General features: G+C 38.2%; 2 protein-coding genes across 25 annotated transcripts; one reads left to right on the forward strand and one right to left on the reverse strand.

Annotated features, from left to right (window-relative positions):
- Window positions 1-13,404: 13,404 nt before the first annotated feature.
- Window positions 13,405-138,291, reverse strand: CAB39L (calcium binding protein 39 like). Of its 16 annotated transcripts, none has more exons than XM_059144478.1 (12): window positions 137,710-137,845; window positions 126,454-126,606; window positions 125,764-125,836; window positions 111,397-111,432; window positions 74,308-74,449; window positions 71,078-71,242; window positions 55,496-55,614; window positions 43,115-43,283; window positions 36,457-36,516; window positions 33,967-34,032; window positions 25,568-25,711; window positions 13,405-14,899 (listed from the first exon to the last, which is right to left on the reverse strand). In XM_059144478.1, exons 5-12 carry the CDS (start codon window positions 74,416-74,418, stop codon window positions 14,720-14,722), a joined length of 1,014 nt encoding a protein of 337 aa, XP_059000461.1. In that variant the 5' UTR covers window positions 74,419-74,449; window positions 111,397-111,432; window positions 125,764-125,836; window positions 126,454-126,606; window positions 137,710-137,845; the 3' UTR covers window positions 13,405-14,719. The 16 variants fall into 16 exon arrangements, with proteins under 16 accessions (XP_059000461.1, XP_059000457.1, XP_059000459.1 ...); XM_059144474.1 differs by having other exon boundaries at window positions 125,764-125,839; XM_059144476.1 differs by lacking the exons at window positions 126,454-126,606; window positions 137,710-137,845 and adding an exon at window positions 138,161-138,291 and having other exon boundaries at window positions 125,764-125,839.
- Window positions 137,891-227,842, forward strand: LOC131813915 (histone-lysine N-methyltransferase SETDB2-like). Of its 9 annotated transcripts, XM_059144465.1 has the most exons (20): window positions 144,502-144,635; window positions 152,335-152,460; window positions 153,925-153,990; window positions 156,722-156,818; window positions 171,469-172,032; window positions 183,030-183,146; window positions 183,882-184,051; window positions 186,129-186,345; window positions 186,854-186,953; window positions 188,352-188,445; window positions 205,648-205,769; window positions 210,879-210,986; window positions 215,013-215,146; window positions 218,755-218,798; window positions 218,998-219,069; window positions 220,570-220,625; window positions 221,280-221,346; window positions 222,190-222,321; window positions 223,305-223,376; window positions 227,556-227,842. In XM_059144465.1, the coding sequence occupies exons 1-20, from the start codon at window positions 144,620-144,622 to the stop codon at window positions 227,735-227,737; spliced, it is 2,556 nt and encodes an 851-aa protein (XP_059000448.1). In that variant the 5' UTR covers window positions 144,502-144,619; the 3' UTR covers window positions 227,738-227,842. The 9 variants fall into 9 exon arrangements, with proteins under 9 accessions (XP_059000442.1, XP_059000440.1, XP_059000439.1 ...); XM_059144459.1 differs by lacking the exons at window positions 205,648-205,769; window positions 210,879-210,986; window positions 215,013-215,146; ... (5 more) ...; window positions 223,305-223,376; window positions 227,556-227,842 and adding exons at window positions 137,891-138,008; window positions 138,795-139,003; window positions 140,488-140,583; ... (3 more) ...; window positions 193,530-193,618; window positions 194,194-195,479; XM_059144457.1 differs by lacking the exons at window positions 205,648-205,769; window positions 210,879-210,986; window positions 215,013-215,146; ... (5 more) ...; window positions 223,305-223,376; window positions 227,556-227,842 and adding exons at window positions 138,331-138,425; window positions 138,795-139,003; window positions 140,488-140,583; ... (3 more) ...; window positions 193,530-193,618; window positions 194,194-195,479.
- Window positions 227,843-235,685: the final 7,843 nt, after the last annotated feature.

Here is a 235,685-nt window from a genome sequence, read left to right on the forward strand (position 1 = left end):
AGAAGAAGAAGGGGGAGGCAGAGAAGAAGAAAGTTCCAGTGCAAACTGCCTGGACTTTTTTTTTTTTTAATAGACATCTCCAAAGAAACTTTTATGTTCTAAGTGGCAAGCAAAATCTGTTAAAAATGGGACATGCATTTATTGGGACCCCTAAGATTAGCACTTAGAAAGAAGTCATCTCATCCAATGTTTACCAGCAGGGACACCGACAGCATGTTGAGTACAGTCATTTCTCATGATTTAGGACTGTCTTCAGCATTGTCCGAGATTTCGTGCCCTTGGCCCTTACCTATCAAATGCCACTTGAATCATCCAGAAATGTGACAACAAACATCCCCCATGGAGGGAGTGTGTAGTAGGGGGCAGCCCTGAGAACTGCCGATCATTTCAATGACCCACGAAGGGCTGCATGTCCCCTTAACTGTTCTCTAAAGATAACAGGTCAGCAGAGCTCTGTGCACCACCCCCAATGGGTAAAGAGATCAACACCCCCTAAAGCCACATTTGAACTCTACTCATTACTAAAATGTTATTTTTTTTATGACCTAACTCCCCCACACCCGTTTCCATCATTAGCCCTTGGTCTGTAACACAGACCTCTTTGTGTCTCATCTCCTTCCACATGAATGCCCTTCAGTCTTTGAAAGTAGCCATTGTGTTCCTGCTGTCTCATGACCGCCTCCCACCTCTCCTGGAAGCTTACTGTGTCATCGTACGTGGGTCTGCACCTCACAGTAAGGCACTTTTTCTAGTACCTCATTTAATTGTCACACCAAGGTGTAGGGGTGATCACTTCCTCTTAACAGGTAATGATGTGGAGTCTCAGACCCAGTGACTGACCCAAGGCTGCCCTGCTGGTCATTGGTAAAGCAAGAACATGACTGCAGTTCTTCTGAAAATTTAATGCCGGTCACACCTTTCCCAGCATTCACTGAATTTTGTCCAGTCTGTCTATTTCGGATCCCTTCTTTCTTTCCATCTCTGCTTGCCTCCCATAGTAGAAGGCATCATGGCCCCAATTTTTTACCCTTTTTTCATATTCACATCCTTTACTATATGGCTTTGCATTTCCTCCCAGCAACAGGTGGAGTACATTTCTCAGCTCTTCAGCTCTTGATTTTAGGTCCAACAGAATGATGTGAAAATGCCATTATGCCAGTGCGGATACTAGGGCTTCAAGAAGCCTTGTGTTCCCACTTGCTCTTTTGCATTTCTGCCCTCATCAGACACAAGGAGCGGAGCCACCTCAGCCAATCCTACCTAGATGAGGTGACTCCAGCCAACCCAAGGACCTGCAAGAAAAAAAAAAAATCGGTTTTATTTAACTTACTGAGTTTGGAAGGATTTGTCATGCGTCAGTGGCTAGCTGATACATTTCTCCAACCTTCAGAAAACAAAGACTCCCCTTTCCCATTGTTTTTCTTTCCCTCATTACATGGAAGCCTGTACTAGCTTTCTCAACGTCTTTATCCTTTGTTTTTCCACAAATCACTGCTGCCTTTCTGCCCCACTGTCCCGGTGGGAACAGTCCCCAACTCCTAATGGCCAAACACTACTTGGTCCCTGCAGTATTTAGAGCTTTGAATCACCATCCTGCCTTTCTGAATCTCCTTCCTTGGCTTTCAAGACATGTCCTGTGTTTCTCTTCTGCCTCCTCTCCTCCCAGGAGTCTCCTCTCTGCGTTCTTGGCCTCTGGCTTTGCTTTCCTCCACCTGGGGGATCCCAGCCTCTCACATGACTTCAAGGACCACGGAAGTCTTGGCAGCTGTTTGCAACTCCACAGCTCTTCAAGGTTCCAGCTGTGTGTGTGTGTGTGTGTGTGTGTGTGTGTGTGTGTGTGTGTCTGCGTCTGCTTGACAGTCTCCCAGGAGTCCCACGGTGTTTTTCACAGGGAATGAACCTGTGCAATGGATTGCACGCCTCGTGGAAGAGGGACAGGTGTGCGGGAGAGTTCTGTGCCCAGGACTCCAGACAGGAAGGTACTGCCAGAACCCAGGCAAGAGGTAATGTAGCCAGGCTCAGGGTGTCAGGGTCACCAGAAACCCTTGATGAGCACCTGTGCTTCCTCCTGCAGAGTCAGAGTATTGTTTTTGGACCCAGTGTAGAACTTCATATTAATCCTTCTTAAATCTAATCATAGTTAAATTTAGCCCATTACTGCAACCGGTCACACTCCTCCTCAATGTCATTATACCTGCTTAATTAGGCATCCCTCCCAGACCTGTTTTGATCCAGTCTTCAGGTCAATGTATTACTTCTCTCCTACCCAAGGCACAGATCACACTGAAAAGAAAGGGCCCGGCAGGAAGATCACAGTAAGGCCTGTTGTTTGTGTTAGCCACCAGAGGGCTGCATGTCCCAGAAACTGATGCAGATGCAGCTTGCAAGGGAAACTAGAATTTGAGCATTATTGGATACGTGGGGATTTGGAATTGGGGGGTGTGGGAGCATGGAGGGGACATGGAAGGAGAGTATGGATCCCTGGAACTGCATACATTGTAGTGTCAGCCAGCAAGGAGGAGGAGGCTGGCAGCAGAGAATGAAACCAGGAAGGGCGTTTGGAACAATTCTGAGGTGCAACAGGGAGCCATAGAGGGGTGTAAGCAGAAGAATGACATAATCATATTTGTGCCCTCAATCATTCCAGCGTGAGTGTGGAGAACCCATCACTGTGGAGTGGGTGACGTTTGTGGAAAATGAGAGGAGGGGACAGAAGAATGTGACTGAACTGAGCAGAAATAGGGCGGGACTTGCAGGGAGTTAGCAGGATCTGCCCAGCCAGGGTGCCCCTGGGAGACACAAGTGAAATTGTCATTCATAAAGAATAAATCAGGGGCGCCTGGGTGGCTCAGTGGGTTGAGCCGCTGCCTTCGGCTCAGGTCATGATCTCAGGGTCCTGGGATCGAGTCCCGCATCGGGCTCTCTGCTCAGCAGGGAGCCTGCTTCTCTCTCTCTCTCTCTCTCTGCCTGCCTCTCCATCTACTTGTGATTTCTCTCTGTCAAATAAATAAATAAAATCTTAAAAAAAAAAAAGAATAAATCAGTTGTGTCTTCAAAAGTATCGATAAATAAATTTAAAAAAATATCGATAAACAAACAAAAAATATATATATAGACACACACACACACGCACACACACACACACACACACATATGCAATCTATCTCGATTAAGCATTACTATGTTCCAGGCACTGGGCTAGACCCCGGGGATGTTTCTGTGAAGAAAACAGACATGGCCTGGCCCCAGGAGGTCTGCCACCGGGTATGAGAGGCAGCGTGAGATGTGGCCCGCGGGCTCCTAGCGCGCTGGGGGAAGCCCAGAGCAGATACCGAAGCCGGAGGATGAAGAACCAGGTCAAGACGCGGCCATGCAGGGAAGGCTGGTAAGATAGTTGCAGGCGGAAGGAACAAACAGCCTGGAAGGGGAAAGCCCAGGGGGAAACAGAAAAGCAGCGGGCTTCGCTGGGATGTCCTGGGAGCCAGAGGAGGTACTCGGTGAGCAGAGGGCAGGGCCAGGGGCCAGGGTTTTCTTGCGAGTGTTCATGGCCAGGTAGGGCCGGGACTGCTCTGAATTATGAAAAGTTCCGCGTGGACGTGCGCGGAGGGGCCTGGAGGGCGCGCGGAAGCGTTCGGCGCTGCAGCCGCGGTCAAGGCCGGGCCGCAGAGCAGCGCGCGGGTTGGCGCAGGACTGGGGGTTAGATCGCGCCGGAACGGCTGCGGGTGAGGGCGCCCGGAAAGACCCCTGAGCATCCGCGCGCCCCTGGCGGGAACAGAGGAGGCGGCGAGGGCGCCCAGCACGTGCCCAGCTCTGCTTCGGGCACGTTGCCTTTGCCAGCGAGCAGGAAGCCAGCTTGGAGGTGAGGAAAGGGGCGTGGGGCCAGAGGGGCTGGTGGCCGGCCTGCGTGCGGCTGTGAAGGTAGCTGAGCGCCCGGGGGCGGTTCAGAGAGGAGCGGACCGAGAGGAGGACTGGGCGGGACGGGGTCCTGTGCGCAGCCAAGAAGGCTGAGCTGGAGGAGCTGAGAGGGTCAGTGGGGGAGAAAACCAGGAGAAGGAGGGGCCGGAGCAGGAGAGGACAGTTGGGAGCAGAGAGGTAGACGTTCTCCTAAGGAGACAGTGGGCTAAGTGAGAGATCTGGAAACAAAGCAGTCCTTCAGTGCTGGTGGCAATGGCATTGGCAATAGTAAACTCAGAAAGTGTGTGACCATTTGACTTCAGGTTTTTCTTACAATTACAAAGAAATAGTCATGGATGGGTGCAAAATTAGTTACAGTGATAGTCATTGTGGTATGACTTATAAAAATGATATTCTGGAACCAAGTGGAGATTGGTCTGGTAAATTATGCAGTGGAATACTACACAGCCACTAAAAATGCAGAACATGGGGCGCCTGGGTGGCTCAGTGGGTTAAGCCGCTGCCTTCGGCTCAGGTTATGATCTCAGGGTCCTGGGATCGAGTCCCGCATCGGGCTCTCTGCTCAGCAGGGAGCCTGCTTCCTCCTCTCTCTCTCTCTGCCTGCCTCTCTGCCTACTTGTGATCTCTCTCTGTCAATTAAATAAATAAAATCTTAAAAAAAAATAAAAATAAAAAATAAAAATAAAAATGCAGAACATTATTAAGTAGTGTATGCGTTCATGAGCTGTTAAGTAATAAAAACAGTTTATAAAACTGTTATCTATCATGATTCTGTTTTTAAACTTAATAGCTTTGTTGAGATATAATTCACATACCATGCAATTCACTCTTTAAAATGTACAGTTTGGTAATTTTTAGGTATATTAAAGTTATCTGCAGCCATCACTAGAGTCCATTTTAGAACATTTTCATCACCTCAAAAAGAAACAGTGTGTCTCTACTATTGACCTGGTATCTCCCTATAACCCTCCCCCTGCCCTCCTCAGCTTATGTAACCATTAACCTTTGTCTCTAGATTTAATGAATAGAATCATATAGTGTGGTCTTTTACAGCTGACTTCTTTGGGTTTGCATAATGCTTTCAAGGTTCGTCCATGTTGTAGCAGGTACCACTCCTTCATTTGTATTTGTGGTTGAATAATGGTTTACTGTGTAGCATACCACACTTTGTATATTCATTTATCAGCTGATGGACATTTAGCTTGTTTAGAACTTTTGACTCTTATAGACATTTGAGTACAAGTTTCTGCATACACATACATTTTCATTTCTGAGTGTATACTTAAGAGTGAAATTGTTGGGTCATATGAAAGCTATGCTTCATCACTTGAGAAACTGTCAGTTTCTTTCCCACAACAGTGACACCATTTTCCATCTCCTCCAGCAGTGTGAGAGGGTTCTGATTTCTCCACGTCCTGGCCAACACCTGTTATTATTGGACTTTTTACTTCTAGCCATCCCTGGAAGTGGTATCTCATTATGGTTTTGATTTATGTTTCCCTGATGTTGACAATCTTTGCAGGTGCTTACTAGCCTGTTGTCTGGCTTCTTTGGAGAAATATTTATTCAAGTCCTTTGCCCGTGTTTTTTTATTTGTCTCTTTATTAAGTTGCATATCATGATTCCATTTTTGTAAACAAAAGTTATGCATCCAAAAAGGCTGAAATGATAGCATGGTTGACAACTGTTGCCTCTGAATAGTGAATTACATGTTGATTTAATTTTTTACTTTTTGCTTCTTTGTATCTCCTAAGTGTTTTGTAATGAACATAGGGGTAATAAGATAAACTTTATGAAGAATAGGAAAAGGGCCAATGAAAGCTACAGGTGCGCTCAGTGGGGCCAGAGAGCTGGGCTTTTGCTTTGGCGGGTAGTGGGGACTGGAAACCTTATGACAGCAGGAATCATTTTGCCAGACACTCTTCTGGACTTTTCTGCAGTCTTGAAACATCCCATAGAGGGAAAGGGTCGGCGATAGAGACAGAGCAGGTGCAATTCTATGTGAGGAAAGATGAGTGGGGTCAGCGTGTAGAGAGCCCTAATCATTCAAATGAGTGGGAAACAAGTGTTCATCCCAGTTAAGAAAGATGACTTCAGTCTTCTGTCAGTATCCTCTTCTTGAGGATCCATTCTGTCACCACTAGAGACAGTGTCAGTGGGACTTTTAATGACAGTGCCCTGTTCCTCCATTCCCCAACACCTTCTCCTGCTCCCCAGCCCGGGAGGGTGGGCATGTGACCAAACATATCTAGAAATAGAAATAGAAATAAAAAATTTCCAGGGATGAGCATGAGACACAAATAGAGACTGTTAGAGTGCTGTTAGGAGATGTGACAAATGGGCACTGGGGATAGAGGAGTGTTTCTCTCTTCCTTCTAAATCATGTGCCATAAGCATGTTGGTTTGGGAACACCAGTGGCTACTTTCTCACCAAGTGGACACATCCTGTCTAGGAATCCTACACAAGAGAGCAGGGGAAAGAGTGTAATTTGAGTAACCATGCCTGAAACCGGTATACAATTTGTGGAGTTCCCAGTTATATGAAGTTTTTTACATATGTATGTATGTATATATGTATGTGTGTATGTATATATGTGTGTATGTGCATGTATATATGTATGTATGTGTATGTGTGTGTATGTATTTATTTATTCATTTATTTTTGCTTAAGCTTATTAGAAGTGTGTTTCTTACCTGCAGTGGAAAAGGTCCTAACTAACCCAGGTCCCTTCCAGTCCTATGATTTGGTCACTCTGAGCCAAGAGAAGAGATTGCTCAAAGATGAGTTAGGGTACTGTAAAAGATTGGAGGAGAAAAGATCATGGCTAGAAAGTAATACGGTCAAATGATAGATTTTTTTTCAGTTAGGGCGACCTCTCCAGGTTGGATGGCAGAGCAGGAAAAAAGATGGTGGAGAAAGAGCAATGAAGATGGTGGACTGTGATAAGCTGGAGAACACCGTCTGAGGAAGAGATGAAGGAAAGACCTTCAGAGTAAATACCTTTGGGTTAATCCTGGAAACGTCAGGATGTCCCCTCTCCCAGCCTGAGGAAAATAAAGCACATGAGCCTGTAGAGAGGGAAAGGGAACAGAGGCTGTGAACTCAGGGTAATGGGCTGGGGTTTCCCTGGTGGTCTACTGCTTCTGGACCCTCACAAGCAGCCCCCAGGCAGGGTCAGACCAAAAACTTGTTGCTGGCCCCGAGTTTAGAGTGTGTTCACAGTCTCCCTGTCTCTGACCCCCTTTCTTGGAGTGCGGAGGGAGAGAAGGGCTGACAGTGGGAAGGGTTTTGCCGGGCTGGGCAGGCACTCAGTGCATGGTGCAGTCTCGAAGTCCACAGCCCCAGCCTCGGGGCCATCCTGGAAGAGCTTTCCACGTTGATTTGATTCCTACAGACTCCTCCCTGATGGCCGGGGGGATGGGGAGGAGCTGCAGGGACAGCTGGAGATCGACTCCAATGAGGCTGCCGGCCAGCTCTTCACTGCAGCCCCACGGGCAGCTCAGGGCAGACTCGAGCTCCCCACCACAAGGCTGGGGCCAGATACTGAGCCTTTCCTGACAGTGACAGTGTGACAGTGCGACAAGCACCCTCCTTTCCTGGCCCCCGCCTCTAGCTGCCCGTTTCCTGGCTGCTTAGGCCGCTGCTCCGGGATGCAGACAGGCACAGCAAACTGACAACTGAAAACAGCCGCTCTGCTTGGAAATGCCCCGGTCAAGGTTAAGGGCGGCCTGGTGCTGCCAGACGCTGCCCAGCAGCCGCGAGCACACCCTCCTCCTTCCTCCCACACGCTGGGCAGCACAGAGTCTCATTCATGCCGCTGGGCCAGGTTGCAGCCGCGAGAATGTCATGCTCAGTGCCCAGAAAACAGCAGAGGCTCCTCCCCACCCCCCGCCCCTCCCAGCAGAAGCAGCAGTCTGCTGTTGGGTCTTGCCTTTGTTCCTGAAGTTGGTGTCCTGGGGGGTGGGGGCTCTCGAGGTGGGAGCTGGGGAAACAGACCTGGCTGGGAGGTCAACCACTTGTTGTCCCAGTGGTACTTTTTGGAAGGTATATCAGCCTGGTCTTTAAGGCAAGGGAAATACCAAGCCTCTTACTGACCAGCTCTGGCCAACATAGCTTACTGCATGAGACAGACTCGGAGGGATGCGGCCATGGGGGTGGCTGGCGGACAGCTAGAAAGAACGGGAGGCGTCAGGGAGGAAGGACCTAGGGGCGGGGGTGCAGCAGCTGCAGCCCTCACCCCTCACTGAAGACAGGGTGGGGGAGGCTGCAGGGGAAGAGCATGGGGGGCTCCTCCTGAGCCTCTGCTAGGAGGGAGGAGAAAGCCCTCAGTCAGGAGACAGCTACAGAGAACGAAAGAGTACACAGGGAGACTGCGTGAAGGACTGGGTGCATTCTGAGGCCCAAACTACAGACAGAGTGGATGCTTCCTCGTCACAAGGACTTCGGGGACCCCCCCAGATCAGAGTGACTGGCCCACATGGAAGCAGGAGAGTGAGGTTCTCGTCTCACACAGTTGAAGAGTGACTCTCACAGACAAAGGGGAGTGAGTAGCATGATCCATTCGTGTTTTATTGAGCAAGGATAAAAAGCTCTCAGGAGAGGGGTCCTGATAGGGTTGCCAGGGTGGGGCCTCCGCGGACAAGTCTTCTATTTAGAACTGACCGGGGACCTTGTGTCCTTAACATTCTTGTGACGTCTTGGTCTGAGTAAGGACTGGTGATAACAGCTTTAATGGCTTATCTCTTCTTTGGGGTCTGGTTATTCTTTGTTGGTAACAGGTGATGGTCATAAAACAAGACCCCCCCCCCCCCTTCTGATGCCCTGAGCAGAGTGTTCTGGTTTGTTCCCTTATCTCTGGTTCCCTTGCACCTCTGCATTTTGGGGATTTCTGGGAGCCTGATCATGTAGCCCCTAACTATCTCTCCCTACCTAGCCCCTCCTGTCCTGTACTCAATACCTTTCTTGAGCTCCAGACTCATGTGTCCACCTGCTGCACAGACATGTCCACACCAGACTGTCCAGCGCTGCCCTCACCATCTCTCGGCTCTGCCCCTCGGTTGGGCATGTTGTTGGGCATGTCACCACAGCCACAGGCCTGTGAGGCACCCTCTTCCTCACCCTTAGCTTCTAGAAATGGTGCAGCACTAGGTGTGGTCAATATTGAATCGCAGCTCCTGCCTCTGGGTTCTGGGTTTGAATCCTGCTCAGCCATGTGCTCACTGTACGATCTTGGGCAAGTGACCCTCTCCATGACTCTGTTTCGGCATCTGCAAAAACAGGATAATGAGCAATTCCTCCTGCGGGGGTTCTGAGGACTGAGTTTAGTATTTATGAAGCACCTAGAGTAGGGCCGACCCAAAGCAGGTGCTAACTCAGCTGCCTTGATGATGGTATTAAGCCCTTAGGAGGCTTTCAAGTCTCCCCTCCCAGCCTGCCCTGCGTGTCCGCATACCTAACACACAGGACATGTGCCTCATCATTCTCTAACCATGCCACGTTCCGACCACACCAGGTTCCGACCACACTAGGCTCCATACCCCTGTGGCCTCTTCTGCCTGGAGAGCCTACAGGCCCTGGGGATGGTGGAGGGAGCGGACAGGGGGCACCTCCTGCGCTGGCCCCTCGCATAACGTTTGTGAGTGCCTCACATCCAGAGCCGCACTCTGAGGCAGGTCTCCTTGCCTCACTTTTTGGGCAGGAAGCTGAAGCTCAGTGATTCTCAGAATCAAAGAGCTAGTAGTGGAGGGGGCCTTAAGTCCAGGTGTGGCAACCCCCAACCCTGTGTCGTTCCACTGTGTGCAAAACTCTCCATCATTTGAGAGAGAAAGGACAGTAAGTAGTTGTGGAAACAGTTCCCTTAGTGGTGGGTTTGCAATGTGTTGATTCAGCGAAGCTGAAACATGTTTCCAGGACTGAGGAATTTGCACTGGTCTCAAGGGCACGTTGTCAGAGTTGCCAGGGTAAGAGAAGTGGCCACCATGTTTATACCGGGAAGGTCAGCACAGGGGATGTTGTAGCTCATCTTGCATTGGGGTGTGGGAGACATCCCCCTGCACCTCCTTCTTCAGCTTCTGTGTGTCTGGGTTCAGCCTGGATAGCTCCACCGTGAATTGTGCCGTCCAGTCCTGAGGTCAGCCGCATTCAGGATGATGGAAGATTACAGAGCTTCCTCATGACCTTCAGGTTTGTCTGCCTGCCCTTCCTTTGCTGACTCAGGGACAGTGTGCATGGACGTTTCCCTGTGGTAATCTGGGTGTGTCACTCTGTGGTTGTTCCCTGATCAACCCCTGAAGGTATGGAGAATTAGTTCAGTGGATGCTAGGTTAAAGGAGTAAACGCTTGATTGGATATATTTTAGTTGGGCTTTATTTATTTATTTTTTTTAAGATTTTATTTGTCAGAGAGAGAAAAAGAGCATAAGCAGGGGGAGCAGCAGGCTCCCCACTAACCAGGGCATCTAATGTGGGACTCAATCCCAGGACCCTGAGATCATGACTTAAGTCAAAGGCAGATGCTTAACAACTGAGCCACCCAGGTGTCCTTGCTTTGGGCTTTACATTTCGGAACTAAACTTGAGGGGACTTGTGTTTTCCAACCTTCCCTAAAGGACAAATTAATGTGTATTACAACATGTTCCCCTAATGATCCCCCATGATCACAGTTTTTTAAAGTAACATAGATGGCTCACCGTGTAGTGATTAATCTATGATCAGTATTGAATTAAGTGATGGTAATGGGGTTGTGAATTTTATGTGGCTTTGTGACTTGATGGTACGGTGTCAGTCGTCATACACCCTCCTCCTGACAGGAATCAGATGTGTGTCCATCAGACTGTTGCCTCATGGCAGTTCTGTGGCACTGGGCCATGGGATGAATGTGAGATGGAAGAATAGCTGGCTGGGCAGCAGCCACTCCTATCAGGAAATCTAAGCCAATCTTATGTCCAGCTGAAAAAGCAAGCCAAGAAAACAAAAGCAGGTGCAGTATTACAGTCTGAAATGAATACTGGCGTAGAGTCAAGGGATTGCTCAAAATGGCGGAGAAATTCAAGATTGAGTTCCTTATCCTATAGGTCTAATTTGATCTTCCAAACATGAGACAACCAAGAGGAACAAATTTGACCTTCTTCAACGAATCTAGCTTTTGAAGTCTTTTCACTGAGTTACCCTTGAGCCCTGGAATTCAGGATTCTCGCTTTTCTTTGGAGGCCATGATGGGGGAAGGGTCTGCCCCTCCTGGGGTGGAGAGCTGAAGAGCAGGTCTGCGGGGAGGGAGGCTGCCTGGGTATACATCCTAGTTTCCAAGGATACGGCTTTGGGGTCAGACCTCTCCCTAAATCCTGGCTCTGCAGCTGGCTCTCTGATATGGAGCAAGGTCCTCACCCTTTCTATAATTCAGTGTCCTCCTCCGTGAAGTGGATATGGAGGCCTAGTGCCAGCCAGGCTTATCATGCTGTTTTTCTTTTGCTTCACTACAGTAGTGACATACAAGCACTTTCCGTATTTTAAAAACAACACTGTATCCTTGCTCACATCCCTCTTCACTTTTTTTCGATCTTCTTAGGAAGACCACAGTCTAGCTTTATAGGTTTTGGACCTTTGTCCAACTGCAGGGCCCACTGCTGTATCCCAAACCTCCTGAAAGAACATAAACAGAAAGTTGGTGATTTCATGCCAAACATAACACACATAGTGTTTTGGAGAAAACAAATAAAAAAAAATAGAAGATATAAAATCTTAATTTCCTCTAATACAAGTAGACTAGAAGGATCTGTGAATCTACTTTGAAACCTTTCTCTTCATATGAAAAAATTGTAGCAACTTTCCAGTTTTTCATTTTCTTTTACATTATTATGATCTCTTCCGGGTCTTGTGTACTTTCCAGACGGCACTATGGCTCTATGCAGCTTTGTGTCACTCAAACCACTCTGGCTGGTCACAGGGGCTTTCAAAAGGCTCTGCCACTCTTCCTCAGTGTATATGCTGCCCCAGAACTGCCAGGATGAGAACCTGTGGAGGCCGACAGTTGAGAAAGGTTGCACAAGGGCCGTGTGCCCCCTGGCCTTTTCTCCAGGAGTAATCCTAACGTCTGGGCAGATGCCTGGCTTTAGCCAAGAGTCTTGTCCAAGAAAATCATGATCTCAATCCCTGATGGCTCACTCTGGGACTGACCCTCAGGAGCCTCCTGGGCTGCAGTGAAGGGCACAGAACACTTCCCGACACCCTGGACCTCCCCTCCTTCCCAGGCTTGAGGATGAACAAGGGAGGAAGAGCAGAGTTTGGCCTCAGGCCACCATCAGTTTGTATCCAGGTGTAGTCCGTGCAGTCTGGGGGACTTAAACTGCTTAGAGCCTCAAATATAAAATGGGAGTGCCTCTGGCTGTGATGTATTTGGTGGCAGGCAGGTACAGCTCCAGCAGTGACAGCCTCACTTGGACAACAGGACAGCAACAGGGTCATGGAGTTAACCAAGTGCCAGGGAAAATGGTGTGAGGTCTCCGGGCAGCCCGAGCACCCCCCAGAGGCCAGCCTGCCCTCCTCCCCCTGTGCTCCCTGTCTGGAATGAGGGCAGGAGCACAGATCAGCCACATGCAGAGGAACGAATCTGACCACGCAGTGTGTGGCACCTTTTTATTTAGTCAGTCTTAATTTAAATGTGTGTTTTGAAATAGCTTATTAAATAGGATGTTCTCAAATTTCGATTCTCACAATATTTACAGTGAATTTTGTGCAAACATATTTTGACTGTGAGCGTCTTGCTCCCCACCTTTCCCATTAATAATTTACAAATTTGTATCACACAAAACCCCAGCTACTTCATTAATGCCTCTTAGGCTCCAGTTTCGGGTCTGATGGGTACTGAACTAGAATAAGGACTTGCAAGCAAAGAACTAATTCAAGCCCAGAGGAAATAAAATGTTTTATTTATCAAAGGCCTTGCTTTCCAAATAGAAACATGTGTCCTAAGATGTTGTGGAACAGTGTTAGCAACCAAATGAACTTCCAATGGTTATTGAGCCTTCTCTCTCTCTTTTTTTTAGTATTTACTGTCTTCTCTTTCAATCAAATAAGTAAAACCAGAAAAGTTGGATTCTAAGAGACTCTGGACTGTCAGGAAACATTATAAAAATAATCTGACTTCAGTGAGGAAAGAATGACCCTCCATGTTGACGTGTCCCTCGGGGCCCACTCTATATGCCTCAGGAGTCCACGCTGGGCCCCTGCCAAGAGGGGTGAAGGCCTGCCAGCTAATTCTTCAGATAGAAAATCTACAGAGGGCACTGATCCTGGAGAATGACCCCCGGAGAAGCACCCTTCCCCTCTCGTGGAGAAACACCTGGTTGAAGAACACAGCACACGATATTATATAAAGGAAGCGTCCTTACAGAAGGCCACAACTCACAACTTGGAAACAGAATTCTGAAAAAATACACATTGTTATAACCCTAATGTCTTGTAAATATAGCTTTAAAATTTCTTTTTATACACTTTATGTCTGAAACAAACCATAGCCTTTTTTGTTGTTTTTGGTCCATGCCTTTTTTAAAGAACACAAATTAAGCCCTTACTCATACCAGTATGCAAGAGAATATTTGAGACCATATATTTGTAGGTTTTCTACGTTTTTGATGAAAGCTTTGATGGGAAACTAGAGGGCCAGCTAATTAGAAAATAAACTGAAAAGATAAATTTTAGTCCTCTGAGAAGTTCTTCACACATTTATTCATTTGCCCTCCCAATGGCAATGTTCCCTTGTCTATAAAAGCGGGCTAACCCTCTGGACCCACGGTTTTGTACATGTGAGGCATCCCAATGCAATGATTCCTACTCTAAAGCACACTTTCACCATGAAAGAATTTTCCCATAATGACAGGAATGAAATATTCCAAATATTCCCCAATACTCCAGGAGTCAGAGCGAAACAACAGTGTTTATTACTGCTAGAGCTGTGGTCCTACACCATCTGTTCCAAGTTCTCAAGTGAGCAGGTCATACCCGCGGGGCCCGTGTCCCCGTGACCCCTGCTGAGCTGACCGGTCCTACTTTGGCCAAGCCAGTTCCTGGCTATCCGGGCTGTGGGTGCAGGGGGTACGCCAGGAGTGGGGTGCTGAGGAGAACTGCTCGGAGAGGGCTCAGGTCATTGAGTGGGACTGTAAGCAGAGAGAGGTCTGCGCTTCCCAGGAAGTTAGTCACGGTCAAAAGCAGATGGGCAGGGAACAAGGACTTGTGATGACTGAAAACATGGGCCTTGTCTCGCCAGAGCTTTCAGCACCATGAGAAATCCGTATGTCAAAAACTAATGATGTACTGTATGGGGACTAACATAATGTTACAAAAAAGAAGAAATCTGTACGTCCAAGTGCAGACGGGTGGAATGGCTTTGCGCCTCTCACCCCCACCCCCGGTTCTCTAAGGAGAACATAACCTTGAGGGCTCAGGGATGCCCGTCCTTCGGGCTTCTTTCTACTCGGTGGCCTGTGATGACTCAGGGCTCGGGTCTGCAAGCCCACGGCCCTGCTGCCTTTTGTCAACAAAGGGTTAAAGCTGTTTTTATCCACGTCTAAGACAATGGCTCTGATTTCACATAAATCATCACAGACTTGATTCAAATGAATACATTATTCTAGGTTAATCATTTTTTTCATTCAAATGTTTATATTCCTTCTACCCTGAACAATGAATTGAGAAGAACCAGGTTATCTCCTCCGAAGCCTTCCCGAGAACAATTACTTTTTGAAATAACACTTTCTGTACAGACTGAACAAATGAGACCGTGACTGTGGCGGGAGAGTGGCTGAGACTGTCAAGGGGTGGTTTTCTTCAAGTCCCGGATCTGTTTAATCAGGTAGTTCTTCTCATCGCTGAACTGCTCGTCGTCCGTCCTTTCCTTTTGGAAGCTACTCAGAAACTCAATGAGTTTGGGTTGATTTTTTAGTAGGATCTCCACAATAGGCTGTGTTTTGTGAGGACTGGCCACAAACACCTGAAATGAAAAGAAACAAATACCTCAGACAGGGAACGCACACCGGAGACAACACAGACCCTACTCGGGGTCCCCGTGAAGTCCCCCATTATGCTTCCCTATTGATGAAAATCCGTAGCTCCCCATCCAGAGCCTGTTCTGGAAAGCCAGCTGGGAACTCATCAGCGCTACTGTGAACAGTTTTTACTTTTACTTTGTTTTGATTTTAAATGTCTTAAATGTTTATATGTTCTTAACGATACAATCTTTCCAACAGAAAAGAACATCAGACACCTATATACTCACCAACAACTTGAGCAGATTTTTACATCTAATCTCGTTTTAAAGGAATGAAACACTAGAAATAGATGCAAACTCTCACTTTCCATCTGTCCTCACCCCCTTAAGCAGTGTGCTTCCATCCCTAAGCATGTTTTTATCCTTTTTCTCCTACGACATATGTATGTGTGTGTGCGTATGCATTCACCTACACACACACACACACACACACACACACGCACACACAACATAAACAACACGTAGTATTTGAGTGTGCTTTTTTAAAAAATATAATTTAGTTTTTGAACAGGTAATATATTCATCGGGCTGAAAAATTCAAAAAAGACACCTCCCAGAGATTCCAACTCAGCAGATCTGGGCTGGAGGTCTGGCATTCTGTATTTTTCTGAAGTTCATAAAAGATTCTTACGTGCACTCCTGTTGAAACCATAATCCTAGACTAGTAACTCAGCTATAATATAAAAGACAGCAATGGCTATAATAACAGGACACAGTAACTCAAAACTATAATACTGATTGGCGTAATGTTTCTCAATGGACACACTTCTAAGTTAGATGGTATATATATATGACGACATGAGAAAACCCAAAAAAGTATGTGACTCCTATATACAGCTCTATGGTTTCATGTTCTGGGCATCTCACGCCTCTGAAGGGTTGAGTGCTTTACCACAAGGCCCCCCTGCCCCATCCCAGACTTCCAGCAGTGCATCCTCTAAACACGCTATGGACAAGGATGGGTTATGGGGGAAAGTGAAGGCTAAAAACTTGAGCCCTCAGTCATTGCTTGAGCTCAGCAATCATGAAGAAAGAAAAGAATACACAGGATGTTAAGGCCCTATGAGAGGGGAAGAAAAGGCTGTGCAGCGTCAAAGGAGGTGAACATAACATTAGATTTCTGAGTTTATTGTGTGACATGCAAGTTCATCCATGAATCAGATTTTTATGATTGAAAATAGCCATTAAAAAAAAAGGGTCCAGCAGAGAAAGGGAACATAACATTCGCTTATGCTTACTTATATATATGTAAGTTCCTAGGGATTTGTCCATTTCATTTACATTATCTAATTTGTTGGTTAGATTACACTACAATTATTCATAGTATTCTCTTAGTGATTTTTAAAAATTTCTATGAGGGGATTGAATTGGTAATCAAAAACCTCCCAACAAAGAAAAGCCCAGGACCAAATGACTTCACTGGTAAATTCTACAAATTTTAAAGAAGAATTAACAGTCTATTTCAAATTCTTTCCAAAAAATAAAAGAGAGGGGAACACTTCCTAATTCATGCTATGAGGCTGGCCTTAACCTAATGCCAAAGCCAGACAAAGATATGACAAGAAAACTAGAGACCAATATCCTTTATGAATAAAGATGTAAAAATCTTCCCTAAGATACAAGCAGCCTGAATCTAACATCATATTAAAATAAGTATATGCCATCAACAAATGGAATTCTAGAAATATAAAGGAGATTCAACATAGTAAAATCAATCAATATAATACACCATATGTATGCGGTTGAACTGTGTCCCCTCAAAAATATGAATGTTTAAGTCCTAATCCTTGGAACTTTAAATATGACCTTATTACAAGCATAATCAAATCCAGATGAGGTCATACTAGATTACAGTGGGTCCTAATTCAATGAGTAGTATCCTTATAAGAAGAAGAAAATTAGGACAAAGAGACACATGGGGATGCACAGTTGTGAAGATGAAGACATATTGCAGTTACGAATCCAAGGAATCCCACAGATTGCTGGCAATCACCAGAAGCTAGGAGGTAAGCATAGAACAGATTTTCGGGATGAACCCAAAAGGACCAAAAGGACCAAAAGGACCCACCCCTTCTGAGACAATAAACTTCTGTTGTCTTAACCCATTCAGTCTATGTCTTAACCCATTCAGTCTTTGTTATGGCAGCTCCAGGCAACTGATATCTACCTCCAAAAGGACCCACTCCTTCTGAGACAATAAACTTCTGTTGTCTTAACCCATTCAGTCTATGTCTTAACCCATTCAGTCTTTGTTATGGCAGCTCCAGGCAACTGATATCTACCTCACCCTGGAAACAAAAATTAACTCATAATCAATCTAAGACCTTAATATAGGAGCTAATAAAACCTTCAAAGGAAAATATAGGGCTCTATCTTCATGACCTTGGATTCGGCAATGGTTTCTTAGCTATGACATCAAAAGCATGAACAACAAAAGAAAAAAAACCAGATAAACTGAACATCAAAATGTAAAACTTTTGTGTATCAAAGGACATTATCAAGAGAGTGAAAAGACAGCACACAGCATGAGAGAAAATATTTGTAAGTCATATGTATGATCAATGCCTAGTATCTAGAATATATAAAGACCCCTTACAATTCAACAACAACGAAAACTTTTTAAAAAGGGGTAAAGAACTTGAACAGACATTTCTCCAAAGAAGATATGTAAATGGACAATAAGCACAGGAAAAAATGCTCAACATCATTAGTCATTAGGGAAATGCAAATCAAAACCATAACAAAGTGTCACTTCACAGGCACTAGGATGACTACAATAAAAAAAACCTGAAAACAACACATACTGGTAAGGAAGGGGAGAAATTGGAACCCTGTACAATTACACTGCTGGTGGGTGTGTAAAATGGTGCACCCTCTGTGGTAAACAATTTGGCAGTACCTCAATAAATTACACATTTAATTACCGTAAGACTAAAAATTCCATTCCAAAGTATGGATTAAACTGTGGATTAAGATAATTGAAAAACTCTGTTCAAATAAGAACTTGTACACAAATGTTTGTAGCAGCACTGTTCACAACAGCCAAAAGTCCATCAACTGATGAACAAATTGTGGCATATCCATACAATGTAATACTATTCAGCCGTAAAACTGATTGAAATATTGATCATATGGGTGAACCTTAAAAACATGTTAAAGAAAGCAGACTCAAGAGGCTATACAGTATAATTCTATTAATATGAAATACCCAGGAGAGGCAAACCCATTGAGACCAAAAGCAGATTAGGAGATGCCAAAGGCTTGGGGTATGGGAAAACAAGGAGTAACTGCCTAATGGATACAGCTTTTGGGTGAGGAGTATGTTCTGGAACTAGATAGTGATGATAGTCATGTACCACTGTAAATATGCTATATGCCGCTGAACTGTACACTTTAAAATGGTTAGAATGGTGAAGTTTAGGTTACTACAGTACAGTAAAATTGTTATTTATATATGTTTTTAAAACATATATTTTTTTATTTAAAACCTGACTGGTTTACGTTGTTAGAGTGCCTGACCTTTATATCATACCTATCAGTAGTACGTCAGAAGAGCCTTTTCTGAAGCCAAATTCGTGGGTCCTGTGGTTACTGTTTGTTTACAAGGGAGCTGCTGTGAAGTTTTAGGTAGAAATTGTCTGGCATTTTGTGGTAATTCTATAAATAACTCATAACAGTCTTTCTTTCTAAAAAAAAATTAAATATATTGGACAAACTAAGCTTCTCTGTTTCAATCCAAAATAAATGTGAAATGTAGAAGAGTTTGGAGTCAGGCGTCATTGGATTGACTACACCGAATCCCCATACTGTACCCCTCACAAATGTTAAATTTGTTTTCTGGTTTTAAAATTTTCTTATTTTAATTCTTCATGGCTCTTGAACTGTGCTGCCTCTAAAGAGAGTTGTTGATTAGAGGCATGAGGCATCAGTGCTCAGTACCCTGGGGTGGGAGTGGGGGGAGGGGGGAAAGGGTTGGGCTGACTGCCCCAGTGAAGGCTGGAGATGAACCAGTACCATAAGGAATGCACTTCTGAATCAAGGTAGGATGAACCAAATCTTCTGAATATCATGTCCAGAATAGGGAGTTTCTTGGTTTTTTTCTCTGCTGGACACTTTTTCTTTCTTCCTGTTTTTTTAATGGCTATTTTCAATCCATCCCCAAACAAGTTAAACAAATGGAACTACCTGTGGCTTCTCTTTGTACAGTGTGGTCTTATTGGCTGTATCCCTTAATCTAAACATATTTCAGAAATATGACTTATGGAGTTCTCAAGCATGGTTAGAGAAAGGCAAATACCATGACCACAACTCAAATATTTTTAACTTAGAAAACTACGAATACTTTGCTCGCTATTTTAAACCTGAATGCTTTTTATGAAAGAGTAAAACAAAACAAAACAAAACAAAACAAAAAAGAAGCATGTCTTACACACACATTCATTCATTTCATTCAAATTCTATTTTGTCAAGAGGGATGTGCACTAGACAAGGCATTGGAAGGCCCGTTTTCCGCTTTGTTTACCTTACTGTCTGTGAGGCATGCTGTAAGCCTAGAATGCCTTGTACTTGGATTTGAAACTGGGACTCCCATGACCGTTACATGGAAGTAACTAAAAGCAAAATTTCATTCCACTGAAGTATAAAATAGGGCCTTTTCTTTCTAAAGGCTCACCCTCTTGAATGAATACGAGCTTGAGCAATATAATGTTTAGAATATCTTGACGTAATTCGTGCTGGTGTTGATCAGAGACAGTAATTTTTTTCCTGTTTAAGAAAGAAGGACCTGATTCCTACCCCTGCAAGCTGGCTGATATCTGTGAGCCCCAGTGAGCCCACAACAGGACCAGACCAGGCCCTACCACCTGGGCAGGGAGGAACAAAAACCCTGGGAAGGAAGGGAGGATGCAGGAGGAGAGCAGGCCGGATGCTTCAGGATGCTCTCAACATCTCCAGCATCTCCTGAGATCCTCCTCCTCCTCAGGCCACCATCCTTATCATCACCCTGACTAGGAAAGTGACACATGTAGAAAACTAGGAAAACAGAGAAAAAGAGACACAAAGAAGAAAGAAAAAAAAAATCTCTTAAATAATTCCTCCACCCAAAGATAACCACAGTGAACATTTGGTGTATATCCTTTTATTCTGTGCATATAGTTATATGTAAATATACTTTAAACAAAACTGGGCTTGCATTGTGTACATGGTGGTTTGTAAACCGCTTTTTCACTTAATATGTTCTTAATATTTACAGCTTCTTCTTACATTAAAGGAGCCAATCACCATTTAAAGGGTAGTCAGGGCTGTAATAATAGACATTATTGTTCTGACAACTGCTTTGGCATTTTGGAATCCAAGTCTTTGGGATCTACAAATTGCACACAGCTGTGGATTACATACGAAACTACAAATTTATTCCAAAATTACATGGAAAAGCCACTTTTAAAAATGTCTTATTCTAATAGTATTCACATTTCCTATTATAAATATTACTATCTTAATTTTCCTATATCTTTTAAACTAAGCAATAATATCATAAATATGCAGCCTCAGGATGATCAAACCAAACTCTGAGTCATATATTAATATACTTTTTGGTGATGTTGATAAAGTTGGTCACTAAAACCCATTACAAACCTTTCTATAGATAAACATAGGCTTTATTATTTTATGAATTTTTATTTTTATTTTATTTTTAAATATTTTATTTATTTATTTATTTGACAGAGATCACAAGTAGGCAGAGAGGCAGGCAGAGAGGGGGGAAGCAGGCTTCCTGCTGAGCAGGAAGCCCAATGTGGGGCTCAATCCCAGGACCCTGGGATCATGACCTGAGCCAAATGCAGAGGCTTAACCCACTGAGCCACTCAGATACTCCTATTTTATGAATTTTTAAAGTATTTTAAAAAGTAGAAAAGAGAGGTGAAGTCAGGTTTCACTTTTTCTCCTCCACTACTCAGTGAAATAAAGGGAAAAAAAGAATTCAGATAAAGGCATGCCGCCATTGAGCACTCTTAATGATGAAACATTAAGTTGATATGAATACTTCTTCCCTGTTAACATTTTTTAGAAAAAATTACTAATATTATATCAGCTTAAAGCTGATTCCTAAATTTACCTGGCTCAACGGTTTTCTCCGTCAGTAGACTTAGATTTGGTATATCGTGACTGGAGAGGTTCGCCTGCTGAAAAAACAGGTCCTTAAGGAAGTGGGTAAGGAAGCAGGATGGTTAGGCTTTCACCGAATTAATTTGTAATTCTGCATTCTTTTCGGTAAGACCACAGGGAAATGATTCTCAACTAGGATGTTTCTTGTTCTGTATCTTTTTTTAAGGTGAATTGTCAAACCGGCCATTGTATTTTGGAAAGGGTGAGGTTGGAGCTTCTTGTTTTCGTGGAAAGACCTATTGCAGCCAACTGCGAGGATCTGAGAGACGGAGTAGTACACTCGGGAATATTTCTGTCCCGCCCATGCCTGAGTTCCAGCAGTTCTTTTTTTTTTTTTTTTTTTAAAGATTTTATTTATTTATTTGGCAGAGAGATCACAAGTAGGCAGAGAGGCAGGGTGGGGAGTGAGAAGCAGGCCCCCTGCTGAGCAGAGAGCCCGATGTGGGGCTCTGTCAGAGGATGCTGGGATCATGACCTGAGCCAAAGGCAGAGGCTTAACCCACTGAGCCACCCAGGTGCCCCAGTTCCAGCAGTTCTAAGAGATGAGCCAAAAGGTGCAGACCACCCCATCCCCAAGGATGGTAGGAAGTAGCATCATGGTCTTTGCTATGAAGGAAGTTAACAGAGAAAGGAAAGGGAGCTCGGCTCATACCTGATACTTGAGTTCCTATCAGACACATCTCTGGAAAAGCCAGGATCACAGAGACAAAGGTCTCATAGAACCTAGTATCTTAGAACCAGACTACTGACTTGAATGTACCTCTTGCACTTTACAAATGAGGAAACAGATCCAGATGGATTTGCCCAAAGTCACTGGTGGCAACTAGGCCAGAACGAAGACCCAGGTTTCTTGGCTTCCATCCAGTTCTTTCCCACCCACCACACCATCCTGCTTGTCCACAGCACAAAAAAAACATGAAATGGTATCTCATTCAATTCCTTGAAGTTACCAGCAAGCTAATGAAAATAATCTGGCAAAGACATTTTTAGCAGTGTGTTCCACAGTTTTTGCACCTTATGGAAGGTGTTTTTTTTTGGGGGGGGGGGAGAACAACTATTAATACACAACTGTGAAAAAAAAAACCTCTAGGACTCATTACTTTTTCTAAATAACAAAATATTGTATTTGGCAAGTGAACAATTCAGTTTATACTTTGGTGGTGGAAACATAGGGTACACGGTAGGCCCAGTTCATACACATACAAGTAAACTAGTGGTCAGCTATTTTTAAATGCACCTACTCTGTCCAGTGATGAGAGGATCCAAATTCTGAGGACGGAAGTAGGTTATTTCTATTTGACCACCCACTGAATACTTCCATAACACTGCATTTTGAACAAAATTAAATGAAGCTTGTTCTCATCTAGGAGGATATATTAAAATTTCATGGGAGCTGAAGGACATGACACACAGCCTTCTATAGTTTCTTGGGTCAGAGAGTTCTTGAGAGGGTTTATCATTCCTACTGTGTAGACATCTTCCAGTGCCAAAGCCATCAATTTGTGTTTCTTCTGATTTGTATTTATTTTGTATGAAATAACTCTGACATAGAGCAGAGTATAACAAAACATATCAGACTCGTGTTCCCACTATGTGCTCTATCAAAATCTAAAATTTTTGCCATACTTGCCTTCAGATTTTTAAAAAATATTTTATTTATTTATTTGACAGAGAGAGATCACAAGTAGGCAGAGAGGCAGGCAGAGGGGGGAAGCAGGCTCCCCGCTGAGCAGAGGGCCCGATGCACCTGAGGCAGAGGCTTAACACAATGAGCCACCCAGGTGCCCCTTTCCTTATTTTTTAATAAAATAAAACACTACAGATGTAATTGGAAGCTATCGTCTCCTCTTCATGATGCCATCCTCCCCTATCCTTCCTTGCTGAGGTGACTGCTGTCCTAAATTTGCTATTTATCAACCTCATACCGGCTATTAGACTAGAACTGCATAAGTCTGAATCCATATATAGTGCTGTTTTGCATGTTTTCAGACTTTAAATGAATAACATCTTTTTCACATTTGTTTCTTCCACTTGATGTCTGGGATTTGCCCACATTGATCTATATAACTCAATTAATTTTAACCCATTACTACATGTTACTGTACGAATATAACACAATTTATTTTCCCCATCTCCTGTTGATGACCATTTGTGGTTTTTTCCTCATTTTACACTATTCTAAACAATGTTGTGATAAACATTTTTGCGCACGATTCCTTGTGCACATGTAGAAGAGTATCTCTAAAAAATTGCTGAGGGGGCGCTTGTGTGGTTCAGTCAGTTAAGTGTCTGACTCTTAATCTCAGCTCAGGTCTTAATCTCAGGGTCATGAGTTCAAGCCCTGCATTGGGCTCCCTGCTGGGTGTGGAGCCTACTTAAAAAAAAAAAAAAAAATTGCTGAGAGATGAGATTTCAGGATTGAAGGATAGGTATACCTTCAGTTATTTTACTAAATCGCTCTTCAAAGTGGTTGTACCAACTTATAGTATATAGACAGCCCTCCAACCTTTCCAATAATTTTTTGTCAGACTTAAAACATTTTACCATTAAAGAATTTACCAAAGAATGTAAAATAATACCTCATTGATATTTCAATGGCAATTGCCAGTGTTACTTAGTAGGATGATCATCTTCCCCTACTTATCTTTCAGTTTCCCTCATCTGTAAATGACCAACTGCCTCCTTCGCCCACTTTTCTATTGAATTCTTTCTCTGAATGATTTGTTAGTTATATGTATCACATTCTATCCCGTCTTTTCACTTTGCTTATTCTGTCTTTTTTTTTTTTTTTAAGATTTTATTTTTTTATCAGAGAGAGAGGGGGAGAGAGCGAGCACAGGCAGACAGAATGGCAGGCAGAGGCAGAGAGAGAAGCAGGCTCCCTGCCGAGCAAGGAGCCCGATGTGGGACTCGATCCCAGGACGCTGGGACCATGACCTGAGCTGAAGGCAGCAGCCCAACCAACTGAGCCACCCAGGTGTCCCTTATTCTGTCTTTTTGAACAGAAGTTCTAAATTTGATGTAGTTAACTAAATACTTCCTATTATGTTTTGTGGCCACAGCTAATCTTAGGCCATTGTTCTACCACACAAATTTTAGAACCAGCTTGTCAAGGGCCAGGAGAAGTCCTGTTGGGATTTTGAACATCACTGAATGGAATTTATAAGTTAATTTGGTATTTGAATTGCTCTAGTGACTCTCTGGACAATACAGACCTGGTAGATGAAAGATGGACTAAAACAAAATTTTTTTATTAACCTCTCAAAGCAACAATTATATACCTTAGAAACTGCCATGTCTCTCCCATTTACAGATTTAAAAATTCAGTCACTGAGTAGACATTATAAATACCCCAAAAAAGCCTGGGATTCTCCTCTTTTTTTTTTTTTTTAATTTATTTCTTATTTATTTTCAGCATAACAATATTCATTATTTTTGCACCACACCCAGTGCTCCATGCAGTACATGCGCTCTCTAAAACCAGCCACCTGGTTCCCCCAACCTCCCACCCTCTCCGCCCCTTCAAACCCCTCAGATTGTTTTTCAAAGTCTATAGGCTCTCATGGTTCAACTCCCTTCCAATTTCCCCCAACTCCCTTCTCCTCTCTATCTCTCTATGTCCTGCATGCTATTTGTTATGCTCCACAAATAAGTGAAACCATATGATAATTGATGGGATTCTCCTCTTAATTCTATTCCAGATATCTATCCTAAGAAAATAATCCTAAATATGGAAAAAAAAAAAAAACCCAGCTGGATATAGAAAATGCTCATTATGGCATTCCTCTCAGTAGGAAAAAAAATGGAAATAACCTAAATATAAAAAAACAGAAATGTTTAAGTAAACTAGAGTAAACAAACCCAATGATTAACTGGGCCAATAAAACTCCTGGCTCTAAAACCCATACATAACAATAATGGATTAGTGTTCACTTCTGGCAAAGCATTAAGTGATAAAATTAAGATATTAATTTTGTGTACCATGTGAATACAGCTCCAGAAGAAACCGGTGTTATGGGGAGCTACTTTCCATTCACAGCAAAATACACTTAAAAAATATTTCTAAACAAGTAATAAAAGGGAGCAGTACCCTGGTATTTTTTCAGTGCTTCATTTAAGGCTCAAAGAAACACTTAAGGCAGAAAGCGAAGCATTCAAATTCCAACACTCGGGATTTGGATTCGGGCTCTATCGCTGATTATTTTAGTAACTTTTGGGAAACAGTATCCACCTATTTTCTCAGTGGAAAAAAATGAAAATATTTAGAGATAGGGATTAGAAACAAATGGGCATTCATTAAAATAACTCTAAAATTTCGTCCAAGTCATGCAAAATGGAAAGACTGCCTATTTCATTTTCTCTCAAGTATAAAGGAGTAAACAGCAGGGAGTTTGCCACTGGAAAGCGAAAAAAACAAATGCCCTGGTTATTTCTGCAGCACTTTACCTTAAAGACATGGAAGGCTTCAAACTGAATGTTGGGACTTTTATCTCGAAGGAGGTTCATCATCAGTTTGAGGTTCTCTGGCCTGCTGATGTACTTTGTCATAATGGCAAAGTTGTGTCGGTCCAGGATCAGCTCACCTAACAGCTACAAAAACAAAAAACAAGAAACAAAGAAACAAACAAAAAAACCCCAAAATCAGAGATATAATCTATGTGAAAATCATCTGATTCAAAATCTATCGCACTTCTCTATGAAAAACAAACTATAGATGTGGTTAGGAATGTTGATGAAGAGGCCTTGAGTGCATCTTAGCATTTAGCACAGGCATGAAAGGCGTAGTTATTATTAAGTTATTTTAAGCTTTTCACACAGCTTTGCTAAAGTTGGTGATTAATGCATTTCTGAGTTTTTTTTTAAAGCCAGTCATTGCTGCAGCTTAAAAAAGCTCTCTTTGTAGCTCTCACCCAGAGCTAGCCAGAAACGAATTTATTATTTTCATTGCTCACTTTAGTCTTGCTTCCCAGCACTGCATTGCTTCTTAGGCATTATGGTAGAATAAGAAAGAATAACCAAATTAATTCTACAGTTATACCTCCCTTCCCTGAATAAATGTACTCTAGTAGCTCACTGGGGAAAACAGGTTATGTCAAGTGAGTCTTACCTTCCCCTTAACTTTTGTTACAAAACCAGCTAAATAGCTGGGGGGGGTGGCGGGCATTAACCCTGAATCCATATTAAGCAAGTTTTTTTAAAAGAGTAAAACAAAACATTTTCTGATGACAAATTAATAGCTCCCTCCAAATGCAGCATTATTCCATGTTATGAGCTGAATGTCTGTGCCTCCCTAAAATCTACATGCTGAAATCCTAACCCCAAATGTGAAGGTATTGGGAGGTAGGACCTCTGGAAAGGAAGGATCGCAGGAATGGGACAGGTGTTCTTATCAAAGATACCCAGAGAGCTCTCTTACTGCCAGCACCTTGATCTTGGATTGCATAGCCTCCAAAACTATGAAAAATAAATGTTGCTTAAGCCACCCAGTCTGTGGCATTTTTGTTATAGCAGCATAAACAGACCAAGACAATTTAAAACAAAATAAAAATATCCAAGAGTAGTCTTCAACTAGGAGCACAGTTGACCGCTCTTTACTCATAAACTTTTATTCTCATACAGGGGTAGCAATTCCTAAAACATCAGCAACAAGGCAGCTGAAATGTACCCTTCACAAAGTTTTGTATATGATCGACTTATTTCGAATTCTATTCACCAGACTTTTTCTGGAAGCCTCATGGTACTGACACTTACAGAAATCCTGGATGGGTGAAGAAAACACATGGAACTATGGGCTGGCTGTCTATCACAATACAGTCCAGCAACAGAACCCAAGAGGTGTGCATGTAGTGGGGTGTGTGTGTGTGTGTGTGAGTGTGTTTGGCTGCCAGTAAACAACGACCTTGCCTGTAATGCATCTTTTGTCTATTTAACAAATAAGAACTGCATACCTTAAGGTTATGTTAGTGCACAAAAATAATGGTTGTTAATTATAAGACATAATGACCATGTTGGATGTTAGCTGGTTAGTCTCAAACACGGGACAGTAGTCATGTAAACTGTTCATCTTCATTTTCCTTAATCTCTCTGCAGCATCTAAAGCTAACTGCACACTCTCCTGGAAACTTTTTTGCTCTTGGTTTCAAGGCCGCTGCATTCTTCTGGTTTCTTATCTCTTGCAGCTTGTTCCTTTGCTCCTGTGTTACTGTTCTCCTTCCTTCTGCTCTATACATGTAGGCGTTTTCCAAGTGGTATACGTGAATCTCTGATCTTTCTTCTCTCTCCAGTCTCATCTATGCCCCTGGCTTCAACTGTAACATCTAGGGAGATGTCTCCCAAACCTACCCTCGGAGTCTCAGTTTCTTTCCTGAGGTCTATACCAATGCTTCTAACTGCCCATCTGGTGGCCCAGTGGATCGCTTTGCTGGCCAGACACACTTGGCATCTCTGAAACCAGTTCCTTCCCCTCTTTGTTAACGACGCCATGGCCAGCCAGGCTCCTCGGGAAGAGCTGAAATCTTCCTTGGCTCCTTCTTTCCCTTGCATCAAATCTACATCTAAGGTCTGCCAATTTTCTGTTTGTAAATGTCTCCAGCATTCTTCCTTCTGCTTTTATTGCCAGTGCCCTCTTTGCAGCCTGCATTGCCTCTCACCTGCTCCTGGGCAAGCGCGCTGAACGGTCCCTTCTCCAGGCTAGACCCAACCCAATCCCTCCCGCTTGTTGTGCCAAACACACCTTCCTGAAGCTCAGTCCTATTCACGTTACTAATCCCACCGAGGGAGAGCACGAATAAACAAATGAGTCCCTGGATGCCTATGGATTCAGGGGAGAAAATTAAACTCCTTAAGATGGGATTCAAAGGTCTCTGTGCTCCGGAGTCGCTTCTGCTTCCTTTCCTCGTTGTTCTGCCTCTGTGGCCTCACTCTCCTTGACCCCAGTGTTTCCCTCAGCTTTATTTAGACATAATTGACAAAACTGCCTATATTTGAAGAGCACGTCATGATGATTTGAAATATATTTACATCGTGAAATACTGACCACGATCAGGTTAATTAACACATTCACCCCCTCACAGCTGCCTTTTGGTTTGGTGTGTGGTGAGAGCGCCTAAGATCTCTCAGCAAATTTCAAGCACTCAGCACAGTACTCTTCACTGTAGTCACCAGGCTATACATGGGATCCTCAGGACTTAGTCTTCTCATACCTGAAAGTGTGAACCCACTGACCAACACCTCCCATCCCCCTGCCTCCCAGCCCCTGCGAACCACCATTCTACCCCTACTCTGTGCTCTGTTTCTCCCCAGTTGTCCTCACTCTGCCTTACAGTACAGACTTACTCGCCTCTTTGGAACATAAGCTCCGTGTGGACGCGTATGAACTCTTGTTTGTGTTTGTCCCCTTTACAGCTTAACTGTGTGATGTGTGTGAGTGCTGCTGGGGGAAATAAAGTCCACAAAATGCAGAGAAGAAAGAAAGCAGTTCGATGATTGAATAAGCATATTCGCAACACAACATTATAGGTGATCTGTGCAAAAGACATTAGGAAGACAGATAAAACTCCACCTGATTTATATGGCCAAGCAGCCACGATCCCCTACATACGTGTCTTCTCAAGAGGAAAGGTAAACCATTCCCGGTCGGAGGGCTTGACAGTGCCTTTCGGTATGCACCCCTCACAGTTCCCTCTGACCCACCTGGCCACTAAGGAAGCTACTTGTTTTAGCTAATTGCCTTTATTCAGGTAATGAAGAGAATCATAAAACTCTTAGGTCTCTGACAAGCAAATGGTTACAGCTCAGAGAGAAGCACCAAGGGTAATTTCCCCAATGACATCAGGGACACAGGCGTGCCACCTTCCTACACGTTTACATGTCAGCAGGATGGCTCCCAGACTCTCAAAAAAAGACCCAGCCATTTTTGGTTGTAAAGCTGACAGGATTTATATACCCACATAAGATTTACATGGGCATTTATATAGCTATGCTTCATTGCAGATATAAATCTGTATATCTACCTACAGATTCTATATTGATATAAAGATATTTTTATACAAAACATATATAGAAATCAAATATAATACATATCACATGTATACAAATACATATATAGTACACACATAAACATATCAAAAGGTCTTTCAACAATACATTGCATTAAAAAAATTTACCCTTAAAATTTGTGCAAACACACACACACTCAAGAATTTGCTGAAGTGACATTTATAAGTTAAATTCAGATTAAGTTAAGTCACTTTAATTTTTATTACAAAGGGATGCTTACATGTAAGTTTTATCCAATCTGTCCTTTGCTAATATAATTTCACTACTTTTCTAAAACAATCGTGTTAAATCATTTGACCAACACTGACTCTTAGCCATTAAATGTTAATCTATTTTAATTAATACTGATAATGACAAAATGCTGCATTTCATCTTAATACAATGCATTTAAGATGATAAAATGGAAAAAATTGTTTTTAGTTCTCTATATTAGATTTTATAGGCTTCAATATTACAGAGTAAAGCCAAGCACAGCAAGTAGAAATAATGAGGTTTTTTTAAACTTAGTGTTTCAATGAAATTGACCAGAGCCAGAAACAACCCCCCAAATTCTACCAAGCTTCTTTTGATTTACAATCTTTCTTGCTAGTAATTAAATGGCTTTGAAGATAGTAAGAAATAAATTCCTAAGCTCTGTCATGTGAGGGGAAGGAATTTCTCTGTTAATCATTTTTTATTGACATCAGGAATCTAAGCATCCCAAGGTAGTTCAGGAAAATTTAGAATATGATTATCAAAAGACAGCGGGAAGCAAGGGGAGTCAGAAAATAGCCTAGCTTTAAGACGGCTTATCACTTACAGAATACTGTAAGTATGCTCTTAAAAGAATCTAAACTCTCTTATTTTCTAAAATGATGAAACATCTATGTATAAAATATTACAGAATTCAGAGATATAAACATGGCTGGGTCAAAACAGAACATACTGCTACCATAGACCTAATTCTCAAAAGGAAAAGCCAACAGTGCACCAGCAGAGCTCTCCAAAACAACATTTTTCTATTAAGGACAGGAGTACACAACTCTCTCCTTGAATACAGGGAAATAAGACCATTTTAGTGATGTCTCTGCCTATAATCTAGCATTCAAAGAAGCCAAATCTTTAGTACCCATTTTAACAATTTCTACATTCTTAGATATCCTTCATCTGTCTTTTACTAGTTTCCTTTGGTGTCCAACCAGTGTTCGGTTTTACCTCACTGCAAATAAAATATTTGTGAGACATGCCACTGTAAAAGATTTTAGGCAAGAGTAGCAGCCAACATAGTATATCTGGGTGGCTTAGCAAAGAACAGGAAAGAGGCCTTCTGAGTGGGCTGGGGCATCCGCACGTAAGGAGGAAGCACAATCAAGTGGGAAAGGAAACGTTTCAGTACGCCACGTGGACTCGGTTGCTCCGCCACGTGGACTCGGTTGCTCCTTGCCTGTGCTGCTGGGTACAGTGCGGAGGTGTCTGGCCACAGAGCCACGCGGAAAGGGGGCTGGGAAGCGGAGAGCCAGGTGGCAGCAGAGAGCAGTGAGGAAGGAACCTTCTCACTGCCCTTTACTACCCACCAAATTTCGATTCCATATTGTACCAATCACACACGCGCTGAATTAACAGGCTTCTATTTTCAAGTGCGAATGCGTCCTGCCAGGGAGCTGATGACACCCTGAGAGCAGAATGAGTGCAGTGGGCACAGGAGTAGGAAGGGACGACAGCGGAACATGAAGGAAGAAGTGGGAAGAAGACCCAGAAGGGAGATGGTTAGAGGAACACCTGTTAGCTTTGTAACTTCACCGAAGGCCCTAGAGACAGTCAATCCACAGAAAAATTTCTATCACCAGTTCCTGTCACTGTTGAAAAATGGGACAAGCATAAATTCTAAAGTCTCTGACTCTCAGCTTTCTTGATCCCACTTTAGTTCCATAGCCTTAGTTCATACCAGTGCTGCTACTTTGGTTCAGGACCTTATGGATTCCCACTAAAAAAGAGGGAGGATTTAGAAAACGTAGGAGAGATCTCAGCGCACTGTCAGGTCTGTTTACTGTTCCGTTTCTCCTTCCCTCCGAGGGCAATTGATGTCCTATAATACAGACCAGCTCCCCTGCTTTGGCTGTGCTGTAAAGCCCTTCACAAATAAGGAATTCTGTTCTTCAGGTATGCAGCTGTGGCAACAGGATTCAGCCTTATCTTCAAATGCTTTTAACAAGCTTTCTGGACCTGGGAGAGCATGGCATGATGTCACTGCCTTTGTCTGAAGCTCGATCTCCTCAATCCAGGCTCCAGCAGCAAGAGCAGTGAACCCAAGGTATGTTTTCTTTTCTTTCTTTCTTCTTCTTCTTCTTCTTTTTTTTTTTTTTAAAAGATTTGATTTATTTATTTAACACAGAGAGAGGGAGAGATCACAAGTTGGCAGAGAGGCAGGAAGAGAGAGAGGGGGAAGCAGACTCCCTGCCAAGCAGAAAGCCCCATGTGGGGCTTGATCCCAGGACCTTGAGATCATAACCTGAACTGAAGTCAGAGGCTTAACCCACTGAGCCACCCAGGTGCCCCCCAAGGTATGTTTCTCTGTAGATCACCATGTATGGCTTTCCACACAAGGGGAAACTCAATAAAGAGTGCTGAATGACTGGCTGAAATTAGCATGCTGACTCCCGACCCCCGCCGCCAGTGCGTAATGCTGGAACAGCAAGGGCACAAATTCAGGGGAAGGCAGATCACAGCTAAGGCAAAGTCAGGGGTAAAGTGAATTGATAAAAATGTCACACAAAATACACTTTGTTTATCACTTCAGTTAAAAGTGTATTCAAGGGGCACCTGGGTGGCTCAGTGGGTTAAAGCCTCTGTCTTCGGCTCAGGTCGTGATCCCAGGGTCCTGGGATTGAGGCCCACATTGGGCTCTCTGCTCAGGAGAGAGCCTGCTTCCTCTCTCTCTCTCTCTCTCTGCCTTTCTGCCTAGTTGTGATCTCTGTCTGTCAAACAAATAAATAAAATCTTTTTAAAAAAGTGTATTCAATATTTAGAACCAAACACATTGTTCTATGAATGTCATTATCCCAACATGTAAAACTAATATGTGATGTTTAGTAAGCCCAAAAATCATATAAGTGCTTGACAAAGCCAGTCAGTTAATACCTGCCAATAACATTCTTTGGACTATCTGGGTGGGATCTGAAGGGTAGATAGAGATGCAGCTCTAATGGACATCCCACTCCCACTGGAGCAGTCCTACCTCCTCTTGACCAAATGCCTGCTTCTAGGCACTTTTTTAGAAAATTAATTTATTTAGTTGAAGCCAGGCTGGGAGGTAGGGGAGGGAGAGAGAGTCCCAAGCAGACTCTGTACTGAGTGTGGAGCCCTGTGTGGGGCTTGATCTCAAGACCCGCAGATCATGACCTGAGCCGAAACCCAGAGTGGGACGTTCAACCGACTGTGCCACCCAGGCGCTCCCAGGAGGGAAGGCTACTCACTATGTGGCCCTACTTTGCTGGGCTGTCTGGGCTGGGGGACAGTGAACTTCTACAGGCATTTCATAGGTGATAGAATCTCCAATAGCAAATGCCATTTGTTTACACACAAACACCCCATCACCTGTCATCACTTCGTGCCCTTGTACCTTCCTTAATTGTTCTAAAATCACCTGAGAGTTATATATTTATCTTTTTATTTATGTGTTGTTTGTTCCCCTCCAACAGAATGTGAGGTCCATTGGGGTGTGACTTAATTTTGTTCTTGGCTGTCACTGTAATGTTAGGAATAGGAGCACATAAATATTTGTTGACCAAATGGAAAGCCCTATCACTCTCCTCACCACCTCCAATAATTGATCCAACTAAGCTATTTGCAAATAATTGGGAATTGACTTTATTTTCTTTTCCAGCTGGTGATACCATCTTTTAACCTCTTTCCAAAGTCTGTTTCAGTGTAATAATACTAGCATTTTTAAAAAAGCACAGTTTTGGGTCCATGATCGAGTACCCAAATTTATTAAAGATTATTAAAGATTATTCTTTTAACACTAAGTTAATAGTTACTCTAAGAGTGACTATTTTCATATTTCAGAATCTTTGCTAGAAATACAATTTGAAAATGTCATGTTAAATGGTGGAGGTGTTAAAGATGACCTACGGTAAAACACTACCAAGAATGCTCAGAATATGAAATCCAGCAGTGCAAAATGGTAAAAAAAAAAAAAAAAAAAAAAAAAAGAAAGAAAAAGAAAAAGAAAAAACACCAAAAAACTTTTGAAAAATTTGTTACAAATCTGGGGGTAAGTGCTTCTCAGATGAGGGTAAGCCCCATTACAAAACCTTTACTTCTCCCCTTCTCTGTAAAATAGCCTACAAAGTCTAGTTTACAGAGAAATGTCTAAGAGAAATAGGGTCATTTTTTCCTGTTTCAGATACACCGAAAGAACTACAGGAGAACCTTGCTGATTCTTCCTTGTAAATGGTAATTCAGATCTTAATTTCAAGCTAAGAGTGATTGATTTTCATCTCCAGAAAACACGCCCAAGGAGAGAACTGTGGTTGTATTTAAATTAACTTAAGCTTGATTTTCTTTCGGAGCTGCAATATACTAAATTCTACTTTATCATGTACATATTGTTTATACTCATACTTCCAAAAAGTCTTTGAGTCAGGGCATTTACACTGTTTTGCTACAAAGTACAGTCATAACATGAAGCATATTTTCCAAGTTACAAAAAAAGGGGACACCTTCATTTTTCCTTATGTACTGGTCCACTCAGAGCAATCATTTACCAGTAAGATATCAACTGATAACTTAAAGAAATTTCATATTACCTTTATAGATTGTCTCTTAGTCACGTAATTCTCAGACTGCAGCAATTTCTCATAGTCTTCAAAAATCTAATAAAAAGAAAATAAATATTAGAGCATAAAACTAGCAGTGGTTTCTCTGCATTAGGGTTGCTTTCCCTCTTGCTTCAAAGGCAAATCCCCAACTCGCCAGGCCAGGGCAGCCCAACAGCGGTGCTTTGCATCTGTCTCTGTGCTTAATAACCTAGTGCTGATCACACTGTCCACAGGGAGCTTTCCCCCATTTCGCCATCCTCATTTACACATAAAGATACTGGGGGGTAGGAGGGCCAAGTGATACAACAGATGTACTTGTCCACTTAATTTTAGTTTTGCAAATTAAAAATTGAGAAGAAAAATGGAGTATCTGAGTCTTTTCAATACATTCTATTGAATAAAACATCTTATTAACTCATCTATTAAATGGGTAACAAAATAACACATTTGATGCCATTTTAGAGAAGTTGGTAGCTAGCTGGTAGCTATTAGCACAAAAAAAATTTAGGAGAAAATTAAACACACTTAGGGCTTCACATGATACCCCATGAAGAATCAAACTGCCAAGTTCATAGTGTAGACAGAGGAATAGGGCAACTTTTGCCACCTCCAGCTGGTCTCTCTGGAGGACTTCCACTCTCGACAAAAGCTGGGGGATGCTGGGGTTTGGGCCCTGTTTCCCACTGTGGCTGTCAACCATTGTCCAGGTCCTTCATTTTCACACAGAGTGCCAGACGCTGGGGAAGCTAAGTGTGGACCTCCTACCAGGCAAGGACATGCCTCAGAGACCACGGAGGTAGGAAGAACAAGCCCAACGGAGAACTGAAGGTAGGAGAGTCCAGGGGCAAAGGAGGGTGGAAACCATTCCTGGTCCTCAGAGGGCAGAGTGTGAGATGTGTGTGCACGGGTGTGATGAGGGCAAGAAGTGCCCACAGAGGATGATTACTGACAGGGAATTAAGAATGTGAAAAGTAACAACAAAACCATGTAGCTCACATTAAAGTCGTAATAATTATACTCTTTTATAGGAAGGACTTACTATTTATTCTGTCAGGATTTTGTGGGACTCAAAATTTATCAAATTTTGTGGTAAGTTTTTAAAAGTTTTAGTTCCAGTATAGTTAATGTACAGTGTTATATTAGTTTCAGGTGTATAATGTAGAGCTTCAACAGTTCCACACATCTCCTGGTGCTCATACTGACCAGTGAGTGCACTCTTTAAGCCCCATCCCCTATTTCCTCCATCCCTCTACCTGCCTCCCCTCTGGTAACCGTCAGTGTGTTCTCTAGAGTTAAGAGTCTGTTTCTTGGTTTCTCTCTTCTTTTTCCTTTGCTCGTTTGTTTCTTAAATTCCACGAGTGCAACCATATGTGACCATAAACTTCAATGTGATTAAGGTATGACTGACTCCCCAGGATGCCACTTTCATTATTTTAGAGTCAGATGTCATGTGCTCCCATTTCATAGTTTACTTTTTAAAGAAATATGAAACTCAGAAAGTATGAAATGTCTGAGGGAGCATGAGTTCTCAGAGCTGGTGTTCAGGTCAGTGCAGCAGGCTTAGTGTCTGTGTAGCTACCAAATTACACAAGACGTGACTATAGGTACAAAGACAAAATCGGGTAAATAAGGGATCAAAGAGAATGAGTTTACAATCTTCCTTATTGTTGTGTACTATTTCCTGAAGGCAAAGCATTCCTGCACAAAACGTTTACATCACTCATTCCATAGAAGAGATTAGTAGCTGATGCCACGGGTCTTGTCATAAACTATCGTAGCTCTTTTATTTTCACTCATTATCAATGGACATCTAATGAGGCTTGAACATTCCATCTAGCTCTACAGTTTCTGATCAGGTTCCTGCCTCTCAGGGAGCTCAAGAACCAGCCAGGAAGGTACAGACACACCATAATACAATGTGGAAAATGGAGGCAGCAGGGCGGGGGAGGGAGTGCTCGTGCAGGAATGTGAATGGGTGGGATTAAGGAAAGCCTTCTAGGCCTTCTAGAAGAGTCGTGTTTTAGCAGAATCTCAAAAGGATGGGTTGGAGTCACCATTTGAGAAGGGAGTTGGAAGACAGAAATATTTTGGCATTTCTACAAGTAAAACTAATTATCAAGCAAGTAAAATGATTTCTTTTAGTGAGGGTGGAGTGCTCTTTTATGGATACCTACTGCCCTTTGAGGGCAATGTGGATGCTCTTAAATCAAGGTCAAAGTAAGCAGGTGCCAGTCATTTTCTGGAGCTCAAGATACAACAGAAACAGGTGTGAAAAATGAGAAAGCCCCGATCTCCTGCCTTTCTCAATTTTCCACAAAGTTTCCTGATGACCAGGTAAAGAGACAAGTTGGGTGCCGGTAGATTATGGTTCATGTCTGTTGTAAATCATAAAGAGGAGCAAGTGTCCACAGATCTAAGGCGGGGGAGCGGCGAGGGGGAAGAAAATGAAGTAAAATGTCAAAAAGGACTTCTACTTACAGTGTCATAATTTTGTTCTAAGAAGTCTGCGACCAACACTTTATGTCTGGTTAGTAAGTCCTAGAAAAAGAACAGTTATGTGAAATATAATTACTATAGCCAATAGATTTTATAAATCTGGCTTTTCTAAGAATGTTATAAGTACATTCATTTGAAACATATAGTTTCTGAAGAATATTTTCTTTACATCCACAAAATTATTTCCATTCTTAGTTTAAGATGTGAAATGCAAGTCTGTTTCATGTCAACAACAACAAAGGGTTTTAATTCATATCATTGTTAAATTTATGATAGGAATAATTTAACTAGTGAAACAAACAGCACCTAAAAGATGGGGTTTAACGTGTATTTCTTCAAGCCGTGACTATATTGTGACCACGATCTAATAAATATACAAATAAAGTCTATGATGAGGGGCGCCTGGGTGGCTCAATGGGTTAAAGCCTCTGCTTTCGGCTCAGGTCATGATCCCAGAGTCCTGGGATCGAGCCCCGCATCGGGCTCTCTGCTCAGCAGGGAGCCTGCTTCCTCCTCTCTCTCTGCCTGCCTCTCTGCCTACTTGTGATCTCTGTCTGTCAAATAAATAAATAAAATCTTAAAAAAAAAAAAAGTCTATGATGAGCTATTCCAAATGTCGTTAATAACTTATTTTAAAAGAATGCCTAATGGCTTAAAACCATATCTCACAAGTTAAAAGATTTTTCAGGAATTTCAACCTTTAGTTTTTTTCTTAACCACGTTTAAAACAGAGGTACCTAGGATCCTGGGAAGCACAGAAATGATGCTTAACTGGGCCATCGCAGGCGCCTCCTGCTCAGGGGTTAATGGACTGTGTGGTGATCTGTGGTGACTAGTCATACAACACACTCATTCAAAGCTAAAGACAAGTAGACTGATCTTAAAGGCATAACTCTCAGAAAACTGAACAAAAGCATAAAGGAACATTTGACTGTCTTCAGCTCACACCTAAATTATATCCTTAATTCACCTTAATGTTGAAAGAAAATAAGCCTCACCTAATCCCTTTTATAAGCTTAGAGGCTAAATACCCTGTCTAGATAGAATGTAGAATTTAATTAAAAACATAACAAGAATTTTTAAGTTTTCCAAAACAAGTTCTTATGCTTTAATACACATTTAATTAAAACTTCCTAAAAGCATATAGAAGATCCCAACATAAATTCACAGAGATCAAGAAGGCAGCAACAAGGGCAAAACTCACCTATTTCTATTTAGATATGTAAAATATTTAATGCATTTTTGTGCTATTAATTTTCAAGTTCCAGGACAATGAGACTGGCTATTGATATCATTTTATTACTTATCACCACATGTTGATTGAGCACTGCTTCTATTAGTAGAAACCCGTACTTTTTTTTCCCCCAGTAGAACATTCAGGATTCTTTTGGAACTGGAACTTTAAAATGAGAAAACCCGCTAGGGGAATTCATTCCTGTTCTCTCTGAAGTCAAAATTCAAATTAGTTCCTCTATCACGGGAACCCCCCAAAAGAGCAAGTTAGTTCCACGGCATTCTCTGGGGTCCCTAGTTTTCAGACACCCCCTTCCCTAATGTGCTGAGCAGGATCAGTGATTTTTCTGAGCTGACCCCGTGAGAAAGGGTTTCCTTCTATGGACTGCAGCAGACCTGGATCCACCTGTTGTAATAGTCAGCAGGCTTGACTGTGGGGACGGTGCCCTGTCACAGCCCCAGGTCTGCACACACAGTGGTGGTGGCAGCAGACGGAGCACTGTGCAGATGAGTGCTGCCCGTCAAGGTGTCCATTCACTAACTGTTAGTGAATGGACACCTTGAGTTAGTTATTTCCTCCAGAGTTAGTTAGTGGAGTTAGTTATCTCCTCCAGAGTAGGAGGAATTGGGAGGAAGTCCTGTTAGTAGCAGCTCCTTCAAATTCCAAAAGAAAAAATTGGAAATAACTTACATATCCAATAATAGAAAAATAAATTATGATGGAGTAGAATTCCTCCAGCATGTGTACATGGTGGGTACAGCCAATAAATGATTCTCTCTCTCTCTGTTACACACCCACCCACCCACACACACACACATACTCTCACACTTGTGTGTATATATTCCTAGCTACACCCTCACATTTTTGCATGTAGTAAATGCATGTGCAAAACTGGAGGAATTGACCATATATATACATATACCCATACATATATACACAGAATACCAAGACAAATATAATTGCTGCATCATTATAGATCACGTGACGTGGGGAAAAAAATCAGCTAAAATCCTACCCAAAAAGGAAAAAGCAGAAAGTTGCAAAGAGACATAAAGTTCAGATTTCAAATAATTTAAAGTAATTAATTTAATTTAATTTAAAAGTACACTTTGTACACTTTCATCCCACCTCCTCACAATTCTGTGCATTATGCTAAAAAAAAAAAAATCTGATATTGCTATGGAGGGATTTCTGCACACCTTGGGAGACACAGGGTGGAGTGACAGAAACACACTCAATGGCAGGAACGTGACCGTAGATGGGCCAAGCAGCAACTGCCGTTCTTGGAGGATTTACTATGTGTCGGGGAACCTGCAGAGCTCTTTATACATGTGATTTCTCATCGTCACAGCTCTGCAAGGGAGGGATTATTTTCTTCATCTCACAGGAGAGGAAAATGAAACCCCAAGGTTAACTCCTTGCTCAAGGACATACAGCCAGTCAGGTGGCAGAGGGAAGTGGAATTCAAACCCCTTCTATCTTGTCATGGAAGGAGGGATGAAAGAAATGCTGATTTTTAGGAATGTTTTCTGGGAAAGGACAATTTGTAGACAATACTGTGACAAAAAATATAAACAATGTTAAATTGTTTATTCATTGTTTATTAATGAGTAAATTGAGCAACAGTCATCTTAGAGCTCAAAACAAAAAAGGCAAGTCTAGGGGCACCTGGGTGGCTCAGTGGGTTAAGCCGCTGCCTTCGGCTCAGGTCATGATCTCAGGGTCCTGGGATCGAGTCCCGCATCGGGCTCTCTGCTCAGCAGGAGCCTGCTTCCTCCTCTCTCTCTCTCTGCTTGCCTCTCTGCCTACTTGTGATCTCTCTCTGTAAAATAAATAAATAAAATCTTTAAAAAAAAAAAAAGGCAAGTCTAAGAGGTTGAAAACAAAAGACAAAACCAAAAGAAAATCACACTAAAACCTAGCCAGCCAGACAACCAAATCCCCCTGAAGCCATCTACTTAAAAAGAAACAGTGACTTATGGTCACTGTTGTATTATATTAACCACAGCATTTTGGAAAAATATAAATTGACATTTCCAATATTGTTAGCATGCTGGAAAGCTTTTTTTTTTTTTTAAAAGCTTTATTTATTTGGGCGGGGAGAGAGAGAAACAATAATAAGTAGACTCCCTGGGGCACCTGGGTGGCTCAGTGGGTTAAAGCCTCTGCCTTCGGCTGAGGTCATGATCTCAGGGTACTGGGATGGAGCCCCGTGTCAGGCTCTCTGCTCAGCAGAGTGCCTGCTTCCCCGCCCTCCCCTCTGCCTGCCTCTCTGCCTACTTGTAATATCTCTCTCTGTCAAATAAATAAATAAAATCTTAAAAAAAAAAAAAAAAAAAAAGTAGACTCCCTGCTAAGCAAGAAGCCCAATACAGGGATCTAAGGATCCTGAGGTCATGACCTGAGCTGAAATCAAGAGTTGGATGCTTAACAGACTGAGCCACCCAGGGGACCCCCCAACTTTTTTTTTCTTTTAAGCATACTAGAAAACTTTTTATGGTTATTTAGATTTTCAGAGACTTAAGTTTGACGGAAAATATGCTGAGGTATAGCTTAAAACATCAATTTATTTTTGATATTTAACATAGTGCTGCAAATTAAATTGGGTTGAACATATGAAACATCTCCTTAGCCGTTTAGGCACAGACAGTTCGCTAGAAAGAAACAGAATCATGTTTTGTGTTAAGTGTTAGTCTTCAGATTTGACGCGTCAAGGCCTCTCTTACCGTGTGCGCTAGATAGACTTTGGGGGCTTCATCAGTGGCCACTGTACAACCTCTGCTTTTCTGGGGGAAACTGAGTGGACCGTGGAAACGGAGCAGGCTCTCGAGTTACACAGCACTCTGAGCACACACCCAGGCCTGCAGCCCTTGCTCCCCCTCCCTCTGCCCAACCGGAAGCTCTCCTTAGTGCCATCCCTAGACTTTTCCTCCCTCTCTTTTCTTCCTTCCCCTCACTCTTTGCTGTTCTCTCTAGTTTTCTTCTTCTCTTCTTACATCTTTGTCTTCTAGATCACCTTCTTCCTTCTTCTTTCCCGTGCCCTTTGCCTTCTACCCCAGAGAGATAGGGTCTTCCTCTGCTTGGACTTGTCGGGGAGAATCTAGGGAGCAGACAGGACTGGAGGGAGACATGTGGAAAACGCCAGCAGGCTGGTGACCCCTCTCCTTTCAAACCCAGATTCTAGGTTGGTCCTGTACTTATTTCAGGCTTGGCTGAGGCCTATAGGGACTGATGGCACTCCGGCTCCTCTCCTCTCCTGTCTCAGGCAGTTCAGCCCTGGTTCCAAACTAGCACACACCCCCGCCCCCCATTTATTAAAACAAAAATGCCACAGTAAATTGTCCCCCCCCCCCAAACAGGATTCTCTCTGACAGGAGTTCTTATCAATTCAATTTTCCTCATTTCATGACATTTCAGAGATATCGTGGAAATGTCATGATGGACTGTGTCACAGGCGGAAGGGGCCCAGCCTTGCCTACCCCTTCATGAGGCTATCTTTAGGGTGGGGTCCACTCACCAATGGTTCCTCTTCTCGGTCACAGCAAGCTCCTCTCACTGCCCTGCTGCAGGCCCCCTCTCCATCCCTTCCCTTTGCTGAGGTCCCCCTACCTCCTGCTCCCCTCCAGTCCCTGTTGTTTCTTGTCTCTGCTCCCTGGTGCTCTCTCACACTTCCTGCCACCATGTGAGCTTATGCATCTTTTAATGGACTCAGGGCACCTTCTTAGAACAGGCTGAGTAAGTCCCTAGTCTCTAGATAATACATAGTTTTCAGTATAACAAACTATAGCTTTCACTTTTCTTGACCTCTGGAGAGCTGTTAAAAGGAACTATTTATCATTCCAGTTATAGGTAAATTTCAAGTCATTCACATAAAGTTGTAAGATTAAAGTATTACTAATACTGGCATATGGCCTGTGTCAGTATTATTAAATTATTTATTTAATATATAAAAAATAAAAGTCATATATGGATTATAATTAGGTAACAGTATTTATATCCTAAAAAAGTAGAAGTAAATTTGGAATGATATAAATGGAGCAAGTATATTGCTGAAATGCTTTTAAAGAAGTGAATCTGAGTATATACATTTAAACAAGTCTTGTCTACTTTGTAATTGACTTTTTTGTCAATAATGCTGTTACATCATCAGCTTAAAATATATTCAAAAATCCTCTTCTAAAATGGTCTTCAGTCCAATGTGGTAGACAATGAAGAAAATCAGACTCTATTTTAGTCATTTTAAAATTTATTTTTATTATCATTCCCATTATTATTACCAAGACCAAAAACAGTCCTAGCTACCATGACCACCTACTTTATTTATCCAGTTAACCTGAATGTCAAACAACTTTGCACTGTTTCCAGAACTTGTATCTGCCCTCGGAAAGATCTGCTACTACTGGAAAATGAACATGCCATGGACAGTGATAATAGTTTCAAAATATATTAAATAATGGCAGGATCATAAGAATAAGTAAATGATTTTCTAAGACAGAAATCTTTAAGGTGACATCATTCATTGGATGTCTAAGTTCTAGTATTTAGTTTGCAAATTAGGTACATTATTTTCTAATATGTTTCCGAACATCTTTTGAATGGTCAAACTCGGAAACAGAAAGTAAAATGGGGCTGGGGGCTGAGGGAAGGGAGAAATGGAGCACCAGTGTTTAACGGGTGCTAGTTGCACAACAGTGTGAATATACTTCACACTACTGAACTGTACACTGATAAATGGTTACCATGGTAGTTTTATGTTATATATATTCTTTTACAACAATTAAAAAATTTTAATATAAAACTAAGATTAAATTCGTATTTAGTAACAGAATAGATAAGTTCATAAGAACACAAGGGATTATGAAGAAAACACAATTCATTTATGAGTAATTTGCTTCACCGAGTGAGAATTTACAATTACGCTAATAAAGTACGGTGATGTCCTTCAGAGGCAAAGATGTCATTCTCCAGCTCTCTTCACTACACAGTCCCTTCCCCTGCTGGTAAACACTGTTCCTGCTTCCCAGATAACCTTCTGGAGGTATTCAGTGCGGATACAACTTAAGTGGCAGTTTATACCCTTTGTTTTTAACATAAGTGAAAGCATGCTTTGCTGAGAATATTACATGTCCCTTTTTTCACATATATTGCAATTCATTCTGCATGAGTTTGTGACAAGTATTTTGAGTTGTTTTTTCTACAGTGTGATAGACTGGCCTAATAAAATGCATGACTGATGCTTTACATTTTATATCATAAATCACAGTTGGTTATGCTCAGGCCTAAGGAATAGCCTTTCCTGCTTCTTTAAAATTAAACTGCCTCCTCAGAGGCCAACTGACTTTAACTAAATGCTGAAACTAAATGACCTAGCTGATTCAGAAAAAAAAAAAAAAAAAAAAAAATTACCTTAAAAGTAGCAAAGGCATCAGAAGCAATATCGAATGTTGACAACTCCACATACTTAAAGAAGTCTCGGAACTGATTAGAAAAGAGGATGATTTTGGCAAGTGGTTCGTGTCGAATACATTCTCTCAGCATAATCCCACAGCGTAAGGCGATCTGTGGGGCTTCATATCTAAAGCATAAACAAGACAGAAATGCAGAACACTGTTATCCTATTAACAAAATAATATTAATGGTACCAAAAGAACCATTTCAATACTGCTGTTAAAGGAAACATAGATATACCATTTGTCACAGTTCATTCAAACATCATTCATTCAATACCCCCGAATATCTCTGATGTGCCTGGCACTATTCCAAATGCTGGGGATATAATAGTAAGCACAACACGCTACTGCCTTCCTAAAGTTCGTATTTTTTAGTGGGAATACTATTTAGTGGGGTAAGAGACAGATTATAAACAATGAAAAGAAATTTCATATTCTGAGAAGTGCTATGAAACTGAAGACATTAAAATATTTATAATACAGAGTGTAACTACTTAATTTTCTTTCATTTAGATTGAGTGGTCAGGTAAGGAGCAAAGCGTTCCAGGCAAAGGGAACTAACCACAAAGGCTCCACGGCAAGAGCCAGCTTGGTGAGTTAGCGAAGACTAACCAGTGTGGCTGGAATGTAGGGGAAGAATAGTGGACGGTATGAAATGAAGCAAGAGTGGAGAAGGACAGGGGCCAGATCACATACCGCTCCCTAGGCTAAACTAAGGAGTTTGGTTTTAAAGTGATAGGAAGACTTTGGAGAGTTTAAAAAATTAACATGGCTTGACATATGCTCTCAAAAGATCACTCTGGGCATCTATGGAGAATCTATTATAAAACATGGGGAAAAAATGGGGACACCCTGGTGGCTCAGTTGATTAAGCATCTGACTTGATTTGGGCTCAGATCTCAGGGTCATGAGATTGAGCCCTACATGGGGCTCCATGCTGGGCGTGAGCCTGCTTAAGAGTCTCTCTTTCTCCGTCTACCTCTGCCCCTCCCACCTCCTCATGCACTGGCTCTTTAAAAAAAAAAAAAAGAAGGAAAAATGAGCTGGCAAGTTAGAGTGGGAGCAGGGGAACTGGGTAGGAGGAGGAGCAGCAGCCCAGCTAGAGATGAGGGTGGCCTGGACTGATATGGTAGTAGTACATGACAGGACTGTGGGCAGATCCGGCATATTGCTTGGAGGAACGATGTAGCTGGGGTAGGGTGGGGAACAAATCTGGGGTGAGGGAAATTGAAGACTCAAGAACGATTCCCATATTTTAGGCCTGAATAATTAGGCAGATGGTGGTACCAATTTTTAAAATGAATAAAACTAGCAGATGAGCAGATCAGTGAAGAAGTTAAGTTTGTTTCTGACCATGTTAACTCTGAGATGCCTGATATCTAAGTAGGACTGTCCCCTTGGCAGTAGAATATATCTATCCAGGGTTCAGGAAGAAGATAAGGATAGATATTACATGCACATATATGCAGTTGGTATGTAATAGATGACCAGTAATAAATAGCTGTGTATTGAATGACCCCCTGAAATCATGAATTACAGCTTGCAGCAAAAATTGCACTAGAAAAACACAATGTTTATTGTAGGAAACAATTCAGGACTGGCACGTTAGATCTGTTCCCTTCCTAATTTAATAACAATACTCCAAGTGTCAAATTCAACATTGAAATAAATCTAGTTTGAGTTACATTTCAATGTATGATTAGGTTTCAAGAAAATGAACAAAACTTAGCTCAAGTAAAACAAGTTCAATAATAAAATGATGCAGTTGTCCATTGTGTGGTAAATAGTAGAATAGAACAAAAGAAGGTATGATGGTAAAACACTGGGAAGTGCGTATAGGATAAAAAATACTTATTTCATTTCATTTCAATTAAATACAATATTAATTTTTATGGTTCTAATACAAAGCCCACTGGGAAAAAAAACTCAATTATTTCAATTCTTGAAAAAGCACTTTCCTATAATGTTGGGGATAGAAAAAAAAATGATATCCATGAAGTGCCTATATAATCTTTCAGATTTACCATGACTTTTCCAGGTTAGAAAAATTACAGCCAAAAAATGTTTAAAAGCAAAAATGACCACTGAACAGATGAGAATTGAAATGAACAAATAAGAAGAATGAATAGATGAAAATCAAAACAAAACCACCCTTACACAAAACTTCGAGATATAACTCACCAAATATAAGTGGTAACATTCTGTTGAGCAATAAAAAATAATGCAGTATTCTTTAAAAGACAACATCTACATGACTTTTTTGATTTAAGAATAAAATCTGTCTCCTACAACCTAGGAAACTGGCTACTTTGCAAAGTCAAATCCACAAATACAGTAGTGGAAATCTTAAACAAGTATATTTGAGAGGATTCACTAAACTAGGGAGTATTTATCATTTTTGTTCTGTTTTATGCTGAATACTATCTATAACTCCTTTGCATATTCCCTGAATAACTGATATTAACATTAAATGTTAATATATTCAGATAGGTATGATTATTTGCAGAATATTTAAAAATACCCATTTATAGTGTTAATAATTTCTCTTACCAGAAGAACCTGAAAATCAGCCTGCTGGTACACATGAAGAGTTATAGATGGAAAAATATTAAAATGTTATAAAGAGGGGTGTATTTTCTGAATTGTGAAGGAGAAAAGCATTGCTGTTTATTGGTAGAGTACTTTAGAGAATATGAAATAAAGACTGTTGACAAAAAGAAAGAACCCAAGACTATTAAAATCTAGACTTATTAGTGAGATATTTATGGACTCTTGTAATTTGACCCTAAATTTTTTTTAAAGATTTTATTTATTTATTTGACAGAGAGAAATCACAAGTAGATAAAGAAGCAGGCAGAGAGAGAGGGAAGCAGGCTCCCTGCCGAGCAGAGAGCCCGATGCGGGACTCGATCCCAGGACCCTGAGATCATGACCTGAGCCAAAGGCAGCGGCTTAACCCACTGAGCCACCCAGGCACCCCTGACCCTAAATTTTTAATTTCATTTCTCATCCCATTCCATACATCTTTGGGGTATGCCATTCTCTCAGCCTAGAATGTCCTTTCCTTACACCTCTACCTCTGAAATTCTCTCTCATCTTTCAAGGCTTCATTGCTGGGGATAGGTTTTACTTGTTACCATCTTGCTCTCTTGTTACCTTCTCCTTTCCTCCTCTGCTCCCATCTCCATATGGTTTATCTTACTTGTACTTTCCCCTTTCCCCACCTCAGTCTCCAGTGTGCTTAGCATAATGTTTTACACGAAGTAGGCACATAGTGAAATTAATGATTTTCTTTTTCTTTTCCTTCTTCTTTAGAGAGAGAGTGTGTGTGTGCACAATTTGGGAGGGGGTGGAGAGAATCTTAAGCAGGCTCAATGTCAATTATGGAGCCCTATGTGGGGCTCAGTCTCACAACCCTGAAATCATGACCTGAGCTGAAATCAAGAGCCAGACGCTTAACCAACTGAGCCACCCAGGTGCCCTTGAAGTTAATGAATTTCAAATTCTGACTGAAATTCTTAATAGTAGAACTCTAATGAAACTCAGACTCTGGCTCTATGATCTCAAGCCAACATTCTTCTCATTTCTTGATTTAATTTCCAAACTGAGACTATCTATAAAAAGTTTATACTTCAGACTTTTGTGTATAATTAGTTCACTTTTTCCTTTCATTTGGTAAAGTTTATTGGAACCATCTGTGATATACTATTTATTCTTAAGGATGAAAAAATAGTTAAAAAAATATCCCTCTGGGTCAGAACACTTATTGCATCCCATTAGTTTGTGCTTAAGAGTAGAAATGTCATTCTCTGAGATGACAGCTTCTTAAAGGTAGGAATATATTGAGATATATAGAGAAATATAGAGAAATTCTTAGTTTTCGTCAGTACCCTTTAAGCGATCTATAATTTATATATATCATTTCAACCTTACTACCCTCTAGGATATTGGTTTCTAATAGTTTACTGTTCCACAAATTAAGCCTATCTTAGGTTTCAAATCCCAGTAGCATTAATATCCTTATACTTGGTATAGAATAAATATCTCATCTATTCTAGTCCACTTATGACAGGTTCCCAAGGACAGGGACCACAATGAATCACTCTACCTCCACAATGACTAATTTACATCAGATTGCCAATAAAGATAAATCCAATAAATGTTGAATCATTATTTTATAGAATTGAATTATATCTTTCTTTTTGATTTGTAGTTTGGATCATATAGTCTGGCCTTCAATTAACTATATTAGTATGGAGAAGGCACACTACTATATATGCATGTTTATTCAGATAATCACAGCATATAAGATCCCTTTTGAATTTAATAAAAGCTAAAATATAAGAGCAATTTTCTCTTCTAGCAGTGAACTACAGTAAACATACAAAAAATGGTCAGAACATCTTGTGAAAGAATATCTCAAGTTAGGAAAATGTATAAGGGGGAAAATGACTTTTGTTGTTGCTGGGAGCAAACAATGTCAGGCAGTAGTTAGAAAAGTTCTGTAAAATGTCACTTAACAAACACTTGGCCTCCTCAATATAGGCAATAAACTTTGCTTTTAATCTAGATATATTTGCTTACTTTATAAATAAGGAGATAACTCTGTCCATTAAAGAGGCTTAGAAGCAGTAATAATCCAATGTCAATGAGAAGCCCTAGCAACCAGATTATAGTCTCTAAGAACCATTCCTCACTAAAAAGAACAAGAGTCCTTGGTAGAAATGGCTGATTCCAAGTCTGTGTTAGGAAATATACAAAATGGGCCTGGTATATCTTGAGCCGAAAAGCAAGGAATCTCACTTGCTAATGTGAGTAATATCAAAAGGTCATGAGGCAACTTGAAGGATAGACAACTGGGCATCAGCAAGAAAAATAAAACATATGGAAAAAAATTAAACCCACAAGTTCATAATGATAATAAAAGGATGGGGAGAGGGGAGAGAGAGAGCGAGAGAGAGCAAAGAAACCCAGATGCCAATGGAAGTTCCTGGAGTAACAACTTATTTCTCTCTAAATTGATAATGGAAGCAAAAGAATTAGGCATTTATTCTACTTCTCTGGTGTGAATTGTATTTTAAAATAGTTAAATTGTTGTGGGAGATGATGGAAAGGTAATCTCTAAAACTACATCAGTTGATAAATGCATGAAAAATGATAGGATTCTTTTTGTAACCGCTAATGAGATGACTGCATTGTACACTGTTTATCAATGAATGGTAAAACGGTTAAGTGTAAAGCTGATGAGGAACTTTACAATGGATTAATCTGTCTCCACCTGAAGCCACTGTTCAATCTTAGTATTACAAAATGTATGTCTCCTGATGAGATCAAATATGAACTACACAGCACCACCTACAAAGTATGATTGCCAAAATAGAACTGAATCTGAATTTAATCAAGTCTTTAAATATAACCTCCAGAACAGAAATACAGGGGACAGTGGAACAAGTTAAGTGACACCATTAGGAAGCAATATGACAAATCCAGAATGGAGAAAATTCTGTACCAAAATGAACGCAGTTTTTCAAAAAGTTAGTGTCATAAAAAAGGGGAGTGTGTGCAGCTCTCAATGAAAAGAGATTTTATTTTTTTTATTTTTTTTTTTTTTTAAAGATTTTATTTATTTATTTGACAGAGAGAGATCACAAGCAGGCAGAGAGGCAGGCAGAGAGAGAGGAAGGGAAGCAGGCCCCCTGCTGAGCAGAGAGCCTGATGTGGGACTCGACCCCAGGACCCTGAGATCATGACCTGAGCTGAAGGTAGTGGCTTAACCCACTGAGCCACCCAGGCGCCCTGAAAAGAGATTTTAAAAAGACCAATGTGGTATTACAACCAAATTCAGCAAGTGGAACTTGTTAGGATCCTTAACTGAACAACTATGGAAATTTGGGGGTAAGGGGACAATCAAGGAAATTTTAGTATGGAGCAGGTATTAGTTACTAAAGAATTATTGTGGGGGCACCCAGGTGGCTCAGTTAAGCATCTGACTTTGGCTCAAGTCACATCCACATCCGGCTCTCTGCTCAGCAGGAAGCCTGCCTCTCCCACTCCACTCCCCCAGCTTGTGTTCCCTCTCTCTGTCAAATAATTAAATTAAACCTTTAAAAAAGTTATTGTTACTTTTTAAGTATAATAATTACATTGTGGTTATATAAAATTTATCTTTCTATTTTTGCAATGCATATCAAAGTAAATTATTTAGGGTTGATACAACAAGATTACATGAGGTTTGGGATTTGCTTTAAAATACTCCAGCCAAAAAAGTAGGGGTTGGTATTTGGGAGATGATGAAACAAACACAGTGAAATACTGGTGATGAGTACATAGGGCTTCTTTGTACTCTCTACCTTTGTATATGGTTGAAAATTTTTATATTAAAAAATTTTTAAATAGTATTATTAGGAGATATTTATGATTTCAACATTAGACTTCTGGAATATCTTTCATTGGCTATGATTTTTAATTGATCACTGAGAGGAGTTTAAGTGACTTCATCCTTAAGTTCTCTCAGTAACGTGGAATGTCATTTGTCTGGTCCAAGAGAAAAGTTCATTTATAAAGTTCATTTATTTATAATTGTTTCATAAAATTTGGGTTCCAAATCCTTCATACCATGTTTTGTATCCTATATCCAGATGATCATCTTTGATGGGCAATTACCTAGTAATTTCCTCCTTTCTTTCTTTCTCTTTCTTTCTTTCTTCCTTCCTTCCTTCCTTTCTCTTTCTCTCTCTCTCTTTCTTTCTCTCTTCCTCCCTTCCTTCCTTCCTTGCTTGTTAGAATTATGTTCAATACGGAATGTTACTATCATTTTCTTAAATAACATCAGTTTGATTTGTAAATGCACCAATCAAGGTTTGTCCTGAGTTTTGAAAAGTAGTTTTACAAGAGATAATTCAATAAAAATGCTGACCTTTAACAAAGGATTTAGCATTTTAAGCTAAACACGTGTGACAGGTTAAGTTGGTTCTGGCGAAACTGTTCTACTTAGGACTTCTGGTCTACCCTGTACTCAACATCTTCTATAATTTCCTTGCTCTTCACACCTGAATGGTCCGCAAATCTTATTAAAGATACAGTAATGGTAAAGAACATGGAATTCAGAAACAGATCTGGATTGAAAACTTGGCTTTGTCATTTATTAGCTTTATTACCTTGAGCAATACCCTTACCCTAAGCTTCAACATCCTCATCTGTAAAATGGCAAGAGTAATACTCAGTCCTCACAGTATTATCAAAAGAATTAGATGAAATAACGTAAGTAAAGATATTTAATGCAACAGTTAGCACATAGCAAGCACTCAGTAAATGGTATCTCCACAACAGGATGTGAAGGAATGGATTTAAAGTCTGGGTTAAAAAATAAAAGAAGAATCATTACAACAGAGAATAAAGCCCAGAGATATCATCACCAAATTGTTGATAATGGTTTTCTTTGGGAGATATAATGGTTAGTACTCCCCTTCTATATTATACATTTTTAAAAAGATTTTATTTATTTGTTTGCCAGAGAAAGAGAGAGAGTACAAGCAGGGGCGTGGCAGGCAGAGGAAGAAGCAGGCTCCCCACTGAGCAAGGAGCCTGATGTGAGACTCAATCCCAGGACCCTGGGATCACGACCTGAGCTGAAGGCAGATGCTTAACTGACTGAGCCACCCAGGTGTCCCTATTTTATATATTTCTAAAATATTTGAAGTTTAAAATAATAAGTATGTGCTACTTTGAGTCAGAAAATAATTAAAATATTTTTTAAATATCTGTTTTCTTCATTCCCAGTATCACCACTAAAGTTTTGGTCCTAATTATCTCTTGCTTGGACTCTTCCAAGCTGGACTCTCAGTACCTCCATGCTTTAAGCCATTTTCCACACTGCCACCAGAACTCATCATGTCTAGCCCCTGGGGAGTTCCATGTTACCTACACAATGACATTCAGACTCCCTGGTGGGACATAGAAGGCTCTTTATAATCTGTTCTCAGCCTTTCCAGCTTTATCGCCCAACCTTCCCTCCCATTCACACTGGACTCTAGCTACACCAGAAATCCTGGCAACCTCCAAACACATTATGCATTTTGATGCCACCTTGCCTTTGCACACAAGACACTCAATCCTTCTCTTTGTGCTTATTTGGCAATTTCCTACTTTAAGACCTCCATTTTTGATGTCTCGTAAAATAATAACAATGACGTGTAATGAGTTGTCTCTTCTCATTGTAGACTATGAATGCTTGAGGAATGGAAAGCTGGGTAGTAGTTTGAGAGCACAGACTCTGGAGCCAGACTACTTGAGTTTAAATCGTACTAGCTATGTGACTTCAGATAAGTTAGTTAACCTCTCTGGGCTGCATATAAAATAGGTTATATTTTACAACAGCAGCAGCAGCAATAATAACTACCTACAAGACTATTATATGAATACAAAGCAAGGCCTGACATTTTATTAAAATACAATCTAAACTTCTACCATGACTATGACTATTATTAGTGTTATTATTACTAGTACTGTTACTATTGTAGGCCCTTCATAAATGAACTAATAAGCAGTTTTAGCCTTATAAACGAAACTAAATATTAACTTTTTAGAAGAAATGGGAAGATATATAAAACTTTCCTAATGAATCAAAGTTAAGGAAGTTATTCTTTTTTTTTTTTTTAAGATTTCATTTATTTATTTGACAGAGAGAGATCACAAGTAGGCAGAGAGGCAGGCAGAGAGAGGAGGAAGCAGGCTCCCTGCTGAGCAGAGAGCCCGATGCGGGACTCGATCCCAGGACCCTGAGATCATGACCTGAGCCGAAGGCAGCGGCTTAACCCACTGAGCCACCCAGGCGCCCGAGGAAGTTATTCTTAAAGTAAATAGTTCTTATTTTTCTATTATGAACATAATTACATGAAAATGGAGTCCTAGAATAAAAATCTATATATTAACAAAGTGGCTTTTTAATTAAGTGATTAAAAATTATTTTCTCCACATACTAGAAAAAATGCAAGCTATTTAAGTTTTTCTTCTTAAATACAAAAAAATGACATACAATTATCTATTACAAATTATACATAGGTTAACTGGTAAGTATAGGTGTCTAATGAATAGAGTTCATATTTCAAATATAAGGAACTTTATTTACATCAATTTAGTCATCTGCTAATACACTGAATGACTTGTTTTATCAAATAATTTGTATACGAATAGTAGTTCTTTGAACTCATCAGAAAACACCATCAAGTGGTACATAAGCACATTTTTAAATAATTAAAGATATAATATAGATATATAAAGAGACACTAATTATTCACACTTAAACTCTATGTAATCCTAATTTTTTTTTGTAATCCTAATTTTTAAAAACCCAAGGTCCCACAATTTTAGAGTCACATATAAACATAATCCAACAGTAAAAAGTCATTTAAAACAAGTCATTAAAAGAGATTCGAGGGGCGGCTGGGTGGCTCAGTGGGTTAAAGCCTCTGTCTTCGGCTCAGGTCATGATCCCAGGGTCCTAGGATGGAGCCCCACGTGGGCTCTCTGCTCAGCAGGGAGCCTGCTTCTCTCTCTTTCTCTCTCTCTCTCTCTCTCTCTGGCTGCCTTTCTGCCTACTTGTGATCTCTGTCAAATAAATAAATAAAATCTTTTTTTTTTTTTTTTTTTTTTTTTTTTAAGATTTTATTTATTTATTTGAGAGAGAGACAGTGAGAGAGAACATGAGCGAGGAGAAGGTCAGAGGGAGAAGCAGACTCCCCATGGAGCTGGGAGCCCGATGTGGGACTCGATCCCAGGACTCCAGGATCATGACCTGAGCCGAAGGCAGTCGTCCAACCAACTGAGCCACCCAGGCGCCCAATAAATAAAATCTTTAAAAAAAATTTTAAAAATAAGAGATTCGAATTGGGGTGCTGGGGGGCTCAGTTGAGCGACTGACTCTTGATTTCAGTTCAGGTCCTCATCTCAGGCTTGTGAGATCAAACCTCACATGGGTCTCAACTTCGAGTCTGCTTGAGATTATGTCTCCCTCTTCCTCTCCCTCTGCCCCTCCCCCCACTCATGCACTGGCTCGCCCTCTCTTTCTTTCTGTCTCTAACAGAAATAATTTTTTTTTTAATACTGACTTATAACTTACAGCATCACTTCTCAAACTCCCTTCCTTCCCCCAATTCACTCTGCAGCTGCTTTGGAGCTTCTCACTGTTAAGGCTCCCAAAGCCTTCTCATGAAGTGGGTGGTCTCTTCCATCTGATTCTTTCCTGCTCATCTCCAAGTCTTGTCTGCAAATGGACATCAAGTCTAGCTTAGTCTAGTTCCCCTGCCTGGTTTCCCTGCACCAATTCTTTTCTCAACTCTCTCTGCTGAAAGAGGGAGAAGGGGTGGGAGCTGTGGTACACAATTGCACATGAACTCATCCCATGCATACCACAGATAAAAAGGCTCACTGTAGATCTGTAATGTGTTCCAGCAGTTAAATTATTAATAAATGGCATTCAGAATTAGCTGTTTATCTTCTGTATTATTATTTCCAGAAATGGGAAAAAAAATTGTAAGAAAACAACTTACACTGTTACTTTGAAGAAACAATGTAACATAATTTTGTACCAACTTAATTTTCTAAATAAATATCCAATTATGCTAAATTTCTCTATCTTCCAAAAAGCATATATAACATGCAAATGTATGAAATATATATACATTTTACCATTATCAAAAGGAGTGAAGTTAATTTTATTTAGTGAAGCAATTAATTAATTTTTAGAGAGACAGCAAGAGAGTGCCCAAGTGAAAGGGAGTGGCAGAAGGAAAGAGAGAAAGAGAATCTCATGCAGGCCCCACTCAGTGCAGAGCCCCATGCAGGACTTGATCTCATGACTCTGACATCATGACTTGAGCCAAAATCAAGAGTCCAATGCTTAACCAACGAAGTCATCAGGCGTCCTGTGGAAGATAGTGTTTTAGATCATGTTGACCACTCCTCTTCTCCGTCAGTCAACACAATCTCCAGGACAACTCATTTCAGCATTCTCAAGGGGTCATTTAGTTACAAGTTCATGTTTTAAAACTACTATTAATTTATCCTCATTTCCTGAAACACAAATCTAATATTCCTTCTCTCAAACTCTCCAGTGGCTCCCCATTTCCTTGAGGATAATGTCAAATGCTTTAGAGCTTAACATTTTAGAATCCCCGAAAGTGGGTATAAATTGATCACCTTGGCCTTATTCACCCATGACCAGCTGTGCAAAACATATCCTTGTGGGTCCATTAAAACTTGCAGATCCCTGTGAGCTGCAAGCGAGCACTTTACTTTATAATGTTATTCTGGCACTTGTATATGACCTTCATTGTATTTTTTAAATTGCTCATGTTTCTAGAGGAATTGGAGCTCTTGGGAGGAACAGAGATAGTAGTTTCTTTGATCAGTAGTTACTGAGTACTGTGTGCTAGATGCTGTGCTTCATAAGCATTATCTCATTGAAGACTCCTAACAACCTACTCATGTAGGTATTATTATTGACTCCATATTGCAATGAGGAAACCAAGACATAAAGAAGTTAGAGAACTTGCCCAAGGTCTTATAGTAGGTGGCACAACCCTAACTGAAAACACGAATCTTTCTGATGGTATAGAGTCAATGGCATATAATGCAACATTATTTTGTGTGAAGGTAATATTATAAATTTTCCTTTTATTTTACCAATAAGAAAACTGAGGTTTGGAAACGTACAGTGTCTTGCCTAAGGTCACAGAACCAGGAAGTGCCAAGAGACAAGAAAAAGGAATAATCAGAAAATAAAAATGAGTTCTTATAAATTAAGAATAGAGTAGCTGAAATGAAAATTCAATAGGGTTTATCTTCAATTAAATGTAAAATTAGTATCTTCCAACACATAAAAAGATAAGAGAGGAAATGTAGAAGACCTAAGAAATCAATCCTGGAGATTCAACTCTGACTAACAGGAAATTCAGAAAGTGAGAACACAGAAAATGGAAGGGAAGTAATTTTCAAAGAAACAGTATGCAACAGAGAATGTTTAGCAATCCACCAAAATCCACTGTCCTCTTCTACCTGGACACTAAACAACATTTCTCAGATTTCCTTAAGAATTAAGGGGCTGAAAGACTGACTGCTCTCAAATGGAAGGTGAATGGGAGTAAAATGAGCCATTTCCAGTGGCTGATAATTTCTTCCATGTATTTTCACCTTCCTGTGAGATGAAATGGCAAAGCTGAGCAAAGTGGTCTTGGAAACCATATTGCTTACCCAACTGGACCACCCAGGTGCCCATAGCTGTATCCTTTTAACAGCTATTCTATATTCAAACCTACTTTAAAGGAAACCATGAACCTACCCTTTGAGGAGCATAAACAGAATATGAGGATGAGCGCTAATGTACTCCACAGTAGGACTCCGAGTACCTATCTGTCTTCTCAGGATGTTGTTAAATATCTGGGTCACATCTTTTTTTCCCTGTTAAAGAAACAAACCGCCATTAAATTACACAATCAAAATAGGTAAATTATATGGAGTGTAAGTTGTATCTCAAAAGCTGTTTACACATAAACACACACAAAGGGAAACAGCACTGTTCTTTGTAATATCTAAAACCATTAATTCATTCTTTTTAGTGATTCAACATTTATATACAATATAAAATGATCACCATAAGTCTAGTTAGTAGCTCTTACCATAAAAAAGAATACACTATTGTTATCTATATTCCGCATGCTATAAATTACATCCCCGTGACCTATTTATTTATTTTTTAAACTTATCTTGTCATATATCTTTAGTCAGCTGTGCTTCCAAACATTTAAACAAAGATTTCTACAAACAGACACAGCTCTTTTCCATCGGATTTGCACTGTGGTTAATTCGAACAACAAGAAGTCTATTTCTCACACTTGTAAACGAAATGGCATAGAAGAATTTAAAATAGTGGATATGGTACAATTGAATTCCTAATGCTTTTTTACCTTTTAGCTTTATATAAGAAGAAAATTATGATTAACATTTTTAAACCATCTTAAATAAGGACGGAAAATGGATGAAGAAAATAAAGATTTTAGCAAATGTTGGTTAGAATCAGATTCCTTTTTCTTAAATGTACTTTCTAGTAATTTTTTCCCCTCTACTTTATCCATTCCCATTCCAAGTCGGTGTATTACAAAAAAAAAATGTGAGTTTTTCTATTAGGTGGATATACATGACTTAGGTGATTGTAAGAAATCATATCTAACCTAGAGGAATAGAGAGGGCTACTCAATTCTAGCAGCTGAAGCAGAAGAACTATAGCCAGGGTTGGATGGGACTTTTTTGAGTCCTCATTTACAAGACTTCCACTTTCACACACCCTACAACCTGAGGCTTGTCTCCTTCTCCAACTGAAGCTCTGAACTGAACAGATTTTGTTATGTTTAAAGATTCAGTTTATTTATTTGGGAGAGAAAGAGAGAGTGAGAGAAAGCGCGAGCAGGAAGGAGAGGGAGAAGCAGGCTCCTTGCAATCAGGGACCCCAATGGGAGCACGAACTGAGCCAAAGTCAGACGCTTAACCGACTGAGCCCCCCAGGCCAGGCACCTTGAGTTTTCTGCTTCTTAAGATTTTATTTTTAAGTAATCTCCACACCCAGTGTGGGGCTTTAATTCACAACCCCGAAATCAAGAGTGCATGTGCTTCTGACTGAACCAGCCAGGCGCCCCAAACAGGAGTTTTTTATATAAAAAAAAAAAAAAAAAAAAAGGACGACATTCCATCGTGAGTTACTATGGCCCTGATTCTGGCCTTCATCTCTCAAATGAACTGTTAAAGATTATCTTCCAGTTATGTCCTCTACTTCAAAAAAGTCTTCACTGGGCTGAGTGAGCTAACTAGAAAAGCAAATCTGACTGTGCTGTTCTCTTAGGCTCTTCAATGCCTTCCTTTTGCTGAGAGAAAAGTCTGACGCCCTCCATGACCTAGCCCTTGCTTACCTCTCCATCCACGGCTCACTTTTCAATTCCTACTTCAAGTTCTGTTAATAACAATGGACTGTACTACATAAAGGTATATATGACTTTCATTTCTATACCTTTGCTCCTGTTCTGCTTGTCCTGAATTCTTTTCCTTCCCTTTTGTAGCTAAGTCTTAGTCATCCTGTAACAGGGGCACATGGGTGCCAAGAGCACCTGACTGCAGGGTTCCCAAAAAGACCAGGTTTCAGCCACTCACTGCTGACAAAATCCAAAGGCAGAGATATGAGTGGTGGTATAACAAGAAAGGAATTTATTTCAGTGAGGCCAGCACCGGGAAGAGAGTGGACTAGTGTCTCAGACTATCTAAAGTGCTGAAAAATACTTCTGGGTTTATATAAGGAAAATGTGGGACAAAGTTTGGTGGGTACTTGTAGGCAAGCAGTAAAGATCATTGTCTTGGGGTCAATCACGTGTGGTCTTGCTGACGTCAGGGTAGATGTTTTTTGCTTGAGGGGGTAGTTTCAGTTCCTATCACGGGATGCTTTGCCTGCAGGGGTCTTTTGCCCGAGTTAAGAGATAAGCTGGAAATAAGAACTTAGAAAGTACAGACAGGTCAAAATGGAGGTCGTTGAAGTCCTCTTTCAATACAACAGATTCAGTTCAGACGGATTCACCTCTAGGATAACTGCCCCTCTCTGTGTGACAACAACATCTTTGCCTACATACACCAGTACCCCCTCTTCCATGTCTACCCCTACCTCCATCTCTACCACGGTCATAGCAGCTAACATTAAGTGCTTACTCTGTCCCAGGCACTTATACAAAGAACTTTATATGTATTTTCCAATCCTCCTAACAACCTTATAATGTACATTCTGTAAGTAAGGAAATTAAGGACTAGTGAGGTTACCTTATATAAGTGGGTTGTTGGAGAGCCAGGACTCCATCCAAAACTGATGGAATCTAGAATCTGGGTTCTTAGCCATCATCCTAAACTGATTCCAGCACCAAACACAGTATACTGAAATGAATTTTGTCTCTAACTCCTTCATCACATTGATAGCTCCCAAGGACAAACCATATTTCAATTCCCGTAGTAGGGCCTGATATATATATAGTAGGCATTCAATATTTATTGGACTGATTTATTACTTTAGAGGCATAGGCATCTATAAGCCCTTTATCACAAATCTAGACCACTGAATCTCATGCATCTATTAATGTGGCACTTTTAAAAAAGATTTTATTTATTTATTTGATAGAGACACAGAAAGAGAGAGGGAGGAGGGGGAGCAGGAGAGGAGAAGCAGGCTTTCTCCTGAGCAGGGAACCCGATGTGGGCCTCAGTCCCAGGACTCTGGGATAGTGACCTGAGCCAAAGGCAGACGCTTAGCCAGGAGCCCAATGTGGCAGATTTTAATACCAAAACAAGTAGGACCCAAAATTAAAAAATTAAAAGACACTAAGATTATTCAATTAATTAGTCAATCTTAAAACTACTAGCCATATAAAAAACGGACTAAGTACTGATTAAGAATGCTAATTGACATATAGAAAAATTTTCTTTTTTTTTTTTAAAGATTTTATTTATTTATTTGACAGAGAGAGAGATCACAAGTAGGCAGAGCGAGAGCGAGAGAGCGCGCACAAGTAGGCAGAGAGGCAGGCAGAGAAAGAGAGGGGGAAGCAGGCTCCCTGCTGAGCAGAGAGCCCAATGTGGGGCTCAGTCCCAGGACCCTGAGACCATGATCTGAGCCGAAGTCAGAGGCTTAACCCACTGAGCCACCCAGACGCCCCACAGAAAAATATTCTTAAAGGATTCACTTTATCAACAATTGGCTTGAAATGGATCAGACTTAAATGTAAAACATAAAACTATAAAACTTCTAGAAAAAAAGAGAGGAATATCCTCAGGATCTAGAGTTAGGCAAATAATCTAAGAGCACCATCTAGAAAACAAAAACTAACAAACTGGAGTTCAAAATTCAGCAAAACAAAATTCAGCACTTTTGTTTTGTAAAAGATATTGTTAATAGGATGAAAAGACAAGTTACAGACAGGGAGAAAATACTTCAAACCATACATATGATTAAAAAGAACTAGTGCTAGAATATGTAAAAAATCCTTTGAACTTAGTAGTATAAAATACAAACCAATTAGAAAATGGGCAAAAGATAGGAAGAGACAGTGAAGAGATCTACAGATGGCTACAAGCACATAAAAGATGTTCAACATAATTAGCCATTAGGGAAATGCAAATTAAGATCACCAGGAGAGATTACTACATATACCTATCAAAACAACTAAAATAAATAATGACAACAACAAAAGCTGACAAAAATGCAAAGAAACTACACTTGTACATTGTAGGTGGAGATCTAACATATATAGTTAATCTGGAAAACAATTTGGCAGTTTCTTGAAAAACTTAACAGGTGGCTCAGTCATTTGAAGATCCAAATCTTGGTTTTGGCTTAGGTCATGATCTCAGAGTCCTGGGGTCAGGCCCCACATCAGGCTCTGTGTTCGGTGTGGAGCCTGCTTGAGGGTTTTCTCTCTCTGCCCCACCGCCTGCTCTCTTTCTCTCTCTGAAGTAAATAAATCTTTAAAAAAATAAAATAAGGGGTACCTGTGGTGGCTTAGGTCATGATGTCAGGGTCCTGAGGTAGAGCCCTGAGTTGGGCTCCCTGCTCAGTGGGGAGCCTGCTTCTCCCTCTCCCTCTGCCTGCTGCTCCCCCTGCTTGTGCTCCATTCTCTCTGATAAATAAATAAAATCTTAAAAACAATAATGAAATGAAATGAAATAAAATAAAAACTTAACATGCCCCTACTATACTAGTAGTTGCCCTCCTGGTATATATCACAGGGAAATGGAGCCTGGCCATGAATGTTCCCAGCGGCTTTGTACATAATAATCAAAAGCAGGAAACAACCTAGAAATCTTTCCACAGGTAAATGGTTCAACAGACTGTGCTATATACCCATACCATGGACTCAGTGATAAAAAGGAATGAACTTTGATGCATGCAACAACCTGGATGAATCTTAAGGAATTATGCTGAATGAAAAATGTCAGTAACAACAGCTTATACAACCTAAGTGTCCATGAACAGAAATATGGATAAGGAAGATGTGCTGTATTTATACCATGGAATATTACACAGTCATAAAAAGGGTAAGACTATGCCATTTGAGACATGGATGAACATAAAGAGTATCATGCTAAGTGAAATAAGTGAGACTGAGAAAGACAAATACCACAAGATTTTCCTTATATTTGGAATGTAAAAAAAAAAAAACAACAACCCACAAATGAATAAGCAAACAAAATGGAGACTTAGATCTATACATGCAGAGAACAAACTGATAGTTGCCATAGAGGAGAAAAGTGGGGGATTGGGTAAAATGGGAGAAAGGGAGTAGGAGATACAGGCTTCCAGTTATGGAATAAATAAGTCAAGATAGCATAACAAATATAGTCAGTGAGACTGTAATAGTGGTATCTGGGAAGAGACCAGTAGCTACACTTGCAGTGAACATAGCATAATGTATGAGCTTATGGAATCACTATGTTGTGCTATGTTGAAAGTAATGTAACATTGTGTGTTAACTCAAAAAATTAAAAGATTACACATTATACAGTACCATTTACATTCGGATTACAAAATGGAGAATGATTCCTGGTTGCTAGAGGCCAAGGATGGGGTGAGAGAGGGTAGCAGCTATAAAAGGACAAGAGGACGCATCTTTGTAGTGATGGAAATTTTCTGTATCATCACTTTATCAATATCAATATCCCAGTGCTATCACTTTGCTATGGTTTTGCAATATATTGCCATCAGGGAAACTGGGCAAGGTACATGTCTCTGTATTATTTATTATTGGCTTTCTTGTTGGAGCAAGCTAGAGGAAGAAAGCAGGGGAGGTGCCCAGTAGCTCTTTTGGGAAGACGATAGCCAGCAATTAGATGCATGCTAATTAAAAGCCGGAACCTCAGTCAGTCACTTGTAAAGGACGCATCAGACCCCTCCCAGGGAAAGACTGGGAGTTGGGTGTTTTTGTCGCGCTTCCTCTGTGCTAGCTCGGGGGAGGCGGAGACAGTTGCAACAAGTACTCTTGCACCCATGAACAACTGTCCCTTTGTTTGCTATAGTCCTGTGGGTCTCATGAATGCGAGCCCTGTCAGCTTTCATACATAGGTGACCTGGGGGACCATTCCTCAGTGGGCAGCCTTAAAAGTTGGGCCACCAGGGTGCCTGGGTGGCTCAGCGGGTTCAAGCCTCTGCCTTTGGCTCAGGTCACGATCTCAGGGTCCCGGGATCAACCTGCACGTTGGGCTCTCTGCTCAGCAGGGAGCCTGCTTCCCCCTCTCTCTCTCTGCCTGCTTGGATCTCTGTCAAATAAAAAAAAAAAACCTGGGCTATCAGATGTGTGGTCCAAACCATTTGCTCCTCAAAGAGAAGCTGGGCATTGGGGTACCCCCCACCCAGGCTATATGGTGCTATGCCAAGGGGTGGGCTTTATGGCCAGTGTGTCTCAGCCTTTCCTATCCATTCTGAAGTGGCTATTTTCTCAGTTGCTCAATGAATAGGACCCACTTTGCTCATTTCTAGATTTCTCTCAGAGGGAGTTCCTGCATGTGTAACTGTACCTTCTGTTTGTCCATAGGAAGAGAGAAATTCAGGAGCCTCCTGTGTGGCCACCTAAGTCCAGAGTCCCAGAATTTTTTTAAATGTTACGTAAAATTCAGTGCTGGTTCTCATATATTGCTGGCTGATGTCCTAGAATCTCAAATTGGGAAATCTAGCCCGAGAAAATAATCCTAAATAACAATCTTAAATATAGAAAAAGAGGTTCAGACACAGTGATTTTTTTTTTTTTTTTTTTGAGAGAGAGAGAAAGAGAATGAGTATGTGTATGTGAGAGAGCAGGGAATAGGAACGGGATGGGGGAGGGGCAGAGGGAGAAGGAGAGAGAATCCTAAGTAGGCTCCATGCCCAGCACCGAGCCTGATGTGGGTCTTGATCTTACAACCCTGAGATCATGACTTGAACCGAAATCAAGAGAAAGTTAGAAATAATAAATATGTCAAGAATTAGGAACAGTTACATAAATTATGGTATGTAACTGGCAGAAACAAGAATATCCAAATGTTGGCAATGATTAAATATAAGAAAAATATATGACTAGCCACTGCTTTCACTTGATTCCATGGATTGAAACAGAGAAGGGTAGATAAGGAAGAGAGAGAAGAATTAAGAAGAAAGGAAGGAAAGGGAACCAGGAAAGAAGAGAGAAGAATTTTTAAAAAGGGGAGAGAGATAACAACAACAAAAAAACCAGACACATGGGAATGCAAATTTTATCTTCTTTAAAGAAAAACACAGAATATAAAATTCAAAGTTTTTCAGAAAATTAGGAGCTGAGTCTTCAATTTAAAAGGATACTTTAGGATCAACTGCTCTCATTTTAAAATAGTACAAATGTTCATACTACTTCATAAGAAATGAATTTCACTTACACAAATGTTAAACAATATACTTGTATAAGAGGTACAGCTATAAATATAAACAAAGCTTAAAATGAAAGAAGTCATCTGTTCTGTTCAAATCTTTGTAGACTCTACAGTAATCCTGCACAACCTCAATCCTCTTTGAAAAGTCATAAGAGCCTGTTTTTCATACTTCCCAGTGAAATGCCACAAGAACATTTCCATACGGCATTCCAGTGAACAGTAGACATGAAGCTCCACAGAACTCTCTCCAACTTTTACACAGAGGAAAACATTCTTCTGGTTCATTAGCAAATAATGTGCAAAGGCAAAGGAAGCCCCCTGTGGATAACAAAAACAAGCTTGGATACCAGGAACAGCTTGTCAAATCAGAGGAAAGGATCAGAATGGAAAGGATTAGAGAAAATCTAAACAGGTACCAGATGATTAATGATGGGCTTTCCATAATACAGAACCTTGCGGATATCCATTCATTACACTATACCTAACTGGAGTAAAACCTTAACTATTTCAAAACCAGTCTTCAGCAACCTTCAGACTGTCAGATTTCAAGTTCTAGAAATGGCCAGAAAAAAAGAAAAAAAAAAATCTCTGATGGTAACAAAGCAACATCTAGAAATGACCCTGAATGCCTGAAACTCACCAGTAATTCTAAGATAACTTATAATTTAAGTGAGCAGATGGCAAACCTGAAGAAGCACTTGCATTAAGCTGACAAATTCAAGAAGGTCAGCTCTAACCTGATCTAGTCAACAATTACCTGCAGAATGAATGATACATATGGAGGTATCAACTGGAATTAAATACAGAAAGAGAAAAAGTGAGAAGAAAGAAGCAATGAACAGCAGGCAGAGCAATTAGAACTGCTGATAAAGAGCATCTTTTACTGATAAGAGAAGTGAGAAAAGGCAGGGACGCCTGGTGGTTCAGTTGGTTAAGCATCTGCCTTTGGCTCAGGTCCTGGGATCAAGTCCCTTCATCGGCTTTTGTTCGGTGGGGAACCTGCTGCTCCCCTGCTTGTGCTCTCCCTCTCTCGTTCTGACAAATAAGTAAATAACATCTTAAAAAAAAAAAAAAAAAAGAATTGCGAAGGCAAATAAGGGAGTAAAAGAGAGCAGCATTGCAGAAGAAAACACCCATTTTTAAATTGCAGCCCTTGACTTATATGTAGGATATATAAATATAAAGCATTCCCAAAATTCAACAACCAAATAAAAAGAGGACAAAAGACCTATATAGACAATTCACATGAGAAGAGAGATGGTGGGGCACTGGGGTGACTGAGTGGGTTAAGCCTCTACCTTCGGCTCAGGTCATGGTCTCAGGGTCCTGGGATCGACCTGCACATCGGGCTCTCTGCTCACCAGGGAACCTGCTTCCCCCTCTCTCCCTGCCTGCCTCTCTGCCTACTTGTGATCTCTGTCTGTCAAATAAATAAATAAAATCTTAAAAAAAAGAAGAGATATGGTGGCAAATAAACACACGAAAATATGCTCAACATCATTAGTTGTTAAGGAAATGCAAATTAAAACCACAATATACCACTTATACTTACTTGAGTGGCTGAAACTTAAAAAAAAAAAAAGCTAAAAGCAAACAAAAACCCCCAGCACTACCCAACAATCCTATTCCTAGGTGTTTACACAAGTGAAATGAAAACCTACATCTGCACACACAAACTGCGTAAATGGTTATAGAGATTTTATTTGTAACGGGTCAAACCTGGAAATTCCCCCAAATATCCACCAACTGGGGAATGGATAAATGGTCTGCATACATCCATGCAGTAGAAAGCCATTGGCAATAAAAAGGAACAAACTCCTGGTACACAGCAACAACAAAGATGAATCCAAAATCATGATGCCAAGTAGAAGAAGCCAGAATCAAAAGACTACATTTTGCATGATGCCATTTCCACATTTGTTAAGGCAAATTATACAAGGACAGAAGATAGATCAGTGCTTGCCAGAGGCTGAGGGTAGGAAAAATGATTACAATAAGGCATGGGAAAATCTGGGGGGTGATGGAATTATTCTATATCACAGAACTGTGTATTAAGAAGAGAGACGGGCGCCTGGGTAGCTCAGTGGGTTAAAGCCTCTGCCTTCGGCTCAGGTCGTGATCTCAGGGTCCTGGGATATGGCCCCACACGGGGCTCTCTGCTCAGCGGGGAGCCTGCTTCCCCCGCCCCCTGCCTGCCTCTCTGCCTACTTGTGATCTCTGTCTGTCAAGTATATAACTAAAAAAAATCTTAAAAAAAAAAAAGAAGAAGAAGAAGAAGAGAGAATGTTACTATTTGTCAATTACACCTGAATTAAAAGAAAAAAAAAAAAAGAAACATAACTGTAGCCGTTGAAGTCATGGGCATCTCTCCTCTGCTCCTGTGTCGGCTGGGGGAAGAGGGGTGGGGAGAGCTGTTGTGGATAGGGCAAATATTTGTGCTGAATTTCACTAGCAGAACTAGATAGGCAGAGCCGTCTGCAAGGGGTTGGGGGTAGGGAGTGTTCACTGCATGGATGAATGCTTTTGCAGGGGACCAAAATTCAAACTAAACTAATTTACAGATACTGGGAAAGTTTCAGAGCTCAGAATTAGTTGCTCTCAAATTTTTTAGTATAACTGTATTTACACATGACAAGAATTCTAATGCAGAGCTCCTTGTAAACCTCCTGGCCCTCTCTATCTCTCTCTCCTCATCTTCATTCTTCTGCCTTTTCTGCATGCTGGCTTCCTCTACTTTTTTAGTTTACGTGGTAGGAAATCTGACCACGGATGCAGTTAGAGACTGATGCTCCTAGTTAGAGACTGAAGTTCCATCTCCGTTTTAGTTCCAGAATCCTGCAGACTTCTCTGGCCCTGCTTTGATGAGATGACCACTACTAGTTCACCCTGTGTACTGGACAGGTGTCACGCTGCACAAAAATGTTGCTCCCACTGTAACTCCGTGGGTGGGGATGGAGGGACCACTCCCCAGAAAGCAGAGGGGATAAAACATTTTGTACATTATACAATGGTGTGAGCAGTCTTTATCTTTATGGCAGGTTACATTCATTAACAAGTATGGTAAGGTCAAACTAAAATGGTCATTGTCTTAATTTTTATAGGGGGAACACTACGAATTAACATGTTAACGCTTCTGATTAAGGGCCTGATTAAGGGCCATTTTAAATCACCCATAGATTATGTTCCTTTATAGGATAAATGTTTCTGAAGCTTATATTCGTTAGTTTAAGATGACGAGAGGGTCACGGTAACATAAAATTCCATTTAATATGCTATAGTATTTCCTCACCTGTAATTGTAAATTCTGTGACTTAATTTGTCTAATGATGGATGCAAAATACATGAACAACTGATGGACTCAAGAACAGCTAGAACCAACACCCTACACACATAGTAAGCAATTCAAATTGTTAAATGCATGTCTTCTGCCCATTTTTGGACATGATTTTCTGTTTTGTGTGTGTTGAGTTTGAGGAGTTCTTTATAGATCTTGGATATCAGTCCTTTGTCTGTATTGTCATTTGTAAGTATCTTCTCCCATTCCATGGGTTGCCTCTTTGTTTTGTTGACTGTTCCCTTTGCTGTGCAGAAGCTTTTGATCTTGATGAAGTGCCAAAAATTCATTTTGGCTTTTGTTTCCTTTGCCTTTGGAGACATATCTTGAAAGAAGTTGCTGTGGCCGATGTTGAAGAGGTTACTGCCTATGTTCTCCTCTAGGATTCTGAGGGATTCCTGCCTCACGTTGAGGTCTTTTATCCATTGCGAGTTTATCTTTGTGTACGATGTAAGAGAATAGTCGAGTTTCATTCTTCTACACATAGCTGTCCAATTCTCCCAGCACCATTTATTGAAGAGACTGTCTTTTTTCCACTGTATTTTTTCCTGCTTTGTCGAAGATTATTTGACCATAGAGTTGAGGGTCCATATCTGGGCTCTCTACTCTGTTCCACTGGTCTATGTGTCTGTTTTTATGCCAATACCATGCTGTCTTGGTGATCACAGCTTTGTAGTAAAGCTTGAAATCAGGCAACGTGATGCCCCCAGTTTTGTTTTTCTTTTTCAACATTTCCTTAGCAATTTGGGGTCTCTTCTGATTCCATACAAATTTTAGGATTGTTTGCTCCATCTCTTTGAGAAATGCCGGTAGAATTTTGATTGGAATAGCATTGAAAGTATAGCACAAAGTTTCTGTCCTAAGGCTTTATGATTCTTCATTTTTATGGTAATAAAACCAAAGGTGAAGGACCACTTTAAAGGGTGCCAATGAACAGAAAAGGATTTTTACAAAGGGACAGAAGTTTTCAAAAATTTAAGACCGTAAAATGGGTAAATGAGAAGCTGGTACTGGAGTACTTATTTTGCTGACTTTTTTTTTTTTAATGTAGCAAGAAATAATAGAGATTAAATTATCACAGCAGAAGGTTTTCTGCTTCTTTGGACTACTTTCTAATTCAGCCTGAACAGATGACTTTGCATCCACCCTGGTTTTGCAAGGCACACCTGCCCTTAAAATGAATGCATCAATAAATTCATCCTTTGATCTCTTATCACATTGTGTTTCAAAACATCAGAGTCTGAAGCTGTGTTTTGAATAGCGGCCAAACCTCAAAAAACACAGCTCTGAGTTTGATCCTGAGCCCATAAAAATCTGAAGACTTGCAATCTCAACCACAAGTCTTTTTTTGAACTTCATAAAAATATGCAGAAGCGGTTCTTTTCTGTCAGCAATTTTAAGGTTTAAAGAATTAGATTAAAAATTTATGGCTATAAAGTAATGGGATTTTCTTTTTAAATAATTCTAACTCAAAGGTCTGCCTCCTCACTAGCCCTTATTCCTGTAACAGTAGGATTCTCTAGTACTTTCCTCATCCTCATGGGCCACTTTGCTCTGGATTCCTGAAGGAGAAATGGGTTCGTCACAAAGACTGCCAAGGCAGTTCCAGCTACCCAATCTAAGCCACTGCCATGGCCACCTTCACTGCTGTCAGCTCTGGATCCCAAACCCCTTCTCCAAGCTCTTCTCAACCCTGTTCTTGGTCTTGCCTCCCACCACTAGTCATTTCCAAAAACCCTTCCTCTGTTATGGTTCTGGAGACACTTTCCCTCACTCCAAAACGTTCTCCTATTTTCCTTCTATTTCCTATTCCTATTGATCTTAGCAAAAGAGAGGGCATTTCTTAAATTTCTGTTGATTTACTCTGCAAAAGAAGACTAAGCTCTTCTCTTCAGTCTTTTCCTTCCAGACATTGTTTAGAGACCTAACCTTCCACAACTAACAAAAAAAGCCCATCTAGGTGTCCTCTAAACAAAAATTCATTTTTCTTTGTAAGGAATACTCCATTCTTTTAGGTTATCTGGCAAAAGCTACAGCCCAACCCTAAATAATATTTTTTTCTCCCTTTTATAAACATATACCAAAAATTTAACAGTCAAATAATTGTTGTACTCTCCAACAAACCCCCAGAGGTGGCTACACACTTACTAGAATGCTTATCACCACTTGTGAAATACCTTCTAAACCATTTACTAATTCAACAAGAAAAGTGGCCTATTGCTGTGTTCAGGACATCTTCCTTTGGTCTAATCTTCTTTCTTTTTCTTCAGTCTCTCATTCTCAAGCCTACATTCATTCATTCACTCAACCAACCAGTGTACAGGGCACTAGCTGTGGGAAACGGGATCCTAGTACTCAAGATACTTTCAGTCCAGAAGGGGCTGTACCAGTTCTACCTCTGAACTAAGACACAAGGAGGGCAGAGTTGTGTGTGATTAGACTGCGTGATTAGACTGCGCTCTAAAGTTAGGACAGGTTTTATCAAGTTGTCATTATCTTATGTGGGTACTTTAGGCTTGAGATGCAAAGCTGCTGCTTGCAAATTAACCATTAGAACTTCCAATCAGTTAAGTGTCTGCTTTTGGCTCAGGTCATGATCCCAGGGTCCCGGGATTGAATCCTGTATGGGCTTCCTGCTCAGCAAGGAGCCTGATTCTCCCTCTACCTGCTTCTCCCTCTGCCTGCCACTCCACTGCTTGTGCTCTCTGATGAAAAACAAACAAAAACTCTTTAATAAATTTATTTATTTTTAGTACCCCTGTAAAATAAGGGAAACTTGTATAACTATTTCTTATTGTTCCTCTTTCGTTATTTAAGCCAATGCTAAGCTAAAGCCATAAGGTACCCAAAGTCTGTCTTGATATACTCCTATTCCCTAATTCTTGGATAGCACCTTGAACCTACACTACTCTGTGGCTGCTCAAGACTTCCTTAGTTCACTGGGCCTGATGACATCTCATGCCTGACTCATTCCTCAAAATGTAACCATCCTTGGTCATATTCCTTCTAGCATCCAATGGTAAATTGGGCTAATCTCATAAACCAACTCAAGCTAACATATTAATTAATGATAATAATAGCTAATACATTTCTACTTTCAGGAAAAAGTGTGAAACAATAGATGATTTATAGAAATTTAATATTATAATCCAATAATAGGGAGTATTTTTCCCATTTATGGTCACTGACCGACTAAATCCAAAATTAAAGTAATAGGGGCGCCTGGGTGGCTCAGTGGTTTAAAGCCTCTGCCTTCGGCTCAGGTCATGATTCCGGAGTCCTGGGATCGAGTCCCGCATCGGGCTCTCTGCTTCTCAGGGAGCCTGCTTCCTCCACTCTCTCTCTCTGCCTGCCTCTCTGCCTACTTGTGATCTCTCTCTTTCTCTGCCAAATAAATAAAATCTTAAAAAAAATAAATAAAAATAAAATTAAAGTAATAAAAAAAGTCAAGGGTTATAAGAAAAATAAACCAGTTTACATTTAATGTTAGTTTGAGAAAGGGAGGAAAATGAGAACAAGTATATTCTGACATTTGTGTATAGTCTACACATGTATATATTGTTCTTATACAACATATATATATATATATATACACACACACACATATATTCAGTTTAATATTTAAAGCAGTGCTGTAAGTTCATACTTTTCCTATTTTAGAGATGACAAAAGTTGGTCTCAAAGAGGTCACATTACTATCAAATAGCCCAGCAGGGGCTCTAAACAATTCTAATCCCAAGTATTTTTCCACTGTGCACAACTCCTTTCAGTGTTCATTATCTCACTTGAAACTGAATAGAAAAACCATGAAAACACACAGATGCAATGATAAAACTACACTTCATTCCACATATGGCCAGTTTAAAAAGAGAGGAGTAAGATGGGGGGGGAGAGTGAGCAAGCCAGGCAAGAGGAAAAAGTAGACAAAGAGATTACTGAGTAGAAATGTCAAAGATAGAAAAATAGGTAAGGGAAGGAGAGAGCTGTGGGCTAGTATTTCCACAGATCCCCAGAGCCCTGATCTTATCTTGGTCTAATCACTGTAATCACCATAATTAGTTTTCCTTTTATTTTCCCAGGGATAAAACTAAAAGCTATTTCAGAAATCTGCATTTTCAGGGCGATTGGGTGGCTCAGTGGGTTAAAGATCCTGCCTTCGGCTCAGGTCATGATCCCAGAGTCCTGGGATTGAGCCCCTCATCTCATTGCATCGGGCTCTCTGCTCAGTGGCGAGCCTGCTTCCTCTTCTCTCTGCCTGCCTCTCTGCCTACTTGTGATCTCTGTCAAATAAATAAATAAATAAATAATCTTAAAAAAAAAAAAAATCTGCATTTCATCCATCTCTGCGAATCAGTGAAAACCCAAGCTCTTAGTATGAGGGTAGTAACAAAAACAATAAACAAATCAAAACCAAGACTTCTATCACCAAAATAGCCAATGGTCAAACATGGCTTACACACACGCTGTTTACTGAAAAACCACCATTCTGAGTCAGATTTACCATAGATAATAAAACACCTACACCTCTTCACCACTCATATTTCTAAGTTTTTGTTTTATTTAGCTCACTTATTATTCAAGTAAATTAGGTATAACTGCTTTCAAAATGAGATACGTATCCTATATTGCTAGCATTCAACAAACTTCTGAAATCATTGGTATAATATTTTAACTAAATGAACAAGTCCAAGACACCGAGTTTGAATCCCAGCTTTGGCTCTTAGCATCCAACTGACTGCACAAATTACTTAATAGCTTTGAGCTTTAGGTTCTTCATCTATAAAACAAGGCTCATCGTATAGTACCAATCACACAGGAATTCCTTTGGAATTCCTTCCTTTAAGAAGGAGAGGAGATGAGCGCTTGGAACTGTATGACATGTAGTAAGCACTCAATGTTATCCCTTATTATTACCATTATTATTGATGGCCACTAGCCTTGCCTCCTGGCTGCAGAAAACTTAACCATAAGATATCTTTTTACCTTATTAAAGAAATTTGAGAAGTTTTAGGAAAATACTGGGTTTATATGTAATAGATGAAGAGTAATAATAGAAACAAAGTCAAATATTTATGATCGTATACACTGAACTTGCAAAGCAGCGGCAGCACCCTTTTACAAATGGTTTACCTCGAAGTCTATGAGCTGTAGGTCAGCAATCAGGGTCACCAGCAGCCCACTATTATAGAGCTCTTGTGCGAGCTGGGCCACAGCTTCTGTGGGGGGTTCCTTGTCATTTGTGCCACACAGAATCTCTTTCATTGCTTGCAGAGATTTCGACACTTCCTCTGAAGCCTGGTGACCAAAAAAACATGCTCACAGTGAAGAGGGAATGAAAATTTTCAAGCCATAAACAAACAAACCAAAAAACTCCACTTCTTGGATTCTGTTCATTTATGATCAATGAACACTATACAGTTACAAGCAACCAAAAAACTGTTTGACAGTGCTTTTTTTATTTTGGAAAATGTTGCAAAAATGTATTTATGTTAAAAAAGTCTCTGGTATTTCTATTTGGTCAACATAATCAAAACACTCTTCCTTTAAAACCTACTCAAATATAGCCTAACTAATCTAGTCATTAGCTATAAATTTTACTCTTAAGGGCGCCTGGGTGGCTCAGTGGGTTAAGCCGCTGCCTTCGGCTCAGGTCATGATCTCAGGGTCCTGGGATCGAGTCCCGCATCGGGCTCTCTGCTCGGCAGGGAGCCTGCTTCCTCCTCTCTCTCTCTGCCTGCCTCTCTGCCTATTTGTAATCTCTGTCTGTCAAATAAAATAAATAAAATCTTTAAAAAAAAAAAAAAAAAAAAAAAAAAAAAAAAAAAAAAAAAGAATTAAAATGACTGGGGCGCCTGGGTGGCTCAGTGGGTTAAACCTCTGCCTTCGGCTCAGGTCGTGGTCCCAGGGTCCTGGGATAGAGTCCCGGGATAGAGTCCCTGGTCAGGCTCTCTGTTCAGCAGGGAGCCTGCTTCCCCCTCTCTCTCTGCCTGCCTCTCTGCCTACTTGTGATCTCTCTCCCTCTCTGTCAAATGAATAAAGAAAATATTTAAAAAATTAAAATGACTGTTTTGAAGACTTATCAGTAGCTACGGGTCTTTATTAAAAGCATTTGTTAAGGTTTTCAACAAATTCCTATCACTCTAATTTTTTAATGGACAGTATAGTAAACCTGAATTGTCAAAACACACGGTCAAATTATCAAAAGCCACTAACTTTGTTAATCCACTTGTCTCTCCCACATAATCATCACCTTTTTTTGCTCTCTATGAAACTTAAAAATGACAAAAAAACACTTCTCTATATTGTGAAGAGTAAGAGGGAAATCCACAGATGAGTGGGTGCTCAGGCCTGGGGAGGGGACAATGAGGAATGACTGCCAACTGGTACAGGATTTCTTTTGGGGGTGATGAAAATATTCTTGAATTAGATATTGGTGATGGTTGTAGAACCTTTGAGAATACTAAAAATCAGTGAACTGTACACGTTAAAGAGGCAGATTGTATGGGATGTGAATTTATTCAATACGTCCAAAAGAGAATAGGCCAAAAAGTTAACAATGTAATCTGCTGAATATTTTTTTAAAGAAATATAGTTTTATTACTTTGAAGTATGGTTCTGTAATCATTATAACCAAGGAAGGGAATAAAGAGAATAAGGCAGATTAAATACAAATAATTCATAGTAGCATGACTACTTTAAAAAAAAGTAATTTCCAGATACATCTTATGATCTGACTGAAACAATTCTTAATTTATTAAAAGGTTGGAAATTTCTTTAAGGGTGATATTTAGCCACAAAAGAGTGCTTTAAATTATATGCAGTTAAGAATAATTATAAAGCAAACTTCTGTGGCCCATAACACAGGTTAAGAGTAGAAAACTTCCAGAAATCCTGAAGTCACCTGAATGCAGCCTTTTCAACCTAGAAGTAAATGTTTTTATGTTTTTGATGACAATCATTTCTTTACTTTTCTTTATATTTTCTTACCTGTATTTGCATCGCTAAACAATATAGTTGAGCTCTGCCAATTTTGAACTTTTTGGAATAACACCTGGGACCTCTTAGGAGGTGCTTCTGCTGCTATTATAGATGTGAGGTCCATCCATGCAACTGCACGGAGGCAGCAGCATTTTCATTTTCTTTGCTCTCAAGTTTTCTACTAATGGCTGGACCCCAGTTCATCAGTTCTACTTTTGATGGACATTTAGGTCATTTCCATTGAGGGGTTATTAGGAACAGCAACATATGAACACTCTTGTACGCGCATCCTGGTTCACAAGTGCGTGCATCCTGGTTCACAAGTGCAAGATTATCTCTAGAGTTTGTATGTCGGAGTAGAATTGCAGGGTTTTAACAGAGGTACAAGCTCAGATTTGACAGATGATACCAGCTGGTTCTCAAAGCAGTGACACCAGTTTATACCTTATCCCTCACAGTGGAGGAAAGTTCCCATTGCTCTCCATCCTCGCCGACACTGAGTATCATCAGACATTTTTCATTTTTGCCAGGAGAGTGAGTGTGTAATATGAATGTATGTGGTTTTAACTGGCCTTTTCCTGACTACTCATGAAAGCGAGTATCTTTTTATGTTTTTTTTCTGTCTTGTGCAGATTTACTGTAAATTTACTAGTAAATTTGGGTTTACTCTTTTATGAAGGTCATTTCTTCTTTCTAATTGAGCCAATATTTGATTCAATATTACAAGTACACAAGAATTAAAAATACATTTCTACATACCTTACAAGATGCAGAATAAAACATTATATCTCTACATACCTACAAGATCCAAGATTTTTTTAATATACTGGGATGGGAAGATACTGTGAACTAAAGGATATTTATTTTCTAGATCTCTTAAGTGTTGCCATAAACTAACCAGTCACTTTAGAGAGAAATTGAATACATAGGATCCAACATCCTCTGGAAGGAACAAAATATAAAGAAAAGAACAACAACAACAACAACAACACCTTATCTATGAGGAAATCCTGCTTAGAAGGACCTTTAAAAAATGTTAAAATGAGGTTGCACTGTCATAGAAACTATTAGGTGATCCTTAAATAAAAATGTTCTATCCTTCTTGTCAGTTTAGCATTAAATACCTGTATAGCCCCTTAGATTTTTAAGGTCTGTAGTCTAGAGGGATCCAAGTTTTGTCAGAGGCTGAATATAGTGAACCAAGGGTTCAAGGCAAAAGAGTCAACAACAGCATAAATCCTGAAATCAATTTATATGTATTTATAGAGACCTTATGTGCACATCACAGACCATATTCGGGGATTCTTCATCAAGCTTTTACATTGGTTTTTGGTTTTGGAAAACATGCATCTGAATAATAATATTATCATTTTAGTTCATACCTTGTCAGTTTTTTTGTCTTGCTTTTCCAAAATCGCCAAGTTGTCTTTTAGAGCTTTCACAATTTCTGCTGGATTTTTGTGTGATTTACTAAACAAAGGCATTTTTTTCATCTATAGAAATTTCTTCTTCCAATACAGAATGCTACAAACAAATAAGCAAACAAGAATCATGAGTTTAACTTTTTAAAATTTTATCTAAAATTTTGTTTACATCCCAGGTAGTTAACAGAAGTGTAATGTTAGCTTCTGATGTATAATATAGTGATTCAACACCTCCATACAACACCCAGTGCTTATCACAAGTGCCCTCCTGAATCCCCGTCACCTATTTCACCCACGCCTCCACCCACCTCCCTGCTGGTAACCATCAGTTTGTTCTCTAGAGTTAAGAATCTGTTTCTTGGGGGGAAAAGAAAGAATCTGTTTCTTGGTTTGCCTCTCTCTCTCTATTCTTTTCCTCTTTGCTCATTTGTTTCTTAAATTTCATATGAGTGAAATCGTATGGCGTTTGTCTTAATCTGACTGACTTATTTCACTTAGTATAATACTTTCTATTTTTTTTTAAAGATTTTATTTATTTATTTGACAGAGATCACAAGTAGGCAGAGAGGCAGGCAGAGAGAGAGGAGGAAGCAGGCTCCCTGCTGAGCAGAGAGCCCGATGCGGGACTCGATCCCAGGACCCTGAGATCATGACCTGAGCCGAAGGCAGCGGCTTAACCCACTGAGCCACACAGGCGCCCAGTATAATACTTTCTAGATCCATCCACATTGCAGAGGCAAGATTTCATTCTTTTTATGGCTGAATAATACTTCATTTTGTGTGTGTGTGTGTGTGTATCACATCTTTATCCATTCATCAACTGATGGACACTTGGGCTGCTTTCATAATTTGGCTATTATTGATAATGCTGCCATAAACATCAGGGTGCATGTATCCCTTTTAATTAGAGTCATTGGGTAAATACCTAGTACTGTGATTGCCAGATTTTAGGAGAGTTCTATTTTTAACTTTGTGAGGAACCTCCAACTTGTTTTCCAGCATGGCTGTCACCAGTTTGTAAAGAATTTAACTCTTAACATGATTAAATTGTTATACCAGAATGTCTTATGTTTTCAAAAACCCTAATTCAATAATTTGAAACATTAACATTGATCAACTAAAATGAGTTTCATCAAGTTTTACACCAAATTTAAATACATATATATATTTTAAGACAGGTATTTTTAAAACTTTGCCGAAAACTTTTTATTCAAAGTTTAAAATTTTTTTTCTAAAATACAAATACAAGGATTCGGGAAAGAGTCCCACTGGGAAAAGGAGTACTTAAAACTAGATTTTTTAACTAATGAGAGTGCTGCTGCCGACAATGACGGTGATAGATAAAATAAAACATGTAAAACAAAAGTGAGATTAGGATCCACATACTGTGGTAAGGCAATATTTAATGCTACCCATAACAATCACAAAATCGCAAGGTAAAATTATTTTAAAATCTGATCTGTTCTTTATTTATTCTTCAAACATTCAGCTGGCCATACTCACTGAGGAAATGAAGACCACCATGGTGGAGGGTGAGGAGAGTGAGGAAAAGGAGTATTAATTCTTGTTTTTGAGAACATCTATTTACATAGAGCAGAGAAAGCTGAATATGGCTGTCATTGCCCTACCATAATGTAATTATTTAGGAAGAAAATCCTTATTGAAGTTTCCAGTTAGGAGAGGCATATTCACATACTTTATAGTTATTGGCAAAATATTTCAAACATTACAGAAACATGATATCATAAGTCCATTAACCAATAGCTCAGAGATAACAAATATATCAGTTTGGTGTATGTTCCTTCTGAATTTTTTCTTATATGTAATATTAGATACATTTTTAAACAAAAATAAAGTAATACTAAACACAGTATTTTGTAACTTTTTTCTACTTGTTATGTCTTGAATACCATTCTACGAGTATATATTTAGATCTCCTACAATTGTATACAATATAGTATTCTATTATACAGATATATAATTATTATGTGGAAACTTTATTAAATTACTATATAATTTATTTTATTAATACCTTATTAATGGACATTTGGGTTAATTCTATTTTTTCTAATATTTTTCTGATTAACAATGATGCAATTAGTCAATGGAGGATATTATACAAATGCTATTTTTCTGATTAACAATGTTGCACTTAGTCAATGGAGGATATTATCCAAGTGTGTATACACAAATGTGCACCAGTGGATAGCAGCACTCTACCTAGCTATTCCTGTGGCATAACCATAGCTACGGTTCTAAATCCCTAATCCCCCTAAAATCCGATTTCCCAAATCTGGCTCTCTAGAACTTGTCATTCTGTGAGCTACCTTATATCCTTCCAATAAATTCCTTCAGGATTTGTTGTTTGTAATCAAGAATTCCAATGGGAGGGGTGCGTGGGTGGCTCAGTTGGTTGAAGGTCTGCCTTCAGCTCAGGTCATGATCCCAAGGGTCCAGGGATTGAGCCCATCGGGCTCCCTGCTCAGCATAGAGCCTGCTTCTCCCTCTCCCTCTACCTGCCACTCTATCTACTTGTGCTCTCTATCTCTCTGTCAAATAAATAAATGAAATCTTTAAAAAAAATTCCAATGGGACATATATATGTTATGAAGTAGAAATCAAAACAGTGTGAATTTTGATGATAAAACAAAAGACTTAAATTATCATTTTCAGAAGAAATGGTGTTTTCGACAGGGGTGCCTCAACTCCCCAGTGTGGGGAGACTAAGTGAGAGGGGAACCTGTCCACTCTTGGGGCAATAGGTTTGAAAATAAGAGACTCCAGGCAGCCTCTAAGGCAGATACTGAAAGTTGACAGAGCATTCAAAGATAAAGCATGTGAAGATCACAATGATTCTCACAGTAGGCAGTGTCAGGTGCAAAAAGAGAGTCAGAACATTGTATCGTGTACCTTTATATAATTCAAGAATAAAATTGTAAAGACACACTAGATTTTACTTTAGTAGTCAGCCCTACACATCAATAAATGAAGGTGGAGTATATTTAAAAGTGTATGAACTGTGGTAGTAGGGTGGGTACTGAACCAATCATTAGATAAGTTGGGCAGAGCAAGCCAAATGTTGCTTCTTACCTAAGTGATCTTGGGCACAGATCCTTAAGGCTCTGTGATCTCATCTGTAAATGGAGATGATAACATCTCCCTCCCAGTGTTGTGAGGATTAAAGGTAAGTAGAACATCTTGCACAGGGCCTTGTATAAGTAAAGTACTCTACAATGTTTAGCTGCTATTATTACAAAAAGTTCTATGATATAATGAATGAATGATTTCACAAAAGAGAAAGGCATACTAATTGAGACATGATATTGTCTTAATTAAGTGTTCTAGACACATCTGTGTCCTTGAATCACTTACACATTTTTTTCTTTTAAAAAATATAATTTATTCTTTAAAGGCTAAATATTTAATGTTTAAATACTTAGCATTAAAAGTTTTTTTAGGGGCACCTGGGTGGCTCAGTGGGTTAAAGCCTCTGCCTTTGGCTTACGTCATGATCCCAGGGTCCTGGGACAGAGCCCTGCATCAGGCTCTCTGCTTTCCTTCCTCTCTCTGCCTGCCTCTCTGTCTACTTGTGATCTCTGTCTGTCAAATAAATAAATAAAATATTTTTTAAAAAGTTTTTTTTTTTAAATGCTAAATGCATTTGTATAATTGTTCATTTCTTCATATAGTTCTACTGCACTAAGGAAAAGATAATCGACTGTGAGAATTCCAACTAAATACTCCTGACATTAAAATAGAGTACAAATAATAATATGGTATCATGCACGGGGTGCCTGAGTGGCTCAGTCAATTAAGTGTATCTGGACTTTCCCAAAACATTTGGCAGATTTGTTTTGATATCTTCATAAATGAAATGGATAAATAGGAGTTAGATGATATGACTAGGTGAATTAACAGTTAAATTTTTTTTTTTTTAAATCCCCTCACTTTATAGATAGGACAAATGACAGCCAAGCAAGGGTGGTAATTTCTGAATCATAGTGGATCAGTTACCAATTCAGAACCAGACGGGTTTAACTATCTCTAAAATACCTATATAACTTTTATAATAAATAGATACCTAAAAATAGAAAATATTAGGTAAAACAAAACTTAGGTACTTTAGGGGCGCATGGGTGGCTCAGTGGTTTAAAGCCTCTGCCTTTGGCTCAGGTCATGATCCTGGGGTCCTGGGATCGAGACCCACATGGGCTCCCTGCTCACTCGGGAGCCTGCTTCTGCGTCTGCCTCTCCCCCTGCTTGTGCTCTCTGCCCCTAAATAAAATCTTTTAAAAAATAAAAAAGAATATGGTCACGTATATGTGATATGACGTGATTTTTTTCCAGTACTTGTTGCTCTGCCCAGTTCTCAGTTCTTAGTTCTCAGGCTAATTCTAATGCTAATTCTGGTAATATCACAAATGTTTTCAGGACTCCCATGGTAGTTATCCACCATTTCCTGATTTGCTGTCTTCCAACTTTTTATTTGCCTGTTGATTTGTTCATTTATTCATTCACTTGTTCACTGAACAATCTGAGTAAGTACTAAGCATGGACACTTTGCTAAATACCTGGGATAGAGTTATGAACAAGAAAAATACAATCCTTGCTCTTTTGAACTTATTATTAAAAAGAAAAAGTTAACATTTGGGGGGCAATAAAATTATATAACAGAGGAAAAACACACAGTATAATGCCTCTTAATACAGTACTCCTTTTTTGAATTTGTTATTTTCATATTTTAAGTGTACCTATTTTCTACAACTATAATATAAAATTAGTTTAATAATGTTTTAAAATTTCATAGGACCATTATTCTTCAATTCTGGGATCCATATTATGAGGGAAATCAAAACCTGTATCTCAAACTATGCAGTTCCCGCCCCCGGTCCCCTATAAATTTTGGTGAAACTCTCCTAACTGCTCTGTTCTCCTCAGACCATAACCAGCCCCGTCCCACCCCCAGACTGAACACCTTCCTGTATCACCCTCAAACCCAGGGCTGCCCTTTCTACTCCCTGGGCAACCATGCTGGACACTTGCATGTGCATCCACCCCAATCACATCATTTACTCCACTGCCATTTAAAAACTGAGCCAACTGGCACTCAGCACTACCTACTAAACAAATACAAGGTAGTTAAACCCGTCTGGTTCTGAATTGGTAACTGATCCACTATGATTCAGAAATTACCACCCTTGCTTGGCTGTCATTTGTCCTATCTATAAAGTGAGGGAATTCTTTTTAAAAAAAAATTCAACTGTTAATTCACCTAGTCATAACTCCTATTTATCCATTTCATTTATGAAGATATCAAAACAAATCTGCCAAATGTTTTGGGAAAGTCCAGATACATTGCCTTTATATTAATACTGGTTTAGTTATTTTATTTATTGTATCCCCATGACTTATTTATTTTTATAACTAGAACTTTGTACTTTTTGACCCCCCTCACCCATTGCATCCACCCCCACCTCTACCTCAGACAATCACTAATTTGTTCTCTGTATCTGAGCTTGACTTTTTTTAAAATTCCACATACAGGTGAGCCCATACAATATTTGTCTTTCTCTGTCTGAATTATTTCACTTAGCATAATGTCCTCAAGTTCCTTCCATATCGACAAATGGCAAGAATTCACTTTTTATGGGCGAATAATATTTATGGGTGTATTATACATATATAAGCACATTTTCTTTGTCCATTCATCTACTGACTGGCATTTAGGTTCTTTCCATTTCTTGGTAAATAACGCCACAATGAACATGGTGATGCATATAGCTTTTCACATTAGTATTTTTATTTTCTTCTCATAAATATCCAGAAATAGAACTGCTGGATCATATGATAGTTCTATTTTCAATTTTTTTGAGAAACCTCCATACTCAAAGAGTGGGTTCTTAAAGGGCATCACCCTCTGAAAATAGCTATGTTATATACAGTGAGCTCGAGGTGATTCATCACTGGTCCATATCCATTCTAAATCTTAAACTCCTACTATCTATCCATCATGGCCTAAGATAAAGTGCTTAAGGCAGGGACAAAAGGAATGGCCAACTCCTGAAAATGGTGCCTTCTGGGGATAAAAGGGTAGTAGGAATTTTTCTATAAAGTCTACTCAGAGTTTTTAGACTATACATTCTATTTCAGCAAAGCAGGAAGCAGGGACAGGAGAGGATGCCATATTAAATACAACAGACTAACTCTAGAGGAATGCCTCTTAGGAACTGAAAATTGTAGGCTGTGTACACCAACATGCCCTCTAGCGTAGTGCTGATAGTGGGCCATGCAGCAAACAAATGTCCATGGACTAATACTGGCCCTGTTGTACTTTTCCATTGTCAAGAGTGAATAAACAGAATAAACAACAATTAATGTAGGTTCTATTAAAAAAAAAAAAAAAAAGAAGCAGCCCAAGAAAGAGAAGAAATGCCCTGTGGACTTAAGACAGGAAAGGTTGCTTCCAAAATTAATTCTCTGTAGGAGACAGAACAGACATAACTGACAAAAAAAGAAAAGGACTTAAACTAAAAGCTGGCCAAGATAAAAGATGAGAAACACACACACATATATATACACACATATATAGATAACACCCCAAATACAGCATGGTAATCCAAATCTTCACAGAGCAGAAATGACCCTATGGAAAATTGACTAAGGACAACTGAGAGGTAAAAAATGAGTCAGGCTTCATTTATTCATTCAAAAAATATTTACTGAGCACCTACAATATGTATATTTCAGAGATATGGAAAAGATAAAGTGATCCAGGTATTACAACAATGGGCGAGGTGGAGGAAGCCAACAAGAACAAAAAATATAAAAAGTGAAGCAGAAGCAACAAAAATGCAACAGTTTAAGCAGAAAAAAGAGCTAAACCTCATCACTTAAAGAGCTCTTCTAGTTGAGATTATTGGTGACCCCCCAAATTCAGTGTCTTGTGGCTTTTAAAAGAAATCAACATTATACTTTCAAAGCTCATTCTTACAAAATGACCTTAACAACAAAGGATAAAAATCAAGTTGCCTTTGAACTTCCATAAAGCTAAATGTCATCAGAACAAAGAGAAAACCTACAGAGTTCTGAGAGAGTATAGCCTCGTAACTGAATCCCTAGCCAACATATTTATGTGTGAACAGATTGTGTATGCTTACTAAAAATATTATAAAAAGATGACATGGAATCAAGCCCACAAGAGTTCAACAAAATAAATGGTAAAAATCCGAAATAATTCTTGAAAGGAAGCCTTGATATTGTTGGTAGGACATGTAGGAGGGTGAGAATCTACAATTATAATTAATTCATAGGGAAGTAAAAATAAGTAAGGATTCAAGTTAAAAAGGAAACCACCCCAAAAGTCTCCAAGGAAAGAAGGATCGAAATAATAGCAATAGAAGCAGAAATTAACCGAATCAAAAAAGTAAAAGGAAAAGAAAATCTCTGGTAGCTATTTGGTCCTTGTTTCTCGTGGTGATAGACCTGTCTGCTCTACTTCCCATCCACCATACCCAAAGGGTGGGAACATGACCCAGGTGTAGCCAGAGTATTCCTTCCACTGCCCTGGCTACAGCAGTTGGCTCACAAGTGGACTCTAACACCATCAAGCTTATCAAAATGCTTCAACAGGACTTTTCCCTTAGGTATTTTAATTTAATTAAGATATATGGGGCATACAGATGAAGAAATAAAGAACAGCCTAATAAGCTCCTGTGTATTTACCACCCAGCTCAAAACAGAAAAACTGAAGCAACCTCCTTCATACATCTCCCTGATCCCAGCCCCACTCTGGTTCATTCTGGTGGGACTATTACTTGAATATTAATTTAGCAGTGTGGCTCTAGAACCCATAAATGTTCACAACCTCTGATTTAGTAAGTAATTCTTGCTTCTGGAAATCTGTCTTAACAAAGTAAACTAAAATAAGGGTTGTCTTTGTAACATTTTTAAAAACATTTTAACATCTGTGAAATTGAGGTGTTTCTTACAACCGAGGGGATTTTACCTTCCTTTACAGTTTTTTTTCTTTCTTCCTTAGTGGTATACAAAGTACATGACTTATAGACAATCGCTTCTTAGATTTGATGAAATACAGTCTTTGGCTATGAAAATGTTTGCAAAGAATGCGAAATAAAATGGAAATGTTAAAAGCAGCACCCCATAGAACTATGTAAAAGCAAACAAAACACAAGAACACAAAGGCTATGCATAGAAAAAAATTTACAAAAGTTAATGGTGATTGTCTCTGGGTAACTGGCTTATGGATGCTAAATTTTCCTTTTCCTTCAAATTTTCTTTTTTCCAAGCTTTGTTTAATAGCCCATGCAAATACTTTCATAATGGAAACACCTTCTCATAAATGATATTTTTAATGACTAAACAACTGTGTTTTAAAGTTCAAACTGTGGAATATCTGATCACCATGTCTTTTCAAAGCATTAGTCAAACAAATGTGATTTCTGTTAGTTTGGCTATGAAATTTCATAAAGAGTAGAACTTGATTCAGAATCTGGAGAGAGAGCCAAAACAAATTATTCACCTCTGCTCCCAGGCATCTCAGGCCCTGTAGACTTTATAGTAGATTTTGGCAGCATTTCTTTTTCTCATACACAGCAAAATATTTCATATTCCTAACTTATGTGTGAGCGTCATTAAAGATGGCCCAAAGTTAATCACTCTGAATATGTTCAGTGACATTAAGTGCAGAGGAGTGTTTACAGGGGAAGGGAAAAAGGGAAGCTAGGAGAAAAGGTCATTTGGGACATTCAATTCCCTTCTTTTTATTCCTTAAAATATTGAAAGGGAAATAAATGTTTATCTCTAAATGGCTAATGAGTATCTCCACGCCTTTATGTTTAACCTTCAATTGTAGTATTCAAAAATAGTTCTAATTCAAAGGTTTCCCACACAAGTTTAAGAAAGCAAGAAATGTATCTCTGAAGCCAAGAAAAATCTCAAGATTTCCATAGGTAAAACTATAAAAAGTAACCAAACTTCTAACTCGCTGTAACAAAACCAACTAAAAAATGAGCCTTCTGGGGCGCCTGGGTGGCTCAGTGGGTTAAGCCGCTGCCTTCGGCTCAGGTCATGATCTCAGGGGCCTGGGATCGAGTCCTGCATGGGGCTCTCTGCTCAGCAGGGAGCCTGCTTCCCTCTCTCTCTCTCTGCCTGCCTCTCTGCCTACTTGTGATCTCTGTCTGTCAAATAAACAAATAAAATCTTTAAAAAAAAAAATGAGCCTTCTTTCTTTCCACATAAGTTTATTTTACAATCAACAATGACTGAGGGAGGAACATTTCCAAAATTTTCTTAAAGCTTGCTAATTTAAACCTAAGGCATAAGTACCTTCTCTTAAACTAAAGAAACTAAAATAAACTTAGCACTACATTTAAAAAAAAATAACAAAATTTCAGGAATCACGATTCTTTTATCTGCACTCCAAACAGAACTCACAGGTAGAAATGATATAAATCAAAGTGCATCTGTGGCAGATAATTGAATCTGTAAGATTCATTTTTTAAAAACTAAGGAGTGGAGGTTACATTAATGTATACATTTGTCAGTATTCATTAAACTGTTCTCTTCAAATGGTTTAAGGTATATTTTAAAACTGAAAAAGTATACCTACAGGTTCTACTGTATTTGCCATATCCAAATAGTCACCTCTCCCCCCACTGACAATGTCATACCTTAGAAGTACCGCACAGAAATAAATTATAAAGATATCAATCTAGTTACACATGCTATGACACCAAATCCATTATAGAGCATATGTGTCAAAGTATCATCTAATTAACGTCTTCTATCCTTTAACAATTCCATTTTTTAAAAAGATTTTATTCATTTATTTGAGAGAGAGCGTAATCGAGAGAGCAGGAGACGGAGAAGCAGACTCCCCACTGAGCAGGGAACCTGATATGGGGCTCGATCCCAGGACCCTGAGATCATGACCTGAGCTGAAGGCAGCCGTTTAACCCACTGAGCCACCCAGGTGCCCCAAGGATCCTATTTTTAAATACATATGCTAAATGTAATTAGAAGGCACCACAATTAAATACTTTACTAGAAAACCTATGGAAATGAATGAAAATCTGTAGACAATAATGTATAAATAAGGACTTTCACTGATAATTCTTTTTCTCAGTTCAAAATGACCAAGAATGATTCTGTTTTTATTAAGTTTTATTAACACAGTATGAAGGAGATCTTGACGACTAAAAACAGACAATTTACATAGGAACAGAAAACTCATGAGAATTTTAATGGATCCTCATTCACCTGGAAGCCTTGGTCAGACTTCCTTTGGAATAAAAACTCTTTTATAAGAAGAGAAACCCAAGTCCCTGGGAACTACTCCTGAATTCTAATGTATTGTAACCAGTGAAATAATTTAAAAATAGAACTAGTACATGAACTTAGGAAGACACAGAACTGCTAACTTATTTGTTGTTATAAATAACAACCTACTAGACTATTACTATTCCAGGAAAAAACCACCAGTAACTTCATTCATTAGGTTCACAGTGATTCTACTGACTGCTCCAGTCACTTGTCAGAGCTAAAATTTTCTACACATATTAACTATTAGTGATTGTCAATGAGTGATAATTCTATATTAGAATTTCACAATCTCAATTTATAGCAGAGGTCTGAAGCTAGGTCAGTGTTCTCAAAACTAGTACCTGTAAAAAACAACAACAACAAAACACTAGTACCTGTAATCAAAGCATCAGATCTCACTGAAATTCACAACTGATATTCTTCACAACAGAATTATCAAGGGAAGCGCGAAATTCACTTTTCTGTTTTTACTCTTTCTTCTAAGCACATATAAAATTAACAGTCATCAAATTTTGGTTAAATATTATTATTACGATTAAGACAAGGTTTATAGTTTTGAAAAAGAAGAAAGTATTTCTTGATCAAATGGAAAAGTTTTCTGCCACTAAAAATCATCTAGGATAAGTGTGCTCTTTGTATTGTTTATTTCATTATATATGTTTATTACATTACCAACTTTTACACTTTGTACTAGAGTACTTTATTTTTTTTTTAATAGATTTTATTTATTTATTTGACAGAGAGAGGGATCACAAATAGGCAGAGAGGCAGAAAGAGAGAGAGATGAGGAGAATCAGGCTCCCCGCTAAGCAGAGAGCCCGATGCGGGACTCGATCCCATGCCCCTGGGATCATGACCTGAGCCGAAGGTAGAGGCTTAACCCACTGAGCCACCCAGGCGCCCCATGTACTAGAGTACTTTAGAAAAATTTTTAGGACTAGTGTGACTAAACTTGATTTAGATAGACCAAATTTCAGTTTTCCACATAGGCCACATTTCCTTAGATGGGTCCAAGCACACTTATGCAAATACGTAAAGTTGACACCTTACTTCAGAATGTCCCATGTACTCAAGATACCAAGCTTGTAAACTGCCTCCCTTATCACCGTCCCTGCTCACTCAGGGCTGCCACCAAGTCATACAGGATCTTCTCTTTTTCTCCAAATAGGCCTATTCTGCACTACTATTGCTTTGTTTGTGCTTCACAATTCAGTTAATACTCGTCAGGCCATATCTTTCTCATAATGAAAACCACATGCCCCTAAACCTCTTTCCTTTTTTGGACAACTTGGAAAAATTACTCAGTTTCCTTTTTTGTGAACCAAAGAAAAAATTTAGTCCTCATCTAGTAACTATTAGGTACCTACTTAATGTGTCACTGAGCTACACTTCATAAATGGGTGATAAGCATAAAAGCAATGGCTAGAAATAGGCCTATAGTAAGGAAAATAAAAATAGCAAATTATAACATGAGATTAGATCTCATACAGGGTGTGCAACCTTGGAAGCTCTTTAAAGTACCTAGAAATCCTGTTTATAAGCATCCTTCCAAAAACCCATCTATCTTATTAAATTTGCTTTTTCTTCAAGCATTAGCATCTAGGATAAATAAAAATGTTTTATTCAACATAATTGTTTTTACATTTAGTTTCATTACTAGAATTGATTTCCTACTATTTTTCAGGGTGGCAATGGTTTTTCTATAGTGTGGCTAAAATATTTTCTTCAGATATAATAAAAAACAGACAAACACTTTTTAAATAATTTTCCAGGGGAGATGGGTCCAAAACTCCCATCAACCTACTCACAATAAACTTCTGAAATACAAAACATTTGTAAACTGGGAATGACTTATTCTTTGCTGTCATATTTACATTCCTATGGACTTAAGAAATGATGCCACCACTAAGGTAATACCAATGACTTAATAGTTTAAAATAAAAAAATATATATTCTGACAATTGTGAAGCTGTGTAAATCTGCCATTGGTCTAAGACCAAGTATGGGAAGTTCTGTGAGGAAGAAAAGTTGGTTTGTGATATTATCTTTATTTTATTTACTTTTGATTTTAAGTGCAAGATACTGATCTGGAGAAGGTTTCCTAAGACCAGCGGAGTTTTTTCTTATACATAGGTGAAAGGCATTAAAAAAAAAAAAAAAAAAAAACCCACCTCACAAAACAAAACCTGTTCTACAGGCTTCTGTACACATAGAGGAAATACAGCCATTTTATGTATTATGTCTAGTGTATAAACCCTTTCGATATGCTTACTGACACTCTATAGAAGTTTTCATTCCAGCTAAGTTGTTCTGCCTTAAAGGACTCACTTGAACCACTAAGGACATACATATCTTTTGATGCTGGCAGAGAGTAAATTCAAAACTTAGCTTAGAATAGTGCATCGCTATGCAATGACTCAGTTTAGCAGCTAACAATATAGATTTCCTTCTACCCACAGAGGAATGATTACGTGTCTTCCACTGATGCCTTTAAAAAGACATAAAAAATTAATATACAATGTCCTATGCTAAGGTTGTACAAATAAAATTTCTCTTGTAATGTGAATACATAATTCACAAGTTTATTTTTCTTTTCTCTGCTATATTGCTGGCATACATATATGCATCTGGCTATATTTCTTCAGCAGAGCAACAATGTTATATGAGAGTCTGGTATCAGCAATAGAACAAAATAACTTCGAATCCTTAATTTGAAATCCATGTACATTCATTTTGTATCAAATGGTAAATTTGATATGTAAATTATCTAATTTTTATATTCATTACAGAACCTTGAAAAAATCATGTGTCACTTATTGGATCTAACAGAAGCATTCCATACTTAAATGATATGTCCTTTTAATGAATGGTATCATTAACACTTCTATTTGAATTACGAGAGAATGATGTAACTTACAATAATTGAGGATCCCAAACGTCACAATGATAGTTTTAAATTTACTGACAATAGACAGAAAGAGGTAACTTTTGAATTTTCAGGCAGTTGAAAAGGACACATGAAAAATGGTATACTGCCACTATTTTATTTTTGGAAACACTTTGTAAATAAAAACCCATTTCCAGAATAAGATATTCCATGGACACAGAATAGTTGGTAATGGTTCAAGTGCCTTAGGCAACAGAGAAGTATTGTTTTGTAGTTGTTGTTTTTTTTTAAACCTCTCCTAGTAACAGCAGTTCATCATGCACAAAGAAACAAGGTAACAACACGATTTAAAATGAATATATAAGCATCAACTGTAAAACCTCAGTGAAAACTGAAGTTTACTACATCAATTTCATTTCTATGAACTAGAATAGATAACCTGGCTGATACTCACCAAATGTTATAGAAATGCCCAAGCTTGTCTAAGCAACAAAAAGTAGACACATGGTGAGGTGCTGAAGACAGCTCTCTCTCAAAGCACTTTACATGAAGTAGCTTTATCTTCCATTTAATAGAGGGTGCCTCCTGTTACCGAAAGCACCGAAGAGGGAAGAGTTTCCACAATCCCCTCTTGACTTTCTCTCTCTCTTTGAAGAGTAACAGTTACCACCGGAAAACGTTAGCAGAAAATGATCACTTGAACACTCGCACAGGGCAGCTGTAAATTTCCACTCTCTTTGCTTGCTCTCAGATTCCAAGCCTTGCTTGTCTCTTAATCTGTCACAGGCAGTTCTGTTTCTGGTCAGACCAGCTTGCTTCTGCCTTCTCCTCTCTCTCTCAAACGCACTTTTAGATACATACCACTGTGTAACAGCTCCCTCTTTTTCTTCCTCCCTCCCAACTGTGCGTCACAAGAATGTGTGTAAAGCAATTAAACTGAGGCAAATTTAAATCTTGCTCCTTCACCGCAAAAGAGTCTAGGGATAAACAAAATATTTTCCTCACCGCGTTCTAAGTCCTATAGTTGCTCATGTGTGTAGTTTTGTCCACAGATTAAAATGGCCTGACAATGCTGGTTAAAAATGTAAATAACAGTTTCTAACAAAGGTGTGTTGATAGTGATAATAACAGCTTCATTTGCTAATATGTTAGTTTCTCAGGGAAGATTCTGATTCCCAAACATAATAAAAGTGTAGCAAGGAAATACTTAAGCATCATGAATTTACTCTTCAGATTTAAAAGGCAGGGAAGATTTTAAAATTAGAGTATTTATAATTTAAAGTATGTGAAAGTATAATGTATTTTAAAATATGGCATATTTTGAGACTTAGATCCAACATTTGCAGTTATAAAAGGGAAAATTACAAAGAACACAGAAAAATACTGACACCAAAAATATTAAGTAGAGCAGCTTATACTATTTATGTGCAAACCAAATATAATCACTTTGTTTAGAAGTCCCCCTCACTCCACATACACATGCAAAACATTGGTCAGGATGCATAATATCTCTTCAATGAGAATTTAAAAGGCTTAAGAGTATTTTATAAACTTTTTTCACTATTACATATGTATAATTATAAAGTAAAATGTCTTAAAATTTCAGAGATCCATATCTCTGAAAAATCTGAGAATGAGGAATTAGGTAGAAAGCTGAGTGGGATGGTTGGTGATAGACTTAGAAGGCATTTGTAGAATTCTCTGGAATTAGGAGGCAATGTACTCAGCTTGGAATACATGCTGACCATGTGAGAATGCCGGTCAGAGCCTGCTTTGGAGTTTTCTGTTCCAGTCCCATAGCCCCAAAGACTTTCAAGTTCTCGGTCTCCCACTGTATGTTTCCAATCAAAATTCTCGGCCTCTTCTTTTGATGACAGATCCCTCAATAACAGAATGGACAGAAGTTAATAGGCCTATTATGTTTTAATCTTATTCTCTGCTAAAGCATCTCTAAGAATATGAGCTTAAATAAAGTGCGAGGCAAAAAAATCTATAAATAGTTGGTTATTACCCCTAAGAAAAATAAGCAAATAAATAAAGCTTTGCTTTGTTTCTTAACCTATACATCAGGTGTTTAATATAGATTCCCTGATATACACATATATTTATTTAAAAATATGTACTTCTTAAGGTGGCTCATTTAAAGCAAGCTTTATTAATTTACTTTTATTTTTAATATTTTATTTATTTATTTGACAGAGAGAGAGAGAGATCACAAGTAGGCTGAGAGGCAGGCAGAGAGAGAGGGGAAGCAGGCTCCCTGCTGAGCAGAGAGCCCGATGCAGGGCTCGATCCCAGGACCCCTAGATCATGACCTGATTCCAAGGCAGAGGCCCAACGCACTGAACCACCAAGGGACCCTATTTATTTACTTTTAAAGACTTTATTTATTTACTGAGAGAGAGAGATCATAAGGTGGGGAGAGAGGGCAGAGGGAATCTCAAGCCAGCGGGGGACGGAGCTGGGAGCCAGATGAGCGGCTCAATCTCACAATCCGAGATCATGACCTGAGCCCAAGTCATGAATCAGACGGTTAACTGACTAAGCCTGACTAAGCCACTCAGGCGCCCCTGAAGTAGACTTTTAAAACTTAAATATATTATAAGGTAATTTGGTTCTTAACACCTAAGAAATAGGTACCAAAGAAGACTAGAAATTAGTCTGCCAATTAATTCCTTTAATTTGGACTTTTGTAAAACTTAGAGTTTTATTTCTTACTTAAAGAAAAAAATGTTAAAGAGACATTATCTTAAATCACCAGGCGGCAATTAATAATAAGTGCTTGTATCTTCCCGAGTTCAAGATTATACTCAGAGAGTTCTGGTATACCTGGAGAAATTCAGGATTAGTATGGATGGTGCTTAGACTAACTATGAGGTTAATTTTTTTTTTAAAGATTTTATTTGTTTATTTGACAGACAGAGATTACAAGTAGACAGAGAGGCAGGCAGAGAGAGAGAGAGGGAAGCAGGCTCCCTGCTGAGCAGAGAGCCCGATGCAGGACTCGATCCCAGGACCCTGGGATCATGACCTGAGCCGAAGGCAGCGGCTTAACCCACTGAGCCACCCAGGCACCCAAGGTTAATTTTTTTTTTAAGGCACTTTAACACTGGGAGACGTTATATCAATCTATGATTCTAAGGCACAAAATAAAGACAAGGTATTCAAAATACACATTCAAACCAACTACACATGATTATATGTGTTTATATTTGACTTCTACCAAACACCATTTTTAAAAACACATGCAAAGAAATCACAGAAAGTGACCATATATTGACCCACAAAAAAGTTAACAAATTTCCAAAATGGAAATAGTACAAGCTTCATCCTCTGAAAACAAGATGAGAAAACTCAAAGTTATTTAAGAAATTTTTAACAAATAAGCAAATATGCTTTAACCAACCCTATAGATACTTGAAAATTTGAAAGTACAATTACAGTGGACTGCAGTTCTCTTTCAGGATATGATGAAATAATAGGGACTGAATTTACTCTTCTGTCTTACATAACTGAGAAACTGGGCAAAATATATAAAACAATGGTTTTTAGACACTGGACACCAGGCAGCTCAGCCCAGTAATCCCTGAGAGAAGGGAAATAAGGTAATTATTGCTCCAGGCTGCAGAGCAGGAAGGGGAGCCCAAACAGAGCGTGGCAGTCTTCCGGAGCTAAAGAGACAAGGGTTGAGAATTCAAGAAGGACAATGTGACTAAAATTCACAGGGCAGAATACCAGAAAAGAGAATTGCAGAGAATCCCAGAGATCTGCAGAGGACTCTCTTCAAATCTTCATCTGAGAACTGATTAGCACATCTGTGAGAAAACTCCAAAGACAGGAAAGAACGAATGGAAAGAATCAGGCTGAAGAATTCACAGTATTCACACAGGACTGAAAATAGTTCTTGTTCCCAAAAGCCAGAGTGAAGAAATCTCATGTGAGAAATTGGGTTAAATACTCTGAAAGATATTGCCTTGGCATTGGGACCAAATTAGCCTTAGATTAAGTTGTTCTGGTCCTTCTCTATAGACCTTACAAGTAAGTCCAGAAATGATAAAATTCTTTCCAAATAAATTAACTGCATCCTAGAATAGAATTCAAAAATATCTAAAGGCATTTTTAGAAATCTAGCATATAGCATAAAACTCATAATGTCTGGCATGCAGTCAAAAATTACTAGGCATGCAAAAACCCAGGAAAATACAATAGCTTTAAAATAATAATAAAAGTATTTCTATTAGTTAAGGTAATAATAGCAAATTTATTTATTGAAAAGACTTGGTTTCCTTTTTAACTAGCTTGTAAGGTATAGAGTGACTGTTTGTAAAATGCAAATACGCAGTTCTCCACCAACACTTCCTTCAAGAATTCCAGTCTTCACTGATGATTTGTGTCTAAATCAATCATTTCATCAGGGACTGAAAACTGATCATTAAAAAATTCTCTTCTTGAGGAGAGATCACAACTAACACCAAGGAAATACAAACTATTATAAGAACATACTATGAGCAACTCTACTCCAACAAATTTGACAATCTGGAAGAAATGGATGCATTCCTAGAAACATATAAACTACCACAACTGAACCATGAAGAAATAGAAAGCCTGAACAGACCCATAACCAGTAAGGAGATTGAAACAGTCATTAAAAATCTCCAAACAAACAAAAGCCCAGGGCCAGACGGCTTCCCGGGGGAATTCTACCAAACATTTAAAGAAGAACTAATTCCTATTCTCCTGAAACTGTTCCAAAAAATAGAAATGGAAGGAAAACTTCCAAACTCATTTTATGAGGCCAGCATCACCTTGATCCCAAAACCAGACAAGGATCCCACCAAAAAAGAGAGCTATAGACCGATATCCTTGATGAACACAGATGCGAAAATACTCAACAAAATACTAGCCAATCGGATTCAACAGTACATTAAAAAGATTATTCACCACGACCAAGTGGGATTTATTCCAGGGCTGCAAGGTTGGTTCAACATCCGCAAATCAGTCAATGTGATACAACACATCAATAAAAGTAAGAACAAGAACCATATGATACTCTCAATAGATGCTGAAAAAGCATTTGACAAAGTACAACATCCCTTCCTGATCAAAACTCTTCAAAGTGTAGGGATAGAGGGCACATACCTCAATATCATCAAAGCCATCTATGAAAAACCCACCGCAAATATCATTCTCAATGGAGAAAAACTGAAAGCTTTTCCGCTAAGGTCAGGAACACGGCAGGGATGTCCATTATCACCACTGCTATTCAACATCGTACTAGAGGTCCTAGCCTCAGCAATCAGACAACAAAAGGAAATTAAAGGCATCCAAATCGGCAAAGAAGAAGTCAAATTATCACTCTTCGCAGATGATATGATACTATATGTGGAAAACCCAAAAGACTCCACTCCAAAACTGCTAGAACTTATACAGGAATTCAGTAAAGTGTCAGGATATAAAATCAATGCACAGAAATCAGTTGCATTTCTCTACACCAACAGCAAGACAGAAGAAAGAGATATTAAGGAGTCAATCCCATTTACAATTGCATCCAAAACCACAAGATACCTAGGAATAAACCTAACCAAAGAGACACAGAATCTATACTCAGAAAACTATAAAGTACTCATGAAAGAAATTGAGGAAGACACAAAGAAATGGAAAAATGTTCCATGCTCCTGGATTGGAAGAATAAATATTGTGAAAATGTCTATGCTACCTAAAGCAATCTACACATTTAATGCAATTCCTATCAAAGTACCATCCATCTTTTTCAAAGAAATGGAACAAATAATGCTAAAATTTATATGGAACCAGAAAAGACCTCGAATAGCCAAAGGGATATTGAAAAAGAAAGCCAACGTTGGTGGCATCACAATTCCGGACTTCAAGCTCTATTACAAAGCTGTCATCATCAAGACAGCATGGTACTGGCACAAAAACAGACACATAGATCAATGGAACAGAATAGAGAGCCCAGAAATAGACCCTCAACTCTATGGTCAACTAATCTTCGACAAAGCAGGAAAGAATGTCCAATGGAAAAAAGACAGCCTTTTCAATAAATGGTGCTGGGAAAATTGGACAGCCACATGCAGAAAAATGAAATTGGACCATTTCCTTACACCACACACAAAAATAGACTCAAAATGGATGAAGGACCTCAATGTACGAAAGGAATCCATCAAAATCCTTGAGGAGAACACGGGCAGCAACCTCTTCGACCTCTGCCGCAGCAACATCTTCCTAGGAACAACGCAAAAGGCAAGGGAAGCAAGGGAAAAAATGAACTACTGGGATTTCATCAAGATCAAAAGCTTTTGCACAGCAAAGGAAACAGTTAACAAAATCAAAAGACAACTGACAGAATGGGAGAAGATATTTGCGAACGACATATCAGATAAAGGACTAGTGTCCAGAATCTATAAAGAACTTAGCAAACTCAACACCCAAAGAACAAATAATCCAATCAAGAAATGGGCAGAAGACATGAACAGACATTTCTGCAAAGAAGACATCCAGATGGCGAACAGACACATGAAAAAGTGCTCCATATCACTCGGCATCAGGGAAATACAAATCAAAACCACAATGAGATATCACCTCACACCAGTCAGAATGGCTAAAATCAACAAGTCAGGAAATGACAGATGCTGGCGAGGATGCGGAGAAAGGGGAACCCTCCTACACTGTTGGTGGGAATGCAAGCTGGTGCAGCCACTCTGGAAAACAGCATGGAGGTTCCTCAAAATGTTGAAAATAGAACTGCCCTATGACCCAGCAATTGCACTATTGGGTATTTACCCTAAAGATACAAATGTAGTGATCCAAAGGGACACATGCACCCGAATGTTTATAGCAGCAATGTCCACAATAGCCAAACTATGGAAAGAACCTAGATGTCCATCAACAGATGAATGGATCAAGAAGATGTGGTATATATACACAATGGAATACTATGCAGCCATCAAAAGAAATGAAATCTTGCCATTTGCAACAACATGGATGGAACTAGAGCGTATCTTGCTTAGCGAAATAAGTCAAGCAGAGAAAGACAACTATCATATGATCTCCCTGATATGAGGAAGTGGTGATGCAACATGGAGGCTTAAGTGGGTAGAAGAATAAATGAAACAAGATGGGATTGGGAGGGAGACAAACCATAAGTGACTCTTAATCTCACAAAACAAACTGAGGGTTGCCGGGGGGAGGGGGTTGGGGAGAAGGGGGTGGGATTATGGACATTGGGGAGGGTATGTGATTTGGTGAGTGCTGTGAAGTGTGTAAACCTGGTGATTCACAGACCTGGGGATAAAAATATATGTATATAAAAAATATATGTTTATAAAAAATAAAAAATTAAAAAAAAAAAAAAAAAAAAAAAAAAAAAAAAATTCTCTTCTTTCTGCTATATTGGCTGACTTGTTTGATAGAGAAGAGCTTCTCCTCAACTATACTTCTAATTAAAAAAGACTGATAGTGGCTTCCTTTAATTACCAATTTGGAGAGTAAAAAGCTGGTAACATTCACGTCCAATGGTGGCAAATAGAAGATTATTTTTGGTGAGGTTAAGTCTTTCTCTTCTTCCTCTTCTTTTTTTTTGGGGGGGGGGCGTTAAGATTTTATTTATTTATTTGACAGAAAGAGAAAGAGAGAGAGCACAAGCAGGGGAAGCAACAGGCAAAGGGAGAGGAGAAGCAGGCTCCTTGCTGAGCAGGGAGCCCGATGTGGGGCTTGATCCCAGCACCTTGGGATCATGACCTGAGTCACCTAGGTGCCTCATCTTCTTTAGAGTATCATTCAAAATGGTTCATAAATCTTTATATATTCAATGTTTCAATGTTTCAATAAATTACAGGCATTATTCCATTTGATGCCATCCTTCTAGCTTGGGTTTCCCCCAAAAAGTAGGATCTGAAGCAAAAGCCTTATGTGATATTATTATATTTTTTTAAGATTTTATTTATTTATTTGACAGACAGAGATCACAAGTAGGCAGAGAAGTAGGCAGAGAGAGAGGGGGAAGCAGGCTCCCCGCTGAGCAGAGAGCCCGACACGGGGCTTGATCCCAGGACCCTGGGATCATGACCTGAGCCGAAGGCAGAGGCTTTAACCCACTGAGCCACCCAGGCACCCCTGTGATATTATTTTTAAAAGTAATCCAATCACGGGACGCCTGGGTGGCTCAGTTGGTTAAGCAGCTGCCTTCGGCTCAGGTCATGATCCCAGCGTCCTGGGATCGAGTCCCACATCGGGCTCCTTGCTCCGCAGGGAGCCTGCTTCTCCCTCTGCCTCTGCCTTCCACTCTGTCTGCCTGTGCTCGCTTTCACTCTCTCTCTCTCTGACAAATAAATAAATAAAATCTTTAAAAAAAAAAAAAAAAAAAAAAAAAAAAAAAAGTAATCCAATCACAATGAGCAGAAGTGAGGGACAAGGGGAATAAAGCAAAGGAGAGAGAGTCAAAATGACATTGCATACCAACCTGGCCACCGGTTTAATCTGTCAGATTGAATTTCTTAGAAGCCATGTAAGCTGCATTTCAGGACCACCACTAAGGTGGGAGGAGAAAAGAGAGGAGAAAAATTTACCCACTGGCTTCACTTCCCATTGATCAAAGGCTTTCCCAAAAGGGCATTAATTCCCCTACACTTGAGTTTAACTCCACTGTACGTCCAGGTTGTACATGTGTGGGTCTTCCTTGAGGACACTGCAAAAAGCAAGGGGTTTACAGAATAGCAGGAATAAGGCTATGTATGATTATGCCTACACAAGAGTTTACATAGGGCTGAAATGAGGAAAGTGAATCCCAGAGGATATGCGATGATGTATGAGAGGTATCTGTAAAAACTGTGCAAATTTTCCCAGATCTGGACAGTGGAAGTCCTTTAAAGATATTTCCTGCATCCTTTTGATACAATTTCAGTAATCTTTGAATTGTTATTGCTTTCCAGTTCAACAGAATGTCCCAGCCTCACTTTGTATTTCCTCTGTCCTAGATCTGCAATGAGTCATGTCTCCAGGGAGCCCTAGAGCTTCATAGTGACGTTTGGGTATTGGGCACACTCACTGCTACAGACATGTCACTGCTTCTAGACCTTGCAGTGATGAAAGTTAGCAAATGAGTTTTAAAAAGTCATTAATTTACATTGATATTTCAATTCTAATTTACCATTACAGAGTTTCAACTCTATTTTTTTTTCAATTTTATACTCATCTTCTCTTACATAAAAATTTTGGTTCTAATAACACATCAACACAATGATGTGTTTATCTTTCAGTATACCTAATATAGATTCAAAATAGCAATGCCACAATCTCTAACAATAAAACTAATAAAAGAAGTTTAAATACTTCTTTGCAGTTAACTTCTAATTTAACTTGCAATGTACTGGTAAGCATATATGACTACCACTATCTTAGAGAGTTCTAATATCAAAATGTTGAATTAGTTTGCCTGTTGCAAAATCAAAACTTCTATTTTACATTGTTAATTCACAATTGAAAAATTTCCATAGAATGAGATTTTAATTGTTTTATTATTAGATGGAGACTTTAACAACCCATAAGTAATGCAGTTCCATGGAGCTGTCTCAGTTATGGAGAAAGCAGAGAGGAAAATTGAAAAGTGTAAATGATACATAGAGATCAAGCTATGGCCAAATGACATCATGGTACACTAATAAGCCATGATTCTACAGTAACTCAAATACAAAAATGTAGTGGAAAAATTATTTATCACTATATGTGATGGTATAACTATGCAGAATTCCAAATTACCTCCTCCACCTTAGCAGTCACTTTCATGTTATTGATACAGTAAGACTTAGAATCCATCTTGAAATGTATCTACTGCATCACTTCACTAATTCTAAGTATTGCAACTAGTTACAGAATTTTTTTAAGGCACCTTATCAAATTGATTAGTCCCCCCTATCAAGGGGTGCCTGGGTGGCTCAGTCAGTTAAGCATCTGCCTTTAGCCCAGGTCATGATGCTGGAGTCCTGGGATCCCAAGAAAGTCCCAGTAGAGCTCCTTGCTTGGCAGAGTCTGCTTTTCTCTCTCCCTCTGTCCCACCCCCCTTGCTCTCTTTCTGTGTCAAATAAATAAATAACATCTTTAAAAAATATGTATTAAAAATAAAGATTTATTTCTTTGACAGAGAGAGAGAAAGCACAAGTAGGGGGAGTGACAGAGGGAATGGAAGAAGCGGACTCCCCACTGAGCAGAGAGCCCAATGCAGGGCTTGATCCCCGGACCTGAGATCATGACCTGAGCCTAATACAGATCAACTGACTGAACCACTCAGGCACCCCAATAAATAAAATCTTTACAAAACACTGATTAGTCCATCAAAATAACACTGGTGGTTTAAAAAGTTTACTGTCAACAGTAACAATAATTGACACACTAAAAACTAGTTTATCATGTTCAAAAAAATCAAGATTCTAATATGTAAAATACTAAACACAAATATGTATTTTTATGACTGCTTGATTGGCAATTTACTGGTATCTATTAGACTAAATTATTGTTAATTTTATTTTATTAGTTTTATAGAGTTATTTATGTTTAATGAATATATTTGTTTTCACTTACATAGAAAAACTGAAGGAGAAAGTTAACTAAAACAATTGGACTGCAAGTGACAAACCCAATGCACATAAGTTTAGCAAAAAGGGAACTTAAGGATCATGTAACCAAAAGGCCTAGGATCAGAGCACAGCCCAGCCAGGGAAGTACCTACTGGGGAGAGGTGGGAGATGCTACTGAACATCCTAAAATCAGAGAACATCCTCTCTCTAATAAAGAAATAACTAGTCCAAAATGTCAACAGTGCCAAGGCTGAGAGACCCTGGATCAAAGCTAACTTCAGCCCAAGCTTAAACAATGTCATTGGAGCTCCTTCTCTCTTTGCATTGCTTTCTTCGGTGCTGCCTTCTTTCATAGTTGGGCTCTTCTTACACGGTGGCACAGATTACATGGCCTTGGTCCCCATCTCAAAAGAAGAGAAGCCCTTGGGCCTCTCTTTCAATAGCTACATCAAACCTGAAAAACGGCTTTGGTGCTGCTAGTTCAGGTAACCAACTATTAAGAACCATATGCATAAGAACCAGGTGCTCTTGTTAAACAGCTTGGCTTCAGAGTGTGTTAGCATCAGTGCAAAGATAGGTCTGATAGGCCTATAAGGCAGGACAAAAGAAAAGTGAGAATCTCACTATGAAAGAGCAACTTCAAGTCAAGAGTCATTAAGTCAAATGTTGGGTGAGATCTGCACCATGACTGAACTTCAAAGCATATGTAGCTGGATTCACTCAGCTTCATTTGTGTTTTATATAAAACCATTCCATAAAATGGGGTGCCTGGGTGGCTCAGTTAGTTAAGCAGCTGCATTCAGCTCAGGTCATGATCCTGGAGTCCTGGGATTGAGTCCCACCTCAGACTCCCTGCTCGGCTCCCTCTGACTTCTCCCCTTTCATGCCCGCTCTCTCTCTCTCTCTCTCATTCTCGTTCTCTCTCTCTCTCGCAAATAAATAAATAAAATCTTAAAAAAGAAAGAAAGAAGACATCTTATTAAAAAAAAAAAAATTCCAGGGGCGCCTAGGTGGCTCAGTGGGTTAAAGCCCCTGCCTTCAGCTTGGGTCATGGTCCCGGGGTCCTGGGATCGAGCCCTCCATTGGGCTCTCTGCTCAGCGGGGAGCCTGCTTCCCCCTCTCTCTGTCTGCCTCTCTGCCTACTTATGATCTCTTTCTCTGTCAAATAAATAAATAAAATCTTAAAAAAAAAATTCCATAAAATAGTTCAACCTGGCTGCTCAGCATCCACATTTATCCTTTTCCTACATCTGTATTTTCAACAATGGCCCTGCCTAACTTTGGGCAAGATTTCCAAATGTGACTAACAGTACACTCACCCTTGCTCAAACTTATTTACTGCTGCCAGCTCCAAAATCTCTGTTGAGTATAAATTTCTCAATCAAGTCTGAAGCAGCTCCTTAGGGTCTATCATCCTATGGCTCAATTGTAAATTTAATCTCCCCACACCAAGACATGTAATAAACAAGGCAAAGTAGAAAAAAAGACACCGCCAATAAAAACTCCTGCATGAAAAAAATGGAAGTAAAGAAACATCGATTCATAATATATATGATATTTTGCTGGACAGAAGAGTAGGCATCCCTGTCTGGGAGGGGAAATGAGTTCTTTAGTTACCAAATTGATTGCCCCTGATTCTAATCTCTAAACTCTTGGAGAATCTCCCCTATCAAATATCCCCCAAAATCACGATGAGAAGGTCATTGAGGATGGTTCCTGACTGGGAGCTTTCCTGCTTAAGCAGTCCACTTGTTTTGGAATCTCATGCAAGAGAATGGGAGTTTCTGGGGAATGGGAAATCATAAGCATTTGTTTCTCAGACTTGAATATTTCTGATAATACAACTGTCTTAGATTCTCTTTGACTTTAATCATTTTGCTGCTTGTTTTCTACTAACCAAAATCAACAACTGGTGAATCTGGACTTGTGATTTTTTTCTCTAACTGGCTTCTGGGCTCTGTGCATTACTCAAGCCTTCAGGTTAAACTGCTTCTTCCAAGCAAATGAGGGTAAACCTGTCCCCTTAGACCTAGGATGTATCCCAATAGACTGGTTTGTATTCTAGGGTTGACCATTACCTTTGCCCAAGGCAGAAGTAAAAGATGCTTGGGTCTTCAGCTTTCTCCAAGGTTCTGATTGTATCTTTTCTTTTTAATCATATCTTTCATGCCTTCTACTTGTATCTTCTCCTATGGATCTTTCATATCTTTCTCAACATTCTGTCTCCCTGTTTTTGCTCATACTAACTTAGCTCAGACCTGTGATCACACTAGGGAGATAAAAATCAAGGAACAGTGGGGTTGGAATTTAATATTCAAAAATTTCATCAGAGACTTTTTTTTTTTTTTAAAGAAAAGATAGGAGCCTAATGAAAACAGCAGTTTTAAATATGTTAAATGGTTAATAAGTACATAAATGCTACGATAAATATGACCCTGTACCTTAAAAAAGACCTGGCACTTGCTAATGAAGGTGATGGGTGTTAGAAGGGCTGCGTCTTGGGAGTTATTCTGAAACAGAGAGAACAGGGTTATCTGAAATCAGCTGGAAAGTTTTAACATCAAATGTGGATGGACAGGACTCATCACATGTGGTACACTGAGATTGCTGGCAGGTGTCTGAAGTGTGTGCATGTGGACATTTTGTGTATTCCTATGTGGCTTGGTTTAGCAGGGTGGTTTTTGCATTCATGTTGTACTGCTCACAAATGAAATGACACAAAAACAGACACGAAATGTGTATTATGCTCAAATTGCTCCCTAATATATCAATCACGTTGTAACACATTTGTTTAAAAATGATTGTTTTAGGAGAAATGACTATTACTTTTACCATTATAAAATGTATGTATATGTATATGCATATACATATATATGTGTTAGAGTATGCTAAAATGTACTATATACCTATTGTTGCAATTTTGCTAATTTGAGTAACTACAGATCTTTAGGGTTTTTTTAGTGGCATTGACTTCTCTCTTATTCTCACTTCTTTTCTTCACTTCTCATTCACCCTTTTGTTTCTGTTTTTCTCTATTCCTAAATACCACAATATATATACAAAATATTACAGCTACACTTTCAGGGAGCCTAGAAATTATATTTGATTTACTCTTTAATAGTCCTTGGCCTTCAATAAGGCCAATAAAGAAGCCCCAAAGCAAAGAACCTATTTAAAGTCTTTAGGAGCTTGTCATGCTACCCATACACCATAAATATTTCTAGTTCTTCCTTCTCTTAATTTCCATTTCGAACATTATTAATATTGTGGCCTTGCAAGTTGCTTAAAGATATTCAAATTGCTTTCATAAAAGCAGAATTTAGAGGAAATTATATAGGAGGAACACTGTAGATGTTGCACAGAGATGAAGCTTAATTGATAAAATAAAACACACATTACCTTAATTGATAAAATAAAACACACATCAAGTGCACAAATTGTGCACTTGAAACTAATGTAACACTGTATGTCAATTATACTTCAATAATAAGGTTTTTAAAAAACCACACCCACATTTCTAATTGTACACTAATTGCTAACCCTTAGCCAAATCTGGAAATCTTTAGAAGGTCTTCCAATTAACTTCAACAAAATTAAAAAAAACTCAGTTATTCTGATTCTTCTTATACTACTGTGCTGCGTATCTCATGTTCTTTCTTTTTTTTTAGGAAAGAGGAAGCTGAATAACAAGGTGACATCATTACTCCTACTGGTTGTATTTGCAAAACACCAGAGTAGTCTCTTAAAGCCGAGAAAGTCATGTTTTTTCTCACTTTTCCAGCACTACTCTGGCCCCCTGCTGGTACTGAGCTGCTGTGGCGCCTGCAATATTCAGCCCGAGCATTAAGTTCTATGATGCCAGTCCAAGGAATGACTGCTTTGTTTCCCTAATGCTAAGACAGTATCATCTACAGCTATAGCTATTTAGAAATAAATAGATGTACATATATAGCCTCCAAAGGCCTTTCTGTGATAAGCTATTCTGAATATTTTTCAGATATCAAGCGGCTAGTTTCATGACTATTGTCTCTTTGATATTAGGCAGCCCTAGATTTGAATGGAAACCGATTGTGTGTAAGTATCTGTCTTTAAACTGGAGATAATAGTGTACAGTTCCAGGACTGGCTGTGAGGATCAACTGAAGTAATATGCATATGTGCCTGGCATTTAGTTAAGCGCTAAATGTTAGACATTTCTCTACTCATGTAATTAAAAAAAAAACCAAACAGCCTTGAGCACATATTAAAAGTACATCAGTCCACTTGTGGTTGTCCTGTCACTACTCTGGAATGAGATAGATCCACTGGTGGACTCACAAGCAGTGTATCATCAACCTTGTTTGTTAAGCACTTAGTAGATACAAAGTGCTATACTAGGTACTCCAGAGATACACATACCCACATGCCAATAAACCATTAACTATGTGCTTAAGGACTTTTCAACTTGCCTTATCTACCAACCAGACCAAAATAATTCCACTAAAGGAATTCTGGATGCAGCATTTTAGAAAAGCATGGGATAGGGATAATAAAGAAACCCTGGACTTTAGCTTGCTTCGTGCCCAAGTCAATTAACATCTCGGAGCTTTGTTCTATATATTTAGGTAGGAATACTCCATCTATCTCTCACGGGTTTATGGAAATTTTATATTACACAGACACATTAAGTAAATAACTAGACAAATTAGTAAACTACGAAAGTAGTAAAATGGAATGGATTTAAAAAATAATTTTTTTTCTATGACTTAACCCTCAAATCAAACTAGAAAAACTTCCATTATTATTGGCTCCACCACAATAGTGCTAAAGGAACAAGGCAAAAAAAAAAAAAAAAATGTCTATCTCTTATCAGGTTATCTTAACCAAAAGATAGAGTTGAAGTGGTGGCAAAAGAAATGGGACCATTACCCAACTGACCTCAGTTAAAATTGCAACCATTCTCAAATGATCTAGAACCATAAATTTGAAACTAATAGTAAATTGCCAAGGAGATGCTCTATAAATTATTTCACATTTGATTAATCCATAACTTTTATTTTGACAAATAATTTTTGGAAAGTGTCTATGTGACACAAAATAGTTTTCATAATCACTTCAATTAATACTGTCAGTACTTTCAGGGTTGCTCTTAGCTTATATGATGCTTTGGTAAGAGTCAAAAAAAGCGACAGATGCAATCAAGCAGATGCAGAGATTAACCAGCAAATAGAACCTTCATGTAAAGAACAAGTAACCTGCCTTCCAGGCAGATGCAGCCCTGCACCAACCTGGCACATATTTTGGTAAGGGGAAGGGGGAATGTGAGCTGGATTTCAGGCCCTGCTCATTCTGCTGGCAGGGGTCTTTGGACTACAAAAACCATACAACTAAATGTAATAGCCCTAGATACTTTATAATGGCAAGGCTCTGTTACAACTTTCTATCATTTAAAGGTACAGGATTCAGGGGCACCTGGTTGGCTCAGTCAATAAAGCATATGACTCTTGATCTTAGGGTTGTAAGTTCAAGTCCCATGCTGGGGGCAGAGATTATTTAAAAATAAAATATTTTTTTAAAAATGCACGGGATTCATTCATCCAACCATCCGAGGGCAATATGGTCTATGAGGATATAGGTCAGAAAAGGGAATTTATATTCTAATAGGGAATATAATACATGTACCAAAAATAACTATAGTGTAAGACAAAAAGTTATGAATCAAAGAGGAAAAGACCAATGAAATTCCAAAAATATTCAGTTGAACCAAAAAATAGATATATTTTGAAGAATCAGAGAATGTTTCATAGAGAAAGTGGCAATAGAACTCAGTTGTGAATGATGGGTATGATTTGGTCATGTGGAAATAGGAACAGAGGATTAGGAAGTGCAAGACGTAAATAACAAACGCTTTAGTTCATCAGATAAAAATGCTATGTGAATGATAGTAGTAAAATAAAAGGAAAAACAGGTTGGAGTCAAATTATGGAGAGCCTTTAATAGTAGACTAATAAATTTAACTGTTAATTTGTGGACAAATGGGAGCCATGATGTGGCTCATAAACATAAACATTTTTATAAACATTTATGTTTCATAAACATGAATTTGGCGGTGTATAAGAAGAATCAAAAGGGTAGAGAAATGGTAAGTGATGAAATTAAAGGCAACTGCCAGTAGTCCAGGATGACAAAAAGATTATAAAATAGGAAAGGTAACTTAGTCCAGGTGACTTAGCAGGTGAACAAGAAGAATATGCGAGTATCAAAGACAATAGGTTTGGCAACTGAATAAATGTAAACGGTAATTAGGAAAAGAGTTAAGATGGCAACGAGTTTCCTTGTTTTCCATGTGAAAGAGTAGATGGTAATATCTTAAAAGAAATATGGGCCACAGGAGGAAAAAGAATAATAAAATAACCAGTTGCTTGATATATAGCAAGTCTGAAGTGCCAGCAAGACATCTGGATATAGATGCCTGTAGGCACTTGAACATACAGATCTAGAACTTGGGAGAGAAAACAGACCCAGAGCAATATATCTGGGGGTCACCCATTCTGCCAATGGAGTACAGGAGGGTCCAAAGAGAGCAAAGGACAGAACTTTAGGAAGCAGCTAGAGGGAGAGAGAGAAAAAGTAGCCAAGTAAAGGGACTAAAGAAATGCTGGTGGCTAGAGAGGGAAAGAATCAGAAAAATATACTATCCCTATGACCAGAAGAAGAGAACATCAGAAATGTGGAGTGTCCAACAATACCAAATACTGCAGAGTAGTGATTAATATCCTGCCTAAATATATCATCTAATTTCTAAGACCCTCTTTCAATTCTTAGAAAGCAGAAGTATTAGAGGAAAAAAGGATCTACAGAAAGCCACTCAAAACAAGGAAAGGGATCTCTTAAGAACTCATATTCCCCTAAAATACTAAAGATACAGGCCAATAGAGAGCCCAAACCCAAGTTGGGACCACCCAGTATACCACAGTACAGTAAGCATAAAGCAGGGAGAGCACTCCAAGGACTTTCCAGGGAGAGCAGTAATCCTTGGGAAACTGGTAGTATTGGCTCTGATCAGGTAGCATGGCTCCACTACCATGCCTAGAAACTAGATGAAATGCTATAGTCTTAGTAGTGCCAAGACATAGAACAGTCAGAGACAGAATCAGGAATGTAAGAGGTTAAGTGTTGGAGGCACAAGCATATAAGACTGTTTCCAGGTATCTGATAAGGAATGAAAGGAGAACTTGAAGGGCTAAAAAAAGGGGTTTTTGTTTTCCTTTTTTTTTTTTTTTTTTTAACTTTGAATTCTCAGTAGATTGAGTGGGACAGATAGGAGGGAGATGCAAGATGAGAAGAGGATAATTGATGGGGTGAGATTCTTGAACTCACAATGGAAGGATCAAGAATTTAAGTCAAAAGTTTAACATCCTCAAAGAATGCTACATGTTTTTCTGAAATGAGAAGGAAAGATAAAGTTTGAATAAAGAAACTGTCCAAGTAAAGATGAATGACGTTAGGGGGCACAAATTTGCCTTAATTTTCTCAGAAAAGAAGGACTCAAGGTCATCTGAAGAGAATGAGGGTAGAGTAATAGAATGTGCCTTTGAGCAGAGTAAAAACTGATCTTATCAAAAAAAAAAAATCATACAAATATAGTAAGAGTAAAAGCTAAAGGCTGTAATTCATGTATACCCAATTCCAAGTTTATTAGTTACAATCCATGTCTTTCCAAAAAATAGAACCACACTAAGTGAAATGCAGGTTATGATTTTCTTCCAATTTCTCAATTTAAGGAGTAACAAAGGATAAGGTAAGAAAGAATTAATGGAATCCTAAAATACAACATATAACCAGCATCATAACCAACAAAAATGGGCTTAGTGCTATAACCACTGTTAGATGGTAATAATTCTCGTATTTCTCTGCCCTTATTTGCTGGATCTGATTTCTGTTTTCTCCATAGTTGATATTTTTGTGAAAAGTTCTTGCTGGAATGAGTTAAGAACACAATATATCTTTTATTGAAAGAACAACCCCACCCTATTGAGCACTAATGCACATTCTCTCTTCTTCCAATTTTCCAAGTTTTTAAAACTCTCACTTTCTTACAAATTATCGAAATCAGAACTAATGAAAATGTTATGTTGGAAAGTCACATTCTAAACCTGTTATAAATCTTTAAAAGTATAATTTGTGAGCTGGTACTCTGGAGCCAAGAAGAAAAACAGCATTTAAAAAGAACACAGAAAGGAAAAAGAAAGAAGTAGACTAAGTAAAGGGACAGAAAGCTTTGAGTTATAAATTACTTGGTTTAAAATGTCAAGGGAGCAGCCATCCAAAAAAAAAAAAAATAATAAAATAAATAAATAAATAAATAAATAAAATCTAGCCATTTGCAATAACGTGGATGGAACTAGAGGGTATTATGCTAAGTGAAACAAGTCAATCAGAGAAAGACAATTATCATATGTTCTCACTCTCTCACTCATATGTGGAATTTAAGAAACAATACAGAGGATCACGGGGAAGGGGGGATAAAATAAAACAAGATGAAACCAGAGAGGGACACAAACCACAAGAGATTCCTAATCATAGGAAACAAACAGGGTTGCTGCAGGGGACCGGGTAGAGTGATGGGGTAACTGGGTGATAGACATTAAGTGGGGCATGTGATGTAATAAGCACTGGGTATAATACTGATGAATCACAGGCCTGTATCTCTGAAACCAGTAAAACATTATATTAATAATACATTATGTTAATTAACTGAATTTAAATTAAAAATGTAAAAATAAATAAAATGTCAAGGGAAACTAGTCTCAAATTATCTCTTTCTACGTGCTTATGAAGCATGTTAATAATGAAAAGTACTTTTAGCCAAGATATTTAATTTTCAGATTCAACCATGGCCATTTATGACAAACAAACATGTAGCATTTATAGTAAAACATATTCAGGTAATTTATCGAATGGAAAAATATCTATAAAATTAGTTCAGTAATTATAGGTCAATTCCATTACCATAACCCTTTAGACTTACAAGACATGATCTGGAGTAGGAAAAATAATTACAATCTGTTAATTACTATTAATTACAATATGTTAATAACATCTAATCAAAGAAAAATTTCTTTAATAAATGCAAACACAAAATTGCATCTTGTTTTACAAAACAAGCATTTATTGACTCCTTTAAAATCTATTTTTTTGCATTTTGATTTCAAAATAAATGCTAATTGTAGAAAAAAAATTCTATTTTACATGCTTCTCTATTGCTTAAAAAAATCTCCTGCCTTCCTTTTCTCTAATTCCACCTCCTAAAGTTAACTACTGTTGACAGTTTAGTTCTGTTCTTTCATTTTTTTCCAGACATCCACAGACATGATTTATTTGTTTAAATACAAACGTGGTTTTAAAAACTGGTTTCATACCATATATTATGCTTTATAAGTTATTTTTGTTTCTTAACAGTAGATCCTGGTTTCCTTACATGGCAGATTTAGCAGAAAGACCATTCTTTTTAAGAAGTTGCATGGTGTTCCTTAATATTGGTGTGCCACAATTTATTTAACCATTTCTTTGTATGTAGACAGGTTGATGCTGCTTCATTTTTTTCTTTCCTATTTTATAATCTTTTCAAAATTTATTCAGGGATAATTTAAGCATAAGTTAGGATCTAAAAATCATGATGCTAGTTCTCCTTTGAAAGAAGCTATGAAATGATCATCTAATAGTAATAAACTTTTTCTCATTTTAAAGAAAGATCTTGGCTTTTCATAGCTGATAAACATATACAAAAGTTGTCACTGTTTTCAATACAATGTCATATCAATAATTCAGAAGACTTAGACATGCAGCCAGTTTTCAAACTAACTGCACATTATAGCCTAATTCTCCACTATTACATTTAACAATTTTTATTGGTATTTTTACAAGTCTACTATAGTACCAAGCTCTCTAAAGAATTCAAAAGAACTCTGTGATAAAGGACCTGCCTTCAAGAAGCTTATGACTCTTGGGAAAAAAACACAACACAGTTATCTGTACGAAATAATTATACGTTTTTGAGAATAAAAAGACTGAACAAAATATAAAAGGAAGAGTAAATAATCAAGGGACCAAGTATCACAACCTAGAATACAGATATTACCTAGTGAGGAGGGAAAAGGTAACGGGTTAATGGAAGAAATGGGAATTTAGATGCACTTTGAAAAAGTACTAGGATTTAGATAGCAATATAGAAGGAGGGGGAAGATATTTCCAGCAAGGGGAAATGTTTTAGCAAAAACATGAAGACTGGAATGAAAGAAGAAGAAAAGGAAATGGGAAACAGAGCCAGGAAAAAAGGAGAAAAAGTCATGGTTAAGAGGAAAACATACAGGAAACGCTGTTCAGGAAATCCTCCAATAAACTATATCTCATTGGCCAGAAAAGGCTAAAATGGCTCCCCCTAAGTGCAAAAGAGCCTAGAAAAAAAATGAATATTTGGCATTTTTCAGCCTCAATCATGAGAAGAAGTCATGAAAGTGGGAGGTTTGGTATGACTTTTGCATAGATAATCAATAGTCTGCCACAAAAGTTAAGTAAAAAATACAGTATAGATATATAAATTAGTGAGCACAACTAAGCTTTTTGAATATATATTCCTAAATTTCAGAAATTAAATGGCTTCCTCAAAGATGTTTGCAAAGTTGTTTTTAAGTTCATACAAATTTGAACAAAATCCTTGAAATTAATATTCATCATTATCTATACAGCATTTTATAATATCAAAAAATGTTCATATATATATTCTTTACAAAAGCCTTGAAAAGAACAAGAAGGAAATATTATCATAGTAGCACCACTTTACAGATAAGAAATAGAAAACAAATTTATTAGTACAGCAGATTCAGATTTTAAAAATTGAAACTGAAAGGTTAAAAAGCTTGCCTTGGATGCCAGCTTGTTGGTGGAAACACCAGAGTTCAAATCCTCTGGCATTTCTACTAATATCAGCTATTGGTTTTATACAGCATTATAACTGAAATAACATTTGGCTTATTGTGATTTCAAAATTACTGTAATTTTGATCTTTTATATTTAAAAACATCTCCTTACTAGAGGAGATTATTTTGTGAAGATATGTGCACCAGAGGATATTTTCTAAATAGATGAGTTTATGAATAGTTTTAATTCATTTTTGGTTAACTCCCACAATCAAGAATTATCAAGAATTTTGGCATACATATTGCTTCAAAAGTTATTTTAATAACAATTTCTCTGGCAACAAAAGGGAATTCTTTCTTTCCCACAAATCAAAGTTCTTTATTTAGACTTCTTTTATTTTCATTATTATTCATTAATTCTATGTTCATATCTGCTCAACATTGCTTATTGTGCACTGTTATAAAATGATAACCTCACAATTCTTCATACTTTGGATATATTTTCTTTCTCTTTTGTTCTGACAGCAGGTACATGGAATTTATTCTGGGATATCACACATCTAGTGGACTGAATGTTTTTCCTGGGTGACTGGCTGGACCGAATGGTGATATTGTCTATCAAATACTTCTTTTTTTTTTTCATTTTCCATCTATAATAGTTATCACTTAATAATTCTCTTAGTTATAGCTGCCCCTTAGAAAGTTGCTTGATCTTAGTCTGCACTGGCTCCATGCCCAATTAACTATCATTGTCTCTCATCACCCTCTTAGTACACTGCGAATCATTTGGCATTTCTAACCACAAACGTTAGAAGAAATCTAATAATCTGGACTCTTCTGGGATTCTAGATCAGAAGCTTGTGAGAGTTCTTTGTAGTTGGAGAATGAATGAAAGTCAATCAGGTTCTGCAGTAACGGAAAGGAAAAATAACTGAGATGCTAATCATTTTCCTCATTTTTCTGATATACTTTTCTTTCTTCATAGCACTTGGGTCCGTTCTTGTGGACACATCTCCTCTGTCTTCTCCTGTGTTGAGTTAGGAAGAGTATACAGGTATTCCTGACCGGTGCCGCCATATTTGACTTTGTTGATGCCACACCTGAGTTTCAAAGGTTCCATTTCACACTGAGAAATGCGTAAAGGTTTGGGAGTGCTGCTGCGCGGCCACCAGTGTCTGCTGGGTGGTGGGGGGCGGGAAGAGAAAAGCCCTGGGGCTACAAGACCTGGCCCAGTGCCAGAAGCCAAGACTTGCTCAGAGTGTGTGGCCCAACACCTATTTTCTCTTATTTCTTAAAATTTATTTTCTTTCAAAAAAATTTATTTTGTTTCTTAGCTACTTAGTAAATTAGATGCAAATGGTGTTTCTATAAAATAGCAAGATCCTTGATTCAATTAAGGGGAAAAAAGAGCCTTGAATATTTCTTTTTTATTTTATTTATTTATTTATTTTTAAAGATTTTACTTATTTATTTGACAGAAAGAGATCACAAGCAGGCGGAGAGGCAGGCAGAGAGAGAGGAAGGGAAGCAGGAAGCTCTCTGCTCAGCAGAGAGCCCGATGTTGGGTTCGATCCCAGGACCCTGGGATCATGATCTGAGCCAAAGGCAGAGGCTTTAACCCACTGAGCCACCCAGGCGCCACTGAGCCTTGAATATTTCATGGAAAAAATCATTTTTCACAGATTTTTCCTCTCCAGAGTATTACTGTTTCTATTGATAAATACAGGAATGAAGAGAATACCTTAAAGTGTTCCTTGTAACTTTTTGGATATAAGCAGGTGATAATATTAAAAAAGCCATAAATTATTAAATGCTAAATAAATATATAGAGTTAAAAAATAAACCGAAATAACAATAAACATGTAACTGATAGTTACATAATGAAATACACATGGTGTCATGAATATTACCAGTTTATACAACCAATAGAAGATTTTGCAAATTGTCTTAAATTGCAACATACATGCAATATGTTGATATTTGGATATGTCGGCATCCTCAAGGTAATGTGCAAAATTTAAAGCTCAGTTCTCTTTCTTCTTTCCTCATACTTCCTCTGTCACCCCTATCCTCCAACTCGCTAAAATACAAAGGACCTTCAGTTACCTGAAGGGCTATGTATCCCTATCCAGTAAGTCCAAGACTGAGGCTGCCTGGGCCACCATTCTCTAAGTCTTTCCTTTTTTAAGTCCCTTGAGATCAGGCTCTCTGCTCAGCAGGGAGCCTGCTTCTCCCTTTCTCTCTGCCTGCCTCTCTGTCTACTTGTGATCTCTGTCTGTCAAATAAATAAATAAAATCTTTAAAAATAAAAAAATAAAATAAAAGAGACTCACAGATTCCTGACGCGGGCAGGTGGATGGATGGTGGTGCTATTGACAATAAGGAGGAAATAAAAGAAAACAGGTTTAGAGAAGTATACCAGGAGTTTGATTAAGTCCTTTGAGATGCACTTGATAATAAATCCAGTTCTTGAGTTCTTACCCAACATCCCAAAGTAACGAACATTTCTCAAGTGCTTTCTATGTCCCAGGTACCATGCTAGGTAGTTTCAACTACATTATCAATTCTCCTGAATGTTGTATGACACAATTCTACCCAGATACAGTCCTGTTAAAATAAATCTCCCCATTACTTCATTCTGCCTCTCATTATGAAGTCTGCACACCGTCCCATAAAGCTACTATGATAGGTGATTTAGATTGCTTCCTTTTGTCTATCATTAATAATGCCACACATATCCTTTAAGCAAGTCTTTGTATCCATTTCTGATAATTTTCTTAGTATAGATTATATGGTGATTTGGCCTTAAAGATCACTCTTCTGCCCAACTATTCATTCTCTTCCTCCCATGTCTTTAAGGTGAGGCATTACTGATCATGTACCACACTCCATCACCTACTTATTTCTGGACATCAGTTCCTAGTTCAGTTTTTAATATTTCTCTTGATCTAAACTGCAGTGTCTTGCTATCATTCCTTTGGCCGACAATCCATAGCTTCTTGCTTCACTTTCTCCCACCTTAAGCCTCTGACAGAATACCTAGAAAGGCAGCATGGTATAAATTAAAGATGGGAGTAGTTACTGTTAAATTAAGTCATAAATTTAGTGCAATTCCAGTATCACAAGAATCTGATCTGTAGCTCTAGTTCCAAATTACTTAGCAGAGGGTAAAATGATACGAGGAAAAAAATATGAAAAAATATAATTATGGATATACTTACAACTAAACCCATAACACTTTGATTTTCTATTTCAAATGCATAATTCAGAAGTCCAAAATATATTTTAATTGCAAAATAGAGTGCTGGTAAGTTAAGGCAAGAATAAAGGTCATTTAGGGCCATCACTTAATTCTTTTATTAAATATTCAGTGTTCTCAAAGAGACGTGTTTCTCCATTAAAAATTTCTATTTTGGGGGGCACCTGGGTGGCTCAGTTGGTGAAGTGTCTGCCTTTGCCTCAGGTTATGATCCGGGGTCCTGAGATCAAGTCCCGAGTTGGGCTCCCTGCTCAGCAGAGCCTGTTTCTCCCCCTTCCCCACTTGTACCCTCTCTCTGTCTCACACTCTCTCTCTCAAATAGATAACATTTTTTTTTTAAAAAGTTCTATTTTTTCTTTGAATATCCTAAGCCCCTCTTAGCTATAGTTTTAAATACTTTTTATATCTGACAAGGGGTTAAATCCAAAATATATATAGAATTCATTCAACTCAATAGCAAAAAACCCAAGCAATCCAATTAAAAAATGAACAGGGACCCCTGAGTGGTTCAGTTGGTTAAGCATCCGACTCTTGATCTCAGCTCAGGTCTTGATCCTGGAGCTGTGTGTTCAAGCCCGTGTTGGGCTCCATTTTGGGTGTAGAGCCTATTTTTTAAAAAATGGACAGAGGATCTGAATAGACATTTTTCAAAAGAAGACATACAGGGGAACCTGGTTGGCTCAGCTGGTTAAGCATCCAACTCTTGATTTAGGCTTGGGTCATGATTTTGGGATTGAACCCTGTTTCAGACTCTGCACTCAGCATGGAATCTGCTTATCTCTCCCCCTCTGCTCCTTCCCCTGCTCACTCACTCTTTCTCTCTCAATAATTAAATCTTAAAAATAAAGAAAAGACATACAGATAGCCAACAGACACATCTGAAGATACTCCACATCATTAATCATCAGGAAAATGCAAATCAAAACCACAAAGAGATATCACATCTTTCAGAATGGCTATCATCAAAAACACAAGAAAGAACTGTTGGCAAGAATGTAGAGAAATGGAAACCTTTATGCACGGTCAATAGGAATATAAATTAGTGCAGTCACTATGCAAAACAGTACAGACATTTCTTTAAAAGAGTTTAAAAAGAACTACCATATGATACAGCAATTCCACTTCTGGGTATTTATAAAAGGGAATGAAAACACGAATTTGAAAAAAAAAAAAGCAACCCCATGTTTATTGTGGCATTATTTACATAGCCAAGATAGAGAAACAACCTAAGTGCCCATCGATGGAAGAATGAATAAGGAAGATGTGATCTATATCTATATCTACTTATCTATCTATATATCATAATGGGATACTATTCATAAAAAAGAACGAAGTGTTGCCATTTGCAACAACATGGGTGGAACTTGAGGGCATTAAGCTAAGTGACATAAGTCAGGCAAAGAAAGACAAATACCATACAATCTCACTTATATGTGGAATTAAAAAAACAAAACAAAACCAAGCTCACAGATAAGAGAACAGATTGGTGGTTGCCAGAGTCAGGGGATGGGGGGAGCACAAAATGGGTGAGGAGACTCAAAAATACAAGCGTCTAGTTATAAAATAATTCATGAAGATACAATATACAGCATGGCAACTATAGTTAACTCTGTATTGCATATTTGGAAGTTGTTAAAAATCTTAGAAGATTTTTACATCTTACATAAATCTTAGAAGGCATCACAACAAGGAAAAATTTTTCTAACTATCTGTGGTGATGGATGTTAACTAGACTTACTATGGTGATGATTTTGTAAAATATAGAAACATCAAATCATTATACACCTTATGTTATATGTCAGTTTTAAAAAAAAAAAGCTTTTTTTTAGAATTCAAGCCCCTAAAGATAACTTGTCAAACTTCCCTTTGAAACTTTCTGTATCAAGACTAACAGAATAACTTATGTGGTTAAACTGTCTATACACATAAGTTTCATTCTGTCTCACAGCCCTTTAAACTATAGCTCACATACACATTCAATTCTCTGGATCCAAGTTATTTATTTGAAAATGATAGATTCATGGCTGAGTCAACCCCAACCTCCCATGAGAAGAACTAAGTTGTGATCTGCATTACATTAACATGGTTTCTGTGATATGAAAACATGAAAAACACATACAACACAGAATTTAGTTCTAATAACTGAGATTTAAAAATATTCAAAAACCCTGAAGAGAGGACGTCTAGCTCTCTAACTAGACAAGCACTTAACCAAATTAAGGTAAATGATCTCATGTGGCTTGAAGATAAGTCAAATTAACAAGCTCTTTGATTTAAATACAATTTGCTCAGCAAATTAACAAAATAAAGCACCTATTCCAATCAAATCAATGACATTTCTATATACTAGTGATAGAAACCTAGAACAGGGAAGTAAAATGTGATTTTATTTTAAAACTCTTAAATACCTGAGAATTAATTTAACTTGGGACTTCAATTAAGTCTAAGAAAATGATATAACCCACAGTTTTAAGTCAGTAAGTATTCATTCACTTAATTCTTTTAAGTTGTATTTTTTCCCCACTGAAAATTCATTTTTAAAAACTTAGGGACAGGGACGCCTGGGTGGCCCAGTTGATTAAGCATCTGCCTTCGGCTCAGGTCTTGATGTCAGGGTCCTGGGATGGAGCCTGGTTCTCCCTCTCCCTCTGCTCTTCTATCTGCTTGTGCTCACTCTTGTTCTCTCTCTCAAATAAATAAATAATATTAAAAAAAAAAGAAAAAGAAAAGATAGGATTTTTCATGGTACCAAGAGAAAGGGGGAGAAGAGAGTAAGGTAACTCAAATAATGTGAAACACTGTAAGTAATCTGAATACTATAAATTTAACTGTAACATCTACCACAGAAAACCAATAGATATGTATAACATTACCTAAAGAGATAAAATGGCTTCTAGGGCTGCATTACTTGCTTATAGCCTAACTGAAACTGTTAATGATGAATCCTGGACTCTTGGGTGGCTCAGTCGGTTACGCGGCTGCCTTCGGCTCAGGTCATGATCCCAGGATTCTGGGATCGAGCCCTCCATCAGGCTCTCTGCTCAGCGGAGAACCTGTTTCTCCCTCTCCCGCTGCCTACCTCTCTGCCTACTTGTGTTCTGTCTGTCAAATAAGTAAATACAATCTTTAAAAATATATATATAAAAGATGAATGCATCATTCAGAGGAGACACTGGTTAGCCACTCAAACATATGCTGAGAGGAAAAGGTTAAATTTGGCAAGGCTGATTCATTCTAGGAGAGTTGTCTCGTACCTGGTATTTCTGCTATATAGTAAGGTTAGTATAGAGATGGCTGCCCAAGCTATCTTTGCCTGATGTCATTAAATAGCTTAATCCTAATTAATAAATCCTGTTGTTCAATATTTAGATGGTCACATCTATTCCCTCCGTTTTCATAGAATCCCCTGGTGCATCCACATTTGATATTCATTCTGCCACTATAAGTTAAATTTTTGAGAATTTTTAATAAGTGGGATCAAATACTGTATATTCTTTTTTGTCTGGCTTCTTCTATGTATTATAATTGTTCTGAGATTCCTCCTCTTTGTCAAGAGTACAGCTGAGTAGTATTGCACTAAAAGGATATACCATAACTTGGTTATTCATCTTCCTGTTGATAACCACTTTGGAAAAACCTGGCAGCTTCTTAAAATGTACAACACCCACCTACCACATGATACAACTATTTCACTCCTACATATTTATCAAGAAAAAAGACAGCATATGTCCATATAAAGACCTGTAGATGAATATTCATGGTATTTTTATCTGTAGTAGCTCAAAATTGGAAACAGCCCATTTCCATCCATATGTGAATGAATAAATAAGTGAATTGTGGTAAATCCATAAAATGACATATTACTCAGCAATAAAAAGGAATAAACTGTGGTATATTCAACATAGATGAATCTCAAAATGCTAGGCTGAGTAAAGGAAGACAAAAAATGAGTACTTACTTCTTGTCTTCTGTTCATTTTGTTTTTTCTTTTCCCTCATTTCATTGTTTTCCTTCTCTGGTTTAAAAAAGAAACACTCTAAGGGTGCCTGACTGGCTCTGTTGGTAGAGCATGTGACCCTTGATCTTGGGATTGTAAATTCAAGCCCTATGTTGGGTGTAGAGATTACTTAAAAATAAAATCTTAAAAAAAAAAACCACTCTTATTTGTCTTCTTCCATTGGTTACATTTAAAATGTTTTTACCTTTGGTTCACATAGCACATGGACCTTAGAATACTGAAATTCCAATCAATCCCTGATGTACATGGCACAGTGGGCCATGTAAATGGTCCATGTACAGTACAATATTGTAGTTCTGCCTTGCTTGTTAACAACAAATTATTACAGTAGTGCCCGGTTACCTGTGGGGGTTATGTTCCAAGACCCCCAGTTAAAGTCCTAAAGACACAGATAGTACTGGACCCTATATGTATGTACCATATATATTACATATAGAGAGAGCTCATACACAAACACACACACCCTTGAACAACACGGAGCTTGGAGAATGCAGTTGAAAATCCATGTGTGACTTCTGACTTGCCAAAATCTTTCCTTCCCTATTATTGACTGGAAACCTTATTGATAACATAAAGAGTCAGTTAACACATATTTTATATATTACAGGTGTTATATACTGTATTCTGTATACTGTATAAAGTGAGCTAGAAAAAATATTGCTAAGAAAATCGTAAGTTAGAGCAAACACATTTACTGTACCGTACAAAACCTGCAGTTGAAACCCATGCTGTTCAGGGGTCAATGTACTATATTTTTTCTATACATATATACCTACCTATGATAAAGTTTAATTTCTATATTAGGAACAATAAGATATTAATACTTCTGGTTCTGAAATAGAATAATTATAATAATATATTAAAAGTTATGTGAATGTGATGTCTTTATCTCTCAAAATATCTTATTGGGCTATATTCACGTCTCTTCTTGCAATGATGTGAGATAATAAAATGCCTACATAATCAGACAAAGTGAGGTGAATGATATAGGTATTGTGATATAGTTATGCCATTAGTGACCTTCTGATGATACATCAGGAGGAGGACCATCTGCTTTTAGACTATGGCTGAACAAGGGTAAGTGAAACCACAGATTAAGAGATCACTACTATAAGGGTGCCTGGCTGGCTCAGTCAGTGGAGCGTGAAACTCTTGATCATGGTGTTATGAGTTTGAGCCCCATGCTGGGTACAGAGACTACTAAAAATAAAAATCTTTTAATAAAGGTGGGGGGGGGGCGACTATATTATTATTACTATTTTCTTCCACCAATGTTGGCTTAGCTTCACTCATGTTTTCTTTATTTTCTATTTCTTCTTTTATTTCACACCTACCTTTTTGGACCATTTTCCTTTTTGAAATACACCATTTAGAACAGTATATTTTAAAGTGTGGGGTGTGACCTACTGGTCTCTCTATGCTTGGCATTCTATACCTGGACAACCGTAAGATGTATTTCTCTTTATTTACCCTGACTGAGATTCACTGGGTTCCTTAAATCTGACAACTGTGTCTTTTATCAATTCTGGCAAAACTTTAAAGGCAACTACAAATATTGCCTCATCCCTATTTCATATTAGGGTTTTTTTTTTTTTTTGGGAACTCTTGATTAGATCATCTCACAGTCTTTTATTTTCAATAACATTTTTCTCTATGGATGGTCTTCTATGTAGTCTCCTCTTTTTTTTTTTCCATTTTTATTTTTTAATAAACACATAATGTATTTTTATCCCCAGGGGTACAGGTCTGTGAATTGCCAGGTTTACACACTTCACAGCACTCACCATAGCATATACCTTCCCCAATGTCCATAACCCCACCCAACCTTCTCCCGACACCCCTCCCCCAAGTAAACCTCAGTTTGTTTTGTGAGATTAAGAGTCACTTATGCTTTGTCTCCCTCCCGATCCCATCTTGTTTCATTTATTCTTCTCCTATCCTCCTAACCCTCATGCTGCATCTCCACTTCCTCATATCAGGGAGATCATATGATAGTTGTCTTTCTCTGATTGACTTATTTCACTAAGCATGATACCCTATAGTTCCATCCACGTCATGACAGATGCCAAGATTACATTTCTTTGATGGCTGCATAGTATTCCACTGTGTATATATATACCACATCTTCTTTATCGATTCATCTGTTGATGGACATCTAGGTTCTTTCCATAGTTTGGCTATTGTAGACATTGCTGCTATAAACGTTCGGGTGCACATGCCCCTTCGGATCACTACGTTTGTATCTTTAAGGTAAACACCCAGTAGTGCAATTGCTGGGTCATAGGGTAGTTCTATTATCAACTTTTTGAGGAAACTCCATGCTGTTTTCCAGAGTGGTTGCACCAGCTTGCATTCCCACCAACAGTGTAGGAGGGTTCCTCTTTCTCCTCATCCTCGCCAGCATCTGTCATTTCCTGACTTGTTAATTTTAGCCATTCTGACTGGTGTGAGGTGGTATCATTGTGGTTTTGATTTGTATTTCCCTGATGCCGAGTGATATGGAGCAGTTTTTCATGTGTCTGTTGGCCATCTGGATGTCTTCTTTGCAGAAATGTCTGTTCATGTCCTCTGCCCATTTCTTGATTGGATTATTTGTTCTTTGGGTGTTGAGTTTGAGAAGTTCTTTATAGATTTTGGACACTAACCCTTTATCTGATATGTCTTTGCAAATATCTTCTCCCATCCTGTCAGTTGTCTTTTGGTTTTGTTAACTGTTTCCTTGGCTGTGCTAAAGCTTTTGATCTTGATGAGATCCCAATAGTTCATTTTTGCCCTTGCTTCCCTTGCCTTTGGTGATGTTCCTAGGAAGACTTTGCTGTGGCTAAGGTCGAACAGGTTGCTGCCTGTGTTCTCCTCAAGGATTTTGATGGTTTCTTTTCTCACACTGAGTCCTTCATCCATTTTGAGTCTATTTTTGAGTGTGGTATATGGAAATGGTCCAATTTCATTTTACTGCATGTGGCCGTCCAATTTTCCCAACACCATTTATTGAAGAGGCTGTCTTTTTTCCATTGGACATTCTTTCCTGCTTTGTCAAAGATTAGTTGACCATAGAGTTGAGGCTCTATTTCTGGGCTCTCTATTCTGTTCCATTGATCTATGTGTCTGTTTTTGTGCCAGTACCATGCTGTCTTGATGATGACAGCTTTGCAATAGAGCTTGAAGTCCGGAATTGTGATGCCACCAACTTTGGCTTTCTTTTTCAATATTCCTTTGGCTATTTGAGGTCTATTCTGGTTCCATGTAAATTTTAGGATTATTTGTTCCATTTCTTTGAAAAAATGCATGGGACTTTGATAGGGATTGCATTAAATGTATGGATTGCTTTAGGTAGCATAGACATTTTCACAATATTTGTTCTTCCAATCCAGAAGCATGGAACATTTTTCCATTTCTTTTTGCCTTCCTCATTTTCTTTCATGAGTACTTTATAGTTTTCTGAGTATAGATTCTTAGCCTCTTTGGTTAGGTTTATTCCTAGGTATCTTATAGTTTTGGCTGCAATTGTAAATGGGATTGACTACTTAATTTCCCTTTCTTCTGTCTTGTTGTTGGTGTAGAGAAATGCAACTGATTTCTGTGCATTGATTTTATATCCTGACACTTTACTAAATTCCTGTACAAGTTCTAGCAGTTTTGGAGTGGAGGCTTTTGGGTTTTCCACATATAGTTATCATATCATCTGCAAAAAGTGATAGTTTGACTTCTTCTTTGCTGATTTGGATGCCTTTAATTTCCTTTTGTTGTCTGATTGCTGAGGCTAGGACTTCTAGTACTATGTTGAATAGCAGCGGTGATAATGGACATCCCTGTCATGTTCCTGACCTTAGCAGAAAAGCTTTCAATTTTTCTCCATTGAGAATGATATTTGCGGTGGGTTTTTCATAGATGGCTTTGATGATATTGAGGTATGTGCCCTCTATCCCTACACTTTGAAGAGCTTTGATCAGGAAGGGATGCTGTACTTTGTGAAATGCTTTTTCAGCATCTATTGAGAGTATCATATGGTTCTTGTTCTTTCTTTTATTAATGTGTTGTATCGCATTGATTGATTTGCGGATGTTGAACCAAACTTGCAGCCCTGGAATAAATCCCACTTGGTCGTGGTGAATAATCCTTTTAATGTACTGTTGAATCCTATTGGCTAGTATTTTGGTGAGAATTTTTGCATCTGTGTTCATCAAGGATATTGGTCTATAATTCTCTTTTTTGATGGGACCCTTGTCTGGTTTTGGGATCAAGGTGATGCTGGCCTCATAAAATGAGTTTGGAAGTTTTCCCTCTATTTCTATTTTTTGGAACAGTTTCAGGAGAATAGGAATTAGTTATTCTTTAAATGTTTGGTAGAATTCCCCTGGGAAGCCATCTGGCCCTGGGCTTTTGTTTGGAGATTTTTTTTTCTTTTTTAAGATTTTATTTATTTATTTGACAGAGCGAGATCACAAGTAGGCATAGAGGCAGGCTGAGAGAGAGAGAGAGAGAGAGGAGGAAGCAGGCTCCCTGCTGAGCAGAAAGCCCCATGCGGGACTCGATCCCAGGACCCTGAGATCATGACCTGAGCCGAAGGCAGTAGCTTAACCCACTGAGCCACCCAGGTGCCCACTGTTGTGTATTCTTTATCATTTGTTTCCATGAATTTTTTCAATTCTTCTTTAATTTCCTGGTTGATCTGTTCATTCTTTAGAAGGATGCTGTTTAGTCTCCATGTATTTGGGTTCTTTCCAAATTTCCTCTTGTGACTGAGTTCTAGCTTCAGAGCATTGTGGTCTGCAAATATGCAGGGAATGATCCCAATCATTTGATACTGGTTGAGACCTGATTTATGACCCAGGATGTGATCTATTCTGGAGAATATTCCATGTGCACTAGAGAAGAACGTGTAGTCTGTTGCTTTGGGATGAAATATTCTGAATATATTTGTGATGTCCATCTGCTCCAGGGTGTGATTTAAGGCCTTTAGTTCCTTGTTGATCTTTTGCTTGGATGATCTGTCCATTTCAGTGAGGGGAATGTTAAAGTCCCCTACTATTATTGTATTATTGCTGATGTGTTTCTTTGATTTTGTTATTAATTGGTTTATATAGTGGGCTGCTCCCACGTTAGGGGCATAGATATTTAAAATTGTTAGATCTTCTTGTTGGACAGAGCCTTTGAGTATGATATAGTGTCCTTCCTCATCTCTTATGGTCTTTGGCTTAAAATCTAATTGATCTGATATAAGGACTGCCACCCCAGCTTTCTTCTGATGTCCATAAGCATGGTACATTGTTTTCCACCCCCTCACTTTAAATCTGGAGGTGTCTTCGGGTCTAAAATAAGTTTTTTGTAGGCAGCATATTGATGGGTTTTGGTTTTTTATCCACTCTGATACCCTGTGTCTTTTGATTGGGGCATTTAGCCCATTAACATTCAGGGTAACTATTGAGAGATATGAATTTAGTGCCATTGTATTGCCTTTAAGGTGACTGTTACTGTATATTGTCTCTGTTCCTTTCTGATCTACTACTTTAAGGCTCTCTCTTTGCTTAGAGGACCCCTTTCAATATTTCCTGTAGAGCTGGTTTGGTATTTGCAAATTCTTTCAGTTTTTGTTTGTCCTGGAAGCTTTTTATCTTTCCTTCCATTTTCAATGATAGCCTAGCTGGATATAGTATTCTTGGCTGCATATTTTTCTCGTCCAGTGCTCTAAATATATCATGCCAGTTCTTTCTGGCCTGCCAGGTCTCTGTGGATAATTCTGCTGCCAATCTAATATTTTTACCATTGTATGTTACAGACTTCTTTTCCCGGGCTGCTTTCAGGATTTTCTCTTTGTCGCTAAGACTTGTAAATTTTACTATTAGATGACGGGGTGTGGATCTATTCTTGTTGATTTTGAGGGGGGTTCTCTGCACCTCCTTGATTTTGATGCTTGTTCCCTTTGCCATATTAGGGAAATTTTCCCCAATAATTCTCTCCAGTATACCTTCTGCTCCCCTCTCTCTTTCTTCTTCTTCTGGAATCCCAATTATTCTCATGTTGTTTCATCTTATTGTGTCACTTATCTCTCGAATTCCCGCCTCGTGATCCAGTAGCTGTTTGTCTCTCTTTTGCTCAGCTTCTTTATTCTCTGTCATTTGGTATTCTATATCACTAATTCTTTCTTCTGACTCATTTATCCTAGCAGTAAGAGCCTCCATTTTTTATTGCATTCATTAAAAGCTTTTTTGATTTGAACTTGGTTAGATTTTAGTTCTTTTATTTCTCCAGAAAGTGCTTTTATCTCTCCAGAGAGGGTTTCTCTAATATCTTCCGTGCCTTTTTCAAGCCTGGCTAGAACCTTGAGAATTGTCATTCTGAACTCTAGAGCTGACATATTACCAATGTCTGTATTGATTAGGTCCCTAGCCTTTGGTACTGCCTCTTGTTCTTTTTTTTTTTTTTTTTTGTGGTGAGTTTTTCCACCTTGTCATTTTGTCCAGATAAGAGTATATGAAGAAACAAATAAAATACTAAAAGGGAGGCAAAGACCCCAAGAAAATGTGCTTTAACCAAATCAGAAGAGACCCCAAATCATGTTGGGGAGAGAGGGGATAAAAAGAAGTTCAGGAAAAAAAAATTTTTAAAAAGGAAACAAATAAAGAAAATATAAAAAAGAGAAAAAATATATATATATTAGATAAACTAGTTAAAAATGTTAAAAATTAAAAAGATAAAAGTTAAAAAAATTTAGAAGAAAAAAATAAAATTAAAAAAAAATTAAATTGGGCGCCTGGGTGGCTCAGTGGGTTAAGCCGCTGCCTTCGGCTCAGGTCATGATCTCAGGGTCCTGGGATCGAGTCCCGCATCGGGTTCTCTGCTCAGCAGGGAGCCTGCTTCCTCCTCTCTCTCTCTGCCTGCCTCTCTGCCTACTTGTAATCTCTCTCTATCAAATAAATAAATAAAATCTTTAAAAAAAAATTAAATTAACAGCAAGACTGAAGAATCATGGGGAGAAAGTCATGAGTTCCGTGCTTTGCTTTCTCCTCCTCTGGAATTCTGCTGCAATCCTTGGTAAGTGAACTTGGTCTTGGCTGGATTTCTTGTTGATCTTCTGGGGGAGGGGCCTGTTGTAGTGATTCTCAATTGTCTTTGCCCCAGGCAGAATTGCATCACCCTTACCAGGGGCCGGGCTAAGCAATCCGCTTTGGTTTACTTTCGGGAGCTTTTGTTCCCTGAACACTGTCCGTAGAGTTCCGGAGGATGGGAATGAAAATGGCGGCGTCCCAATCTCCGGCCTGGATGAGCCGAAACCTCAGGGCCCCACTCCTCAGTGCGCCCTCAGAGAAAAGTGCCCAATCACTCCCGTCTCCCTGGCCTCCGGCCATGCTCCGAGCTCACCCAGCCTGCTACCGGTTCAAGGTAACCCCAAGCTGAGAGCTCACTCCTCGGCTCTGTTTCTGTAGTTGGCTTCCCTGGTCTAATATTTGTGAGCCCTGCGACACTCAGACATCCCCGATCCTTCTGTGACCCTGCGGGACCTGGGGCCATGCTGACCCCATGTGGGCTTCACCCCGGTTTAGCCTCTGGAGTGATGTCCCTCAGTGTAGCAGACTTTTACAAGTCCTGATTTTGTGCTCCGTTGCTCCACCGCTTGCCGGGAGCCGGGCCCTCCCCCTGAGATCTATCTTCCCGTGGCTTTAGATTCACTTCTCCACCAGTCCTACCTTTCAGAAAATGGTTGATTTTCTGTTTCTGGAATTGCTGTTCTCTTCGATCTCCCGTTGGATTTGTAGGCGTTTACAATGTTTAGATAAGCTATCTAGCTGATCTCCTGCTACCTGATGTAGTCTCAGCCTGCTACTTCTCCGCCATCTTGGCTCCCCCTCTATGGAGTCTCTTCTTAACTGTGCCTCATGTTCTGGCTTAACTTAATCTTTAAGTTCTGGTATTACAATTTCATTTCTGATATTCTAATTAGTTCTTATTTTAAGGTGCTTTGTCACTTTTAGGTTCTATTACTCTTTATATTTTACTTATTAAACATTATTTATTTTATGTATTGGATATTTCTGATAGCAGAAGTCTCTGTAGATCTGTTTTAGTTGTTTATGGTTTCTGCTGTTTGCTCGTAACATTTTGATTTTATCCCCCTTGGTATCGTCTGTGACTTTTCAAATTTTTTTTTGTACTTTCATTGCTTTTTTAAAAAATTTTTTTAATCAGTATTAAAAAAATATCAATTAGCCAGCATATAGTACATCATAAGTTTCTGATATGGTGTTCAGTGATTCATTAGTTGCATAGAACACCAGTGCTCATCACTACATGTGCCGTCCTTAATACCCACCACACTATTACCCCATCCCCCGACCCCCTCCGTTCGCTAAACAGGAAGAAATCAGAGAGGGAAATCAGAAAGGGAGACAAACCATGTTCTGTGATTTAAAAAAAATGAGTAAGAGTCTATTTGTTATAATTTTAATGATGATCCTTTGACAACTGTGTTGGTAACTCCCTCCACAGAGGATTTTTAATCATTTCGGCCAAGTACCAAAAAGTGTTAGAGATCCAGGTCCATTCTAAATTAAAATTCTCCATTTGTGGGGGACTGTGAAAATTGGTATTCAGGGATCAGGAAAATCATATAAATAAAGGCCTTGAATCCAAGTGAATGTGAGCTGGTAACTAGGAATTAGCAGGAAAGATTTTACTTTATTTTTGTTAAGCTTACTTATATTTTTTTTTAGCAATCTATACACCCAATGCAGAGCTTGAACTCACAACCCTGAGATTAAGAGTTGCATGCTCTTCTGACTGAGCCAGCCATATACCCCAGTAAGACAGATTTTAACACCACCCAGAGCTGTCTGCCTCTCCAAGATGATCTCTGATGAGGCTCCCTACCCTTTGGAGAACCCAAAGAATTTTCCCAGTCCCCATCCCTCTCCCTTCACAAGTTTCTATGCCAGCAGAAAGCCAAGTAGACCTCCCCGCAATTTTCCTTTTTTTTTTTTTTTTTTTAAATAGGTTCATCAATTAGGTTTTTAAAATACTGACTCTAAGGGCACCTGGGTGGCTCAGTGGGTTAAGCCTCTGCCTTCGGCTCACATCATGATCTCAGGGTCCTGGGATCAAGCCCTGCATCAGGCTCTCTGCTCAGCAGGGAGCTTCTCTCTGCCTGCCTCTCTCCTACTTGTGATCTCACTGTCAAATAAATAAATAAATAAATACATAAATAAACTGAATCTAGTGTTTTAGGTATTTGGTGGAGGGAGGGATTCAAGAACTCTTGTCTTTCATACTGTCAAAAATAGAAGTCTATTTAATATTTCTACAATTGCTTTATGAAATTTAAATCAGGATATTATAATAATTCTGATAATTTTATTTTAGTGTGTTAATGTAATCTGTGAGTCTGCCAAGAACATTTATATTCTTGATTGAGTTGTTATATTAGCTTACCTTAGAAGTTGTATGTCATCTGCAAATTTGTTTCAACTTTCTTAGCCTTCACCAAAGTCACTGATCAACACAGCTTCTGACAAAAAGAAAAGCTTCAAAATTAATTTTTAAATTCTTATAATAAATCTAATATATTTCCTTACTGTTATCAGGTACATAGAATTACAAATTAAATTTCCATCATTATCATATATAAATAAGCAAAATTGAAACAGGGAAATCCCTCTACTCCAATTACTTCAAGTGCCAGAACTTTTCGAAAGTAGTGTTGAACTGAATGAAAACATTTTATCATTGGGGAAACCAGTAGTGGTGTGAAGGAGTGGCTTGGGTGAGGGGAGCCCTAGCATCCCCAAAATCTCCATTAGCCCTCATCTTCCACAGGTGGAAACATAAGATATTTAAAGTTATATCTTAAAGGCCAATTTTTATAAAAAGGCTGTGCAAAGCTTAGAAGAGCTTTTAAGTATCATAAAGGGAAGCTTTGAAAGGTGTTTTTTAGCTTTTCACAGCATCATGAAAACCCATGCCTACCAGATTTTTTCTTTTCTGCTTTGCCATACTTTCAGTTTGTGTCTTTCACTAAGTCATCAACGGCAACTTTTACAAAATTTGTATCTCCAACATCAATGTAAGGATATTTGTGTACATGTGTTTACATTTTCCCATCAGAAATAAGAGAAAACTTACACTTCTCTCCTTCAGTGCATTGCTCTTGCATGAAGAAAATATAAAATACTGACTTAGGGTCTGCATAGTTGTGCATTTTCTGAGCAGCAACTACTGCTTTACATAGAACATTTAGCTCCTGATGTTCTTTCTTCTCAATATTTGTTGTATATCCTCCAATAATGTAGTAGAAAAAGCACAGGCTCTGGAATCACATAGATCTGGGTTTAAATCTCAACCTCCCACTCACTAACTGTCTAATCTGAAGCAAATTACTTAACCTCTCTCTCTTAAGAATAAAATATCAGAGTCTCAATGAGTATCTGCAAGAGTCAAATGATACACCTAATGCCTGACTTAGTGCCGTGTAACACGTACTGTTAGGTAGCTGTGCTGTGTATTTTTGTACTTCACTTCCACTTTGCTCAATCTGTCAAAGAACTTTCCAGACTGCATTTTCCTAATTTACAGCCTTGATGAACCTCTGTGGTTTTGTTCAACAATTACTGACATTTTGCAACATCTATTTTTCCCAACAATATGCATAAAATACTTTAAAAATAGCAACATAACATCATACTGTTGAACACCCTGCTAAGAAAATGCAGTCCCAAATCTAGGTTCTAGAATTACAAAAAAGTGTTCCTTTTCTTGTGTAGTTATGACACCAAAATGCTATACAGTTATGTAAACTTGTTTCCATTCCTTTTTAGTTTTTCTTTTTGTTCTACTTTTTAAATTTAACTTTTATTTTTTGGAGTTTTTTTTAAAAAGATTTTATTTATTTATTTGATAGAGAGAGATCACAAGTAGGCAGAGAGGCAGACAGAGAGAGAGGGGGAAGAAGGCTCTCCGATAAGCAGAGATCCTGATGCAGGGATCGATCCCAGGATGAGATCATGACGTCGTGAGCCAAAGGCAGAGGCTTAACCCACTGAGACACCCAGGTGCCCCTAACTTCTGAATATGTAAACATACATGATTCAAAGATCAAACTATATAAATAAACCATAAGAAAAATCTCTTCCATTGTCAGCACCTTTCCCATTCCCTCCTTCTACCTATAGATTACTATATATATTATTCCATGCTTTGGTTTTTTTCCCAGTTCACAATATATTCTGCAGATCATTCAGTGTTGTTGGTGCATGCAGATTTTCCACATTTTCTTTCATGATTTCTGGGGGCAAGAGTGACTTGGAAGAGGAATGGAGATTATTCCATTGCTGGATGTAGTTTAGTTGCCTAGTCCCCTATTAATGAGCATTTAGGTCGTTGTCAGTCTTGTGCTAATGTAAGTATTGCTGCTATGAGTAACTTTTTAGAAATGCCAGTTTATATTTTATGTCAATGTGTCTTTAGAACAGCCTCCTAGAAGTCAGGTGCCTGGTTCAAAACGTTAATGCATATCTAATATTTTTGGATACTACCAAATTCTGTCTCAAGCTTTGGGCTTTTGTATCCCTACCAGCAATTCATCAAGATGCCTCTTTCCCCCATAGTCCACAGAGCACTATTAACGTAATTTTGGATTTTGGTGAGAAAGGCTTGAGTGCAGCTGTAATTTTTAATATAGCTTTAATTTGTATTTCTCTTTGTATGACTTAAGTTAAACATCTTTCGTGTCTATCATCTGCATTTCTTTTTCTGTGAATTCTCATATCATTGGCCCATTTTCTGCTGGGTTGCTGGACATTTGCTTTGACTTCTAGGGTAGTTTCGTTAAGGAGGTGTGATAGAAGTTCAAATATTTCTTCCTACCTTGTCATTTGTCTTTTTGCTTTGCTCATAGCACTTTTCATTATGTAAACTTTTTTAGTATATTGGAATTTATCATGGTTTTAATTTTTTCTGGGATGGAGTCAAAGTGCTAAAATCCTTGACTTAGTTTCACAGACTTTAAATATGCTGTTCCATGGTTGTTCTGTTTTGTATGTTGCTGTTGAGAAATTTATTACTAATGTCTTCTGCCTGGAAGCCCAAAGGAATTTTCCATTATCTTCAATGTCCAATAGTTTTACTAAGATATGACTTGGATTGGACCATCCTAGAATAGTTTTTACATTACACAAAGAGACTTTACGAAGTGTAGATTTGAGTCTTCTGTTACTTTCAGAATGTTTTCATAGATTGAAGTTTAAATATTAGCTCTGCTATTGTTTTTCTCTTCTTAGGAACTCTTTTACATATTGTTTGTATCATTGAATTTTTCTCTTTTTACCTTTCTTTAATTTCCATTCTCTTGGCCATCTTTAAGTCTTTCCTCAATATCTCTTACATTTAGTAAATCTATTCTCTCTTAGGTATCTTGGATGTTAGCTTCATTTTGAAAGACAATTTTTTTTCTCATTTACTTCCTGAGTTCAGTAAATCTACTTCTCATATCTTCCTTTTGTTGTCCATTTATTTTGGAGTTCTGAATTTGTATTTGAGAACTTATTTCTGCAAATGCTTGTTCAAGGATATTTAATTCAGGTAGGAGTATTATGCTGTGGTTTTCTTTAGCTCTGTAGTTTAATTTTAATTCTTATTTTACGTTTTCTACTTACAGTAATTTTTTTTTTAAGATTCTGTTTGTTCATTTGTGAGATAGAACAAGCATTGGGGAAGGGCAGAGGGTGAGGGAGAGAGAGAGAGAAAGAAAGAAGCTGATTCCTTGCTGATCAGGAGGACACAGGGCTTGATCCCAGGACCAGGAAATCACAACCTGAGTTGAAGGCAGACCCTAAACTGACTGAGCCACTCAGGTGCCCCTACTTATATTAATTTTACATGAATGAATGTTGTGTACCAGAATTTACTCATTTTAAAGTGTTTTAATTTTCCTAAACCAGATAACAATAGCATATAGACAGGAGTGAGGGAGTTGGAGAAATTACTGGATTTTTTTGTTCAACAGCTCCTTCTATTGGTTTAATACAATGCAGTTTTTTAAATCAATGATTTCTTTTGGGGTGAGAGTGGTTGATGTATCTTTTATTCTTTTTCAGCAAGATCACTGATTTCTACCATCTTTTCTTCCTCTTACCACCAAGCCTCCAGGTAAATGGTGTCTCTTCAAAAAGTCATCCTCTTATCTCAAAAGCAATACCCCTTCTCAGACTGCTGTTTGGTCCCATGCAATTTCAAGTGCCTTCTACCTAATATGTCTCAAACATCTTAGTATCTTCCTCCTTAGGATGGGGCTTTCACTTTCTGGAGTTACTTTATTTGCATTCTACTGACTCTATGTCCCGCTCCCCTCTCCTGTTTTAAGTCTCAACCTTACTTGCCACTTTAGCATGGGTTTCAGAGCTCACTCTATGCATTTCAGTGTTTACTTCTCTCATACCCATAATTTGCAATTATATTAGTTAGGCAAGGATGGTGGTGGTTTAATTTACTCTCTTTATGGATCTGTATGGTTTTTTCAAAGACTGTATGGTAAGATCTGCATTTAGACAGTTACCATAGTCCTATGGACACCTGAAGTCAGGTTTTTTAGTTATTTGTTATTTGAAAAATTATTTTCTAGCTTTACTGCATGGGATCAAAAATTTGACTTTTTATTTTTTGGAACTAAATTGTTCTTTATGGTCTAATATAGAACAGATTTTTTTTTTTTAAAGATTATATTTGTTTATTTGAGAGAGAGAGAGAGATCACAAGCAGACAGAGATGCAGGCAGAGAAAGGGAGAAGCAGGCTCCCTGCTGAGCAGAGAGCCCGATGTGGGGCTTTATCCCAGGACCCTAAGATCATGACCTGAGCTGAAGGCGGAGGCTTTAACCCACTGAGGCACCCGAGTGCCTCTAGAACAGATTATTTATCTATCTATTTATTTATTTATTTTTAAAGATTTTATTTATTTATTTATTTGACAGAAAGATCACAAGTAGGCAGAGAGGCAGGCAGAGAGAGGGAGGGTAGAAAGCTCCCTGCTGAGCAGAGAGCCTATTACGGGGCTCAAACCCAGGACCCTGAGATCATGACCTGAGCCAAAGGCAGAGGCTTAACCCATTGAGCCACCCAGGCACCCCTAGAACAGATTTTTTAAACTGTCCCCTGTGCAATTAGAAAGATGTATTCTCTATTACTGGACTCAAACTTTGATATAAATCTGGATCTACCTTACAATATACTTAATGGTACTTATTTTGAGAGAGGTATGTTAAAGTCCTCCGTTAGCCAGTTTCTATTTCTCCTCACATCCCTTGTAGTTTTTACTTCATGAAAGCTGTTAAGGTGTTGTTTAGTAAATAGACATTCTGAAAAAATCCGCATTTTGAATACAGCTCTTTGTTTATAAAATATCCTTTATTTTAATGCTTCTTGAACTAAATGCTGCCTTGTCTGATATAGAAATGATAAACCTGTTTTAAAATTTGCATTTATCTGATATATTTTAATTTCCCTTATTTTAAATTGTTCATTCATTAATTCCTTTTATTATTAATTTTTATAGCTCTACCTTTTGTATACAGCAACTGAAAATCTTTTTCTTTAAGTTGAGCCCATATATTTACTAATACATCTGATATTTAGGGTGTTATTGGTAACTTTTCATGTTTTACACATTTTGTGTACTTTACACACAAACACATACAGAAACTGTGTGGTCTGTTTGCTCTTTTTAAAGAACATATTTTAGTATTTAGGAAACTTTTGTGTATTTTATTCTTGGGGTTAAGTCTGTAGTAATATCTTTATATTATACTCATCATTCTCATCCCTTTTTTAAAGATACTATTAGTTCCCTGCTATTAGCAGTAACAAAATTATCAATTTCTTCTACCTTTCCTTCTCCCCCACCATCTATAGTTTTGATTACTGTATTATTTTTATCAGTGTTTTATACATCTAAGCAGGTATATATACTTATGTTTAAGTATATATAAGAATAAATAAGTTATATACATATAAGTTTATATATATAACATATATAAGTTTATATATATAAGAGTATATATATAAATATATATATAAACATATATGTAAGTTTATACATATATTCTTATATATATATGTATATACTTCCTGTGTTTATATTTTTCTCGCACCTAATTCCAATAGGCAATTATTTTAAAATTATTTAAAAACTATTTTATTTACTCTCCCCTTTCTCTCCCATTTTTTGGTAGGTTACATTATTTCTACATTGTCAGACTATTCACATTATCAGTCTATCACCATAATTCCCATCTTTTAAAGCCTTCGCCCTACATAAAATATAGTCAATGCTTACCACCTGACTTGATGCTGAAGTTTCTCCAATCACTGCTTGGTTGTCTGAAATTTGTTCTCTAGAATATTCTTAGGAAGGATTCATAGGAACAACATTGTTTCATGTTTTTAAATGTTTGCTGATGTCCTGACATCTTGAAAAATAGTTTTGTGAGACATGAAATATTTATTTCCTTGGATATTTTAAAAAAATGTTTTGCTCTTATCTGCCATAAAATGTTGCTGCTAAAACCAATTTTTAAATCCAATTTTATTTTTCTTTCCAAGTGGACATTGTTTCCATGGAAGCAAGAAAAAGAAATTTTTTTCCCCGTATTTTTAAAATCTAACAATTCTACAAGAATACATCTTAAGTGTTAGCTGTTCTGGGTTGAATTCCCCAGATTCACAGTATGCCTTTCAATATACATAAACATTATTAGTGTTAAGTGCTCTTCAATTCTAATAGTTCTTTGTGCCATTACTGCAGTTTATATATTTTTTATTGTGGTTAAAAAAAAAACAACAACATAAAATCTGCCATTTTAACCATTTTAAATTCAAGTATACAACCAAACGGCATAAAGTACATGCAAATGTTATGTAACCAGCACCATCGTGCTTTGGTTTACATTTGGGCAATTCCTTATAAATACATTTTAGCTCTCTTTGCCTATCTTGTCACTTTCTCTTTACTCCTTTAAAATGTTTGATTTTTTTCAATTTTCTCCTTTCTATTCTGTTTCACTTACTGCTTTCTGGGATGTATGGTCACTCTTGTTTTCTTTCTCACTTCATCATTATTTTAAAATATTTTTCAGAGGCCCAGGGTCCTGGGATCGAGCCCCACATCTCTGCTCAGTGGGGAGCCTGCTCCCCCGCCCCCACCTGCCTCTCTGCCTACTTGTGATCTCTTGTCTGTCAAATAAATAAATAAAATCTTTTTAAAAAATAAAAATAAAAATATTTTATTCTCCTCCTTCTTGAATTGTCAGCTCTCACTTCAATCCCCATACAACCTAGTCATCTCATTTCTGAGCTCCTTTTATTTCTGATTTGTGTGGTTCTTTCAAGGGTGTCATCTTTTCCTTAATTTCTCTTCACTTATTTTTAAATATTTAGATTACCATTTTCATCAGCTTTATGGTCATATTTTTTCTGGTGTGTTTTCACTATATAATATAATTTATGGCTCATTTTTATTTTATTTTTTCCTTACAACAACTTAGTATGTAGTTCTAACATAGGTCATTTTCTATCCTACCAGGAAGAGATTTGTTTTGTTTTACATTGCATGGATCCCAGTTATTTTTATTTTTTAAGATTTTATTTATTATATGACAGACAGAGATCACAAGTAGGCAGAGAGGCAGGCAGAGAGAGAGATGGGGAAGCAGGCTCCGTGATGAGCAGAAAGCTTGATGCGGGACTCGATCCTAGCACCCTGGGATCATGACCTGAGCCGAAGGCAGAGGCTTTAACCCACCAGGCCACCCAGGCGCCCCGGATCCCAGTTTTTAAATACCTATTCCCCAATTAAGAGACAGCTGGGTTGTTTCCAGGTTTTGGTGATTACAAATACAGATGCTCTAAATATCTGCAGAGAAGTGATTTTAGGTTTAATTTCACTTTTCATGAGAAAATCATGTAATAGTCTTTGGGGATATGCAAATTAAAACCATAATGAAATGCCATTACATATCCCATATAATGGCAAAAACTAAACCAAACAAATACAATTACTGGTGCCAATTGCTGGCAAGGAAGAGAAGCTAATGGAGCTCTCTTTTCGTAAATGTCAACAGAGGAGTGGGATTACTAAATCACATATAAAAGGTATGCTTAATTTTATAAAAAAAACTGTGAAACTGTTTCCAAATGGCTGTGGTATTTGCATTCCCATCAGCAAGATTTGAATCCTGTTGCTTCGCATCCTGGCCAGTCCTTGCTATTTTTTTCTTCTTTCCTCCCTTCCTTTTTTCCTTGGAGGATGAGGGGGCATTCTAAGAGGTTGCATAATAGTATCTCATTTCATTTCCTCAATTGCTATTCTATACTTTTTCTCACTTAACACAAAATGGTGACCTTTTTCCATTGTCATTAAATAGCCTCTATTCACTAAACAGCTTTTGGAAATATTCCTTTTTAACAGGCTGAAATATATCTATCACGATGGATGTATAATAATTTATAAAAACCATTCTTCTACAATTGGTTATTTTTTTTAATCTCCAATTACTTCCAAGTAAAAAATCATACTGTGATCATAAAGGTTTGACTCCATCTCCATTGCCATAGAAGTTTCCTTACGAAGGGTCAGAGATTATGCACAGTTTTGTCTTGATGCATTCTGACAAACTGCTTATTTAAATGTTTATTTTTTTAACTACATGTTAAATATTTTCCATGTAAATCATTTGTGTTTGTTCTTTTGTGATCATGAGCTCATGTCCTTTGCTCATATTCTGTCAGGGTACTGACGTTCTTATTATTTTTTTTTTTAAGAGATGAATACACTCTCCAAAGGTATAGATACTGCTTTACATGTAAAGCAAGCTAGGCCCACCACTGGCCTCCCCATCCTATTCTTTATCCTATTTGTAATATGAAATATATTTCAAATGAGCAAACATATGTCCAATACCAACTGCATGCAAACTTGTTCATGACTCAGGAAGGAGTCTTGCCTCCATGGAATTATTTTATTTGCCATAGCCAGCGAGAAACAAAGTAATATAAGATATGCTTAAATGAAGAATCTGAGTATATGGCAAGAGGTTGTGATTAGATTAAACCTATCTATACTCCGAAGAGAAGGTAAGCTAGGCATTAATTACTTTCAAAGATAACTGTGGGCAGTGAGAACCATTAGAAAGAGAAAAGGAAAGTACAAAGCAGTCCCTAGATCTGCAAATGATGTAAGCCACAATAGAAGCATTTGAGGGTCACAAGCTACACACCCTACTCCTCCAAAATCTAACTGTAGGAACCTAACAGAGTCATCAAAAGTTCACAATAATCTCATAGAAATGAAATTGTTACTTAATTTTGGGGGATAATATAATTTAAAAAAAATTAAGGTAGAGAATAAGATCCTACTCCTACCACCCCTTGCCAAGATTCTGTGCTTCCTACCTTGATGCGTTTTAGCCTTTAACTTAAGCACAAGGCATAAAATGGCAGGAAGTGAAGCAGCCATCTTGGTCCACAACATGAAGCTGCATGATGAGGTAGCAGAGTAACAAATTAGGAGCTTGGGGGGCCTCTGACAACTTTTTGCAGCAAAGCTACGTGATCAGCTCAAATTTTTACTTAGTTTAGACATTTTTTATTTTATTAAAAAATTGGCGGGGGGCATGGAGCACCTGGTTGGCACAGTCGGTTAAGAGTCCAACTCTTGGTTTCAGCTTGGGTCATGATCTTGGGGTCTTGAGATCAAGCCCTGCATCTGGCTCCACACTCTGCATGGATTCTGCTTCGGATTTTTTCTTATTCTCCCTCTGACCCTCCCGCTTGTGTTCTCTCGCTCTAAAAAATAAATCTAAAAAAAGATTGGGGGGGGCACAATTATTTTTTAGGTTGTCACAGTAGCCAAACCTGTACCTTAACTAGTACAAATTCCAAGTTGAGAAGTAGGGGATTTGTCAATAATACATAAAATATTAAGAAAAGGGGGCCTAAATTAGGCAGCAGCAATGACTGTAGAAAAATGAGAAGCAAAGCCATTTTGGAGGTTGAAGCTACAGATTATACAGTTAGGTCACAGGGAGAGGTAAGAATTTGAAGTTTTAAATCAGAGCCATTCAGAAGATACCTATACCATCAATCATGATAGGAACCTTAAATAGAGTTGCATACAAATTGAGTAGATCTAACTGCCCCAAAGGCTGTGAGAAATGAGTGTTAAGTGCTTAAAAGAGCATAACTTGAATAGAATCAGGACTTATTTGCACAAAAATTATAGTTTAAGTGGCAAGAGCAAATGAGCTATTACAAAGGGAGAAGTCATCATAAGGGGAAAATTGTAGTGTTTCAATTCTGTCATTTAAAAACAGCTACATAAAAAAAAAATAAAAAAATAAAAAAGATAAAAACAGCTACATATATAATACTTCAAACATTTTCTCTTTAAGGGAAATAATCTGAATGTCCCACGTGTTTATCTCACAAGCATTTTCTGTAGATAAAGAGACATTCTCATGACTCAGGCAATCAATTTCATCGATTAACGAAACACCACAAACTGCAATGGTAATTTTCACCTCCATGGTTTTAAATCATTTATTTTTAGTTGCATTATTTAATTTATCCCCTAAAATCTTCACTAATAAAATCATTTATATCTTTAAAATATCAAATACAAGAACTGCAAACAGGTTGAGAGCATTTTTATTGATTTTTTTTATGAAAGTAAGTAATTTTAATCTATATTCAGCCACAAAAATTCATTTCAAAGGTGTTATCAAATGTTTTCCAATTAAACAGCATGCATCAATTGATAATGGGGAAAAAAATCTAAACTTGTATACATTATGAGACTGCAATGAAAAATAATCCTTACCACACCAATATAAGTTAAATCATTTTTACTTAAAGTCATTTAACACTGTTCATACGAAAGTATTATTTTAAGAAACCTCTAAGGATCCTCAGCTTATATATTATAAAATTCAGAGATTTGTATTCTTCAAAGAAAAATATCATACTTACCTAACTTATTATTTAAAAATTACTTACTTAAAATTACAGAACATATTTATGCAATATAAACTTAAAGTTGGCAGTATTTTGACTTTAAGCAGTGTTAAAAATAAACTAGAAAAACAATACATCTTTTTCTTCAGAAGAGAGCTAAGGAAGGCACTGACAAGTTTGATACTCATTTCTAGAAACTTTCAAGAAAAAATGGCAAACAGAGCATTATTACTTTAGGGCTCACCTTCATTATCTAAATTTCAGTGTATTACGATTTCATAAAAAGACCTCACAAAAAAGGACTATGAACTTAGCCATAATAATATTTGTATGTATAAATTGGAAGCAATAAATTTAGTTCAAGAAAATTAAAGTCAAGTTTTCTAGAAAGCAGGTTAAATTCGTTTTCAGTTGGGCAAAAAAGAAACGTATATCCACACTTTCCAATTATCATATTGTTTTATTTATTCATTCAACAATTATACTTCTGAACACATGCCAGGCATTATTACATGAGAATACTATGCAGAAGTTTCAGCGAACATTTACTGAGCTGCTCTTATAGCCACTGATCCCTTACTTTATGATAGCCACATGCACCTTACCATCCACTAAATTACTAACACTTGAACTCTTGCAACTTAGGCCTTACAAAACTCGTGATTTAAGAAGCAAATTTTTAAAAGAAAATTAAATTTTAATCATTCAATTACTGCTGTTTTTGATATTCCTGCCACAAAACACACGGTACTCTTGACGAGGCTGAGCCACCATTGGGTAACCAACTGAAAACTTAAGTATTTTTGTTTTCGTCTAATGCGTGTCAAAACAGCTAACCACAAAATACTAGTTTTTTTTATCAGCTAGGTTTCCATATCCGGTCATTTTTCCTTCCAAATGAAAGAATGTGTGCAGTCTACTTCGATTCAAAACAAAAACCGAAATGGAGGAAAAGGAAGTAATTCCTTTCTTCCTCCTACCTCAAAAAGAGCTCAGAAAATACCTTCCCTTACACACGCCTCCCCTGACGAAGCAACAGAGCAAGTCAAGGCAGACCTAGAAAATTCCGAAATTGAAGGAGCAGGAGGCTGGCTGAGGACAAAGCAAAGGAAATCTTCCAACAGATCCTAACCAGAGAAACAAAGATTTGCCAAAAGTCTTCCTTCACTTACAGTTTCTAAAAAGACCACCAATTAGTAGATTTTTAAAAAACCACTGCAGGAATGCTCGCTGCATATTAATAAACCTGCCCAAACGCAGAACCAGATGCCCACAATTATCAAAGGATGACCTTAGTCAGAGGGTTAACTGTCGAGAAGAGCCAACACTTGAGCAGTCACTCCCTCGCAAACGACAGAACATGAAGACGTCTCTTTCTAACCTGAGGATAGTGGTGAGGCATCGCCCTCTCTCCCCTTCCATTAATGACCAGCCTTGTTCCTTTCTGAATGATGCAGTCCATCAGACAACCTCTTTAGGAGGGGTGATGGTCAATCTTCCGACACAAAGATTATGGGAGTAACTCTCTGGAACCAAAGGAATCAGCGTTAAGGCATCAGAGCCCCCAACAAGCCCTCCACAATGACCAACTAACCAAAGCCTGGGATCCCCACCACCACCATTCATCATCACTCTCTCGAGACAGGGCTGATTCACACCAAGAAGACCTCTCCCTTTCAGGTAAGTGAGAAGGCACCAGGTGTCTGCCCTCAGATCCCCCTTCTCCTCCACTGCTCTCTCAGGACCCCTCCACACCTGGAGCCACTAAGTAAGCTTTCAACCGCCGAGAAGCCCAGTCCTAGCCACACACAAGATGGCAGCGGAACACCTACCAGAGGAAACAGCTGCGCCACCACTCCTGCAATGCCGGCCTCTCGACTGCGAGTATCCCCATTGGCCCCGCCAGAGAGCGCGAGACAAGCCGAGAGCTCTGGCAGCCAATCGGAAGGCGGCGCAATTGGGCGCCGCCGCGCTGCCGGGGATACGCGCGCAGAGCCTCTTGAGGCGTGGACCCAGTCGGGTGTCCAACCAATGGGCTCTTGGCCAAGTAGTGGGAGCTCTGGGTGTCCGGCTCCTCCCATTTAGGATTAGCGTTACGTAGGCCTGGGCGTTGGGGATTGGGCGGCCCTCCTTCCCCGCCTGAGGCGAGGCGGGACAGTTGTTGCTGAGGTGAGGTCTGGTAAATGGTGAAGTACTTCCTGGCCTGGGGGGCATCTGGGACCTTGGGGTCTCGGTGGCGTGGAGTCGGAAAGGAACCCGACCCGCGGGGAAACCCAGCCTTACCAACGGAACGGGCCTGGCGCAGCCCTCAGGTGTGGCGGGCGGCGTGGAAAAAGCAGTGGTTAGTGGAGCGGAGGCACGGCCTTGGGTGGCCCCCTGACAGCTCCTTCGGTCCAGGAGCTGGGGCCGCGGCGGAGCCCTCGGCTGCGTGGACCCCAGCCCTTGCAACCTCCCTTTTCCTTTTAGCCACCTGCAGTCCCAGGCTGTAGCAGGGACCGTGGGCGTTCTGAGTTCTCAACCCCCGTTTCATTTTCTGTCTCCGGGTGCATACCTTAATGTGAGGTGATTCCTAAGCAGCTGGGAACCTGAGGCTGTAAAAGGGGCTGCAGGAAATGGACTGCAGTGTAAAATCCAGAAGCAGAACTGGAAGGTTTAACCACTGACCCATTTCACAGGTAAGACTTGACACGAGTCCTCGATAAGTAGAATCATTTGTCCAAGATCACGGAATTGAGATTAGATCCGAAAGGCACCTGACTCTGATTAACCACAACCCCATAAGTAATTAGAATAAGGAACAGTGTGTAATGAACTGAGTATTTCAACATGTGGAAACCTGCAATGAGTTCTGCATGAGGGAAACAGAAAGGGAACTTCGAAAAGGTTGAGTGGAATAACCAAAAAACGGACTCTGAAATCATCCTGCCTGGTTCCTTATTTTTTGTCACTGCCACTTACAGTGTGACACGCCTTAGCTTCCTCTTTAGAAAAAACAGACATGCTAATTTTCTCATGATCGTTATGCAGTTCAGTAAGAGTAAGTGAAGTACTTAGAAGTGTGCCTGACACATGGTTTCTACTCAATAAATGTTCATTACTCTCATCGTAGTTAGAACCTGAGAAATAGAGAAGAAATGTTCAGTTTCATAAAAAGCCTGTTCTTTAAAACAAAGCAACCAGAAATTGAGGTGAAACAAACCTTCCGCTTTTCTCCAAAATGAAAAAGTGAGAAGGGGGAAAATATGACCAAATTAAAAAACCCCGGTTTCACTCCAAAATACTAAACCAGGTGTCTCTGGATGATGAGATTTTGAGTAATTTAGCCCCTCTTCTTTTTGCTTTACTCTATTTTGCAAATTTTCTTTAGTACACGTTTTACTGTTCAGTTATTTTTAAAATTTCAGAAGATATGAACAACATTGGTGAGATTTTTCTTCAAAAAGCTATTAGTAGGGGCACCTGGGTGGCTCAGTGGGTTAAAGCCGCTGCCTTTGGCTCAGGTCGTGATCCCAGAGTCCTGGGATTGAGCTCTCTGCTCGGTGGGGAGCCTGCTTCCCCCTCTCTCTCTCTCTGCCTGCCTCTCTGCCTACTTGTGATCTCTCTGTCAAATAAAATAAAATAAAATAAAAGCTATTAGTATGCATGTGTGCTGTAGGTGAAATTGGTAGAAATTGGTAGAACCATTCTAGAAAGGAGTTTGGCAGTCTGTTTCAAAAGCCTTTAAAATGGACAATCCTTTTTTGAAAATTATATACTTAAATTTTAAATTAAGTGCGCTATTACATTCTTTTTACAAAATTAGATCCTTACAGGTAGCACAGTCTACAACCCCTGAATTACCCCTTGCTTCCCCAGCCCCCTGTTAAGGAGTTTGGTGCAAAACCTTTAAGTCTTTTTTTATGCTTCTGTATTCTCAATGGGTTCCTATATGCATTTGTAACTTTAAAAAATGTTGATACTATCATACTATATCATGTTCTAACTTTATTCATTTGATAGTGTTTTGAAGTGTATACCTGTTATAGCTTATTATGTATTTATGGCTCATTTTTTATACCTGCTGGATAGTGTTCCAGTATATGGTTGAATTGTTAATGTAAAATATTTATTTTTGTCTCTTTTATTGGTTTTTATATTTAAATTCTATCTTGTTTGATAGGTACTATATAGCACATTTTATTTGCCATTCTCTTTTTGATGGACATTCGTTGTTCCCAGTTTTTCAACTTATAGACAATGCTGCAGGTAAATTCTGGTATGTATTTTCTTGTGCACGTGTTTTTCTCAAGGATATATATATATATGCCTAAAAATGGGATTGCTTGGTTTTAAGTTACGAACACTATTTTTTTTTTTTTTTAAGATTTACTCATTTCTCTTAAGATAGAGAGAGCACTAGTGGGAGAGGGAAAGGGAGAAAGAGACTCTCAAGTGGACACCCTGTTGAGCAGGGAGCCTGATAAGGGGCTTGAACTCACAACCCTAAGATCATGACTTGAGCTGAAATCAAGAGTCAGTTTCCTTAACTAACTGACTGAGCCACCCAGGTGCCCCAAAGTTACGAACATTTGTAATTTTAATTGGTCTTGCCGAATTTGCCTCCAAAATACTACACTAATTTAAACATCCCCAAAATAATTTTGAGACTTCCAGTTTTCCTACACTGTAGACCAACACAAGATATTGGCTGCTTTTTGTCCATCTGATAGATCAAATCATTTGTCATTTTAAAAAAAAATTTTCATTCTCTGATTACTAGTAGGGATGCAGTATCTAGTCATATGTTTATTAATTTATAATTTATGTAAATTTCTATAATTTCTTTTAAAAATTACCGATTTTTCTGTTGGATCATCTTTTTCTTAATGGTTTAAAGTTTTATGTACACTGGATACTGCATGTCCTGTATAATTTTTAAAAATTTTTTCAGTGTCAGGGTGCCTGGGTAGCTCAGTCAGTTAAGCATATGACTCTTGATTTCAGCTCAGGTCATAATCTCAGGGTCATGAGATTGAGCCCCACTTCTGACTCTGCACCGAGTGATGAACCTGCTGCACCATCCCACTAACCCAAAGTTCACAAGCTCTATTTCTCTTAGCTCTTTGCTTGGCTTTTAACTTTATCATGTTTTTGTTTATTCTACAGATAGATACTGCTTTTTTTTTTTTTTTTTAAGTCTTTAGCTGTTTCTTTTATTTTACTGCATTTCTCTTAAGACTTCCAGTATAATACTGAATAAGAGCAGTGGTGGCAAGTGTCCTCATCTCTGTGCCTGACTTTAATGAAAATGCGTCTGATGTGTTATTATATATGAGTTTTAGTAGAGAGTTTATTAGGTTAAAGAGGTGATCTTTTCTTCCTAGTTTGTTAAGGTTCTCTCATCTCCCAGCCTCCAGAATAGTTGCTGACTTTTATTGAATTGTTTTATTTACTGCATCTGAAATTACGGTTTTCCATTTATATGTTAATGTAGGAATTTACATTGATTAACTTTCCAATATTAAATTTTGGGGATATTCCCAGGATAAATTGTGTTTTAGTAATATACTTTTACTCTACAGCATATTTTACTTAGTATTTTTGTACAGAAGTGCTTTTGGCCTTGAGTTTCTTCTCTTACATGTCATGGTTATACTAATCTAAGAAAAATATTGAGTGGCTCCCATTATTTTTCCTGACCTGGAACAGTTCATGTATGATAGAATTTATCTGTTCCTTGAAAGTTTTGTAGAATTCATCTATAAAACTGTTATAATAGGAGTGAGGTGGGGATATGTGGCATGTAGCTTTCCTAAGATCTTGTTTAAACTTTTTTTTTTATACTTTTGCCTCTAATTGGGATTTCTACTTCTTGAGCCTATTTGATATTAAGTCAGAAATTTCAATTAGATATTCATGTGAATTGTTCTATTATTGTAAAATATTTCTCTCTTTTATTGGTTTTCATATTAAATTCTATTTGATATGAACATTTCTTATATTTGCTGGTATGTCATTTTCTACATACTGTTATTTCAACCTTTTGTTGACATTTTGTGTGATTTAAGTAGGCCTCTTATTTTAAAATATAGCTAGGTTTTGCTTGCAATCCATTTTGAGAGCCCTTTAATAAGTTAGATTAACACATCACCTTTTTTGTGATTATTAACAGTTTGGTTTTTTTCTTATCTAATTTACCATGCTTTTCTTTGTATCTTTTATTCATTTATTTCTAGAAAGATTTTATTTATTTATTTATTTGACAGAGAGAATGACCACATATAGGCAGAGAGGCAGGCAGAGAGAGAGAGAGAGAGGGAGGGAAGCAAGCTCCCTGCTAAGCAGAGAGCCTGATTTGGGGCTGGATCCCAGGACCCTGAGATCATGACCTGAGCTGAAAGCAGAGACTTAAATTAACCCACTGAGCCACCCAGGTGCCCCTCTTTGTATCTTTTATATCTTATTTTTCCATTCCTTTTTTTAATTGAGGTTGGCCCCAAATTTTCTTTGTTCTCCTTGTTTTTTTTTTTAAATACATTACCAGTGCATTTTCAACATAGTTCTTAAATTTATGTTTCCTAACAAGATCTAAATTTGATTAGTATTGATATCCTCCATATGAAGGACTTGACAGTGCTTCTACTTTACTTTCTTTAATCTTGCAGTAATCCCCTTCTGTACCCATTCTATAAAAGAACATAATTTTCCATGATTCTATCATTTTGTTTCACTTGGTATTAAAACCCATTTTTAATCTGTCTTTAGCATTAATGTGTTTTAGCCATTTGCTCATTTTTGCTTCTTATACCTCAGAACTTCCATATATGTTAGTTTTTTTCATGAAGTTTGGGTACTACTTTATCTCTTTCAGAGAGTCCCTAAATGCCTTTTTGAATATGTCTAAAATTCTCTTTTTTTTAACCTTCACTTTTCAAAGATAGCTTGGCTGGAAGGCATTCTGGGGTCTGACTTACTTTGCCTTAACTTACTACATCTGGGATTGGGAGGGAGACAAACCATAAATGACTTTTAATCTCACAAAACAAACTGAGGGTTGCTGGGGGGAGGGGGGTTGGGAGAAGGGGGGTGGGATTATGGACATTGGGGAGGGTATGTGCTTTGGTGAGTGCTGTGAAGTGTGTAAACCTGGCGATTCACAGACCTGTACCCCTGGGAATAAAAATATATGTTTATAAAAAATTAAAAATTTAAAATTAAAAAAAAAAACTTACTACATCTGGCATTTCTTTTTTTTTTTTTTAAAGATTTATTTATTTGATAGAGAGAGATCACGAGTAGACAGAGAGGCAGGCAGAGAGAGAGAGGGAGAGAAGCAGGCTCCCTGCTGAGCAGAGAGCCCGATGCAGGACTCGATCCCAGGACCCTGAGATCATGACCTGAGCCGAAGGCAGCGGCTTAACCCACTGAGCCACCCAGGCGCCCCTACATCTGGCATTTCTGATAAGAAGTCTGATTACCAGTCTGACAAGAATGTCTTTTAGATAGTCTAGATTTTCTGGAAACTTCTAAGACTTTCTCTTTGTTTTTGATATTCTAAAGTTGTATTTTATCTTGCTTGGTACCCAGTGAATCCTTAGTTGGCTTATGTGTTTTTCAGTTTTGAGAAATTCTTGGTCATTATTGCCTTTTCTTCCTTCATTTGAGGTAGTGTTACTATCCCCATTTTAAAGTTTTCATCAAGTATTTATAAGAAATAAGAAAACTTTTAAAATATTTATAAAATGGGGATAGTTTATGTGAATTAACAATATTTTAAATACGGGTGATTCTTAATTTCTCTGTAATTTCCTAATTTTGATATTTTACATATTTTTTCATTTAATAATTATTCTTGTTTCTGTAATAGTTTATACTATTTTAAAAGAGCTATTGTTAGAACAGTCTTTTTTTCTTATATGTTTTATTATTTGCATATATGTGCCAATCTTTATTATTTTCTTTACAGAATGTCTCATGCATCCATGGACCAAAAGATGGAGTTGGTTTTTATTTTTAAAAATAGATTATCAGTGATATGATATGACTGTAAATACTCGATGAAGTTGCATGGACTCATCATCAGGTTGGACTAGTGGTTACTTCTAAAAGTTTCTTCAACTACAGTTACTATTTGAAAATTCAGGCATGCAAGAACATTAGGTTTGGAGTGGCATAATGATGTATTTTCTCTAAGGACTGCAAATTTCATAGAGACCATAGTTGGATTCCAGTTATATTCTTCAATCAAAGTGATTCAATCCTTTGATAAAGTTAATTTTGAAGAGTTTTATGTTTATGAACGACGCCAAAAGATGGGAGAAAAAAATGGTAGGTTTGGAAACCATTGTTAAATATTATATTTAAAAGTGTATAGACTACGTAATGAAGCTGCAGTATGATTTTCAAGGTTTTTTACTGCAAATGACTTTTCTACATTTGAAGGAATTTAGGATATATATTTTCATGTAGCCAGCAATTTTGACAGTCTGTATAATTAATTGTGTCTGTAAGACTAAGTCATTTCTTTAATATATGTTTTTAAAAATACACTTTATTCTTTAGAAAACTTTTATATTTACTTTTTAAAGAAAAATTGAGAGGTTAGTACAAGTTCCCATATCTTATACATCCAGTTTTGCTTATGATTAACATCTTATATTTGGCTTGTACATTTGTTAAAATTAGCCATTATTATTAATTAAAGTCCATAGTTTTTTCATATTTCTGTAGGTCTTACTTGATGTCTTTTTCTGTTCCAGGATCCCACATTATATGTATTTGTCATGTCTCCATAGGGTCCTCTTGGATGGAACAGTTTCTTAGACTTGGGTTTTATTTTGTAGTATGTTGTATCCCAAGTATTTTGTAGGATGTTCCTCTATTGGAATTATTGATTGATTTTTTTTTTTTTCATGATTCAGTCAGGGTTTTGGGTTTTAGGGAAGAAGACCATGGGGTACAGTGCCATTTTTACCACATTATATCAAAGGTACATGATTTCTCTCTTACTGATATTGAGCTGGATCATCTGGCTGACATAGTATTATGTGGTTTCTACACTGTAAATTACCTTTTTTTCCTCCCTATATGCTCCTCAGATTTTCAACAACCAAACACTGAGAGTTGGACATGCAGATCATGGGGGCCACCTGAGGGGATCAGGGCTTTTAATCATCAAAGTCCGGAGGTGGGCTGACAGAACTGTGAGAAATTCCACAGAGACGCTCCAGTATTAGGGATACCAGAGCCTGAAGGCATCTAAGTAGAACTGAGAGAAATTCTGAGACATTCTGGGTCACCCCAGAGAGTAGGGAGGCCCCTTCGGAAGACTGAAGAACAGACAACAGGATTTCAGAGTTCTCTTGAAGGCACAGAAATTAAGGGGAAGCACTGGCAAGGAGAGAGCGGTCACTGGAGACCCAGAAACTTACCAGCCAGGCTGTGAAGTAGGAGGAGATGTCTCTGAGGGTTCAGCTCAGAAGCACAGGCAGATTGCCAAATCCGGCCAGTGCTTAGCCCCACATCCTGCTGGTAGGACCATGTCTTCCAACTCTCGAAATACCTAAAATCAATGGAGAACTGGATCAAATTCCATGTATAATGGAACCCAGACCCAGATAACTCATATTCAAGGAGTGGGGATTATGCTCCCCCTCTCTGAGAATGGAATATTTACATTAATTATTCAGAATTCTTCTACAAGGGAGATTAATCTCTTTTCTCCCATTTGTGTATATAGTCAACCATTTGTTTATTTCAATATGAAGTCATGGGTACTTATTTTACCCTATCGAGTACTGTTTTGTTAATCAAGCTGTCCCAGGATTGGCTTTTGGGAACTCTTTCAGTTCCGTCTGTGTCCCTTTGACGTATCTGTATCTATGTAGATGAATTTTTGTTTTGTTTTGGTTTTTTAGCACTTCCTTATTTTCTGGTAATGTAAGATGCTGCAGGTTTATCTTGTATATTTCCTGCCCTAGTCCTAGAGTCAGTCATTTCTTGAATGAGCCCTGGTTCCTTTTAATGGAAGATAGTGTCAGAAACCAATATCTGGCCATAGTTGTTAGTGGACTATCTTTGCTTATAGGCCCTTTCAGCTGACAGAGCAAGGAATATATGTGTATGCTAAGTTTGTATATATGCATATAAATATCTCTATATGTAGCCATCTGTATCTATATTAAGCCAAACATGAATTTATTCTGATGTTCTCAACTCTAATCCATTACCACATCTCTCCCAACAGTGAGAAACATGGCTCCCACCATCTGTTATCTATTTATTTAGTCAGTTCCTGTGTGTGTGTGTGTGTGTGTGTGTGTGTGTGTGTGTAGTGTAGCTGTATCAGAAATTTAAAGTTATTCCCAGGTAGGAAACTACTGTGCTTGTGCACAGTTCCTTTTGCCTTTAGTCTTGCAGACTCTTACTTCTTTCCAGTTATTTAGGTTAGCACGTTTCTACCTAGCCCTTCAGTGAGGTTGTATATACAACTGTAATACAGTTAGATGTTCTTGCCATGGTCAGCTTTCTTACCTGGAATCCCTGACCTCTTAAATGGTATTTTAAAATTTCACTACCCTTTAACATACTTGTAATATATGAATTGTTAGACAAATCATACTATTGATCAGTGGTCACTGGACTGTTTATGTAGGCCAGTAGTTCTCAAACTTTCTTTTGGTCTCGGGACTCCTTTATACTCTTAGAAGTACTTAAAATCCCTAACAGTTTTAGTTTATGTGGATAATATCTCTTTATATTTGCTGTGTTAGAAATTGAAACTGAGAGGCTTCAAAAAATAATAAACCCACTATGTTAACACATTTACATTTTTGTGAACAATAATTATTCTCTAAAACAAAAAAATTAGAATAATATTGTTTTACCTCTTTACAAATCCTTTATAGTTGGTTTAATAGAAGAGGGAGTCTCATATCTGCTTTTGCATTCAATCTGGCATGAAATGTTGCTTTGGTTGAAATGTATAAAGAAAATGAAGCTTCACGCAGACAAAAAGTTGGAAAAAGAATATTTTAATAGCCTTTTGGATAATTGTGGACTTTTTTGATACAACTGCAAAACTCAACAAATAGTTATTCCTTCAAGGTCAGTTGTACCATGCAATCTGAACATGTATCTGAGTTTTTTTTTTTTAATGTTCTGTTACATTAAAACCCATTGGTCTGCCTTGCACATTGAATAGATCTTTTATGATTTTATAACATCATGCATTGGCCACTTGGAAGATATTGACTCAATGAATTATGCAGATTCTTCTGATGTTGACACATTTTATCATACAGTATTAAAATCACATTTGTTAATATTGCTACCAATCTCATCAAAAAACAATTAATTATTGAGAAGCTATCAGGCTTACTATGACACATAAAAGGTTTACAGATTTCCAATTTTAACTTTGTAGTGTGAATTTTATCATTAAACAAATGCTGTCAATATTGAACTTCCAGGGGTAGGCTCACTTTGTTCTTTTTTTTTTTTTTCCCCAAGGAAATGTGTGCCAAACACCCAAGTCTAAGAAACTATAATTTCTATTAATGGTTGTTTAAGTAAAAATAGTTTTCTGTGGAAAAAAAGCTAGTTTAACCTACAACTCAATCTTACTAGTGCTTTTGCTTGAGACAGCCATTATGCTGTAGTAATCATTTATATCCTTTATCAAAGACATTTAGTGAAATTGATGGCAAAGAATATGCTGGTAGTATACTGGAAGACTTTAAACTGGTAGTGTCTTGCCACTCCCTTGATTCATGCTAAGACATCAGTACTTTTATTCACCAGTGCTTTTATCATCAGTCGATGCCATTATAAAAAAATGAAGGGTGCAAATAATGTCTTAGTATTACTAGTAAAATAGTTTGACCTAGCATATTGTCTAAAGGGATGTGAGGACCCCAGGGGTTCATAGACCACACTTTGCTGATCATCAACTCAAAGATATAGAGATATTCTAGACTAATACAATGAAGCTCTTTAAGGGATACGTGTGTGTGTCTGAGTGTCTTACTATCAGCGTATTTGGTAAGTACCCCAAAAATAGTTGGCTAAGAACTCCTATAGCTGTGATTCTTGATTATTGCCTATTTACAAGGGAGATTGGTAGACATACAGTGTAACTATATAATTTGTCTTTCTTTCTTTACAAAGCTGCTATTACTTCCCACTTTGTGATTATGTTCCTGCAATAAATAGTCATATCTAGCTAAGTGAAGAGCAGGTTGGGACAAACAGTAGAGTTATAAGATGGTATTCTTTATTTCTAGAGGCAAGTAGCAATGTTAGTATACTGATTTGGTTTCCAATTCAAGGACCTACTATTGTACTTACCAATGTTTTCTAGTGAATATACTGAAATGTTTACAGTTTCAGATTATAACCCTGAACATACATACAGTACAAAAAAAAAGGAGCAAGAAACTGAAATTGTTTACCTTGTAATAACCATCTAGATGGTCTACAATTGAAAATGACTCAATTGTTTCTCTCTGTGATACTCATTTAGCCTCTTTGTTCAAGAAAGTTATTAACTGGATCTCTTAATCTCATTTTTCAGATAAATTGGTTACCTTTTTTCTTGACATTACTGTGGTTTAAAATTTCCATAACAAAAAGTGAAAAATGATCAAGAGGAAGACATGAGGAATAAGAACCGTTTAAATGAAAATTAAACCTAGCAGTATGAAATAATAAGGATGCCATAAAAACAATATTAAAAACCCAGAGCAAATAAATATGAATTGCTTAAATCCATTCATTTATTGTACAAGCAGACAATTTCAGTATTTTCCGATGGGCTTTATTTTCTCAAATTATATTGCCAAAGTCCTTTTCATTAATCCATTCCAAAACTAATAATTTAGTTTTGTTCAGTTCTGTTCAGTTATCCAATCAGTTGTTTTAAGTATTTCCTGTCAGAATAATTTGGTATCATGTGTTGACACTTCAAACACAGTTTTCTTATTTTTTTTTCTTATTTTTTATTTTTAAATGATTTATTTATTTGAGACAGATACAGGGCGAGAGCATTACCAGGGGGAGAGGCAGAGGGAGAGGCAGGCTTTCTGCTGAGCCAGGAGCCCGATGTGGGGCTCGATCCCAGGACACCAGGATCATGACCTGAACTGAAGGCAGACACTTAACCACCTGAGCCACCCAGGCACACCTCAAACACGGTTTTTGTTTTTTTTTTTAAAGATTTTATTTATTTATTTGACAGAGAGAGATTACAAGTAAGCAGAGAGGCAGGCAGAGAGAGGAGGAAGCAGGCTCCCTGCTGAGCAGAGAGCCCGATGCGGGACTCGATCCCAGGACCCTGAGATCATGATCTGAGCCGAAGGCAGTGGCTTAACCCACTGAGCCACCCAGGCGCCCTCAAACACAGTTTTAAATGATAACCACTGAGAAATAAAAATTCACTTAAACCCTCATTGTGGTTTTTCAGCATCACTGCTTGTTTTCTCTGATCCCAGGTTATAATGCTGTCAGAAGCTATTTCTAAGTACCTTTCAAAATCCTTCCTGTCTAGATATCCACCTCAAATAAAGATAAATGCCTACAGTGGAGTATTGATTCATATCCATGAAAAGAAACATGATAACTAATTAAGTGCTTTCACAAATAGTTTTGTCTAAAAGCAGTGATTTTTTTTTGGTTATCTGTCAGTGAAAAACAATGATTTTAAGGATTTGGGATTTTAAGGATACTTGCCTACTCAGTTTAATAATATCTAAAATTCCAGAGTTATTAATATCTAAAATTCCAGAGATTTATTTTGCTTAAGACTATATTCCCTATTAAATTTATAGTAATTTCTTTAAGAAGTATTATTTACTATAAACATACTGTATATGTATATAGTGTGTATGTGTGTGTATGTATATTTACTCTTTATATATAGTAATTTCTTGCTAAAGGCCGCATGCTTATCTACACATCAGTTCCATGTGTAGATGCTGTTATTCCCATTTCATCCATATGGTCATACAGCTTAAACTGGCAGTGTGGAATTCAAACAGAAGGGCATCTGAATTCCAAAGCCCAGATTGTTAATCACCACTTCTGTTTTTCCATTGACCCCTGATAATCTATTCTCCTGGATTTTCCTTCTACCTATTTGCTCTTTCTCTGTCTCCATGATTCTCTTTTCTTATCCTTATCCCTTATATACAGAAGACCCTCTTCTCCTTGAACACGTTCTCCCTACTCACATCTTTGTGACTTCAGAAAGCATTTGTATGCCATTGACTCCAAAATTAATGTAATTGGACTGGATCTTACTTTAGAGCCTGTGTACCCAATGTACTTGCCCTACTTAAATTTTCTCATTTGTTCCCTCTCTTTATTTCTTATCTCAGTGAATACCATTACTATGCATATGTCGCCCAAGTCAGAAAATTAGAAATCATTCTTTTTTTTTTTTTTTTTTTTTTTTTAAGATTTTATTTGTTTACTTGACAGAGAGAGAGCACAGGCAGAGGGAAAAGAAGGCTCCTACTGAGCAGGGAGCCCAATGCAGGACTTGATCCCAGGACCCTGGGATTAGGACCTGAGCTGAAGGCAGATGCTTAACTACTGTGCCAACCCAGGCACCCTTAGAAATCTTTCTTGACTCCTCCCTCTTCCCACAGCCACCTGAGTGACTTTTCTAAGAAACTAATCACATCATAAGAATGCTTAAATTTTTTGAGTGGCTCCCATAGTCTTTCATATAAAAATGGAGTTGCTTAGCGTGGCATGAAGGGCTCGCCATGTCACATGGTCCCTCCACCTCTAAAGCATCATTCCTCATCATTATTGTCCTCTCACATTGCATTTATTTCAAATCTTGAAACCTTGTCTTAGCTGTGCTATGGGGAGTTAAAAGTAGGCTTTGTCTTATGTTGTAGGCATCGGTCCAGAGTGTCAACAGGGAAGCAACACCTCTTCTGAGCCTGCAGTGGTGGCAGCATCCCTAATTAGCCAGAGAGTCCCTTTGGGTAAGATGACTTTGCCAGGGAGATTTGGGACTATGAGACCTAAGCCTTTTATGAAGGTTCTCACCCCACTGTCAAACTTAAGAGGTTCTGGGTTTAATTTTTATTAAGGAAAATCTATTTTTTGTAAACTTCGTAGGCTTTCTGATTGTTAATCCTCCTAATGGCTTCTCAAATGATCTTTCTAAAGTATAATAATTATTGTGTCTCTCTTTTGTTTAAGGCCCTATTAATTAATTTTGAACGTTTTATATATTTTAACATACATAAATTTTAACATTTTGGGTATTTTTATTACTTTTAAACATGGTTCATGTATGCAATTTGCTTTTGCCAGAGTAATTGTCTTTCTCGTATTTCTGTTTTCAGCTGTGAAAGAATTATTTCCTCTAGGAAATTTTTTTTAAGTAAACTCTACCCCCAGTATGTGACTCAAACTCATGACCCAAAGATCAGGAGTTGCTGGGCACCTATCTTTAGGAATTTTTGATTAAGGTGTTCACTTGCTGGACATCTGAAATACTGGCCCATCTATATAGCTATATATAAAAAGTTTAAACATTATTTGCTTCATATAATTATTTTAAAAATATTAAAGATATTTAAAAAAATAATGTTGGACATTTAGTTATTAGCAGTTGTTGAGATGTTTAATTCTAAAACCATCCACTTCCATATTCAGTGGAGGTTTTTTCCCTGAAACTTCTAAATGCTTATGTGTCTATACATGTATCTACCACCATCCTAAAATGAAGCCATTCCTTCTGTTTGACTGGGACATTAGAAATAGCATCACTAAAGTTTTCAAGGTATTTTTATGTTAGCAGAAATAAGTGAAATACTTAGGTCATATTCTTTGTCTCTAATTCTCTATAAAGAAACAATGATCAAAATCTTTTTCTCAAGGTAAATGATAGACCAATTAAATCTTGATGTTATTTAGAAACCAGGTGGATTCTTTGTAACATGTGCCTTGGGGAGCTGACAGTCTGTTTCTATTGAGCTCTTAAGCTATGTACTTATTTTTATTTTAGGTGATGCAAAAACTTTCTGGATGGAGCTGGAAGATGATGGAAAAGTGGATTTCATATTTGAACAAGTGCAAAATGTGCTGCAATCACTGAAACAAAAGATCAAAGATGGGTCTGCCACAAATAAAGGTATGAAGCGCAAAAAACTTTCAGTACATTTAATGCTGAATATTAACCACTGGCAATGGAGTACAGTTCTATTTCCAGTATTCGTTTTTAAAGTCAAATAGTTTCTTTTGTTTTCTAAGAGCCTACCATGCATCCTGTTTCCTTCATGTTTGTGCTCTGCTTCCATAAAAACTTGCTTTTACCATATCCATAGATACTTTATAAAAGTGGGTGAAGATGATCACTTTGAATAATAGCTACTGAATTTATCTCTTTTTCTCTCAGGCTACTTTATTCACCCCCAATTTATCTTTTCTTTCTCTTTGTAACCCTCTTGAAGGGTGATTGGTATTGCAAAAGTAGTATCTGCTCATTGTACAACATTTAGTACATATAGAAAAATAGAACAAAAATTATCCATCACCCTATTACTCAGAGACACCTAATGTCTTTTAAAATATGAAAGTACATATAATTATTCTGCCTGCTTTAAAGAGAACTTGACCTACTAGTCTTCTGAAACAATTTGTATTCTACATCGGCAGTCAGTTCTGTCAGCCAAGTTTTAACTTTTTCTATTTCTTTGTTTTCAATCCTGGTTGGTTGTACAACATAAGATTTTTATGTAGAAACCTCCCTCTTTCCTCTAGGACAAAAGATTTTCAAGCAGATTTTCTTCTGGACCATTTTTTTTTTTTTTTTAAGATTCCATTTATTCATTTGACAGAGATCACAAGTAGGCAGAGAGGCAGGCAGAGAGAGAGAAAGGAGGAAGCAGGCTCTACACCGAGCAGAGAGCCCGATGCGGGATTTGATCCCAGGACCCCAATATCATGACCTGAGCTGAAGGCAGAGGCTTAACCCACTGAGCCACCCAGGAGCCCTTTTTGTGCCATTCTTAATACGTTTTCTTGGATGTTCATATGACATTAATCTTTTGTTTGCTTGTCCAAAAAATAATACTGTTTTTCATTTTAATGTTCCTTCTCATTTGTTTGTATGTCTAGTTTTGAATCCAGGTTTACCACCTCCTTGCTGAATGACCTGGAATAAATAGTGGTTTTTGAGGTGTGTGTGTGTGTGTGTGTGTGTGTGTGTGTGTGTTTGTCTGTGTGTGTGTTTTGTTTTGAGAGGAAGAGAGGGGCAGGGAAGGGTAGAAGGAGAGGAAGGAAGAGAATCTTAACCAGGCTCCATGCCCAAGGCAGAGCCCAACACAGGACTTGATCTTACAGCCCTGAGATTATGAACTGAACTGAAACTGAGTTGGATACTTAACTAACTTAAATACCCAGGCGCTCTTGGAATAGTCTAACTTCTAAACATCAATTTCTGTTTCTAATGCTGGTGATCATTCGAACCTGTCAGAGGAGTTAATGAAGACTAAATTAAATACAATCTGTAAATTGTTTAGCACAGTAGCTGGCAGCATAAATGAAAGTGATGCCGCTAATGATTGTTTTCATACTTTTTTCCTTTCCTTAACAGAATATGTCCAAGCGATGATTCTCGTGAATGAAGCAACCATAAATAACAGTTCAACATTGATAAAGGGTATGTGCATTTCTAATCCCAATCTTGAATGTTCTGTTATTTTCTTGACTTGAAGCAGGCGTAATTGACTTAAGTCTGTCCGATTACCTAAAGATAATTTAACATGTAAGATCTATATTGGTAAATTACATGAATGAGTTTCCTTATTAAATAAAAAGTTCTACCTATCCAGAGATAGGAAATGCACATTCTTCTGAATCTCTACAGAAAGAATGAACAAATATATCTCTTCTTTAAAAAATTCTGAGACTCCAAACTACTACAAACCCACTTTGTGAAAAACAGTATTAGATATATTGTGGCATAGATAAGTTGTTGTAAAAATTTTATATTTCTGGATTGTTGTTATACCATCAGTCTTGCAAACTGTAAACTAATTCATTTTAGAAGGAATTGATCAAAGATAATGTACCAGAACTAAGAAGAAGAAAATTAAAGTTATTTTATCAGAGTCACTCTCCAATAAATCTTAGTCTATCTCCAATTTCCTAAAATTTTGAGGAAGTACTTTACTGGATTTTATTTAATACTGCTAAATATTGTTAACAAATTATAATAATTTTAATTGTCATAATTTGGAGCCTTACTTAAGGTTTTAAGTCTCTGAAAATATAGCCCACCATCATCAGTCTATTTTAAAGAAATCTTTTGTTATTCAAAAGTATCCTCAATTTCAGTAGCTAATTTTACTTCTAGTTTTAAAAGAGTAGATTCTTTAAGAAAATAGGCCATCTCAGTATCTTTCAGGAGCACTTTAATCAAAACACTCAAGAGATTATACTAGTTTTGTGAGAAAGAGACTTTCAAACTTAGGAGGTGGTAAGATGAACTAATTCTAAATTTTTTTTTTCTATCAGAAACAATTTATTTCTCAGTAATAGAAAGTAAATTGGGTTTTGGGGTTTTTTTTGGTAATAATTTCATTAATAGAAATATTGCCTATTATAATTTGATACTTTTATATAATTCATTTGAGATGTAATGAATTTATCAAAGTAAAAATATGTGTTTGCCAGGGGTAGAGCAGTATTTGTTACTAAATAATTGGGGAGTTCTAGAATTGACATTGTTGGCAAATGTAAAGGATTAAAAGCTTCGTAGTTTTAAGTTTCATTTTAGTATTTATTTTTAAAAGAATATTGAGACTGGGGAAAACAAAAGGACTTGGTGTTGAAATCAAAATAAGCTATCCCAGATCCAAACTGGACTGCCCAGACCACTAATTACTTTCATTGTCCTTGCTTGTGTATAACTGTAAATATGTGCTATATCCTCAAACAAAGGATTGGATACTCTTTTCTTGAGAGGAGTTATTTTAGCTTTCCTCCTTATCTAATGATTAATTTTAAAATCTCCATGTTTTTTCAGTAAGACTTATTTCTAATTGTGCTTATATACCTTTATTTTATTTATATTTGTTAGTATGGATTTATATGGCTCATACAAAAGAAATTAGCTGGGAAAAAATCAGAAATTCTTAATTTGTGAAACTTAATTTTTAATCCGGAATTATAGCTCTTACCAACTACCAGATTTTACACCTTTCTTGATACTTGAAGAGGGTAATTATTTTCCAGTTAGCGAGATAGTGACCTTGTATTATAACTTAAGCTATTCTTTTATTAAACTTTTTTTTCTACACTTTTTTTTTTCTGCACTAGTGGACCAATGCAATTTAATAATCTAAGGCAGGATGAGAATCACTTTTTTTCTTGAAGTCCATCAGTGCATAAAAAAAAAACACATTTAAAAAATATCTTTAGGGATGCCTGGGTGGCTCAGTCAGTTAAGTATCTGACTCTTGATTTCAGCTCAGGTCATGATCTCAAGGTTGTAAAATTGACCCTCATGTCACACTACACTGGGTGTTGAGCCTGCTTAGAATTCTCTCTCCCTCTCTCCCCTCCCCACCCCTCCCACCTCACACTCATGCTGTCTATAAAAAAAGGGGGAAAAAAATGTACGTGTGTGTATGTATGTATGTATATCTTTAAACCAAACATATCCATTTTTCTCTCTTTTTTTTAAGATTTTATTTATGTATTTGACAGTAAGAGAGAGCATAGGCAGAGGGAGAGGGAGAAGCAGGCTCCTGCTGAGCAGGGAGTCCAATGCAGGACTCGATCCCAGAACCCTGGGATCATGACCTGAGCCACCCAGGCACCCTCACATATCTATTTTTCAAAATAACAGGAAATCCATAATTTTTCTCATTAAATACACAGCTTATTTCTATATTGTAGTCATGATAGAGAGTAAGAATAGATGAAGTAGAAAAGACGAGACAAGACATGGGATGAAATTAAGCACAGAAAGATAGACTAAGTAATATGAAAAGTCAAATGGAAATATAAAAAGAGGTACCCAAATACCCCACCCTCCAAAAATGAAGGTAGCATTCGAACAATGAGAAAGCAAAAGATACATAAACTTTCCATTCTGTGACTTTTAGTAATGATTTTTTTTTTCTATAAAATACAAGCAGAAGTAAGGATACCCAGAGTTCAGGCCGAACTAGATTTTTCTCCAGGAGGTCTCTTCTATCCTATCTTACTTTCTTAATGTTTTTGAAGATATTGACACCTTAATTTTTGGCTTAATTTTGAAATTTTACTGTGTTTGCAGATTTAAGAGCTCCATATATCTCTAGTAAAGATACTATTTAGATATTACAATAGATGATTTTTAACTTGGTGTACCTGTTACTCATGTTTTTATTTTCTTCATGTAGATCATACATCTGTGACCCAGAATGAACAGGAAAACAAATCAGGTTCATTGCCCTCTACATCATATGAAGACTCCTTTCCAGAAGCCTGTACATTTCTGTATGTATTCAAGTTAAATTTATTCATGTTGTTAATACTTCCTCTCCCAGAAGATTTGCTCTTTCTGATTATTTGACGTAAGAGTAGATAGAATCTATTAAACAGATTTTTTCCCCATCAATAGCTTTAAAAGTTGTAAATTTTAGTATTTTATGTAAGATAAAGTCTCATGCGTCCCTTAAGTTGTTTATTTGCTAATATCTCTAGGTAATAAAGTCTTAACAGTAAAATTTAGTTTAAGATTTCTTTGTGTAGGGGGTGCCTGGGTGGCTTAGTCAGTTAAATGTCCAACTCTTGATTTCACCTCAGATCACGAGCTCATGCTCAGCAGGGAGTCTGCTTGAGATTCTCTCCCTCCTCTCTCTCTGCCCCTCCCTCCACTTGCATGCTCTCTCTCTCAATAAATAAATAAAAGATTTCTTTGTGTAAATTATTAATATACTGAAATCTACCAACTTAGCAATTTTTTAACTAAAAAATTACTTTTCCTGGATTTATTTTTTTAAATTTTATTTTATTATTATTGTTTTTTAAGATTTTATTTATTTATTTATTTGACAGAGATCACAAGTAGGCAGAGAGGCAGGCAGAGAGAGAGGGGGAAGCAAGCTCCCTGCCGAGCAGAGAGCCCGATGCAGGGCTTGATCCTAGGACCCTGAGATCATGACCTGAGCCGAAGGCAGCGGCTTAACCCATTGTGCCACCCAGGCACCCCTTACATTTTATTTTTAAGGAATCTCTACACTCCATATAGGGTTTGAACTTACAACCCTGAGATTAAGAGGTGCATGTTCTTCCAACGGAGCCAGCTGGGTATCCCTGGATTATTTCTTTTAAAGAAGTGTTGGAAAAGGGTAAACAGTATTTCTTTCAGTATCAGTTCAGCTTCTCAAATACTTTAACAGCTCTAAATTAGTATCAGAAAGCTTATGAGAATAGGCTAAATTTTTCTGACCCTTTCTTTCACCTTTTACCATTTCAATAAAGATTCCTTAGCATAAAATTGTATAAGAGGAAACCTGACACTCTCTCAAATAGTCTTCATTTTTAGTATGTAATGCCAGTACTAAAACTTTCAAGAACTAGTTTAAGGTAAGTTTCTGAAAGTGTTTTGTGCTAGCCCTAAGGAATAGAATTTCAAAAAACAAAAAGTGTCTTTATAGAGAAAGTTCTTAAGTTAACTGCCTTATTTTGTTTATCCTTTCAGCTACATATTAAATTGACAAAAATATTGTCAATGTAGAACTTTTTTTGTTGTTATTCCTCTAGGGTTTATGAGAATTGTAGATTGACTCTATTTTACATATGATTTGCACTTGCAAATATTAGAGATTTCAGTATAGTTTGAGTCTAAAAGACTCATAAAACTTATTTTACAATACTTTCAGAGAAACCTAGAAATTCTGATCTTCTTTATAGCTTAGTTTCATTACTTTTTTTTTATTCATTACCTTTTAAAAACAAGTTCAATCACTTTAAATCACTGAAGAATGAGATTTTTTTCATACAAATTACCACCAGTCTCCCTTCTTCTATTTATTTTATTTTATTAAAAATTTTATTTTAGGGGCGCCTGGGTGGCTAAGTGGGTTAAGCCGCTGCCTTCGGCTCAGGTCATGATCTCAGAGTCCTGGGATTGAGCCCCGCATCGGGCTCTCTGCTCAGCGGGGGGCCTGTTTCCTCCTCTCTCTCTGCCTGCCTCTCTGCCTACTTGTGATCTCTGTCTGTCAAATAAATAAATAAAATCTTTAAAAAAAAAATTTATTTTAAACTTAAATGCAGGAGTTGGTTTTTTTCTTAAATGTCTCTTCTTGGTTTTAAGTTCATTTTCCTGGCTTGTTAGAATCCTCTTGAATTTTGAATCTCCTTTTATATTGTCTTTCTCTTTTAGCTTTTCTTCTTCTACAAATATACTAAACGAGTTTTCTAGTCTTTATTATAGTCACTAAAAACAGTATTAGATAGTACAGGACCAAAGATAAAACCTTTCTGGTTCACTGCTCTTTCATTACTCTTTAGAAAGAACTGTTGGACCAACTCTGTATTTACTTACCTGTACCACTCTCCCACCTACATTTGTCTATCTTACTGGCAAGGCTATTAGAGGAAATCAAGATTTACTGCATTAGCATTCAAAATCATGCCAGACATTATCAAACCTTGCAAAAAAGTTTAATCTGTACTTTTCTTACCTAGTCCATGTTGGCTTTTCAAATTCTGAGTACTTAAAAAAGCACATCCTTGATTCTCTCCTCTAGAAATTGTTTAGAGATCAATATTAAACTAGTCATTCTTTGCTTTCTGGAAAGTTCCCTTTTTACCTATTTTTAAAAATCAGGCAACATTTTCTCATTTTTCATTTATATTTGAAGTTTTTTCAAGAACTTGAGATGATTTTCTTGGGCCTGGATTTATAAATATGTTTAAATTAGCTGTGTAGGACTCCTTTTAAATTATCACACTTTAATTTCTTCATTTAATTTTTGTTTGGTCTTTCCAACTTGAAGACAGTACTTACGGATGGAAAAGATGAAGACACAATTGATTTTGAGCTCTTCTTTCTGTTATCAGTCTTGTTCTTTCTTTCCCCTAACAAATTGTCTACTTGAGTTTCATTGCTGTCTTATTAGAATTTTGGGGAACCTCAGTTCTTAGTAGGCTTGAACTTTTCTGAGACTTTTCTTACAGGTTCACATCAAGACATAGTATTCTTAAGTGGTCATTTTTTCTTTTGTACATGTTGTTTAAAAAATCTGAGCTTCCCAAATAGTTTCTCTAACTGCTTTTTCATCTCATTAGGATTATTTGTCATTACATAATCAGAACTTCATTTCCTTAGAACCTGAAGCTCTTCTTGTGCTTGTATTACCCTCAGAGGTTTTGTCTGTGAGATCATACCTAACTTTGAGTTGAACTTGCTGAGATCTCTTCAAATAAAGGGATATTTCTATTGAGGCTCAGTGTTTTCTTCCTTTCCCATTAAGAATTCCAAGGCCATGTTTCATTCTTGATCAAAATTAGCTTTAAATAATTCCTTTTAGGGGCACCTGGGTGGCTCAGTTCATTAACTGTCTGCTAAGTGGGGAGTCTGCTTCTCCCTCTCCCTCTGCTGCTGTCTCGCTCTCTAAATAATTCCTTTTTTATTTCCTCTGTAGAGTATGAGCTTATTACTTACTCTACTTTCAGTAATTAAACATCCAGAAAGCCATTAATGACATACGCAGACTAGCAAACTAAATGGGGAGTAGTTTAAGCCAAGGGTTTTCAATCCCAGCTGAGTTGCTCAAGGTCATACAACTTGGCAATGACAAAACCAGAGTGAAAATCTTGGGTTGATAAAAAACTTGCTTTCTGTGTTTTGTTCTGTAGTTGATTTAAATGTCTTCTTTTAATTAAGCTATGACATAGGTAAATGTAGAAACAAAAATTTTATTCCAGTAATAATTCAAAGGTGTCTGCTTTTGTGATGTTAAGAAACCTGGCTTAATTCTTTCTTAGGTACTTTGTCAGGAACACATACTTACTTAAGCCAGTTTAAGTAGTGGGACTTACTAGAGATATACCAGACATGGAGCTTTGGTTAACATACATGGTGGAAATAGGCTTGCCCCACTGTGAAAAGACAGAGATGTGAATTTAAGCCATTTTGCTTTTCACATGACATGCATACAAACACCCAAAAGAGATTTTTTAAATGGGTGCATACACACACATGCATCCCTAACCTAAATATAAACACACGTAAATAAAGCAAGGTGTAAGAGCAGAAGATGTAATATAGCAGGTTATATAGGGACTAGAATTGGAACTGGGGAGTCAGTACCTGAGATCATGGTCAGCATTTTTTAGCTCTGCTTCTCTCCATCTGTTACCTATTGGTTCTTCTTTTCCCACATAGTCTAACATAGCTGTCCCAGCTAAGCACTGTGTGACTTCTAGTGCTAGTGTCACCTCATGGTTTGAGTACACTGAAATTAAAAAGGCTGCCTTTCAGAAGAGGATGAGCAAAGAAAGGATTGAGCAGAAAACAAATGTATCTACGGCAGTTAAGATAACTATAGTTTATACAGGCTTAAAAAAAAAAATTGGTCCTTCAGTGGACATCAAGGATAGAAAGACTTTTTATCTCAGTCAGACTTGCCAAAAGCTAGGACCTTTGTTGGTAAGTCTCTGAAGCCTTGCAGTTCAAGGTATCTAATAACCAAACAGTTCTCAGGCCTCATCCAAACTGAGCAGCCCCTATCCACAAACTAGCCAACAGGTGCAGACAATACCATACTTACCTACTTATCCTTTGTTTACCTCGAGCATTTTTATATTTTTGGGGGGTCAGGAACTAGGTTTACAGCACTATGCATAGGATTTTTTTTTAATTTTTTGGTTTTTTCTAGTAATGTATCTTCGTCTGTATAAGAAAGTTAGCCTTTCTTACCATAAAATGGGATTGAAACTAGGTTACTTTACTTATAGAGCTTGTAGTAAGTTGGTTTTCTTTGACTTTATGAAATGAAGCACAGATAAGAAAAGAATCATTTCTAAGCATATCAGTGTTTCATTTCCATGTTTTTCTATTTCTTGTTTTCTAACTCTCCTGCAGTATAAGAGGTACTTCTCCCTTTGTTAACTGCCAAATAAGTCAAGCCTTTTTACCTCTTAATTTTAATTAATTCAGTCACTGGAAGAGTACACTTAAACCAGCCTAGCTAACTTTTTTGAAATCTTAAATTCCAAATTACCAGTTTTACCATCAATACATTGTAAACTATAAACTGCTTTACAAACATTAGTTATTCTTTAAGAACTAAGGATAACTGGGGCGCCTGGGTGACTCAGTCGGTTAAACGTCTGTCTTTGGCTCAGGTCATGATCCCAGGTCCTGGGATCGAGCCCCACGTCAGGCTCTCTGCTCAGCAGGGAGCCTGCTTCTCCCTCTGCCTACTGCTTCACCTGCTTGTGCTCTCTCTCTGTCAAATAAATAAAATCTTAAAAAAAAAAAAAAAGCGAACGAACAAACGAATAAACAAAGGATAACCCAGATACATTCTCCCTCACATATACCCTAAATTAATCTTTTCATATTCAGAGAATAACTTTTTAGGTCAGCAAATTAGTGTTACATATTTCCCTTTCCGACAAAAAGCAAAGCGGGAACAGAAGAGCATAGTTGAAATAGGGAAAATCAAATAAAAAGATTTGGAGAAAAGGGTGCCACAAAAGCCTCTCTGAAACATAATTTATTTGGTTAAGGCAAGTTAGAAAGGAAAATGAAACATTTGGTTTACTGGTTATACAACCCTGTAGGTGTAAAAATCACTTGAGAGTGAGTAACCTATATCAAAACAAAGAACAAAGCTGCGAGAGCCTAAAAGAATTTATTACAGTGAACGTTGAAGGGAGGTTATTTCTCAAGTAGACAAATAAATAGAAGTGCTCAGGATTTGGAGTATACTATGCTTTATAAAAAAAAAAAGTGGTAGGAAGGAAGGTAGCTCTTAATAATAAGAGAAAAACAATTCCAGGGACATGCTATAAAAAACAAGGAAATACTGGATACCAAAATAAACAATAAAAATAATACTAAAGTGGACTGGGCTAAAGTAGATACAAGTTAAATGGAAGAGTAAAGCAAAAGGTGCATTATAGAATATATTTCTTACTATGGAATATGCCCCCAACATTATCCAAAAATACTAAAACAGATTGAAATTATTTAAGGGGAAGTAAAACCTTTTATCATGATTCTTCATTTTTCCCCCGCCATTGGATTTGCCTTAATCTTTTAGCTACATTCTCATCTAGTATTTTTTCAACTGTCTTTTCAAGAAATTTAAAAGATCAGAAGCACACAAAAAAAATACAGCAAAACCTAAACACAATCGAGAATTAACAGCTATTAACATTTCATTGTACTTGTTTCCAGTTTTTTTAAAAATATGTAGAGAGAGACTGTCTCTGATTCATATCTAACTTCTTGCCATGACAAGTTCCATTCGCCTATCTGCCTTCCTAAGAGCATCACTATCATCAGTTATTTCTCTAGTTAATTTTTTAATATTTATATAGCCACAAACAATATGGTACTATCAGAGTTTTAAAATGTCATGGAAATATTCATACATGTGTCATCTTGTTTTTCTTAGTGTTATCTTGAGATCTAGTCATATTGCTGTGTATAGATCTGTTTTATTCCCTTTAACTCTTGTGTGGTTTTTCATAATGTGAAATACTACATTTTTTTAATCCATTTCTTTAAGGGTGGGTAATTAGATTGGTTTTAAATATTTTCTATTAATAAATAATAGTGCAGTGATCAGTTTTATCTTAGTCTTTCCTCTTTTTTTTTTTTTTTAATATTTTATTTACTCATTAGAGAGAGAGAACGCTCAAGTGGGGGTGGTGGCAGTCAGAGGGAGAGGGAGGCCCCCTGCAGAGCATCGGGAGCCTGACGTGGGACTTGATCCCAGGACTCCAGGATCATGACATGAGCCAAAGGTAGTTGCTTAACCAACTGAGCCACCCAGGTGCCCCATCCTGGTTTTTCTTTTAAGAAAAGTGTTTGTTGTGAAAGTCACCTATTAAGGAGATTAAAGATGTAATCTGGAATCTATAAGATTATCCAAAATGTAGAAGAAAAGGACAAATGGATGAGAAAAAAAAGAGAATGATGAATAATTACTGTCCTAAAAAAGAAGCTACTATCAGAAAACCAGTAACTACAGTGAATGCTATAAAAATGCTTTCAGGATCATCCCTATGTTACAGTATTCTTTAGAAAATGTAATCATTTTAAGCAAAAGTGGTAGGATTAGGGTCAGTATGCTGCTGTTCGTGGTGGAGGAAATCACAACATCTAAACTAGGATTCAAAATTGCTCTGACAACTCTGAAAATAAAAATACGTATCTTTTCCATTTATAAATTTGGTACTTATAAAAATATGAAATGTAGCTACTTTCAATATATTAAAAATATAATGTAAACCTGCATTACAAAACCATTACTTTTGGAAAAAACTGCCATATTTTATTCTGAACTAAAACAAAAACACTAGAAGCTGGAATAAATGAGACAGAAACAACAAAAAAGATAACTTCTGAGTGTGAGAAAATATCGAGTGTGGAAGTAAAAGCCTTCATCAAGTACCATAGTAATGAAAATTACTATTAGAGAAACACTCGTTAAAAAAGAAGTTTTAGGGGCACCTGGGTGGCTCAGTGGGTTAAAGCCTCTGTCTCCGGCTCGGGTCATGATCCCAGGGTCTTGGGATGGAGCCCCACATCTCTGCTGGGCAGAGAGCCTGCTTCTTTTCCTCTCTCTCTGTCTGCCTCTCTGCCTGCTTGTGATCTCTGTCAAATAAATAAATAAAATCTTTAAAAAAAAAAAAGTTTTAGTATCTATTAAAGTATAAGTACATAAGAAATATTGAGACAAAAGCAAAAAAATAAATAAATAAATTAGATCAGCACCAGACTTAACCCCTGCAGATGATCAGAAAACATACCATCCACATCCCCTTCTGGAAAACACTCTCATACATCCTCTTGCTGACCAAAAGATGAATCAGAATGTAAAAATTAGGATTGGGGAGGACATAGTATTTAAGATATGGCAGTGGCATGGAAACCATCTAAATAAGAAGTTAACCATAATAAATTCATGAGTCCTTAAACTCGGCTATGGAGTCCCTTAATGGTATGCAAAATTTTATGTTTTGCAGAATTTTTTGTGCTATATTTCTAGGGAGAAAGTTTATAATTTTCATCAGATTATGAAAAGGGTTCATGACCCTAAAAGTTTAAGTGTCACTATGACATATAGGGGTCTTAAATAAAATTTTAGCAATTCTAATCCTGAGAAAATTAGAAGAGTGAGATGACCAAGTGGAATTTATACTAGTCAAGCAAAAGTGATTTAGTATTAGAAAATCCATTATTTTAACAAAGTAAACCATAGGAAGAAAAACTTAACAAATGCCAAAAGACTTTAACAATTCAATACCAATGATTAGAAATAGAATTTACTTTAATGTGATAGACAATATATTTCTCTAACATCTATATCCAATGTATTGATGAAACTCTAGATGCATTTTCTTTAAATTAAGACAGGAATGCCTGCTATCATAATTGTTATTCAGTATTTTCCTAGAAATCCTAGGTAGTACAATAGAATATCAAAGAAAACATTATTGAAATATACACAGTAAAATTATTTGTAGATGATCTTACCCGCCTTGAAAATTCAAATGTAAAATTATTGAGCTAAAATAAGGGTTTAGTAACAGTCACAAAAAATAAAAATGTGGAAGTCTGTACCATTCGAAAATGTGGCATAAAGTCCCCATTCACAATACCAAAAAGTAAATAAATGGGACTAATCACAAGAAATGTCTAAGTGAGGAAAATTAAACCTAAAAATTTAAATAAATGGATAAACTTACTGTGTTCCTTGATGGGAAAGCTATAAATAACAAAAATGCTAATTCTTTCCAAATAAATTTCTAGATTTAATTTAATATGAAATCCAGTCACTTGGATTTTTTTAAGTTGCCAAATACTATAAATTTAATCTCAAAAGGCAAAAAATCAGAAAGCAGAACATGTTCAAAAGGAAAAATAGTGACAGAAGATTTCCCCTGATAAACCTCAAAATGTTCCATCAACCTATGGGGAAAAAAACACATTGGTATTGGTTTGCATCAATTGGTAACAGTTGCATTAGGAGACAGAATAAGCCTAGAAATAATAGAACATTTCATGTATTTATAAGAAGGTAGGCTATGATTGAGTTAGTAAGTCAGAAGTTACACAGTAAAAATGACTCTGGAACAATTGGATAGCATTTGGAAAATTTAGGTTAGAGCTTCATAGTACATCAGAATAAATTCCAGATGAAACTGGACTCCCACCTCATGGAAAAATTAATTATAAAATTAGAGTCCTAATAAAAATTTAAAAATAATAAGACTTGATGTCTTCTCATGACATTGTTATCATGGCTTTATTCATAACATTATTTGCACTTTATTATAGATACTTAGTTGTCTGCCTAAAATGCAAGCTCCTTGAGATCATAGAGCTCTCATCATTGTTTCCATAGCACCCAGTGTATAGCAGGCACTCAAGAAATCTGGTGGAAGAATGATTGAGTGAGTGAACAAATAAACCCCTAATAGGAAATTGGACAAAGCATATGAATAGTTAACCAAAGGGGGGGAAAAAAGAGACCCGTAAACATAAAATTATGGTCAAATTCTCTGTTACTTAGAGAAAAACATTAAAGAGTAATAAAGTACTGTTTTTCATTAATCAAATTGGTTAAAAATTTTAAAATAATTATATCAACATTCATATGGTATTAATTGGTCCAGCCTTTTTGAAAAGCAGTTTGGTAGTCTGTATGGGTTAAAATGTGTGTACCTCCTGGCACCATGATTGTGATCTCTAAATGTTATTTCTCATTAAGCAGGAGTGGCTTTGGAGGAATGGCTGATTCTACACCTGAGACTTCTTAGGACAGAAAGCAAAGAAAGCTATCAAAGACTACCAAGTGTGTTAGAAAGATGTAGGAGCAAACTTGGAGGAGCTCCCACTGGCCAAAAATCACACAATTTGAACGTCTAAAGGAATAATCACTGTGATTGATTTAAACACATTAAAACATGGATTAAAAATCCATTGGTTCCTGATGACATTTTAAAAATCAGTCACTTTAGTAGTTGCTAGGATACAACTCACCATGCTGAATTCTAGTAAATAAAGATAAAGAATCAAGCATTTATCCTGCTTCTCCTGTATTCACTGTATTTCAGATAACCCAAGAGTTGATGAGGAAAATCTCTTCTTTATCAAAGAATTCCAGCCAGAAAATGAAGTAGAAATGGTAGAATTAGAAAATTGTTATTTTTTACAACGTCCCCCATCCCCAAAGAAATTAGGCCAGTGTTGTCATATTAATGGTGATAAGCACAGGTTTTTTGTTTTGTTTGAAACTTCAAATTTTTTGAGAAATACATGCAATGAGATGTTCCAGCAATGTTAAATTGCTGTAAAAGTTTCTAAACTTTTGCATCTTTATATTTTTGTACTTGTGAATTGGTAGCAAACCACTGGGGACTGACACCACCACACCTTGAGTAGCATTGGCCTAGACAATGATCATGAGTGAATAACAAAACTATTAAGTGAAAGAAAAATCTAGAACAACCCCTCCCAGCCTAAGAACTTAAATCTAATCAAGCTTCTAGAACTGACTACTGATTTACCAAATAGAGGAACAGAGGAGTGAGTTAAATGACACCACCACAAGGAAAGCATCAACCAAATTCTGGAATGGGGGAAATGCTATAGGACAAGTAACACAATTTATTAAACTTCAACAAATAAATGTCATAAAATGAAGAGGGAGGGGATATTGCCATAAGATTAGAGGCAAAAAGACATCTGAATCAAAGTGTGTGGGACTTTTTGAATTCTATTTCAAACAACCAAAACCAAAATGTAAAGATGAGTCATTGAGATTCTATGATTTTTAAAAGCCTTGTTAGTTACACATACTAAATTATTTCAGGTAATGTTTAGGATTTGCTTTAAAATACTTCATTCAGCATACTCTAGTGTGGGGCAAGAGGAGGAAGAATAGAAGTAGAACAGGCAACATGTTGATAGTTGAAGTTTGGTAACAAATGTCAAAGATAAACAAAACCAGACATTAAAGTGATGAACTGGTTTCATTCAGTCACTACTGACAGTAGGGGAAAAGCTGAGCTTCATTCAGATTTGTGCTGGGGTGACTGGAGTTTTAGAGGTGAATGAGGAAGTAGAGATAGAGGAAGAGGGGAGCTCAAGTGAAAAATTACAAAGAGTCAGTGTGAATTCCTCTGAGGCCAGCTGTATGTGCTAGCTGAAAACCATCAAAGTTAATATTTATCCTCCCAGAGAGACTGGCAGACAGAGGCCCTATGCTTCCGGACGATTAACTTTCAAGGGAAGGGCCTTCAGGACCTGGAGAAACGTACTCCTGAGTTGTAGGAATTAAATGCACATCTTTGAGGAATGGAGGAAAGATTCACAATTGTAAGCCCTTTTTAGTAAATGCTCTAAGAAAAGTGGAGGGGCTTATCTTCAGGTGTTGGCTAGAAGAAACCTTAAACTCTCCTGACAGCGTTGAGCTTTCTTAGGCAGCACTTCCCTTGGGAGACTTGGGTCCTCCTAGAGACATGGCCTTATGCTGCTAGAAGCCTTGCTAGAGTTTGGTTGACTTAGCGCACCGGTTTGGATAGAGATATTGTGTGCTGAGAGTTCTCCAGTGCTTACAAGTACGTGGGGGTCCAATATAGCAGGTTTTTTTTTTTAAATGAGAAAAATACACAGCTATATATGTTTGCACGTTTTATTAATAAGAGGTTATTTTATTTATTTACTTATTTATTTCTTAAAGATTTTATTTATTTGACAGAGATCACAAGTAGGCAGAGAGGCAGGCAGGGAGCCTGATGCGGACTCAAGCCTGGGACACTGGGATCATGACCTGAGCCAAAGGCAGAGGCTTTAACCCACCCACCCAGGTGCCCCAATAAGAGGTTATTTTAAAATATGTATTCTTGTTACCCAGTAATTCATCTTAAAGGATGTATCGTACAGTAATAATCAGGAATTTGGTCAAGGATATGTATGAGGATGTTCATCAAAGTAGTGACCTATAGGAAAATTGGAAACAAATATTTTTATCATTAAAAGATTTATAAATATAGTACATACTTTTATGTATTACATTGTAGGACATTCCAGAGCATCAGGAGCCATTGATTGATGAGTCTCTACAAAAGCAAGCACTCATAAATCGCTGGAAGGACTGACCCCATGGGGAACAGTTTGGCAATCTTTTTTTTTTTTTTTTTTTAACAGATTTTATTTATTTATTTGACAGAGCGAAAGATCACAAGTAGGCAGGGAGAGAGGGAGAAGCAGGCTCCCCGCCGAGCAGAGAGTCTGACATGGGGCTTGATCCCAGGACCCCGAGACCATGACCTGAGCTGAAAGGCAGAGGCCTAACTGGCTGAACCACCCAGGCACTCCCAGTTTGGCAATCTTAACAAAATTACTAATTTATTTACCCTTGACCTAGTACTCCCACTTCTGGAAACATATTCTGAAGTGTTATCTTTACATGTTTGAAATTGTTATGTACAAGGTTATTCATTACTTCATGATTTGTGATAGCAAACGATTGGAAACAATACAAGACTAGTTAAATAAATTGTGGAATTTATGCAGAGGAGTGCTATATAGCTGGAAAAGGGATGGAGAACCTCATATCGGTGCATTCAGTATAGTAGCCACTAGCTACATGTGACTATTTAAATTTGAATTATTTGAATAAAATTAAATTTAAATTGATCAAAATTAAATTTAAAAACCAGTTTTCTGGGGACACCTGGGTGGCTCAGTTGGTTAAGCAGCTGCCTTCGGCTCAGGTCATGATCCCAGCATCCTGGGATCGAGTCCCGCATCGGGCTCCTTGCTCAGCGGGGAGCCTGCTTCTCTCCCTCTGTCTCTGCCTGCCACTCTGTCTGCCTGTGCTCGCTCTCTCTCCCTCTCTCTCTCTGACAAATAAATAAAAAATCTTTAAAAAAAAAAAAACCAAACAAACCAGTTTTCTGGTTACTTTATCCACATTTAAAGTTCTCAATAGCCACATGTGGCTAGCAGGGCTATGAAATTGAACAGCCCAGGTACGGACCATTTCTATCAATGTAGAAAGTTATTGATGGTGCTGCTTAATATAGTGAGCATAAAAATATCTCTAAAATACCTATATAACTTTTATAATAAATAACAGATACCTAAAAATAGAAAATATTAGGTAAAACAAATCTTAGGTACTTTAGGGGCGCATGGGTGGCTCCGTGGGTTAAAGCCTCTGCCTTTGGCTCAGGTCATGATCCCAGGGTCCAGGGATCAAGCCCCGCATCGGGCTCTCTGCTCCGCAGGGAGTCTGCTTCCTCCTCTCTCTTTGCCTGCTTTCTGCCTACTTGTGATCTCTCTCTGTCAAATAAATAAATCTTAAAAAAAAAAAAAAAACCTTAGGTACTTTATGAAAGATTAAATCTCAAGTTCTATACACATGGAATCTTCTCACAGATTTTTTTTTTTCTTAAAATCGGTAACCTCTCCGTTTTCTTGTGTCAACTGATCATTTTCGTGTATGTCAGTATGAGGCCAGGTGGAATACACATTACAGAAGAAATCCAGTTGGCATAATTATTGCAGGATTCTTGATGAATAAGTTTTGTTTTTTAGCTAGCCCTTCCTGGTTTTTACAAGCAAGAATTTCTAACCAAGCATGCCTAAAGAAGTAACATTCCTCAAAGTGCATGCTCTAAATGATAGGTGCTGTAGCACAGAGTTACAGCTGTAATCACAACTTTCTGGGGATATTCTGAAATTAGGGGAAATTCTTCCTATAATAGGAAGAATATTTGGTCTTTGTCCTGGTCGCTCATTTAGCTTCTAATACTTTTGGAATTTCCTGAAGAATGAGTGTCTTTGGTGTGCTAATTAAATGACTTGGTAATGCGCTCCCAGTTAGCTTCAGGGTGGAGGCTGGTCACGAAAAATTAAACCTCCTCTAGATGCTTGAAACTTGGGCACCTGGGTGGCTCAGTTGCTTACGCGACTGCCTTTGGCTCAGGTCATGATTCTGGAGTCTTGGGATCAAGTCCCACATCAGGCTCCGTGCTCAGCAGGGAGTCTGCTTCTCCCTCTTACCCTCTCCCCTCTCATGCTTTCTCTCTCTCTCTCTCTCTCTCTCTCTCTCTCTCAAGTAAATAAATAAAATCTTTTTTAAAAAAGAAAGAAGAAGAAGAAGAATGAAACTTTCAGTCCTACCTACCAGCCTCCAGTGAGGAAAGAAGGGCTGGAGATTCAGATAATCTCCAATAGCAAATGATTTAATCAGTGGTGCTTACATAGTGAAGTCTCCATAAAAACTTCTAAGTGGACAGGGTTCTATAAGCTTCCTAGTTGAAGGTTTTGAGGTGTTGGAAGGGCAGCACACATGGAGAGGATAGGCCAGCTCCATTCCCCTTCCCAATTCCCTTGCTCTATGTACGTCTTAACATGTGGCTATCCCTGAGCTGTATCTTTTATTGTAAACTGGTAATAGTAATTAAAACATAGTAATATTACTGTAATAATAATTAAAGTGAATCTTTCTAGCAAATTATCAAACCTGAGGAGGGCATGTGGAAACCTCTGAGTAGGTCAGAGGGATTAGGTGGCCTGGAACTTACGTTTGGCATCTGAAGTGGGGACAATCTTGTTGGGACTGAGGCCTTTAACTTCTGGTATCTGAGGCTGGCTCTAGGCACATAGTGTCAGAACTGAACTGAATTATTGCACACTTAGTTGAAGAGGTGGACCTGAAAAAAGATACCATGTATTTGGTGTCCAGAGGGTGAAAACCCTTGAGGTGTAACTTTTATATGGTTACAGAACATGATAAGTAAAATGTTTATATCAGAGTCTGGCTTGTTTTAGTGATATCTAAAAAAAAAAATAGGAATTAATTTATACCTTAGTGTGAATTGTTTTTTAAAAATGGGGAATTACATATAATTGAGATACTAATGAGTAATTAATTTTAAACAGGTCCACAAAAAATAAGGAAATTCCTCCTTGGGCAAATAAGGTTCCATACATCAGAGAAAAGAAATCATCTTTGAATCTATCTTACCGAAGTCATGATTGCTCTCGAACTTGTCTAATCAAAGTACCACTAACCTTCAAGGGAGAAAACCCTCTGCAGCTACCCATCAAATGCCATTTCCAAAGACGACATGCAAAGACAAACTCTCATTCTTCAGCGCTGCATGTGAGTTATAAAACCCCTTGTGGAAGGAGTCTACGAAACGTCGAAGAAGTTTTTCGTTACCTGCTTGAGACAGAGTGTAACTTTTTGTTTACAGATAACTTTTCTTTCAATACCTATGTTCAGTTGACTCGGAATTACCCAAAACAAGAAGAAATTGTTTCTGATATGGATATTAGCAATGGAGTGGAATCGGTACCCATTTCCTTCTGTAATGAGATTGACAATAGAAAGCTTCCACAGTTTAAGTACAGAAGGACTATGTGGCCACGTGCATATTACCTAAACAGCTTTACCAACATGCTTACTGATTCATGTGACTGTTCTGAGGGCTGCATAGACATGTGAGTAGAAAAACATGGCATTTCAAAAAGTCTTCTGAATGTAGGGGTACTTGTCAGGAAGTCCTATTGTGTATCAGTTTGTCTGTTTGTCAGTCTAAACTCTGTTCACTAGGAATCTAAAATGGAAAATATATTCTATCACTAGCAATAGAAAAGAAAACTCTTTTCCAAATATTATAGTAATTTGAAAGTTATTTCTTCCAAAGATGAGTATTTCCTTTAATCTAGTACCATAATCATAATAGCAACAAGTCTAGCTAATGCCATGTAGCAGAGCCAGAATCTTATAGTGTTACACATACACTTGTTACACAGGTGCTTTACATATAGTTTTTTCCGTAATCACAAAACCCTGTGAAGTAGGTAATATTACTTCTGTGTTATAAATGAGAAAGTTGAGAAGCCAATTTTAAGGTTATAGGGCAAACAAACTAAAGAGTAGGTGTTTGAACCCATGCTCTTTACCATTTTGTTATATGTCTTATTTTAATTTTACAAATATTTCCTTGTTACTTCTTTATAAAGTCAGAGGTGCTTATAATTCATATTCTCATAAAATTGGCATTCCACTAAAAAATCATGTTCTAATATGTAAGAATTTGAAAATTTTATTTTAAGGGTATGTGAGATATATGTAGGTAGGCATATATGGAGTGGAGTTCTATTTTATTTTATTTTTTTTAAGATTTTATTTATTTATTTATTTGACAGAGAGAAATCACAAGTAGATGGAGAGGCAGGCAGAGAGAGACAGAGGGAAGCAGGCTCCCCGCCGAGCAGAGAGCCCGATGCGGGACTCGATCCCAGCACCCTGAGATCATGACCTGAGCCGAAGGCAGCAGCTTAACCCACTGAGCCACCCAGGCGCCCCTGGAGTGGAGTTCTATTAAATACATTTAATTTAATGCAAATTTAGCTACCTGTACTAGGCAAAAGGAAAAGAAAGAGAAAAAGAAGTAATTTAAATAATATAGACAATAGTTTCACCATCTCAGTTAATTGAAGTATGAGAGAAGATATATAAATCTGTTACCTCAATTTGGCTCAGTTCCTTTAGGCCTGTCATAGAGCAAGTCTCTCACAGTGCCAGATTTTATTCTGTTTTAAAATAAGGGGTTTTTTTTGTTTTGTTTTGTTTTAATATTTTGTCTAAATATAATTGACGTGTGGCCAAGCCCAGTCTCAGTGCTGGAGGAAAAAGCTGTTGCACAATGTTTACTTAATGGTCAGTTTATAAGATTTTTTTAAAAGAAACTTGACTATATATGATTTTTTATAAAAATTTATCTGAGAGAAAAATTTTATTTGAGAGGGAGAGAAGAAGAGAGGAAGAGAGAGAATCTCGTGCCCTGTGTGGACCCTAATGTGGGATGCCTAATGTGGGGCTGATCTCATGACCCTAAGATCATAACCTGAGCCGAAATTGAGAGTCAGATGTTTAAACCACCCAGGCACCCCAACTCTATATGGTTTTTGCTTTAACACTGTAGACACTAACCTTGATATAACATGTATCACCATTATACATATTTTCATCTATATGTCAGAAACTAAAACAGAAATCACAAAAGCAAAGGCTGAAACCTGCTGGGATCTAGAAATGACACAAGCACTGTGGCTAGGGATTTTAACTCTTACTGGAGTGGGAATTAAACATGTCCCATGCGTGGCAGATAGTGGGAACTGAGTTCTCCAGGGCATAGGAACAGGCAGGGGCCTCTACAGGACTGGAAAGTAAGCTAATTATCTCACATAGCCTAGAATGGGATTAACAACAACTGGTTTTAGAGCAGTGAAACCCATAGTCACAGCCAGAGCAATGAGGAAAGGAGTCAACATAAAGGAGCACCCAGGAGTAAACCGCATAGAAAGGTAGGATTTTAGTAGCACACAAAGATGTATAGGACCATGAAGGCAGCATGAGTTCCAACAAATGGGAGCATTCACACATGAAGAATCCAAAATAAATATGATTAAAAGAGACTTTATTTTTTTTTTTTAATTTCATTTATTTGAGAGAGAGAGGAAGAAAGAGCATAGGAGAGCAGAGAGGGAAGGACAAGCAGACTCTAGTGAGTGCAGGCCTAACATGGGGCTGAATCTCACAACCCTGAGATCATGACCCAAGCTGAATTTAAGAGTCAGTTGCTCAACTGACTGAACCACCCAGGTGCCGCAAAAAGAGACTTTAAAATAGATATGTTTAAAATGTTCAGAGAGATTAAAATGTTAACATCCATGAAATAAGTGAAGGCTATTAGGGGGCCAGGGAAAGGTGTATATATATATAGAAAAAAATTGGAAATGTGGGAAATAAAGCGTGTGGTCACAGAAATAAAAAAAAAACAATAGATGGACTCAATGGTAGAGCTCATATAGCTGGAGAATAATTAGAAAGCACTAGTGAGTTGCAAGACGAAAGAGATCTTTCAGAATGAAAAAAGATGAAGACTTGAGGAAGACAATTTACAGATTAAAAGCTGTGAAGGATAAAATGAGAAACCTTAGAATATATCTGAGAAGAAGAAAAGAGCAACATTCAAAGAGCTAATAGCTGAAAATTTAAAAAGTATCTATGGTAAAGAATATATTCAAACACTGTCAGAAAAAAATTGACTAACAACACAGTTCTCATCAGAAATAAAGACAAAAACAGAGGCAGATTGGCTTAAAATGCCAAAGGCAAATAAATGTAAAACTAGAATTCTATACCAAGCCAGACCAGTCATTTGACAGGGTGATGTTCAAACAATTACATAGCCATTGAGGACATGCATACATATTTCCCAGCAATAGTACTTTTAAGTATATCTAGAGCATTGTTTTCCAAGCTACAGATTTAATGGGAGGTAAAATCATTAAAGCGATTGTAACTAGCATTTTTAAAATTTAAATAGTAAAGAAAATACCGAAGGGGGACCTGGCTGGCTTAGTCAGGAGATTGTGCTAATCTTGATTTCAGGGTTATATTTGAGCCCACGTTGGGTGTAGAAATTGCTTAAAAATAAAATCTTGGGGCACCTGAGTGATTCAGTTGTTTAAGCCTCTGCCTTCGGCTTAGATCATGATCCCAGGGCCCTGGGTTGGAGCCCAACATTGGGCTCCCTGCTCAGTGGAGAGCCTCCTTCTCCCTGTCCCTCTGCTGCTCCCCCTGCTTGTGCGTGCACTCACTCTCTCTCTTTCTCTCTCTCTCTCTCAGTCTGTCAAATAACTAAACAAAATCTTTAAAAAAAATCTTTAGGGGTGCCGGGGTGGCTCAGTCAGTTAAGTGTGTCTGACTCTTGGTTTCAGTCTCGGGTCTTGATCTTGGTGTTCTGGGATTGAGCCTTGCTTTGGGCCCCATGCTTGGCACTGGGTCTGCTTCAGATTCCTCTCCTACTCCCTCTCCCACTCATATTCACGCGCTCTCTCTCTCTCTCTCAAATAAATAAATCTTTAAAAAATAAATAAGTAAAAACAATAAAATATTTTTTAAAAAGAAACTACCCAAATATATCATACACAAAGGTAAAATTTCATGCCACTGTTTCAGTTTATACATACACATAGAGAAATATATTTGTATGCCTATATAGGATCATGAAGAAAATGTATTTCTTACTGTTGGTCCTTAGTCAGAAATCAGAGAGATCCTACTCTAGATATGCTTACACATATGCATAACAAAAAGCTATTAATTGCAGTATTGTTTGTAATATTTGAAAACTAGAAACAACTTAATTGTATACCAAGCAACTTCATTAAGCAACTTAATCACTTATCCAAATGCTATCAAAAAGTTAAAAGGAATTGAGATTTGTATATAACACATATGAGCCTCAAAAACATTTTGAATGAAAATGGCAAATTGTAGGATAATAACTATAGTGAATTTTTAAAAACAATACAATATTTTGTTTGTAGGTACATACGCATGTAAAAGTATAAAGGATGCAGCACCAAACCTCTTGAGAGTTTAGTTTTATCTGTAATGTTTTATTTTTTAGAGATGATATATACAGTGTATATATAGTGTTTTTCTCCACATCTTTACCAACACTTGTTATTTCTTTGGGGTACTAAATATCCTGATAGGTGTGAGGTGATATCTCATTGTAGTCTTGATCTGCATTTCCCTGATGATGAGTGATGTTGAGCATCATTTCATGTGTTTGTTGGCCATCTGGGTGTCTTCTTTGGAAAAATGTCTGTTCATGTCTTCTGCCCGTTGGATTATTTGCTTTTTAGGTGTTGTATAAATTTTTAATATATTTTGGATAGTAACCCTTTACTACATATGTCATTTGCAAATATCTTCTCTCATTTAGTAGGTTGTCTTTTAGTTTTGTTGATGGTTTCCTTTGCTGTATAGAAGCTTTTTATTATGGTGTAGTCCCAAAAGTTTATTTTTTGCTTTTATTTCCCTTGCCTCAGGAGACATATCTAGAAAAATACCACTTCAGCCAATGTTAGAGAAATTGCTGCCTGTGCTAAAACTCTTTTGGGAGTTTTTTGGTTTCAGGTCCCACGTTTAGGTCCTTAATCCATTTTAAGTTTATTTTTTATATATGGTGTGAGAAAGTGGTCCAATTTCATTCTTTTGCATGTAGCTATCATGTTTTCCTGGCACCATTTGTTGAAGAGACTTTTTTTCCATTGCATATTCTTGCCTCTTTTTTCAAAATGTTGGTTGACCATATAATCATGGGTTTGTTACTGGACTTTTTTTTTTTTTAAAGATTTTATTTATTTGACGGAGAGAGAGAAATCACAAGTAGGCAGAGAGGCAGGCAGAGAGAGAGAGGGGAGGAAGCAGGCTGCCTGTGGAGCAGAGAGCCCCACGCGGGGCTCGATCCCAGGACCCCTGGGATCATGACCTGAGCCGAAGGCAGAGGCTTTAACCCACTGAGCCACCCAGGTGCCCCTGTTACTGGACTTTTTATCCTATTCTGTTGATCTGTGTGTCTGTTTTTGTGCCAGTACCATTCTGTTTTGATTCCTATAGCTTTGTAGTATAACTTGAAATCCAGAATTGTGATCTTTTTCAAGCTTGTTTGGCTATTGTGTGTGTGTGTGTGTGTGTGTGTGTGTGTGTGATTCCATACAAATTTTAGGATTATTTGCTCTGTGAAGAATGCTGTTGGTGTTTTAATATGAATTGTATTAAATCTGTAGATTGCTTTGGGTAATATAGACATTTTAACAATATTTGTTCTTCCAAGCCATGAGCATGGAATATCTTTCCATTTATTTGTGTCTTCTTCAATTTAATCAGTAATTTTCAGGGTACAGGTCTTTCATCTTGGTTTAGTTTGTTCTTAGGTATTTTACTATCTTGGTGCAATTGTAAATGAGATTGCTTTCTTATTTTCCCTTCCTATTGCTTCATGTAGAAAAATGCAATAGATTTCTCTACATGGATTTTGTATCCTGTAACCTTACTAAATTCATTTATTAGTTCTAGTAGTTTTTTGGTGGAATCTTTAGGGTTTTCTGTATATAGTATCATGTCATCTGCAAATAACGACAATTCTACTTCTTTCTTACCAATTTGAATGCCTCTTCTTTCTTTTTCTTGTCTGATTGCTGTGGGTAGGACTTCCAGTATTATGTTGCATAAAAGTGGTGAGAATGGACATCCTTGTCTTGTGCCTGATCTTAGAGGAAAAACTCTCAGTTTTACACCATTGAGTATGATGTTAGCTGTGGGTTTGTCAGTTATTCACTCATGGCCTTTATTATATTGAAGCATGACCCCTCTAATCCCACTATGTTGAGAGTGGGGTTTTTTTTTGTTTTTTCAATCACGAATGATGTTGAATTTTGTCAAATGCCTTTTGTGAATCTATTGAGATGATCCAATGATTTTTGTCCTTCCTTTTGTTAATATAGAGTATCATGTTGATTAATTGCATATATTGAGCCATCTTTGCATCCAGGAATAAATCCCACTTGACCATGGTGAATAATCTTTGTAGTATATTGTTGAATTTGGTTTGCTAATCTTTTGTTGAGGATTTTTGCATATATGTTCATTAGCTACATTGCTCTGTTGTTTTCTTTTTTCCTAATATCCTTATCTGGTTTTGATACCTAGATAATGCCTCGTAGAATGTATTTGGATGTTTTCCTTCCTCTTCTATTTTTTGGAATAGTTTGAGAATAGGTATTAACTCTTCTTTAAATGTTTAATATTAACTCTTTTTTTTTTTTTTTTAAAGATTTTATTTATTTATTTATTTGACAGAGAGAAATTACAAGTACACTGAGAGGCAGGCAGAGAGAGAGAGAGAGAAGGAAGCAGGCTCCCTGCTAAGCAGAGAGCCCGATGCGGGACTCGATCCCAGGACCCTGAGATCATGACCTGAGCCGAAGGCAGTGGCTTAACCCACTGAGCCACCCAGGCGCCCAATATTAACTCTTTTTAAATGGAGTTTTTGATTTACAATTCAGTTTTGTTACTAGTAATCATTTATTCTATTTTTTCTTGATACTTATGGAAAATTATTTTTGTGAATTTATCGATTTCTTCTACATTGTCTAATTTGTTGGCTTGTAATTTTTCATAGTAATCTCATCTCTTATAATCCTTTGTATTTCTATGGTGTCAGTTATTACTTAACCGCTTTCATTTCTGATTTTATTTATTTGAATCCTCTCTCCCTTTTTTTGATGAATCTGACTAAAGGTTTATCAATTTTTTTTTCTTATCAAAAACCAGGCTCTTGGTTTCATTAATATTTTCTATTTTTTTCCTTGTTCTCTGTTACATTTATTTCTGCTCTGATCTTTTTTATTTCCTTTCCTCTACTAATTTTGAGTCTTGTTCTTTATCTACTTCCTTTAGGTGTAAGTTTAGATTGCTTGAGATTTTTCTTATTTTTTTGAGGTTAGTATATATTTCCCTCTTTTGCTTTTGCTGCATGCCAAAAATTTTAGACCATTTGTGTTTCATTTGCTTAGAGGTATTTTTTAATTTTCTCTTTGATTTTTTCATTGGCCCATTGGTTGTTGTCTAGTAGCATGTTGTTTAACCTCCACATGTTTATGATTTTTCCACTTTTTTTCTTTTAATTGATTTCTGATTTCATTCCATTTTGTCAGAAAAGATGCTTGATATGATTTCAGTCTTAAGTTTATTAAGACTCATTTGTTGGGATATATGACCTGTCATGTGGAATGTTCCATGTGCTCTTCAAAACAATGTGTATTCTCTTGTTTTTGGCTGGAGTGTTCTGTATGTATATTTCAAGTCCATCCAGTCTACTGTTCAAAGACACTGTTTCATTACTGATTTTCTGCCTGGATGACCTATCCATTAGTGTAAAGAAAATGTTAAAGTCCTCTACTATTATTGTATTACTGTTAGTTTCTCCCCTGGTGTCTGTTAAAATTTGCTTTATACATTTAGTTGCTCCAGTGTTGGGTGCTTAGATACTGAACAGTGCTATATCCTGTTGTTAGATTCATCCATTTGTCATTATATAATGCACTTCTTTGTCTCTTAATACAGTCTTTGTTTTGAAGTCTATTCTGTCTGATACAAGTATTGCTACTGCAGGTTTGTTTGTTTGTTTTTCACTTCCATTTGCTTGGAATATCTTTTTCCATCTCTTCACTTTCAGTCTGTATGTATCTTTAGGTCTGTAGTAAGTCTCTTTCTTGTAGGCTGCATATAGATGGGTCTTGGTTTTTTTGATTTTGCTCTGTTTTTGTGGTTTTGTTTTGTTTTTGTTTTTGTTTTTTAGAGAGGGAGGGGAGGGGCAGAGGCAGAAGCAGAAGGAGAGAGAGTATCTTAAGCAGGCGCCATACCCAGCAAAGAGCCTTACATTGGGCTGGGTCTTACAATCCTGAGACCATGAACTGAGCCAAAATCAAGAATCGATCCTTAACTGACTAGGCCACCTAGGCCCCTGTCTTATCTTTTGATTGAAGCATTTAATCTATTTGTATTTAACATAATTATTAATAGGCATGTACTTATTGCCATTTTGTTAATTGTTTTTGTAGTTCTTTTCCATTCCTTTTTTCTTCTCTTATTCTCTTTCCTTACGGTTGATTACTTTCTTTATAGTTAGGCTTGGCTTTCTTTCTCTTTCTCTTTCGTGTCTCTGTTCTAGGTTTTTGGTTTGTGGTTACCACGAGGTTTATATATAACTTCCTTAGGGGTACCTGGGTGGCTTAGTCAGTTAAGCAACTGCCTTCAGCTCAGGTCATGTTCTCAGGGTCCTGGGAATGAGCCCGCGTCAGTCTCCCTACTCAATGGGGAATCTAATTTTTCCCAGTTCCTCTGCCCCTCCCTCCACACTCATTGTCTCACTCCCTCTAAAATAAATAAAATCATGACATATAACATCCTAAGTGTATAACAGTCTATATTAAGCTCATGGTCTCAAGTTTGAACACACTATAAATGAGCTTTATTTTAACTTCCCTCTCCCTCATTTTATATCTATGTTGTCATATTTTATATCTTTTAATTTTGTGAGTCCCCTTTCATAATTTTCCTCTAATGGCCTTTTCTTTTCCACTTCAAGAAGTCACTAACATTTCTTGAAAGGTCAGTTTGATAGTGATAAACCCTTTAACTTGTTTGTCTGGAAAAATCTTTCTCTCTCCCTCAGTTCTGAATGATAATCTTGCCAGATAGAGTATTCTTGTTTGTGGATTTTATTCTTTAAACACTTTTTTTATTCTTAAGTTTTTGCTAAAAACCAGCTGATTGTGTTATTAGGTTTCCTTTGTATGTTATTAATTGCTTCTCTCTTGTTGCTTTTTAAAATTCTATCTTTAATCTTTGACATTTTAATTATTATATGTCATGGTGTGTATCTCTACAGATTCATCTTGTTTGGAACTTTCTGTACTTTCTCAACCCAGATGTCTGTTTCCTTCTCTAGATTAGGGAAATATTCAGCTGTTACTTCTTCAAATAAGTTTTCTACCTCTTTCTCTCTTCTGATTGCAGGACGTTTATAATCCAGATGTTTGTTCACTTGATACTGTCCAAAAGGTCCCTTAACCTATCCTCCTTTTTAAAAATTCTGTTATCTTGTCATTAATCAGCTTGGGTAGTTTCCATTACCCTATCCTCCAGATTGCTAATATGTTCTTCTGCATCCCCTAATCTATTGATTCCCTCTAGTGTAGTTTTCAATTCAGTTATATTCTTCAACTCTGACTGATTCTTTTTCATATTTTCTATCTCTTTGATGCAGTTTTCACTGAGTTCACCCAGTCTTCTCTGCAATCTGGTAAACATCTTCATGATCGTTACTTTGAACTCTGTCAGGATATTGCTTATATCCATTTCATTTAGTTTAGTTTCTGAGGTTTTGTGTAGTTCTTTGTTTGGAGCATGTTCCTGTTTCCTCATTTTGCTTGACTTTCTGTCTTTATTTCTATGAATTAGGCAGCATGTTTGCTTCTCCTAAACTAGAAGAAATGATCTTTGCATGGTTATGTCTATGGAGACTATGTACCGGTGACTGGCTGACTCACAGGAGCTGTGGCTGGCTATTGTGGGCTAGAGGCCGCAGGGGACCCTGTGCTGGGGCTGTTTTAGTGGGATGCCTGAAGCTGAAGTTGGTGCGGGATGAGCTGTCCTCGGGCTCTCAGTGCATGTAGCACATTGGCCAGATAGCTGAATCTGAAGTGGGTATGGGCTGTAATGGTCCCAGGGCTCTTTACAGAGGGGGCACCTTGTGGGTACAGCTGAAGGTTAAGTGGATATGAGGCCAGGGGTCCCCATAGTTCTTTATTCAGGAGAGCTCTGGTAGCGTGGCAATGGCTGAGGCAGGGCATGAGTCAGGATGTTCTAGGATACTATGCACCAGGGATGCGCAGACATCATCTGGAGCCAAGGTGTTATGAGCCTGGGCTGTTCTAGGATACTTTGCACCTGTGTCATCTTGACACACCTTGAGAGATGGCTGGAGCTGTATTAAGTGTGTGCTTTGTGTGCTGTACTGGGGCTGCTTTGATGGGATGGCTAGGGCTGGTATGGGTTAGGGGCCCAGAGTTCACTGCAGTGATAGACCCACGAGGGTACCTGGACCTTTTCCCTGTCTGCAGTATCAAGGGAGAGGGGGAATATCAACCGTGGTGTTCACCAGCCCCTCTGACTTGGAGTGAGTTTCAGCAGCTCTCCCCCCATTTTGCATAGTTCTAGGGTTGAGTCCTTTGTATTCTAGTAGCTCTTTTAAACAGGCTTTTTTCTGTGCCCTGCTGAGGTCGCAGGCGGACTAAGACATCCAGACCGTACTCTGATCTGTGCTATCAAGGTGGAGAGGAAACGTAAACTGTGGTGCTTGCCAGCCTCATAACCCAGACAGGATTCCAGCAGCTGCTCCCCTGCCAAATGGCAGGGGTCTAGGGCTAGTTCCTTTATATTCTAGTTGTCATTTTAAGCCACAGCTTTTTTTCTGTGCTCCAGGGCAGACAGATCTGCTCAACAGTCGCTCCTCATTGCAGTTCAAAGTGTCAGAGGTGGTGGGGGTTCCCTTCGTTACTGTGTCTCTGTCTCTCTGTGTCTCTCTCTCTCTCTGTGTCTTTTGTGTGTGTGTGTGTGCAGAAGCTTCTCAGTCAGCCCTTATTCTTCAGGAGGCATTGCTCTATAATTAGGTGGATATAGTATGTTCATGGAGGGGGTGAGTTCAGGGTCTTCCTACATTGCCATCTTTTTTTTTTTTCTTAAGATTTTATTTATTTGAGAGAGAGAAAGAGAGAGCATGAGAAGGAAGAGGGTCAGAGGGAGAAGCAGACTTGATCCCAGGACCCTGGGATCATGACCTGAGCCGAAGGCAGACACTTAAGGACTTACACCAACCAGGCGCCCCAGTTTTTGTCCTTTAAAGAGATCTCTTCTTTAGGGAAGAAGTCCAACTGTCCATGAGCTAAGTAACTATTCTAAATACAATTACATTCTTTACTATATTATTTACATTTTTATCAAGACTCTCTTTACTTAAGTTGGTGCTTTTTTATTCTAACTTCTTGATCCATTGCTTTCCTTTTAGAACAAAATGTGCATGTCTTCAACTGACCGCAAGGAATGCCAGGACTTGCCCCTTGTCAAGTAATAAAATAACCACTGGATATAAATATAAAAGACTACAGAGACAAATACCTACTGGGTAAGATACCTTGAGGATTTATTGCAGGGTGTTTGTATTTTTGAAGGTGGGTACTTTATTGTTGTGGTCTGTAGTCTTATAGATATCATTAAATATTAATTTTTTATACCAAAAATATATATTAAGGAATAAAAAACCAAATTTATATATTGTTCTTGGAAATAGAAGTCAGAAAAGAAAAAGAAAGAAAGAAATGGAAGTCAGAGAGCACACACAGCATGCATAGTGTACTTAAACACCCATCTGCTTTGAGTCTAGCTCTTACCCTCTAGGGTTAAACTACTTTGGGAAGCTCTTTCCCCACTGAGAAATAGAATTTGCAAAGCTCATCTAAGAATTGGGAATTTTCAAACTTTCAAAATTGTTGTTATTAAAAAATACAGAGAAATGGAAAAGCTTTCTTTTTAGATATTCCTTTCCCAGACATTACTAGACATTTAAAAAAAGCTAACATTTATTATGTGCCAGGCATTGCCGTAAGCACCTTGTAAATACTGACTCATTTAATCGTGAAACAACCCTACAACATAGGTACTATTATATATCCCGATTTTAGAAAATGGGAAATTGATAACTCATCCAAAGCTATGATGAGAATCCAGGCAGCGTAGCTTGGGGAGGCTTCACACTTAGTCTGCCTCCTGTCCTAAGTATTAGTGAGGTAGCAGTATAAACTGCTTTTGCTTTTAATTTAGGATATCTGATTTATTTTTTTCTTGCATATTTTATTGACAGCATTTATGAATGCAGCCTGTTATGCAAGTGTAATCGGCGAATGTGTCAAAACCGAGTTGTCCAGCATGGACCTCAAGTGAGGCTACAGGTGTTCAAAACTGAGAAGAAGGGATGGGGAGTACGCTGCCTAGATGACATTGACAGAGGGACATTTGTTTGCATTTATTCAGGTAAAGCAAAGGTTAATTATTCAAATTACTATAGTAATATCTGCATTTCTGAATCTCCATTTTACTAAATCTTATAGCAAGGACAGGAGCAACAATATAGAGGAGGAGCATCAGAGGAGGGCAGGTGACTGGGAAATCGAGCACTCACAGATGAGGAGACACTGGGTATTCCAGAAAAAACAAAAGGCTCAGAGATAAAACTTGGGTTATTATGTGAGGCATTTTTTTTCTCTCCATCGCTATAGATGCTTTGGGATAAGTTAAGACTTTTTGAATAAGAAAGCTAAATGACTGACTTCCTAAGGTAAAGATTATCAACCAAAGATGATCTTGTTCAATAATTTGAACTGTTAGAATTTAACAAGTTAAGTCTGTAATAAATACCTGCACAAGATGATTCAGGCAGTGACTTTAAGCAGCTCCCTCCATTTCAGGGACTCAAGTTGCCCATCTCTAAGCAAAGCTTCCCAACCAAGTGTTTTATGGTTGTGCCATTACTGATTTTTTCTGGTCACAACCCCTCGGCCAGAAACATCAGTTGCAGTAGTCTCAGCAATTTACCCTGGAGTATCAGGCAAAAAAGCCTCATTCCCTGTGTGTACCATGAAATGAGAAAGGTTGAGGATACATGGCTCTGGAACCAGTCTGAAGGAATTATGCTGGACCAAGTCTTGGCAGGAAGGCAGCAGAGACCAGAGCAACCACAGCCATCCTCATCTGAAATTCCAGATTCACTTCAGTGAAAGCAAGAATTAGTATAATTCATAACAGCCACATTTGGATCCACATACTATACAATTTGCCTACACATTAATCTCTCATATTTCTAAAAATCACTCTTTGATGAGAGTCAGCTGCCTTATAAGGAGCCACATGGTGTCCAGGAAGTATCATTAGTTTTGTCCTCATTACTAGAAAATGTACTTAAGGTACCTCTCTAATCTAGCTGCTGATTTTGACTTGGTAACTATAGTTTTGAGTCCCTTAAAAGAAAATGCATAAACTTTAAGTTTTAATATTACACTAGAACTTAATATGAGAGCAATAGGCACAATTGCCTTACATTTACATAGGTCACTTTATTAAAAAATACAGGTTTTTTAAAAAGATTTTATTTGAGAGAAAGCAGGAGTGGGGATGGTGGGGGAATGGAAAGCGGCAGAGGAAGAGGGAGAAGCAGACTCCTTACTGAGCAGGAAGCCCAACATGGGGCTTGATGCCAGGACCCCGGAATCAGGACCTGAGCTGAAGGCAGATATTTAATTGATTGAGCCACCCAGAAGCCTTAAAAAAATACAAGTTTTAACTGATAAAGCATTTTAACTAGACTTTTTTTTTTTTTAAGATTTTATTTATTTATTTGACAGAGATCACAAGTAGGCAGAGAGGCAGGCAGAGAGGAGGAGAGCAGGCTTCCTGCTGAGCAAAGAGCCCGATGCAGGGCTCAATCCCAGGACCCTGGGATCATGACCTGAGCCGAAGGCAGAGGCTTTAACCCACTGAGCCACCCAGGCGCCCCTTAACTAGATATTTTAACTAGACACAAAAGCTGCGATGTTAAGAGTGGAGCTCCCTATGGGCCGCCCTTCATTTTATATCAGAACAGACAAATGCCTTTTTTCATTTATTTATTTATTTATTTTAATATTTTATTTATTTATTTGACAGAGAGAGAGAGATCACAAGTAGGCAGAGGTAGGCAGAGAGAGAGGTAGAAGCAGGCTCCCTGCCGAGCAGAGTCCGATGTGGGGCTCGATCCCAGGACTCTGGGATCATGACCTGAGCCTAAGGCAGAGGTTTTAACCCACTGAGCCACCCAGGCGCCCCAAATGCCTTTTTTTTTTTTATATGGCCAGTGTTTTTTCGTATACTGGAAGATAGGAAGTCACTTAGTGGTCTTTTATTTATTGTTTCTTACAAGAGTTTCCTAGGGTGAGTTAATGTATTTATTTTCATTATAGAAATATGGTACATTTCACAGAGATCTTTAGTAATGGAGCAGAATGGAGATGTTCTTTTATTGTTTAGCAATTTTATTATTTTTTTTCTTAATAAACTCTTACTTTTTTTCTTTTAGGAAGATTACTAAGCAGATCTAACACTGAGAAACCTAATGCTATTGGTGAAAATGGAAAAGAAGAGAATATTATGAAAAATATGTTTTCAAAAAAGAGGAAAATAGAAGCTGCAGATTGTGAGGTTGAAGTTATCCCATTAGAACTGGAAACACACAAAAGTGCTGAGACTGAGGAATATCTGCCTACGTTCAGTAATAATTTAAAAGAGCCTGTTATGTAAGTAAGATACTATGAACCCAGTCAAGATTGATCTATATTATTGAACAAGAATGGTTCCTTTTGTTTCTGACTTCCCCTGCCCCCAATACTCCTATGTATCTCCTATATATCAACTTGCTTCACAGTTGTTAAGTTTAACTCTGAGAAATCTAGAATGCTTATATTTTAAAAACTAGCCAACATATTTATCTCCTCAGTGTCCTATTTGTGTAGTTTTACTTTTAAAAGACTTATCCCTTTAATCAGAGTCTTTATGGATGTCACAACTTTTGCTGTCCTTTTTATTTTCTGTCATCTTATTCACAATCCTTTTCACAGATTCATTTTTAAAAATACTTCAAAAATGATTGGCTCTAAAATATATTTCCTTCTTTAGTGGGAGATAAGCATCGGTGTTACTAGATTAATTTCTAAATGGATACTTCTGTAACAGTGATACCTATATTTCAAGGTCCAATAAAGAGAATTTTTAGTGATATATAGAATAACTGTTTTTCCTTTTCAGAGAAATGAAATGTAACAATATTTCAAGAATTCAATATCATTCAGTCATTAGAAGTCCTAAAGTGAAGACAGCCATTATTCAACGCAATGGGAAAAGGATGGTAAAAACTGCAAAATGTAGATGGGCCCCTTATGAGAACATTAACTGTGATTTCAACTTTGTCTTTTATTTAATTCCAGTTGTTTGTATAATTTAGTAATATGTAGGAATTCTTTTATTACTTTGGAAGGGACATACTGTTGAAGTATTAGGATCGTGTTTTATTTACTTAATGTCCTCCAGGGTCATTGGCCTGTTCCCAACTTAGATACATAAGGAGACTGTTGATCATGATCTGACAATGTGTTCCACTGAGACTGAGAGCTGTCTAGTTCTGAGAATTTATAGAAAAGCTAGAATGTTCCAGAGTTGGTAGTGATACATAATAAGAAAAAGATGGAGTAATTTAGGTTAAGAAGATAAGGTTGAGAGGCATAAGAGAAAGTCTAATGAAAGAATCATCCAGAACACACCATTCTACATAACTTCTGAAGGTATAGTTTTCAGTCTCTACTGAGAAAAATTAGCCAGAGACTATAACTTGGAAGCAGTGAAAGATACAGGAAAAAGAACAAAGGAAGACATAAAGGTAGTTCACAGTAGGGCTTGTTGATAAAAAAATAAAAATTCTGCCCTACGTGATGTGCCAATATTTGCCCTCTGCCTAGCGATGTACATACAGTAAGTACCTCTTCAAGATCACATAATTATGAAAAGGTTAGTCCATTAGAGCACATAGAACTCCAGCTCTGCTGCTTTCTACCTGGGTCACATGTCCATGTCTACATTTCTTTATCTGTAAAATGCGGAGAATATTATCTGTCTCAGAGTTAAGAGGATTAAATGAGAGAAGCTTCAGAAACTTGGTGTAGCATAGTGTTTGACACCCAAGTGCTCAATAAATATTGACTATTTAAGTAAATTGAATAATAATAATAATAATGGTCAACACTTATTAAACACATAGTTGAGTGCCAAGTGTGGTGTTAAACTTATGACCTTTTTAAAAGTTATCATTAATATATAAAGTGATTGCTGTATCTACAACTTGTAAACACCGGCAACTCCTTTGACCTCCTTGAAGTAAAAACTGGCCAAAGTGTGCTTTTATCTTTGTATACCTTATAGTTGAAGCCGAATTTATAATCTGGTATCAGAATTGAGGGATACAGACAGATGTCTTTGAAGTTTATTTTAAATTTTAATGCCTAAAGACTGTCTTGACAGTTTTGATAAATAAAGTCTGTAATTTGTGGCTTACTGGAGTGCCCAGAAGTAGAACACAGCCAAAAGGGCTCCATCACTCCAGAGATTTCTTATATCAGCTTTGAGTCTTCCAAAACTAATATGGTAGCTACAGCTTATGAAGACTGACACTTGATGAAAAGAGGTCTAACTGCTACATTAAATTGTTTATCCTGATCTAAAAGTAAAGACATCATACCTGTTCTCTTTTAAGGGATTTGCTTCCTCAGAGTCTGTCATCTCAGAAGATAATGATGGATTTAAACCAACCCAAGTACCTCTGAACTCCAAAGCCGAGGAAATGAAAAGTAGGCTTTGTTTCACTCTGTGATAGCCTGCCTCTTGTGCCTTTTTGTCTATCTTGCTCAATACCTGTGGCTTATTTTCTTGAACTTAGAACAAACAAGCTGCATTCGTCATAAAAGTTATTACTTGGGTGGATCAGAGGGTGGCACACTATAATTTGTGGACTAAATCTGGCCTACCATCTGTTTATGTATGGCCTGTGAGCTAAGATAATTTTTACATTTTTAAATAACTTAAAAAAAAATAAGATGAATAATATTTTGTGACAAGAATTATATGAAATTGTGTTTTCGTGTCCATAAACAAAGTTTTATTGGAGCATAGCCACTTTCATTAATTTACATATTATCTCTGATGACTTTCACATTACATCAGCAGAACTGAATAGTCACAACAGAGACTGGATGGCCCACAAAGCCTAAAATACTATTTGGCCCCTTGCAGAAGTTTGCCAGCCCTTGATCTGTTTTTGCCAACAGTGATTCTGAGGCATGGCAGGAAGAAGTGGAGTAGACAGCTCTGAGTCTGCATAGTTCTCGGTGTTATCTGTGGCTTTGGAAGCATTGTCCAAAGCAGCCATTTCCTCACTCTTTAAGGGGCTCCTTTAAAATTAAGATACATCATTCTGTAGTACTTCACAGCCAACAGTGCTGTAGGGATGCTCAGTGAAAAGTGAAAATATTGCTATTCTGAGTGCCTGTCTTTCAGTGTTACCAGTCTTGTAGTGGTTTATGTTACAGTTTGACAAACCTGGATTTTCATACTTTTGCTTTTCATAATATCCCCCACTGGGGAAGATACTGCTGATATAACTGAGCCATTACCTCTTCTCCTTTAGAGTATTTTTGCCTCTGTATACCCAACTCCTCACCTGGTTTTAAAAGATAAAGATTGGGGCTGGGGAGCAGGGCAGCTATTTGACAGAAAAGGTCTATCAGAAAGGGCATTTATGTATTTTAATTATTTTATCACCAAAGGGGAGGAAAATCTCCTCTTCTACCCATTTTAGTTATCCAGCTGGGGCCTTATAAATTAGACTGACAGACTGACAAGTGAAAAACAAGCAGAAACTTATTACTAGGTATCACCATTAGCATGTGTATCACATATAACACATGGGAGTACTCAGAGATAAGTAACATAAAGAAGTAGCTTAGAGGGGTGCCTGACTAGCTTAATCAGTGGAACATGTGACTCTGGATCCTCAGGGTTGTGAGTTCAAGGCCAATTGGATGTGAAGATTACTCAAAAGTAAAATCTTAAAAAAAAAAAAAAAAAAAGGACTCAGGCTTATCTAGCATCTTTGCCAAAGAACAATAAATTTTTAGAGGAATGACAAGACAAAGGAAAAGGACCTTGAGTGGATAAATGCTCATTAGTGAGGTTCATTATGTAGATTCCTCTCCTTTGGTTTCCAGCCTGATAAAGGTCTAAAGCTGTCTCTGGTTGACTAACTTTTGTCCTTCCTGGTAGGAGGAGGGAGGACATATTTGTAAATTTAGGTACTAATTTAAACAGGTGGGGGAAGGCAAAGAAATTTTTTTTGCATAGGCTACTTAATCACTCTTAGCTTAAAATAATTCTTATGTCAAGGAAGCATATTTTGGTATGACATACTCTGATTTCTTTCACCATTTAATGCATATGAGTCATAATGAGTACTCTTGCTTTTGGTTCTTTTGTTGTTTTCATTAATTGCTACAATGTGTATATATATTTATATATAGTAGGCACTACAGAAATCAGTTATGTACTGCTATGATTCATGAGTAACCCAAAATTAAAATATGAGAACATGTAGAAACAGCAGGCAGTAAGAATAATGATTAGATCAAGAACATTTAGAGAATTCCAATTTCTTTGTGCCACTAAGTTAGGTGGCACAAGTGACTTTTTAAAAATAAGTGATTTTACTTATTCCATTTGACAAGGATTCACACTTTTGAATATTTTAAAAAATTATTTCCATTATTGGATAAGAAAAATGATTAAGGCAGTTCATCTTGTTCTAAAGTATTATTGTTTGTAAAGGTATAAATATTGAATGGTCATCTTGCAAAACCTTTATTCACTAATGTGTGCAAAACCCATAGCAGTACAGTTATTATTACTCTTGGGACTTGCTGAAGTTGATGCCAAGAGGGTCTTCTCAGGCCTTTCATTGGTGTCCTAAAGGCCTAGAGTACTTCCCTAAACACCTGCTCTGTTTCAGGTGTTTAGAATATACTCAAATGCAGATTCCAGGATTGAAGAGAGGTAAGTCAGTTAATGAGGAGTAGAGATTAAATATAGTAGTGACAGGAGGCAATAGGTACATTAGTAAAAAGGTAGTAGGAAGAAGGCAGACCTGGAACCAGACATTTCTCAAACATTTGAGACTCTTCTGGGTTTCTTACCCCACTTCTTATATTACAGTTCAGGTGAATCTCTTACCCTCTCAAAGGCTCAAAGTTTTCATTTGTAAAATTGGAGTAATGTCTACCCTCATATTGTAAGATTAGTAATAATTAAAGCAACTAGCTTTTAATTAGTATGTTAATCACAGGACTATGGATCAGCCAAATATATTTGCTGACACTTCCTTCCAAAATATTTATTAGAGGATTCAAGCTCCTACCAAGTTAAAGACTTTGAAGACAATCTGCTGATTGAATCAGAAGTGATAGATATAACTAAATGTAGAGAAGAGACTCCATCAGGAGGCAGATGTAACCAAGCAACCACATTGGATAAACTGAATATTACAAAGGAGCTCAAGGCTCAAATGCAAAAGCCCCAAGGAGAAACTCCAGCATATCAAAATCATCAAGTCTTTTGTGAAAAAGAGTTCCCAAGTGAAACCAAAAATATTTCACCTGATTCTCTAAAGAAGTTCAATAAAGGGAACATGTTTTTATTGGATGCCACAAAAGAAGGGAATGTGGGCCGCTTCCTTAACGTGAGTATATGGGCTGAGATTCACATTTCTAAACATTTTTTCTGTGCTACTTTGAATGGTTTGAAATTTATGTGCAATCATATGTAGTTCACTTGCCATCAGAAGAGAAAAAGATTCTGAAGTTGGAAAATCTTTTTTTCTTTTTCAAATTTTTATTTAAATTACAGTTAGTTAACATACAGTGCAGTATTATTCTCAACTTGGTCATTTGTCACTTACATATAAAACCTTGTGCGCATCACAGGTGCTCTCCTTAATACCCATTATTCCCCTCCCACCCCCCACCCTGCCCACCTGAGGTCAGAAAATCTTTAAAAACAAAGAGCTTTTCCTTGCTAGGTGGTCTGTTTCTTTTCCCCCTAGTTAGGAGGATACTTGGTTAACAAGAAATAGAATCCTTTACTTTCTTCTGTCCCCCAACTGCTGTTCTTTCTTCCACTTTGACTGCTTTTGTACTATTGCCAAACATGTCTGGAGAGCCATTAAAGAAGAATCCCCAGCAAAAGACTGTCATGGCTTTATTTCCAAAAGTCAGTTATGTTGAAAGTGGCTGCACCATAACTGTGTTTGATTTTATCCCCCCAGTCAGCATACCACTTGAGCTAGTCTCTTGTTTAGAGGAGGAAAAAATAGGACTTTTCTTTCTTTCTCTATTCCTTCCTGCCTTTCCTCCTTCTTACTTTTTTCTTTCTTTCCTTCCTTTTATTTATTTATTTTTTTAAAGATTTTATTTATTTATTTGACAGAGAGAGATCACAAGTAGGCAGAGAGGCAGGCAGAGAGAGAGGAGGAAGCAGGCTCCCTGCTGAGCAGAGAGCCCGATGCGGGACTCGATCCCAGGACCCTGAGATCATGACCTGAGCTGAAGGCAGTGGCTTAACCCACTGAGCCACCCAGGCACCCCTTTTATTTTTTTTTACATGGAAAATACATTCATGATTTAAAAATAGAAATAAAATGAATACATGAAACAAAAAGCCATTCAGAATACATACATACAGCTGAACAAAATTCTGTTTCAAGGTAGCTCCAAGCCTGCCTCCATTCATGGTAGGCACCATGAGTAAAGGTTACCACCCAATTGAAAAAAATGCATGGACAGGAAGTTGTCATTGAAATTGAATGGTGGCAGACATGTTCAAGGAGTATTGCAAGGATTTGGTCTCCTATGAATCTGGCATAGATGAATGTGTAGAGGCGGGTGCTAGTGGGCAGTAGGCAACAATATTGGAATGGTGGTAATTGGATAAAATAGTATCATGTCAGGAGCCTTGAGCAAAGGTAACTAATGGTTGTGTTCAGCAGAGACATCAATTCCTTACATATGTCCCCTTTCTGGAGGGTCTGTTTGACAATGACATAAAACTCAGTTACATATATTCTTCGTATTAACCTTTTTTTCTTCTGGTTTAAAAAAAAAAAAAACCCTAAAATTTAACTATGCCTCTTTTCACCTTATCACCACACTATATGTGAATATATATATACACGGGTATATATATATATATATTCTTATTCCCCCCCTTTCTTACATAAAAGCATGTTATATTCACTGTTCTGTGCCTTGCTTTTTAAATTAACAATATACTCTGGAGATCTTTCCATATCAGTACACAGAGAGATCCCCTCATTTTGTGTGTGTTTGTTTTTGTTTATAGCTACATAGAATTCCATAGCTTGGATATACCGAAGTTCATTTAACCATTGTTCTTTGGACAGACATTGGGTTGTTTCTAAATGGTTTAGAATAATAATGTTTTATTATTAAAAACAGTGCTTAATAAATAAACATATGTACAGATAATGTACATGTACAGATATATCTGTGGAATATATTCTCAGAGATAGGATTGCTGAATCAAAGGATAGATGCATTCATAATAATGATAAAATTGACACATTATGTTCTATAGAAGTTAGTACCATTTTGCATTTCTACCAGCAAGGTAAGAATGTCAGAAGAGGGCTTTTCTGATTGAGTTCCTACTATTAAAAAATCACAGTCTGTGATATTTTACAGTGTAGGTCAGCAAAAGGAAAGAAACAAAAATAAGTAAGATGTGTTAGAATGGTATTTAATGTTTCAAAAACAAGGTATCAAACTCTTTGCTATATCTAACCTCTGTATTTATGTATTTATTTTAACAGCATAGTTGTTGCCCAAATCTTTTGGTACAGAATGTTTTTGTAGAAACACGTGACAGAAACTTTCCATTGGTGGCATTCTTCACCAACAGGTTTGAAATTTTTTATGTTAAATCACAAAATTAAATCATTTTGAAATTGTGAAAAATAACAATAGAAAAATATTTTTAGAAATATGCGGGATAGCCCCTAATACCTGCTACCCTAAAATACTCATTTATCCCAAACTTCCTAGCCAATAAAATTTCAGTCCTTATTTCTCAGAGAATTAATGCCCAAAAAGACAAAGATATCAGTTCTGACCCGGTTCAGTTCAGGGAATAAATGATGGAAAATGCTACATCTCCTATAAGTCAGAACTGCCTCCAGCTGTCACACCACAGGCCTCATACCACAGACATCATCACATCACTGGGTTCCACTGTTTGCTAAACACTTCCTTTCCTGTGGATGTTGACAGGTTTCTTACTTAGGATTTTGGTAGATTTGAAATAAAACTCAAATGATTATTCTTAATAAAAGAGCATGCCTAACTGGGGGGGAGGGTTGTTAGAAGAAACCAGATTTTTGAAGGTTTGTAATGTTAATAAATTGATATATTCAAGTTTGATTCATTTGATAGTTACTCAGAGTAATTTATGTTTGCTTTTTAATTTCTGCTTTCTAGGTATGTGAAAGCAAGAACAGAACTAACATGGGATTATGGGTATGAAGCTGGGACTATGCCTGAGAAAGAAATCCTCTGCCAATGTGGGGTTAATAAGTGTAGAAAGAAAATATTATAAATCTGTAGCTAATGCCTGTTGATGAGATTAGCTTTTCATGCTGTAATTAGAGCCATGTAAGAGAACCTTCAGTCATCAGTGGAATTAACTTAGATTGTGATCCATCAAGAGAATTCTTTTCAGTTTACACTTGTCAGGGAATTCATTTGTATGACTTAGAATGCTAGGAACAAAATAAGGACATTTTCATACACGTAGGCTCTTTATCCTTTCTGCTGTTCAACTTTACATGAGTGGGATGGAAGTGTATATTTTATATAAAATACCATTATACAGTTTGTAACTTATTTGTAAATTATGTATTAAGAGAAACAAATGTTACAACAGAATTCAGTTCTTACTTACTTTTGTGATTATTATCTTTGAGCTTATGCCCTCAAAGGGCCAAATTTCACATTTTCACCTACAAAAATCTATGTTTAATTCTTGGCAAGTAATTTACCATTATGAGCCATAAGGTGGGCAACATAACCTGAGGAATAGGTAAGAACTAACTTTACACATTTTATTTCCAAGTATTTTAACAGTAGTTGGAGAATCTCTGGCTGCATGCAACTCTGTCTCATCAAACCATTTGAGTGCTAAGAGGGAGGGTTTTGGCACTCTTTGAGATGGAACTTCTGTTCTTACTATTCCAGTTTCAACACAGACAAGAAAAGAGGGAATAGAAACCTGGAGGAATTGGAATATTTTTGTTCTAGGTAAAGGAGAGCCATAAGAGAAGAATACTTAGAAACTAGTCAGACTTGGCTTACTTAGGCCCTCTAGAAGGGATTGTGCTGGACAAGAGTTTTCACTTACCAAAACAAAACAAAGCAATTTCACTGAGTTTGTAAAGTCTGGAACAGCTTCTTGGATTCTCCTTGATGTGTAAGTTGCTTTTGTAGAGAAAAAAGGAGTTACACTCAGCTATAGGTTACCCGGCCCTGATTATGGAGTGGAAAAGGGACTGGGAATCTCCAAGCATCAAAACTGATTTTATCCATAACAAAGTTGTACATTTGGCTGCCAGGAACTTCCCCCTTGGAACCCGAAGAGGAATACTGGCTCAAAAAGAAATAATTGAAAGTAGTTCTGGCTTTTGAGAGGTTTTAGATTTATTTTTTTTTTTCCTATACTCGTTTCTGGGTTTAGTTTGGTTACTGTTCAAATAAAACCCTATTCTAAGTTTGGACTCAATTTAATTGCTTAAAAATATTGAACTAGATGAAAATTTAACTTGAAATTGTTTTAGAGAGTGGGAAACCCAGGAACTAGAAAAAGGAGCAAAAGGTATAACCTAAAAGCTTGTTCAGATGAGAGAAGTTAAGTCCATTTATTCACATTAAACATATAGGAATTTTAGGCTGTACACTGAAAGTGAAGATACTTGGTAAGTATGGGAAATATTTTTGTACATAAATCCTGACATCTTGATCTACTTCACAGCTGTCACCGTCCATCAGTGTGCTAGAGATTCCCTTTGTCTCTCTTATCTCAGATCTGTCCAGTTAAATTCCATTATTTCCCTTTTCCTTGGTTTTCTCCCACTTACTGGTAAAGGACATCTTCCAGTTGTTTTTGAAAAGGAAAATTGGGTAACCTTGCATGTTTGAACATTTTATTTTACCCTTACACTTGATAGCTATTTTTTCAGGATATAGAATTCTTGAGTAACCTCCATAATACAATTTTGAAGGCTTCTGCTAGCTTCTGATGCTGCTGCTATGAAATCTGAAAATGGTCTGATTTATGGCATCCATGGTGACTACTGAAGTCAGATGTCATTCTCTTCTTTATCTTTTAGTTTTTATATCTCTTGAAGCTGACCGAATTGTCTTTGTCCCAATGTTCTGTTTCTGGTAAGGTCCATCTTCCTCCTTCATCCCGGGTGCTTGGTGGGATCTTTCAATCTGAAATCTTTGTCCTTCAATTCAGGGAAATTATCTTGAACCATTTCTTTAACTATTCCTCATGTGTTCATTCTTTCTTTCTTTATAGAATTCTTCTTATTCGGCTGTTAGACTTCCAGGATTGGCTCTCTAATCTTCTCTCTCTCTCTCTCTTTTAAAAGAGTTATGATTTTTTTTTTTCTAGTTATTTAAGTAATCTCTACACCCAGTATGGGGCTCAAACTTATAACCCTGAGATCAGAAGTTGCATGCTCTCCCAATTAAGCCAGCCATGTGCTCCAAATTTTCTCTTTATTTTCAGCTTTCGTGCTTTCTGGGAGATTTTCTCAATTTAAATCTTCCAGTATGGGGGCACCTGGGTGGCTCAGTCGGTTAAGCATCTGCCTTTGGCTCAGGTCATGATCCCAGAGTTCTGGGATCGAACCCCGCATCGAGGTTCTTGCTTGTTGGGAAGACTGCTTCTCCCTCTCCCCTGCTTGTGTTCCCTCTCTTGCTGTGTCTTTCTCTGTAAAATAAGTAAAATCTTAAAAAAAGAAAAACTTCCAGTATGTCAGTTATGCTTTATTTTTCTAGTCTCATATTCTTAATTGCTAGAGTTCTCTTTTCTTCTCTGGATTTCTTTAACAGCATCCTATTTTGGGTTATGGTTTCAGTATCTTATCTCTTTGAAAATACCATGATATGTATTGTATAGGTTTATGTGTATGTATACACATGCATTCATATCTATATTCTTCCTGCATGTTTTACAACCTCGAAGGTTTATTTCTTGTTTGTTTTCCATGTATGTTTACTTTGGTCTTTGTCTTTGATGTTATAGGCTGAGATTAAAATCTGAGAGTGGGAGATGGGTCTCTTCAAGTGCCACATCATAACTGAGCTGAGCTATCAATCTCTAATTGTCTCTTTTAGTGCTTTGTTTTGGCTGATTTAAGGGCAGAAACTTGGCTGCTGAAGTCTGCTTTTATTTCCCCTTTGGACTCGGTTCTTTAATCCATTTCTGTATTTGTCGAGACTAGCCAAGTTATCTTTTTATATATTATTTTTCTTTAATGCTGTCCCCAATTTTCCTTTCGTCCCTTTAAAAAAAAAAAAAAAGCCTCAGGATGCCTGGGTTGCTCAGTGGGTAAAGCCTCTGCCTTTGGCTCAGGTCAAGATCCCAGGATCTGGGATTGAGCCCCACATGGGGCTCTCTGCTCAGCAGGGAGCCTGCTTCCTCCCCTCTCTCTCTCTCTCTCTGCCTGCCTCTCTGTCTACTTGTGATCTCTATCTGTCAAATAAATAAAATCTTTTTAAAAAGTAAAAATTTTAAAAAGCCTCAAAATACAAAAATAATAAGACCTCAAAATGCAAGAAGTTTCCTTTAATTCCTCAGCAAACCACCAACTATTATATGCTTCTTTTCCAAAACAGCTTTTTTTAATCTGTAATTATATGCACTTGTGTTCTCTACATGTATATTTTGTTACATGCACTGAAAACCTCGTCTTGTATGGTGCTGTGTACCCCATGGGTGCTAAATAAAGATTTGCGACTCACAACTGGAATTCTAGTTAATTCTGCCTACGTTTATGACATACCTATTTAGGCCAAATTTGATGTATACAATTTAGAAGAAACGGGTAATCCTTCAGAAAAGCAATCACTTCTCCAGCTGATCCCAGGGGTTTGGGCTACCTTTCATCCCCATCTGAAGAGGAAAAGTCTGGGCACGGTGGCGATCGCCTGCATATTAAAAAACAGATCAGATTCAGACTCGGATCTGTAGAAGAGGCGAGCTCCATTTTGAATGAGAACTCAGTCTGCAAACCGTCTGTGTCTTTTGCCCTGAACTTCCCCTGGTTAGGGGAAATGGGTCATCGTAGCTTTTACGAAAACGAAACTCTCAGCCGCCTGCGAACTTCCGGAAGTGCAGGCGCAGCGCGCCTCCGTCGGGCAGCAGCTGAGGTCGCAACCATGGACCAAGTGTTGTCTTCCTCGGCCAAGTCAGCCCACGGAGCCTTCTTGTCCGAAGCCCACGACACCCGGGACCAGCTCCCGCACCCCACCGGTGAGTTCCGCCCCAGTGCATCTCGTGCGCGCGCGCTGAGGTGGGGGTGCTGTGTCCCGGCAACCACAGGGCGGGTCCCCGGCCTGCTCGCTGGCTGCTCTCCTCCCCACCAATCCGACTCCCGAGCCCCTGCGGCACTGCTGTGAGGGGGGTTAGTCTGCGTTCATCTCCCGCGGTCCTGGGTGCAATTCCGCAGGGAGCTGTGAGCCCAGATCACTGCCCAGGGCTTCACTTGCAAAAGGTGTGTCTTCCGTTACTTCTTCCGCTGCTGATGGACCACCCATTGCTCTTGTCCTACTCCACTGGGGACAGAGACATCAAGGGAAATAGACATAAACTCGGGTGGGGGTTTACTCTGGTCGTGCAGTCCACCCACTCCTAAGACCGTTGCCAGAGAAGTGGCATGGGAGAAGTAGGAAAGAAGAAGTAAAGAAGTGGTCTCCACTTGAAGAAAAAAAAAAAAAAAAGTGGTCAGGTGGGTCTCAGGAAGCAGTTGGGAAAGTTCTTGCAGAGAATGTGACTCCTTGGAATCATCCACTCCTTTCCATTTAGTAGTTCAAATCCTCAGCAGCCCTCTTTGTGCATAAGGCACAAAGAGCCTGCACCATCCCTTCATTCATATAGGTGTAGAGCTCCTACTGTGTGGCAGGGCTCAGAGCTAGGGATAGAGAGAAGAGTTAGGCAGACCCCATCTTCGAGGATCGAAAAGGCAGCTTGCAGATGACCTGGTAAGAACCACAAAGTCTCAGATGAGGGGTTTCTAACTCAGCCTGGTGTTTTGGGAAAGCTTTATGGAGGCACTGATGCCCTTAGTTTTAAAGGAGAAGAGTCAACCACAGGTAGAGAGGTTGAAAGGGTGTTGCATACAGAGTTGATGACACAAAAAGGCACCAGCCCCAAAATGTCACACGGCAACCACAAGTCAGGCAGTTGCATATTTTCATTCAGCTAGTGTTATCTACAGGATATTATTGGAGATGAGGTTCTATCTTTTCCCCAAACTCCAGACTGGTATAACCAACTTCATCAATGCCTAGAATAATCTCAAACTGTCCCAAAGAAGTGTCCCAAAGAAAATTCTCATTTTCCTGCATGTACCCACATGTTCCAAACCTGTTCATCCACCACCCTTATTCCTTGCATTCATCCTGTTGCTCAGGCCAGTACCTTTAGCACAGCCCTCAGTGCCTTTCTTCCTCACTTCCCATCTAATGCATGAATCAAACCGGTCAGTTCAGTTTTCAGAATGTATCTTGAGCCTGACCACTTCTCACCTGTGCTGCCATCCAAGCCCCAATGCACCATCTCGCATTTCCTGCCTAGAGTATTGATCTGGCTCCTGCTCTAATGTCTCATACAGACAAGCCTGCACAGGAGCCAAAATGATCTTTAAAAAACAAAAAGCAAATGTGATTTTCCTACTCAGAGCCCTTCAGTAGTCTCTCATTACCTTCAGAACGATCTCTGTGACCTACAGTGTACCCCATGTCCTGATCTGATCCTTTCCCTGACTGTTTTGATAACTCTGCCACACCTCACTGCGTTATGGGTCCACCAAGCCCCCAAACCTATCCCTTTCTGGGCTCTCTTTGCCTCCCATTTCTCAGTTCCCCACCATAATTCAAGTCTCTCTCAAATGTATCCTCCATAGCTTTGCACGCCATCCTATTTAAAAGAGCACCCTACCACCGTCCTGACACTCTACCTCCTTTCCCTGCTCTAATTTTTTTCATAGCACTTATTGCTCGCAGGAGAAATACTTGTCTGTCTCTATTACTAGAATGTAAGTTCCTTGAGAGTTGAAACTCTCATCTCATTCTCTATTTTATTTGTAGTGCCTAAAATAGTGCATAATAGGTTCTTACTAAGAATTTGTTGAAGGAATGAATGGGCTTGTATGTACCACTAAGGAGTTTGGCTTCTTTTCTCCTGGTGATGGAGAAGGTCTTTCCCAGGAGGGAAACCAGCCCAATCTGAACTAAAATCTTCTATTCTGAATTCTGTATATCTGAGAGTTGGGCAGGTAGGTCCTATGGGACTAGCAGCTGTGCCTAGGGAAATGAAGTCCTATAGTACAAGCATGTCTGCTGAGAATCATCCCTGTTTGTGACTAAGTTAGGTGATTCTAAAGAAGTCCACTGAACACCCTATTCCTCAGCTGTCCACTCCTCTCCTGCAACACACACACACTTATTCCTGTTTATACATTCTAAAGCTGTCCATAGTAATGTTCTCTGGCTCTCCCAAATAAGTACACACTTCTTCCAAAGATATATACAGTCACATCATCCAGGGACATCTGATGAAGCCATTTATTTTCTAAGTTCATTACCAAGCGTCTAGGTTATGTCTACTCCTCCTGTTTTGGTCTTTATCCATTTCAGGTGTACAGTCAGTGGACTCCGTGATAAAATTGACTTCTCCCACTTATCTGATATCTAATGGATATCTAATGGAAGTACTAAAATAGTAAGCTGCAATAAAAATTGAGTTGATCAAAGAAGAAAAGAGGAAGAAATTTCCAAGCCAGCGCCATAAATTTTTTTTTTAAGATTTTATTTATTTATCAGAGAGAGAGAAGGGGAGAGAGCGAGCACAGGCAGACAGAATGGCAGGCAGAGGGAGAAGCAGGCTCCCCGCTGAGCAAGGAGCCCGATGGGGGACTCGATCCCAGGACGCCAGGATCATGACCTGAGCGGAAGGCAGCTGCTTAACCAACTGAGCCACCCAGGCGTCCCGCCATTGCCATAAATTGATTGCCAGTCCAGAACATAAATCATACCCTATCAGAAAGGGGTTGTAAATGGAATTACAGGATTAGTGACTCTCCTTCCATCATCCACTCATTTAATGGTGAAGTGTGTTTCTTGGCTGTCCTATCTGGCTACTCCAGATTCTGTGCTCTGACTGGATTGCCCTTGTCTGGTGGGCTTTAGGACCATATCTGGGAAGAGGAATATTTGGAAGATATCTCTGATAACTCTGCAGAGGCTGTGACCTTAGCAATCCCTTCCCGGGTGGGGGTAGACCTGGAGAGACCTCAGATTCACTCACTGTGTGGGTTTGAGTTAGTCATAGTTCATGTGTTCCCAGCCTATCATTTTTCTGCAGCTTCATTCGGTAGAACTTTTCTTGGCTACCAGTTTCATTTTTTTGAGAATTCTTGTTAGATCAGTCTCTGTGTGTCCTTAGGTCTGCTAGACACAGTAGAAGCACCATGGGGAGCCCTGCTGTTCTTCATTATTCTTGGTGTCAGCTGCTGATAGAGACCAATGGACTCTTCCCTAAAATGCCCCAGCCCCCATAAGACAGGTGTATTATTTAGACAGAATTCACTGTCTAAATCTGTATAGTCCCTGAATTCTGAAGGTGAGGAGTATCAGTTATCCAAGTGTATGTGGTCCAGGAGTTTCAGATAACGCATAGCAAGCATTCAGGTAAGTGGGGGATGTCTGTCTGTGTAAAAGGCTTTAATGTGATTCCCCCAGCTGTAGCAAGTTCTGTGCATCCTCCAGTCTGGAAGAATGAACAAGGTAGAAGAGCTAAGATCTCTTAGGGAGTGATGATGAGAAGATGTTTTACCAAGGAAAGGCCATTAGGGGGAGCCTGTGTGTCCCACTTTGGGTTTCTGTCCATCAGCAGGAGAAAAAATACTCAAGGTCAGAAGGCAGCAGTGTTGCTACTCACACCTTTACTTCCAGGTGCCAAAACCCTAGAAGCCTGTGGACTTGGGAGTGCAACTCAGATGGGCAGCACCCCCAGAGCAAACACAGGGGCCCATGTTCACGTATCTGCAGCCTCCCAGCTAGGCCAGATACTGGTCTGAAAGCCCTGCTTTGCACAAGGAAAGGATAACACTGCAAAATTGTCTAGCTCTTATACAACAGGAAGCATTGCATGCCTATCAAATGTTATCATATTATTTTATTAGGGATTTTTATTCCACCCTTCTAATTGTCTGATGCTTTTTTTTTCTTTTTAAGCCTGTGCTTTACAAATTTTCATGTCCAGTTTGTGTGTCCTTTAAAATAAGAATATAGTATTTTTTCAAAATAGATTTTGGGACTGAAGTGAATAAAATATTGGGATTTTTTCTTATTTTCATCTAGGATGGTGTATTATGTTGTCAAATATTAATATATATGCTAAAACATTGGAAACTGTAAAGTGTGGTATTGGAGGAGGAAGTGATCAATGGAACAAATAGAAATATAGGAACAAACCTAAACATACATAATAATTAAATATATGAAAAGGAGATTAAAATCTGTGGCTAACCACTATGAAAATAAGTTAGATCCTCATCTCATATTTTATAATAAAATAACTTATACATTAACATTTAATATAAGAATAATATTTTAGAAGGAAATAGAGGTTTTTTCTATTATATCTCCTTCACCCAAGAGTAGAAACCATAAAATAAAAGATTGATATAATTTCATCAAATAATACATTTAAACATTCTGTATGTCGTAGAACACTATAACAAAATTAAAAGACCACTATATAACTAACAAATGGTCATCCTGAATACATAACAAGCTCAAAAAATAGTGAATAACCTAGTAGAAAATGGGCTGAGGACATCAATGCCAGAGAAGAAATGCAAATGCCACCTTACGGTATGTTAAATTCATAATTATAGATTATGTTCTACTTCTCTCTGCACTTTGTTGTCCTGTCTTTTGATGTGGTCATCTACTCTTCTGTTCTAGTTGTATCTTTAACAATACGGTTCTAAGTCGAGTAGGCAGATAGCCTTGTATTTTTTTTTCAAAGTTTTCTTCATGTTTTTCATGCCCTTTCATTCTTCCAAATAATCTTTTCTTTTTTTCAATTTCTTTAACCTTCTTGGGATTTAAATTGAAATGACATTAAACCTAAAACTTGTTTGGGGAAGAACTGACAGCATTATAATGTGTAGTCTTCCTACTCAGGAACTTAGTATTTCTCTTCATGAATTGAGACTGAACTTAAAACAACTCTTTTCTTTCCCCCACAATTTGATTTATTTAGACCAAGAAAAGCATACACATTGATTGTCTCTGTCTGACAGCTTTGTAATATCCTTTTTTACTCCACGCTGTGTTTTTGTTTTTCCTTTTTTACTGAAGTTTAGTTGTTTAAAACAACTCTTTCATCATGTTACTCCCCTGCTCCAAAATCCTTCCTGGCAGTCTTTCACCATCTGTTTCTCAAATTCTTTTCCAGCTTCCTCTGCACAGACTCTCCTTCTCAGCCTGACTGGTTTTCTGCCTCCAGGTCAAACCTCTTGGCCAGTTCCCACGTCACTACTTATGTCTCCAGTTCCTCCCAAACCCTCTCCAGTTATAGCGGCTCAAGGCCCATGTCCTTGACAACACTCTTTCCCACGGGAGAACTTCCTCCCCTGGATCCATAGCATGTATGGCATTTTCCACCCAGCAATTATATTACTTTGTGGCATTTGTTCTGTTATTTTATTTTGTTAGCCTCTTGCAGGCAACAATTCTGTCTCCTATTTCTTTAGATCCTCTGCTGTGCTGTTCCCTACAGTAGCCAGTCCCTACACATGGCTGTGGAGCTCTTAAAAATGTGGTTTATCAACTCTAAGTACAAAGTACACTGGGTTTCAAAGACTCCATACTGAAGAATGAATTAATTTTTATACTGATTAAATGTTAAAAGGATCATATTTTGGAGATATTTGGTTGAATAAAACATGTTATTAACATTAATTTCTCCCCCAACCCCAACGAGGCCCCTAGAAATTTTTCAGCTGTGGCTCACATTTTTGGCTCACATTACAGTTTCTGTTGGATAGCACTGGTCTAGAGTGCCCAGCGAAATGACTCTTCTACAAGAGGTGCTCCCAAATTGGTGGGGATTCAGAATGAATGAAAAGAAGCAGCTAGCTAGTTTCATTTCATTTGAGGGTTTTTCTCTCAGTCTCTCCCCTTTTTTATGGTTGGTGGGGAGCAGAGGAACTACAAATTTGTATTCCTACTAGTTAGGACCCAAATCCAGGAAACAGAAATTAATTAAAGAAGAAACTCATCTGAATGTGAGACAAATGCTGCTCCAAAGTGCAGTCTTGTGATTTTGTGCAATGCACGATCTAATTTCAGAGAGACACCAGAGATCTTATACTTTGGATAACAAAAAGAACTTCTAGGAACCCTGTAAGTGATTAGCCTCATCTAAATTTAAAACTCTCACCAATAAATGGTAAAATAAATCTTTGTTTTAAAACGAAAAGTTTATGATTAAAAGCAGAATTGTGTTCTACAGAAAACCAAATCAATAAGAAGATAAGCATTGGAAAGGGCAAACAAGTTGTTAAATGGGTGCTTATAGCCAAATTAATAACAAACTAATAGGTAAGAGAAGGTTACCCTACACTGGTATCCCCAGTGGGATTGTGGAAATAAGTGACTTCTTTTTCATCTCTTTCCTTTTCTTCCTAACTCTCCTTCTCTTAGGTTCCTCTCTTTTCTTCTATTCATTTCTTCAAAAAAAAAAAAATTATTTTCTGCCTTTATATATTTTTCTGTCATTATCATGCTAGATTACAGTACATTTAAATTAAAGTACCTTGCTCATTTACTTCTTAAATTCATTCAGAATTTATTTTTGAATATACTATGATACAGGGATCTGAAACTTTTTTTATAGGCACTTAACTAGAGCACTATTTCTTAAGCACATCATTGTTTTCTTATTGATTTGTATTGACAATAATAATAATTATTGAAAGTTTAGTATTGCCAAGGCAGTGTTTTGAGAGCTTTTTATTTAAATTCTTGGTTGTGTTTCTTTCTTTTTTTAAGTTTATTTATTTAAATAATCTCTACACCCAACATGGGGTTTAAACTCAGAACCCCAGATCAAGAGTCACATGCTCTTCTGACTGAGCCAGCCAGGCACCCCCTGGTTGTGTTTCTTGAATAAAATTCTCTTCATGTTTAGACATTTTAAATGAATTCATTGTTGTCCTTCCTTGTATTAAACCATTTAAGAAGTACACAATAAGTTGCTTTTCCACATGGGTACATTTTTTTTTTTTTCCTCTTTGGGAGTTGAGAATCTCTCATAAAAACAAGTGCCCTGCCTTCTACTTCAAGATGGTGGAGGAGGGGGTGCCTGGGTGGCTCAGTGGGTTAAAGCCTCTGCCTTTGGCTCGGGTCATGATCCCAGGGTCCTGGGATCGAGCCCCGCATCAAGCTCTCTGCTCAGCGGGGAGCCTGTTTCCTCCTCTCTCTCTCTTTCTCTGCCTGCATCTCTGCCTACTTGTGATCTCTGTCAAATAAATAAATAAAATCTTAAAAAAAAAAAAAAAAAAGACTGGTGGAGGAGTTACGGAGACCAAGAAATTCCACTTTTCCATTTCTCATCAGGGATGTTACTTATAGGTGTCTTTCAGGTTGCAGAAAAGATGGAAAAAAGGACATGTGCACTTTGCCCCAAAGACATCGAGTACAGTGTCCTATACTTTGCACAATCAGAGAATATAGCTGCTCACGAAAATTGTTTGGTAAGTTACTTGAAAACACATGAGTCATTTTAGGGAAGGACATACTAAAATAGATAAATGTACTTTGGAGACAGAATGACAAGTTGGCCATGAATTGGGCTTTTAAGTGGGGATTTGGAGAGCATCTTTTTCTAACTTTTTATACTGTTTCAGATCTTATCATCTTATGATTACATTTTAGCTTTATTTATAGCAGATCAAACACAATTATGAAGAAGTTTCTTCAAAGATATTTTAATGAGATATTTCAAATATAATCAATACCCATAGACATTGATAAACATTGTACCCAGATTTGTCAAATCATACTGTATTTGCCTTACCTTGATTTTTTTTTTAAAAGGAAATAAAACACAGACAGTTAAGGGATCTCCAGTTCTCTTCCCCTTCCACCATCCCTCAAGATATAATTGCCATCACAGATTTGGTGCTTCTTATTGTTTTGTATTTTTTATTTTATGTTCCCACCGTGTATATTTAAGTGCTTATAACTAGAAATATTGTTTTACATGTTCTTTGACTTTGTAGAACTTCATCCAAATTCATGGCTATTGAGATTTATCCATGTGATAAATTTTACTTTTAAGTCTTTAATTTTAAATGTTACAGAATTCCATTTTGTCACTGTCGATACTAAACTCTTCTCATGTGAATGAATATTTAGGTTTTTCCACTTTTTTTCATATAACTAACCAGCTGTCATGAACATCTTTGCATAGGTTCCTAATTCCTGGGACAGTTTCTCTGGTATAGGGCACATAGCTAAAACCAGGGAGTGTTTTGCACCTCACTGTATGCACCACATTGGTCTCCAGAAGGATTGCACCAAGTTTGACTTCCACATTATTTCAGAATTCCTTCCTCTTCTTCCTTGCGATTCATGATATTATGAAATTTTAATTTTTCCTCTCCAATAAATATGAAACAGTCTCTTGTTTGCATTCCTAGATTATTAGTGTGATTGTGCCTCATTTGGCTGTGCTTATGCTTCTGTGACTTGTGTTCATAGACTGCATTTTGTCTTTAAGATATTGACTTTGCTTACATATATTTATATATGTATATAAATAGATTCTGATGCTTTATTATATACGTTGGCTTTTAATTTGTGGTTTTCCTGTCAGAGGCTTATAATGTAGTTAAATTCATCATTTTCCTATATAATTTGTAGGATTTTTCCCCTAAGAAATTCTTTCATTTACTAAGGTTCTACCTTTTTTCCTCCAAATTTTAAAATTTGGCTTTTCTCATTTAGATTCTTAATCCAACTGGAATTTATTTGGACTACTCTGTAGAGTAGGCATCTCCCTTTTTGTTTTTCATATGATTAACCACTTTCCCCAGCATTATTTATTGACTAATCTGCTCTTTTCTCGTTGATTTGTAGTGGATAATAATGATAGTTATCATTATTACTCAGTATTCACGAGGCATAAGGTAATGTTCTGGGAGCTTAAGACATATTAAACTATTAATCCTTACAACAACCCTAAAAGGTAGGTATCATTATTATGCCCAAACTAAAGATGAAAGAACTGAGGCACAGAGAAGTTAAGTCACTTGCCCAAGGTCACACAGCTGTAAGTACCTGAGCCAGAATTCTTACCCAAGTTGCCTACTTCTAGAACCCTCACTCTTAATCCAGTGTGCTAACAATATAATATTTGTGCACAGATCTGTTTCTGGGTCTATTCAGTTCCAGCAGTCACTTTGTCTCTCCCTAAGCTGGTACAACATTGTCTTAATTACTATGATTTTATGATAAGCCGTGGCTATTTTTCAGTGTTACAGTTTGACACAAATTTTAACTGGGATTCCATTGAATTTATAGATGAATTTGAGAAAAAAATGATATGAGTATTTCTATCCATTAATAGGCTGTCTCCAGTGATTCATTCTTCTTTTATGAATTTCAGAAATGTTCAATAATTTTTTTCTGTAGGGGCGCCTGGGTGGCTCAGTGGGTTAAGGCCTGTGCCTTCGGCTCAGGTTATGATCTCAGGGTCCTGGGATCGAGCCCCGCATCGGGCTCTCTGCTCAGCAGGGAGCCTGCTTCCTCCTCTCTCTCTCTGCCTGCCTCTCTGCCTACTTGTGATCGCTCTCTGTCAAATAAATAAATAAAATCTTAAAAAAATAATAATAATAATAATTTTTTTCTGTAGAGGTCTAGAACTTTGGGTTAAGCTTTTCCCTGGGTTTGTTGTTGTTGTTATTGTTTCATTACCTTTTTCTACTACTCTTTAAAAAAAACTGAAGTATAAAAAATTGAAATATGGGGGCGCCTGGGTGGCTCAGTGGGTTAAGCCGCTGCCTTCGGCTCAGGTCATGATCTCAGGGTCCTGGGATCGAGTCCCGCATCGGGCTCTCTGCTTAGCGGGGAGCTGCTTCCTCCTCTCTGCCTGCCTCTCTGCCTACTTGTGATCTCTGTCTGTCAAATAAAATAAATAAAATCTTAAAAAAAAAATTGAAATATGGTTGACACCCAATGTTACATGTTTCAGGCGTAAACGTATTGAGGAATTCTACTGCTCTGCGCATCATGCCGTGCTTACCACAAGCACAGCCGTCTGTCTCCGTACAGCGATGCTACACACTCCCTTTGCTGTGCCTGTCATCCCTGTGACTTACTCATTCCCCCACTGGAAGCCTATACCTCCCACACCCCTTTACCCTTTTTGCCCGTGCCTTCCCACCTTCCTCTCTGGCAACAACCAGTTTATTTTCTGTTTATGGGTCTGTTTCTGGTTTTTTGTTCATTTATTTTTAGTTTCCACATATAAGTGAAATCATACGGTATATGTCATTCTCTTTCTGACATTTCACTTAGCATGTTACCTTCCAGGTCCGTCCATGTTATTGCAAATGGCAAGATATTATTCCTTTTTTATGATTGAGTAATATTCCTCTGTGTGTGTGTGTGTGTGTGTGTGTGTGTGTGTGTACACACATACACCACACCTTCTTTATCCATTCTTCTACCAATGGATGCTTAGGTTGCTTTCATATCTTGGCTCTTATAAATAATACAACAGTAAATATAGGGATGAATCTATCTTTTTAAGTCAGGGTTTTCATTTTCTTTGGGTAAATACCCAGTAGTGGAATTACTGGATCATGTGGTATTCTATTTTTAGTTGTTTGAGGACCCTTCATACTGTTTTCCATAGTGGCTCTATAATTTACTTTCCCACCAGCAGTGCTTGAGAGTTCTTTTTCCACATCCTCACTAACACTTGTTATTTCTTGTCTTTCGGATGCTAGCCATTCTCACAGGTGTGAGGTGATATCTCATTGTGGTTTTGATTTCCTTTTCCCTAATGTTGAGTGATGTTGAGGATCTTTCATATGTCTGTTGGCCATCTGTACATCTTTGGAAAAAAAATTTTTGGGTCTTCTGCCCATTTTTAATCAGATTATTTGATTTTTTATTGTTGAGTCAAAGGAGTTCTTTATCTATTTGGGATATTAACTCCTTATCAGATACATCACTTGCAAATATCTTTTCCCATTTAGTAGGTTGCCTTTTCATTTTGTTGATGGTTTTCTTTGCTGTGGAAAAACTTTTTATTTTGGTATGGTCTCAATAGTTTATTTTTGCTTGTATTTCCCTCCCCTGAGGAGACATATCTAGAAGAATGTTGTTATGGCTGTGTTTATTTTTTTAAATTTACTTATTTGACAGAAAGAGACACAGCAAGAGAGGGAACTTCTTGTGAAGGGGGAGTGGGGAGAGGGAGAAGGGAAGCCCAAGGGCTCGATCCCAGGACCCCGGGATCATGACTTGAGCCAAAGGCAGATGCTTAACAACTGAGCCACCCAGGTGCCACATGGCTATATTTAAGAGATTACTCCCTGTGTTTTCTTCTGGAAGTTTTATGGCTTTAGGTCTCACACTTAGGTCTTTAATCCATTTTGAGTTCATTTTTGTATGTGGTGTAAGAAGGCGGTCCAGTTTTATCCTTTTTTTTTTTTTTTTAAAGATTTTATTTATTAGAGAAATGGAGAGGGAGCACAAGCAGGCAGAGGGAAAGGGAGAGAGAGAGAAGCAGCCTCTCCACTGAGCAGGGAGCCCAAGGCAGGGCTTGATCCCAGGAGCCCAGAATCCTGACCCGAGTTGAAGGCAGCTGCTTAACCGACGGAGCCACCCAGGCGCCCCCAGTTTCATCCTTTTGCATGTGTGTATCCAGTTTTCCCACCACCATTTATTGAAGAGACTGTCTTTCCCTGGTTGTGTATTCTTGTCTCCTTAGTTAACAATTAGTTGGCTATAAAATCATGCATTTATTTCTAGGGTTTCTATTCTGTTCCATTGATCTATATATCTATCCTTATGCCATACCGGACTGTTTCAATTATTATGGCATTGTAGTGTATCTTTAAATCTGAGATTGTGCTATTTCCAGTTTTGTTCTTTCTCAAAGACTGCTTTGGCTATTTGGGGTCTTTGTGGTTCCATACAAATTTCAGTATTTTTTGCTCTAGTTCTGTGAAGAATGCTATTGGTATTTTGGTAGAAATTGCATTGAATCTGCAGATTGCTTTGTGATTTCATTCTGTAATGTTGATCTTCAATTCAGAGATAGGTTGGATTCAGGTAGCACATGGAAACTTGAGGCAACCTAAACATAAAAGTGGGTTTTTAATCAGACTGCAGGGGCATTTCATGGCTCCTGAAGGCCGGCATGCAGGCAGGTCCAAGAACAGTGACTAGGAAGCCATCAGGAACCCATTCTGTCCTCTCTTGACCTCATTTCTGTATTCCTCTTTGCAGACTGGCTTGCTCTCTACCATGTGGCTCAGAGTCTACTCCACTCTCTCAGGATAGGGAGTCCAGTTGGCCCAGCTTCAGGTCAGGGCTCCAACCACATTCACGTTATTAACCACTGGGGGTCAGGGTTAGGCAGTATAAAACATGCCCAGGGATTGGGGCCACTTCCAGAGAAAAACAGGGTGGCTTGTGATCTGCTTACATATCCCGAAGGTGGTCACTGTTATACCCCAATCCATCTTCCACTCCTGGTAAGTATTATTTTGTGATACCATTTTCTGACTTGCAGCTTTCAGTGGTACTTTGTGCATATTGTGAAGTTTTGTTTTCTCAATTTGTAGCTGTACTCTTCAGCACTTGTGGAATGTGAGGATACTGATCCATGTAATAAAGACAGAAATTTTGATGTGGAATCAGTAAAGAAAGAAATCCATAGAGGAAGGAAGTTGGTAAGTATAAATGATTTTATTAGTCATATGAGATAAACAGATCTTGAAGGGGATATTTCCAAAAGAAAGTCTATTTGATTGATAAACCAGGGATAGAGACACATCTTGGAGAGCTGAAAGACATAGGACCTGTATTGGAAACTTAAATTCAACTGAACAATTAATATTTTAAAATGAGCTACAACATACTTCATCAGCAGAGTTGATATACATTAGAATGCTTTTGGGCTGTAAGTAGAAGGACCCTCAACTCAAACTGGCTTTAACAAAAATGATGCTTATTTTCTTACTTAGCCAGAGGGAAAACTGGCTTCAGAGTTGGTCGATTTAGTGGCTTAGTGGTGTCATCAAGAGCCCATCCTCCTTTCTGTCATCCTGTCCACAACAACAGTTGGTCCTGTTGTGGTCATAGGGTGGTCACAGACAACTCCTGAAGTGTCCATCTTTCTTATTCCTATCTGGTAAAAGAAAATGTTCATCCCAGGCACCTGGGTGGCTCAGTTGGTTAAGTGTCTGCCTTTCGGCTCAGGTCATGATCCCCAGGTCCTGGGATTGAGCTCTGAATTGGGCTCCCTGCCTTATTTTTTTTACAGACTTTATTTTTTTAGAGCAGTTTTATGTACACAGAACACTTGAGGGGAAAGTACAAAGACTTCCCCTATACTTCCCACCCCGACACTTACACAGCTTTCTTTTTATCAACATCCCCCTCTAGTGTGGTGCATTGTTACAACTGACGAACCTACATGGACACAACATCAAAACACCCAAAGTCCATAGTTTACATTAGGGTTCACCTTGGTGGTATACATATCTTTGTCTGATTTTTATTGAGAAAAGGGAGCCATTAGCCAGGAACTCCTACTATCCAAACCGCTGCCCATTCACCTTTGTCCCCAGACTCTGGGACCTCCGGCTTGTCAAAGTAACCCGCCACTTACACTTTGGAGTCATCACCTGCCCCTCCTTAAGGATTAGCCTCTTGCATTTCCCTTCATCCCATTCACATTAGTATCCCCCTTTTACTAGATTATTTCCTTCAGCATGTATCCATGATCAACTGATAATGTCATCTTAAATCCTCCTCTATATACAAAAAACCTGTTCAACTACAATGTACTTCTGTCTTTAGCTGACCTTTTAGCAGGATTCATCACATTGTTGTGATGTGCATCTTGAAGCACTTTCTTCCTCTGACTTCCTGCACACACTCTGCTACTATGTCTCTCACCTTTCTGGCTGCTTCGTCCCAGACACCTTAGCTGTTTTTCCTTCTCTTCTGAACCTCTACAGTGTGCAGTCCCCATAGCTCTCCTGGGCTCCTGTCTCCATCTGAATATCTTTCCTGTGTGACCTCTTCCAGTTCCCTTGGCTTCAAGTCCGTACTTACGCCAGGGACTCTATACCTCCAGTCATGATAACCAACCTAACGTATCTACACGAACATCTAATAGGAGCTCATATTAAACTGGCCAGTGAACACAGTCCCAGCCCCTGCACACACACACACACACTCCATCCAAACCTATTCACTCCTCACCTCAGTGAATTGTCCACCATTCATCCATCATCATCTTCTCATAAACGTCCCAGCCCAGCATCCAGCCTGCAGACTATCCTCCCCTTCTCTCTGTCACTAACCCCCTGTAGTAAAGTCATGGGTCTCCCTCAAACACTTGCTAAACATCACTGATCTTTGTTCTGCATGCTCTCCTGCCCATCCCTACCCCAGCCTATGCTCCACACAGCCACAATAGTATCTTTAAAATACTGATCACGTGGGACCCCCTGGGTGGCTCAGTTCCTTGAGCATCTGATTCTTGATTTCAGTTCAGGTCATGATCTCAGGGTCATGAGACCGAGCACTGTGCTGGGCTCTGTGCTCTGCATTCAACACTGAATGTGCTTGGGGTTCTTTCCTTCTCCTTCCCCCTCTCCCCCTCCCTCAGCATGTTCTCTCTCTCTCTCAGTAAGAAAGAAAGAAAGAAAGTCTTTTTTAAAAAATAAAAATAAAATTTTAAAAAGCTGATCACTTTTTGTTCCCATTGTATGAAGACAAAACCCCAATACCTTACCCTGGTTTGTAACCCCTCACATGACCCAGCCCTTACTTACCCCTTCTTGGGATCTTACCTCTGGCTCTTCTTCCCTTACCCTCCTCTTCACTCCAGCATCAGCCCACCCCTGTGGGGTGGTAAATGTTGATGAGGGTAGTCTTATTCCTGTAAGTACTAGAGCTGTTCTTATTTATTTATGTTAAAATTGAAATTTAAGTCCATTAAAAGATTTCATTAAAGAGTCAAGAAACAAAACACAGATTGGGAAAAGATACTTACAACACACGTATTGTTATGTTTTTAAGTTTGCTTTATGTGACCTTGGTTTTCTCTCTCCACTAGAATGTCAACTTCGCAAGGACGGGTGCCTTGTCCCCTGCTGTTTCCCTCTGCCCCAGAACAGTGCCTGCCACATCACAGTTACTCAGTAGTCTTTAAGTGAATTACATTTTATTAACCATTCGTGTTTCTTCTGTAATTTGCCTTTTCTCATTTTTCTCTGAGTTTATCGGTCTTAACCCTTTATCAAATATGCAGCAAACATTTCTTTCTTTATTGATACCGTTGACATACAATATTAGTTTCAGGCATACAACACAGTGATCTGACATGTATATACATTATGAAATGATCACCCCAATAAGCCCAATTACCATCTATCACCATATTCCAGTATCATTGACTGTATTCTCTGTGCTCTGCATTATATCCCTGTGATTTGTATTTTTAGTAACTGAAAGTTGGTACCTCTTAACCTCTTCATCCCACCAGTTCTTTGTATTAATGAGTCTGTTTCTGCTTTCAAAAATTTTGGCTTTTTGGTAGCTGTCACCATAAAAATGGAAGTTTAAATTGTTTATGTAGTCATATCTATCAGTCTTTTTTTTCTGTGGCTTCTGAGTTTCCTTCCTTGCATAGTCTTCCTGACCTTAACCTCATACATTTTTATTAACTTTAAAACTTGTCTCTCAGAGCCTTAATCCATGTGGAATTTATTTGGGAAAATATTATAAGGTAGGGATGTAACTTCATTTTTTTTCTACACATAAAGCCAGATGCCCCCCCAAATTAAATCTTTCTTTGTGCTGTGATTTGAAATTCCACCTTTATTGTAATCTAATTTCTTACCATATTTGAATTTTCTTTATTTGTATGGTTGCTTGTGCTGACCTTAGGATATTGTTTGAGCTATTTCCTGTTTTGCAAGGTGGTTTCATTGTGCTTCCCCTTCATTCAGACAAAGCCTGAATCAAATCAAATCAACCTTGGGCATGGCTTGGGACACCCCCCGCCCTCGCCAAACCAGTTAGATTGCTGTGGCCACATACTGTCCTAGCCATGTCTACACCACCTTCAATATATAAAATGCCAGATCAACTGACTAATATATAAAAGAGATCAAATAAACTGAACTTAGAAAAAATTTGCTACTCAGGGTTTTTTTTTTTTATTTTAAGTTTTTGGCCCCACTACTAGACTCCAGAGAGGTTTCACTTATTTATCTCACCTTGTCCTCAGTAGAAACTATGAGATAGGCAGTGTCCTGTCTCATAGGGAAGGATCTGGGTCTAAGAGAGGGACAGACTGCTGGCTCACACAGCTCTCCAAGGCACCATCAGGAGGCACCCTCGCCATGGGCCCCAGTGTCCCTAACAGGACCCTTTGCCTAGTCAGGACAAATCTTTTTGTAGAAATCTCCTGTAAAAAGAGAAAGTTTTATTTGTTTGTTTTAAAACAAAAGGGTTTTCTGCTTTTAATCAGATCATTACAGGTCAGTGCCAACCAAGTACTTTACTTAGCAGAGGCTTTACTGAAATCTCAAAATGAGCAGCTAGATGTTAATACCTAACATTTGTTGCTAAGGACATTAGGGCTGCTGACTTAAAAATAACATTTAATAACATCTTTAACTTTAAATGTTAACAGAAATTAAACAGGTGCTTACTTAGTAAAATTTATTCTTCCGTAGAAATGTGCATTTTGTAAAAAAGGAGGAGCCACCGTGGGATGTGATTTAAAAGCCTGTAACAAGAGTTACCACTTTTTCTGTGCCAAGAATGACGACGCAGTTCTACAAACTGATAAATCTCGAGGAATTTTTAAGTATGTATAATTAAACAGTTCTAAAGCTACACTTGGGGGAACGGAATAAGGAATGGTTAGATTAAGACAAAGATTTTTTTTTTTAAAGACTTTATCTAGCTGTTTGACAGAGTGCACAAGCAGGGGGAGTGGCAGGCAGAGGCAGAGGCAGAGGGAGAGGGAGAAGCAGACTCCCCACCCAGCAGGGAGCCCGCTGCCGGACTCAATCCCAGGACCCTGGGATCGTGACCTGAGCCGAAGGCAGACATTTAACGAACTGAACCATCCAGGGGCCCCAAGACAAAGAGATATTTTTTAAAAGATTTTTATTTATTTGAGAGCAAGCAAGCAAAAGAGAGAAAGGGAGGGAGAAGCAGTCTTCCTGCTAAGCAGGTAGCCTTATGGGGGCTCCATCCCACGACCCTAATATAATGATCTGAGCAGATGTTAAACCAGCTGAGCCACCGTGGCACCCCCACAAAGAGATTTTTAAAGATAATTTCATGCAAATGGTTTCCAAGTAAGAACAGGGTTTGGGGGATGCTCAGTTGGGACTCTGACCTCACAATACCTTCCCTCAATATTATAGAAAGAAAATAAGCAGAATTGGTTTTTATTTTAATCTTCCTACATGCCTTCTTTCCCAGTAGAAAGCACTGGTTGCCATACTGGCGTGAGTGACCTAATGGGTGTTCACAGGACCTAGAACCAGTTCACTGTTGCTCTCTTCTGCAAACAGGAGCCTTGTTAGCCATAAGTCCCTGGTTTATCCATCTTGTCAGTTGAATGAATGTTTTTTCTCACCACTCTCACCACTGTCTTACCTATGAAGAGCTTTTAGAAATGATAAACTATGCAGCAAATATAGTAATCAGTCATTAAGTTCTTGAACAAATTAGTCCTGTTTCAGTTGCCTTGGGCTTTTAAATCTTGCTTCCCTTCTTTCAATAGTTCTTCAATGTTAATTTTGACCCAGTAAGGCATATTTCAAGTCCAATAGAATTGTATTTGTTCTGTCCAGGAAGGAACTTGATCTTCCTTCTGATGAAAGATTGCAGTTCAGTTAAATAATTAGACAATTTAAATGAATCAATACGCCAGTTGTTAACTGAATTGTTTCAGGTCATGTTCAGTTTTTTGGTATGTGGATGCAGTCTAAAACATGTCGTATAGGGGCACCTAGGTGGCTCAGTTGGTTGAGTGTCTGCCTTCGGCTCAGATCATGATCTCAGGGTCCTGGAATCGAGTCCCACATTGGGCTGCCTGCTTAGTGGGCAGCCTGCTTTTCCCTCATCCTCTCCCTGACTTGTGCTCTCTCACTCTTGTCAAATAAAAAAAATAAATCTTAAAAAAAAAAAAAGTCATATGAAAAGATATCTAGAAGAAGTTTTAACCTTTTTTAAAGTTATAAAATGAAATAAAAAATTAAATGATGGTCTGAAGTTGAAAAGCCAGGCAGATGCTTCTCACTTTTTTGGCACATGTGCATATACTCTGATGGAGTATTTTAAATTTCAGTGAAATAATTTCATTCACAATATTCTGAATGAGAGCATTATCTTTTTAATAACGATTTTTGTGAGAATCTAAGTATTTTCAAATTGGATTTGGAGGCTAGATTTTTCCCTTTGGGCACACACCCCCCATTTCATCAGTGTTTCAGGTACTAACGTCGCTGTTTTATTTTATCTAATAATCACTCTTTGTGCCAAAAATACTTTGAAATACTTTACAAATGTTAACCCATGTAATCCTCGTAACAGTCCAGTGAGGTAGATATTATTATCCCTGCTTTACAGATGCAGACACCGAGTCCTATGAGACTTAGTCATTTGTCCCCACGTCACAGCTGATGAGTGGCTGAGCTGGCCTTTAGGGCTCTGGAGTTCTTGCTTTTCACCACCATATCCTCTTCAGGCTTAGGGGGCTATAGTATATTCCTTTTTTATTTTTTTAAAGATTTTTATTTATTTATTTGACAGAGATCACAAGTAGGCAGAGAGGCAGGCAGAGAGAGAGAGGAAGGGAAGCAGGCTCCCCGCTGAGCAGAGAGCCTGACGCAGGGCTCGAGTCCATGACCCTGGGATCATGACCTGAGCCGAAGTAGGGGCCTATATTCTAAAACATGGGCAAGCCTATTATTAAAAGGGATTTGTTAAATAATTTTACATGATTTTGAGCAAATTCCATAGGTATTTTATTGCTTGAGACTAGAAAGGAAAGTGTGAATCATGTTACTTCTATATCATACTTTTTATATTTGATTTGCTTAGAAACTCAGATTATATTATTATTTTTTTAAGCGTCTCAGAGAGTTCATTTTATTATGATTTCCATAGTGACCTCAAACACCCAGTAGACACACTATTAGGTAAGCTACAAGACTGAGCAAAAAGGAGTCAATTCCCACTATATCTTAAAATTGCAAGCATATTGGTCTTGTAGAACCAATGAATGGAGACTCAATGAAATAATCATTTTTGTCATTATCAAGTATCGGGTGAACTTTGATGCACTTTTTAATTGAATTTAAATATTCAGTTGTTAGAGTGCCTATCCTACACAAGATATCTTGCTAAGTGCAGTAAGAATATAAAGAGGAACAGGACATGGGCTAATCTCAGAGAACCTAGTACCTTGTGGAAGGACAAGAGACACCAGAACCCACAGAGGCATGTGGCATGATGGGAGCAGGAGGGGATTTGCCTGAAACTGGCTTGGCCTTGAGTTGATGATTGTTGAAACTGAGTGATGGGTAGGGAGCCATGGGGCTCATCATCCCTCCTCCACTTTTACATATATTTGAAATTTTCCACAATAAAAAAAAAATAAGTGCCTGGCAGATGAAAGTGTTCAGATACTGGAATCCAAAGGGTGAGATTAATTTTGCTTGGGGCAGGGATGGGTTGCCAGGAAGATTGCATGTAAGAGGTAGAAACTGAAGAATTCGTACGGTTCCCATAGGCAAGAGGGATCCTGTCTTCTGAAGCTCAGCACCATAAGGAAAGGAAGGGAGACATAGCTGGGGCTGAGGAGGATAGAGCCTGGGGAAGAAATGGGACCTAAGCAGCTCCTCAAAATTAACTCACTCCATTTCTTCTTCATAGCCTGCTGTGCTGCTTGCTTTCCTTCCCTGCCCTTGATCCATTGTAGATGCATGCAATTTAGCTCTCAAGTCTGGGGGAGATAGCTGCTGAGTTAGAAAACTACTTTCCCCAAAATTCATGCATGCAATTTTGTGCTATTTATTGTTGACGATCAGTAGAACTTTGTGTAGTCAGATGAAAATGTGCCTTAGATGTTGGATCTTTAGATATCTTTTTTTATACAGTAAAATCCCACTGACCACTATATATGAGTTACTTACCATTGTTCAAAATGTTTCACACACATTCCTTCTGAGAACATACCAGTTTGAGGGCTCAGAGCACAAAAGACATCTGAGAGAGGCTCTGTCCGCATTTGATGAGGGTGACTTACACAGCTTTGGACAGCATTTTTCTTTCACAGATATTTAGGGTAAAGCCATCATGAAAAATAGGTTCATTTTCAAGTCATAAGAAAATAGGCATAATAGTTAAAAGTGTAAGTAAAAATACTTAACAGTTCTTTGAAATTGCATGTTTCAGAGTGTTTTGCAAACAACATGCTTCACTGAACAACACTCATAATGGTAAGTCTCTAAAATTTACTACTATGGGTTTAAAGAAAGGTATACATTTAGGTAAGACATGGAATATCCTGATTTGATTTACTGGCCTCCCTGACTTAAAGATAGATTTTTGAGTTAAATTTTTATATATTTACAAAATTGCCACTTTCTTTGTACAGTGTGCAGTATAATGGACTAATTTTTCTTCTTTGCAAACTAGACCGACTCCCAGGAAATTCTCTGGCTGGAATCGTCCCTCCTCTCTACAATCAGAGAGCCAAACGAGGACGTGGTAAAAACCTTGGACTTTTGTGACTTCTTCTCTTCTAAAAGAATATCAGAATTTCCAGTACCTAAAATCGATAAATTGCTGCATATTCCCTAAAATTCCCTAAGAATACATGATTAGCATTTCAGTTATAATTAAGGAAAACTGGGCCCTGGCTAACTGGAGTTACGGGATGCACATTCACTCATGAATGGCCTCTGTGTGCTGCGTGAATAGCAGTGTCTCACCAGCACTAAATCTGGAACGCTTACTGTGGGCCACAGACAGGACCTCTTTGGAAAAGGCTTAGTTCTGTGTCATGCCAACTGCATTTTTTTAGTGGTAAACAATACTCTCTAAACACTATTGTTACCCTCATTTTTCAGTCAGTACACTTTTATCAGAAATTATTATAAAAAATATAGCTTCAATCAGTGTTTACTGATAGGGAAAGGTAACAATATTGTAGTTTAATTTTTTTTTTTTTAAGAGAGTATACATGAGCTGGAAGGGAGGGGCAGAGAGGGACAGAGAATCTCAAGCAGGCGCTACACTTGTTGTGAAGCCAGACACAGGGCTCAGTCTCATGATCCAAGCCAAGAGTCAAGATGCTCAACTGACTGAGCTACACAGGTGCCCCAGTATTTTAAATTTAAAATTTAAAAAAAATTTTAATCGTTTTTTTAAAAGCAGATTATAACACAGTTATGAATCCTCTCCCCAGAAGAAACTCAGTTTCATTTGAATACTTATAAAATTTCCTGTAAAAACATACCTACTACTATATTTTGTTTTCACTCAGACATCCTTCCTTATCTGTACAAATGGATCTACCTCATTTTTGAAAGGCGCATAATACCCCATTGTGTTATTCAGTTGTGTAGCTGAATTACAACTGAACTAGTCTCTGCATGATGGACACTGAGGTTATTGCTGTTTTTGTTTCTATCACACTGAATAGTGTCGCTAGCATTTTTCTCATCTTTGTGCCTTTATGCAGCTGTGCCATTTGGAAAACTTCGTGTAGATTGCTGGGTCAAAAAGTATAAACAATGAAACCGTGATAACTGGCTAATTCGCCAAAGAGGTCACCCCACCGTACGCAATTATTCCAATCCTTGCAAACGTTATATATTAAACGCCTTCATCTTTGTCAGTTTGATAGGTAGAAAATTATTATTTTGCATATCTTTATGAGTAAAATTGAGTGTATTCCCCTTTTGATCAATGTATCTGTTTTCCTGTGACACAGTCTGTTTTTCTATTTAATGAGCTCTTCCTAGAGGGTTCCCCATTTGCCTATTTTTCTACTCGTCTTTTTTATATTGATTTATAAGATTTTTATATTGAAAATTGGTGCTTTATCATAAGTGTTGCAAACATTTAGTCTAGGTTTGTTGTATCTTTTGACTTTGTAATAACTTTTAGCATAGAAGAGTTTTCTATTTTACATAATCAAGCATCAGTCTTTTCCTCTATGGATTCTGGTTTCTACATGATTTATATTTTCAACTGATTTTTTAGGAGTGAAAAGAAAAAGAGGAAGGAAGAAATGTCTCCCAACAGACATTCATGTACAGGTAATTTGACTTCATTTTACTATAGCTTTCAGTTTCTTCACACAGTTTCTTCCTTATTTTAAACATTCACATATCCGGTAAAATTGTAACAGAACCATAATGAGATGAATATAAAGCTGGATGTGTTGGGTATCCCACCACATGACCTTCAGGAGGCGATAGTCCATGGCTCCGATAACACATGCACCACACATCAGTGAATGTGTCAGAGCCCGCGGTGTGCTTACGGCCTTCAGAGGGGCAGAGCTGCAGGAAAGCATCCTTACCCAACCAAGTATCACTCAGCTGCGTGATGCACACTTTGACCTAATCTGTAATTTTCATAGTTTTCCGTATTACTGTTTTGTGCAAAGTGAATGAGATGTTTTGGGGATTGGAGACCACTTTTTAAACATATACTCATATAAGCTAAATTAAAAGAGCCAGCAACCTTCACCTCTTACTGTTTATACAAGAGGAGTTTGCCATGCCTCTTGATGTTTTGCTACACAAAAATGATTTTATGTTTACATGTAAACTACCAACGAATATGGGGCATGATTTTCACCACAGGCATATCATTGAATTGTCTGTAACAAAAGACTGGTTTTCATGTTACACAGTATTAAATGTCAACAATAAATCAGTGTAATCTGGATTTTTCTCTCCCTCTAGCCACCGGAAACATTGACATTAGATCGATTCATAAAACAAATGAAGGAGGAGGGTGGCAGACACACAGGTTTGCTATAAATTTTGTATCAAATATGACCTACAGTACTTACAAACATAACTCATTTATTTCAAAGCTGGTATCCCACTTAATTCGTCTAGACTTATAGTAATCATAAGAATAGAAACCTTTTATCGTAACTATCCACTCTATCATAGCCGCAGCTCAAAGTAACTGAGATGGGGATGGTCCACTGTTCTTTGCTATTAACAAAGGATATACTTCCTGGTCTAGAAGCCAGGGTTACCTGAGCTCAGAATCCAGGCCCCTGCTACCTCTTGTACTGTGACCCCAGAAAGGGGGTCCAGGAAGCTGAAGCCACTCACTGTCTTTTTCTGTCAGGGAAACAGACATTCTATAATGACACACAGTAACTGTGACAGAAAAAAATGATGGGAGCTACTATCTCAAAAATATGAAGCTAAATTTTAGAAAATCCTCTTGATTCAGATAAATTAGGCTAAGCAGAGAAGTTTTTATTTTCACTTTTTGTAACACTGTTTCAGTGAGGAAAACATGAGGTATGTATGACGAAGTCACAGTAGAAGATAAAGGTGCTGAGATGCCTGGCTGGCTCGGTCGGTTAAGCAGCAGCCTTTAGCTCAGGTCAAGATGCTGGGGTTCTGGGATGGAGTCTTGCACTGGGCTCCTTGCTCAGCAGGGAGCCTGCTTCTCACTCTGCTTGTGCTCTCTCTGACAAATAAAATTTTTAAAAAGATAAATGTGCTGTATTTATGATCCTACTGACTGTGCTTATCCAGCACCAGGCAAGGTCTGAAGAAATGACCATAAAGGGATTTATGAGAGCTGCCCAAAGATCATTTCCTCCTAAAATGTTTTTCTTATTCTTAGATGCAACTGTGAAGATTGACTTTCTTAAGAAATGTAAGCAAGTGGGGCTTCTTAATGATTTATTTGAAGAAATAGTAGACAAACTTCATTTGATTCAGGAAAGACTCCTGTGTGACACTGCTTCTGATTCAGGTACCGAAATAGCCACATTTCTACGTGCAGAGACTTCTTCAAACCTACTTATAAAACAGACCAAACCAAAAGTACACATTTTCTTTCTATGCAATTTCTTTAATACAGTTCACTGTTCCAGATCTCTAGTCTTCTGTGTACCAACAGGATGTGGGTAATTCACAAACTCATTAATTCAGGAAACAGCAGGGTGGTGCCCGGCAAGCTGTGCTGGGTTTTGCAGATGCGCATAGCTGAGAGTAACCACTGACAGCTTGTGGACACTCAGAAACACAGGCAGTCACACATCTGCCCCCTTACCGCTTGTTGCTAACATCTGAGAATAGCATCATATTACAGTTTTTGATTTGACTCAGATTCTGTTCCTTATGTCTTTTTTTGATAATGTCTACTCAAAGCTTATAGAAGAAAAGAATGTTTTGTCTGATATCTCACTTAGTTAACGTGACCTTTCAGAAGGAGCTCTTTGGGAAGCCGAAGTTCCATTTGTATATGCAGGTATATAGCCGCTTAGCTTTCTTAGACCCTACAGTGAAAGCTTAAAAACCATGATAAATGCAGTTATTTTACAAGGAAAAACTTGACAGTCTATACTGTAGGCACCAATGTAAGATATATAATTATTTGAAAAGGATTATTTTCTATAGGACAAAACTAAAAAGTGAAAGTAAAAGCAAACATCCAAAAATTTAATCATTACATTCTTTCATTCATTTCCTCTTTACCAGAGACTAAGTACTTCTCAAACATGATCCCCTCAGAATCCCTGGTGGGCTTGTTAACACACGTGAGCGGGCCTCTCCCTGCAGCTTCTGAGGCGGTAGCAGAGCCACCTCTGCATGTGCATTTCCACCATGTCCCTGAGGAGGACGGTGCAGTGCTGGACTGTTCTGTGTACTTCCTTTACCTGGGGTTAGTTTGTAAGGGGTTTCTGCCTACATCCGTTACTGAAATTAAAACTGAAAATGTTTTTCTCCCTATAGACTATGAAGAAATCGGGACTTCACTTTTTGACTGTAAATTGTTTGAAGACACATTTGTCAATTTTCAAGCAGGTAGGTGAATTTTAACCCAGCAGCATAATTTATATATACTGAAGTAATATAATACTATTCAGGTGATAAAAATCATTTTAGAAGAACGTTCATCATTTTACTAAATGAAAAAAGCCCACCACATAGCAATAGCAGCCCACACACCCACAGAAAATATACCCAAATGGGAACAGTAGTTAGGGGTAGGTGGCTGGACAGTGCTGCATTAGATTTTCCACATTCGTATATGCAATACCTTAGTCATCAGAAAAGACTCAATTACTTGTTTCTACTCTTTTAAATAATTGTAAAATGGGAGGTCGTTGGGCCCCAGGTTCAGGACTCAGCAGGACCTGGGGAGGTGGCAAGGCCGTGACCACACTGCTGCTTGACGCCTCCTCCCTTGATTTGATGTGTACAAATTTTAGTTCTCCCAACATTAATCTTCAGTCTAACTGGGGGAAGGAGGGTTGCAATTCACTGATTCTAAGGACGAGCAAGAAAAAACCAGTTGAGACCTTTTTGAAAAAGAAGCAAGCCTGGTGGGGGCAAGGACTTAAGTGGTTGATATTTTATAGAAAGGTTTTGTTGAAATCATATTGTACACCTGAAACTAACAGGACACTTTATGTAATAATACTTCAACCATTCAATGAGTAGGTCCTCCCACCTTTAAGATGCTTTCAAAACCAGCTAAATTTCCACTTACGGATGAATATGATCTGACTTCTCTATCAAGCCTCCACAGCTGGACAGGCTGTGCACTGCACATCCTGGCCGGAGTGGGACACCGAACTGAGTGTGAACAGCTCCCCTGAAAGCTGCACAACCACAGCGTCCTACTCTCCATTCAGATTTTGTATTGCATTTATAATCAGCCTATCCTTTAACAGTCTCTTGAGAACGTCTGCTCACTGCTAATGTAAGTACCCACATATTTTTTAAAAGCAGCCTTTAAGCTACAAGGTTGGTTCAACATCGACAAATCAGCGTGATACAATACATTAATAAAAGAAATAACAAAAACCATTATGATATTCGCAATAGATGCTGAAAAAGCATTTGACAAAGTACAGCATCCTGTCTTGATCAAAACTCTTTACAGTGTAGGGTTAGAGGGTACATACCTCAATATCATCAAAGCCATCTATGAAAAACCCACAGTGAATATAATTATCAATGGGGAAAAACTGAGAGCTTCTCCCCTAAGGTCAGGAGCACAGCAGGATTGCCCACCATCACCACTGCTATTCAACATAGTACTAGAGTCCTAGCCTCAGCAATCAGACAACAAAAAGAAATAAAAGGCACCCAGACTGGCAAAGAAGTCAAACCCTCACTCTTTGCAGATGATATGATATGTTATGTGGAAAACCCAAAAGACTCCACTCCAAATCTGCTAGAACTCATACAGGAGTTCAGATAAGTATCAGGATATAAAATCAATGCACAGAAATCAGTTGCATTTCTATACACCAACAACAAGACAGAAGAAGGAGAAATTAAGGAGTTGATCCCATTTACAATGGCACCCAAAACCATACGACACCTCGGAATAAATCTAACCAAAGAGGCAAGCATATGTACTCAGAAAACTATAAAGAAATTGAGGAAGACACAAAGAACTGGAAAAACATTCCATGCTCGTGGATTGGAAGAACAAATACTGTGAAAATATCTATGCTCCCTAGAGCAATCTGCACATTTAATGTAATCCCTATCAAAATACTATCAACTTTTTTCAAAGGAATGGAACAAATAATCCTAAAATTTATATGGAACCAGAAAAGATCCCAAATAGCCAGAAGAATGTTGAAAAAGAAAAAGCTGGTGGCATAACAATTCCAGACTTCAAGCTCTATTACAAAGCTGTCATCATCAAGACAGCATGATACTGGCACAAAAACAGACACACAGATCAATGAAACAGAATAGAGAGCCCAGAAATGGACCCTCAACTCTATGGTCAACTAATCTTCAACAAAGCAGGAAAGAATGTCCAATGGGAAAAAGTATCTTCAAAAAATGGTATTGGGAAAACTGGACAGCCACATGCAGAAGAATGAAACTGGACCATTTCCTTACACCACACACAAAAATAGACTCAAAATGTATGAAAGACCTCAATGTGAGACAGGAATCCCATCAGAATCCTTGAGGAGAACACAGGCAGCAACCTCTTCAACCCCAGTTGCAGCAACTTCTTCCTAGAAACATCCCCAAAGGCAAGGGAAGCAAGGGCAAATATAAATCATTGGGACTTCATCAAAATAACAAGCTTCTGCACAGCAAGGAAAGTCAACAAAACCAAAAGACAACCAACAGAATAGGAGAAGATATTTGCAAATAACATATCAGATAAAGGGCTAGTGTCCAAAATCTATAAAGCAGGGGGTATAGCTCAGGGGTAGAGCATTTGACTGCAAAATCTATAAAGAACTTATCAAACTCAACACCCAAAGAACAAATAATCCAATCAAGAAATGGGCAGAGGGCATGAACAGACATTTTTGCAAAGAAGACATCCAGATGGCTAACAGACACATGAAAAAGTGCTCAGTATCACTTGGCATCAGGAAAATAAAAATCAAACCACAGTGAGATACCACCTCACACCAGTCAGAATGGCTAAAATTAACGACAAATCAGGAAATGACGGATGTTGGAGAGGATGCAGAGAAGGGGGAATCCTCTTACACTGTTGGTGGGAATGCAAGCTGGTACAGCCACTCTGGAAAACAACATGGAGGTTCCTCAAGAAGTTGAAAATAGAGCTATCCTGTGACCCAGCAATAGCACTACTGCGTATTTACCCTAAAGATACAAATGTAGTGAACTAAAGGGGCATGTGCACTTGAATGTTTATAGCAGCAATGTCCACAATAGCCAAACTAGGGAAAGAGCCTAGATGTCCATCAACAGATGAGTGAATAAAGATGTGGTATATATATAAAATGGAATACTGAGCAGTCATCAAAAAAAAAAAGAAATCTTCCATTTGCAACAATGTGGATGGAGCTAGAGGGTATTATGCTTAGCGAAATAAGTCAATCAGAGAAAGACAATTACCATATGCTCTCTCTGATAGGAGCAATTTGAGAGGCAGGGTAGGGGATTGTGGGGGGAAGGGAGGGGAAAAAAAATAAGTTGGCACCAGGGAGGGAAACAAACTGGAAGAGACACTTAATCTCAGGAAACAAACTGGGTGAGAGGGATAGGGTGGCTAGGTGATGGACATTGGGGAGGTTAAGTGCTATGAATTGTGTAAGCCTGATAATTCACAGACCTGTACCCCTGAAACAAATAATACATTATATGTTTTAAAAAAAAAAAAAAAGAAAAGAAAAGAAAAAGCAACCTTTAAAATCTTTTTCTAAAAAGCCTTCTTTTGTAGGGGACTTTCATCTCTGTTACTTTTCTTTCACATATACACGTTTCCACTACATGTATGGGTTAGTTGGGAGGATATACGTTACAGTGTAGTACTTGGGGGGGAGTGGGACGCCAGGAGGAGACACTATTTGGAATTGCATTAGAACCAACTTTTAAAAGACCTAACTTGACATCCGTACTGATACAGACTCTCTTACTTAGTTTAATGTTGCTCAGTTCTAACATTCCAGACAGTTAACTACAGGTATTCTAAAGAAAGCTTATATGTGTGTTTTGTTATTCTTCAGCCTTGAAGTTTTCAAAAAATGATACTGTCACTGAGTAATACTCTTATTTACAAAGCCTAATTAAAGTATCTTCTTCCTAAGTTTCCACCATAAAGTCCTTCCTATTTCTAAATAAAACCAAAAGCTTTTATGTAACATTAAAAATTGGATGCATTTTTATGAAAAACTTGCTCTTGATATTCTCATCACGTGCTCTTTGCACTTATCTCTCAACAAATGGGTAATGTGCAGCATGAAAGTTATACAGTTTCTGCTTCTGAGTTCTCAAATATATACAAAGGGGACTCAAGCTCTAAAGATGTACTGACTGGCTTTATGTGATTAAAAACTAGAATTCTGTCCTGAATTTGAAAAGGAAGCAAAGGTATAAAAGAACCAGTTCCTGCTCACAAGGCTCTAGATTCTTTTCATTTGGGGCACAAAGTGTGTATTACACACTTGCAAGTCAAAGAGGCTAAAAACTGTACATTATTTATAAAACAGTATACTAACCTGAAATTTCTTTTTTTTTTTATCATAGCAATACAGAAAAAAATCCATCAATATGAAGAAAGGCAGCAGCAACTGAAGGAAGAGGTTGAGGTACTTCAGGGCTTAAACCAAACCATGTACCTTCTTCAAGAAGATAGAGACGTGAAGTCAAGTTCTACTTCAGTATCTTCTGTGTCTTCTAAGGATTACTATTCCCTAAACCAGGAATGAGGCTCAGTTGCAAGCAGGCTGCACACTGAAGGCCTGACCTGTGGAAGCCACACATCTTTAGAACTAGGCTTCTCTTGTCTCTCTTCAGTCCTCATCAACTCTTACCTGATCAACTCTTATCATCAACTCTTACCTGATCAACATTTCATTTGATCCTGCCTCTTATCATCTCACTTCTGCTCTCCAGTAAAATGTTTCTGAGATTCTGCTTGAGTAAACTGGATCATACCTCCCATCTCCCTCCCTCTGCACTGAAAATCCTCTGGCAGCTTCATGCTGGTGTAGTCTCACCCCCCTCACCCCCCTCCCCCATTCCCCCACTCCAGTGATCAACGTTGATTCTAGTAACACACAAGGTGCTCCTGGAATATAGGCTCCCCAGGGCTTTTGCTCATCTTGCTGTGAAGCCTTAGCTGCTTTTACCTTTCTCTGCCTGCTTCTCCTGCAGATCTCATTATACCATTCCATTGGAGTACTTTTCTTTCCCATCACTTCCCAGTGTAACCCACTGTATCTTCTATCACTCCGTTATCATACTCTGAGGGCAAAAACTCACTATTCCTGTGTGTTATTCCCAATAGATTCCCAGCACCTAGCATGGTCAATAAATGTTGAATAAATGCATAAACTGTTCTTATCCTTTGAGACTAGTTCCAGCTTATAATGACAGATATAATAAATTTGAATATTTTTACTCCATTTGTATCAAATTTACTGCTCATCACAAAGTCTGCTTTTTAAATTTATTTTCAGCCACTATCAATACATAGGCATATATCATCTTCAAAATAAACATTTACATTTATAACAATGCTTTGAACATCAGTGGAAATATGCAAGAATGAAAAACCAGGGGAACCAGGGTGGCTCAATTAGTTAAGCAGCCGACTCCTGGTTTTAGCTTGGGTCATGTTGTCAGAGTTGTGAGATGGAGCCCCACATCATACAGAGTCTACTTGTCCCTCTCCCCACTCTCTCTCTAAAATAAACAAAATCTTAAAATTTTTTTCTCAACCTAACAATATACAATTGGATTTTTATGTACAACCACCATGTGCGATCTCTGAAAACCTCACATTCACATTTCTGATTTACCACGGTACTCTAAGATTCACAATAATGCTATATTTCGGTGTCTAGACTGTAACAGTACTTTAAAAATACCCACTGAAGGAATATGGTAGAGGTGAAAAAGAACATGCCCATTCCTGTTTTAATGGCAACCTAGCTGAAATCATAATGACGGGAGGGACAAAATCTCAACCTAGTGGCTTCCAAATTCAGCTGCATATCAGAATTACCTGGGCATTTAAGAAATTACAGGATGGCCCGGAAGATGTTGAGTAGAAAAGATCCCAAACTCACCTCCTTCCCCTGCAGTGAGGCAACAACTACACATACTGTAACCCACTCTGACAACTACCTGAAGACCGGCAGAACAGGCCTTCCACAGCTAGACCTGGAGAGGAGGCCACATGAGGAGGGGTACAGACACAATCGGGAACTAAACCCCACGTGGGACTCTCCACAAATGGTAGGGACATCGTGGGCACAGAGGAGTGAGGGTATCCGGCCCTACACTGGGTATCCTGGCCCCTGGGGAGGGATCCACATTATGAAGGCAGGTTCCTAAAACATCTGGCTTTGAAATCATCAGGACTTCATTCTGGGAGTTTTAAAAACCAGTGGGGCTGACTCAGGGAGCTAAAGAGCTATAGGAAATGAGGTCTCCGCCCTTAAATATCCAGCATGCTAAATAATGGCCGAAGGCAGAGCACAGATGCAGGAGTTTGAAAAGTGCTTGGCATACACAGGTAGAGATTTACTGACTGACTTCAGGATGTATGCCAGAGGGGCAGGGATCTGCAGACCTTTGTTCTCTGGAAGGAAAGTGTTGGCCAGTGCTATTTTTCTTGCCTCCAACTCTGGCTCTCTAGGGAGCCATTTCTGACACTCTTCATCTACCTTGCTAGCTCCACATTTTTGCCTGCCCCTGTTTTCCCCTGAAAAGCCAGCCCATCCAACCACCTGCCCACAGGCACCTGCACTGCCACATGCAGTGGGGTGTTCACTTACAAACTAGTAAGGAGGTTCAATTATATATACAAAAATTATCAAGGGATACACAAAATAAAAACATGCAAAATACAACATATATAAAACATGGAAGAGGTAATAAAAATTTAGTGTGCTTTTATAATGTGTTTGAATTTAACTGACTATCAACCCAATATAGACTGCTATACACACAGGATGTTACATATGAACCCCATGGCAATCACGCACAAACCAAAAACCCATAATTAATACAAAAAAGTAAAGAAACTGGAATCCAAGCACTAAAGCAAGCCAAGAAACCACGAGGGAAAAGAGCAAGAGAAGAAGAAAGAAACAGAACTACAAAACCTAGAAAACAATTAACAAAATAGCAGTGAGTACATACCTATCAATAACTACTTTAAATGTAAATGCACTAAATGCTTCAATCACAAGATACTGAGTTAATGGGTTTTTTTAAAAAAGGTCCATTTATTAGCTGCCTATAGAAGACTCACTTCAGGTCTAAAGACATAGAGGGTGAAGGAACAGGAGAATATACACGTTACAAATGAAAGTGGGGCAAAAAAATGAAGGTAGGTATACTCATATCGAATAAAATAGACTTTCAGGAAATGACAGATGCTGGTGAGGATGCGGAGAAAGGAACCATCCTACACTGTTGGTGGGAATGCAAGCTGGTGCAGCCACTCTGGAAAACAGCATGGAGGTTCCTCAAAAAGTTGAAAATAGAGCTATCTTATGACCCAGCAATAGCACTACTGGGTATTTACCCTAAGGATACAAATGTAGTGATCCAAAGGGGCACGTGCACCCAAATGTTTATAGCAGCAATGTCCACAATAGCCAAACTATGTCAAGAACCCAGATGCCCATCACCAGATGAATGGATAAAGAAGATGTGGTATATATACACAATGGAATACTATGCAGCCATCAAAAGAAATGAAATCTTGCCATTTGCAACGACGTGGATGGAACTAGAGGGTATTATGCTGAGCGAAATAAGTCAATCAGAGAAAGACAACTATCATTTGATCTCCCTGATATGAGGAAGTAGAGATTCAATGTGGGGGGCTTGGGGGGTAGGAAAAGAATAAAGGAAACAAGATGGGATTGGGAGGGAGACAAACCATAAGAGACTCTTAATCTCACAAAACAAACTGAGGGTTGCCGGGGGGAGGGGGGTAGGAAGAGGGGGGTGGGGTTATGGACATTGGGGAGGGTATGTGCTATGGTGAGTGCTGTGAACTGTATAAACCTGGCAATTCACAGACCTGTACCCCTGGGGCTAATAGTACATTATATGTTTATTAAAAAATTTAAAAATATAATAGACTTTAAAACAAAGATTAACAAGAGACCAAGAAAGGTCATTATGTAAGGATAAATGGATCACTCCTATCAGAGGATGTAACAAGTATTTATATACCTAACACAGAAGTACCTAAACATATAAAGCAAATATTAACAGACATAAAGGGAAAAGTTGATAGTATTACAATAACAGTAGAGGGCTTTAACACCCTACTTATATCAATGGATCACTGATACAGTAAATCAGTAAGGAAACCATGGCTTCAAATGATACATGAAACCAGATGGACTTAAGAGATATAGAACAGTCCATGTAAAACTACAGAATACATGTTCAAGATCACATAATAGGCCACAAAACAAGTCTTCATAAATTTAAGAAGACTGAAATTATATCAACTGTCTATCCAACCATATGAAACTAGAAATCAATTAAAAGAGAAGTGGAAGAAACACAAACATGGCTAAATAACATGTTACTAAACATCCAGTGTGTCAACATAAAAATCAACTAGAAAAAAATACCTGGAGACAAATGAAAATGGAAACACAACAATTCAAAATCTTTGGGACACAGAAAAAACACTTCTAAGAGGAACATTTATAGCAATATGGGCCTACCTCAAGAAACAAGAAAAATCTCAAACAATTTAACTCTACATCTAACAGGGCCAGAAAAAGAAGGGCGAAGTCCAAACTTAGCAAAAGAAAGAAAATAATAAAGAACAGAGCAGAAATAAATGAGATAAAGAAAAAAAAAAAAAAGATCGATGAGACTAAGAGCTGGTTCTTTGAAAAGTAAAGAAAACTAATAAAGCTTTAGCTGACTCATCAAGAAAAAAAGACTCAACAAATAAAATAAATAAATAAAATAAAAAAGATTTTATTTATTTATTTGACAGACAGAGATCGCAAGTAAGCAGAAAGGCAGGCAGAGAGCGAGCTAGGGAAACAGGCTTCCTGCTCTCTCCCTGAGCAGAGAGCCCAATGTGGGGCTTGATCCCAGAACCCTGGGATCATGACCTGAGCTGAAGGCATAGGCTTTAACCCACTGAGCCACCCAGGCACCCCATCTACCAAACATTTAAAAAAAGAGGTAATAACACTCTTTAAACTAGTCAAAAAACAAAAACAAAAACAAAAAAACAGAGGAAGGAATGCTTCCAAACTCATTTTATAAGGCCAGCATTACCCTAATACCAAAATCAGACAAGAATGCCACAAGAAAAGTATCTCTGATAAATGTAGTTGCAAATAAAACATTAGCAAACCAAATTTCAAAAATACACGAAAAGGATCATTCACCACAAGCAGTGGAATTTATTCCAGGGATGCAAGGATGGTTCAATACACTCAAGTTAATCAGCAAGATATATACTACCAAAATCAAGGATAAAATCATTCAAAAGATCTAAAAAAAGCATCTGACAAAATTCAACATCCACTCATGATAAACATTCTTAACAAAGTGGGTACAGAGGTAACATACCTCAGTATTATATAGGTCATATAGGACAAACCCACAGCTAACATCCTACTCAGGTGTAAAACTAAAAGCTTTTCCCCTAAGATCAGGAACAAGACAAGGATGTTCACTCTCATGACCATTTTTCAACACAGCACGATAAATCCTTGCCATAGCAATCAGATTTTTTAAAAATTTAAAAAATGTCTAAGTTGGTGAGGAGGAAGTAAAACTGTCACCATTTGCAGATGACATGACACTATATAGAGAAAACCCTAAAGACCCCACCAAAAAATATTAGAATAAATGAATTCCGTAAAGTTGTGGGAGGTAAAAAACAGTATACAGAAATCTGCTGCATTTCTATATACTTAGTAACAAAAGAGCAGGAAGGGAAATTAAGAAAATAATAACATTTACAAATGCATAATAAAGAATAAGATACTTAGGACTATATTTAACAAAAGAGGTTGAAGACCTATACTCTAAAAACTCAGTAAGACAACACAAATAAATGGCAAGATATACCATGCTCATGCACTGGAAGAATAAATATTGTTAAAATATCCATACTATCCAAAGCAATCTACAGATTTTTTTTTTAAGATTTTTTATTTATTTATTGTCAGAGAGAGAGCACAAGCAGGCAGAGTTGCAGGCAGAGGCAGAGAGAGAAAGCAGGCTCCCTGATGGGACTAGGAGACTGATGCGGGACTCGATCGCAGGACCCTGGGATCATGACCTGAGCTGAAGGCAGCGGCTTAACCCACTGAGCCACCCAGGCGTCCCAGCAATCTACAGATATAATGCAATCCCAGTCAAAATACTAATAGTATTTTTCACAGAACTAGAACAAATAACTCTAAAATGTGTATGGAACCACAAAAGACAAAAACAGCCACAAAAGACCCCAAATAGCCAAAGCAATCTTGAGGAAGAACAACAAAGCTGGAGGTAGCACAAACCAATATTTCAAACTATACTACAGAGTTACCGTATTCAAACAGTACTGGCATAAACACAATGCAATGGAACTGACAGACCAGAAATAAACCCATGCCCTTATGATCTGCCAATCTACAACAAAGGAGGCGAAAATATAATGGGGGAAAAGATAGACTCTTCAAAAATGATGTTGGGAAAACCTTACAAAGAATAAAACTGGGCCACTTTCTCACAACATACATAAAAATAAACTTAAAATGGATTAAAGTCCTAAATGTGAAACCAGGAACCATAAAACTAGAAGAGAACATAGTAATCTCTGGGACATTATTTTTCTGGCTGTGTCTCCACAGACAAGGGAAACAAAAGCAAAAATAAACTAATGGGACTACATCAGACTAAGAGCTTTTGCACTGCAAAGGAAATCATCAGCAACATGAAAAAGCAAGCGACTGAATAGAAGAAGATATTTGCAAATGATATCTCTGATAAGGGGTTAATATCCAAATAACACCAAAAAGACAAATAATCTGATGGAAAAATGGGCAGAGGACCTGCATAGACACTTTTCCAAAGAAGACGTACAGATGGCCAACAGACACATGAAGAGATGCTCAACCTGACTCAGCATCCGGGAAATGCAAATCAGAATCACAATGTGGTATCACCTCTCCCCTGCCAGGGGGGCTAGTGTCCAAAAGACTAAGTGCGAGCCAAGTGCTGGTGAGGAGGTGGAGGAAAAGGAATCCTCACAAACTGCTGGCGGGAATGTAAATGGGTGCAGCCACTGTGGAAAACAGGACGGAGGTCCCTCCAACAACTAAAAATAAAAGTACCATACAATCCAGTAATTCCACTGCTGGCAATTTACCCAAGGAAAACTAAAACACTAATTTCAAAAGATGTATGCACCCTATGCTTATCGCAGCATTATTTACTGAGCTATGAAGGTAACCTAAGTATCCATCAACAGATAAATGATGGACAAATAAGATATAATACATACATGTGTGTGAGTGCATGTGTGCAAGCACACGCACACACACATGTGCACATGCAAAAGTGCGGGAGCATGCGCGCGTGCACACACACACTCTCTCTCTCTCTCTCTCTCTCTCTCAGAGGAATATTACTCAGCCATAAAAAAGAATGAAACCTTGTCATTTGGAACAACATGGATGGACCTAGAGGCTATTACGTTAGGTGGAATAAGTCAGAGAAAGAGAAATATCATATCATTTCACTTATATGTGAAAACTAAAAAAACAAAAACAAACAAACAAGAATAACAGAAAAGAGAAAGAGCCTCATGGAAAACAAATTAATGGTTGCCAGAGGGGAGAGGGGGTGGGAGACAAGCAAAACAAGTGTTGAGGATTAAGAGGTATAAATTTCCAGTTATAGAATAAGTTATGGGGATCATGAGTACAGCAGAGGGAATACAGTCAATAGAATTGTAATTACTGCGTGATAATAGATGGAAACTACATTTATCATGGTGAGCATTTCATAATGCACGTAACTGTCAAATTACTTGTTGAAAACCAGATTAACGTCAATTATACTTCAGTTTAAAAAAAAAAAAACACTGAATCATACATTTAAAAAATGGTTAAAATGGTAGATTTATGTAAGTTTTACCACAAAAAGAGAATTCTAGAAGTAAAACCAGACACCAAGAATCCATTCCAGATGCACTGAATATTCTCCTGGTCTAACTGATTATTGTAACTTGGACTTCCTCCCCTGATGGTACATCTTAGAGCAAAACTTACCTGACTTTTAACGTCACTTAAAAGAAAACCTCTGTCCCTCACTTTACCTTCAACTTTAATCTGTCTTTCTACCATGGTAGGTAACCTGGCACAATGGAGCAATTTGTGTTTGACGGTCATCAAGTAGGCAAATATTTGGCAAACTATCGAAACAGACCCAGGTTTGTACTTGCTATGGCACTTCCTACTGAGAAACTTCCATCACATTAATCAATCTACCTGCCTGCCTTGTAGGCACTGAAAAAGAAAATAAGTGAAAAACAGGACACAGTCTCTGGCACCATAGGAAATAAATGTAGAGAGACACACACACACACTCCTCGCCCACATTTCCTTCTAATGGGCCCTGGATTATGTTCTCCATTTTAAACAACTAGCCTAGGATAAA

The sequence above is a fragment of the Mustela lutreola genome, chromosome 13 (assembly GCF_030435805.1).
Source record: "Mustela lutreola isolate mMusLut2 chromosome 13, mMusLut2.pri, whole genome shotgun sequence".
Classification (NCBI taxonomy): domain Eukaryota; kingdom Metazoa; phylum Chordata; class Mammalia; order Carnivora; family Mustelidae; genus Mustela; species Mustela lutreola.

Excerpts from the sequence above, each read along its gene's own strand:
- CAB39L (XM_059144466.1), bottom strand. The coding sequence starts at position 74,418 with ATGAAAAAAATGCCTTTGTTTAGTAAATCACACAAAAATCCAGCAGAA. Across the intron at positions 71,243-74,307 it reads AAGACAAAAAAACTGACAAG|GCTTCAGAGGAAGTGTCGAA; the intron begins GTATGAACTAAA and ends TTTGGTCACCAG. Across the intron at positions 14,900-25,567 it reads AAGCCTTCCATGTCTTTAAG|GTGTTTGTGGCCAGTCCTCA; the intron begins GTAAAGTGCTGC and ends TTTTCATTTCAG.
- LOC131813915 (XM_059144465.1), top strand. Across the intron at positions 152,461-153,924 it reads TGGGTCTGCCACAAATAAAG|AATATGTCCAAGCGATGATT; the intron begins GTATGAAGCGCA and ends TTTCCTTAACAG. Across the intron at positions 222,322-223,304 it reads TGACACTGCTTCTGATTCAG|ACTATGAAGAAATCGGGACT; the intron begins GTACCGAAATAG and ends TTCTCCCTATAG.